This window comes from Phyllobates terribilis, unplaced genomic scaffold, assembly GCF_046119375.1.
Source record: "Phyllobates terribilis strain yellow unplaced genomic scaffold, ASM4611937v1 Scaffold_1__5_contigs__length_1240528914, whole genome shotgun sequence".
In the NCBI taxonomy this organism is placed as follows: Eukaryota; Metazoa; Chordata; class Amphibia; order Anura; family Dendrobatidae; genus Phyllobates; species Phyllobates terribilis.
The window spans coordinates 945,790,585-946,044,765 of NW_027362761.1; the positions used below are offsets into that span (position 1 = coordinate 945,790,585).

A 254,181-nucleotide genomic window follows, 5' to 3' on the forward strand; every position below is an offset into this window, starting at 1 on the left:
AGTAACCCGATGTTTATCATGGTTACCAGCCTGCTCCTGCTTCAGCAGGCTGGTAACCAGGAGCAGGACTTCGTGGAAATATTCTTTCCACGATGTCGCTGCTCCCCTGATCGTTGGTGAGCCTGCCTGTTTGACAGCTCACCAGCGATCACATAGCGACGCAGCAACGATCCCTGATAGGTCGTATCGTTGTCGGGATCGCTGTAGCATCGCTAAGTGTGATGGGGCCTTAACACCGTCCACACCAGGCTCTGTATGTACATAGTCTATTGACAGTGAGCTGCTTATCACTGGAGAGGGGGAGTCGGATTAGCCAACAGTTCTGCTGTAGTCCAGGCAATGATAATCACCACGTGATAAAACCTTCAGTGTAAGTAAACAACAGCACATAGCCTGACATGTGACACATCATTAAAATCTGTGATTTAACCCCTTTCTCATGCTGTCCTCAGATTACTGAGCAAATAACTGCTGCAGATTCCCTCTAAAAAGTCATCAGCCGCAACCTTCTTGGTAAACCACTCATACTTCCATTTTTGGGGGAAAATTAGCTAGTGGTGGGAAAAACACAAAGTTTTGGCTAATGTGGAATTTTTTTACACTGTAAGGTAGCGCTATTCATCACGCTGGGGGACACTCGCTTCACGGGGTTAATTAAAGCACACCAGCCACGTTTTCTGATAACACGACATCCAGCAGTTTATTACACTTCATAACTGCACATAACATAGTCCATCTCAGTGGCTCACCGGCATGGTTATACACATAACATCCAGGAGACCTTTCCAATGGCAGACATGCCCGCTTGGCTTTAGATACAGACTTCAGCAAGGTACAACATCAATGTCCATATAAAGAAGAATTTTTACCTTTGCTGGGTCTTAGCTGCTTCTCTCAGCTCTGTTCTGCCACAGCTGTGGCTTTAAGGCTTCCCAGCCGTGGTCTCCAAGCCACGTGCCTTCCAGGGCTACTGCGTCCCAAACACAGGGATTTAGCCTCTTGCCTCACCAGGCCTCTCTCTTCCAACCCCTCCAGGCTAATAGTGTCCCACACACAGGGATCAGGCCTCATGCCTTTCACACCTGTTTCTAAAACTACCAGGGTTTAAATATCAGTCTGTGCATACAGGACCTGTGATGATGTCACAGTGATGTGATCAGTCACCTGAGGGGAGGTACATGGTCAGCCAGAACACACCCCCTGGACATTTTAGCAATGCAGTAAGGCGCTGCATTATAACACCCTAAATTGGATGTGTGGTTTGGGCATCTGAAGTGCTTCCAGAGAGACCCAGTCAATATGTTGGAAAAAGGGATGATCTCTGATATTTCTGTGGACTCCTAAGCGCTTGGCGGGATCTCTCTGGAGGAGCTGGAAATGAGAAATATGCAGCAAGCATTGCTTAATAGTCAGGATGCAATCAGTGCAGGTAAAACATCTGATAACAGAACAATTTTACTGGACTTCTGTACTACAACGTTAGATCTTAGGTCCAACTGACTGTAGACTGCCAGTAGATCCATGACAGCAATGCTCAGTGACTAAACACTTCTACCCAGCAAAGCACGTACTCGTGTAGATCCTCACATGGATTCATTGCTGGTTAGAAAGGGAAGAATTAAGAACATTGCCCTATATCTGTAGCACTTTCTTCAGTACATTTACCATGGCAGTACATCACTAGTAGGAAATCCAATATCCAATAACAATATGGTTCTCACCTCTCTAATGATGTCTTCAGCACCGGAGGAAGATGGATCAAATAGTGCAGGATGGTAAGTGCACTCACCGGTAACAATCTCATTTATAATAAGACCAAGCGCGTACCAGTCCACTCCGGCGCCATACTCCTCCCCAGGCAGCATCTGCCACAGAGGAGAGAACCGTTACTAAATAGGTGACACGTCAGCCCATGAATGTATCAGTCTTTGTATCACATCTTTGTGTAATTCTGTGGCAATATGACACTGAGTCTATATTCTTGGGGTCAGTAAGTGAATGTGTAATTATATAACAAGGTTAGGCTTTGATTCTTTATCTCTCCCTGAGCTGAGGATACTGAGGGCTCATTCACACGTCAGTGATTTTTCTTGAGCAAAAAACAATGTGCCAAATTTGTTTAGTGTTTTTGATCAGATTTTTAGTTTGGTCAGAGGGTCAGTTTGTACCAACTAGAATTTCATCAGTTTTTCTTGTATGAATAATAATAAAAAATGCTGCAGGTTTCTCGAGCTTCTCCTATCAGTGAGTGAACTACATATATATGGAATCTGAGGGCTGTCCAATTTTTTCTAGAACCAGTCTTGCATTGGAGAGACTCTGCAAGAATACACGGACATGTGAACAGCTCCATAGACTATCATAGGTACCAGTTCTATTTGTGAAAAACAAGGATAGAACACGTGTGAAAAATTGATATCTGGATGAGCCTTCTGGTCCCCCTGAAGAGTCACCTATCTTTTCCTTATTGTCCAAATCTAAAGGCTTTTTTGACCGATTCATCAACACTGGTGTTTTATTAGTCTTGATACAGAGTCTGTTGGAGTAAGATGCGTCATTGATGTTTGCTAAAAGAGGCTTTTAAGTTTCCTGCAAGAGATGTGCCGACTGTTTCATTGTAGTTTTCTGCATTATCTTTTAACCCTGCATTTTAGGCTGTCGGCCAAACGATGCATTGGCCAATCGTTTGGCTCAGTGGTGGCCACAGACGGAAGTATATGGGCCCCACTTTGTCCTGTGACCTCGTTGCTGATTTGGAGATAAAAGTGGTCTCCCTCATCTTTTGGGCCCCTGTGTAGCTGCACACACTGCACCAATGATATGTCTGCCCCTGGTTCGGTTGACAGCCATCCAAGCTGACTCTCCCATACACAGGAGTGCTCATTTGGTCACACGTCAGCTTGTGGCTTGTCTCAGGGAAAACAAAGCGATCAGCAGTCCAAAATTGGACATGTATGATCGACATCTCTCACGACCATCAGTCGGTCGCCCCCCTCCTTTACACATTAGACTTTCGGACAAACCTATCAATATCGGCGGGCTGGGTCAACCTTACCCTAATGTGTATAGGGGCCTTCAAGGTTTAGTTTACAATTTACTTGATTATGTTTTGCTTTAGTGATGCACATGATGTCTTTTTCTGGGTGGGGGGCAAGTCCATTGAGTTTTTCAAGAGGAAGACGCTTCAGTTATTTTTATCTTGAAGCATCTTTTTTTACCGCTGGTTTTGTTGTTTCCTGAGTGCTTTTTCATCATTTTGGACTTTTGGCCTTATTTTTAGCATTTCTCCAGCATTTTTGTGGATTTTTTTTACTGGTGTTTTCAAGTCCTTTTTTTTTTAAACTATGTTCAATAATGAAGAAACCGTTAGCGTTTTTTCAAGCAAAAACAATGGCACAACGCTCAAAAAGACACTTAGATGTTTTCTGGGCACCTTTTGAGCTGGAAAACACCTTAAGAATGATCAGGTCACTTCTTTTAACCACTTTACATTTTTGGAAGACTGACAAACACTGACTGACTGACAGCAAGTCAGCACAGTTCTGGAAGAACATTCTTTGGACAGATGAAACCAAGATCAACCTCTACCAGAATGATGGAAAGAGAAAAGTATGACAAAGGCGTGGTACAGCTCATGATCCAAAGCATACCACATCATCTGTAAAACACGGCGGAGGCAGTGTGATGGCTTGGGCATGCATGGCTGCCAGTGGCACTGGGTCACTAGTGTTTATTGATGATGTGACACAGGACAGAAGCAGCCGAATGAATTCTGATGTATTCAGAGCCATACTGTGTGCTCAGATCCAGCCAAATGCAGCCAAACTGATTGGTCGTCGTTTCATACTACAGATGGACAATGACCCAAAACATAAAGCCAAAGCAACCCAGGAGTTTATTAAAGCAAAGAAGTGGAATATTCTTGAATGGCCAAGTCAGTCACCTGATCTCAACCCAATTGAGCATGCATTTCACTTGTTAAAGACTAAACTTCAGACAGAAAGGCCCACAAACAAACAGCAACTGAAAACCACCGCAGTGAAGGCCTGGCAGAGCATCAAAAAGGAGGAAACACAGCGTCTGGTGATGTCCATGAGTTCAAGACTTCAGGCAGTCATTGCCAACAAAGGGTTTTCAACCAAGTACTAGAAATGAACATTTTATTTACAATTATTTAATTTGTCCAATTACTTTTGGTTTCTTTAAGAACAGGGTGGCACATGTTAAGGAGCTGAAACTCCTAAACCCTTCATCCAATTTTAATGTGGATACCCTCAAATGAAAGCTGAAAGTCTGAACTTCAACTGCATCTGAATTGTTTTGTTTAAAATTCATTGTGGTAATGTCTAGAACCAATATTAGAAAAATGTTGTCTCTGTCCAAATATATATGGACCTAACTGTATGTCACTATTCTGAAAAAAAGTATGGGATAGCTAGTAGACCACACTATTCCATCCTTGAATACAATAAAAACATATATTTTAAATTTACCCTTTTTTTTTTAACACGGAGGTCTGTGGGTTATGGATACCACTGTTTGGCATCACACACATTCGTTACAGGGATACATCCTGAACTTTTCAATAGGTTCTACTGATATATCTATTAGGCGAAAACCTTTATGGTCCATGGGTGATAGATGCCACTATAAGGCATCTATCATAGCCTCCATTTATGATAACTCATAGATTTTACTGGCCCATACATTAAAAAGAGACAAACAAAATATTTTAAACTGGCCCTTAGGCTTTCAATGAGAACATTTAAATGGGTTTTCCAACTTGTAGAAATGTAATAAAATCAGTTAGCATCACTGTAAAATAACAAAATCATCACTACTCACTTCTGCCACTGCAGTGCTCAAAGTCTCCATTTAAACAAAGGTGGCATTTGAGCATTGCAGCCAATCAGTGGGTGCAGTGGTCATGTGCCACATAACAGGCATCACTGATCTGTGATGTGAGCCATGGTATCAGTAGTTCGGCATATAACCGCAAGCGCCACAGACTGGCTGGAGTGCTCACGTGCCGCAAAGTCTGGGAGCGCTGCAAGAATGTTACCGTTGGATCAATTGGCAAGAGAGTGAGTAGTGATGATTTTATTATTTTACAATTTCAACTATTTCTACAATTTTTCTACAAGTTGGATGACTCCATTAATAGCAGTACAGATAAAACTTAAACCATTAACACATCAGTCAGCAAAAGAGTTCTTTTCTTCTCATCTCAGGAGCTATAAATTCCCTAGTCCCAACATATTTGGTGGCTGTGCAGTCTCTAAGCATGTTCTCAAGTGCGAGACCGAAATCCTTGATTTTAATATGGCCGGTGTCAGCCACCAGGATGTTCTCGGGCTTGAGATGTCTGTGGATAATGCCCTTGGAATGTAGAAACTTGATGCCACACACGAGCTCAGCGGCATAGAATCTGCCAGAAAAAAAGATGAAAGAATGTAAGAATAACACAGGGAATTTTTAGAAATTCACAAGAGTCAGTAGACTGTAGAATTTCTCACACCGCTATAACTGATGTCAGTGAGGTGAACGTAGTTCATCGGCTATGAACTCTGCTAACCTTATTCACATCACCACGAGACACTGATGCTGCGCTATCACGTGACTCTTCTGGATGCCAGGCTGAATGGTCACATCATGCCACAGTTCAGCAAGGCATCTAGATGTAGCAGAGTTGAACTCGTTGAGGGACAAATAGATTATCATACAAAAAAGAAAGGGAGGCGGGCACCATTGGATGTAATATACTTAGTAGGGATCAACCTGTTGCATGAAGAAACATGTGCAAAATAGAGAGAAGAAATGCAGCATAACGGGATCTCAATACAAAAAATATTTTTATTTTCATTATACAAGCGAGCTACAACACAGACAATTAAAAACAAGTAAAACCCACAAACAACATGTCAAATAGCCCAAAATCAGGCTAAGACACCTCCAAATCACCCTGCTGAAAAGGACATAGGAGAATGAACAGTCACATATGTATATGATAAATAATATATATATATATAACTACACCATTCCAAAAAGACCTCTAAGGTGCTAATGCGTGTATGTAAACATACTGGTAAGCTGCCAATGAAAAAAGGTGCCAAATCCACTAATGGGAGAGTTGCACATGAAAAGGTTATATAACAAGCACAATACTGTTGCCCACTAATCCTGAGGCCCTACAATCACTATGAAGATAAATGGCAATTGGAAGTTAATATAATATGCCTGTCATAAAAAATGCTGAAAACATGCATGCAAATGGTATACTCATGTGCACAGCAACAGCTGCCAGAGTGATGCAAGCACAAAATGAACAGAGTTCAAACAATCATAGCAGAATTCATGGGTGGATAGAGGATGGTGACCCCACGCGTATCGCTATAAAAGATGGCTTCGTCAGGGGAAGAGGATGCTGTGTGCAAGGCCCACAAGAGTAAATATATAACCAAGATCAATCAGCAGCAAACACGGAGCAGCTGGGAGGGCCAGGTGTAATGATCCCAGCACATGCGCAGGTAACTGCAAGTTGTGTAGTGCCGCAGCCGCCCAAAATCAGATGGTAAGCAGGGAGAAAAAAACCTCAAACTATATAGATATGGGGACAAGGACACAAAAGAATCTAATTATCTATGGAAGTGTAGAGATGTCTACAGACTGAAGCTGTCACTGAGTAAACAGCACAAATGTACCAGAAAAATAATATAAAAAAAAAAAACAGAGAATACTTTTATGACCCCAAACAATAAAGTAGGAGAGATATACTATTATTAAATTGAATTTCATACCTCAAAACATATACATCACTGATATAGCAAAAGAGGGGTATACAGCAAGAGAGCAGATATAATGCAGATGGTGGAAAACAATTCCACAATCTGACAAAAATATGTGATCACATATCGGGAAAAATAACAAAACGAAATAGTAAATAATAATGAGAAAAAATAAATAAATAAATAAATAAAAATATGTAAAAAATAAATAAATATATTATATAAATACAGAGGTATGGTACATACAGTCGCAAAAGTTTGACAATAAATGGCAAAAGCATATAAACGTGAGCTGGAAGGCAGAGAGTATGCAGGATATATCCAGGTTCTGCAGAGGTGAGGCCCAACAAAAGATGGAGAAGAATAACAGCCAGATCTTTTTATGGTAAAGGAATTCCCGGACTCATAGAACAAGATGCCACGGCTTCAACGAGGACAAGATCTCATCCAAGGTAAGTAAATAATAAATGGTTAAACTCTAAAAGAAAAGGAAAAAGTAGGCAAGAATGAGTAAAAACATAACACAACTTATGATTGTTTATAGAAACCGGTGAAGAGGAGCTCCTCATTCAGACCACCAGGGGCCAGGGTCTGTAAATTTGGATCCATTCGGATTCACGACGAAGGAGTTCCTGTGTAGCAGAACCACCTCTGATACTCCCCGTCACCCCCTCCAAGACCATGACCCTCAAGCTACTACTCACCCCTTTATGGACATCGAGAAAATGTCGAGCCACAGAGGTAGTGGGCTTACTTTTATCCTCATCTTTTCTTGCCAAAGATATATCCGAGAGGTGCTGCTGTATCCGCCGACGCAGCTCCTGTGTAGTTTGCCCGATGTAAAGCTTAGGGCATCCACAGATCAATAAATAGACCAGATTCTTGGAGCGGCAGTTGAAATAAGCCTTCGAACAAATCGGGGATGGTACTGTAGGAACCGAAATCCCCTCCTGGGCCACCATCAATGGACATACATTACAGTGCCCACAGGGATATGATCCACCTAGCCGCCCTCCCGAGGTGAGTCTCTGAGTAGATCTTTTGAAATGGCTATATGTACCGTATTTTTCGGACTTTAACACGCACCTATGTTTTAGAGGAGGAAAAAAAAAAATTTAAGCCAAAAATGTGTTCATGATGCACTTTTAAGGGGGAGGGGGTCTTCTGCTGACACTGGTATAGGGGTAATGTTCCCCAGTTCTGACAATATCCCCCATCCTGGTATATATGCCCCCCCCCCTTCCTTTTATACGTGGTCCCCATCCCCATCCTGGTATGCATGGAACCCCTCCATCCTGGTATGCATGGCTCCCTCATCCTTATCCTGGTATGCATGGCACCCCTCATCCCTATCCTGGTATGCATGGCACCCGTCATCCTTACCCTGGTATGCATGGCTCCCTCATCCCTGTCCTGGTATGCATGGCACCCCTCATCCCTGTCCTGGTATGCATGGCACCCCTAATCCCTATCCTGGTATGCATGGCACCCCTCATCCCTGTCCCTGTATGCATGGCACCCCTAATCCCTATCCTGGTATGCATGGCACCCCTAATCCCTAGCCTGGTATGCATGGCTCCTCTAATCCCTATCTTGATATGCATGGCACCCCTAATCCCTATCCTGGTATGCATGGCACCCCTAATCTCTATCCTGGGATGCATGGCACCCCTAATCCCTATCCTGGTATGCATGGCACCCCTAATCCCTATCCTGGTATGCATGGCACCCCTCATCCTTATCCTAGTATGCATGGTCCCCCTAATCCCCATCATGCTGCACATAAAAAAAATAAACACTCATACTCACCTCTCTTCTCTCTCCTCCAGCGCTGCGACCTGTCTGCCCGCACTGATCTCTCCATGTGAGCCGCGCATGACGTCACTGCCATGCGCGGCTCACAAGGAGAGATCAGCTGCCAGAAGTCACTGCTCCCCACGCCGGGACAGTGTGTGCGGGGAGCAGTGACTTTACTCTCCTTCATAGCCGGCACACAGTGTAGCCGCGCTGAGGCTACTGCTGCTGCCGGCTATCTCGTGTGCCCGCTTATTAAAGGGCATGAATATTCACCCCCTCCCCACGCCCAAGGGTGTGGAGAGAGGTTGAATATTCATGCCCTTTAACAGCGGGCACAGGCGATTCCGGCAGCAGCAGGAGCCGCAGCGCGGCTACACTGTGTGCTGCTATTAAGGAGCGTGAATATTCAGTGCTCCCCACGCCCCATGGGCGTGGGGAGCAGTGAATATTCATTTTCTTTAGTAGCGGGGACAGTGTAGGCTGCAGCGGGCAGCTGCTACCTCCTGTGCCCCGCTCCTCCATCGATACCGCTCCCTCTACACCCCACATATATATATATATATATATATATATATATATATATATATATATATATATATATATATATATATATATATATATATATATATATATATATATATATACACTCCCCCCAACATTCGGACTATAAGATGCACTCCCCATTTTCCTCCAAAATTTTGGAGGAAAAAAGTGCGTCTTATAGTCCGAAAAATACGGTAAGTACGTCTTTAAGGTTACTTGCTCTGCGGGCAATCATCCTGGGGTTGGTAGAAATGAAAGGGGAAAGCCTAGGCTCACTCATCAATATGCCCCAATTTTTCTCCAAAATCTGATAAACATCAGGCCATTGGTTATTGAATGTAGTAATAAGATTAATCGTACCTTCAGTTTTCCTCACTTGTGACTCCAGTAATCCAGGGCGACTCTGATGGTGAGAATATTCAAAAGCCTGTGCCACAATGCTTTTAGGGTAACCCCTAGCCCGAAATCTCTGGGTGAGGTCATGGGACTGAGTACGAAAATCCTCCAAGGAGCTGCAATTTCGTCTGACCCGTAAAAATTACCCTTTGGGAATGCCACGACATAGATGGGCTGGGTGGAAACTTGAAAAATGCAATAAGCTGTTAGTAGCTGTTGCCTTACAATACAGCGTGGTCACGAGATGCGTATCCTCGATGGAGATCCTCAAGTCCAGAAAGTCTACAGTGAGGGGTGACAAGAAAGCTGTAAGTTTCATATTCCATGAGTTCTGATTCAAACGGTCGATGAATTTGATACATTCGACCTCCATACCTGTCCAAACCATAAACAGGTCGTCTATCTAGCGAAACCAACAGAGGACATAAGACCGGAATTCCGGCAGGGTATACACATGGTTGACCTCCCACCATCCCATAAAGATGTTTGCATAGGCCGGGGCACACTTCGCCCCCATGGCGGTACCTGCTGATTGTAAGTAGAAAGTCCTGTCAAAGATAAAATAGCTTTTTTCAAGAATAAAGCGAAGCAGCTCTAAAATGAAAGAATCGTGCTTCCTGTCTCTTGTAGTACGGATGTCTAGAAAGTAAGAGACAGCCTCTATACCTTGATCATGTCCGATACTGGCATAGAGGGACTCGACATCCATAGTAACCAATAAAGCTTGTGCCGGGATAGTTAACTTCTCCATTTTACGGATCAAGTTAGAGGTGTCTTTCACATACGAGTCCAGAGAATGTACAAAGGGCTGCAAAAAGAAATAAAGGTAAGTACAAGGATGTTCAAATAAACTGCCAATCCCAGATACGATGGGCCTACCTGGGGGCACAGTTGCAGACTTATGTATCTTAGGAAGTAGATACAGCGTGGGTACCACAGGGTCACGGGTAAGGAGAAACTCGTGTTCTTGTTTGTTAATGATGTCATAAGAGCTGGCGGAATTCAATAGACGGTCTAACCTAGATTTGAAGAAAGGGGTAGGGTCTGAAGGTAGTACCCGGTAACAGTTGGTATCCGAGAGCTGTCTCCTAGCCTCATCTAAATACATGGTCTTGGGCCACAAAACAATGTTACCGCCCTTGTCGGCCTCCTTGATAACAATAGACTGGTCCCTGTGAAGGTTCGACAACGCCCTCCTTTCTTAAATAGAAAGGTTATTATACCTGTGTCTATCCGGTCTAAGATCACGAATTTCCCTGCTAACATTCTCAAAGAATATTTGGATGGCCGGGAATAATGTGAAAGAGGGAGTGGCCTGGGAGGGCAACCTACTTAGAAATCTGCCTTTATTGTTGTCCCCATCTGCCTAGCTTTCTGCCAGAAGATCCAATAGATCGCGAAGCACCTGTCTGTCACCCTCTGGTAGAGAATCCACCAGAGTGGGACGATGGTATAGGAGTTTAAAAGACAATTGCCTACAAAATAAATAAAGATCTTTGGTTAGTACAAATTTGTCAAGTGGGTTCATGGGGGAAAAAGATAGACCCTTAGATAGAATGGAGGTTTCAGCTGGCGTAAGGATGCGATCAGAGAGGTTAATAATCTGTAGGCTGTTACCTGAGGGACCAGGGAGAGTAGATGTTGTGGATGAGTCTATGATCTCTTGTTCCATTTCAAGTTCCCTTTGAACGGGGGGGAACAATCCCTGTAGCGCCGTCCTTTTTTTCTGAGATTGTAGGTTCTTCCTTCTGCCCCTCCTGGACCGCTTTCTTGATCGCTTGGGTTGGATGACAAAAAATCGCTAGAGGACGCTGTTGCCCCTATCGGGGCTGTGACATCCTTAGGATCATCCATAACCCTGATGTTTCTCTTATTGCCATGGTGTGACCATCTATAGGTCCTATTGTTCTCAAGGTCCAACCTATCCCGTTGGAACTTATTTTTCTTACCCCTGATGACATCCTTCTCATAAAGATCAATGGTGGTTTTTAACTTTTGCCTGAAGGGAGTCACCAATTCTTGCAAATCAAATTTATCCAGCTTACTCTCCTTTGCCTTAATGTCTTCCTTTAATTTGGCCATTAGGGAGTAATCATGCTCAATGAGCAAATGGATTATCATCAGACCGGTGAGGAATATGGATGGTGTTTTATTGTTTTGCATTTTACAATAATAAATGGGTAAAAGAGGGCGGGGAGTGTTTATTTAAAAGAAAGGAGTCTGTGTCTTTCTTTCAATTAAAGGACTTTATTCTGGCTATGTATTTTTTACAATATGACTATGGTGAAAGTAATGGGGGTGTCTTATAGACGCCCTCCATTACTAACCCTTGGGCTTTATGTCAGCTGCCATAAAACAGCTGACATCAACCCCAACCCTATAACCCCACTTGCCATCAGGGCAAGTGGCAAGAGCAAGGTTAAGAGCCTGATTTGGCGCCATTTTCTGGGATGGCTGATGTTCTTAGTCTGGGAGGGGGCCAATATCCATGGCCCCTTCCTAGTCTATTAATATCAGCCCACAGCTGTCTGCCTAGCCTTTGCTGGTTATTAAAAATAGGGTGGATCCCACCCTTTTTTGGGGAGGCCACCATTTTAACAACCAGTAAAGGGTAAATATACAGCTGTGAGCTGATATTAATAGCCAGGAAATCTCCATGTTAATTATCCCCTTCCCAAGCTATAATCATTAGCCCCCAGCTGTTGTCTCTCTCTCAGCTGGTTAAAAAAAAGTAGGGGGACCCCACTCCATTCTCTTTTTTTAATTTCTAGAATTATTAGCTAAACACAGGTACACTAAACCAGGGTTCCCCAACTCCAGTCCTCAAGGCCCACCAACAGGTCATGTTTTCAGGATTTCCTTAGTATTACACAGGTGATAATTGCATCACCTGCACAGGCAATAATTCCATCACCTGTGCAATACTAAGGAAATCCTGAAAACATGACCTGTTGGTGGGCCTTGAGGACTGGAGTTGGGGAACCCTGCACTAAACTACCCATGCCCTGCACTGATTATATATGTCAATGACATCTATCTATTAATCTATCTATCCCATATCTATCTATATATATCTTCAGAGAAGGTCACTGCCGACTTGGGACCTGCACCATCAACCATCAAAAGACAGTGAGTGGTTAGGAAAGGACTAAAAATAACAATGTGTTGTATCATTATGAAAAAAACACATTAGTATTATAGGAAAAAATTAGAAGTATTGTATCCTCATGATGGAGCTTTGAGAAATGTAGGTTATTATTTGCAATTTACTTTACCTAATACAAAACTTAACACTATACCTTGCGCTGGGGATGTCAAGCCGCCCCTTCATCTCTAGAAAGTCGAAGAAGTCCCCGCAGTTCATGTATTCCAGCCCAAGCATCAATAGAAGAAATAAAAGAGAGAAGACTTGCTTTGATTCTTGATGAGCAGGTGGAATAGAGTGCTGATTTGTTAAGAGACACATGTCTTAAAGTGTGTCTTTGTGTGCACCTTGCCACAAATACTACTTCTGTAGGTAACTGGAGTAAGATTTGTGGCGTCACCGCTGCTCTTCATGAATTTGACATCACCACACCCTGTCACGCACCAGCTCCACCCACCTTGTTGGAGATGGGCAAAAATGGCGTGAAAATGCCAAAAGATTGAAAAATTTTGTGCAGCCTTGCGTTACACAAAAATGTTGAGCCTTTTCAAAGCTTTGTATGCCTTAATTCTGGCATAAAAGCTTTGATGAATCAGAGCCATGGGCTTCTTTACATCTTTAGAGATTTTCTCCTGATCCTCACAAGTCTGGATTGTCTTTCCCAAAATATTGAGCTTTTTGTTGGAGAAAAGCTTTAAAAAACCTTTGTTATATAAAATGCATTTGTGATTACTTACTGATGGCGCTATATAAGTGAGTAAGGCTATGTGCCCACGATGCAGAAATGAAGCATCTCCCTGGCAGAAAAAACGCATGCAGATTGTGCATGCGTTTTTTCTGCAGAATACATGCGGATCCACATGCGGATTCACATGCGTTTCCGCATGCAGATTGACAAGCGCTTTCCAGGCGATTAGCATCACTTGGAAAGTGCTTGACAACTAGGTCACACTATATAAATCCATGCAAACAGCAAACAGCATGGATTTATACAGTGTGAACCGTAAAAATAAAATGAAATAAAGCTATACTCACCCCCGATGCCCGGCGTGGCTGCAGCGCTCGTTCCTGTCTGGTTCCTGGCTGCCGGCATATCGTGAGACAGAGCGGTGAAGGGCCTGCGGTCACATGACTGTGACGTCACCGAAGGTCCTTCAGCGATGCTGGCATGCAGAGAGAAGCCTTCGGAAAGGTGAGTATAAACTTTATTTATTATTTTATTCTTTTTTTTACAGGTACAATGGTACCCAGGTCTGGATGAGAGTCTTCTCTCCTCCAGAACTGGGTACCATCCGCACATTGAAACGCATATAGAATCCGCTTGTCAAATGTACAGACGCACATTCTATGCGTCTCAATGCAAGTCAATGGCGGCCATTCCGCTGCGCTTCCGCAAAATTAATGAACATGCTGCGGATTTTTGTCCGCAGCATAAACGTTTGAAAAACGCTAAGTGGGCACGCAGCCTAAAATAAATAAGTAAATATTGTACCTTGATCTGGAATGCAAAGTCTGCGTGGATCAGGAAGGGGCTCCCAGATGCCAGCTGTAAGACTCGGAGCTCCACCATCACATAGGCCTCATCACCAGAAGCGAGCAGGGATCTCTTACTGATGATCTTAACAGCATACTTCTGATGTTTAGAAGTGTCCTCCGCCAGCACAACTTTTCCAAAACTCCCCTGCCCGAGCACATGATGGAATACTAATCTCTTTCTGATGTTATGAGAGATTGCACTTCTAGAGCAGGTTGGCCGGACACTGCTGTGTTCCATCAGAGTGAAAAATAAGAGAGCATGAGAAGACATTTACATTTACTGCACACTACTTACACTGTGTTGATAGCAAAAAGTTATAAACACCGACAAAAGAGTTAAATCCTGTATACAAAAATAAAGTGAGTATTAAAGGCATACCTCCCAAATTTTGAAGAACAGAAAGAGGGACAAATCATGCGGTGCGCCGTGGCAAATTTTGGTCACGCCCCTGGCCACACCCCAGTCCACGCCCATTTACCATTATCTTTCTCCCCCGGCAGGAGGAGATGTCAGAGGGGCACTGGCAGTGAGGGAAATTTAGCAGACGCCCGAGACTGCAGGGCATAGATCCAAATCCAGGACTGTCCGCTGTATCCAGGACAGTTGGGACTAGAGATGAGCGGATCAATTAACGGAACTCCAGTCCGGCATCCAGATCAGTGCTACCTGGCGGCTGGACAGGAGGCCATGAATCTCTTATCTTCCGGGGCAGTTCGACATCATCTGTGCATCATGCTCATCTCTCGTTGGGACCCGAGGATTATTTTTTTGTTCTTTCATCCACAGTCAGAGCCGACAGAACTTTCTCATCTTTATGTAGCTTCATTATACGACATCTGGCTTTTTTGTAGGGGCTCATACTGTATATTGGGGACTATGTGGGGGCTCTTACTGTATCTAGGGGGCTATGTGAGGGCTCATATTGTATCTAGGGAGCTATGTGGAGGCTCATACTGTATATTTGGGGTTATGTGAGGGCTCATACTGTATGTAGGTGGGCTGTATGGGGGCTCGTATGTAGAGGGCTATGTGGTGGCTCATACTGTATATAGGGTGGGCAGTATGGGGGCTCATATGTAGAGGGCTATGTGGTAGCTCATACTGTATATAGGGGGATGTCAGCATACTAAATTCTGCTCAATATTAAGTGATAATATAAATATACTAAAAAATTATAATTAATATGTTGTTAATATTGAGCAGAATTAATTTGAACCTATTGGTTTGGTCTCCACAAAAGTCACGGTCTCTCATGTGGCCCCTTTGGAAAATTAATCTCCCACCCCTGCTCTATTTTATATAGCGCTATGTTATGTATAGGACTGTACATAAGAGCTTTTTCCCTGTCGTTTTCAATGTACAGATGTGCACCAGAGCATTTGTGTGTTAGTCACATAACCTATCACATGATCTATCAAAGGGGATCATGTGACATGTCATGAGATACAATGGGTACCTGGGGGGGGCTAAATTGCCCAGGGCCCTGGATGCCCACGCCATCACACAGACATCATACACACACCAGGCACGCCATCACACAGACATCATACACACACCGGACACGCCATCACACGAACATCATACACACACCGGACACGCCATCACACGAACATCATACACACACTGGGCGTGACATCACACGGACATCATACACACACCGGGCATGCCATCACACGGACATCATACACACACCGGGCATGCCATCACACGGACATCATACACACACCAGGCACGCCATCACACGGACATCGTACACACACCGGGCACGCCATCACATGGACATCATACACACACCGGGCACGCCATCACACAGACATCATACACACACCGGGCACGCCATCACACAGACATCATACATACACCGGGCATGACATCACAAGGACATCATACACACACCGAGCATGTCGTCACACGGACATCATACACACACCGAGCATGTCGTCACACGGACATTATACACACACCGGGCACGTCATCACACTGACATCATACATAAACATTATTCATACACATTACATATATATATTCACCACTTCTTCATCCTGTATCCAGTAGCAGTAGTGGAGGCCTGATGTTGGAAATCAGCAGTAGAGGATGGGCTGTACACAGGAGACCTGTCAGCCCTGCACTTTCCCTGCTAAATATCCTTCCCCTCCCCCCTAGTCCCAAATGCTGAGTTGCTGGGACATTACACAGGAGCTCCCTCCCCCCTCTTGTAAGAACAGCAGCCACAGATGGAGAGGCTGCATGCCTCCCCTCTCCTCAGGGCCGCAGCTCGTTTTCCTCCACAGGCCTGGCCCTGCCCCCTGTCCCCTCACCTCCTCAGGATGCTGTGTGGTCGCTCTGCACAGTAAGATTCCTCTACTGTAACTGATGCCAAGAAGGAGCAGGGAGCTACAAGGCGTCACACAGCAGCACCGATAGCCTGTGTTTCTGCAAAAAAAAAAAGTCCAGTGCCTAGTGACGCCCATGCTGGGAGAACAGCTGAGCCGTGACGGGACGCGGGACTGAGCCCTCAAGTCGGTAAAGTCCTGCCGAATACGGGACGGTTGGGAGCTATGTTAAAGGGAATTTGTCAGTAGGATCATCCCTCCTAAACCTTCTATATGGTCATGTAGGCCATAGGAAGCTGAATAAAATGATACCTTGATATCTGCGATCCAATGTCTTATTCCAAAGAAATATATGTTTCTCTTATATGTAAATGAACTTTCCAGGATATGAGGCAAGGACTGATCGGCATGAGAATCTGCCTCCAGAGCTTATTTTACATGAAGGGGGAGTTACCAGTGTGATATGTAATGGCCGCCCTCTTCTCTTCTGATCTCAATGCAGAGCTGTGTGTGATTATACCTGACACATCTGCAGGCCCCTCTCTTGCAATGTTGTTGCAATACAACAGTAAATGAGTTTGATGTATTTGTAAGAAGACAAAGTTAATTTCTCCTGTGCTGTGTTAGTTACACTTCTCACACTGGTAAGTCCCCTTTTTATTTAAAATAAGCTCTTGAGGCAGAGTTATGATCTGATCAGCTGTCATGTGCCTCTAACAGTCACGATCCGAGATCCACCTGCTGCGGTTAACAAGTTACCTGCCGCTGTCAATCTCTGACAGCGGCATTTAACACGCACATCAGAAGACCTGCCCATAGGTGCCCCATAGCTGAAGCCCTGCTATGTGTAGCACAGGCAATTGGATGATCACAGCTTCAAGTCTCCTATTGAAGCCAGTAAAAAGTAAACAAAAAGTCTTAAAAAGTATTTAAAAAAACCCCACAAAAGTTCAAATCACCCCCTTGTGCCCCATGCAAAATAAAACAATTACAAAAAAATACACATATTTGATATTGCTGAGCTAGAAATGTCCAATCTAGTAAAATATAAAAGAAATTAATCCGATCGATAAATGGCGTAACGAAAAAAAAAATCGAAACACCAAAGTTACGTTTGGTCGCTGTAACATTGCAATAAAATGCAATAACAGGCGATCAAAACATTGTATCTATCCCAAAATGGTATCAATAAAAATGTCAAAAAATAAGCCCTGCCCCTTACCCAGCCCTAAATCCCAAAAATGGAGACGCTATGGGTCTTGGAATTTGGCAACATTTTTTTTTCACCACTTAAATAAAAAAGAACCCACATAGCACAACAGTACACTTGGCTCCCACACAGCCCCCATAGCATGTTAGCCCTCCCACATAACCCTCCAAATATTTTGAAGACCCCCAAAATAGCATGATGGCCCTCCAAATAGCCAAATGGCTGCCACACAGGAATCCAAATTCTATGATGAACCCAACATAGCCCTCCAAATAGTATGGTGGCCCCCACATACCCCTCCAAATGGCATGATGGCACCCCACATAGCCATTCAAATAGTATGATCGCACTCCACAAATCCCTCCAAATAGTATGATGACCCCCACAAAGTACTCATTGATTAAAAAAAGTACCTCTCCAAGTTCCCCCGCTGCTCCGGTCTTTGCAGCCTGTGGTCTGACAGCTCTGCACTGCTCAGCACAACGGTCAAAAATGTAGTGAAGTCATTGCGCCTGCTACGCAGAAACTTAAGACACACAGGGTGAATGATGGAAGAAAGAGCTGACGGCTCCCTTTTCCATTATTGCTTTTAACTGTATCTACATCCAGGATAGTGGCTGTGTGATTTACCGCTATTAGCAGTATGTCACTGGGCAGGGAAAGGAGTAAATATACATAGAATCAGCTAGACCCCTGCCAGATGCTGTGTATGTGCGACCATCAGCTGCAGCATCTCTACATACTTGGGCAAAGCTAGATACACGGTATACATCAGGGGTGCATCTATAGATCTATCTCAACAATATGATTTTTTTTAAATACATCCAATTGTGTAACTGTTTAGTTTTTCATGATTTATTGATTAAAATGTACTTTTGTTCATGGGATAAACCCTTTAAGGTATTAAACTTACCATAAAGAGGTTTTCCATCAATGTATTTTAATCAGCATATGTCAGAATGTGCTTTAACTCCTCCATGCTGCAGCCATTTTCTGTTTTTGCGCTTTTCTTTTTTGCTCCCCTTTTTCCCAGAGCCATAGCTTTTTTATTTTTTGGTCAATATGGCCGTGTGAGGGTTTTGTGTTTTGTGGAATGAATTGTACTTTTGAACGTCACCATTGGTTTTACCATATCGTGTACTGGAAAATGGGAAAAAAATTCAAAGTGCGGTGAAATTGCAAAAAATAGTGCACAGTTGTTTTTCTTTTTTTTTTTTAAACCATGTTCACTAAATGATAAAACTGACCTGCCATTATGATTTTCCAGGTCATTACGAGTTCACAGATACCAAAAATGTATAGGTTCTTTTTTATTTAAGTGATAAAAACAAATCTCAAATTTTTTAAAAAGTTTGCTTACGGCACGGCCATGTTAAATGCCGCTGTTGGAGTTTGACGTTGGCATTTAACATGTTAACAGCCGCGGGTGGATTGCGATTCCACCCGCGGTTGTTGGGGGCACATGACAGCTGATCAGATGCTGGCTCAGCGCCAGAGCCTGTATCAGACAGGGTAGACATGACATGCGCCGTACATATATGGTGCATGTGGTGAAAGGGTTATAAAATAAATCTCAATTATGGATAACACGTTCAGGCCATATGTTCAAGGGGTTGGCGAGTAGATTGTTTTCGATGACCTATTGATCGGGCTCTGACTCCCAGCACCACTACGATCATCTGGTATGTGAGTTACCACCAGTCAGATGTACACAGTGGACATTGTTAAATGGCTGCTGCAGGGTACTGCCGATCAGCTCTTACTCACTTCAATGTGAGTGGTAGCAGCCACTAAACAATGTACAACGCTGTGCTATTCTTCTCTATACACTATTCACATCCTGCCAATGGCGGAGCGGATAACAGATGATCAGTGGGTGTCAGTCCTCACCTCACCTATATGATATTGATGACCATAGGCGGATTATAATAAGGACGATCTGGACTACCGCCCGAGGCTCCGTGGGGTCCATGGCCAGTTTGCCCTCATTATAATGTTTCCTGCAGGTCAGAGGCAGGGGGACCGCACTGTACCTACATCCTGTTAGACGCCGGCCGGTCACATCACAGGGAGGCAGACACACCCCCTGCACTGCACTGGCTGCGTCTCCAGGACTGACGTCACACAGCGGCGCCTGGAGCTGCATCATCCTGCCGGAGAGGAGCTCGTGCATCGGACCTCAGTGGATGGCGGTAAATAAGGTCGGGCCCAGGGCAGGAAGTCTGGAGTGAGGAGGATGCTGCAGGACGCTGCTCTCCTCCTGATAAGTGCACACAGGATTCCATAGTGTCCGGTCAGCAGTCGCTCTGCTGGGGCTCTGTGTGACCTATTGCAGGACTCTGACCTTTGCTGCAGATTAGGTCACTCTGGGTCATCGGCTCCAGCTTCACCAGATCTGCAGGAAAATTCACAGTCCTGCAATAAATCACACTGAGCCCCAGCAGAGCGACCACAGACATTGCATACAAGATCCTGCACTGACTGATCAACCCTTAACCTACAGGACATCACATACTATACTGCTCCATATATAGGTCCAGGTGAGATCAGTACAGTGTATATCCCTGTACAAAGAATGTCATATGCAGTATACAGATTACTGCATGGTATACTGTGGTACAGACATCAGATGGGATATAACAATGTGTATAGTATATAACATCTGATGTCTGTACCACAGTATATCGTACTAGCTATTGAACTCGTTCCACACCTGGGTGGCGAGCTTTTTTCTTAGTACATTTACGGCGCCTTTTATATGACACTGTATGCGAATTTGCATACACAGTGTCTTAAATAAAATGGTGCCGGATAGCGTGTTATATGCATGCACTGACTCCGGCACCATTTCATTGAAATATTGTGCTACAAAATTAAAGGGATCCTTTCATCAGAAATAACGCTATTAACCTGCATATATAACAGTTAATCTGCAGGTTAACAACGTTATTATGCTGCTCAGCAGCTGAATGCAGCGGGGAGAAAATGAACTTTATTCTCCTCACCAGCATTCTGTTTCAGTCATGGGGGCGGGACGGTGCCGGTTCGGTCACCACTGAGTATACAGAGCGTCCCCTATAACCACGCCCCCAGCACTGACTGACACTGGCTCTACATTGAGGCTGGCTGTCAGTCAGGGCCGGGGTTACATCAGCTGCTCTGTATTCTCAAAGCAATGACTGAACCGGCGCCGGACCAGATCCCATGACTGAAACCGAATGCTCCCCCATCCCGCTGTATGCTTTCCCATCCTGGTATATGCTCCTCCATCCGGGTCTCCCATCCTGGTATATGCTCCCCCCCCATCCTGGTATATGGTCCCCTTATCCGGGTCCCCCATCCTGGTCCATGCTCCCACATCTAGGTCCCCCATCCTGGTATATGGTCCCTTTATCCAGGTCCCCCATCCTGGTCCATGCTCCCACATCCAGGTCCCCCATCCTGGTATATGCTCCCCCCATCCTGGTATATGGTCCCTTTATACAGGTCCCCTATCCTGGTATATGCTCCCCCCATCCTGGTATATGGTCCCTTTATACAGGTCCCCCATCCTGGTACATGCTCTCCACCATCCTGGTATATGGCTCCCTTATCCGGGTCCCCATCCTGGTCCATGCTCTCACATCCAGGTCCCCCATCCTGGTATATGCTCCCCCCATCCTGGTATATGGTCCCTTTATACAGGTCCCCCTTCCTGGTCCATGCTACCATATCCAGGTCCCCCATCCTGGTCCATGCTACCATATCCAGGTCTCCCATCCTGGTACATGCTCCTCCATCCTGGTATATGGTCCCCTTATCCAGGTCCCCAATCCTGGTCCATGCTCCCACATCCTGGTCTCCCATCCTGGTACATGCTCCTCCATCCTGGTATATGCTCCCCCATCCTGCCTGTTCTGCTGTTCTTCCATCCATAAAAAAAAAAAAACACACTCCGACTCACCTTTTCCCCTCCCCCTTGCAGTGCGTCCTCGATCTCCGGAGAGGCTGGAGGAGTGTGGCGCCAGAGTTCGTGCCTGGACATATTGCGATTAGTTATTTGTATGACAGCGTGGAAAATCAGGGATCTTTATGGGCGGAGATGATTTTTTTGCGCGAACAAGCCGCAACCCCGAAAACGAACCCAAATTTGAAATGCCAAACAAATTCGCTCAACACTAATTGCGATCTCCAGTGCCATTTTGTTGAAGACAAATTTGCACACAGTGTCTTCAACAAAATGGAGATCGAGGTATGTGTCCTAATGGCGCCGGAGATAGCAGTATGCAGTCAGCTCTTACGCATACCATAATCTCTGGCATCACAATCCTTTATCCTCGTCCTCCTGCCTCTCAACTGTAATGTCTGATGTGTTCTTCTGTCTCTGGCCAGACTGCGCAGGTGCATCGCATGCATAGTCTGTAAAGGCTTCGAACAGACGGACACATCTCTGATTATATTATAGATACCAATCATGTATTCTCATATAGACTGTATAGGGCCGTACCTAGGGGAAGAGGAGGGGCAGGTGACCTGGGTACAGCAGTCAGGGGGGTGGCTTCGGGCCACCTCATGTAGTGGTCAGAGGTGTCTCCCTGGCAGCTGCATTTTACCGCCCCCAGAGAGGGATTTGACCGTTCTCTGAGCTGGCTGTGGAACCGACAGTCGATCAGAGAAGGGAGCTATGTACGGGCTCATACTATATACAGGAGGCTATGTGGGTGCTCATATTATATATAAGGAGCTATGTACATACTGTATATAGGGAGCTATGTTGGGGCTCATATTGTATATAAGGAGCTATGTGATGGGCTCATATTGTATATAGGGGGCTATGTGGGGGGCTCATACTGTATATAGGGAGGCTATGTGGGGCTCATACTGTATATACGAGGCTATGTGGGGCTCATACTGTATATAGGAGGCTATGTTGGGCTCATACTGTATATAGGAGGCTATGTTGGGGCTCATATTGTATATAAGGAGCTATGTGATGGGCTCATATTGTATATAGGAGGCTATGTGGGGGGCTCATACTGTATATAGCGAGGCTATGTGGGGCTCATACTGTATATAGGAGGCTATGTTGGGGCTCATTGTATATAAGGAGCTATGTGAGGGGCTCATATTGTATATAAGGAGCTATGTGATGGGCTCATATTGTATATAGGAGGCTATGTGGGGGGCTCATACTGTATATAGCGAGGCTATGTGGGGCTCATACTGTATATAGGAGGCTATGTTGGGGCTCATTGTATATAAGGAGCTATGTGAGGGGCTCATACTGTATATAGGAGACTATGTGGGGGGCTCATACTGTATATAGGAGGCTATGTGGGGGAATGATACTGTATATAGGAGGCTATGTGGGGCTCATACTGTATATAGGGAGGCTATGTGGGGGTTATACTGTATATAAAGAGCTATGTGGGGGGCTCATAATGTATATAGGGAGGCTATGGGGGCTCATACTGTATATAGGCAGGCTATGGGGGCTCATACTGTATATAGGGAGCTATGCGAGGGCTCATACTGTATATAAGGAGCTATGCGGGGGCTCATACAGTATATAGGAGGCTATTTGGGGGCTCATACTGTATAGGGAGCTATGTGGAGCTCATGCTGTATATAGGAGGCAATGTGGGGCTAATACCGTATATAGGAGGCTATTTGGGGGCACAAACTGTATATAGGGAGCTAAGTGGGGCTCATACTGTATATAAGGAGCTATGTGGGGCTTATACTGTGCATAGGGAGTTATTTGGGGACTCATACTGTATATAGGGTGATGTCAGCACACTTATTTCTGCTCAATATTAAGTCATACAATTAATAGAATTTTTTTAGTATTTTGTTATTAATATTGAGCAGAATTAATTTCAGCCTATTGGTTCGGCTTCCACAACAGTCATGGTCTCTCATGTGGCCCCTTGGGAACATTAATCTCCCACCCCTGCTCTGCTATATATAGTTCTATGTTATGTATAGGGTTGTACATAATAGAAAAAAAAATCCGACATTTTCCGTCTATAGATGTGATCAGAACTTCTGTATGTTACTCACATGACCTATCACATGATCTATCAAATGAAGATCATGTGACATGTCACGTGATACATGTGGTACCTGGGGGGGGGCCCACACCTTCTAAACTGCCCGGGGCCCTGGCTACTCTTAATCCACCCCTGTTGATGACCTATCCTATCTATACTGTATGATAAATTTTGATCTTCTTGCTAGACCAGTTGAACTCTATTCCACACTTTGTTTTATCTATTTACACCCCTTTTCTAGACCCTTTCTAGTGATGCCCAAAAAATGTCAATAACACAAAATAATTCAGGCTCATTTAGCCCAGTAAAACTCCCAAACCTCAATCAAAATCATGACAAAACCTGGGCTGTGAATTGGTCTTACCACATTTTTATGAGGCATTAAAGAGTTTTCATACCAAAGACATTGTTTTTTTTTTTATTCCATACACTTTCCCAGTATATAAAAAAAAAAAGCTATACTCATCCACCCTTTAAAGTTGATAGGTTGCAGGGGTCACTTCACAGTGCCCGCTGCAGCCAATCACAGGGCTCAGCGGTATCGTGATAACTGCATCTGCATCACCGCTGAGCCCTATGGTTGGCTGCAGCCATAATGTGCACTGTTGTCATGATGTTTCTGCTCTAATCTGCCACCAAAGACCAGGGACAGAGACAGTGGAGAGACATTGCTGAACCTAGGAAGGGTGAGAATAGCATAATTTATCATTTCTACAGCAGCCAAGCATTTGGAATAAAATAAAAATCTTTAAGATCCTTTAAAGTCTGAGGTGGGTGTCTGCTGGGCCATGCACCAAGTGTTAGATAGTAGTTCATTGTCTATTGATGTGTTTCCATCACTTCTCATTGACTTCAATGTAAATGCACATGTAGCAAAAGATTCATTGGGCCACCATTCTTACAATCATTGGGGTCTTAGTGTCAGACTTCCACCATTAAAAAAATAATGAATACTAGCAGCATACTGCATTAATTAGACTTAATTGACGGTTGCAGCAATACCATATGTGTGGAAAAAAAAAAGAAAATTCATAACACCCCTTCTTTCCAATAAAATAAATAAATATATATGTGTATGTATATATATATTATATACACACACATATTATATGTATATATATATTATTGTCTTTATTTTATTGGTGGCAAGTAGGTTGATAAGAATTTTCATGTGTTTTTATTTTCTTATCTTATTGAAAAAATAAGAAAATGTTATTAGTCTTGAAATATGGTGACAGAACAAATATATATTTTTAAAGTGTTTTAATGTGCAATAGCAGTAGAACATAAATAAACTTTATTAAGTTCACCAAGAATCAGAACAAGAATTCATTAAGAATCACCATAAGGGTATGTGCCCACGATGCGTACCAGCCTGTGGCCCCGACGCTGCGGAATAGCCGCGCGCTTCCAATCATTATGCAATTTTTTTTTTACATGCGGACTAGAGGTTAGGTCTATGGGGAAAGTCCACATGCGGACCCACAAGAGAAATTGACATGCTGTGGATCTGAAAGATGCGCCGCATGTCAGTTTTCACGGGTGGTCTTCAGGTGCACGGAGAGGCATAGTGGACATGGACATCTGGTCACTGCGGGTCTGATACTGTATAAACACGCAGTGTCAAACCCGCAGCAGCTCCTGACCATGTGCATATACCCTAATTGTTATGACTCAGAAAATAAATGCACAAGAATAGTTCAAGATCTCACCAGACAGATTTTCAATGCTTTATTGTGCAGCACGTATAAGCAACCAAACCCCAGTTACCGCACCTCCATCTCCACAGATATCAATTTGAATACATCATTGACCCAGAGATTAACATTATCTTGATATTAATAACCTATATTGCAAAGTGAATGATGAAAATGTAAAACAAAAAAAAGAATAAATGTCAGAATTGCTACTTTTTTTACGTTTCCCTCAAGAAGTTATTTAAATGTAAATAAAATCAATACATTACATATATCCCAAATGGTGACTTAAAAATACAATTTGTTCCAGAACAAATAAGCCTTTTATAACTGTGTCAATGGAGATATATTAAACAATCATGCCTTTTGATATTGTACAATGAAAAAACAAAACAAAACAAAAATTAGAATTAGGGCCCCAAATAGTCTGCTCACTAACGAGTAAAGAAAAACCTCCACAATGGTTGATATGACTTGTTTTAAAAAGCACATAAAGTTACCAAACATATAAATGTATGTATTAATCTACCTGAGCCTCTCTGGTGACCCTGCTGGTCTTCAGTCTTCAGAACACCTTTGGCTCTTTTGGGCAGTGGATTTCTTTCTCCTGAAGAGTTCATTGTGTGTTTTCTCTTCTTGGCACTTTTTTTCTTCTCTTCATCCACTTGATTCATCTTCAGATTGGAAGACATCTTCTCAGCTGATCTTGATGTTGTCCTTCTCTTCTTCCTCTTTTGGCTGCTGTTCTTTGATGTCTTCTTATCTTCATTTGATGAGATCAAAGTGGCATTTGTCCTCTTCTTTCCCTTCCTCTGCCATCCTCTGTCTTTATTCATCTCCATATTTTCGCTCCTCAGTTCAGGGTTGGCTGACATCTCCTTCACCGTCGCAAGTCAACTCCAACTGTCACTCTCAACTGTCAACTTCCGTTCAAATATTATATACCCACTTGCTCTAACAGCACGGCTGGTCATGTGACCAGTAACTGACCAATATCTTTCTTCAGTATATTCTATAGGCATATATATTATCATTTCTATACATAGCTTGTATTGAATATGTCCCATCCCACCTTTTCACTTATTCTTGTATCTGTTGCTTCTTGTTCTATATAAATGGCAGTCATTTTTTAATTCACCTTTGACACCTGAGAAACTCTTACTCAGATTTGCTGCATCTATCAGATGCTCCTTATTAAATTGCCCTATTTGTAGCAACAGGAGATGATAAGAAAGTGGCAGTTTATATTCTGTAAGTGAGAAACATCTAAATGCCATATGGTGGATGCCTTTGAACTTGTTTCTTAGAGATGAACTTTGTGGTCATGCAATGTATTTTTACATAATAAAACTGTGTAATATATAGACCTGTAAACCATCAGACTTTATTAAAGCAATTCGAAACCATTTTAGAACTTGAGCCAAATTACTAAGTCCTTGCTCCTTGTGACACAATGTTCACTGCACAGTAGGCCCCAAGAGTTGCATGTATAGCAGCATGCTGCACGATTTAGTCCAGTAAAATAATGGACATTCCAGCGGACACCAGACAAACCTCAGTGTCGGTATGCACGGGGTCCAGCATTTCTGTTATATTTAGCTTTCCTTTTTTCATTATAGAATAAAAATACGGAAATAACATCATAGATTTGAACAGAGCCTAAGGCTGTGTGCCCACGATGCGTTTTTTAAGCGTTTCCGCAGTACCCTCCACACGCCTGGTATAATGACCCTACTGTACACCCCTCCCTCAATCCCCCCAACAAATAATGGTGACCTCATCCAACTCCAACTGTGATCCCCAGTATAATGGCCACAAAAAGTCCCCCATAAAGTATAACGGGCCCTGCATTGCCTTCCATACTTCCATACAGTATAATTGCCCTACATAGTGCTCCATACAGTATAATGGCCAGAAAAAAGTGCTCCAGACAGTACAATGGGCCACACATAGTGCTCAATACAGTTTATTGGTCCCACATAGTGCTCCATAGAGTATAATGGCCCCACATAGTGCTCTATACAGTATAATGGCTCCCACATAGTGCTTCATACAGTATAATGGCCCTCACATAGTGCTCCATACAGTATAATGGCTCCACATAGTGACCCATAATCTATCATGGCTCCGCATAGTGCTCCATACAGTATAATGGACCCACATAGACTTTCATACAGTATACTAAGCCCGACATAGTCCTCCATACAGTATAATGGCTTCACATAGTGCTGTATACAGTATAATGAACCCACATAGTGCTCCATACAGTATAATGGGCCCCACATAGTCTTCCATACAGTATAATGGGCCCCACAGAGTGCTCAATACAGTACAATGGCCTCACATAGTACTCCATACAGTATAAAGGGCCCAACATAGTGCTCCATACAGTATAATGGCCCCATATAGTGCTCCATACAGTGTAATGGCCTCACATAGTGCTCCATACAGTATAAAGGGCCCCCACATAGTGCTCCATACAGTATAATGGCCCCATATAGTGCTCCATACAGTGTAATGGCCTCACATAGTGCTCCTTACAGTATAAAGGGCCCCACATAGTGCTCCATACAGTATAAAGGGCCCCACATAGTGCTCCATACAGTATAGAGAGCCCCACATAGTGCTCCATACAGTATAAAGGGCCCCACATAGTGCTCTATACAGTATAAAGGGCCCCACATAATCCTGGATGCAGTATAATGGCCCAACATAGTCCTCCATATAGTATAATGCAATGCAAGTGCTTCATACAGCATAATTGGCCCCACATAGTCCTCCATACAGTATAATGGTCCCCGCATAGTCCTACATACAGAATAATGGCCCCCACATAGTGCTCCATACAGTATAATGGCCTCACATAGTGCTCCATACAGTATAAAGGGCCCAACAGTGCTCCACACAGTATAATGGCCCAACATAGTCCTCCATACAGTATAATGCACTGCAAGTGCTTCATACAGCATAATTGGCCCCACATAGTCCTCCATACAGTATAATGGCCCCAACATAGTGCTCCATACAGTATAATGGCTCCGCATAGTGCTCCATACAGTATAATGGACCCACATAGACTTTCATACAGTATACTAAGCCCGACATAGTCCTCCATACAGTATAATAGGCCCCATATAGTACTCCATACAGTATAATGGCTTCACATAGTGCTGTATACAGTATAATGAACCCACATAGTGCTCCATACAGTATAATGGGCCCCACATAGTCTTCCATACAGTATAATGGGCCCCACAGAGTGCTCAATACAGTACAATGGCCTCACATAGTACTCCATACAGTATAAAGGGCTTACATAGTGCTCCATACAGTATAATGGCCCCATATAGTGCTCCATACAGTGTAATGGCCTCACATAGTGCTCCATACAGTATAAAGGGCCCCCACATAGTGCTCCATACAGTATAATGGCCCCATATAGTCCTCCATACATTATAATGGCCCCACATAGTCCTCCATACAGTGCAATGGGCCCCACATAGTCCTCCATACAGTGTAATGGGCCCAACATAGTGCTCCATAGAGTGAAATGGACCCCACATGGTGCTTTATACAGTATAATGGGCCCCACATAGTCCTCCATACAGTGCAATGGCCCCCACATAGTGCTCCATACAGTGTAATGGCCTCACATAGTGCTCCTTACAGTATAAAGGGCCCCACTTAGTGCTCCATAAAGTATAAAGGGCCCCACATAGTGCTCCATACAGTATAGAGAGCCCCACATAGTGCTCCATACAGTATAGAGAGCCCCACATAGTGCTCCATACAGTATAAAGGGCCCCACATAGTGCTCTATACAGTATAAAGGGCCCCACATAATCCTGGATGCAGTATAATGGCCCAACATAGTCCTCCATATAGTATAATGCAATGCAAGTGCTTCATACAGCATAATTGGCCCCACATAGTCCTCCATACAGTATAATGGTCCCCGCATAGTCCTACATACAGAATAATGGCCCCCACATAGTGCTCCATACAGTATAATGGCCTCACATAGTGCTCCATACAGTATAAAGGGCCCAACAGTGCTCCACACAGTATAATGGCCCAACATAGTCCTCCATACAGTATAATGCACTGCAAGTGCTTCATACAGCATAATTGGCCCCACATAGTCCTCCATACAGTATAATGGCCCCAACATAGTGCTCCATACAGTATAATGGCTCCACATAGTGCTTTATTCAGTATAATGAACCCACACTGTGCTCCATACAGTGTAATGGGCCCCACACAGTGCTCCATACAGTATAAAGGACCCCACATAGTGCTCCATACAGTATAATGGCCCCACATAGTGCTTCATACAGTATAATGCACCGCAAGTGATTCATACAGCATAATTGGCCCCACATAGTCCTCCATACAGTATAATAGGCCCCACATTAAAAATATAAAATAAATGCTCACTTCTACCTGTTCTTCCGCTGCTCCGATCTCTTCATATCCTCTGTACATCTCTTTATAACTGGCATGTTGTAATGACGTCATCGCGCCTGCTGTGCTGAGACGTCAGACGCAGAGGGGGAATGATGGCTTTCAACTATATCAGCATCTAGGATGTCGATATAATTGAAATTGTGATGCTGGGTGGGGGGACCCGCCCGGCATTGCGAGCCAAATATACTCACCATGCGTGCCTGATTTGGCCTGCAGGCCAGAGTTTGACATATATGCCTTATGCTGATGTAATGCTGCATCTGCTTCTAAGTTTTGCAGTGTGCACACTGGGCTTTGCAGGGAACTGCAGGCAGCCCAATTCATATGAATGGGGTCTCCCTGCAATTCCCTGCTTAATGTGTGCCAGGTAGATGTAATGTATTTGAGATAAAGATACAATGTAGTCATTATCAAACGACTCCATGAGAATGCCAGAACCAATATACATGTTGGGAAGGTTATATCTCCCACAGTTATATTCAGAATGATTTTATTCATGTGTTATCAGTGATTAAAAAAATGTGTGCTTTTTTGACAAGAGATGAAATTCATCGGTATCCATGAATTTGAAAGTCTGCGATGCGATTTGTGAAGACCGGTCACCACCCCCTCCTTTTCCCACCCAAAATGTAAGGTGTCACTTCACACATGACTGAAGACTCAGGTAATGGGCTAATGGCATCCAGCATGGCTGTGCGGTCTTCATAATAACGCCCTGCAGCTAACACATCACATAGTCTAGCGTAGCCAATCAAGGGGGCTATCACAGGCAGAGTGATGGGGGCCAGCCAAGCAGCGCCTTTTTATGCGTGTACAGTGCACTACACAAAACACAAGGATAGAAAAAAGCCTAATCTGATTGTGGTGGACCACTTTCAGTGTTTAACCCTGCTGTTCTGTTTGGTCAAAAATGACCGAATTTGAAATTTGATATTTTTTAAAATATTCATTATGCGGTTCTGAAACTTGTGGTTCATTGACTTTTCCTCATTTGAGGGGTTCTTACTATGGGTATTTTTTTGTTTGTTTACTTTTTGCTCCACGTATTTTTTTACATTTGTACTGTTCGGTCAAAAATGACTGATAGCCTTTTATACTAATCTCCAGCCATTTTTTGAGTAAAATAAAGGAGTTATAATCTCATTTTGGTCTTTAACCCCTTCGCAACCCTGGGATTTTCCGTTTTTGCATTTTCGTTTTTTGTTCCTCTTGTTCCCAGAGCCATAGCGTTTTTATTTTTTGGTCAATATGGCCGTGTGAGGGCTTATTTTTTGTGGGACGAGTTGTACTTTTCAATGCCATTACTAGTTTTACCATATCATGTATGGGAAAACGGGAAAAAAATTACAAGTGTGGTGAAATTGCAAAAAAAAAAAGTGCAATACCACAGATGTTTTTATTTTATTTTTTTTACCACGTTCACTGAATGCTAAAACTGACCTGCCATTATTATTTTCCAGGTCATTACGAGTTAGCGTAGATACCAAACATGTATAGGTTCTTTTTTATTTAAGTGGTGAAAAAAAATTCCAACGTTTGGTAAAAAAAAAAAAAAATGGTGCCATTTTCCAAGACTCGTAGCGTCTCCATTTTTCGGGATCTGCGCCGGGTGAGGGCTTATTTTTTGCGCACCGAGCTGACGTTTTTATTGATACTATTTTGGGGTAGATCCGATGTTTTTATCGTCCGTTATTGCATTTTATTGCAATGTTGCGGTGACCAAAAAACGGAATTCTGGCGTTTAGAATTTTTTTCTCGTTACACCATTTACCGATCGGATTATTTTTTTTTTATATTCATAGATTGGGCGATTCTGAACGCGGCGATAACAAATATGTGTATGTGGGTTGTTTTTTTATTATTTTATTTTAAATGGGGCGAAAGGGGGGCGATTTAAACTTATATATATATATATATATATATATATTTTATATTTTTAAAAACATTTTTTTTTCACTTTTTGCTTGCTTCTATAGTCTCCATAGGAGACTAGAAGCAGCACTTGTCTGATCGCCTCTGCTACATACAGGTGATCAGCAGATCACCTGTATGTAGCAGAAATGGTCCTGGGTAGTGTTGAGCGAGTATGTTCTATTAACCCTTTTGCCGAGTATGCTCGGGCCGAGCTCCGAGTATTTACAGCTGCTCGGTGATTTGTTTGAATCGCTCCCGTGTGCATGATTTGCGACTGTTTGACAGTTTTACTACATGTGAGGAATGTCTATTTCTTACACATTCCTCACATGTAATAAAGCTGTCAAACAGTTGCAAATCATGCACACGGGAGCGATTCAAACATATCACCGAGCAGCTGTAAATACTCGGAGCTCGCCTGAGCATACTCGGAACAGAACATACTCGCTCAACACTAGTCCTGTGCTATGAGCGCCGACCACTAGGTGGCGCTCATAGCAACCAGCTCATGACAACCACTGGAGTCTGCTGTTGCGGGCACATGTCAGCTGTAATAATCAGCTGACATGTGCCCGGTTCAGTGCGGGCTCAGCGCCGGAGCCCTCACTGAACCGTGGGATTACAGCCTGTGCGTACAAGTACGGCACAGGCTGTAAAGTGGATATATTGCATCTACTACTATTTATCAATTTATCTAGGTCCTTTTGGTCCGTGCAGATTTACACATACATACATTTTCAAATTACAATACAGCAGATGGATTTGCTTCCAGTAAAGTTATGTGCAATTTTTTTTTGCTGCATCTTATTTACCCTGCTGTTCATATAGAAATATTTCAATTCAGTTGTCAACATTTCACATTGTAAATGAAAAGATTTTCTTATTTTCCTTGTGTTAGCTGGTTCTATTACTGTGTAATGCTGACCTGATAAGAGCACTAATAAATTCTGTTTGACAAATGTGTTTGTTTTACTGTGGGCTATCTTAAGGTACCGTCACGCTAAGGCTATGTGCCCACGATGCAGAAATGCTCAGGAGTTTTTCCTGAGCGTTTCTGCATCTCCCTGGCAGAAAAAAACGCATGTGGATTGTACATGCGGATTGTACATGCGTTTTTCCTGCCAGGGACATGCGGATGTGAAGCGTTCTTCACTTGCATTTCCGCATGTGGGTTGACAAACACTTTCCAAGCGATTTTAGCATTACTTGGAAAGTGCTTGTCAACTTGGTCACACTATATAAATCCATGCAAAAGGCATGGATTTATATAGTGTGACCCGAGAGAATGCCAAAAAATAAAAAAAATAAATATATACTTACCCTCTGATGGCCTGCTTTCCCTCCGTTCTCCCTTGCCGGCAGCGATACACTGAAGGACCTGCCGACGTCAGCGTCACGTGACCCGTCACATGACTATGACGTCAGCGCAGGTCCTGCAGTACATCGCGAACCGCCGGCATGAGAGAAGGCGTGCAGCGGGGGCCGCCAGAAGGTAAGTATATATTTTTTATTTTATTTTTTTTTTTTTTACAGTTTCTATGGTACCTGGGTCTAGATGAGAGTCTCCTCTCCTCCACACACGGGTACCATCCGCACATTAGAACGCATGGAATGCGCATCTACATATACAGTGATGCGTAATCCATGCGATCTAATGCAAGTCAATGGCGGCGAAAACGCAGCACTAACGCAAAATAATTGGTAGTGCTGCGTTTTTTTCCGCAATGATAATCCGCAGCGGAAATTTCCGCAGCATGTGCACAGCACATGCGGATTATCATTGGGGAACATGGCAGGCCTTCTACCATGCATTTTTTAAGCCTTTCTGCAGTGTTTTTGCTGCTGCGGAAATGCTTAAAAAATGCATCGTGGGCACGCTACAGCGATCCCGACAACGATACGACCTGGCAGGGATCGTTGCTGCATCGCTTTGTGGTCGCTGGTGAGATGTCAAACAGTCAAATCTTCCCAATGAAGCAGCAACGATACGGTGACCCGTAGCGACATGTATAACGATGTCGGCGGTCGTTGGGACCCTGTCACATAGCAGCTACTCTGACAATTCAGACCTCGATGAGGGAAGACTTCTCAGTTCTGAGTTGCCAACGAGGTCGTTTGTAAGGTGTCAAACACACCGATGCATGCTACCCAGCGGGACCTCAACGATCAAAAAATGGTCCAGGCCATTTCAACACGACCAGCGATCTCACAGCAGGGGCCTGGTCGCTGCTACGTGTCAAACGTAGTGAGATCGCTGCTGAGGTCGCTGTTGAGTCAAAAAACTTGTGACTCAACAGCGATCTTGCTAGCGATCTCGCTTAGTGTCACGGGGGCTTTATGTTAAAGGGTGGTGTTTTCTCTGATCTTATCAGTAGACGATTACCATACTAGTCTATACAGTTATTTCACTTTCAGTACAGCTGGAGAGAACACAGAGAGAGCACATGTATAGACGTCAGAGCCCTGAAAACTCATTTTTACAGTTATGTAGCAGAAAAACTATTATTTTATTCTCAAATTATTCAATTCTTTTGATTAGATTGTATAGTGTAAACAGCAATTTTTTTTATTTTGCTCAGCCATTGGTTGCTGTGTCATGATGTAAGACAATGGTCACTGCCTGCTTGTTGAAATAATGCCCAGCACTTATTTCATCTTGCATGAGACTTGTACTTTTGATAACCCATTCTTTGGTATGAAAGTGGGGGGAGCATTAGGGCTGTGTAGACTCAATGTCTGCTTATGAGGAAGATGTATTCTCACTGCTGTGATAGAATGAGTGCATGCTTATATGGATGGTCTCGTTTGCGAAACTCCAGCATCACAATCGCAAGGGATGTGTCAGTGTGTGACGGGACCCTTATTGTGTGTATTGTTGTGAAACTGGTAATAGTTTGTTCTCTCATTTAATTATTATTGTTTATGTATATATTTTATTTTTTCATTCCACAGTGTTGCCTTTTTGCATGATGAGAAAACGGATATTGACTGAAGCTGAATTGGAGGAGCTTGTAAACGCCTCCGATTCAGATGATAATGTCCAGTATGAAAATATGTCCGAAGAGGAGGACCACATAAGTGATGGGGAAACCAATGCAGAGAAATCTGATTCTGAAGTGGAATCTGATGAGGAAACCCAGACAACTAGTCGGATGCAAGAAATCCATTCGAAAAACAAAGATGTAGTTTGGAACTTGCAGCCTTCTGCGCAGGTCTTCTTCAAATGTCATAAAAGATACTCCAGGTCCTACTAGGTACGCTATATCAAGAATTGATGACATACAATCTGCATTCAAATTGTTCATAAATATAACCATACAAAACATTATAATACAAATGACAAACATTGAGGGACAACAAGTTTATGGCGAGAAATGGAAGAATTTTGATTTGACAGCTCTAAATGCTTTCATAGGTTTACTACTGTTAGCAGGAGTGTACAGATCGTATGGTGAATTAACCAAAAGTTTAGGGAATTCCGAAACTGGTCACCACAGATTTAGGGCTACAATGTCTCTAGAAAGATTTCATGAGATTTCAAGAGTCCTTCGGTTTGATAATAAAACCAATCGAATTGAAAGAAGAGCCACAGACAAACTTGCCCCTATTAGAGATTTGTGGGATAAACGAGATTCTACCAACATTTTAGAATACTGGTGAAATTGTGACTGTAGATGAACAACTGGTGTCATTCAGCGGTAGGTGCCCATTCAGACAGTATATTCCAAGTAAGCCTGCAAAGTACGGCATCAAAATATGAACTCTGTGCGACAGAAAAAGTTCATACGCTGTAAACGCTCAGGTATACATAGGTGGAAACACTGGAGAAAGAGCTGAAAAAAAATCAAGGTATGCGAGTAGTTTTGGATTTGACACACGGACTCAAAGGACAAAATGTTACATGCAACAATTTTTTCACATCATACCAACTGGGGCAGATGTTGCTGAAAAGAAAAATGACCATGCTGGCTACTGTTAGAAAAAATAAGCCAGAACTGCCGCAAGGTATCCTCAGTAAGACAGACGTTTATAGTTATAGGTTTTATTTTACTAAGGATACAACAGTAGTTTCTTACGTTCCCAAAAAACACAAACAGGTCATTCTGATGGGCACAATGCACCATGATAGTGCAATCAGTAATCAAGACGACAGAAAGCCAGACATGATTTTACATTACAATGCCACAAAAGGGGCAGTTGATACTCTAGATCAGTGCTGGCAAACCTATGGCACACATGCCAGAGGGGGCACGCAGAGCCCTCCGAGTGGGCACGCGCGCCATCGCCGCAGCACTAGCGCTACTGGATCAGGCCTGGCGGGTGAGAACTCTGAGCCCGCCAAGTGCCGACGCCAGCCCCACCACTTCAACTAGATGTGCGTTCTCGGACATACATTTGAAACCAAAAGTTTGGACACACCTCATTTAAAGATTTTTCTGTATTTTCATGACTGAAAATTGTACATTCACACTGAAGGCATCAAAACTATGAATTAACACATGTGGAATTATATACTTAACAAAAAAGTGTGAAACAACTGAAAATATGTCTCATATTCTAGGTTCTTCAGAGTAGCCACCTTTTTGTTTTGATGACTGCTTTGCACACTCTTGGCATTCTCTTGATGAGCTTCAAGAGGTAGTCACCGGAAATGGTTTTCACTTCACAGGTGTGCCCTGTCAGGTTTAATAAGTGGGATTTCTTGCCTTATAAATGGGGTTGGGACCATCAGTTGTGTTGTGCAGAAGTCAGGTGGATACACAGCTGATAGTCCTACTGAATAGACTGTTAGAATTTGTATTATGGCAAGAAAAAAGCAGCTAAGTAAAGAAAAACGAGTGGCCATCATTACTTTAAGAAATGAAGGTCAGTCAGTCTGAAAAATTGGGAAAACTTTGAAATCGTCTCCAAGTGCAGTTGCACAAACCATCAAGCGCTACAAAGAAACTGGCTCACATGAGGACCGCCCCAGGAAAGGAAGACCAAGAGTCACCTCTGCTTCTGAGGATAAGTTTATCCGAGTCACCAGCATTAGAAATCGCAGGTTAACAGTAGCTCAGATTAGATACCAGGTCAATGCCACACACAGTTCTAGCAGCAGACACATCTCTTCAACAACTGTTAAAAGGAGACTTTGTGCAGCAGGCCTTCATGGTAAAATAGCTGCTAGGAAACCACTGCTAAGGACAGGCAACAAGCAGAAGAGACTTGTTTGGGCTAAAGAACACAAGGAATGGACATTAGACCAGTGGAAATCTGTGCTTTGGTCTGATGAGTCCAAATTTGAGATCTTTAGTTCCAACCACCGTGTCTTTGTGCGACGCAGAAAAGGTGAACGGATGGACTCTACATGCCTGGTTCCCACCGTGAAGCATGGAGGAGGAGGTGTAATGGTGTGGGGGTGCTTTGCTGGTGACACTGTTGGGGATTTATTCAAAATTGAAGGCATACTGAACCAGCATGGCTACCACAGCATCTTGCAGCAGCATGCTATTCCATCTGGTTTGCGTTTAGTTGGACCATCATTTATTTTTCAACAGGACAATGACCCCAAGAAAACCTCCAGGCTGTGTATGGGCTATTTGACCAAGAAGGAGAGTGATGGGGTGCTACGCCAGATGACCTGGCCTCCACAGTCACCAGACCTGAACCCAATCGAGATGGTTTGGGGTGAGCTGGACCGCAGAGTGAAGGTAAAAGAGCCAACAAGTGCTAAGCATCTCTGGGAACTCCTTCAAGATTGTTGGAAGACCATTTTCGTTGACTACCTCTTGAAGCTCATCAAGAGAATGCCAAGAGTGTGCAAAGCAGTCATCAAAGCAAAAGGTGGCTACTTTGAAGAACCTAGAATATAAGACATATTTTCAGTTGTTTCACACTTTTTTGTAAAGTATATAATTCCACATGTGTTAATTCATAGTTTTGATGCCTTCAGTGTGAATGTACAATTTTCATAGTCATGAAAATACAGAAAAATCTTTAAAAGAGAAGGTGCGTCCAAACTTTTGGTCTGTACTGTACATCTAGCTGAAGTGTATTGCAGTGCACCGCAATACACGCTGCTGGCCAATCAGAGGCCAGCAGCTAGCAGATGATGTCAGCGTACACGCGACTGGGCGCATGGCAGTGACGTCATGCGCCCCCGTCGCTAGGACACTGGAGTACGCTGCTGGCTAAAGGAGAGGACGCTGCACGGGAGAAGAAGGAAGGTGAGTAGAAGTGTTCATTATGTTTTTTTTTTCATATACAATGCACAGTGGCGCCAGCAGGCTGGGGGGGGAGCATATATACATGGACTGGGGGGGGGGGGGGAACATATATGCATGGACTGGGGGGGGCATATATACATGAACTGGGGAGGGAGCATATATACATGGACTGTGGGGGGAACATATATACATGGACTGGGGGGGGCATATATACATGAACTGGGGAGGGAGCATATATACATGGACTGTGGGGGGAACATATATACATGGACTGGGGGGAACATATATACATGGACTGGGGAGGGAGCATATATACATGGACTGGGGAGGGAGCATATATACATGGACTGGGGAGGGAGCATATATACATGAACTGGGGAGGGAGCATATATACATGGACTGTGGGGGGAACATATATACATGGACTGGGGGGAACATATATACATGGACTGGGGAGGGAGCATATATACATGGACTGGGGAGGGAGCATATATACATGGACTGGGGAGGGAGCATATATACATGGACTGGGGAGGGAGCATATATACATGGACTGGGGAGGGAGCATATATACATGGACTGGGTGGAGTATATATACATGGACTGGGGGGGGAGCATATATACATGGACTGGGGGAGGGAGCATATATACATGGACTGGGGGAGGGAGCATATATACATGGACTGGGGAGGGAGCATATATACATGGACTGGGTGGAGTATATATACATGGACTGGGGGGGAGCATATATACATGGACTGGGGGAGGGCAGCATATATACATGGATTGAGGGAAGGCTGCATATATACAAGGATGAGGGCAGCATATATACAAGGATGGGGGCAGAATATATACAAGGATGGGGAGGGCAGCATATATACAAGGATGGGGGGATGGCAGCATATATACAAGGATAGGGGAAGGCAGCATATATACAAGGATGGGGCAGCATATATACAAGGATGGGGCGAGCACATATACAAGGATGGGGGCAGCACATATACAAGGATGGAGTGAGGGCAGCATATATACAAGGATGGGGGAGGGCAGTATATATACAAGGATGGGGGAGGGAAGCATATATACAAGGATGGGGAGAGCAGCATATGTACAAGGATGGGGGGAGGGCAGCATATATATAAGGATTGGGGCAGCATATATACAAGGATGGGGGGTCAGCATATATGCAAGGATGGGGGGAGGGCAGCTTATGTACAAGGATGGGGGGAGGGCAGCATATATACAAGGATGGGGGGGCAGCATATATACAAGGATGGGGATGAGCACATTCTTTATTTCTGCAGTCTCATACCCCTGCTCTATACTGTGCTCGCCTGCTCTTTGTATCAGTTGTTTTTTCTAAACTAAAACCTCAATCCTTAGGCTATGTGCCCACAATGCAGAAATGCTCCGGATTTTTCCTGAGCGTTTCTGCATCTCCCTGGCAGAAAAAACGCATGCGGATTGTACATGTGTTTTTCCTGCCAGGGACATGCGGATGTGAAGCATTCTTCACTTGCATTTCCGCATGCGAGTTGACAAGCGCTTTCCAAGCGATTTTAGCATCACTTGGAAAGTGCTTGTCAACTTGGTCACACTATATAAATCCATGCAGCCGGCATGGATTTATACATTGTGACCATAAAAGAATGGTAAAAAATAAATCTATACTTACCTTCCGATGGCCCCCGGAGTCTTGCTTCGCTCCGTCCTGGCTGCCGGCAGATCGCGGTACACTGAAGGACCTGCCGTCACATGACTATGACGTCAGCGCAGGTCCTTCAGTCCATCGCGAGCTGCCGGCATGGGAGGACGAGCGCAGCGGGGGCCGTCAGAAGGCAAGTATAATATTTATTTTTTGTTTTATTCTTTTTCTTACAGGTTCTATGGTACCCGGGTCCGGAGGAGAGTTTCCTTCTCCTCCACACCCGGGTACCATCCGCACATTGGAACGCATGGATTCCGCATCTACAGATGCAGTGATGCGGAATCCATGCGTTCCAATGCAAGTCAATGGCGGAGAAAATGCAGCGCTTCCGCAAAATAATTGGTAGCGCTGCGTTTTTTTCCGCAATGATAATCCGCAGCGGAAATTTCCGCAGCATGTGCACAGCACATGCGGATTATCATGGGGGAACATGGCAGACCTTCTACCATGCGTTTTTTAAGAGTTTCTGCAGCGTTTTTGCCGCTGCGGAAACGCTTCAAAAACGCATCGTGGGCACACAGCCTTAGGTTAAATTGCAGTGTTGGCACTTGGCGATAAATAAGTGGGTTTTGGATTGCAGTTTGGGCACTCAGTCTCTAAAAGGTTCGCCATCACTGCTCTAGATCAACTCATAGGCACTTACACCTGTAAACGCAAAACAAATCGGTGGCCAATCTTTGTTTTTTTACAACATTTTTGATGGGTCGGCATACAATGCATTCGTGTTATGGCGTGAAATACATCCAAATTGGAACAAAAATAAACGATATAAAAGAAGAATTTTTATAGACGAGTTGGGAAAATCACTGGTTAGCCCAAGTATCGAAGAAAGAACAGTAACACCCAGAAATGATGGAGCAGCAGCCACTGTCCACAGGATCCAACAGCATGCTAAAGAAAGTGAACCAATGGCTTCCACCGACACTGTTACGATACCCACGGCCTCCACCAGCAACGCAACCCGCCTAAAACGGAAATGATGCGCCTTCTGTCTAACATCAAGTAATCACAAAACAACTGTGATATGTTGCAGTTGTTCAAAGTACTTATGCAAAAGAAATGTAAATTATACTTGTGACGAATGCAAACAGTAAATTGAGCACCGTGAACCTTATTTACCATTTTATATAGAAAAAAATGAACTTTTTTTTTTTTTTTTTTTTAAATATATTTACATACAGTTTGATGTTATTAGTTATAGTTTACAGTTATGTAACAGAACAGCAGGGTTAAGCTGATTGAAAATAGGAATGCAAAGTGTTAGTCTGTGAATATGTAGGAGTGGTGGAGGTGCAGTTCTGCTCACTGACACTCTAAGGGGTTAAAAATGTATTTCTGTAGGAAGAACCCTCAGGGGCTGCAGTTTAGCCTAGTTAGGGATAACTGTAACTGCCAGCCCAGTAGAGAGAAGGGGAAACAGAGTTAGCATCAAGTTCAGGAAGTAACAGTCAGTGAGGTGTGAGCAGGGAAAGTGAGAGGTGACAAGCAGCAGGCTCTAATCAAGGGCTGCTAGGGACAACGTAGCCCTAGAATCCCAGGCAGTGGATCACCAGAGAACCCCTCTAAACGACTCCCATTTGTCGGCCTGGAAACCTCGAGATAGACTTCGGGGCCTGGGGGCACATTCTGTCTGTAGAGCTGCAAAAGATATAGGACTCAGAGTCGGAGTGAGATGGGATCCAGAAATACTGCCAGAAGTGGAGATGAATCCCTAGAGAAGATAGCAGAAGGGATGCTCTACCAAGATCAGGAACCAGGGCTGAAATTGTATCCGGTACCTGTGGGAAACATGACAACCCATTGGGCTTTATCCTTTACACCTGCCTGTAAATGCTGTAAATACCCTCAGTCACCAAGTAAATTTTTGGTTGTTTTTATGAAACTTGTATACCCTGGATTGATTGCTGCCCTGGTTCCAGAAGAGGAATTCCTGGAGTCAGAAGAGGTCTGTGGGTCAGAAGTAAGTGGGAAACAACTCATACACAGCAGTACACCAGGACGGGCGCATACTTTGTCTGTAGAGTGCCGGAGCGTGCAGAAGCGACAGCTCGCCCACAACTACCTCGCTTGGGCATCTTACAAATACAAATGCTAAGATTCAAGTGATATATGGGCTGTACCTGTATAACTACTTGGTGTTACTGAATTTGTTACTCATAGGGCTTGTGCAGGCGACTGTGTTTTTGGTCCGAGTGCAATCCGACAAAACATAAGATCGCATCCGGACCAATATGGGGCCGTGCACATGTACGATTTTTTCCTCTGATAGAGCCAGTCCAGGGAAAAAATCACAGCATGCCAGAGTTTGATCCGATATTTGGATAGCACTCGGCCATGCAAGTCGATAAGTGAGTGGAAGCTGTCATGCAGTGGACCCACTGAGCCATGAGGCCGAACTTTCTTGGGAGGGGTGTAGCTAAGCGGCTACCTGGTGGTCACTGAAGCTCCTTATGGTGGAGTAAGACTTGAGCTGCAGGTAGCCGCCAGGTACCACTCCAAGGCAGTCCCCGATAGTGCAGCCGATGACCCCAGAGGTCAGGTACGCAGACAAAGACTTGGGGTCTATTCAGACTACACCACTTCTGGATCTTCACAGAATGGACACTAACACAGAGTCACAGACAGGACTGGATTGGGAGACTAGTATAACAGTCCAGACACCACGGAGTACGGGGATAGGTACTCGTTCAGACACACAGGTCGTGGGAACTGATACAGGTTCCGCCGGAGTAGCTTCAGAGTTCAGGGACTGGCCGCAGAAGGACAAGGGGTTCAGGTTCAGGAATTGGCCGCACATGGACTAAGGAAGAAGGTTCAGTCACCGACCACACAAGGCTAGGGGGGGGGGGGAGCAGGTTCAGGCGTGGCCCCACAAGGACCAGGGGTTCGGGTTTAGGCACTGGCCGCACATGGACCAGGGATTTGGGTTTAGGGCCTGGTCACACAAAGATCAGGGGGTTTGGATTCAGGGCCTGGTCACACAAGGACCAGGGGACCTAACAACTCACTAGTTCCACAATAAGACACTAATGAATTAACATTGCTTCGACACCTCCATATTGGGGAGCTTGCCTTTTACACAAGATGGCTCCCAGAAATTTTCAGCTGGGGGCATCTTAGCAGGTGCATGCACCGCCCCTTTGAGAGCAGGGGAAGGGGAACTAGGCAGGGGCGCCGGCAATAGCGTTACAGAAACCATCAGATGACATCCGGGTGCAGTCCAATTTCCATGGACTCACACAATGGAGAAAATGGAGACATTTTTTTTCTCCATCTTCATTGCATCTGAGAGAATCACAGCACACTATGATCATACTCTGATCAAACTTTGATCAAAGTACTAGGGATGAGCGAACCTGAACTGTAAAGTTTGGGGTTCGTACCACACACCTAGTGTACGGTACCGGACCCCGAACACGGACTTTTTACCAGAAGTCCGGTTTACTGTTTGGGTTCGGTGATGAATAAAGTCTGATGAAAGGCTGCAGTGTAGCCAAATCAACAAGCTTTTAGGTTGTGGGCACTTCCGGAGCCATCACAGCCATGCCAAGTACCGATATGGCTGTTTATTGTCCGGTGCACCACGTGACCCGGCCTGTATCAATGGCGGATCACAGGTGCAGACACCATTCTGCTCTGATTAGTGTAGGGACAGGATGCAGCTGGAGTGAGGGACAGTATTAGATTTTGTGCGTGCGTACTCTGCCAAAAAGCTTTCGTATGTGTACTCTGCACGCGTCTCAGTGGGAATACTGTGTCAAAAAGCCTCTGTGTGTACTCTGCACGCTTCTCAGTGGGAGTACTATTCCTTTAAGCCTCTTTGTGTACTCCGCACCTGTGTCTGTGGAAGTACTGTGCCACAAATCCTCTGTGTACTCTGCACCCATGTCTGTGGGAGTACTGTGCTTTTAAGCTTCTGCGTACTCAACACCCATGTCTGTGGGAGTACTGTGCCTTTAAGCTTCTGTGTACTCTGCACCAATGTCTGTGCTGTGCCAAAAAGCCTCTGTGTGTGCTCTGCATCCATGTCTATGGCAGTACTGGGCTAAAAAGACTGTGTACTCTGCACCCGTGTTTGTTAGAGTACTGTGTCAAAAAGCCTCGGTGTACTCTGCAGCTGTCTCTGTGCGAGTAGTGTGCCTAAAAAATAGTTATACTCTGCATTGCTACACATAATAAAAGACTATGTAATTAAGAGTGGCCCTATAAATAACAAGACAGTACACTATATACAACCCCTGGCAAATATTATAGAATCACCGGGCTCGGAGGATGTTCATTCAGTTGTTTAATGTTGTTGAAAAAAAGCAGATCACAGACATGGCACAAAACTAAAGTCATTTCAAATCGCAAATTTAGGGCTTTAAGAAACACTAAAAGAAATCAAGATAAAAAATGTGGTACTCAGTAAGTTTAATTTTTTTCAGACCAAGCAGAGGGAAAAAATTATGGAATCACTCAATTCTGAGGAAAAAATTATGGAATCATGAAAAACAAACACACAAAATAACACTCCAATACATCACTAGTATTTTGTTGCACCACCTCTGGCTTTAATAACAGCTTGCAGTCTCTGAAGCATGGACTTAATGAGTGACAAACAGTACTCTTCATCAATCTGGCTCCAACTTTCTCTGATTGCTGTTGCCAGATCAGCTTTGCAGGTTGGAGCCTTGTCATGGACCATTTTCTTCAACTTCCACCAAAGATTTTCAATTGGATTGAGATCCAGACTATTTGCAGGCCATGACATTGACCTTATGTGTCTTCTTTCAAGGAATGTTTTCATAGTTTCTGTTCTATGGCAGGATGCATTTGTGACACCCCAGGGGTCTGGTTGCCACAGTGATAGAGATATTACGTCTGAGAGCAGGTGGGAGGTCTCTTGGTCAGGGATCCTATGCATGCCACACCTCCTGCCCAGTCCTGGGAGGGGAAGAACTTCCCCTATATAAACCTAGGGCTGAGGCAGGGTTAGTGTGTAGAGAAGAAGTAGAGACAGAGAAGAGAAGCAGATATAGGAAAAGAACATCAGGAGCTCTGTGGGAGCAGTGCTATAAGGAGTCAAGGGCTGGCAGCTGCAGAGCTCGCCCTGACAGGGAAGCTATCACCGGACCCGGAGTCCGAGGCTGTGGGGACTAATCTTTACCCAGCAGCAGAAACCGCCCGGCAGGGGATTTCAGGTCCTCTGGCCAAGAAACCCGAAGGCACGGTCACACGCGTGGGACCAGCACCGCCGTCGTGGAGCGGACGCCACTAGAAGGCCCCGAGTCACCGGCCATACGGGTGAGCACCACACGGTACACTCAGGGACGTGGGTTACTTATACCCGCCTCTAGCAAGGTAGCCAGAAGAGTACAGTCAGTTTGGGAGGCCTACAACTCCGCCTGGCCAGGGGAGATCCCATCTGCTCAAGGACTGACCTGGCCCCGATCGCTAGCCAGTACTCCGGGAGGGTCTATCTTTATCACCAGTAAAGACCCTGAACTACACCGCATCGTCTCTGAGTGATTCCTGCTACCCCCATCATCCACGTCGGCTGCCCTGAGGCCATACCCCTCCCGTTGGGGGTGATACTATCACGCTGCACAATCCTACCACCGGCCTCAGCGGTCTGCCCTGCAGCGGCAGCTCCTTCGCTGCATTCAACGGGTGGCGTAGTCGTCCAACATCTACCGCTAATGCAACGCCACTTAGTCTGACTCCCTGGGCACGGACCGGGTCACCGCCACGAGACTACAACCCTCAACAGATCCGGCTCCGGGTAAACTCCTGCATGCGCAACGCTGTGCGACACAGGCCCAGGGGTGCGTCAACTTTTGGCGTAGTCGGCAGGATTTCGTGCCCGCAACCACCGGGTACTGCGTGCCTGAAAAAGACTGTTCAAACTTACCTGTGGTGAAGATTCCCGCCATCCGGCGCCATCTTCCGCTTCCTTCCCGCCATCGGTGGAGTTTTCCCGCCATCCGGCGCCATCTTCGGCCTTCTTCCCGCCATACGTGGAGTTTTCCCGCCATTGGACGCCATCTTGAGGACGCCGCGCGGGAAGAAGAGGGGCGTGGACTCCGAAAGCGCGCGAGAACTGAAGCCCCGCCTCACGTCCGGACGTTGCGTAAGGTCCTGGAAGGAGCCCAGCAGACGCCGACGTCACAGGAGCGCGACGGAAGGTCCTCAACCCTGACGATCCACTGCGGAGCCGCGGCCTACGGAAGAGGATCATCGCAAGGTAGGCCACGGTCCACTAGGGGGGAGAAGGATGTCGGATACGGAGGAGAGCTTCACCGCTTCAACCCCCGCCAGCGCCACCGCTGTTGCGGTCATGCCTTTCACCATGCCCTATATCCCGGGGGCAGCCTGGCTACCCCAGTACTCAGGGGAGTCACATACCCTGCATGACTTTAGAGAAAAGCTGGATAGCCTCTTCCAGGTGTACCCCCTCACAGAGGAGCAAAAAGTGAGCATCCTGGTGGCCCAATTAACCGGGGCAGCCCAAAGGGAGGTAAAGTCCTGGCCACCTGGGGGGAGGACTGTCGCAGGGATACTAACCCGGCTGAGGGACACCTTTGATACCCGCACCTCAGCCGAGATCAAGCTTAGATTCTACGGGTGCAAACAGCGGGCACATGAGAGTATAAGGGACTATGCCCTGAACCTACAAGAGGCCCTGAGAGCCATTAAGCAGACCGACCCTGACGGCGTAGGAGACGAGGACAGGCTGTTGACTGAACAATTTATAGAGGGTTTATATTGCAATGCCCACCGAACCCAGTTGCGGGCAATGGCCTTACAGGACCCTCATCTGGGATTTGCACAGTTCAAGGACAGAGCCATCCGGGTGCTTCGAGAACCGGCACCAGGTGGCGTTGTGACCCCCAGACGCCCCACTACCACTTACCACCAGGAGGCGGCGCCCTTGTCGGCAGGGCCTGTGGGAGCTGGTGCGCAGGCTTTGAACAATGACCCGGCTCCAGACCTGCACCATCAGGTCCAAGAGCTAGCTAAAAGCGTTGCTGCGCTAACCCGAACTGTGCAGTCTTTACAGGTTTCCATTCCAGGGAAGATCCAGCTGGCATCCGGACTGGAGGACATCCCGTGGCGTCGACCAAGGAGGACCCCACCGGCCAGAGGAAGACCCAGCAACCGATACAACGAGGACGGACGACCCATCTGCCGCCGCTGCAATCAACCCGGACATATGGCAAGGTACTGTCCTTTAAACTGGCACAACCTGGGGTAGAGGGCCAACCCCCAGGAAAAAGATCACCAGGCCCATCGAACTGGCGCGACAAATATGTGGGAGGACGTCCAGTCTTACCCGTGGTACTGGATGGCATTCCTATGAGTGCCCTACTGGACACCGGGTCACAGGTCACCACCATCCCGTACGTGCTCTTCAAGCAGTACTGGAATGACTCGGATATCACCCGCTACCCTGACGACGACTTGAGTATCATCGCCAGCAATGGTCAGCCCGTGCCACAGATTGGATTTAAAGAGGTGACCATTAAAATCGGTAGAGTCGAACTGGCAGCACAGGGACTGATCATTGTAGACATTGACAAACACGAGAGTCACCCAAAGATAACTCTAGGAACTAATGTAATTGAAAATTGTCTTGCAGAGGTGATTTTCCTTTTACAGCAGGTTGCCAAGAACGCCAGCTCCGGCCAGCAGCGAGTGCTCCAGAAAGAGATCCGGGCACTGATGCGACGGCAACAGCTAGAACTCTCCGGTGGTGAGATTGGTAGCGTGCGAATGTGTGACCCTTTCCCTATTGCCATGCCCCCGAAAAGTGAGATGATGATTTGGTGCCGGGCAGCTATTGGTCTGAGAGGTAGAGATTACCAGGCAATGGTAGAACCAGTTTACTCAGACAGTAGGCCCACCATTTTGACAGCACGGGGGGTGGTCAATGTACGCCATGGGAGGGTGCCCGTTCGCATAATAAATATCGGGAAGAGGGAAGTGTACCTGCCCCGGTATGCCACGCTAGCCAAATTGTATACCATCAATCAAGATTCCATACAGTCCGTAGAACCCTTGCCTCCATCTTCCCCGGAGGAAGGTAACGGCTCTCAGAAAACAATGGAGGACTGGTGTCAGCAACTACATTTGGGTACTGACTCCACTCCCTCACACCAGAAACAGGGAGTCTATCGGGTGGTTCAAGAGTACGAGAGAGTGTTTAGTAAACACCCGTTAGACTTCGGGCGAGTCAAGGGGGTAGAACACCACATCCCCACGGGAGACCATCCTCCCATAAAAGAGAGGTATCGACCCGTACCCCCTGCACACTACCAACACGCCAAGGGGATGCTTAGAGACATGAAGGAGGCTGGGGTGATCAGGGATAGCTGTAGCCCCTGGGCAGCTCCACTAGTCTTAGTCAAAAAGAAAGACAACACCATGAGGATGTGTGTAGATTACCGGAAAATCAACCGTATCACACACAAGGATGCGTACCCCTTACCAAGGATAGAGGAGTCTTTGGCTGCTTTAAGATCTGCTAACTTCTTCTCTACCTTGGATCTCACTAGTGGGTACTGGCAGGTTCCTGTAGCAGAGGCGGACCGGGAGAAGACCGCATTCACCACCCCGATGGGACTTAGCGAGTTTACCTGCATGCCGTTCGGACTCTGCAACGCACCAGGAACCTTCCAACGATTAATGGAGTGCTGTCTGGGCCACAGAAACTTCGAGACGGTCCTGCTGTACCTGGACGATGTCATCGTATATTCCAAGACGTATGAGGACCACCTGAAACACCTGGCGGAAGTGTTCGAAGCTCTGGCAAGCTACGGCCTAAAGGTGAAACCCTCCAAGTGTCACCTCCTGAAACCAAAGGTGCAGTACCTGGGACACGTGGTGAGCGCTGATGGAGTGGCTCCCGACCCTGATAAGATCACCGCAATTAAGGAATGGCCAAGTCCCTCCAGTGTAAAGGAAGTGCGGCAGTTCCTCGGGTTGGTAGGCTATTACCGCAGATTCATCCCCGGTTTCACCAAAAAGGCAGCTCCTATGCAGGACCTCCTGATAGGCCAGTCCCGGAAGGCCAAGAACCAGAAGCCACCCTTCAGATGGGAGAAGTTAGAAGAAGAGTCCTTCCGCCAGCTGAAGATGGCCCTCACGGGGGATGAAATCCTGGCGTACCCTGATTACAGCCAGCCCTTTATCCTCTACACCGACGCAAGTAACATCGGGCTAGGAGCCGTACTGTCCCAGATCCAGCAGGGGAAAGAACGAGTAATCGCTTACGCCAGTCGAAAACTGCGACCCACCGAAAGAAACCCTGAGAATTACAGCTCATTTAAGCTAGAGTTCCTGGCAGTGGTGTGGGCAGTTACCGAACGCTTTAAGCACTAACTCGCTTCTTCCCGGTTCACCGTGTACACGGATAACAACCCGTTGACACACCTGGACACGGCAAGACTCGGTGCCCTAGAGCAGAGATGGATGGCCCGTCTGTCCAACTACGAGTTCACAATCAAATACCGGGCAGGACGCTCCAATACCAACGCGGACGCCCTGTCCAGGATGCCAAACCTACCGGACGTAGGAGAAGATCCGGAGGGACTGGAAGAAGTCGAACTCCCCGCGTTCCACCGTCATGGGACTATCCAGTATTCCCATCGGGTAAGGAGTAAGCAAGCCGCTACGTTTAACCCCTTGCCTCACTACAACTGGGAGGAAACGCAAGACAGTGACCCTGCCGTCCGACTGGTGAAGGAGATGCTGACTCGGCCAGAGGCTCGCCTTGACCCAGACGCTCCGGAGGAAGCCAAACAACTGTGGGCTGAGAAGAGTCGACTGTTCCTTTACAAGGGGAAGTTGTGCCGCAGAATGGTTAACTCCCGGACACATGAACTAATCTGGCAAGTAGTGGTGCCACGAAGAGACGCAGCCATGGTGATGGAGGCATACCACGACGGGGCTGGACACTTCGGATGGAAGAAGCTGGAGTTCCTGCTGCGCGGGCGGTTCCACTGGGTAGGCATGAGGGGAACCATCGAGAGGTGGTGCAGAGACTGTGGCCCGTGCAACCTAAGAAGGAAGGACCGTGCCAGCCAGAAGACCCCCCTTCAGTCCATCGTCACCAAGCAGCCGTTGGAACTGGTAGCCTTGGATCATGTAAAACTGACCCCAAGCAGAAGTGGCTACGTCTACGCACTAACCATCGTGGATCACTACTCCCGGTTCTTGGTTGTCGTCCCCGTCAAGGACTTAACAGCTCGAACAGCAGCTAGAGCCTTCCAGCAGCATTTCTGCCGTCCACACGGGTACCCGGACCAAGTGTTGACAGACCAGGGACCTGCCTTTGAAGCGGAGGTCTTCCAAGAATTCTGCACTCTGTATGGCTGCCGGAAGATAAGGACGACACCCTATCATCCGCAAACTAATGGACTTTGTGAGAAAATGAACCAGGTGGTGATCGATCTTCTGAAAACATTGCCCCTGGAAGAACGCAGTCTGTGGCCTGAGAGGCTGCCCGACCTAGTGGACCTATACAACCACATCCCGGTAGGTTCCACCAACTGTACCCCGGCTTACCTGATGAGGGCAAGACCTGGTAAGCTACCTGTTGACCTGGAGATGGGAGTCCTGACACCCGAGGACACTTCACCAGAAGCAGACTGGGACACAGAGAGGCAGCAGCAGTACCGGAAAGTACAGGAGAGCGTGGAGCGAAGTCTCTGTCAAGCTAGGGAAAGACAAGAGAAAACTTACAACCAGTATGCTCCCGCTGTTCCCCTGGTACCCGGAGAGCAGGTCTTGAAGAGGAAAAGGCGGCTCCACAAGTTGGACGACCAGTGGGAGAAGGACCCGTACATCGTACTGCCCTCAAGCCACGACAACCCAAAGGTCTGTACCATCAGTAAAGACGGAGGGGAAACCACAACCATTGTATCCCGGGATCACCTGAAGAAGTGTCCCGAACAGCTACGGAACCCTGAAGAGGAACAAGAAGACCCTCGACCCGTAGAGGAAAGGGAAGATATGGTTAGTACTGTGCTCGGAGACTTCCCTCGGTCTTGGACTCAAGTCAATGGCGCAGTTGTGGTACCCGTACTCACCTTCCTCCAACCAGCATCCCAAGCACCTACGGAGCAACAGGTAGAGCTGGAAGAACAGCCGGTCCAGGAGGCAGAAGACCCCACACCAGCAGACCAGGAGGCTCAACCCTCTGCTTATAGTGAACCTGCCATGCCTCTAGTGAGCCAAAGGGCCCGTGGACAGCTGCCCAGTTTACCCTTGACAGTTCCTACACCCTGTAGTTCGGGGCTAGACAGTCAGCTCCGTAGGTCCACTAGGGCCACTAGAGGCCAGTTACCCGCACGTTGGAGGATTTGAAGGGTTTAAATTGTTTTATTTGTGGTCACCTGTCTGTTACTTGTAAATAATTATGTGTTTCTAGTTATTTTTAGGAGTCCTTGGTGGATTTACCGGGAATCCTTGTACAATTGGTTGGAGCGTAACCTAGGAATGGACTAAAGACTGTTAAGGACTCGGGGCAGGACAGACCCCTACCTGGTTACGTCTCCCTGTTTTGGTGAAATGGACACCTTGCTTTTCTTCAAAACTGCACCCGGTTGCGGACACGCCGTAACCTTCTTTATGTGTTTTTCTTATTGTATTATTATTGTTTATACCTTGTTATGTTTTTCTAAAAAAAAAAAAAAATATATATGTTTAGTCCCGGAGTACTAAATTTCACTAGGGGGGAATGTGACACCCCAGGGGTCTGGTTGCCACAGTGATAGAGATATTACGTCTGAGAGCAGGTGGGAGGTCTCTTGGTCAGGGATCCTATGCATGCCACACCTCCTGCCCAGTCCTGGGAGGGGAAGAACTTCCCCTATATAAACCTAGGGCTGAGGCAGGGTTAGTGTGTAGAGAAGAAGTAGAGACAGAGAAGAGAAGCAGATATAGGAAAAGAACATCAGGAGCTCTGTGGGAGCAGTGCTATAAGGAGTCAGGGGCTGGCAGCTGCAGAGCTCGCCCTGACAGGGAAGCTATCACCGGACCCGGAGTCCGAGGCTGTGGGGACTAATCTTTACCCAGCAGCAGAAACCGCCCGGCAGGGGATTTCAGGTCCTCTGGCCAAGAAACCCGAAGGCACGGTCACACGCGTGGGACCAGCACCGCCGTCGTGGAGCGGACGCCACTAGAAGGCCCCGAGTCACCGGCCATACGGGTGAGCACCACACGGTACACTCAGGGACGTGGGTTACTTATACCCGCCTCTAGCAAGGTAGCCAGAAGAGTACAGTCAGTTTGGGAGGCCTACAACTCCGCCTGGCCAGGGGAGATCCCATCTGCTCAAGGACTGACCTGGCCCCGATCGCTAGCCAGTACTCCGGGAGGGTCTATCTTTATCACCAGTAAAGACCCTGAACTACACCGCATCGTCTCTGAGTGATTCCTGCTACCCCCATCATCCACGTCGGCTGCCCTGAGGCCATACCCCTCCCGTTGGGGGTGATACTATCACGCTGCACAATCCTACCACCGGCCTCAGCGGTCTGCCCTGCAGCGGCAGCTCCTTCGCTGCATTCAACGGGTGGCGTAGTCGTCCAACATCTACCGCTAATGCAACGCCACTTAGTCTGACTCCCTGGGCACGGACCGGGTCACCGCCACGAGACTACAACCCTCAACAGATCCGGCTCCGGGTAAACTCCTGCATGCGCAACGCTGTGCGACACAGGCCCAGGGGTGCGTCACATTATCATCTTGAAAAATTATGTCCTCATCCCCAAACATCCTTTCAATTGATGGGATAAGAAAACTGTCCAAAATATCAATGTAAACTTGGGCATTTATTGAAAATGTAATGACAGCCATCTGCCCAGTGCCTTTACCTGACATGCAGCCCCATATCATCAATGACTGTGGAAATTTGCATGTTCTCTTCATGCAGTCATCTTTATAAATCTCATTGGAACGGCACCAAACAAAAGTTCCAGCATCATCACCTTGCCCAATGCAGATTCGCGATTCATCACTGAATATGACTTGCATCCAGTCATCCACAGTCCACGATTGCTTTTCCTTAGCCCATTGTAACCTTGTTTTTTTCTGTTTAAGTGTTAATGATGGCTATTGTTTAGCTTTTCTCTATGTAAATCCCATTTCCTTTAGGCGGTTTCTTACAGTTCGGTCACAGACATTGACTCCAGTTTCCTCCCATTCGTTCCTCATTTGTTGTGTTGTGCATTTTCTGTTTTGGAGACATATTGCTTTAAGTTTCCAGTCTTGATGCTTTGATGTCTTCCTTGGTCTACCAGTATGTTTGCCTTTAACAACCTTCCCATGTTGTTTGTATTTGGTCCAGATTTTAGACACAGCTGACTGTGAACAACCAACATCTTTTGCAACATTGTGTGATGATTTACCTTCTTTTCAGAGCTTGATAATCCTCTCCTTTGTTTCAATTGACATCTCTCGTGTTGGAGCCATGATTCATGTCAGTCCACTTGGTGCAACAGCTCTCCAAGGTGTAATCACTCCTTTTTAGATGCAGACTAACGAGCAGATCTAATTTGATGCAGGTGTTAGTTTTGGAAATTTACAGGGTGATTCCATAATTTTTTTCCCTCTGCTTGGTCTGAAAAAAATTACCCTTACCGAATACTACATTTTTAATCTTGATTTCTTTTAGTGTTTCTTAAAGCCCTAAATTTGCGATTTGAAAGGACTTTAGTTTTGTGACAAGTCTGTGATCTGCTTTTTTTCAACATTAAACAATTGAATGAACATCCTCCGAGCCCGGTGATTCCATAATTTTTGCCAGGGGTTGTACTAAGGGACTGTGCTGTACATCCTAACGCTACATTCCTGTATTCGTGTGAAGTGTCGCGTGCTGCCTAATTTTTTTCTCTGATAGCCCAGAGACTAACTGAGTATATCGCATTCTAATCCTCAAAAGTGGATCAGAAATAGACAAGATCTCATTCTCGGATCGTGATCTTCACGGATATAGTAATGGATCTATGAAACTCTGAGTCCATTCGCCATCCATTAAAAAAACCACACTGACTTTTCACATGAATGTGAGAATGTGATCTAAAGGAGGTCGTTTTGCAAATAACAGTATTACTCCAAGTCAGTATAAATACAGAATAATACTTACATCCAGTGACCACTGACATTTCGATTGATTAGTCATTTTCTGTTTTTTTTTTTCCATCTGGTCAGACCTTCATGTCGATATCTACCAGCCACGACTTGTCTTGTTACACTGATCACTGCAGCCCTGAAAATAACAAGGTCACATATATTGTATACATACATTTGTATCCCGAGTAAAAAAGAAAAATCGCCTGCACTGCGCCCCTGAATTCAAATCTGCAACCCACCATTAATATACAATTAGCCATGCTCCAATCAAAATATAAATTGATAAGCAGTACTGTGCTCCCCATTAACGATAATCTCAGTCAGGCAATAAATTTAAATTAATCAGTCAATGTGACTCTTCACACCCCCCTATTCATTTGAAGGCTATATACACACATTTTTTCCAGATGTCTCTCAACCCGGCCTCTTTCCTGATATAATGTCTCCCATCCTGGTCCCCTTCCTGGTATAATGTCCCCCATCCTGGTCCCCTTCCTGGTATACGGTTCACTGTTCTGTCCTTCTCCAACACATAAAAAAATAATTTTTACCTTCCCCTGCTCCCACACTGCAGGGCGTCCTCTTTTATAGCCTGCATAGAGCCAGCAGCGGACTTCGGTGTGCCTGCAATGGCGCATGACATCACTGCCATATGCAGCCAATCATCGGTACACCAACATCAGCTGCCGGCATCTGATTGGCAGGTGTTGTGTATTGCAGCACAGGGATCCGGTGGGGTCCCCTGCCTGCACAACAATACATTTCAGCTTGGATGCACATCCAACTGAAATAGTTGCTGCAGTCAGCGGGCCCCGATGCAGCTGCACTGGGGATATGTCTGCCCCTGAGCTAGTTATTTACCATTAAATGATACTATAGAAAAACCATTAAGTATCGCAAAAAACGTTAAACAAAAAAACTATGGTAAAAACATTTAAATAAATGAATAAGCCTGAACTTTCAAACAAAAGAAATACAAGAGCAGAAACAATAGCATCCTGAAAAAGACCGAATCCAAATCCACTTTGGAGCAGTGTATAAGAGTGCAACATTTAAGCACGTATGTGTGCAGAAGAAGGTCTCAAGTGGTCCAAGTATTTTCTTCATCTCCCATTCTCTTCTTGAATGGAGGTTTTCTCCCTCTAGTTTGCTGCCATCTCTCTTTGGTGGAGGCCAGGTGGGAGACGTGGTGTAGGCCAAGCTGGTAGGGCTATCATCGGTATTTAGAATGTGTCCAGGAAACCAGGCAGATCCCACGAGGACAAGAAAGTGGCAGATTTTCAATTTTAGGTGGCATGAAGCTGGAATTGGGAAGCCACATCAATATAAAGCTCCCTTCTTTGTTAGAGCTGACATGAGAGAATGGAGGGCCCTTCTTAGTTGTAGGGTGTGATGGGACAGATCCCCCAGCATGGAGATTTTGGAGTCATTATAAGAAATTATATAGCCTCTTTTCTTTAAATGTCTGGAGAGCAGGGGTGCATATCTTTTTTTTTTAGTCTGATTGTTATCATTTTCTACTTTAAGGAGTCGCAATAAAACTTAATCAGCTTTGTGTAGTATTAATATGGCTTTTGTGCCCAGTCTGTTGCTAAGTAATGAAATTCTCATATGTACTCACTTTAAGAATTGCTCATTATTCCCTAGCTGTTCACACCGCTCACATAACACACGTGCAGCACACACACCGCTCACATATCAGACACGTGCAGCACACACGCCGCTCACATATCAGACACGTGCAGCGCACACGCCGCTCACATAACACACGTGCAGCGCACACGCCGCTCACATAACACACGTGCAGCGCACACGCCGCTCACATAACACACGTGCAGCGCACACGCCGCTCACATAACACACGTGCATCACACACGCCGCTCACATAACACACGTGCATCACACACGCCGCTCACATAACACACGTGCATCACACACGCCGCTCACATAACACACGTGCAGCACACACACCGCTCACATATCAGACACGTGCAGCACACACGCCGCTCACATATCAGACACGTGCAGCACACACGCCGCTCACATATCAGACACGTGCAGCACACACGCCGCTCACATATCAGACACGTGCAGCACACACGCCGCTCACATATCAGACACGTGCAGCACACACGCCGCTCACATATCAGACACGTGCAGCACACACGCCGCTCACATATCAGACACGTGCAGCACACACGCCGCTCACATATCAGACACGTGCAGCACACACGCCGCTCACATATCAGACACGTGCAGCACACACGCCGCTCACATAACACACGTGCATCACACACGCCGCTCACATAACACACGTGCATCACACACGCCGCTCACATAACACACGTGCATCACACACGCCGCTCACATAACACACGTGCATCACACACGCCGCTCACATAACACACGTGCAGCACACACGCCGCTCACATAACACACGTGCAGCACACACGCCGCTCACATAACACACGTGCAGCACACACAAAGCTCACGTAACACACGTGCAGCGCACACACCGCTCACGTAACACACGTGCAGCGCACACGCCGCTCACGTAACACACGTGCAGCGCACGCACCACCCACGTAACACACGTGCAGCACACACACCACCCACGTAACACACGTGCAGCACACACGCCGCTCACGTAACACACGTGCAGCACACCGCTCACATAACACACGTGCAGCACACCGCTCACATAACACACGTGCAACACACAGCTCACATATCAGACATGTGCATCACACACACACCACTCACATAACACATGTGCAGCGCAGTCATGTTCTAATACTTACTTGCTTTCCCTTGCACACACATCTTACCATGTGAAGTAGTAGATCCACAGGACTACCAAGCCCCACCCCTGATGTCCATTAAGCTCCACCCACAATGACTATTACGCTTTTCCCACCTTTTCGAAAGCCAGTGGGCAGTGAACAAAAGAAAACTTTGACTGTGCCAAACATGAACAGGACAGCATAGAAGCAGTGGAGGACATCCCTCCTCCTCTACATCAGCAGTGGATGAGAACTAAATTAGCAATTAACTAAGGAGTTCCTTCACTGCAGAAGCTCCTGTCACACTGACCAGGGATGGGGCAATGTGATAGGAGCCTCTCCGTAACCAATGAATGCTTGTGTTTCTACCAGGTTAATGCAGTCTTCTGTCACACAGTCCCTGCACTTCTTGGAGCCTGTAATAACCAACCAGTAATAACCAACAAGTGCTCTCCTTTGTGGTGAAGGAAAGCGCTGATTGGTTATTGTGCTGAAACCCGACCAACACTGAACAATACACGAGTTGAAATATCAATTTTCAGCCTTCCTCACCTCAGCCATGTCTCTTGAACACCTTGAGGTTGCAGTTCTGGAATAGGACAGCACTGGAGGATAATGGCTTCTTGGTCGCTTCAGGTTTTATTCTTCTCAAATCATTGGCAGAACTTTTGATGTCTATAATCACACCCCAATATCTTAGCAATTGCAATAGTGCTGCCTCCTTCTGTGGGTTTTCCCACAAACAAAAGTTCATTTAAAATCAATGGCTGTGTCTGACCTGTTTATAAACAGGCAGGGAAATGTTTTACCTCACAAAATGAACCCTCTGTGATCCCGTGCTGTCCTGTCTGTATACTCTTTCTTCCTCCCTGCTCAGGAGCTGTGGTATGATCAGACCATGTTCCGTACATGGTCAGACACAGCCATTGATTAAAATTAACTTTTGTTCGTGGGAAAACCCCTTTAATTTATGACTAATCAGAGTCAGTTAAAAAAATTTTTTTGCCCATTTTGTCTGATGAAAACAAGCTGCCTAATAATTCTGCACACCTTGATAGAGGGTGTTGTATCCTTAGGCCTCACCCTCCTCATTACACAAATATACATCACCTGATCTGCTTCATCCAATAAGCATTCAAGGCTATACAGTTTTCTCTGCTCTTCCTGAGATACAGACATATTCCCTGGATAGGGTGAAAAGTGATCTGCATACAAATCCCTCCTGCTGGTGGGGGACAGCAGAGAGGACGGTCAGGGAATGTTCCCACGATCTGGAGCCGCTGAAGCCCCAACGCTGTGGAATAGCCGCGCGGCTTCTGCAGCAATTTTTTTTTTCACATGCAGACTTTTCTCATTCATTTTAGTCTATGGGGAAAGTCCACATGCGGACCCGCAAGAAAAATTTACATGCTGCGGTCTAGAAAGACGTGCCACATATCCGTGTCGCAGATGATCCGCAGGTGCACGGAGACGCATAGTGGACATGGGATTTCTAGAAATCCCATCCACTATGCTGCAACATCCGGACGCTGCGCGTTTGACGCTGCATAAACACACAGCCTCAAACCTGCAGCGGCTCCTGATCATGGGTATGTACCCTTAGAAGCAGGGGCTCTGACAGATTGGTAACATTTTTGCAAAATAGAGGATTCTCAGACATCTTGTAGCAGCAAAATGGGAGACCCTTTATAATGACGACTAATTAGAAAGTTGCTTAATTTAAGAAGCAAAAAATTCTGTAAAAAAGTGTGCAGAGCCTTTAAGGTGTTCCTAATTTGCAAATTGTGCCAACAGGTCCACAGGCATTTTCAGTATATGCTGTGTAAAACATAAGTTCATAAAAAGAATGTACATTCTGGCTTTTTTATGTAATGTGACTGATGTCAAAGGAAATATCATAAGAGTGCAGATTTTATCCAAAGATCAATATTACGCTCATGTATTATATATACTGCATTTCATTGAATACACAACATCACATAAAACCCTTACCAGTCCTTCTCCGATGGTGTATCTAGATTCAGGACCTGTGTCATGTAACCGCGATGTTACAGAGGGTTATGTATCCTTTCTAATTGAGGACTTGTTACTCTTTACATAGAACTACAAAGCAGTTTTGGTTTTTGCACATTTCGACACTAATTGTATGCAGATCGCTTCATAGAATCTAGAAAAGTAGAGTTGGAAGGGACCTCCAGGGTCATCGTGTCCAACCCCCTGCTCAATGCACGATTCACTAAACCATCTCAGATGTCTGTCCAGCCTCTGTTTGAAGATTTCCATTGAAGGAGAACTCACCACCTCTCGTGGCCGCCTGTTCCACTCATTGATCACCCTCACTGTCAAAAAGTTTTTTCTAATATCTAATCTGTATCTTCTCCCATTCAGTTTCATCCCATTGCTTCCAGTGTTTCTTTGTGCAAATGAGAATAAAGATGATCCTTCTACAATGTGACAGCCCTTGAGATATTTGTAGACATCTATTAAGTCTCCTCTCAGTCTTCTCTTTTGCAAGCTAAACATTCCCAGATCCTCTAACCGTTCCTCATAAGACATGGTTTGCAGACCAGTCACCCTTCTTGTCGTTCTTCTCTGAACGTGCTCCAGTTTCTTCATGTCTTTTTTAAAATGTGGTGCCCAGAACTGGACACAGTATTCCAGATGAGGTCTGACCAAAGAGGAGTAGAGGGGGATAAATAGTTCACGTGATCTAGACTCTATGCTTCTGTTAATGCAACCCAGAATTGTGTTTGCAAACCCAAGTTATGGTACAACGTCCATGGGGTGGCATATTTATTTTAAATTGTTTCCCTGTTGCCACATGGATGGTTCAGTTCTAACCATTCCCATAGTTCAGCCTAGATATGTAAAATAATAATGTGTCCCTACACCCTGTTTTTCAGCACAAGCTGTTTTAATACCAGCACAGAATCTCATTATTATTTTCTAAATTTAATAATGAACTTCATGAACTCTAGCAGTAGACACATTTAATATGGTGACCGCATACTCAAAACATACTTTATTTAAGGCTTACTGGGCTCATCCTGAGCAAAAGAGTCATTCAATATTGTAGTAATCATATTATAAAGTGCAGCAAATCAGAATGGGAAAATCTAGAAGAAATGATCAAACAAATAATGAAATGAAACAAGTTATAACATTTAACCCTTGTGTGCAACCACAGCAGTGTGTCATATAGACCATAATCCTAAGGCTGGGTGCCCACGTAGCGTTTTTCAAGCGTTTACGCTGCGGAATTTCCGCAGCGTAAACGCTTGTTAAACGCTAGGTAATCCGCCCCCCATGGTCCCCAAGGGGATTCCGCAAGTTCTATGCACATGCTGCGGATTTTTCTGCAGCGTTTATGCTGCGTTCAAAAATCTGCAGCATGTTCATTAATTTTGCGTTTCCGCAAGCGGAATTGCCTTGTGCAATGCATTAAAAACGCAAGGCAATTCCGCATGTGGTAAACGTGCGATAAGCACGCAATAAACGCGTGCGGAATTCCGCATGCGTTTTTCCGGGAGAGGACATGCGGAAATGAAGCAGAAATTTTCTGCTTCATTTCCGCAACGTGGGCACATAGCCTAAGAGTGGAAAGGTACAACTTCTCGACACCCACATGGGTCACTGAAAGCAACATTGCAATTTATATTTGAAGGACATTTGCAAAAGATTTCCAAAAGTGGAAGACAGTTTGGTGTGGCCACAGGTTATACAGCTTTATGCACTTCCTTTATTCAGCTTAATGTCTGAATATTTTCCACGTTCATCTCGGTAGTACATAATAGATGATTTATGGAGGAATCCAGTGTTTATGGAAAAGAATTAAAATCAAGATCAAAGATAATCATACCCAACAAAGGCAAAAAAATTATAAAAAGTAAAATGGCAAAGACAGGATACAATCTCTCACACTGTATACGCCTGTCATTAAACAGTGTAATACATATATTAAAAGAGACTTCAATTATTTCACATAATCCTAAAAGAAAAGTCCTAATATAAATGATAAAACCCATGCAAACTATTGTGTAAACATTTTCTGTGATACAAGGCACAATTTTCCCCATCGCTATAAGGCCGAGTTCACACAGTGCAGTTCTGACATTTTGTGCAGCCAAAACTAGGATTGGCTAAAAAAAAAAAAGGTATACAGTTTTACAAATGTTTTACATAGAATCTTTGGCTGATTTTAACAAAATTAAAAACCCTTTCATAAAACCGTGCAGTGTGAACAATGCCTAAACACAGAAAAGATAAATAAAATAGTATTGAAATGAAAAAAAGTAGCATATGCAGTACTGGCACTCGGGGGCTTATATTATTGATTTAGACAGATTTACACTTTATAGAACTGCTTTCCATTCACTAAAGAGGTAGTTGTGTGATCTAGTCTGGATGGTATAGTCTTTTCTCAATTCTGATTTGGGGTTTCAGCCTGGCATATAAAGCTTCGATCATACAGCTGGGGGATTATGGAGGATTCAAACAGTCTATGAATGAAGCTTCTATAGAAAAAAAGGCAGCGCCACACTATGTAATATATAGATTATTGGGGAAGAAAGTTATATAAAAGATGTCAACTTTTATTAAAATTGACGAGCTATGAAAGTGTTTTGTTTTGCGGAGCTTTAAAGGAGTTGTCCACTAATAGGACAACCCCTTTTTGATCTAAATGTTTGACCCTGATAAAATAAAAAAGCCTATACTCCCCTCCCATGCCAGCGCCGTTCCAGCGGTGTCGGCACTTGCAGTCCCGGGCCTCTTGTGCTGTTGTTGTGACACATGAGCCCGGCGCCCATTCAGAAGAAGTCCGGGCTGCAGCTGATCTCTGACTTCCTCTTCATGTTTAATTTGTCCAGATGAGGGGCCAATGACGCCAGCGCTGATTGGTTGCCAGGCTCACGTGTCACAACAGCAGCACGGGAGCTCCGGGGAGAGCAAGTGCCGACACTGCTGGAATGGCGCCGGCATGGGAGGGGAGTATAAGCTTTTTTATTTTATCAGGGCCAAGCATGGGGGATGAGAAGGAGTTGTCCAAGAAGTAGACAACTTCCTTAAGGGCACATAAGCCAAATCAGAATATACCACTGCTCCTTTAAAGATAAAAAAGCAGTTTCTATTGTTCCAAATTATCATCCAAGCATAACATGAAATGCCGGTATGTCATTTGTCATGGTGCAAGAATAATATGCAGTTTTGGCATTACATTTTAAAGAGAGTGTCAGCACAAAATGACTATCAGATCAAGCACAGCACCATGTGGGCAGGTTAGCCCTAATAAAAATCATACTTTTAATGTCCAAATCCATTGCTGCATATATCAGAAATAAGTCTTTATTCCAATATGCCAATGAGGAGTTTGGTGCACCTTTGGAGTACAGCGCACCTTCCCATCTACTTGTATTCCACCTGTCTCTGCCCTTATCTGACTCCTGTAAACCAGAACGGTCAATCAAGAAAAAAAGAGCCAGAGGATTAGTGGAAAACAAGTAGGTGAGAAGGTGCACTGAACTGCTTGGTAATTCCAATGGTGCCCCAAACGCCTTATTGGCATACCTAAATGAGAAAAAATTTCTGCTAAATGCAGCAATAGATTTGGACACTCAAAGAACCTGATTCATAAAGACCAGCGTTGTTCACACTGGTGTGCTAGAGTCAGACGCTCCTGATTCAGGCTACGCCTCTTCATGAATTTCGGATGAGTAGGGTACACCTCTGTGGGCGCCTCAACACAAATCCTACTCCATTCCCTGCTCGAGTAAGATTTGTGGCGTAGCTACACCACTGCCCACTTTGTTGGAGCCGTGGAAAAATGGCGTGAATTGCACCAAAAATTATGCGACTTTTCAAAGCTTTTTATGAAGCGGGCCCTAAAAGTATGATTTTTATTATGACTATATTTGGTTTGAACAGTCATTTTTGAGGTACTGGGCAGTGTGGTCTTTATTGAAAATGGCATATGGTATGTATAGGTCTTTTTACCCTCATGGTATCTACTGAGAGCGCTAATTCAGGGGGTCTTTTAAATCTCAATCGCGGTGTCTCTACTTTAATTTATTACATGGCTGGTTATTTATTGCTTTAGAAGTCTGTGCTGTTCAGGGACCGTTTTTATAATTGTGTGTTATAATTCCCAGGTCTCTGTGATTTGTCTATTTATCTGGTTTCCTATACCCCCATTATTTTGATGTATTGATGGATTTTCATTTGCCTAATGTTATTCACAATTAACCACATTGGCTGCTCTTTTTATTTTGGTTTTATGGGATGATTATAAAATATTTTTCTTTCTATAGTATTTGCATAATTATTTGTCAATTAATACAATTTGGATATAGCTTTGGATATGTTTCCTTGGTACTTAATATAATTTTTTGGGGGTGATGTAATTAGAGGTTTAATTCAATGTTTTTCTGGTACCCCCAAAATTAAGCTCTATTGATTGCAGTTATTCTGTGTATGGGTCTGGTTTTCCAGTTTTGGCTAATAGTGATTTCATGTGTATAGTGAGAGGCTAGTCAGTCATGTGGAGCAGGGTGGGGAGAAACTGCTGGGAACCTGCCTCTTGGACTAGTCCCCGCTGAGCTTTCCAATATATGTGTTCTGTATAATGATGCAGCATTTCAGAGTAAAGCATAGAAGGCTGCAATAACGCAGCCAGTGTCTGATTTGTGCTGATTGTGGTTTTGGCAGCAATAATTATCAGGTTCCCTTTAAATAGCTATTTTGCTCTGCAGTTTACATCAGCTCTCCTGATAGGTCTTTCCCCATAAGATAACAATTAAAGAGCATCTTTTCTTATAAATCTCCATTGTGCCGTTCCTCCGTTTGCTTCCTGGAAAGTTCTGAATAAATTAACACCTGTGTGTTACCATTTCCACATGTAAACTCATTCTGATATTGTTAGCAATGAATGGACAAACTCCGTTCCTATGAGGAATTGTAACACCCAGTTGTCAGATTTCCAACAACAGAGGAACATCACACTGCAGATTTGTAAGAAATGATGCTCCAAAACTGTTCTTTGATCCTGCTAGTGTTACTGAAATAGACATGTCTGGAGAGCTCGTAAACATCCCATTCTGTAGTTAATAACAACTGTTATGTCTATGGTACCGATAAGTTCTAACCCACCGGTCACAACACTGGTAAATACAAATTATGTTTTCTCTAGATTGTTAGAATCAGAACGGACATGTCCTAATTCTCATCCAAAACCAGATTTCTGGGGTAGAAGGATCGGGCATGTTGAACTTCAACATGTCCGATCCTTTGGTATTATAAGCGATAAGCTGCCGCCAAAAGTGTCTGACAGCAGCTTATTCCTTTCTCCCTACAAAGAGCACATATGCATGTATATAGGGGTCTTTGGATGATAACTGACAGCTATCTGTGGTGTATACCTATCTTTTCTTCATTACTGTTTACAGAATCACTCCTTTTTTATTTTGAAAATAACATATTGGCAAATATGTTTTCATGAATACTCCTTTCCTGAGAAGTTTTACAATGGAAAAAAAAATACATCAAAATGTTTGGCTTTTTGGGGGGGGTGGAGGAGGGTTAAGGAAAAGGGCAATTTTAATTGAGTTTGCAGAAAGCTTTGCCTGAGATAAAAATCTACAGAACTGTGACATAGGCAAGTATGGTAAGAGAACGTCATGTAAAAGAGACAGAAAACAAAAGGATGATCTTTTTGGAAAGCTTGTGACTAGTGCAGTCCACATAGCACCATGCACAGCAATAGAGTAAACAATAAATGGCCAGTTCTAAACTTTTACAGAAAGTACCTTCATCATCCTCCTTTAGAGACATACATTCAGCATTACTAAACATTTAGCTCCAGGAATGTTTCTGAGTGTTCAGTACCTTTGTTTTTTTTTCACTACAATTCTAGAAGTATAAACTAAGAAAAAGAATGCAGACAGGTTAAACATTATTAAAGTCCTTTGATCACATCCTTTGGTCTGTGCATAAGGCTTGTTGACATTGATACCAGCATTGAACTAAAAAGTCATTCAGATTTGAAACTATTTAAAATTTGTCTTTTGCAACAAAAAAAAGAACAATATTAAATATAAATAATTATCTTCAGCATAAAAAATAGAAGGACATCTGTCTCATTTTCTTCATACGTCCCGTGATGCAATAATCTGAGTAGACTCATTCTCCACCAGCAGAGGGCAGACTTTCCAAATCTTTAAGGCATCCGTCGCAATTAAATCAACTATTTTTTCAACTTGATGAAAATCTAAAATGAAAAAAGGCAGCTATGAAAAAAGTACTGCAAGTTACACTTTTAATTTACAAAATATAGTAGTCGAAAATATGAGCCAGCTTTGCTGTTTTTTGTAAGGGTATTTGAACATGTTTACTATTTGCAGTAGATTTTTCTGCTGCAAAAACCTGAGAGTTGGCAGGAAAAAAAAAGCATTTTTGGAACTTTTTTTTAAAAAAAAATTTTTTATTGATTAGAAAAACACTGAAATAATTGACAAGCTGCAGATTTGAGAAATCGCTTTGAAGGTTCAAACCTGCAAAAAAATAAATTAGCAGCAAATCTCATTCACTTTGCTGGTTCTGTAAAATGCTGCATTTTTTATGCATAAAAAATGTGCGGGGAAAAAAAAACGTGACAAAAACACGTGGAAACATTAAGCCGATTGTATCAATTCCAACTCCAAAGAAAAATAAAATTATAATCATTGTTTTTTCTACAAAGACCCGACCATTAGATATCCAGAATTCCACCCGCATATGCTAGTGTAAGTAACTTCTTTAAGCTAAGAGCTTAGATTCTTGCCTGAACCAACTATTGCACAATATTGCTGTAGACCTGAAGAATACATTTGAGATGTCACTAGGGCTCATAATCCTATTTCACCATGTGAAGTATATAAACTAACACTGCGGTCCGTTTCATATGAAGCCAATTGATATATCAGAAGGAAGTAAATATTTGGTGAATGAATAAAAGATCTACTGTCTGTGACCTTCACAATAAATTCCCTCCTTTCCAGCTAGTTGCTCTTATCAGTTAGGAGAGGTTGTATAACCCATCTAAGGCCACCAGCTTCGCCTTCCGATAAATACGTGGATGTGACTTCTATTGTCTGCTGTCTAGCTGCTAACACAGCCGGCACTCGGAAAAACACCTAGAAACATTGGCTGAATTTATTTCCTTGCGTCAGAAGCTGGCTCTGTAGGGCACTCGCTTAAACATGTTGGCAAGAAAAAGGTCTTATTTCCTAAAAACGTGCACAAAAGAGTCTGTATGCTGCTACAGGAAACTGGCAACATAGTCGGGGTGTGGAAGGGCACAGTTAATTTTTACTGTAAACTGAAAGTCTGGTTACATTACTTGTAAAAACAGACACCAAAAGTCCACACTTGACAGATCGCTTATATTTTAACTGTTGTATGTAGCAAGAAGTTCATTCACAGTAAGCCTGGGAACACACATGCAGGTTTTGGTGCAGAAGTGAAAAGAATGTGAAATGTATAGCAGAATGCACAATGAAGCGGGTGTACATCTCTAGCTCCATCAGCACTCCGCATGCAAACAGCAATATATTTATTTTAATGTACTGTACATTTAGTTATTATTGGTGCTTTGTGCATTTGATTGGTGGCTGTAAGACTGGCCTTACATTTTCTGCTGGTATATGTGGTGCTCCTCGATAACGGTCATAGTCCGGCGTCACTTCTGCCTCTCTGGGTAAGTGCAATGCACCAAAGAAGCCAGAGATATACAGCAGGCTTTATTGTGCATTCTCAGGGGGTGGGGGGACATAGTAAGCATCTTCAAGATTTGTGAAGAGACGATGGTGATGTCGCTCTTGCAAATCATGTCGCTCACACGCACAGGGGTATGCTTACATGATGAGAGGGAGGATTAGTCTGGGGAAATCCATCCCCCTTACTAGTCAACCACTTATTTGCATAGCACAAGCGCAGCTTTTAAATTAATTCTATATTAATCTGCAATGGATAAGACACAAAGGGTCTTGTTAGAATGCAGGAATAGATTGTTATACATGCAGGTGGTATATGGGGGCTACAGCAGCTGACAGCTTCTGTTTAACAATGGGGTAATCTTAGTGGTAAATAGACAATGAACGTCTCGGATCATGTTATAAAGCTTGACATAAACAATACGATACTACAAGCTGTAGCAGGCACAGGTATGCCTTTGAATCCCTCCTTGGCATTGTGTATTTCTATGGTTGTTTTCTAAGCTCAACTGTCTAATTTTACATCAAAGGAACCACACAGTCAATGATTCCACTACACGTTACAAGAATATAGCAATCAAAGCAGACGGCAGTGAGAACTCACCTCGCTTAACAGGGCCCAGACAGGGGACTCGGTGAGAATCTTCAGGCGGATGGCTTTGATTTTTCCTAGAGAGCTGCTGATTTCTCCTTCAGCAATGCCATTCTGAAATTTGCCTGTGTGAAACAAAACACAAATATAGGAATGTACAAAACACAGGTTAGGGTCATAGCTTTAATTTAAAACATATCCCATGGCTGCTATTCTGCATGAAATATAAGAAGTTATGAGAAAGCTGTGAAATCATACTCCAAACATTTGGCATATTGTGTTCTGCTAGATACAAGCTGTCAAAATGATTGGGAATGCCCCAAAATTGTAAGAGGAGTTTAACTTCTATTGCATCTTCTCTTACATAACCGGTATAAATCACGTGTGTCATTTTGTGAAGAGGTATTAAATAGGAACTGTACTTTTAACCCACTTCAGCATAAATCAAGAGTGCAAGAAACTTTGTAACAAATCTTGCTAGAGGAATCTGCATCTTACTTCACTTATGAGACACTTTCTCCTCCCCTGGCCTCCTTAACTCATCATCCACTCTGAAAACAATTCAACTCAAGTCAAGACAGGCGGCCATCATACTGAGGTGCCAGGTTACATCTTCTATTGTTCTCTATGGAGAAGGTGGGGGGATGAGTGAGGAGCAAAGTGATAGGCTGCGGGAGACCTCACTCCAGAGCTGAACTCCCTGCTCAGTAAGGCTGTATAATCTCCTCAATGCTGCTACTTCTGTCTTTGTGCTAGCTAAGGAATGAAGAGCAGGAATATCTCTGTGTGTTATGCTGTTTGTGGGAGACATCATAGCAGATAGTCAACTCATGGTCAATTGCAAATTAAGAGATAAAAGTCTGCAGAGGGGAAAACTGGTGAAAATGCAAAATACAAAACATATATTGGCCAGAAATAGTGTTATTCTTCATACATACACAATGACAGCTTATTCTAAAAAGTTACATTAAGTATAGTTAGTTAGTTACCCTTGTCAGAGTAGAAACTGACAAGGATGTCCACCCTGGGATTTTGTTATATCTATATCTATTATACCACATCTGTCGGAGAGGAATCTCCTCACTTTGACACGTAGTGTGGCTGTATCTTGTTCTGGTCTATAGAAAGTATACAGGCATTCTATACCATACTACATTTAGGGATTTCACAATTCCCATGCATGCAAAAATAAGAATATTCAGCATAATTAGTTGGAAAAAAAACATCATAAATCTGTTAAAACAAATTTTTATCAAAATGTCCACATCTCCATGGTTATCAGATTTATGAAATTACAAGAAAACAACTGGAGGAAAACCCTGTAATTGGCCCTGAAGATACTCTTCCAGGAAGGCTAACAGCTGTGCGTAAGACTATCAAATATAAGCAGAGTACCATAGTTCTTCTTTTTTAATTTCTCATCTCCATTGCTGATATATTAGCTTGTAAAGTTTAAGTTTTAATTTATAAGTAAAAGAGGGCATAACCCTGGATTCCTTTCTGGAGGCGTGTACTTCTCCCCCCTACATGACCATAAGCACATCCTCCCAGAGGAACGTGCCTTCTCCTGTGAGCTGTGATGATTGACAGCCTGTGCATCTGCTACGTAGAATAGAGCTGAGTGACATTACAAACACCTCCTAGCACATTGTGAGGCCAGTTCTTAGACATAGGAACCATCCTGATGGGTTACACCTTGGCACGGTGGGATGGCTTTAACATTTTTTTTGATAAAAAAAAAAGTTAACTATGTACTATTTACCCTATGTTTTTTTTACTATTTACTTAGTTAATGCAGTGTGCCTATGCATTATATTTTTATTCTGGTTTATAGTCACCTAATCTGACAGCAGACTAATGTAGGGACACAGCCCCTGATTCCAGCAATGTGTCACTTACTGGGCTGCTTAGTATCGTTTTCATAAGATAATTGTTTTATCAGCAGGGGGATTATCTCTAGAGAACCAGTAAACCTTCTGCCATGTAGTCCTCCATATTCATGAGCTCTGCATAACCCTGCCCCCACTGATTGTGTACACTGTGCATAGGCAGTTAGCTGCCAATCAGTGGTGTGGGTGGGTTATACAGAGCTCAACATTACAGAACTAGAAGATCTGCAACAGATAAAACAGTGATTATACAAAAAATGTAAAATGCAGCTACATAACAAATATATAACTGGAATCAGGGTCTCTGCCCCTACATCATGCCGTCTAAGATGAAGTAGCAAACACTTGGTGACAGAATCCTTTTTATTTCAATGAGTAAGAATTGTAACCTGATCCATCATTGAAGGTTATAACCTGGACTCTCATTTTAATAGTGAATTAAGGATGAGTGAGCAATGCAGGAGGCAGACGAAGAAAAGTCTGATTTGTAAAAGTAAAGTACATTACGTTTCTTATATTGCACAAAGTTTCTACATTTGTACTATTGATTTATGGCACAAAATTGTAATAACAGTTTCTCTTTAAGCCAGTTCCAACTTCCATGATTGTTATACAATGACTTTGAAGAAGGGAAATTCTGTACAGATTCACCACATAAAGATCCACAGGCGGTATAATAATGTATGGAAACGAGAACAATTAGAAAATAAGATTATGAAAACAAAACTGATCCAAATATATACTGCACAGTCATCATCAAGAATTACTTGAAATCAGCCTCCATTAACCATGTGCTTCAAACCCATCCCAAAGAATGCCTGAATTTGACCTACATACATCCTGACATCTGTTACATGCAAACACATAATTTACAATACACACTGGATTATGGTACTATTCGCCTTCAAATCAGAGTTTGTACATAAGAGACTGCATGCAAAAAAATATACAATAAAGATTGAAGTTATAAATAAGTTCTTATCTTATAGGGAAACTACAGGGAGCAAATTATGGATAGACACAAACGAACGGTGAAGTAAAAATCAGATCAAAGGAAAACGCAAAGAGCTGAGAAAGTTCTGTGTTCAGGCATTTGTTAGACACAAAACAATAGGGTTTACCTATTTGTAGGAATCCGTCTTCATCTGTCTGTTCCTGTGGCACATTATTAACTTTCTAAGAAAAAAACAAAAACAATTTAATATAAATAACTGCAGTTGTAATCTATTATTCTGAGATCTAACTAGTAATGTTTGGGTTCTCATGGTATAATGGAACTAAAAGGCCAGCATGTCCTGCCATCTACGCCGAGGGCATGCTGGATCATGTGGCTTTCCCACACCTGGAGAACCACAAGTTACATAATAATCACGCCACAATATGGAAATGGAAACAACTCGACAATAAGGTTAAGAAAACAAAGCTAGGGCACATTATGTACGACACAGCGGTTAATCAGGCAGGTTAAGTCATTAAATAGACTGAAATGTTACAATGCTCACTCCCAGGCAGCAGTCAAGGTTATTGGAAAAATGTTCAAATAATAAAATGTGGCTTATTTTTAAAGGGAACCTGTCATGTCTCCAAACGATATTACCTGCAAGTTAATGGCTGAAAGTGTGGCTACCGGGAGAAAATGATCTTTATTCCTCCTACAGCCACCATTTAGTTCACGGTGAGCAGCGGCTGTAAGCACGCCCTGGGACTTTGATGGACACCTCGCTCTGCACATATGCACTGTAGAGCCAGCTGTCAAAGTCACGGGGCGTGCTTATAGCCGCCACTCACTGTGTGCTGAGCGGTGACTGTAGCTGCGCCAGCACGCCTGCATGACTGACAACAAGCCGCTCCCGGGAGGAATAAAGTGAATTTTCAATTAGGCGGCCGGACAGCTTTTGTTATACTGTAGATTAATCCTATATCTGCAGGCTAAGTGGTTTTCTTCCAGAACACAAGGAGTATCCATCCACATCAACCTGTGAATAATATAGGGAGGGTTTTTTTTAAGTAAGAGTAGTAAAAGCATCATTACTCAAAGGCAAAAGTGATACAACTGCTCACCCTAACAGCCCTCTGTGTTGTGCACCACTAGTCCCTCATCAGGCCTAAAAAAATGCATCCGGTTTGCATGAAACGTTCTTTATAGGGAACCTGACATCATAATTTGCCCCCATAATAAGAGTGCTGTCTCCTAAAAATGCTTGTAATCAGGTCTTCATTATAGATAAATGTTTATGTAGTTACCGGCATGCCTGTACCCGGACTATTCCGGGAGCACTGTTACTCATTCCAGCACATTGCTGATTTCATGACTACATTGGATTGATTAAAAGCCAGCATGTGCAGGTAGGAGGACAGGGATGACTTGTTCTCTTCTTCCCCCCGTCCTTCTGGCATATCAGTCACACCGCTATGGGCATGATAACAGCAAGGTGCTGGAATTCGTGATGGGGCTCCCAGACTAGTCCGGGTACACACGCGCAGAGATTAAACTTTAATTTGAAGTAACTACATAAACATTTATCTATAATATTCCTGCTAGGATATGAGACATTCTTATGTCATGGGCCTGCTGCAGACAATCAGCGGGCACTGATTGGCTGTAGCATTGCTGCAGGAGACCTGCCACACAACAATATCACGTGGCCAGCTGGGAATAGCTGCAGCTAAAATGGCTCTGCTGTGGGAGGTGAACATCCATTGTTTTGCTTGGGGTTGTTAAGGAGTGGAGCACCCATTTAAAAGGAATCTGTCAACAGGATTTTTCACCCCAAACTATTAATATGTACTTTTAGCTTATTCAAAGAAAAATCCAGCAATACCTTTACAAGGTCAGTCCTTTCCTCCACTACTGAAAAATCAGCATTTGAATTAATATGTAAATTAAGTTATAGATTTGAAACCTCTGTCACTCCAGCTCTATTTCCTGCCCTCCTTCTTGGCTAACAGCTCCTTTGCCTGAAGTCACACAGCATAGAGACTGTCCATCAAATAGGAGGAGACGGCCCAGGGTGGGGAATAGAGCTGGAGTGACAGACATTTCAGATCTACCTCTTCAATCTCACTTGCATATAACACGCTGATTTCTCAATAATGGAGGAACAGACTGGCCATGTAAAGGTGTTGCTGGACTTGTCTTTAAAAAAGTTGCATGTGCATATAAATAGTTTGGTGTGTGAAATCACTCGCTCTTGTGATAAAACAGACAGGTTATTTCTGGGCAGAGTTAATGGTCTCTGCACTCATGTCTTGCTCCTTCCAGTAATGGATTCAGTGGTTTTATTTATCTATGTGATGTACTCAGCAGTCACACTGTCTCCTATGTGATTTATGCAGCAGTCGCACTGTCTGCTATGTGATTTATGCAGCAGTCGCACTGTCTCCTTTGTGATGTATGCAGCTGTTACAGTGCCTCTTTTGTGATGTGTGCAGCAGTTGCAGTGTCTCTATATGATGTAAATAGCAGTCACAGTATCTTTTGTGTAATGTATACAGCAATCTGAGTGTATCCATTGTGATGTATACAGCAATCTCAATGCATCCCATGTGATATATATACCGCAGTCACAGTGTTTCCTATGTGAAGTATACAGTGATGTATACAGTAGTTTCAATGTATCCTTTGTGATGTATAGAGCAGTCTCAGTGTATCCTATGTGATGTACACAACAGAGTCTCAGTGTACCCTATGTGATGTATATAGCAGAGTCTCAGTGAATCCTATGTGATGTATACAGAAAAGTCTCAGTGCATCCTATGTGACCATTGCAATAATGCTGAGAGAAAGCTACCTCACATAGCAACATTGGAAGCCGGTGGTTCAAGCCGGAAGCAAAGATGCTGGTGGTTTGAACTGTCAATCAAACAGCAGCATCCACTCTCCAGCAACCAACAAGCATGTGGGCTGGAGAGCAGTGAGCCCCTACGACAAATCCTTTAATATATAGAATTCCATAACAGATAATAGCACTATTCATACTAAATATATTGGCTTGCCATGCCTTTGTTGAAGTAGAAGGGAGGTTGAACTTGATGGAAATGTATCTTTTTTCAATTCTAAGTAATGGTGTATCTAGTAATATGTGTAAGTAATAAGTGCTAACCTCTGCTGGTAAAACCTGTACAGTAGTGTTAAGGAGCTTGTCCCCTGGGTGCTCAATATTTCCACTCCTGAAAAGGTAACTGACAAGAAAATTACATGTTAAACTTTTAACAAACATCCAAGAAATACATCCAGCTTTTACAACCATGAAGCAATGATAACTATACACGACAAGATGTAAAATACAAGATAAGGAGCAGGAAATCAGTGAAACAATCTGACATGTTCTGATTTTACTATGTAATAAAACGAGATTACACTCCACTGCAAATGAAAAGATAGTTACAAAAAGTCAACACATTGTATGCTTTACACAGAAACATACATTTATAGCAGGAGTTCATCAGCTAAGCCAGGGGTGCCAAATTAATTTTTCGCCGAGGGCCACATCCACATTATGGTTGCCTTCAAAGGGCCGCTTGCAATTGTAAGGGCTCATGCAGACGACAATGCAACCCGGTACACGCACAGACTGCAATGCATGGACTGGCCTGGGGCGATAAAAGAGCTGTCCCTGGGTAGTAGGGCTAAGGGAGCTGTCCCAGACATCACAATCCAAGATGGACAGCTCCCTATGCAATGTACTGGCTGTGTCAGCTCTGATTCAAAGATAGAACCACACAAAAGTGCTGGCTGACTGCGTTCACTGCACTTACCTTTTGTGCTGCTGACTGAGCACAGGGGGTGGCTGCCATCTTAGATTTTTAGCTCTGGAGCACACTTCAACACTGCTCCGACCGGCTCTCTACTTTCCCAGAATGGAGCAGTCTTTAAGTGTGTCCTGAACTCACGGGTGGGCCCATTATTCTCTATGGAAGACTGTGTGGGGCCCATTATTCTGTATGGAGGACTATGTGGGGCCCATTATTCTGTATGGAGGACTATGTGGGGCCCATTATTCTGTATCGTGGACTATGTGGGGCCCATTATTCTGTATCGTGGACTTTGTGGGGCCCATTATTCTGTATCATGGACTTTGGGGGGCCCATTATTCTGTATGGAGGACTGTGTAAGGCCCATTATACTGTATGGAGGACTATGTGGGCCCACTATACGGTATGTAGGACTATGTGGTGCCCATTATTCTGTATGGAGGACTATGTGGGGCCCATTATACTGTTTGGAGGACTATGTGGGCCCACTATACTGTATGTAGGACTATGTGGGGCCCATTATTCTGTATGGAGGACTATGTGGGGTCCATTATTCTGTATGGAGGACTATGTGGGGCCCATTATTCTGTATGGAGGACTATGTGGGGCCCATTATTCTGTATGGAGGACTATGTGGGGCCCATTATTCTGTATGGAGGACTATGTGGGGCCCATTATTCTGTATCGTGGACTATGTGGGGCCCATTATTCTGTATCGTGGACTATGTGGGGCCCATTATTCTGTATCGTGGACTATGTGGGGCCCATTATTCTGTATCATGGACTTTGTGGGGCCCATTATACTGTATACTGGTTGACCCGTGACTTTGTCCAAGTTTTTCATTTTGGCCCACTGTGTGTTTGAGTTTGACACCCATGTTCTATGTAGTGTTTTTAGATGTTTTTTGTCCTGAAGTGGTTTTAGTTAGCATTCTGTTAACATTTTACTTAAGCATTTTCTACTAATGATGTGCAAACATTTGTTAGTTTTTTTTATCATATTTTTGTGGGTGACTTTTTTTTTTTTTAAATCCATTAATCAATGAATATAACACTAGTGTTTTATGAATTGAAAATACCTTAGAAAATTATCAAAAAAGATGCCCAAGCGTGTTTGTGGCATTTCTGAAGCCTTCCCATTCACTTTTATTGTAAATTATGGAGTCGATTCATAGTGAAAAAAAATCTTAAGTATTGACAGGCCACTTCTTAAAAACATTTTTGAAAACCTGAAGCTTAAAAACAATCTAAAGATTGAACATATGAACAGCAGGTTGTTTTTCAATAGAAATAAATAGAAATGGTCTTTCAAGCATTTTAGTAGCATTTTTAATGGTGTTTTTTATCTTTAAATGCAGAAGTACTACAATAGTCTCCTCAAAAATTTCAGTGTGCAAATACCCTAAGGATTACAATCAAGTTCCAGACCAATTAAGGATACACGAACACATGGAGCTCACAGAAATAACAACTCACTAAAAATATTTTATTAGACATGCATTAAAAAAGGAAATAGTACCGCTAGATAAGGGCTGATACTTGTAAATAAAGAAATAAAAGAAAAGAACTGGTGTGTGGTACAAGTGTCCTGTGAGTATATGTTGTAAAAAATAAAGGCCTAGGTATAAGACAAAACTGCACAGTGGAACATATAGATTTTATGTTTTGAGGTGTGAGGTTACTCATCCTATATCTACAATCTCCATGGGCGTGTAGAGGGGGTGAATATTCATGCTTTTTAATAGGGGCACAAGCGATCGCCCGGCAGCAGCAGCCACGCTGCTAATACACTGTGTGCCGCTATTAAGGAGCATGAATATTCAGTGCTCCCCATGCCTGTGGGCGTGGGGAGCAGTGAATATTCATTTTCTTTAGCAGCGGGGACAGTGTAGGCTGCAGCGGGCGGCTGCTGCCTCCTGTGCCCCGCTCCTCCGCCGCAACCGCTCCCCCCACACAGTATATACATATATACCCCCCCAGCAACATTCGGACTATAAGACGCACCCACCATTTTCCTCCAAAATTTTGGAGGAAAAAAGTACGTCTTAATAGTCCGAAAAATACGGTACATACAAAAACAATACAATAATCTTGATGGGTGAGGATACAGAAGGTGAGGGTAGAGCTGGTCTTGCAGCAGTATGGTGGAGCGAGGGGTTACTGCAGGTTGTAGGCTTGTCGGAAGAGGTAGGTCTTCAGATTCTGTTTTAAGGTTTCCACGGTAGGCAAGAGTCTAATGTGTTGGGGTAGAGAGTTCCAGAGTAGGGGGGATGCACAGGAGAAATCTTGTATGCAATTGTGGGAAGAGGAGATAAGAGGGGACTAGAGCAGGAGATCTTGTGAGGATTGGAGGTTGCGTGCAGGTATGTATCAGGAGACTAGGTCACAGATATATGGAGGAGACAGGTTATGGATGGCTTTGTATGTCGTGGTTAGGGTTTTGAACTGGAGTCCCTGGGCAATGGGGAGCCAGTGAAGGTATTAACAGAGGAGAGGCCGGGGAATATCAGGGGGACAGGTGGATTAGTCAGGCAGCTGAGTTTAGAATAGATTGGAGGGGTGCGAGAGTCTTGGAAGGGAGGCCACAGAGCAGGAGGTTGCAGTAGTCGAGGCGGGAGATGATGAGGGCATGCACTAGTGTTTTTGCAGATTCATGGTTGAGGAATGTGCGGATCTGGGAGATATTTTTGAGTTGAAGTCGGCAGGAAAAGGAAAGGGCTTGGATATGTGGTCTGAAGGACAGATCAGAGTCAGATCATGAGGTGGGACAGGATTGTTCACATGTGGTAAGGTGTAATTTGGAGAGTGAAGAGGAAAGTTGATCTTTCATAATGGTGGAGAAGCTGGTTTTGGAGGAGGAGGATTGAGTAGGTGTGAGGAGGGGCTGGGGGGACTTTAGGCAAAAACTTTGTCTGATGGTGTCGATCTTCGGCTTGAAGAATGAGGCAAAGTCTTTCGTTGAGATGAGAGGAGAGAAAGGAGGCGCTGGGGGGCGGAGGAGAGAATTGAAGGTGTTGAATAGCTGTTTAGGGTTGTGAGACAGGGAGGATATGAGAGATGAGAAGTAGGTTTGTTTTGCTGCAGTGAGTGTGGACTTGAAGGTAGTGAGGGACTGTTTGAATGCGATGAAGTGCTTATTGTAGTGGGACCTTTTCCATCTATGCTCAGCAACCCTGGAGGCCCGTCGCAGTTCTTTGGTTAGGCTGGTGTGCCAGGGTTGCCTGTTGATTGTGCGAGCTTTGGAATGTGTGAGGGGGGCGACCGAATTGAGAGCTGCAGCTGTTGTGGTGTTGTATAAAGTGGCAGCAACATGTGCATCATGTAAGGAACTAATGTCTGTAAGAGAGAGAAGGGATTCAGAGAGTGAGTGTAAGTCAAGGTGTTTAAGATTTCTGCGAGGGTATGCAAGTTTGTGGAGTGGGGATTGTTGCCCTGGAGAGAAGAGGGTAGAGAATGTAAGTAGGTTGTGGTCAGAAAGAGGAAGGGGTGAGTTAGAGAGGTTAGACAGGGAACAGAGAAGGGTGAAGATGAGGTCCAGAGTGTGGCCATATATTGCATAAGTCCCACACCAGTATATGGGTCAATCCCAACAAGTTATCCAAACGGACAAACTCATAATCGCATCCAATAGAAAGTACTAAATTGTAAGAAATATCCCCAGGAAAAAGCATAACAAAGCCATAAATGTTATATATCATAGTAAATGTCCCAGGAGTCAAACAGACCAGTGCAAAACATATGAAAGCCTGCATAGAGTTTGCTCAAAAACACATGAAGGACTCCCAGACTATGAGAAATAAGATTCTCTAGTCTGATGAGACGAAGAAAGAACTTTTTGGTGATAATTCTCAGCAGTATGTGTGGAGAAAACCAGGCACTGCTCATCACCTGCCCAATACAATCCCAACAGTGAAACATGGTGGTGGCAGGATCATGCAATGGGGGTGTTTTTCAGCTGCAGGGACAGGACGACTTGTTGCAATTGAAGGAAACATGAATGCAGCCAAGTACAGAGATATCCTGGATGAAAACCTCTTCCAGAATGCTCAGGACCTCACACTTGGCTGAAGGTTCACCTTCCAACAAGACAATGACCCTAAGCACACCGCTAAAATAACAAAGGAGTGGCTTCAGAACAACTCTGTGACCAGTCTTGACTGGCCCAGCCAGAGCCCTGACCTAAACCCAATTGAGCATCTCTGGAGAGACTTGAAAATGGCTGTCCACCAACGTTCATCATCCAACCTGACGAAACTGGAGGGGATCTGCAAGGAAGAATGGCAGAGGATCCCCAAATCCAGGTGTGAAAAACTTGTTGCATCATTCCCAAGAAGACTCATGGCTTTACTAGCTCAAAATGGTGCTTCTACTGAATACAGAGCAAAGGGTCTGAATATTTATGACGATGTGATATTTCAGTTTTTTTGCAAAAAATTCTACATTTCTGTTTTTTTCAGTCAAGATGGGGTGCAGAGTATACTTTAATGAGAAAAAAAATGAACTTTTTAGAATTTACCAAATGGCTGCAATGAAACAAAGAGTGAAAAATTTAAAGGGGTCTGAATAGATTCTGTAGTGTGTGTGTGTGTGTGTGTGTGTGTGTGTGTGTGTGTGTGTGTGTGTATGTATGTATACACACATATATATATATATATATATATATATATATACACACACATATATATACACAAACATATACACACATACACACACGTGGTCAAAATTGTTGGTACCCTTCGTTTAATGAAAGAAAATCCCACAATGGTCACAGAAGTAACTTGAATCTGACAAAAGTAATAAATTAAAAATCTACGAAAATGAACAAATGAAAGTCAGACATTGCTTTTCAACCCTGCTTCCACAGAATTAAAAAAAAAATTAAACTCATGAAATAGGCCTGGACAGAAATTATGATACTCAACTTAATATTTTGTTGAACAACCTTTTGAGGCAATCACTGCAATTAGACGATTCCTGTAACTGTCAATGAGACTTCTGCACCTCTCGACAGGTATTTTGGCCCACTCCTCATGAGCAAACTGCTCCAGTTGTCTCGTGTTTGAAGGTTGCCTTTTCCAGACAGTATGTTTCAGCTCTTTCCAAAGATGCTCAATAGGATTTAGGTCAGGGCTCAGAAGGCCACTTCAGAATAGTCCAATGTTTTCCTCTTAGCCATTCTTGGGTGTTTTTAGCTGTGTGTTTTGGGTCATTATCCTGTTGCAAGACCCATGACCTGCGACTGAAACCAAGCTTTCTGACACTGGGCAGCACATTTCTCTCTAGAATCCCTTGATAGTCTTGAGATTTCATTGTACCCTGCACAGATTCAAGACACCTGTGCCAGATGCAGCAAAGCAGCCCCAGAACATAACAGAGCCTCCTCCATGTTTCACAGTAGGGACAGTGTTCTTTTCTTGATATGCTGCATTTTTCCATCCGTGAACATAGAGCCGAGATTCCATGCAAAAAACTTCCATTTTTGTCTCATCTGTCCATATGGCATGCTCCCAGAAGCTTTGTGGCTTGTCAACATGTAGTTTGGCAAATTCCAGTCTGGCTTTTTGATGATTTTTTTTCAACAATGGTGATCTCCTTGGCCGTCTCCCATAAAGTCCACTTTGGATCAAACAACGATGGATGGTGCTATCTGACACGGATGTTCCTTGAGCTTGAAGTTCACCTTTAATCTCTTTAGAAGTTTTCCTGGGCTGTTTTGTTACCATTCGTATTATCCGTCGCTTTGATTTGTCATCAATTTTCCTCCTGCGGCCACGTCCAGGGAGGTTGGCTACAGTCCCATGAATCTTAAATTTCTGAATAATATGTGCAACTGTAGTCACAGGAACATCAAGCTGCTTGGAGATGGTCTTATAACCTTTACCTTTAACATGCTTGTCTATAATTTTCTTTATAATCTCCTGAGACAACTCTTTGCTTCCTCTGGTCCATGTTGAGTGTGGTACACACCATGTCACCAAACAGCACAGTGAGTATATACAGGCCCACTGACTGATTAGAAGATTGTAGACACCTGTGATGCTAATTAGTGGACACAAATTGATTTAACATGTCCCTTTTGTCACATTTTCAGGGGTACCATAATTTCTGTCCAGATCTATTTCATGAGTTTAATTTTTTTTTAAATTCTGTGGAAGCTTTACTTAATCAGTCAGAATGCTGAATACAAAAATTTAACAAAGATGGAACAACAACCATCTCACAGATATATATGTCCAGGCCGACCATGGAAGTTAACACCTAAACAGAAGTATCTTCTGTTGAAAAGGTCTGAAGAGAATTGACATGCAAGTTCACTGCAGTTAGCTAGAGAAGTAGAAAATCAAACCAGGGGAGTGTTTCCCGTGACACAATACGGTGTACACTGCAGAGGAATAGCATGCTTGGGTGTTGGCCACAAAGGAAGCCTCTTCTAAAGTCCATGCACAGAAAAGCCCACCTAAAATTGACAAAGGCCCATGCTGAAAAATATGAAGACTACTGGAACTCTATACTCTATAGTGATGAGACCAAAATAAATGTTTTTGGAACTGATGCCTTCAAAACTCTATGGTGTCACAAAGGTGAGAAATAGAAGGAAAAATGTATGGTTCCTACAGTGAAACATGGTTGTGGCAGTATCATTATGTGGGGCTGTAGTAGTGCTGCTGGTGTCAGGGAGGCACATTTCATGGATGGTATCATGGATGTACAGATGTACTGCTCTATATTAAAGAAGAAGATGCTACTATCACTCCGTGCCCTTGGTAGATGTGCACTTTTCCAACATGACAATGATCCAAAACACACATTTAAGGCCACTGTTGCATATCTGATGAAGAACAGGGTGAAAGTGATGCAGTGGCCAAATAGGTCTCTTGATCTCATCTCAATCTAACCCCTATGGGGAATTCTGAAGAGACAAGTTGAGCATCACTCTTCATCCAGCATCCAGGCTCTAAAAGAGGTTGTTCTTGAATAACGGAAAAAACTGATGTTACAATATGTTGCCAACTTGGTAATTCAATGCCTAGAAGACTTGGTGTTGTCGTTAAAAAAATCATGGAGGTCACTCAAAATACTAGATGTAGTAGGTTTTTGGATGTGTGGTGTATTCATCTTTGCATCAACTGATTTGAGTAAAACTGAGGATTTTGTAATGAAAGATATATTATTAACCTTATTTCATGCTATGGGTTGTACAAAAATGTTGTATGAAACTCAGTTTTGTCAAAATTTTGGAACATGTTTTTGAGTTCAGTGAGATATTGATTAAAATCTTACTTTTTAAAGGGGGTGTACTCATTTATGCTGAGCACTGGATATACAGCACATGCATATATTTACATACAGTACTCCAATGAGCAGTTTTGTCTGGCCTGGATTTATGCCACATATGCTATCAAGACAAGGGTTCTTTTAACCCTTTATTTGGAAGTATCAGCCCTTATTTAGTATTACTGTTTCCGTTTTTAATACACAACTAATAAAATATAAGAATTTTAGGGGCATTGTTGTTATTTCTGTGAACTCTCTGATATAGTCCCCGGTTTCATTTATACCTTTAGTATTTTGTGAAATACACCATCACAAAATTTCCACAGCAATTCCACCAAAAACGTAATTACACGTACACAGACAAATCTATATGTCTGCGGATTGCTAAACAAAAAGAAAAAAATACAATGATTTCCGCTCCTGGAAATGATAGTATAGCCCTCTGCCAGTCTCTGTACAAACCCGGCCTTCTACAATGATTAAGTAACTGCTGCAGCCTTTAACTAGCAGTAGCAGTCACATGAATAAAGAAGTTATCACAGGAGGCAGAGGCTATACAGAGACCGGCAGGGGACCAGAAGCAGGAGACAACGGTAGGCAAATTAATTCCAGATATGAACGGTAACAGCGAACGTACCCCTCTAGCAGCAAAGGGTCTTCAAACTCAAAAAGGATGTAATCCCCAGCCACAGGGGAGAAGGACCAGAAATACTCATCCCCCCTGTAGGCTTTCTCCAGGTTGTAATGCTGGTAAGCTTTCAGGCTAGTGTCGAGTCTAGCATTAGGATTCAGATGAGGCTTGTGTAACACTTTCTTGTCAAAGTCTTTATCCTGCCGGTAAAGACACATATAACTAGATAACTAGTAAACTAGTAAATCATTGCAAGCAGCTAAGTATTACAATAAACGGCACATTAAAAAATATCCATCCACTAATGGCATCAGTTTCCAAAATGGAAATAACCTAAGCGAAGAAAACATTTCTTGTATTTCTAATCTGTAAGTAGTATAACAAATATTATAAGGGGAGCATTTAGCACTATTATGACATTTGATTCAGCCATAAACTTAAAATACTACTTCACTAGAGGTCAAGCAGATTAGAGTGGGCTATAGTACAGTATGACTGCACACATATTTAAAGGGGCAGTCCAGTCTTACAAATGAGCATATGTTCTGCATAAGGGGAATAGTAGAACTAAAACACAAAATAAACATACCTTTAGATTCTGTATTTTTCCAACCAATGAGGAATGTGTCCCAACATGTTGGAACAAGGACGGACGATACCGAATTCGCAAGTTGGACTTTTGACGGTCACAATGTTTCTAAAAAGAACAGCAAAACTGATTGTGCTTGATACTATAGGATCCGTGTATTTAAGAATTTCATAATCATATTGGCATCCAGCAGTTTTCACTCAGGGCAAAAATAAAAGTTCATTGCCCTAGCCCTATATGACATTACCCAGGCCAAGGCAGAGTGGCTTGCAGGTGCCCATCTTGTACCCAAAACTGGGGTAAATGCACCACTGTTCCTTCCTTAACGGTGTAACCCATCACAATCCCCTCCTTAACTGTGTCCGCACACAAACCAAAGTTTATCTGGAGGTGGTATAAAATTAAATGCAGTAGGCTAATAAGGCAGCAGAGAAAGCATAAAGGCTACTAGGGGGTAGCAAAGAAAACATATCAAGAATGACCTTTTTTCCTTGCAAATTGTTTTTAACTGTTCAGCTACATCCAAATAATACATTTCCCTCATTCATAAGTGTACGTCTCTTCTATATACGGTAATAATAAACTGGCTACTTGGTTAAATGTGTGATTAGATGCTTTATTGTCTCTAAATAGTAATTCAAGTGTAATGTGCCAGCTACTGCTCATATATAAAGTACTGAGGTCCACTCCTACACAGAGGCCAACTGGAGGATTCACCAGTTCCATTGTGTGTCTGTCCGAGTCTGCCAAAACCAGGAGTGTCTCCAAATCAAAGAACAGGCTTGTGGCACACAGTAAGTAATGTCATACCTTTATTTTATGGGTTGGTACATTTATGGAAATGTCAAATGTGTATGGTTGTTCATATTTTACTACTTTTGTTTAATCAGTAACCTGCCTGTTCTGGACTACTTCTGTGTGAGATGTCATGACACCCTGCTCTGCTCTCACTGCAGAATGATTACAAGTTGAGCACGCCAGATATGAGTGTGATTACCGATATATCTCAGGAAAAGCAGTGTGGTTGGAGTGACAATATAAGAAAGATTTTAGTTATCTGTGATTTCTAACCATCCTGGAGATTAGAACAGGAGAGGAAAGCTGTCTGACATGCATCTTATCAAGGGAATGTGCAGTGTCATATTTTCTATAATGCGTTAGCAAAGCAATCTATTAGCCCATGTTTTTGGCATGTCCAGATTAGCTGGTTATAGGTCCCCTATCTGTCACTGCAATTCATCAGAATCTGCAACTACATCACAGCGAACCGATGGTTTGACAGAAGGAGCCCCTTTTTCCCATAGTTGCTGAAGTCACTTATAACTGCAAGATTAAAGAGGTTAAAGCAATAGTGCTTTCCTGCTACGTCTCATCTAGGACTGCTGCTGTATAATACTGGAGCGCTCATTGGACTCAGCAGCAGCATTGATCACTGCTACTCTGCCAATTCATCTGGCTATAAATTGGTGCTGAAGAAATAAGAGTACTGATGGAGCAGCATCTGACCAGAAGACCAGTCCATCAGTAGCCTCCATTAGAAAAGAAGCTTTCCCATGCTCCATCAGCAGCCATTGCATTATATATCTAACAAGAGAGGATGGTATGCAATAAGGAACAGGGAGCTAAAATTAACAAGAGAATCCAATATGTAAGGTATGGTGGCGTACATAACAAGAGAGGGGACTGTGTAATAAGGGGTGGCAATATACATAATGAGAAGAGATATTTTTATATTATATCTATCTATATATACATACACACACAGTACAGACCAAAAGTTTGGACACACCTCATTTAAATATTTTTCTGTATTTTCATGACTATGAAAATTGTACATTCACACTGAAGGCATCAAAACTATGAATTAACACATGTGGAATTATATACTTAACAAAAAAGTGTGAAACAACTGAAAATATGTCTTATATTCTAGGTTCTTCAAAGTAGCCACCTTTTGCTTTGATGACTGCTTTGCACACTCTTGGCATTCTCTTAATGAGCTTCAAGAGGTAGTCACCGGAAATGGTCTTCCAACAATCTGGAAGGAGTTCCCAGAGATGCTTAGCACTTGTTGGCCCTTTTACCTTCACTCTGCGGTCCAGCTCACCCCAAACCATCTCGATTGGGTTCAGGTCTGATGACTGTGGAGGTCAGGTCATCTGGCGTAGCACCCCATCACTCTCCTTCTTGGTCAAATAGCCCTTACACAGCCTGGAGATGTGTTTGGGGTCATTATCCTGTTGAAAAATAAATGGAGGTCTAACTAAACGCAAACCGGATAGAATAGCATGCTGCTGCAAGATGCTGTGGTAGCCATGCTGGTTCAGTATGCCTTCAATTTTGAATAAATCCCCAACAGTGTCACCAGCAAAGCACCCCCACACCATCACACCTCCTCCATGCTTCACGATGGGAACCAGGCACGTAGAGTCCATCCGTTCACCTTTTCTGTGTCGCACAAAGACACGGTGGTTGGAACCAAAGATCTCAAATTTGGACTCATCAGACCAAAGCATAGATTTCCACTGGTCTAATGTCCATTCCTTGTGTTCTTTAGCTCAAACAAGTCTCTTCTGCTTGTTGCCTGTCCTTAGCAGTGGTTTCCTAGCAGCTATTTTACCATGAAGGCCTGCTGCACAAAGTCTCCTCTTAACAGTTGTTGTAGAGATGTCTGCTGCTAGAACTGTGTGTGGCATTGACCTGGTCTCTAATCTGAGCTGCTGTTAACCTGCGATTTCTGAGGCTGGTGACTCGGATAAACTTATCCTCAGAAGCAGAGGTGACTCTTGGTCTGCCTTTCCTGGGGCGGTCCTCATGTGAGCCAGTTTCTTTGTAGCGATTGATGATTTTTGCAATTGCACTTGGAGACACTTTCAAAGTTTGCCCAATTTTTCGGACTGACTGACCTTCATTTCTTAAAGTAATGATGGCCACTCGTTTTTCTTTACTTAGCTGCTTTTTTCTTGCCATAATACAAATTCTAACAGTCTATTCAGTAGGACTATCAGCTGTGTATCCACTTGACTTCTGCACAACACAACTGATGGTCCCAACCCCATTTATAAGGCAAGAAATCCCACTTATTAAACCTGACAGGGCACACCTGTGAAGTGAAAACCATTTCCGGTGACTACCTCTTGAAGCTCATCAAGAGAATGCCAAGAGTGTGCAAAGCAGTCATCAAAGCAAAAGGTGGCTACTATGAAGAACCTAGAATATAAGACATATTTTCAGTTGTTTCACACTTTTTTGTTAAGTATATAATTCCACATGTGTTAATTCATAGTTTTGATGCCTTCAGTGTGAATGTACAATTTTCATAGTCATGAAAATACAGAAAAATCTTTAAATGAGAAGGTGTGTCCAAACTTTTGGTCTGTACTGTATATATACTAGCTATTGAACCCGTTCTACGCCCGGGTGGCGAGCATTTTTATTGGAATATCGTCTCCCATCATACACACACATATTTATATATATATATATATATATATATATATATATATATATATATATATATATATATATATATATATATATATATATATATATATATATATATATATACACACACATACACATACACACACACACCTAATATATTAAATTATTTGTAGCTTGGTAGTCATAAAAGGTGGGGGGCCCAAACACATTTCTTGCACAAGGGCCCCAAGCTGTAAGTGTCCGCCCCTGCATCTGGTGGGGGGTGGGCAATGAGCAGCCGCTGATTGGTTGCAGACTTCACATTGCATCCATTTTTTTGCTATACGGAGGGAAGGTAAAGGCCCTGGGCCCACTAAGATGAATCTTTATAGTAGTGGAGAACCACTGTGATGCACTGCAATGCAGCAGTTAGTTCATACAATTTGCATTAAAGCTACAGCTTTCAATTATTTTAACTAAAAACTTTGCTATAGGTATAATATAATAAAAAAAACAACACTTACTGCATCTTTTTCAGGGTTGCACACTTTTACCCAGAGATAATGATCAAGGAGCCAGTCTATGGGTTTATCTTTGTAGAACATCAAAAAAAATTCCGCAACATATGGTAGTTCTTTACACTTGAACAGCTTTCCTAAAAAATACACAAATATATTAAATTACAAAACTGTAATGGATAACAAGCAGTATTACAGGTTTTCCATGAATGGGATACAAATGCTTGAAGTTTTCTGGATTCAAAAACTCATTCTTTGGCGTATAAAGGACAGAAATTCATCCAGGCTGTTCATAAGATTAAATCAGTTCCATACAAAATCAACAGCAGCAGTTTGTGGAAATGTTACCTTTATAGTTGCACCACTCTCATGGAAGTCAAATAACAGAGATAAAATGAAGCAGTTCTCATGTCACAGAAAATAAACCTTTGTACTGTCAACCCTCTATTTCACAATCTGGGTGTGTATGGGCATGGGAGTTTGGCCTACAGTAAAATGCTAAGTTCTCCTCATGCTTATCTCATCATATAGCGAATCAAGAAAACTACTGAAAGAACACGGCAGGACCCTTATTGTAGAAGGAAAGAATTTCACCTTTGCCAACTGGTCTAGAAAAGATTTTGCAATGTCAGTCAATTTACAGACCATTACTATTGTAAGTATAATTCTGGTCAAAATATAGCTTTTCACAAAATGCATCCAATTTGGTCAATGAACATACTCAAGTCCTTTTCTTCAGTCAGTACTCATTTCCTAGAGATGTTAGGACAGTACTGTAAGCTCCATTTGACAGGAGCTGGCACATAATCCATGGGTGGGACGTCAATGCTCTGCAACTACAGCCGATAACTGTAGGACATGGGTTGAGTGGGGTGGGGGAGTACAAACCATTGCTGCTGTAGCTAAATCAAGTAGCAGTGGTTGCCAAAGAGTTAACAGAAATATCTTATGGCCTAATACCCCTACTAATGACCATGAGGGGTGCAATCACTAAACAAAGAAGACTGGGGTATGTTTATTGACCCCAATTGATGTTGTAAAAAAATGGTATCTTGCCCAGAGTTTGCTGGTTGTCTTTGTAAACACCATTCAATCATCATGACCTATTAGGGAATACAGACATCATAGTGAAGCGTTACCCACACTCAGGTGGGCCCGGGTGTTGCCCATTTATTTGAAACAATGGTTTATAATGCAGTCTTCCTGAAGAGGCTGCTGCAGGGAAAAGACGTGGTTGAGTTTCAGAAGCAATATTCATGGAGATCAGTTGACCACTGGGCCAGCTTTAAAAAAAAAAAAATTCTAAATAAAAAAATACACTTATGTAAAGCATTAAAATAAATTATTTCCCCTACATAGAGTTAATGTGTTTAAAATAAAGATTATTGCTATTACTATTATTACTACATATATACAAATTGGGAGACACACCTATATTGATATTAAATCATTATTATGACACTGTGTGCACCCTTCCATATAAGAAAATGAATAAATAAAGAAGGGGTGGGCGGGCTGGCTCTCTAAACATCAAACTTTTTTAAAATTATTCTTAAAAATAGCTATCTGGTCCAAGGCCCCATTAAGCCTTTACCAGGACTGATGCTCATCTGCTGCCTTTTTCTAGATGTTTCCTCCCCCTTATGTCTGTGTCTCGTGTCAATGTTATTCAATCACATTTCTATATGTTTGAGAATAAGTATATGCTTGACTAATGCTATATGATGTTATGGTAAAACCTTCAATAAAGTTTTGAATTGTAAAAAATAGCTATCAACAATAGACTGTAGTTAATAGGAAAAAGTTGAATCGGCACTTTCAAATGCAATAAATATATTATATATTTTCTTTCTTATTAGTACAAATCCACAAAAAAAGTTTGTGAATACAGATGGCTTGAGAAAAACAGACTAATAATTGTAATAAATAAGAATGCATACATTTTTATTGCATTTGGAAGTGAGGGTTCAACTTTTTCCTTTTAACCCATTCACATTAGACCATCCAGACATCATTTTGATTGAGGATATGGTAAACCCTGTTTTGTTATCTTTGCCTTTCGGATTACACTGTAGCTATTGTCTTGTCTTATTTGTATGGAATGTGCACACAAAAAATAAATAAATACAATATATATATGTATACATACACACATATGCAGCAGGTGAAATAAACATTGAACACCACCAATTTTTTAAGTAAATATTTTTCTAAAGGTGCTAAATATTTCTAAATATTTCAGTGCTCTGGTATAGTAAAGTTTTGGGATTAGGGTTAAATTGGGAGGATTACAAACTGTTCTTTCATTATTCTATTATAGAAGTTAAATTGGTAAATTTATAAGCTATACCAAGATGAAAATAGTAACTTGGAATGTAAAGGGACTACAGTCCCCACATAAGAGAATGATGGTTTTGAGACATCTTAGTAGATGTTGCTCTATTACAGAAAACACACTTCAAAGAGCAAAATTTTTTAGAATGAATAAATTCCATATGGGTAGGTGAGGTATATACAGTTAGGTCCATATATATTTGGACAGAGACAACATTTTTCTAATTTTGGTTCTAGACATTACCACAATGAATTTTAAACAAAACAATTCAGATGCAGTTGAAGTTCAGACTTTCATTTGAGGGTATCCACATTAAAATTGGATGAAGGGTTTAGGAGTTTCAGCTCCTTAACATGTGCCACCCTGTTTTTAAAGGGACCAAAAGTAATTGGACAATTGACTCCAAGGCTATTTCATGGAGAGGTGTGGGCAATCCCTTCATTATGTCATTCTCAATTAAGCAGATAAAAGGCCTGGAGTTGATTTGAGGTGTGGTGCTTGCATTTGGAAGGTTTTGCTGTGACGTAAACATGCGGTCAAAGGAGCTCTCCATGCAGGTGAAACAAGCCATCCTTAAGCTGCAAAAACAGAAAAAACCCATCCGAGAAATTGCTACAATATTAGTAGTGGCAAAATTTACAGTTTGGTACATCCTGAAAAAGAAAGAAAGAAAGAACTGGTGAACTCATCAATGCAAAAAGACCTGGGCGCCCACGGAAGACAACAGTGGTGGATGATCGCAGAATAATCTCCATGGTGAAGAGAAACCCCTTCACAACAGCCAACCAAGTGAACAACACTCTCCAGGAGATAGGCGTATCAATATCCAAATCTACCATAATGAGAAGACTGCATGAAAGTAAATACAGAGAGTTCACTGCATGGTGCAAGCCACTCATAAGCATCAAGAATAAAAAGGCTAGACTGGACTTTGCTAAAAAACATCTAAAAAAGCCAGCACAGTCTGGAAGAACATTCTTTGGACAGATGAAACCAAGATCAACCTCTACTAGAATGATGGAAAGAGAAAAGTATGGCAAAGGCGTGGTACAGCTCATGATCCAAAGCATACCATAACATCTGTAAAACACGGCGGAGTCAGTGTGATGGCTTGGGCATGCATGGCTGCCAGTGGCACTGGGTCACTAGTGTTTATTGATGATGTGACACAGGACAGAAGCAGCCAAATGAATTCTGATGTATTCAGAGCCATACTGTGTGCTCAGATCCAGCCAAATGCAGCCAAACTGATTGGTCGTCGTTTCATACTACAGATGGAGAATGACCCAAAACATAAAGCCAAAGCAACCCAGGAGTTTATTAAAGCAAAGAAGTGGAATATTCTTGAATGGCCAAGTCAGTCACCTGATCTCAACACAATTGAGCATGCATTTCACTTGTTAAAGACTAAACTTCAGACAGAAAGGCCCACAAACAAACAGCAACTGAAAACCACCGCTGTGAAGGCCTGGCAGAGCATCAAAAAGGAGGAAAAACAGCGTCTGGTGATGTCCATGAGTTCAAGACTTCAGACAGTCATTGCCAACAAAGGGTTTTCAACCAAGTACTAGAAATGAGCATTTTATTTACAATTATTTAATTTGTCCAATTACTTTTGGTCCCTTTAAAAACAGGGTGGCACATGTTAAGGAGCTGAAACTCCTAAACCCTTCATCCAATTTTAATGTGGATACCCTCAAATGAAAGCTGAAAGTCTGAACTTCAACTGCATCTGAATTGTTTTGTTTAAAATTCATTGTGGTAATGTCTAGAACCAAAATTAGAAAAATGTTGTCTCTGTCCAAATATATATGGACCTAACTGTAGATCTCCAGCAAAAAAACAAAAAAAGCAGGGGTCATGGTATTGATACACAGGCGAGCAAACTGTAGGGTTATTTCACGAGATAATGAGGAGTCAGGCAAAATGTTAAAAATCTTATTAGATAGTCCAATTGGACTTGTAAAATTGTAGAATATATAAGCGTCGAATGAAAATACCAAAACATTCTTTCAAGATCTGGAAAAACAGGTACTTGAGAATGAGGAAAGAATATTATTATAGGAGAGGATTCAAATTTATCGGAGGATAGATCTGGGTCAAAAGGAAAACCAGAAACAGAAAGAACACATGATAAAATACTGGCTGCAAATACTGGCTGCTTTTATAGAAAATAGCAATATGTGGTATCGTGAGTGCACTCACTTTTCACATGTTCATAATACATGGTCCAGGATTGATTATATTTCAATATCGCACAATCTGCTTAACAGAGTCAATTGCGTAAGCATACAGACTTAATCATATCAGACCATGCGCAGGTATTACTATCTTTTTCCGACATATTATGGAGATTCACTGTATATCTGACATAAGAAGAACATTTTTAAGTATCTTCTGAAACTTGGTGATTTGAGTTTGGCTTAGATAATAAGGAGCATGAGGAGGATTCTCATTTATACTGGGACACAGCAAAAGCGGTACCTAGAGGAAGAATAACGGCATATGTAAAATCTTTAAAAAATAAAGCATTAATGGCTTACAAGGAAGCAAGCAAAGTAACGAGAAAACTATACACAACATATATAAGTTACCCCACCACAACTAACCGAGATAAATAGGTTAAAGCTAAATCTGAATTCGACTTGTGTTTGGATAGACTGGAGCGGTTAAAGGGCCAACAGAATCAGTGGACTTTTTAAATTCAGTAATAAAGCTGGGTCACTTCTAGCACGATTGGCAAATGGAAAGAAACCTAGACATTCATAAATTTAAGAGATGATGAAGGAAAAATATAAAAATGATCCAAAAAAAATAAATGAAATCCTTAGCAGCTATTACATAGCACTATATAAACAAGATGTAGTAGATGGGATGAAGGGTAAAGACAATGACACTATCTATCATAAAGGACTCAGACAAGGAATCAATAAATTCAGTGATTAGGGAAGAAGAAGCGAGGAAAACAATAAAAATATTAAAAAATAAGGCATCAGGTCCAGATGTCATTTAAGTTGTTAAATGAGGATATCACGCCAACTTTGGTAAACGTATTCAATTACACATTGCAAAACAAAATCTTTGGGTAATATGGTATATATCAAGGTGCTAAATAGAACAAGGTAAAGATAAGACTGATCCAAGTTCTTATAGACCCATTTCCTTGATAAATCAAGATATCAAAATATTAGCTGATCGTCTGGCTGAGTTAATACCTTCACTTATAGGTCCATATCAAGTAAGATTTGTTAAAAACAGAGCAGCAGCCTTTAACATTAGGATGGTATTGGCAGTTCAGGCTGGGATAAGGTGAGTGGGTATAGTAGACGGTAATCCAGCGTTACTAGCCCTAGATGCGGAGAAAGCTTTTGAAAATATAACTTGGAAGTGATTAAATTAAATATTGGATAGGTTTGGAGTAACAGGTATTTTTAGAAATTATTTAATGGCCCTTTACTTTAACCAACAAGCCAAAATATTTACACCTGGCTTCTTGTCAGATTCGATTCAACTGCAAAAGGGGATGAGACAGGGATGCCCACTCTCGCATCTACTATTTGATCTAGCCAGTGAACCACTGGCTCAATTCGAAATTATTTTATTAAAGTGGATAGCAAACAAATTAAAATAATGTGACATGCTCATCTATAATATAGAAAACATTATTTTTACAAATGTTGATTGCTGATAGTAAGTTTCAGTCTGCAGTCTTTGTCCCTTCATTCATTCATTTTCAGCACCACTAACCCAATGTGCATCTTGCCGTCTGCTCTTCGTTGTACAGTTTTCTCTTGTGGAAGTCTCCTTCCAAGTAATACATGCTGGATGTGAGGTCTGTGCCTATGCAAGGTGCTGATTAAATTACTTGCTTTTAATGTAGCAGCGCAAATTCATTCCTGGAGTAACTTTCTCTTGATATTTCTCTACTGATATTGATAACATATCCTAAAAGTAAATCATCCGTATCCTAGTAGTGGAAAACCCCTTCCAGGACTCGTGGCACAGTCTGCAGCAGCAAACGGTAGGACATTTGTAATGAAGAATATTTTTAAAAAAAAGTGGCTTAATTTTAGAGCCAAAAAAAAAAACGTTGGTACAGTCTGAAATCATTTTTAACCCCTTCATAACCTTGCAGTTTTCTGTTTTTGCGCTATAGTTTTTTCCTCCCCTTCTTCCAAGAGCCTTAACTTTTTTATTTTTCCTTCAATATAGCCGTATGAGGGCTTGTTTTTTCTGGGATGATTTGTACTTTTGAATGACACCATTTATTTTACCATATAGTGTACTAGAAAATGAGAAGTGCAGTGAAATTACAATCCTTTTTTTTTTTTTTTTTTTTAATAGTCCCCTTAGGAGACTTGAAGCTGCAATCATCCGATCGCCTGTGCTATACATAGCAATGCGTCACGTTTCTATATAATGATCTAGAAATGTGAGGATTATAAATTAACAGCATAAAAGTATACTCAAAAAGTATAAGTCTATATTATAAATGTCCACAAAGGTGCATGTTTTAGGATTGACCTATATTGCCTCTCGCAGGTATAAGACAGTTCATTCATTGCAGGTACCGTCCCTCTGAGTAAATACATGCTGACAGGACCTTATGTTTCTATATAAACATTTATGAATGGAGGAAACCACAAACTGATGCACCAGTAGATTGGCTTTGGACTGCTAATATTCTGCCTCTCCTCAATCAATAAATAAAATGTTTACTCGGATGGCATTAGATAATGTAGTCTGGCAACCTGCTAAGAGTTCTTCTCAGAAGCACTTACATGGAACACAAGGTCAGATGTAACATTCAGGCTTGTTTTCAGTAAGGATTCTGGAGTCTGCACAGTTACCAGCATACATATATTGCATGGACTATTCACAGTATTCCTATGTAGTGCAGTAAGCTCAGTAATATTTATCACTACCACTTTAAAGGGACCGCCCCAATCATTTCTCCCCCCAAACGATGATCACAATAGGACATAAAATTCTCATAGATGCCAATCCCACTTCCAGGATCCTCACCTAGTTAAATAGAGGGGAAAAAAACTATTTGGATGTATTCACACATGCCAGTTTTGTGGCTTTATTCTTGCAATTTTATGAAACTCCTACAAAACTGATATGTGTGCATACATTCTAAAGAATCAAGCAACACCCAATTATGAACCCCCCCAAGGGCTTTCTACAGCGAGGTGGCCCAAAAGTGATATTTCAGTGATAAAACACATAATGCGAGTTATGATGGCGGGTATTGGATCTAGTTAGTGGACATGATGGGGAAGGAAACAAATGCTTATTACAAAGGGAGGTATAATGGAATCAGTGGCTTGATACGTTTAATCCAAAAGGATTGAATGAGCAACGTAACTTTGGTATATACTTGTGAAATGTGAATAAACGGTATAAATGGATCAAGTTTATTCTTTTTTGTCTTTTCACAAAACAACTCCTGCAATGTGGTGAATGTACTGACAGAATGTGGGTCTCGTGATCAGTGATGTCCGTCTCCGACGTGTGATGAGAGCACGCGAGGGAAAGGAGGCAAAGCCTCAGACACACTGCGTGTATTATATGTTGCCACAATGCGGATTGTAGCATCTTAGCAGCGTGATATAAAAGCCCTGCTATCTGTTAGCGGGCCGGGTAACATAGCGGCTCAGTATCTCATACTGCCGTCTACACAAGATTGAAACAGTGAATGAATGCAGAATACCATGGTAAGCATTCTTACTGGTAATGACTTTAGAATATTTGTGAAGTATTGCAATTGCTGATGCCCGTGGAAATCTTAAAATTATAAATGAAGATGTTTAAGATAAAAAAGACAAATTATTTTTAAATCTATTTTATATCGTCACTGGAATAATTCCATGTGTTGGACAATGTCTGTAAAGCACTGCACAATATCTTGGCACTATGCTAGCCAGCATAGTAAATAAATTAATCCCACCCGAAAAGCGCTAGCTGGATGCCGATATATTATCATGGCCGCTGAGAGGTCCAACAATGTCCTCCATGGCCGCTATACTTAGGTCCTGCCTCTGGCTTCATCCTTGTTTGTTGGCTTGAGACGGAGTAACTTGAATATCAAAAATATTTCACACAAAATTCTATACAGCATTTACAGAAAACATCCAGCACCTGATGTGTGGGACAAGTTGGCTTGTTAATGAGAGAATATAGAAGAAGCACAAGTTGTAAGGAAGGAGAATATGACAAAGAAAAGGGTGACATATGCAGTGGCGAAACGATTGTGGTCGCAGAAGGAGAGACTCCTACCGGGCACGGTACCAGCACTATATTCAGCTTAATGTGCAGCCTATCAGACGCAAGAAGCAGGGGATGAAGGCAACAAAATGACATCACTGAATTACACTGTCTGTATTACTGTATGGGTGCCACAATGGGTGATATTATTGCTGTATGGAGGTCACAGTGAGTGATATTATTAATGTATGGGGGCCATGATGTGTGACATTATCACTGCACAGAAGGCCGCAATGGGGAACGTTATTACAGTAGGGAGGCCACAAGGAGTGACATTATTAGTATATGGGGCCACAATGTGGAACATTCCTAATTTATGGGGGCTACAAGGACTGACTTTGTTAATGTATTAAACGCAGCAGACTTGCAGAGAAAATGTTGCTTGAAAAGCTGTCCTGGGACTATAGAGACCTGTCTAGTCTGATGTGGAGTCCGGACAGCTTCTCTCTACCCAGCGCTAGATGATTAACAAGTCTCAACCTATGTATACACGAGAGATACCTGTCAATCAAATGAAGCAGGGTGGGGAACAGCTAGCTGGAAGCTTCGCTGGACTAGTCAGGTATCTCCCTATAGTTCCCAACTTACTTTTCAAACTATGGTTTCTCTGAAACAACCAAGCATTTCAGTACATTGATGAATTATGGCAATCATGTTTGTTTTATAAGCCTTACATTCTAGTGCAGTATGAATGTTTGCTTGGTTTTAAGTTGATATTGAACAACATATTGAAGCCAAAAATAGCTCTATATCTCTCCAGTTTTCATTAATTAAATATCGTCTAACAATTTTCCAACCAATCAATATGTTTTCCCCCATCTCTGGATCCCCTAGTTGTTTAGCCCAGGCCCCATACATTGATTGGCAACACAAAGGCACTAGAGTTCTTCTCATTTTTCCATATATTGTGGAGATGTTCATAGTATTTATGTCCAAAGTAATAATATTATCTAATTCGTTATGACCCATTTCTCCAGTAACATTTTGTAGATATTCCGTAATACATTTTTTTGACTTGAGCAAATTGTATAGTCTGAAAGGAGGATTACCCGTATTTGTCTATAAGTCCTGCACATCAGTCATCTCGTATCTATGTCACACAGTAAACCTCTAACTGTTCATGTCCCTTTTTCTTGCCATTCTTTAAAGATTTTCAAAGCCCTGTACGAAATCAGGGTGTCCCCATAAACCCAGCTATTTTGACATTCGCCAAGATAGGCATATTACTTTCGGACTGCCTTCCATGCCATCACAGTGTCTCTACATACCCGGGATGATTTAACTGTGTATGGTATGAGAAGAAGGGACATATGAAGGATGAACCCCCGGATCCCATGGGTGACAGAACTCAGTCTAAGTGGCGTTTTTTAAGTCTATTATATGTTTCATTCGGCATGACAGGTAGTAGCCTCTGATATTGGGTATGTTTATTCCTCCCTCCTCCAATGGTAACATAATTTTCTTGATATTAATACGTGGTCTTTTGCCACTCCATATAAATTGGGAAAATGTCTTATTTAATCTGTTAACGTGATTATGCTTCAGCAGTAAAGTTTTTGAAAGCTCATCATTTTATTTAGGTGGTTTCTTACTAGTAGAGACCATGGCAAACTAATCCAACCTTTTAGCTCTCGTTCTAGTTTTATAATCAGAGGGGTATATTTGACAGCGTAAATGGATTTCGGTGTGTGACCTAATTTGATCCCTAAATATTTAATAAAGAAGTTTACTATGGGTATTCCAGGTATGTCATTTTAAATGTCAGAATGGTTACTAATACTCTTCCCTTTTAATATCAGGATTTCACACTTTGCTCTATTTAGCTTGAATCCTGGGAAAGAGCTGAATAGAGTCATTTGATGTAATACGCTAGGCAGTTCTTCCCAAGTTTTTGCCATAAATAAAATGATATAATCAGCAAACAACGCTGTTCGTATGGTTTTCTTTCCCACCTTTATTCCTGTAAATACATTGCTTGAGTCTAGGTGTCTAGATAATGGTTCCAAGAATAAATTAAAAAGAAGCGGGGAGATTGGGCATTACTGCCTGGTGCCCTTTAAGAGTGGGAAGGGCCTCAAGAGAAAACCGGGTGTGTAGACCCCTTACCTGTGGGTTATAATATATTGACCAAATAAACGCTCTGTCAGACCCACCGAGTCTAATACCATCTCAAGCCATTTCCAATTAACATTGCCAAATGCTTTTTCTGCATCTAAAAGACACCATAGCTGGCATTTCCCCCTTTTAATTACCTTTCCCTTTATAACATCCATTACCAGCAATACCTTGTGAATGTTTATGACAGTGGACCTCCCTTTTATGAAGCCCCCCCCCTGTGATGTTGAGATTAGTTTAGGTAGAAATGAGGCTAGACGGTTCACCATTAGTTTTTAAAGTATTTTAAGATCTTGCTTTATTACTGAGCTTGGCCTATAGCTTATTGGGTTGTCTAAGTTTTTATCTCCTTTTGGTAAGAGTTTTATTTAGGCCATGTTAAGATGTTGTGATAGCCCTGAACCTTTCATTATCTTATATATCAGTTAAATTTGGTGTAATTTGATTGCTTAAGACTTTATAAAATTCCCCTGAAAAACTGGTCCAGGTGCTTTACAAGTGTGTAATCCTCCTATAAATTCCTTTATTTCTTCTTCTGACATTTCTGCATTTAAACTTTCCAGATCTTCTGCTGATAGGCGTGGAAGATTAACCGTTTTAAGCCACTCTACGTCCTCCTTTACATCCCCCTGTGTTTCTCCATATAATTTTATAATTAATAGTCTCCAAGAATGTTATTTCTTTCTTTGGGATTTAATGTTGTGCACCCGTCTCCGCTTACCATGCTGGCAATGAGAGTAGGTGAATGTTTATATTTGGCTAAATGAGGTAATAATTTGCCTGCTCTGTTACCAAATCAGATTGATTTTTGGGTTATGAGGTCGGTCTTCTCTTGATATTACTGCATTGAATTCCTCCCCTCAGATTTTGTTAGGGGCCCCATCTTGTAATACCTTACTCCCTAGTTCGTAAAAAAGCCTTAGTTACTTACCGGTAACGGGATTTTTCGGAGCCCATGACAGCACCACGAGAGAGAGGATCCGGCCATCATGGACAGGAAACCTACAGATTAAAAAGGGCGGCCCTCTCTTCCCGCCTCAGTTTAGTTAACAGAGCATGAGAGTACCGCCAAGGTTAGTTATAACAAAACATAATCACATTAAGTACATTACTTTTCATCAACTTCCCGCAAGGGTGCATAAAAAGAAATCAACTCTACGGGAGTGCACAACACCAGTGAAGGGAGGGAATATAAAGGTGCTGTCATGGGCTCCGAAAAATCCTGTTACCGGTAAGTAACTAAGGCTTTATTCGGTCTCACATGACAGCACCACGAGAGAATTACAGAGACGAAGGAAATTAGGGAGGGACCACAGCTTGAAGCACCCTTCTCCCGAAAGTGAGATCTGCAGAGCCACCCAGATCCAATCTATAGTGCCTATAGAAAGTAGAGGGAGAAGACCAAGTGGCAGCCTTACAAATTTCCTCAATGGAAAGCCCCGTCTTCTCCGCCCAGGAGGTTGATACCGCTCTGGTAGAATGCGCCCTCAACCCCTCTGGTATCTCTTTGTCCCCCGAGGAGTATGCGAGGGAAATGGCCTCCTTGATCCATCTAGCGATTGTAGCCTTTGAGGCCATACAACCCTTTCTAGCCCCCCGATAGCATATAAATAGGGACTTATCCTTTCTAAACCTACGTGATACTTCTAAGTACTTTAGTACACACCTCCTAACGTTCAAAGTGTGAAGCCTCTCCTCCTTTTGATTTTTGGGGGGGAAAGCAAAAAGTCGGGAGAACTATCTCCTGGGTCATATGGAATCGAGTGGCCACTTTAGGAAGAAAGGCTGGATCAGGTTTTAATATAATTCTATTGTCCAGAATTTGCGTAAATGGAGGGCATATTGAAAGGGCCTGTAGGTCACTGACTCTCCTGGCTGAAGTTAGGGCTACCAACAGGACCGTCTTTAGGAAAATAATTTTGGGGGATACCAAATCTAGTGGCTCAAAAGGAGGACTGGTCAAAGCATCTAAGACAAAATTCAAATCCCAGGGAGACATCTTTACTTTGGTAATGGGTCTACACCTAAAGGAAGCTTTTATAAAACGGGCTATCCAATAGTTATCTGCAATATTGGAAGAAAATAAAGCTCCCAACGCCGACACCCTGTACTTTCAAGGTACTGGTAGTGAGACCCAATTCTAAGCCCCGCTGCAGAAATTCCAGAATTTTCCCAATAGGGGGCCCCTCCTCCATCTTAACTTCTGCAAAGGACAGAAACTTTCTCCAGGTCTTGGCATAAATACGGGTGGTAACAGGTTTTCTGCTAGCCAGGAGAGTATTCACTACATTTGCGGGGAATCCTTTGTTGGTCAATAACACCCTCTCAAATTCCACGCCGTCAAATGTAGACTTGAAGCTGGAGTATGGGAAAGTGGCCCTTGAGTGAGGAGGTCCGGAATCCCCGGAAGAACCCAGGGATCCGATATGGACATCTTCCGGAGACAAGGGAACCACGGTCTTTTGGGCCAAAAGGGGCATATGAGTATCTCTCTGGCCCGGGCTGCCCTGATCTCTTTCTCATCACTGCTGGGAGCAGGATTATGGGAGGGAAGGCATATGCCAGAGGGAAACTCCAGGGAACCATGAAGGCGTCTACTGCCAGGGGTCCCTCTCTGGGGTCTAAGGAGCAAAAATTTACCACTTTCCGATTGGCCCTTGTTGCGAATGAGTCCACAGTCGGAAGGCCCCACATTTCTACGATTCTGGAGAATATTTGCGTATTTAGGGACCACTCTCCCTCTTTTACAGAAGTGCGGCTGAGGAAATCCGCTGTGATGTTTTCCTTCCCTTTTAGATGAGTAGCCGAAAGAGAGGGACAATGATCTTCGGCTTTCTGCAGAAGTGTGTTCGCTACCCTCATCAAGTCTCTTGAGCGGGTTCCCCCTTGGTGGTTTATGTAAGCTACCGTGACTTGATTGTCCGAGAGTATACGGACATGCTGGCCCTGTAAATATATAAGGAACTAGTTGAACGCATGCTGCACCGCCAGAAGCTCCTTAGCATTTGATGACAACTGTCGCTCACTGCTTGACCAGGTTCCCTGCACTAATTTCCCTTCAAAGTGAGCTGCAGCACTTGCATCAGTGGTCAAGACTGCAGTTGGACTACATTCCCAGGGAACCCCTTTAGCAAGATTGTCTTGTCGTAACCACCAACGAAGGGACCGTATGGCACGAGGACCTAGAGTAAACTCACGGTCTAGATGCCCCTCTAAAGCTGCGTTATTGTACAACACATCCCACTGAAAAGCTCTTGAATGTAACTGTGACCAACGAACCGCGGGAAAAGTGGAGGTGAAGGTTCCCAATAGTGACATGGCCTTACGGAGTGACATAGAAGGTTTACGTATACACTGTGCTACCAACCCCCGGATTCTATCAATTTTTTCTTCTGGAAGAGAACATAGCTGTTTCCTAGAATCTAATATGACCCCCAGATATTGTTGTACCTTGAGTGGAGATAGTCTAGACTTTTCTAAATTTAGAAACCACCCCAAGCTCTTTACGACCGACATGGTCTCCCGCAGGTGGGACTCGCACTGAACAAACGAGTTCCCCACTATCAGGAGATCATCCAGGTAAGGGATAATTAGAATGTCCCTTTCTCTTACATGGGCCATAACTTCTGCCATTACTTTAGTAAAAACTTGTGGGCTATAGCTAAACCGAAGGGGAGTGCAGTGTATTGAAAGTGTTTAACCACCCCGTCAATTTCAATGGCCAGCCTCAAGTATTTCTGATAGTCACTATGAATTGGGATATGGTAATACGCATCTTTGAGATCGAGCACTACCATATAACAGTGAGGAAAAAGTAACTTTATTACGGATTTTAAAGACTCCATTTTAAAGGTATGTATTTTAAGGAAATTATTCAGGGATTTCAGATTTATGATTGTCCTGAGACTTCCATCCGGTTTCGGAACCAAGAAGAGCGGGGAGTAGAAACCGAGACCCTTTTCAGCCTCCGGAACCTCAATCAGGACGTGTTTTCTTACTAGGGCAGCCTGGCGTTCTAGGGAAGAACTGGAGGGAACAACCATGAATCTTTTGTGAGGCAATGCTTTAAATTGAAATTTAAGACCATACTTAATCAGGCTTAAAATCCAATTGCTATGAGAAATCTGTTCCCAAGCTGGGACAAATAATGACAATCTCCCTCCCACCTGGGCTGAATGTGTATCCCCTGGCTTCTGCTCAATTTTTGGAGACGGACCAAAGAGTAGACCTCTACCTTTTCGACCCCTTTCGTCAGACTTGTCTTGCTCCCTGAAATATCTTTTCCGGAAAAATTTCCTCTTCCGGAACGATCTCTTAAAGGAGGGTAGAGGTACTGATGGAAATCCCTTCTTAGAGTCCCCAGCTTTCTCCAGTAAGTCATCCATGGTCTGACCAAAGAGGTATTCCCCTTCGCACGGGATTGTGCACAGTCTGGATTTAGTCTGTAAATCCCCTGGCCAGCATTTAATCCACAAGGCCCGCAGAGCCGCATTTGACAGTGCTGCTGATTTTGCTGCCAACCTTACTGAGTCCGCAGATGCATCAGCAAGAAAGGCTGCCGCCCCCTGAACCAGTGGAAGGGAAGAAATAATGTCTTTCCTAGAAGCCCCATCCTTCAACTGACTGTTTAGTTGTTCAAGCCAAACCATCAGGGCTCTGGACGTGCAGGTAGCTGCTACTGTTGGCCTCAGTGCTCCCGCAGCTGTCTCCCATGCCCCTTTCAAGAAAGTATCAGCCCGTCTGTCCAGGGGGTCTCTCAATGCACCCATATCATCGAACGGGAGGGAAGTTCTTCTCGCTGCTTTGGTAACAGCAACATCCAGTTTGAGTGCTTTTAACCAGGAGGAACACATAGCATCCTCAAATGGATATCTCCTTTTAAAAGATGGAGGAACACTACCCTTCTTGTCAGGCTTTCTCCACTCCTTATCAATGAGGTCTTTCACCTTTGAGTTTACCGGAAAGCCCCTTCTTTTCTTCAGTCCCAGACCACCAAACATAACATCCTCAGCTGACTTCTCTGCCCTCGTGTCCACTATCCCCATTGTAGATCGGACAGCTTTTACTAGAGCATCAACCTCCTTCAGGGGAAAGCATTGTCTATCTGGCTCACTGTCAGAAGAAGAGAAGGCGGAGGAGGAGGCGACCGATAGTTCAGAGTCTGAACCCAGCTGGGTTTCTTGAGGAATATGGCCAGACTCTGAACCCTGCAAGGCTTTGCCTATTTCTTCCCTTATTAAAGTTCTTAGGCCTAGGGAAAAATCTGGGGTTTCCTCCGACATCATCTTGCTAATACAAAGCTGGCATAACTTCTTGGTATATGAATCAGGGAGTGGACAGCTACATAAGGCACATTCTCTGTGTTTGGATTTTGAGGAACATTTCTTGCTCTAAAAGAAAGTTATAGATAGAAAGAAGGAGGAAACATTAGCAGAACATTCACGAAGATTCCACTCACCCCACAGAACCTTCGGTACCGTAGAAGCAGAAGAATCCAACATGCATGGCGAGGAATCACGCCGCACCGGACCGTCCTTCCTGCTCTTAGTGGTAGCATTTCTAGCTGAACGACCAGACCCTAGCCGGGAATGACGCTGCGCCACTAGTTGAGGGCTCCCCAGAGGGCTGCTCCTGCAGCAGATGTTGTTGCCTAGGTGACAGCTCATGTGACTCTCCCATAGCTTACACTGTAATAATGGGCTGGGAAGCACCTCTGTATTTTACCAGACCCTTTATATACTGGCCATACCGGTACCATGTGTGGGTGTGTGTTTCCTTTTTTTTTTTTTTTACCCAGGAGGGCGTTACCTGCTACTTGGTCTTCCTCCCCAGGTGGCCTAAACCCATTCATCGCCCCAGGTGGGCTCCTCGCCGCCAGGTCCTTTCACCCGGCGTTCTGCTGTTTGCGCGCACTTCCTGGATGCGTGCGCTCCGGCCCCTTCCGGTGACGTCACAGGGACTTCCTGCCCGGCGCACCGGAAGTCACGTCACTAGGCCGCGCCTGTCACGTGCCCCGCCGGCGCGACCTGGATCTCCTGCGATTGTAGCAGGGGGAAGGAAGCCCGCTAGCGGCCCCACACCTGGCGGACATCTACCTCCCCGTGAGGCGATGTTGCGCCCGCCGCAACACTCACGGAGACGCCCCACTGAGCCCTACCGTGGTGTCTCCAGAGGACCGGGACGGACCGGCTCCAACCACATGCTGTGGCCCTCTCTGGGACAGGAGTCCAACTTCCGCAGGTAAACCTGCGAGGTCTCCCATCATGGACAGGAAACCTAAACTGAGGCGGGAAGAGAGGGCCGCCCTTTTTAACCTGTAGGTTTCCTGTCCTTGATGGGCGGATCCTCTCTCTCGTGGTGCGGTCATGGGAGACAGAATAAAAAATGTTTTTTGCGCCGAGATAGGAGCGTAGATATTGTGGAGACTAAAATATCCCTTAGAACTAGATCTATTAAGATGTTTATATCTCCGTTTTTTATCTATTTCTTGAGATCCTATCTTATGCGCAAAATGTTTATGTATTAAAATAATGACACCTGCTTTTTTATTCAACGATGGGAAACCATAAACCGACCCTACCCACATTTTGGTCATACAGAAAAAAATCTTGCTGTTGTAAATGTGTTGCTTGCAATAACGCCACATCGGTCTTTAACCGTTTAAGATGTCAGAGAACGATTGCACGTTTGTGTGGCAACTTTAATCCCTGAACATTCCATGTTATAATTTTCACCATTTTTAGTATAGTGGATTGTATTTAGGCCCATTGTTACTATTCTATTGTTGAGGTCTTTCAAGTGTCTAGGCATACGTGGGATTTTATATTGGTTTGACATATTAGATCTCTTATAATCTTACAACTATTAACTTCAGATAACATACAGAAAAAACAAACAGTAGTGCAATACTGTAGTATCTTGTTTCAGTTGACTTCCATTTTTTCTGGTATTTTGCCCTTACTCTTCCATTTCTCCAGCTTTATGATGTCAGCATAACCCTGAACAACATATAATGTTTAACCAACATGGGTATAATCATTGACAACAACAACTATTAATATACGAGTCGTGCAACGTAGCAGTTATGTATATAAAGGGAAGGATACTAGGAGTAGGGCAGTAGTAAATCAAGCAACATATTACTATGACACTATCATTCACCCAAACCTCAAATCACAATAACCCATAACAATAAATGCAAACCATGGTCCTAACCTGCATAGAATGTACTAACAGACAAACCTAATAGTGTGCATAGTGCAATACTTGAAATATAGTCATTCAATGGAGAGGTTATATACCTATGCTCATATTGCTGGACCAGTTACAGGGGACAGAGTTTGCAAATGCCACACACTGCGGCTTCGTCAGGAGGTGCAAGGGCTAATTATGTCCCATATTGTAGCCTTATACATTACAATTAATATATCGGGCCACAATTTGGGATGTTCCAACTGTCTAAGCATAAAAAAATGGATGCTATTTCTGTAGTGGGGGAAGTAAGGTGCAAGCTACTACTGTATGGGTGCCACTGGGGATTGGGTCATTACTGCTGTATTGGGACACAAAGTAAACAATTACAACTGTATGTGATTATAAAGGGGAACTTTACTATTGCATGGGGGGGCACAAATGGGGAAATAAGCATTAAAGTGAATCTGTCAGCAGGATTTCACGCCTCATAATATTTATATGCACATGGAGCTCTTTCCAGGGCCACAAAATTCCTCTATTACTGAGAAATCAGTGTTGGAACAGATATGCAAATAAGGCAGTAGATCTGAAGCCTCTGTCACTCCAGCTCTATACCTCGCCCAGCGCCTCCACTTCCTGCGTGACTGATTGATCCTTTGGCTGAAGTCACACAGCTTAGAGACTGTTTGTCAAGCAGGAGGCGGCGGTGCTGTGCAGGGAATAGAGCTGGAGTGACAGAGGCTTCAGCTCTTCAGCCTCAATTGCATATCAATTCAAACGCTGATTTCTAAGGGAGGAACGGACTGCCCATGTAAAGGTATGGCTGGACATGTGTTTGAAAGAGCTACATGCACATATAAATAGCATGGGGAGTAGGAGTGAAATCCTGCTGACACATTCACTTTAATAACATACACTGAATAAGTTCCCTTGGTATATACTCTTGACTGCACATCATAGACAAAGTGAACAGAGATAATAAAGTGCACACTAGCAGTAGATTTCATAAATGTTAATAATAAAAGTAACTTCAATAGTTACATAAAACATCCAAACTCACCAATAAATCCAAGCTGTGAGAACTCAAGTATGAGCCACTCATCGGAAGCTTGTTGGGTAGCAAAGTCCTTGATGGATTGGAAATAATCTGGCTTGGCAACAATGTCATCTTCTAACTGTTAAAATAGAAAAAATCCATCAGAAGTATGTAATTCTGTAGTAGATCAAAGAAAAAAGGTTCTGTCCATACCTGAGTTCCGTTTTAGGAATTCATATGAAAAATGGATCTGTTACAAAACAGATGGAAACTGAAGCAGAATGTCCATCTGGTTTCTGTCCATTATTTAAATGGAACACAAAGTGCTGAATGCGGTGCTCTTTGTTCGGATAGACGCTATTATAGTCAATTGGGCTCTTTTGCTTCAATTTGCATCTGCTTTGTAATGTAATGGAGAAACAGATTGTGAATAAAGACTTGGGATATGTGCACATGTGGAGTATTTGATTGTAGAAATTTTTGCACCATCTCTTGCCAGAAAAACGCAGCCTAAAAAACGTTGAATTTTTGCCTGCGTTTTTTCAGTGCATTCAGTTGGTTAAAAACGCAGGCAAAAACGCACAGAGAATTGACATGCTGCAAGTAAAAAATACTCAAAGTGTGCATGACAGTACAGGTTTCTTATTCACTTTGCTGGCATTAAGTTTTGCCTCAGGATTTTGTCACAAATTCGTGCAGAAAAAAACGCACCAAGTCTGCAACGTGTGCACACAGCCTAACAAAGGATTATAATAACCCAACAATATAATGCGAGACTATTGTACATCATACACCTTTAACAAACCAAAAGAGTTTCACCCTTATAAAAAGATGAAATCTAAAATAAAAAACAAAAGATTACTTGGTATAGCAAAACTACATCACAACTCGGGCTGCTAATACTATTATACAGCATATACTCGGAACATAGGTGAAACAAGTCGTCTTTGTGGTTATATGTGTGTAAGGAGTGAATATCTTCAGTGATGTAAAAAAAAAATACTAAATACTTTAAACAAAATTTGATAATAAAAACAACTAGCTCAAACTTTTGTTTTATTTTCTGACTGTACATTTTGTGTCCTTTTTTCTTTATAGGATTATTGTGGTAGCCATCTTCCTGTGGAACCGCCACATGCATCTGGACAAAAGAAAACATGTAAAAAAAAAAAAAAGGCCTCTCTGATTTGTATAGGAGACAGTTGTGGGCATGATCTCTTACCCTGTAAGGTCTGTAGATGTACCTGGGACATAACCAGAATTTTTGTCAATGGGCGGAGGGTTCACAGACTTGTGTATGTAAGAGATACTTGGATAAGTTGACCCACATTGTTGTGGCCTTCACATAAAAGCAAGTCTATATTGAGCCCATAGAGCTAAACAATGTGTCTTTAATGAACAACTAAACAAATCACACCCCATTATATACGCATAAAATGTTTCCGGATAGTAACCTACAAAACCAAGATACCGTATAGAGGGTACATATGGCAAGCGCACACACCTCTCACACATTGGCCACAGGGGTTAACCCATGAAAAAAAAACATTTAACACCTATTCACAAAATACCTGAATAATGTATGATTGCTGGTTAGCCCCCAGAGATCACTGGAATGAGATTCGGGGGCATATGAAAACCGCAGTGGTCACACATGTTCCATTCAAAGTCTACCAGACTGACAGATACAACCAGGTAAAGCTTACAGTAAAGGCTGTGCAATCCAGTGATTGAGGCGGACCAGAGTTAGCTTAAATAAGGAATTAGACATGTTTTTATTCTGGGGTTTTTGGAGAAGTCTGATATTGACATTTTATGTTACCATATATTGAAATTTCCTATTTGCTGTATGCTCATGTTAGCCTGTGGACTTCATAAAGGGCAGGAATGTATAACGTATACCAAGACTTCATTAGATGCTTTGAAGCTCAATAAGGTGTGTAATGCTGTGGGTTATATTTTATATCACCAATACATGCCATCTTTTTTCATAAAAAAAAAATATTCAGGGTTATATTTTTCCTACAGGACTTTTGTGGGACTGGTAGGGCAAGTGCAAGGGGGAGGGATATGAAACGTATGCAGGTGAGCAGTAGAATACCACGAATAGCGGCAGACCACATGGCAGTGAATCGGGAGGGATTGATGCCAGCGCAGGCACCGGGCCACCCAGCCCGACATCACACTTTCAATTGTATCTACATCCTGGATGAAAGGATGGACGAAGTGATGGAATAATGAGCAGTCATCTCCCTCCTCCATCATCTCCCTGTGATTCTGAGCTTTGACGTCTTCGTGCAGAGGGCGTGATGGCATTACTACATTGTGCCTACTATGCAGAGCAGTGCAGAGCTTCAGACCACACGCTGGGATGTGCCATTATACTCTTTACAGGGCTAGTGGGGGCCATTATACATTGTGGAGTGTTGTGTAGGGGGTCCATAATAATAATACAGTGTGGAGAGTTGTGTTGGGGCTATCATGCTGTGATGGGGTCACTGTGGGAGCATCATACTGTGGGGGAATTCACTGTGGGGATATTACACTGTTTGGGGGGAAATTTTTTTGGCATAAAACTTTATGGGGGCTATGAAAGGGGTATCTTAACGCGTGGAAATACTAAAGGGCTTCAATTGGAGCAAAATTACTCTGTAAGGACTGCTAAGTATTGGGATATGCTCTTATGTAACAACGCCAAATATTATACTACTACTTTTTTTTTGGAGGGGGGGGAATTAGGACTTCTGCTATGGGGCCTCATGATTTCTATGTATGCCTCTGCAGGTGAGTGGAGCTTATGTAGATGCATGAAGCCAAGTGTGTTCAGTGCAAATGTGTAAATGGTGTGTGTGGTGTAAGCAAGTGTGTGAATTGTGGGTGCAAAGTATGTAGGTTTGTGTATTGTGTGTGGGGAATGAGTAAATTTTGCGTGTGGAGTATGCAGGTGTGAATTGTGCATGTGGAGTATGCAGGTGTGTGAGGAATGTTTAAATTGTGTGTGCGGAGTATGCAGGTGTGTGAATTGTGTGTGGTGTATGCAGATGTATGAATTGTGTGTAGACTATGCAGGTGTATAAATTGTGTGCGTGGAGTATGCAGGTGTGTGAATTGTGTGCGCGGAGTACGTAGGTGTGTGTGTGATGTATGCAGGTCTGTGAATTGTGTGTGTGTGGAGTATTCAGGTGTGTGAATTGTGTGCGCGGAGTATGTAGGTGTGAATTGTGTGTGTGGTGTATACAGGTGTGTGAGTTGAGTAAGAAGTGGATTGTACAGGTATGTAGAATTTGTGATTGTATTTGTAGAGTGTGCGTGACTTTACATAAGTTCTGTATAATGGTATCCGGTTCTTACATGTATGTTCTTGTGGTTATAGGTGATTTGGTTTTGGTAAGTGTTATATAAGAATTAACTATTCTATAACTATTACATTGACCTTTTGGATAAGGCCAGGGGAAAGTTTTGATGTTTTTGCCTTGGGTCCTAAGAAAGCTTGGCCCTCCCGGGCTGTCTTTTTTCAGTATGGTACGAGTCTTGATAACCAACTCTGAGATCCCAATACTCTGTGCTGGAGAAGCTCTTTCCCTGCTACATTTTACATGGCAGTCTGCCTATCTTGCACTCAGTTTTCTGGCTGTTCCAATGCTAGTGTACTCCTGCTGTCCTGCGCTGCAGGAGGTGTAACATTACTACTATGAAATATGATTTTATGCCTGTACTAGTAAGTACAATACTGATCAGGTAATGCTAGTGTGAGCCATCTGGATTATAAAAGTATTATTTTTCCCAGGTTACAATTTTAAATATTTAAGTATAATATAACCAGTTTATATTATAATGTTTGTTTTCAGTTTGTGTCCACTGAGTCACATACGATCTACAATAATACGGCTTCTTTCACATCCCATGGTAGTATCAATAGTCATCTTTCGTTATCTCCAGGTCTGAAAGTCTCAATGCGCATTTTGCTCCTGTCTATGGTGGATAGAATTGCTAGCTTTTATTCTTATCTTTCAGCTGTGGCATTATTCGACTCCTTGGCTGGAGTCCTGAGAGACGCCCAAAGTCTCTTGGGGACATGGTCGATTGTGTGAGCCAAAAACGTAAGAACCGACACAACGATCTCTAAATCCTTTCAAATCCCATGCTGATAAAGCCAGGCGAAAGCCGAAAGGGGAAAGTGATTCCACTCATGAACAGATATTATGATAAATCTTCCCATTTAACAGCGAGGGTAAGGTCTTTTGTGTCAGCTTTGCCTAGTATGGGATTTATGGCTTTCAATTAAACTGACGGTATCACAGAGAATGACAATTTCAATCAGTTTTGTATTCTAAACATTTTAGTGTAAAAAAAAAATCATTAAATATTCCAGGTTTCACTAAAGCTAAAGTTTACAAAATAAGTTCATATTTTATACTTTCTGCAGCTCGCTTTTCAGCTTTGCTGTATTGATTTGAGGGTATGATCATCAGAGATTTCTCATTATCATTAGAAGGCAAAAAAGTGAATAACTGACTAAAGTCCCCTATACACCTTAGACTAACATCAACCGAACCCATTGATATCAGTGGGCTCAGCTGACAGTCTAATGGGGGATCCTCTCGACTCTCCCCCGACAGATGATGTCCGATTTCAGACTGACTATTCTTTGTTCTCTGCAAGATAAGACGTCCCCAGAGGAGTCTGCCAGCGGTTCTCTCATACAGAACACAAAAGTGCTCGGTAGTGCTCCTATGTACGGAGGAGTTGGGAGACATAGCCAAAAAGCAAATACACTACTGAACTGTCTATAAACAGAAAAAATAGGAAAAATCTTTGCGATTCCAATATCCAATGTCAGCCCCTAGAATTTGTTTTTTTAAATGAGTATTTATATAATTTCTTTTCTACATAGATTGAATTAATTTTAGGTTCATTCATTGTATTAAAGATTAGCTTTAAGTAGATTTGCCAAGGTAAGACCAAAGTGGCTTCAATATGTTTCATAGGCTTTAAAAAAAGCTCTTTAAATTACTCACAATCATCACTAGAAATGTTAATTGCTCAAAGCAAATGATGTGAAGTATATTGAGAAATGCTTAGGTATTTATGTCTCAACAAGGCCATGCTGTTGTAAATGAGTCATGAAATGCCATACATTAATATTTAACATTCTAAAAGTGATTTTCCTATAATTGACATTTATCAACTCTTCACTCCACAGGAAGGGGCAGTCGAGCATGTGCCAAGAGATAGGCAATGTTTGCTCGCTGAGTTACCCCATTGATCACTAGAAGAGGGGTCCTGAGACTCTGTTCCTCCTAACTGCACAAAGTGAGGAAGAGTTTGAATGTAGTGGGGGTCCAGTATGGGTCTTGTATTTCCTGTCTATCAAGGGGGATCTACCTGCCAATCAAGTCAAGCAGGAGGAATCTGGAGAGGTGGACCCAGTGGGTTTTTCTCCCTTTGCCTGGCTTGTTTCAAAACTTTTTTATCTGAAAAGCTTTGTTGTATAGAAGGTACTTAAAAATCGATGCAGTGACTATAGTGATTATATATTTGATTGCAAGTTTTCTGGCTCATTAAAAAAATCCATCAACTTCATTTTCATTTCTACTCGTCAAGTGCATCTGCTCAGTGCAGAGCATGTATTTAAGCGTTTCCAGGAAATTATGCTTCCTGTCTGAAAATCCACTCTAAAATACTAGCCACTAGGGGTTTCACGTCTAACTTGCGTTCAATTGTTCGTTGTCATGTGAAATCACTCTTTAGCAGCAGAGATGCCGAGGTGGATTACATGAGGCGGGGGCATGTCTTTGTTACTACTCCTGGGCACCTGTCTGTCAAAAGCCACACAGGCATAGTAGAGAGGTGGGGAAAGTATCTGATTGGAGTACACGTACGGCCGGATTCCCACATCCGTGTGTCACATCCCAAATATGAACTCTGATGCACAAACTGGTCGCGGGTCTCTTGATTCGGATGTGGAGTACGAGTTGTGCTACCTGTGGTCGGTCCATGAATCACAGACTGACACACGAATGGGTGAATCCGGCCTATGGGAAATAAAGTGCCTCCATGTATAGTGTTCAAGCGACAGACGTTAGTGGCAGCGGCCCTTACCATCAAAGTCTTCAGCCTTTATTGATGTTTCAGGATCAACTTTATGCCCATTAGACAGGGAAAAAAGTCCACTGGTCTATGGCCGTTTCACCCGTCTCATGCAAGTTTCCTTTAAGATCTTTAGAAAATGTGCATGTTACACATGAAAACTGCCATAGGCCAATGGACATGTTCCCTCTTAAAACTAATTGCTATTTTTACTAACATTGAACTTCTTGTATTCATGCATTTGTTCATTTACTTTCTTGTGACTCTGCAAGTTAAGCCCCCGTCTCACATAGCGAGATCGCTAGCGAGATCGCTGCTGAGTCACGGTTTTGGTGATGCAACAGAGACCTCACCAGCGATGTCGCCATGTGTGACACTTTGCAGCGATCAGGCCCCTGCTGTGAGGTCGCTGATTGCTGCAAAGTGTCCTGGACCATTTTTTGGTCTTTGCCCTCCCGCTGGTCAGCACACATCGCTGTGTGTGACCAGCGGGACCAGCGATCAGGCTGGTAACCATGATAAACAGCGGGTTACTAGGGGCACACGCGCACTTAGTAACCCGCTGTTTATCATGCTTACCACTCTGCTATGGTGACCTCCCGGGGGTAACCTCCCTTCAGCAGGCTGGTAACCAGGAGCAGGACATCGTGGAAAGATTCTTTCCACGATGTCGCTGTTCCCCTGATCGCTGGTGAGCCTGCCTGTTTGACAGCTCACCAGCGATCACATAGCGCCGCAGCAACGATACCTGACAGGTCGTATCGTTGTCGGGATCGCTGTAGCATCGCTAAGTGTGACGGGGCCTTTAGGCTCTGTTCACATGTCTCCATTCCATTTTATGACATCTAATTAAAGGGAACCTATCACCCCACTTTTAGCTGTTATACTGGCCCCAGTGTACTGTTAGTGATGCAATGTGCGTCACTAACATGTTTTTGTCAAATAAAAGCTCCCAGTATTATGTATAAAAAACACTTTATATCATTAGGGGACTCCCTCACATACCTTTTCTTTCAGTCTTAGGGGTGGCGACTTTATCTTTTCAGTCACTGACTTTTGAAATTGGCCCACAGCATTGCATTTCATTGCCGTGACTGGCCCGAAGTCACGGAAACCACATATCAAATCCCGCGAGTGCGCACTGTCCATCCGCTTCCCGGGCATGCTCACTGACTCTGGCTGTACAACCCCAGCTTTATGTCAGATGTGCGCATGCGCCAGTGCCGCTCTGAGTCAGTGGCTACATGACGTGTGAGCGTGCACGCTATGCGCCCCACTGTATACCCCTCCACTCTGCGCTCCGGAGCATGTGCACATCTGACATGAAGCTGGGGCTGTACACCCAGAGTCAGTGCGTATGCCCGGGGAGCGGATGGACAGTGCACACTCGCGGGATCTGATATGTGGTTGCCGTGACTTCGGGCCAGTCACGGCAATGAAATGCAATGCTGTGGGCCAATTTCAAAAGTACCGTGACTGAAAAGATAAAGTCGCCACCTGTATGACTGAAAGAAAAAGGTATGTGAGGAGATCCCCTAATGATATAAAGTGTTTTTTATACATAATACTTAGAGCTTTTATGTGACAAAAACATGTTAGTGATGCACATTGCATCACTAACAGCACACTGGGGCCAGTTGAATAGCTAAAAACAGGGTGACAGGTTCCCTTTAACAACAGACAAATGGAATAAGTGATACTTTCTATGCAAATAATAATCAGTAGGCCTCCTGGCTTCTAAGAGATTTGTTTAATGTCCATTTTTTATGACAGGAAAAAAAAAAGTCTGGCATGCCAAAATTTTTCTTCCATTCTAAAAGAATAAAAAAAAAAAAAAAAAAACAGATGGTCCCCATGACAATCAATGAGACTTCTCTGCTTCTATTTGCAGAACTGATGCAAAGGATCACGTGCCTGTATGACCTCCCTACAACGCCTGGGAATGCTCCTGATGAGGTTGCGGATGGTCTCCTGTGGGATCTCCTCCCAGACCTGGACTAAAGCATCCGCCAACTCCTGGACAGTCTGTGGTGCAACGTGACGTTGGTGGATGGAGCGAGACATGATGTCCCAGATGTGCTCAATTGGATTCAGGTCTGGGAAACGGGCGGGCCAGTCCATAGCTTCAATGCCTTCATCCGCAACCTCATCAGGAGCATGTCCAGGCTTTGTAGGGAGGTCATACAGGCACGTGGAGGCCACACACAATACTGACCCTCATTTTGACTTGTTTTAAGGAGATTACATCAAAGTTGGATCAGCCTGTAGTGTGTTTTTCCACTTTAATTTTGGGGGTGACTCCAAATCCAGGCCTCCATTGGTTAATAAATTTGATGTCCACGTGATTTTGTTGTGTGTATGTATGTATGTGTATATATATATGTGTATGTATGTATGTATGTATGTATGTGTATATATATATATGTGTATGTATGTATGTATGTATGTATGTATGTATGTATGTATGTATGTATGTATGTATGTATGTATGTATATATATATATATATATATATATATATATACACACACACACACACACACACACACACACACACACACACACACACACACACACATACAGTATATAATATAACTAGTGTCATTACTGAACATTTAGGCAAGCAATAAGAGCACATTAAAGAAGATGGAATAAAGGCCGCACAGGGCAGAGGGGACCCCATGACATGTAAAAGAAAAAAAAAAGTCTAGCAAGAAGACACGGAAAAGTTATGTTACCTGCAAATAATATGTGCCCTTTGGCTGTGTATATAACATAAGGAAGCTGTAGTCTAGGTTTTGTTTTGTTCTCCACCTAAGAAAGGAAAAGAAATATTATTTTAACTGTTTCTATAACCTTCCCAACTTGACTAATTTGCTACAAACTGAATTTCAACTCCATGGCTAGAGTAAAAGGTCAGCTGAAAGCTAGGGAAATGCGTACTGTGGTTAACACAAGAATCTGAGAACCACCAAAATAGAAATACTATGAAGAAAAAAGTAATCCAGAAGACTACATGCAATGAGTCTTAGAGACCTAGAGAAGTATTAAGGGGGTATAATGTAAAGAAATTTAGGCTGTGTATAATAAGAAGTCCTGCGACTTGTCTCTGTGCTCATGGGAGAACTGCTGTGAGTAAAGCAATTGTTTAATTAGTAGCCGGTCTAAGATTTATTTTACATCTTATGTATTTTTGTTTTGCTGTTGTATGGAAACAATAAAACTGCTTGCGGCCAGGTAAGGTATATCAAACTTGCCTGGTGTGAACTTGGAGTGCCTGAAGAGCCCATCTAACCCAGAGGACAGCGATCCCACGGGGTACCTAATCCTGTCAGACAGCATATAAAGAAAATTACATTCTCCTAGGAAACCCAGCCACAAGAGAACTAAGACGGCAGCATGGATGCCATGACAGCCCATGCATCTATGACAACACATCAGTACCGCGCAATCATCTTGTTGTGAGGCCGTTATCAGCTAGTGGCTGTGCATATTCACCGGCAATCACAGCTACTGACAGCGGTATTTAAATGGTAAACTGCAGCGATTGGAGGAAGTTCCGGTCGCCGCTTTTGTTGGCAGATGCTGGGTATGATGTGGGCTCAGCTCCTGAGCCTACTCCATACATGGTGACCCAAGTAGGATGTACTATAATATCCTATGTCAGGAAGGGATTAATGAAATCTCTTTGCTGTTGGTGAACAGAATCATTGTTGTTTGCATCCAAAGGGCTTCACAGCTGGGAAGTTGGTACAATTGTATAAAATCTAGGCAATCCTACAAAGTTGTTGATGTTTTCATTATACAGATATCAAACAGGTTTTTTTGGTTTTGAAAGGGATTGTGTCATCAGAAAATGACATTGTTTAAATCGTGTTTTTATTTTACTTTTTTTTATGTGTTTTACTGTGTTTCTCCAATGTTTGTCTGGTTGTTATTTTTTTTTTTTACCTTTGTGAAAATCTTTATAAATATTAATAAAAAAACATTTGATCTAAAAAATAAAAAAAGACGGTTGTTAAGGGTGGATGGTGTGGTTGCAGCTGATTAAGACAGACAGTGTCGTGGTTATAACTCATTAAGGCGGACAGTGTAAAGGCCATTTACCATAGAAGAGTTATTTATGGGATAGTTGGGACAGATATTTTTATGTAGGGGGCATTTTAATAACTTATTTTTTAAGGGCACAGTGTTAGGATGTGCTGCAGAAGAACGGAGAAGAGGGAAGTCTGCAGAGATGAGATGTGGTTGTGGTAAGTCATCATGGAGTCTTGGCAAGATGAAGACAAAAAGAAAGAACAACTTCAATCACAGAAAAGTGCACATATAAAAGGTATCTGTATGTAAAGGTTTACTTATTGATACTGACTTCGTCTCATCAGTACTGTAATTCCCATATGTTCCGCAGTCTGATAATGACTGATTACACTATTCTACAAATTTTCAGAAGTTGTCAGGTTCAGTTATGAAATGAGCCATTTCTTAATGGTTTTGACCTCCTGAATTCAAATCTGACAATGAAAATTTTTAGTTGGCTCTTGTTACTATGATATCACAGTTTTCCCTTTACTGCTACATATATTTAATGCATAAACGTTTCAGTACTTTGAAACATTACTATTTTTGCAAACATAAAGATGCAGGATATTTTGCTGTGCCAATGTTGTGATATTTATTTAGAGGAAACTTAGCAACAATTCAAATAACTAAAACATGTCTAAACACTATTATTACAGTTACAGAAACTGCACTACAATAGTTGGTCCTCATTTAGTGACAACTCTTTTTTGCTTGTCTCTTGTACTCCTGCATCGGATCATCTCTTAAAATTGTCCAACAGTAATCTGCAAGCATTGATGGATTCCATTTTCCTTGATATCTTTTCTCCATAGGCACAATATCTTAGTGAAATCTCTTACCGTGCTCGTCACTCCGCAGTTTGGTGGAAAAAAGTCTACATGTGAATGTAAGACCTAAATCTTTAAGAACATGTTACAGCCAAAATCCTTATATGTTTTGAAATTTTCCACCAACTCTTCATAGTTATTTGCTCTTGAGTTTCCCAAAAAATATTAGTTACCACTAATGCGAGTGCTGCCCATGCAACAAATGGAGAAACTCCTCATCTTGAAGAAGCTTACGAATCTGAGGTCCAATAAAGACTCCTTTCTTTATATTTGCTTCACTCAAACTTGGAAATTTATCAATGAGATACTTGAATGCTTTTGCATTTTTATCCATTGCCTTCACAAAGTTGTTCATTAGGCCCAACTTGCAATGCAATGGTGGTAACAAAATCTTATGTGGGTCAGCAAGTGCTGGATGCGAAGTGAATGTCGGAGAGGCCAGTCTCTTTTATTGCAGGGATATTCTCTTACACAACTATCCCACTCACACAGAAAGCAGCAGTACTTTGTGTATCCACCCTTGAGACAAAGTAAGAGGGCAACCACGTTTAAGTCACCACAGAGAGGCCACAAGTATTGGTCATAGCTCAGGTACCTCAATACCTGTTCCATGTTTTCATAAGTTTCTTTCATGTGGACTGCATAACCAACTAGAATTGAAGGTAGCGCATTGCCATTATGCAGAAAGACTGCTTTTATGCCAGTTTTGGACGAATCGATGAAGAGCCTCTATTCCTCTGGATTATGATTTATATTCAGAGCTTCCATTAAATTATTGTTGCATACTACAAGATCGCTCTCCATGAAGAAGTATTGGACAAGATATTTATCATGGCTGCGGAACAAAGAAATCTGAACATCGCCCGCTATGAGATTCCACTGCTGCAGCCTGGACCCCAAGAACTCAGCCTATATTATTATTATTAGATCCAAATCTCTAATAAGATCGTTCAATTCACGTTGTGTTATAAGGTGTGGTTCAGTTGAGGTTGCTGACAAAGTCTGGTTGGTGAGAGGAAGATGCTTCATGACGCCAAGCACTCTCTTCTTTCTCATTTGACTCAACTGAAAATGTTTCTGGTGCTTTAGCAACTGGAAGTTCTTCTGTATGTGGTACTGGGCGTATTGCAGATGGAATGTGTGGATACTGTAAAGTCCACTTCTTCCTTGAAACTCCTTTCCCAATGGGGAGTAACATGCAGAAATAGCAATTAGTAGTGAGATTGGTTGGCTCTCTCAAGATTATTGGGACGGCAAAGGGCATAGATTGCCTCTTCCCATGTAACCACCGGATAAGATGTAATGCACATTTATTGCAGCATATGTATGGCATTCAACTCTTGCCCTGATCTCCTATTATGCAGCCAAAATACAGGTTGTAGGCTTTCCTTATCATGTTAGCCAAGTTTCGCCTTTGTGACGCAAAAGTGACTTCAGACAGAATTTAAAAATAATAAAACCCAGAAAATCACTTTGTATGATTTTTACATAATTAATTTGCATTTTATTGCATGAAATAAGTATTTGATACAAGACAAAAACAGAACTTAATATTTGGTACAGAAACCTTCCTGTAGTTCTTGATCAAGTTTGCACACATTGCAGCAGGGATTTTGGCCCACTCCTCCATACAGATCTTCCAGGTTTCAGGGCTGTCACTGGGCAACATCAAGCTTCAGCTCCCGCCAAAGATTTTCTATTGGGTTCAGGTCTGGAGACTGGCTAGGCCGCTTCAGGACCTTGAAATGCTTCTTATGGAGCCACTCCTTTGTTGTACTGGTTGTGTGTTTCCAATCATTGTCATGCTGGAAGACCCAGCCACGACCAACCTTCACTGCTCTTACTGAGCGAAAGAGGTTGTTGGCCAAAATCTCACGATACAGGACCCCATCCATCCTCCCTTCAATACGGTGCAGTCGTCCTGTTCCCTTTGCAAAAAAGCACCCCCAAACTGTGATGTTTCCATCACCATGCTTCGCGGTTGGGACGGTGTTCTTTGGGTTGTACTCATCCTTCTTCTTCCTCATAACATGGCGAGTGGAGTTGATACCAAAAAGTTCTATTTTGGTCTCATCTGACCAGATGACCTTCTCCTATGCCTCTTCTGGATCATCCAGATGGTCTGGTCATTGGTGAACTTCAAACGAGCCTGGACACGTGGTAGCGTGAGCAGGGGGACCTTGCGTGTCCTGCAGGATTTTTATCCATGACAGCGTAGTGTGTTACTAACTAATGATTGAGGCTGTGGTCCCAGCTTTCTTCAGGTCATTGACCAGGTCCTCCTGTGTAGTTCTGGGCTGATTCCTGACCTTTCTCAGAATCATGCTTACCCCACAAGGCGAGATCTTGCACGGAGCCCCAAACAGAGGAAGATTGACAGGAATCTTCTGTTTCTTCCATTTTCTAATAATTGTGCCAACAGTTGTTGCCTTCTCACCAAGCTGCTTGCCTATTGTCCTGTAGCCCATCCAAGTCTTGTACAGGTCTACAATTTTGTCTCTGGTGTCCTTAGACAGCTCTTTGGTCTTGGACATGGTGGAGAGGTTGAAGTGTGATTGATTGTGTAGACAGTTGTCTTTTTATACAGATAACGAGTTCAAACAGGTGCAATTAATACAGGTAATGAATGCAGAGTAGGAGGGCATTTTAAAGAAAAGCTAACAGGTCTGTGAGACAGAATTATTGCTGGTTGGTAGCTGATCAAATACTTATTTCATAAAATGCAATTTAATTATGTAAAAATCATACAATGTGATTTTCTCATGTTTATGTTTAGATTCTCTCACAGTTGAAGTGTACCTACGTTAAAAATTACTGACCTCTCCATTCTTTGTAGGTGGGAAAATTAGCAAAATTGTCAGTGTATCAAATACTTATTTTCCTCACTGTAGAAAGAAAGATGTCCGTGAGATACATAATTCGTGCAGTGCATGTGTAGTTTACTGTACATGTATTTAGCTAAAAAACAAGGCGTGGGGTCCCCCTTATTCTTAATAACCAGTTAAGGGAAAGCACACAGCTGTGAGCTGGTCTTATTGTGGTGGGACGGGCCCAATAACCATGGACCTTCCCAGTCTATTAATATCAGTTCACAGCGGTCTGCTTAGCCTTTACTGGTTATTAAAAAGGGGGGACCTTAAAAAAAATGGAATGGGGTCCCCCCTATTATTAACCACCAGCAAGGCTAAGCAGATAGCTGTGGGCTGATATTTTTAGGCTGGGAAGGTCCATGGATATTGTCCCCTTCCCAGCCAAATAAGACCAGCTCTCAGACGCCCCAGAAATGGAGCATCCCTTCGCTTCGGCTGTTCACGACTGTCCTGGTGCAGTGTCGATGTCAGTAGCGGTCACTGACATCAAGCCCTGGGGTTAGTAATGGAGAGTTGTCTGTCAGGCACCCCTATTACTAACCCCATAGTCAAAAGAAAAACACACACACATAAACACACACGTCCTTTATTTGTAAAAATCACTCCCCAACAATTTCCCTCCATCACCCATTTATTAAAAAAAAAAAAAAAAGCAAAAAAGCAACCCACACCAGTCCGCCATAATCCACATGGAGGTCCCACGACGATCCCAGTCTTCTTCGTCCAGTGTATGGAGAACAAAGCTCTGTAGACTGGAGCAGCAGCCACTGCCGGTTCTCATACTGCGCTGAGTGAGAACCTGGCTGAGATGAGCGGTGACGTCAGTAAGGTTACCGCAATTCACAGCCGCTAGGTCACATGAGGACAGAATGAGAGCCAGAATGATGAGCGGTGATGTCACCGCTCATCATTCCGGCTCTCGTGCTGCATTTCAACACACACCACTGGCCAATCAGAGGCTGGCAGTTGATGTCAGCTTGCAATTCATTGGAAGCGCATGGCAATGATGTCATACGCTGCCTGTCACATGCCAAAGTCAGCAGCTGGCTTCTGCGCCAGCTACAGAAGAGGACACAGCACAGCGTGGTAGCAGGGGAAGGCGCGTAGAATCATTGTTTATTTTTTTTATGTATAAAAGAACAGTGACAGAACAGGGGACATACTGTATATACCAGGATGGGAGACATATATATCAGGATGGGCTCAGGAAGGGGGATATATAGCCCAGGATGAGGAACATATATTCCAGGATGGACGACATATATACCAGTATGGGGCCCAGGATGAAGGATATTAGTACAGGATGGGGGACATTATTATATAATGGGGGAGGGGGGGGGGGGCAACACATGTTCTTTTAGGATTTAAAAGGCTACAAGGGCCCATACATCTGACCAACATGCAGGGGGGCAGGTCTCCATTTTTGTCCCAGGGCCCATTGGACTTTAGTTACACCACTGCGGGTAGATAAATTGTTGAACATCCTTGAACACCCCTCACATTTCATGGGCTGGGCAGAAAATCATGCAGAGTCAGGGAATAACAGGACAGAATAGTAGTAGATCTGTTTTTGTCTGTAAACAAAGGAAGTGGTTACAACAACAACATCCTTCCCCTGACAGTAAAGGAACATTTAGTCAGCTGTAAATTAAAGTAATGTCTGCCATAAAAGACAAGAATAATGTAAATTGAATTCTTACATTGGAAATCCTGCCTCGAAAAGACCTGGCAGTATAAAAACAACAGTGCTGCACAGATTTAAGTAAGACTGAACATCTACAGTATAGTGCTCAACACTGTACGGTATATTTGTAAAGTAAAATGTCCTCACACATTTGCTGCTGCTCAGTACTAATTGCAATTCAACATTTACAAGATGGGTAGTCATGTATCCAGCAGTTCCCTAACAAATCTACAGATAGCAGGCCACAGGTTAGCGCTAGCATATATACAAAGCTAAGTAGCGCTTGCAGCACTGTAATAATAGATTTGCTGTCCAGCATATGGTACCACAGATATTTGTATTTGCACTTTATACAAAGTACATTATAGTTTTTTGTTCTGCATACTTCACTCTGTTTTTGGAATCTCCAAAAGTCTCTTTAATATTTGAGAAATCTGGGTAAAATGATGGTGGTGGAGATATGATTTCAAGCACACCAGACTGTATTTCAACCGGAAAACTGCAAGAAAAAAAAAAAAAATGTTATATTCTTAAGTTCAAGTCTAGGTCATACAGTAAACCAGATCATGGATAATATTGTTGGCGTAGTGTAGTAATTACATTGTAGTATAAGTAATAATGTTGCAGAGACAAGTTCTGGCATGATGTGAAAACCTTTCACTGAACTAATGAACACTGTTCTACAGCTTTATGATGCATTAGAAGAAATGGTTTGCTTCCATTACATGCCCAAAAAGCAACACTGCAACTTCTGCTTTTGCGTGCTGCTTTTCTCAGGAAATAAGGGACTGATCATAAAATCAGTTGCGATATCTGGATAATGCTGGTGGTGTTGATAGAAGCACATGAATCCCCCCTCAGTGTCTGATCACACTGTGAAAGGGTAGGTGCTATGAAGTCCATGCTGTTTTTTTGTGTATATATCACTGCTTACCCCAAGGATGGGTTGGTACTGGTTAAACATTGAACAGGTGCCTGGGGGACCCCTTGTCTTTCCCCTTTGGAGGGAGATACATTGAAATATGGAGGGTAGCAAACAGGTATTCACAAAGTACATAATAGTAGTCACAAAAAATTGGGAGTGCACAGTAATTTACAGTAAAAATTTGCATAAAATTGCAAAGCTATGTAAAAATGGTATACAAGTGACTATTCAGTGCTTACCTAGCGATTTTGAACTGTGACCATAGAAAAAAGATAGAACTTTTCAAGTATCGGCCACTCCACATTTTTAAAACAGAAAATCTGCAGCAATATTTAGTTGCAAACATCAACTGCTTATGGCAATGGAAAGGTTAATGGGCATATAATTGGTAGTCTAAAAGGTACAATCACCTCCAATATTGGGGGCTTGCTCGCGGTTATGCTATGATTTTGTTTTGCATAGACTGGTAGGACAGAGTATGGCTTCATACTACACTTCTGTGTGGCTCTGATTCTGAACAGATTGATTCAGAGGTATTCTCATCTTGGGAAAGCCTCGTGGAGGCACTATATGGTGGCAGAAAGTGTTTCTACAAACAACTTTTTATCCTCAAGCAGTTAAATTTAGCATTACTTATGGCTCACTTGCTATTGTAGATGTTAATAAGGCTTACTAGGAATCAACAGTTACTTTACTCCCTACCTAAAGGGCTTATTTGGGACTTTTTTTTATTGGGCTAAGAACTTACAGGCAGGTAATTGCGAACTACTTTCCAGTTCTGCGCTGCGATGATCTGTTCCTACCCAGGCAGAGACTCTCCTGCTTCTGTTGACCTCACGTCAACAGAGCAGCTCTTCCTCTTCCGCTCTACTCTGTTGACGGGGCATCACTCCAGTTAGGCAGCGGGAAGCTGACAGTCAATCACATGACATTCCTCTCTGCCCAGTCAACAGAGCAGAAGAGAAGCTGCTCTGTCTACGTGAAGTCACCGGAAGGTGAATCGCTAGCAGGAGTGGTCCGTGACCACTATGAACCAGAACAGATCGTTGCAGGGCGGAACAGGCAGTTAGATAGCTACTACCTGCCTCAAAGTATTTTTCCTATTAGGCTAAGAGCTTAAAGTTCAAGATAACCCCTTTAAGGATATGTGCCCACGATGCAGAAATTTCCTGAGCGTTTTTGTCTCTCCTTGCCAGAAAAAACGCATGCGGTTTTTACATGTGTTTTTTTAAGCGTTTTTTTGAGCCTCAATGAATGAGTTTTGGAGCTAAATAAAGTTGGTGGAATATTGCTTCAGCCCTTGGATTACCATAAGAACTGGGGTGAATATATTGGCTCATTTAAATGATTAAAAAATGGGTCTGTTGTATTTCAAATAAAGTGTTTACACTGTGTCTGTGTGTTTCTTTACTTTGTTTGGTCATGAAAAGGTCTGATTGACACCTTGACATCACTAAACAAAAGAGCTGGGTGTCAGCTAGTCCCATTCACCCAATCTTCATTAGTATTTCTATTCACGTAAATTATGCGACTGCTGTGAGCTGTTTTATTTAGCCTGGGAATGGGCAACATTTTCCCTGGCCATAATTAACATCTCACAGCTGGTTAGTTAGCCCCTACATCCCCTCTCCCCGACCAGCACTCAGAAACATTTTGGACACAACGTATTTATGTTGCGTTCAAAACGCAGAGTTATAATGCCGCACTTTTGTCGTCGGTAAATGTGAATCCACCGCATATAATGAATTTGCAGTGAAGACTAGCGTGTCCGCTACAGAAGTTGACATTCTGCGGGTGAGTTTGGGTACGTGGCCACGGTCAGGAGCTGCTGCAGGTTTGATGCTGCGTGTTTATACGGCGTCAAACCTGCAGCGTCCAGATGTTATAGCATAGTGGTTGGGATCTCTAGAAATCCCATGTCCACTATGCGTGCATCTGAGGCTGCGAATCACAAGCGGACACTGACATGCGGTGCGTCTTTCAGGACCGCAGCATGTCAAATTTTCTTGTGGAGTCAATAGTCTCCGCAACAGAAATTTGACCACTATAATTGTATAGAATGCGGTAAATCCGCATGGTTCAGTGAACAAATGTGGATTTACCTGCGTTCAATATAATGCAACATTTTGGACGAAGCAAAAATTTGCGTCCAAAGCGCTGCTACGTCTGAATTATGGGCACAAAGCCTAAAATAAAAAAAAAAAATGGTGTGGGCTTCCGCGTCATTTTTATAACCAGCAGAGGGAAAGCCGACCGCTGGGGTCTGATATTAGTAGCCACGGAAGGGGCCATTAGCCAACAATGTTCCCTGGCTATTAATATCAGCCCACAGCTGTTTGTTTAGCCTTTACTGGCTAGATTACAGGTGGACCACAGAAAAAAATTGACGTTGAGTCCCCCTATAAAATCTAGCCAGCAAAGGCTAAACTAGACAGCTGCGGGCTGATATTAATAGCCATGGAAGGGGCCATGGATACTAGCCCCCTCCGCGAATATTAATATCACCCCTCAGCAGTCCCAGAAATGGCGCATCCATAAGATGCGTCAAATCTGGCACTTAGCCTCGCTCTTCCACGCTGCAGTGGCAGGGGGTAATGGGGTTGGGGTTCATGTCTGCCTTGTATTAGTAACTGCGTAGTAAAATGGTTGGCGCATTTTCAATAAAAGACATGGCCAGAAACGGACAGCATCGCCCAGGAGGACACCGGGGGCCGCCGGAGAGGTGAGTATGAAGGTTTATTTTTTTTAATTTTTTGATTCTTTGTTTACACTGCCGCTGGCACGCGGGCTGGGAGGAGCTGCTGCTTCTCCCATCCACGCTGTTCTCATTGTTATCAGTCAGAGCAGTGGTCGGATGAGAGGAGTAGCAGCCTCCTCTTCCAACCCGGATACCAGCCATGGCGCGATTTTGCGCCTATTGTTTTACATTGAAAAACGCAGCAAATCCGCATGTATGGATATTATACATGCGGGCGTGATTTCGCCACAAAAATCGATCCTAAATTGGTTGTGCTGTGGTTTGCAATTTAAACACCGCAGAAACGCATTAAAACCACATTAGTATTAGGGGAATAAACAAATGAATATACTCACTTATCTTTAATATTGTCAGCAAGTTCATTTACATACTGGGCATTCACCTTGAAAAAAAAAATAGAAATAGTATATGTCACAGGCTTTCATTTTTAATGTAATTTGTTGGTATAGTGCACATGTCCAACCACGGAGCAATGCAGCACAAAAATCCAAATTCACAGGCTCTGTTTCACTTACACATGCATCGTAAAAGACTGACGGGATAGATGTCCCACCCACCTATTGAAATAAATCACTCATGGAAAGTATTTGCTTTACATATCATAAATGAAAGGTAATATTCAACATTTACTGTGATGTAATAATATTCCTTTACTGTTCACTCCAGTAAAGCTTCAAAAATACCTACATATATGCACATAGCAGGTCATAAGAGAGCTCTGGAGGACAATACATTTTTCATTTAATTCCACAGTTTTTTTATTGTACCTGGGGCAACTATAGGAGAGAAAACAGCCGTGAAATTGTTCACTGGTAGAACTGACCTTTCCAAAAGAAGCTTCAAGGATATAGTGCTCCTTGGACTGATAGCGTCAGGTTCAGCTGACATTAATGTGATGTATACTGGGGCCTTTACATGTTATTACAGGTTTTGTTCTTAATTGCTTTATCATATAGAAGTGGTGGAGATTGTAAACAGACATATAGGGATTACCACTTACTGCTGGAGCTGAAGAGTGCAGGAGAGTCTTATCCGTACATGCTCAAGAAAGCTGCCAGTGCATCAAGTGCAGCATTTATCTTGGCAACCTTTAGACTGTCTAACACCACACTGATTGTGTGGGCCCTGCTACTGCGCAGGAAGGTCAGGGAAATTTCTATTCTCAGACCCATTTACAGTGGATACGGAAAGTATTCAGACTTTTAAATTTTTCACTCTTTGTTTCATTGCAGCCATTTGGTAAATTCTAAAATGTTCTTTTTTTTCCTCATTAAAGTACACTCTGCACCCCATCTTGACTGAGAAAAAAATAGAAATGTAGAAATTTTTGCAAATTTATTAGAAAAGAAAAACTGAAATATCACATGGTCATAAGTTTTCAGACTCTATGCTCAGACACTCATATTTAAGTAACATGCTGTCCATTTCCTTGTGATCCTCCTTGAGATGGTTCTACTCCTTCATTGGAGTCCAGCTGTGTTTAATTAAACTGATAGGACTTGATTTGGAAAGGCACACACCAGTTTACATAAGACCTCACAGCTCACAGTGCATGTCAGACCAAATGAGAATCATGAGCTCAAAGGAACTGCTCATGGCGCTCAGAGACAGAATTGTGGCAAGGCACAGATCTGGCTAAGGTTACAAAAGAATTTTTGCATTACTCAAGGTTCCTAAGAGCATAGTGTCCTCCATAATCCTTAGATGGAAGAAGTTTGGGACCGCCAGAAGTCTTCCTAGACCTGGACGTCCAGCCAAACTAAGCAATCGTGGGAGAAGAGCCTTGGTGAGAGAGGTAAAGAAGAACCCCAAGATCACTGTGGCTGAGCTCCAGAGATGCAGTAGGGAGATGGGAGAAAGTTCCACAAAGTCAACTATCACTTCAGCCCTCCACCAGTCGGGCCTTACATAGTTACATAGTTTATAAGGCCGAAAAAAGACAAGCGTCCATCCAGTTCAGCCTATTTCTTGTGCACTGCAGCTATTCCGCAGCGTTGATCCAGGGGAAGGCAACAAAAAACCATGAGGTATAGGCCAATTTACATCATTGAGGAAAAATTCACTTCCCGACACCAATCTGGCAGTAAGATTAAATCCCTGGATTAACTAAGCATAAGATGTAATTTTATTGTTCTCAAGAAAGGCGTCCAGGCCTCTCTTGAACTCTTTAAGTGAGTTGGACATCACCACTTCCTCTCCCAGAGAGTTCCAGAGTCTCACGGCTCTGACCGTAAAGAATCCCCTTCTATGCTGGTGCAGGAACCTCCTTTCCTCCAGACGCATAGTGTGCCCCCTCATCTTTGTCACCATCCTTGGTATAAACAGGTCATGGGAGAGATCTCTGTACTGCCCCCTGATGTATTTATACATGTTTATGAGGTCTCCCCTAAGCCTTCTCTTTTCCAATGTAAATAGGCCTAATTTTGACAACCTCTCTGGGTATTCTAGTCCCTCCATTCCCTTTATTACCTTAGTCGCCCTCCTTTGTACCCTCTCTAGCTCCAATATGTCTTTCCTGAGCACCGGAGCCCAGAACTGTGCACAATATTCTAAGTGCGGCCTTACCAGCGCTTTATACAGAGGAAGAACAATGTTCTCATCATATGCCCCTATTCCTCTTCTGATGCATGCCATGACTCTATTTGCCTTCGCAGCTGCTGCCTGACACTGGGCACTCCAATTTAATTTGCTATTAACCAAGACGCCCAGGTCCTTCTCCATGTCAGATTTCCCCAACAGTTTCCCATTTAATATGTATGGGTGACTGCTGTTTTTCTTTCCCATGTGCATGACCTTACATTTATCGGCATTGAACCCCATTTGCCATTTTTTGGCCCAACTCCCCAATTTATCTAAATCCTCCTGTAGCTGTGCCCTGTCCTCATCTGTATTAACTACTTTACAAAGTTTAGTATCATCTGCAAATATTGCTATTTTACTATGCAACCCTTCCACTAGATCATTAATAAATATATTAAATAATATAGGGCCCAAGACAGACCCTTGAGGCACTCCGCTAGTAACCCCGACACACCCTGAGCTTACTCCATTGATAACCACCCTCTGCTTTCTATCACTCAGCCAGCTATTTACCCACTTGCACACATTATCCCCCAGACCAAGCATTCTCATTTTATATACCAACCTTTTGTGTGGCACGGTATCAAACGCTTTGGAGAAGTCAAGGTATACAACATCCACTGACTCTCCCTGGTCCAGCTGTGAGCTCACCTCCTCGTAGAAGGCCATCAGGTTTGTTTGGCAGGAGCGATCCCTCATGAATCCATGTTGATATGGAGTTAGACAGTTATTATCATTAAGATATTCTACAATAGCATCTCTAAGAAATCCTTCAAACAATTTACCCACAACAGACGTTAAGCTGACTGGTCTATAGTTCCCAGGGTCACTTTTAGACCCCTTTTTGAATATTGGTACCACATTTGCTTGGCGCCAGTCTAGTGGGACAGTCCCTGTCCATAAAGAGTGCTTGAATATAAGATACAGCGGTCTGTCTATCACATTACTTAATTCTTTTAGTACCCGGGGGTGTATGCCATCTGGGCCTGGTGACTTGTCTATTTTGATATTATTTAGGCGTTTCTGAATTTCCTCCTGGGTTAGGTGGGTGATATTTAGCGGAGGATTTACTTTATCACTCTGCATTTCCTCCGATAAATTGTTTTCTTTTGTGAAAACAGTGGAGAAGAAGCTATTGAGTAGGTTTGCTTTACCCTCATCGCCCTCTATGCCTTTATAGCAGAGTGGCCCGACTGAAGCCTGCCCTCCGTGCAAGACATATGAAAGCCCACATAGAGTTTGCTCATTAAACACATGAAGGACTCCCAGACTATTAGAAATAAGATTCTCTGGTCTGATGAGACGAAAATAGAACTTTTTGGTGATAATTCTAAGCGGTATGTGTGGAGAAAACCAGGCACTGCTCATCACCTGCCCAATACAAATCACAACAGTGAAACATGGTGGTGGCAGCATCATGCTATGGGGGTGTTTTTCAGCTGCAGGGACAGGACGACTGGTTGCAATTGAAGGAAACATGAATGCGGCCAAGTACAGAGATATTCTGGATAAAAACCTCTTCCAGAGTGCTCTGGACCTCAGACTTGGCCGAAGGTTCACCTTCCAATAAGACAATGACCCTAAGCACACAGCTAAAATAAAAATGGAGTGGCTTCAGAACAACTCTGACCATTCTTGACTGGCCCAGCCAGAGACCTGACCTAAACCAAATTGAGTATCTCTGGAGAGACCTGAAAATGGCTGTCCACCAACGTTTAACATGCAACCTGACGGAACTGGAGAGGATCTGCAAGGAAGAATGGCAGAGGATCCCCAAATCCAGGTGTGAAAAACTTGTTGCATCATTCCCAAGAAGACAGATGGCTGTACTAGCTCAAAAGGGTGCTTCTACTCATTACTGAGCAAAGGGTATGAATACTTATGACAATGTGATATTTCAGTTTTTCTTTTTTAATAAATTTGCAAAAATTTCAACATTTCTTTTTTTTTTTTCAGTCGAGATGGGGTGCAGAGTGTACTTTAATGAGAAAAAAAAATGAAAAAAACTTTAGAATTTACCAAATGGCTGCAATGAAACAAGGAGTGAAAAATTTAAAGGGGTCTGAATACTTTCTGTACCCACAGTATAAGTAACAATAGATGCTAATTGTGGCATGCAAATACAGAGTCAGCGGAGGGGTAAGCCCCAGAACATGTTAGAGGAAAAACCTATGAAGTAAGTAGGGGCCCATACTGTAAATGACAGGGCACCCAGAGTACATTAACCACTTTACCCCCCATGGTGGTTTGCATGTTAATGACCAGGCCAATTTTTACAATTCTGTCACTTTATGAGGTAATAACTCTGGAATGCTTTAACGGATCCCACTGATTCGGAGATTGTTTTTTCGTGACATACTGTACTTCATGATAGTGGTAAAATTTATTCTATATGACTTGCGTTTATTTGTGAAAAAAACGGGAATTTGGCGAAAATTTCATAATTTTCAAACTTTGAATTTTCATGCCCTTAAATCAGAGAGATATGTCACACAAAAGAGTTAATAAATAATATTTCGCACATGTCTACTTTATATTAGCACAATTTTGGAACCAACATTTTTTTTTTGTTAAGGAGTTATAAGGGTTAAAAGTTGACCAGCGATTTCTCATTTTTACAATAAAATTTACAAAACCATTTTTTTAGGGACCACATCACATTTGAAGTGACTTTGAGGGGCCTTTATGACAGAAAATACCCAAACGTGACACCATTCTAAAAACTGCACCCCTCAAGGTGCTCAAAACCACATTCAAAAAGTTTATTAACCCTTCAGGTGCTTCACAGGAATTTTTGGAATGGGGAAGAAAAAAAATGAACATTTAACTTATTTCACAAGTGACCCACAAGTGACACCATTTTGGAAACTAGACCCCTCAGGGAACTTATCTAGATGTGTCATGAGCACCCTTAACCCCCAGGTGCTTCACAGAAGTTTATAACATGGAGCCGTGAAAATAAAATATCAAACTTTTAGCCCCAAATTTTTTATTTTCTTAAGGGTAAGAGGAGAAAATGGAACCTAAAAACTGTTGTACCATTTCTCCTGAGTACGCCAATACCCCATATGTGGTGAAAATACAATGTTTGGTCGCACGTCAGGGTTCAGAAGGGAAGGAACACTGTGTGACTTTTTGAACGCAAAGTTGGCTGGAATCAAGAGCGGACACCATGTCGCATTTCGGGAGCCCCTGATGTGGAAACCCCCCACAATTGACTCCAAACTAGACCCCTCAAGGATTTTCTCAAGGGGCATAGTGTACATTTTGAACCCAGAGGTACGACAGAATTTGATAACATTAGGTCATCATATTGAATAAGTTGTCATTAGTCTTGAGCGCAAGTGCTCGCTACTTGAGTTTGCATCGGGTACTCGGGAATGCACCAAGTATCGCGGGTGCTCGAGTGAGATGCTCGAGTCCCTGCCCTGCATGTTTCACGGTTGTTAGATACCCAAAAAAAAACATGCGGGGATCGCTCGTGCATGGCAGGCGATCCCAGCAACGTTTTTTTAGGTCGTGAAGCATATGGGGCAGAGACTCGAGCATGTCACTCGAACACCCGCGATATTCAGTGCATACCCGAGGACCCGATGCAAACTCAAGTAGCGAGCACTTGCGCTCAACACTGGTCGCTATATCGTCGTCATTTTATTTTTCATTACTTTTGAAAAGATCCCAACCCTAATACAACCCCAACCCTAGCCCAACCCCAACCCTAACCCTAGCCCAACCCTAACCCAAGCCCAACCCTAGAGTTTATTTTTTTACGCCGTTCCTCGTGTGGTGTAAGTGATTAGACGACTTTATTCTTCGGTTCGGTGCGATTACAGCGATATCAGATTGATATTGGGTTTTTAGGATTGATAGCCGTCACACACTAAAAGACGCTTTTTTTTTTGCAAAGACTAATTTTTGCATTGCCATATTTTAAGAGCTATAATTTTTCCATATTTTGGCTGACAGTCATGTGACGGCTTGTTTTTGCCGGACAAGTTGACGTTTTTATTGTTACCATTTTCGGGCAAGTGACATTTTTTGATCGCTTTCTATTCCGATTTTTAGGAGGCAGAATAAACAAAAAACAGAAATTCCGGAATTGTTTTTTTTTTTTTTTTTTTTTTTTTATGCCGTTTTGCGTGTGGTAAAATTGATAAGGCAGCTTTAATCTTCGGGTCAGTATGTTTACAGCGGTACCGCATTTATATCGTTCTTCGATCACAGCATTGCGGGGGTTAATGTGCTGGGAGCGGTGTGGGACTGCTCCCACACCTGCTTGTGTGCGGGCACGATCACCGCACGCGTAATAGTACGTGACTGGTCCATAAGTCCCAGGGCACAGCTACGTACTATTACTGACCTGGCCAGAAAGGGGTTAAAATCATGTTCACTATGATGCGTTTCTGGCGTTAAGCTCTTAGTCATAGAGCATATCTAAGCATCATGGGAAATGCTATTTAAAGGTTACACCCCTGGTCCTGTGACAATAACGATTAAACACAGAGAAACAACATACAGAAATATATACTGTGTTCCAAATTATTATGCAAATAATATTTTCTCAGATTTTCCCAAATTACCTATATGAATTGCAGTCATTGTAATTTTGCAGTCAAATAACTATTAGAGTACAATTGAAAGGTTTTTGTACAAACTGCCTATAACAGTATATTTAAAAAAAAATAAAAACTCAAACTGCATGTTCCAAATTATTATGCACAGCAGAGTTTTCAACCTTTTCATTTTAATAAAGAACAAAAAAATTGTCATTTTTGAAATTATAAGCATTAGCAGGTTATTACAAACTGAAATCAAACGGTTTTCAACTCAAAACTTTATTCCAGGTGATGTTACATTTGCACATAGGACCCCTTGTTCGAAAGGAGCTTCTGAACGCTCTCGTCCATTAAATTTGTCAGGTTTTGGATGGTTTCTGCTTCAATTGTTTTGCATGAGGACAGAATACCCTCCCAGAGCTGTTGCTTAGATGTGAACGGCCTCCCGCCATCATAAACACTCCTTTTGATGATGCTCCAGATGGGGTTGAGGTCAGGGGAGCATGGGTGCCACACCATAAGTTTGTCTCCTTTTATGCCCATAGCAGCCAGAGATGCAGATGTGTTATGTGCAGCATGAGACGGGGCATTATCATGCATAAAAATGATCTTGCTGCGGAATACACGGTTCTTCTTCTTGAACCATGGAAGGAAGTGCTGTTTGAGAAACTCAACATACATTATGGAGTTCATCTTTACCCCTTCAGGGATTCTAAAAGGGCCGACAATCTCTCTCCCCATGATTCCAGCCCAAAACATTACTCCACCTCCTTCTTGTTAGCGCCATAGCCGTGTTTGCATGGGGTGTCCATCAACAAGCCATCCTCCACTCCATCCATCTGGACCATCGAGATCATTTCATGCATGATAATGCCCCGTCTCATGCTGCAGTTATTTCAGAGGCAGGAGTCAGGTAACCCACACTTTGACAGCTTACTCTCTTTCAACTATGTTTTTGTTAGCTTTCACCTTTTGCTCTATAGTCCTTCACTTTCTACTAACCCCCCCTATTCCCTACACCTAGTAAGGAACTCTTCATCTCTCCCTCCATCCTCCTCACTCACCTCACCCTCAGAACTATTCCTCAACATTCAATCCTGTATCTCCAAACACAGACAGCCATCCCATGCTCTCTCCTACTCCCATCTGCTAACACTTTCTCTGCTCCTCCTCACGGTCGACGACATCTCTCCAAATACTGGCCCTCCTCACCACATCCCCAAAGTCACCTCTACCTCCTATCCACGACATACCATAAACTCTCGCAGCCTTTCTAACCTCATACCCATCCACCTAATCACCAGTTGCATTAACAGGAGCTCTATGGAATGCTCGCTCCGTCTGCAACAAATCTTTCCCACATCCACGACCTTTTCATTACTAACAAACTTTCCTTCCTCGCCATCAACGAAACCTGGCTCACCCCCCTGACGCAGCCACCCCATCCGCACTTTCGTATGGCGGATTCCACCTTTCCCATATCGCCCGCCCCAACGGCAAACATGGTGGAGACATAGGCTTTCTCCTGTCAGATACCTGCGCCTTCACCGAAATCCCACTGCCGCACTTCGTTACACTCCCATCTTTTGAGGTGCACTGTGTGCACATCTACTCCCCCTCCAACCTCCAACTGTCCGTCATTTACCGCCCCCCAGGCTCCTTAGACCACTTCACCACCTGGCTCCTTTCTGCTGATATCCCCACTATCATAATGGGTGACTTCAACATCCCCATCGACACTTCCCACTCATCAGTCTCTAAGCTCCTATCCCTCACTTCCTCCTTCGGCCTTGCTCAATGGTCTTCTGCAGCCACTCCTAAAGATGACCACACACTGGACCTAATCTTCACCCACCTCTGTTCCCTATCTAGCATCTCTAACTCTCCTCTCCCTCTCTCTGACCACAACATACTTACATTCTCTGTCCACTCATCTCCAGGTCCACAATCCCCAATCCAAAATCTTGCACACCCTCGCAGAAACCTCAAACGCCGTGACCTACACTCACTCTCTGAATCCCTCCTCCCCTTTTACAGATAAATTCCTTACCCGATGCAGATGTTGCTGCTGCTTTATATAACACAACAGCCGCAGCTCTCAACTCAGTCGCCCCTCTCACACATACCAAAGCTCGCACAATCAAAAGGCAACCCTGGCACACCAACCTTACTAAAGAACTGCGACGGGCCTCCAGGGTTCCTGAGCGAAGATGGAAAAGGTCCCACTCCATCAAGCACTTCATCGCATTCATACAATCTCTCACTATTTTCAAGTCCACACTCACTGCAGCAAAACAAACCTACTTCTCATCTCTCATATCCTCCCTGTCCCACAACCCCAAACAGCTATTCAACACTTTCAATTCTCTTCTCCGTCCCCCAGCGCCTCCTCCCTCTCCTCTCATATCAGCCGAAGACTGCCTCATTCTTCAAACAGAAGATTGACACCATCAGACAAAGCTTTTCTCTAAAGTCCCCACAGCCCCTCCTCATATCTACTCAACCTTCCTCCTCCAAACCCCACTTCTAAACCATTATGGAAGATCAAGTCTCCTCTTTACTCTCCAAGTCACACCTCACCACCTGCGACCCAATCCAGTCCCACCTCATCCCTAACCTTACCACAGTCTTCATCCCAACCCTAACCCACCTTTTCAACCTGTCACTAACAACCGGTGTCTTCCCCTCATATTTTTAACACGCTTCAATCACACCCATCCTCAAAAAGCCCTCCCTTGACCCATCTTCTCTGACTAGCTACCGCCCCATATCACTTCTCCCCTATGCCTCAAAACTACTGGAACAAAGCGTCCACCTTGAACTTTCCTCCCATCTCACCTCCTACTCCCTCTTTGACCGCTTACAATCTGGCTTTCGACTGCATCACTCGACTGAAACTGCCCTGACCAAAGTCATCAATGACCTACTAACCGCCAAATCCAAGCGACACTACTCCGTCCTCCTCCTCCTGGACCTGTCATCTGCCTTCAACACAGTCGACCATTCCCTCTTACTACAGACTCTCTCATCAATTGGTATCACAGACTTGGCCCTATCTTGGATCTCCTCATACCTAACAGACAGGACATTCAGAGTCTCCCACTCGCACATCACCTCCTCATCTTGTCCCCTATCTGTCAGTGTCCCCCAAGGTTCAGTTCTAGGACCGCTGCTCTTCTCCATCTACACCTTTGTCCTGGGACAGCTCATAGAATCTCATGGCTTTCATTATCACCTCTATGCTGATGACACATAGATCTACCTCTCTAGACCCAATATCTCCACCCTACTAACCAAAATCCCACAATGTCTGTCCGCCATCTCATCCTTCTCTGCCAGATTTCTAAAACTTAACATGGATAAAACAGAATTCATCATCTTTCCATCTTCTCTTTCTTCCCCCCATCTGACTTATACATCAACGTCAATGGCTGCCCACTCTCACCAGTCCCGCAATCAATGAATCAACAGGGCTTCTGTAAGAACAAGCTTCTTTTGCCAATCTCTCTTAGTAGGTGGCTTCACTTTTCAATACCAAAGAAAAAAACCTGTCAGTATTTCCATTATGTGTGTCTATGAAACGCTTGACTGTACTTGAATAGGTTCTATTTTTACTATTAATGTTTTGTACGTGTTCAGCTATTCTTTTCTTAAATTTACGGCTGGTTACGGCCAATATATTTGATATTACAAATATTGAAAAAAATACAATAAATACCATGTTGTGTATCACAATTTGTGAAAGTCAATATTCCAGTATTTATTGATTTCCTTTTTTTTGTTTTTTGCATATTTACACATGTTGCATTTATTTCCTTTGCATTTATAGAAGCCTTTGACTGATAACCAAGTGCGAGTATGGAGAGGCTTATAATGCATGCTTGGTGACAGGATATTGCCTAAAGATCTCCCCCTTCTAGCCATGAATCTATGACCCTTCGATAAAATTCGATTAAAAATATCATCCTAATATAACACAAAAATGTATATGGAAAGAATAAGTTTGACATCATTAAATTGTAAGCTGAAGGGTGTACTGAAGGTGAGAATGTTACAGGTGTCAGTTCTTGGGACATAAAGCATGGACTCTAGTGATCTTTTGAATTTTCTTGAAGGAATTATCGATAGCCCTTTTATTGTATCCTCTCAATTGTAATCTGTTCTTGATAATATGACTTTCTTTAATGAAAATATTATCATCAAAGCGTATTCTTTTCACTCTGACGAATTCACCATAGGGAATGGAATTAATGTTGGGAATAGGATGGCAACTTTCTGCACGTAGTGTTGTGTTGGCCCTAACAGGTTTTCAATAGATAGAGCTGTGTATTTTCCCTGTACTGGGATATCTTACTATCTGGACAAGAAAATGTACATTTTAAGTTAACATTATTGTCATTTAAGTAATGAATAAAATAGGATATGGCTGTACTGCCGTCAGACCAAACGAAAAACAGATTGTTGACATAGCGGCTGTACCATATGATATTAGTGAAAAATGGGTTGGAATCTGAAAAAATAAAAAATTCCTCCCACCATGCGACATATAGAATTGCTAGTGAAGGTGAGAACTGCGATCCCATCGGTGCCCTTTTTACTTGAAATAAAAATTCTGAATTTAAAAAAAAAAAAAAAAAAATTATGTTTATGTTTAAGAAGGTAATTAAAGAAGTTGTTCACTACTTGGAAAACTCCTTGTCATACTCCACGATTGGCCCTGATAAAATAAAAAAGTTTATACTTGCCTTCCGTATCGGCGCCTTTCCAGCGGTGTCAGCACTCGCGCCGTTATTGTGACACGTGATGCAGGTGCTCAATCAGCGCTGGCGTCACTGGCCCCGTATTCTGACAAATTGAACATGAAGAGTTAGTCAGAGATCAGCTGCAGCCCGGACTTCCTCCTCATTTTTGATTTGTCTGAAGGTGGGGACAGTAACGCCAGCGCTGATTGGGCACCGGCATCACGTGTCATTCCACCGCACGAGAGACCCGGGAACGCGAGTCCCGACACCACGGGAGGCGAGTATAAGCATTTTTATTTTATCGAGCCAAACATTTAGATCAATAAGGGGTTGTCCTAGTAGTGGACAACCCCTTTAATTCCTCTGAGAATTATTTCTTTGCGTTCTGCCTTATAGGAGGTATATTTGTCCAGATGGTGTGTGATTTAGTCACACCATTAATTCCATTCCCTATGGTGAATTCGTCAGAGCGAAAAGAATACGCTCGGATGATAATATTTTCATTAAAGAAAGTCATATTATCAAGAACAGATTACAATTGAGAGGATACAATAAAAGGGTTATCAACAATTCCTTCAAAAAAATTGAAGCTATGATAACATTGTCAACTTCAGTACACCCTTCTGCTTACAATTTAATATCAAACCTATTCTATCCATTTACATTTTTGTGTTATATCAGGATGATATTTTTATTTTTAATCAGATTTTATCGAAGGGTCATAAATGCGTGGCTAGAAGGGGGCGATCTTTAGGCAATATGCTGTCACCAAGTATGCATTATAAGGCTCCCAATACTTGCACTTATTTATCGGTCAAAGGCTTCTATAAATGCGCAGGAAATAAATGCAACATGTGTAAACGTGCAAAAAAAAAAAGACAACAGAAAAAAAAATTTGAGAAATACTGGAATATTAACTATTAACAAATTATGATACACAACATTTTCAGCTTGTTTGCTTTAGTACTGAAAAAGTGAATCCACCTACTAGGATAGAAGATTGTCAAGGGAAGCTTTTTCTTAGAGAAGCCCTGTGGATCATATCAGGTTAGACACTGAACAACCTAAGGGCATGAATTATAGAAAGGATACTATGCTCATATATCAAAACAGGTCTTTTGTTGTTATGTATATATACACAGGTTAAATATCATCGCAGGTTAAATATCAGGTTTTCCTCTGCCGATCCTTCATCATTCTGTATACAACTTACATTTCTAAAGTTTGTAAGGCAATATCTCTCAATATACAGTATATCATACTTATGTATATTTTGTATATATATATATATATATATATATATATATATATATATATATATATATATATATATATATATATATATATATATATATATATATATTTCTGCATGTTGTTTCTCTGTAGTTAATCATTATTGTCACATGACCAGGGTGTAACCTTTAAATGGCATTTCCCATGATGCTTAGGTATACTCTATGACTAAGTGCTTAACGCCAGAAACGCGTCATAGTGAAATATGATTTTGGCTTAGGTTGTTCTGGATATCCTATTTTAAACTGATGGAATAAAGATTTGGACATTTTATACTTTCATATGCCGATCTGATTCTCCTTTTTCAGAGCCATTATTAATCTAATTTCTGCTTTAGATTCTGGGTGCCCTTAGGAGAATGGGGAACCTGGGCAATTGCACATTTCACCCCCTTCCAGCGCTGGCTCTGCCCACCACCACTAACTTTATGTCAGGTATGTTACATGCAGTCACTTACCTCAGCTATGAAAACAACCACAACACAATCCTGTTTTTCTGCTGCAGACAACTCTGAGAAAAGGGACCTCAAAGTATCCATCAAGTAGCTCTGTTTGTCTCGCTTTACAGTAGGGATGCCAATAACCATAGACACTGCGGAGAATAGACAACATGTAGTCATGTAACATAGCTACCAGAATCCTAATCATTTCCATCATAATGCAGTGATGGCTTAAAAGGGACACTTACTACAGTAACAGGCTATTTTTGTTTAAGGTAATTATCATTTAAATCTATTTTTTTCTATATTATATGGCTGCACTGTGCTGTTATCCGGTAGGGGTTCAGGTCTGGAGTCTTCCACTGATCGGTCTATACACTACTCTGTAGCGTGCTGCTCCCGCTTAAGCAGCGTGCACAGATCTGTGTACAGGCTCAACAGTAAGTCTACGAGTCTGTACATAGTTATAATTATATACTTAATCCCATGTGGTTATTCATTTCAAACTCACAGGATGACAGAGACTCTAGTTTAAATTAAAAATATATATTTTTATTCAATATTTATATTAAAAAACAAGGATAGAGAAATGACAGGGAACATCCAGGAAAGAGAGATGCAATATATAGCTTGGTCATATCACATTTGGCATGATCATATAGCAATCAACTAAACCACCTTGTTCACATGATATATATTTAAATTAGTACTGTGAACATATGTAAACAAATTTGACAAAGTGCAAATTGTGCAATGATCGATCAATAAATATAGAATAAAGGATGGGGAATCAGACATTCAATCAATAGTCATAAAGTGCTAAGTGCTTAATTCATATTTCGAAAAAAAATGCCCGTATTGCCCTATTCCATTAAATAGACCGAAAACAGCCAGCTGTTTACTGACATAATAGGTGACATGGGATAGTTAATGTGCCTATTAAAAAATAGCTACAGACTGACCATGTTATCAGCATTTACCTCTCAAGACCCCTACTCCGTCTCACTGTTAAGCTTATTCCGGGGGTGTTTTTAATATAAATATTGAATAAAAATATATATTTTTAATTTAAACTAGAGTCTCTGTCATCCTGTGGGTTTGAAATGAATAACCACATGGGTTTAAGTATATAGTGATATTCACAGTGTCTAGTGTTGTTTGGAATTTTCTTGAACTTGATGAATAATGGAGTCTGTACATAGCTCTATGGCGAGAGAGATTTAGGCTACATTCGTCAGCAATGCCAGGTCTGGCAATGGATCTCTCAACCCAAACTTACAGCTTCACAAGCCAGTCTGGGCACTGCGATCCATATAAGGAGAGTGAAATACGCTCATGTGAAGAACCTAGACTTACTATGGAGGCTGTTCACCTGTGTAGCTTATGCAGGAGCTGCGCACTTCAGTGCAGTGTTGTTACTGATGAGGGTAGTGATGATATATTCATATTCAGGTTAAGGTCACACAGAGCTCGTTGCGCTCGCCACACATGTCCAGAAAGCATTGGCTTTCCACTGCATCAATAGACAATGAACAGAAATATGCTTCATAATAAAACCATCCAATATTTCTTGAAAAAAAACCTGCACTATGCACTTTATAATAGGCGATTTGTCATGGTACACACCCATTGATCTGTACCTAGGGATATTATCCTTTACTGTGAAAGTTGTAACCATACATCTCCCCCATTTTTGCATTGTGCACATTAGTTCTATGGGTACAGGTTTTTTTAGCTGCATCAAATTATTTTATACTAAGGGACATCTCCATAATTTTGTAAGCTGGTATAGGCTGTTTTGATCTGTGGATTGTGTGATAGGTTCCCTGCTATATATACACACATATATTTTTATGATTACTGCTTAATTGTTTTAATTATTTTTTTTTCCAATAAATATTTAATGACCTTAACCTGAATATGAAATATAAAGGATAACCATCATTACCATCAGTACCAACACCGCTCTGAAGTGCGCAGCTCCTGCATTTTGGGATTTTCATCCAGAGCTGTGAGATTATGTTGTAATTTGAAGTGGTATGCATTAATTCTCAGGACATTTGTGTTAATTCATCAATAGATACAGGTGCTTCTCATAAAATTGGAATATTATCAAAAAGTTAATTTATTTCAGTTCAATACAAAAAGGGAAACTCCTATATTATATAGAGTCATTACAAAGAGTGATCTATTTCAAGAGTTTGTTTCTGTTAATGTTCATGATTATGGCTTGCAGGCAATGAAAACACGAAAGTCATTATGTCAGTAAATTAGAATAATTGACAAAAAACACCTACAAAGGGTTCCTAAGTGATTAAAAGGGTCCCTTAGTCTGTTTCAGTAGGCTCCACAATCATGGGGAAGACGGCTGACTTGACAGATCTCCAGAAGGCAGTCATTGAAACACCTCACAAGGAGGGTTAAGCCACAAAATGTAATTGCTAAAGAAGCTGGCTGTTCACAGAGTGCTGTATTCAAGCATATTAATGGAAAGTTGAGTGGAAGGAAAAAGTGTGGTAGAAAAAGGTGCACAAGCAACTGGGATAACCGCAGCCTTGAAAGGATTGTTAAGCAAAGGCCATTCAAAAATTTGGGGGAGATTCACAAGGAGTGGACTGCTGCTGGAGTCATTGCTTCAAGAGGCACCACACACAGACGTATCCAGGACATGGGCTACAGGTGTCGCATTCCTTGTGTCAAGCCACTCATGACCAATAGACAACGCCAGAAGCGTCTTACCTGGGCCAAGGAGAAAAAGACCTGGACTGTTGCTCAGTGGTCCAAGGTGTTGTTTTCAGATGAAAGTAAATTTTGCATTTCATTTGGAAATCTAGGTCCCAGAGTCTGGAGGAAGAGTGGAGAGGCACACAATCCAAGCCGCTTGAGGTCTAGTGTGAAATTTCCACAATCACTGATGGTTTGGGGAGCCAAGTCATCTGCTGGTGTAGGTCCACTGTGTTTTATCAAGACCAAAGTCAGCACAGCCATCTACAAGGAAATTTTAGAGCACTTCATGCTTCCCTCTGCCGACAAGCTTTTTGGAGATGGAAATTTCATTCTCCAGCAGGACTTGGCACCTGTCCACACTGCCAAAAGTACCAATACCTGGTTTAAAAAGAACAGCATCACTGTGCTAGATTGGCAGCAAACTCGCCTGACCTTAACCCCATAGAGAATGTACAGGGTATTGTCAAGAGGAGGATTAGAGACACCAGACCCAACAATGCAGACGAGCTGAAGGCTGCTATCAAAGCAACCTGGGCTTCCATAACACCTCAGCAGTGGCACAGGCTGATCACCTCCATGCCACGCCGCATTGATGCAGTAATTGATGCAAAAGGAGCCCCGACCAAGTATTGAGTGCATTTACTGAACATACATTTCAGTAGGCCAAAATTTTGGATTTTAAAAACATTTTTCAAGCTGTTATAAAGTATTCTAATTTACTGAGATAATGACTTTTGCGTCTTCATTGGGTGTAAGCCATAATCATCAACATTAACAGAAATAAACACTTGAAATACATCACTCTGTTTGTAATGAGTCTATATAATATACGAGTTTCATTTTTTATACTGAAGAACTGAAATAAAATTAACTTTTCGATGATATTCTAATTTTGTGAGATGCACCTGTATTTGCCTATAGTTAATGGCTGTTTTGCAGAAAAGAATATTTACATCAATACATATGAAAAACATGACACTATTTAATGCTATATCTTTAGCGGCTCTTTGCTCCGAATACTTATAAAAAGGGTTGTCCAATAAAACATACCATTTCTGACATTTATGGCATTTCTGGTAGCTAGAATGCCCCTTTAATATGACAACCCTTTGTTGTTGACCAGTCTGCATCATGATTTATTATGTTATCAGTTTCAGTAAGAGTTGGTAATGACGATGTAATGAAATGTACCACTGCATCATGGATGCCTTCTAGAACTCCATGAAAGTTGAAAACAACACAAAGGGTGCTGTAATTTTACCTAAATTTGTTGCCACCCACCTTTCCAATAACAGATATAGCTAAGAAACAAGTGTGAAGAGTGTAGTAAATGCCTTCACACAAGGCCAGTCCTCTGTATGCCGTCACATGACGCACATCGGGGTTAATTTACTCAAACTGTTAAGCAAAAATTGAAGTGATACTCTATGTCTCATGGTGCCTGGTTACACTTGTCTGTCAACAGTAGAACTCAAGGTACATTGTATTCCTCAATGTGGCTACACCCTCCTCCCTTCCCCCCCAGGGAAACAAAGGAAAAAGCATCATCTACTTGGGACAGTATGTTCTCCCCATGTTCATATGGGTTATCGTAGGGTACTCCCATTTACTTGTACTCTCCACAAAACATACTGCTAAGGGAGAACCAACTTTCTGTGCAATAGAGTAATTATACTGTGAGCACCACGCGCTGCACAATATGTAGGTGCTATACAAGTAACAAATAACATTTTTCCAGTTTCCTTCTGTCCATGTGTGGGACTTTCTGTATGCTTCTGAAACACATACTACGGTAAGTTCTTTTTTCGGTTTACTCGTATCATTATCCTATAAAAAAAAAAAAGTACAGTGTCGACCAAAAGTTTTGCATTTTTTTTTAAAAGTGTGGTTACTTCTATCTGGTTGTTGTGATGCCATTTCCCTGGTGATGAATTGAAAGTGCATAAAGTTGCCATCATGAAAGACCTTCATTTTAATAAAAAAGGCTTTTGAATATAGGTATGGTCATTTAATTAAAGAAAACTGACTGCCAAAAGTTTTGCACATACTATTTTGACAGCTTTAATACATGTGAGGAATGCCTAATAGGTATTCCTCACATGTATTAAAGCTGTCAAACAGTCACAAATTATGCACACGGAGTGACTCAAACATAACATTCAAGCACGCCGAAGATGCTCAGAAAACAGCTGAGCATGCTCACCGAAAGGGTTAACAGAACACGCTCGCTCATCACTAGCAGCTACCTCTTTTTGGCTTTTGCTTGACTTCACTCTCAGACATCTGGTGATAAATTTAGCTTGGTCTTTGCCATATTTTAACCTAAAAATGCACACATAAAAATTTTTAAAAAAATTTAGGTAAAATTTGACTGACCATGACAAAATATGCAAAACATTTGGCCCAGCAAATGTTGAAAACTAACACATAAAGGGATGAAACAATGTCAAGTACAATTTTCGTCCTCAGGCTATGTGCCCACGTAGCGTTTTTGCAGCGTTTTTAATGCCACGAAAACGCTTGTAAAACAGTCTGCCATGCAAAGCAATGTGAATTCGGATGTGCTGTGCACATGATGCGCTAATTAGGGCGCCGAATTCACATTGCGTTGCAAAACGCAGCATGACCATTTCTACCGCGATTACACTGCAAATTCGCGGCCATTGAGGAACATTGAAACGCAGCAAACCCGCAGGTATATGTGGATTTGCTGCGTTTCAATTAAATTCAATGGCCACGAATTTGCAGCGTAATCGCGGTGCGTGTGGTACCCAGGATGAAGAGGAGACTACAACTGCTCTTCATCCCGGCTACCACGCGGTGAAAAAAAGAAATTAAAAAGTTAAAAATAAAAAAACCTGTATACTCACCTCTCCGGTCTGTTCCCGGCGGCGTCTTATCTCCTCGGCGTCCCGCGGTGTACTTGCAGGACCTGCGGTGACGTCATTTAGTCAGCTGATAGTCACGCGACCGCTGACGTCGGCGGTCAGGTGATGGTCGCGTGACCATCAGCTGACTAAATGACGTCACCGCAGGTCCTGCCAGTACACGGCGGGAAGCCGAGGAGAGAGGACGCCGCCGGGAGGAGACCGGAGAGGTGAGTATACAGGTTTTTTTTATTTTTAACTTTTTAATTCTTTTTTTTTTATTTTTTTTATTTTTTTACTTTAGATGCAGCATTTAAAGCATCTAAGTTGGTCACACAATATAAATCCATGCCGGTTGCATGGATTTATGTTGTGTGACCAACTTGTCAAGCACTTTTCCAAGAGATGCTAAAAATCGCTTGGAAAAAACGCATGCGAAAACGCATGCAAAAACGCTGAAAAAATGCTTCTCTCTGGCAGAAAAAACGCATGTAAATCTGCATGTGTTTTTTTCTGCCAGAGAGGCGCAAAAACGCTCTGCATCAAATCTGCTACGTGGGCACATAGCCTCATAGCTGACAACCATTTGCTTCTGACTTACTAAAATCACCAGGAAAATGGCATCACAACAACCAGACAGAAGTAATCACACTTTTAAAAAAAAATTCAAAACTTTTGGTCACAGCTGAATGTTCATACAGGGAGAAGACAAAGATACGAACGCATCATGTGGATAATACTTTTTTCAGCAGCAATATAGAATTTAACTACTAAATCCACCATGATGACAAACACCATGCATGCTATCTCAGACTTGCGCAATACGCTCAGCCTTGCCTTGTGGTTTATTAACTGTTTCAAGCAGATAACTGAAAACCAGGATCATCTAAATCCTGACTCAAAGCCTTGTGACCACAATGCTGTCATCATGGTTCATCTGCACTCACTGCTCTTCATTGCCCTGTACTCAGCAATAATGTACATAGCTAAGAACTTTCCTATGACAGGTATCACCACCATCAGCACTCAAGATATAGCTAGCTATTCAAGTACCAGGTTATATATTCACTTCTTTTTTCTTGAGACATTATTAAAAGGAGTTAACTGGGTAAATGTTACCATTTTTAAGTATTTTCTCCATCTGATAAGTGTTTTTCTTTCCGCTCACAGAAGGACAAGCAGGCATAAATGAATGAGCTGCAGAAGGTGTCAAATATTTGTGAAGCTAACATTACTAAGATTGGGTAGGCAGTGATTAATGGAAGCAGGACCAATGGTATGGTGGCATTATGTTTTAGGGTAAGTTTGAACTAAGTTTTAAATTAACCGCGGTCACCATGTTTGTTGGTCACCCTGTTTGTGAACTACGATAAATTGAGATAATACAATGTATTCTCTAGTATTTACTGTTCTCAGAATTACACAAGCAGTCCTTGTGGTGTTTGTTGAGACAAACCCAAGAGTGAGTCCAAGTAAAACGTTATCAGTGGAGTTGAGCAAAAAGATTGGTTCTGTCTGGAATCTAGTCTTCCATGGTAGCCGATACAGGACAGTCTTTATTTCTGCGTCTAGCACTAGGTTTTGCCATGAAGGACAAAAGCGGATGCCAGATCAGCAAATCTTATCCTCAGCCCTAATTATCAAGCTTTGTAATTTTTCTTTCTATTCGATTCGCTTCTGGCCTCAAAAAATGCAAGTGTGAATCCAGTTTTAAAGCAGATCTGTCACCAAACTTCACAACATGAACGCATACACATGTAAGTACACACAGACTAGACAGCAAAACTGCAAATGGCTCATTCAGCTAATGCAGCTAGTATATCTACTGAGAAAGTCTGTGCAGAATGGCTGTATGATCCGTAGAAATAAATGAGTATTTTAGGAGTCCAGCTAAAAAGTACAAGAGCTTATGAGTCCCAATACATTCACCCACTCAGCCGGACTCCCAGCTTCTCTTCAGACGCAGGACTTAATACACCGGATATTCACACTCTGATAACGATTTTCAAAGTAAGTACACCAACCTCATCAGGTCTAACAGATCTTTTTAACAAGTACTGCAGTGTTGTAAAATCAGGTTACCGATCTGGTTTTAACAATTGGTAGGAGGATAGGAGGAGTAGTCTGCGCACTTTTGGTTCACCTGATGAAGAAGTTGGTTCAACTTTCAAACGCGTTGAGAGTAAACAGCATGGTCTAATCCCTCATCACACCCTATGGATTTCTTGAATCTAGCACAGCAGCGCAGATTATTACGCCCATTCTCCTACCAATTGTTCTACACAGCGGGATTTCCCAACCTGATTGTACTGCAGCAGCTGTCACTCCTTGATTCCTCAGTTGTGGGTTAAACAACCCCAAAAGGTGAGCAATTCCTATACCTCTCACCCAGACCAATTTCTAAACCGGATAAGACCCTATTGCACTTTGAGTCTCCCCTTCTTTCTATCAATCAGGTGTTGACATACCAGTAATCCCAACTTTTCAACTTACTTAACTAATATATTGTAGAATGAGAGCTGCCAGGCACTTCATTCTTGCTGCCTAAAGAAGCATTTTTCTAGTAATGTAATTAAGTCCACAACTACAGGACTCCATGTCCTCCAACCTCTTTGTACAATATTTTCCTTTCTTATTACATCTTCATTATATAAAGTAATAAATGCAAATTAAATATCAGGATGAGGTTGAGACAAATTCATACAAATACATATGGAGCCTCGTAGATTCTATAATGCACAATCATAACTTACAAGAAACTTTGGAAGGAAATTAAACCTTTAATGGGGTTATCCACTACTTCAGGTCTTTCAATGCTCGTGAGACATTATTGTGTCATGTGAGCGCTGCAGACAATCCGCAGCCACTAATGGACTGCAGCACTCACACCTCTCTGAAATGTATGCGTTCCTTTCAAGCAATGTATGAAAGAAGCAGCCCAGTAGTGACCGCTGATCTGCTTCAGCGTTGCGAGATCCGGCACAAACTTCGCTGGAACGATGTCGTGCAGTAGGAAAACATAAGGGTTTTTTATTTTACTTGGGGACTACAGCATTTAAGAAGAGGTTGACCAAGTAGTAGCCGACAGCTTTAAGTATGAACCACAGCTTGGTTTTTAGGGGTGCAGGGATTTTTTTTTTTTTTTCGTTTCTATAACTTTTTTATTAACCTAATCGTATGAAGGACTTTTTTGTGGGGCAAGCCCCAGCGCAGCACACTGCCCAAAATTAAGGTGGTCTGAACAGGCCCTAATTGTAATAGTACAGCTCTGTGTAAGAATGAGTAAAAACCTATATAAAACTTGCTATAGAGTGCAATTAAAAATGATCTAACGATTTTCTCTGGTCGCCATCTAGTAGCATCTGATCTGGGAAAGAAAAGGTTGTATATTTAAAATCATACTAGATCCTTATTTCCCCATGACACCTGCCATTGAGGGAGAGTTAGGCCATCCCTTCCCTCCTATACACATTAGTTAGCCATCTGGTTGCCCAATTCTAATGTTTATGAATAGCTTAATCAGATAATTAAAGAATCTGTATCGTGCTTTCTTCTAAATAACAAGACATCATCTGAAGCCTTAGTAAAACTCATCTGCAATCCCAAACATTAAATTTTCTGGAGCCTCAGATTCGTTTATAGCCATTTCAATGAGGACAGTTCATTAATTAAGAATTCATCCATTATCAGGTGGGAAAAAGATTTAAATTCTGCTTTTTCAGTGGAAGATTGGGATGATGCTATGAGTCTGACTTACGCCTCAAATATATCCATGTCCTTACATGAAACATACTTTAAGACTCTTTCCAGATGGTACTTCACTCAGGTAAGACTCGCACACATTGATCCAAACAATACCTCTCTATGTTGGAGGAATTGTGGCTTACAAGGAAGCCTTGTACATATGTTTAGGGAATGTCATAAAGTACAAAAACAATGGAAACAAATTTCTAAACTGATTAATAAATTGAACAGTAAACCAATAATTTGGTCACCACAAATGGCACTGTAGTCATTAAATATGGAACATATAGACCCTTCAATAAAACCTCTCATCATACATGTGTTACTAGTGGTTAAAAACTCTATAGCATATAATTGGAAAGAAGCAAACCCTCCTCTTTATCCAGTAATAGATGAAAGAATTAATTTACATAAATCTTTCAAATTCAGGTTTGCAATTAATAATGACAATTAGGTCAAATGTTCAAAAAAATGGAACTGCTGGTCTAATCATTTTCCTGATGTAAATTGATTGATACTAATGTTCAAAACATTCATTATTACAAGCTAATCAAATAATATTGGACTATTATAATTAATAACTTTGTGTATAGCTTCCTATTATAAGGATTTTGTTGTTAACTTGTGATTATTTCGTGTTCATTTTATAATCCTACTTACCAATTAGAGTTCTTTGCCCTAGATACCCTTCTTTCCCTGTACTCTTCCCTTCCCAACTTCCTGCCTCCCCTCCAAGCATACCCATATGTTTTATATTTAATGATAAAAAGTTAATCAAAATAATTGGAAAATGAATAGCTTAATCAGAAACAAGCTCCTTCAACCCCCCCCCCCCTGCAAGGTGACCAACTATAAATCCTGGTCTTGTCCCCAGCACAAACAGCTGACATGACCAGGGATGCAGCCAACCAGGCATCATTATTCCTACAGCAGCCATTGCAGATTAAAAGTAAGGTTACAGGATGGCCAAGTAGATAAATGGCTGTTCGTACAATACAAGGAGGCTTAAGTCCACAGAACAGAATCTGCCTGTACAGAGTGAAGGACCACATCTACAGAGAATATGACCATTGGTTGTTCTTTCTAACACATCATCCTCTTTACATCTACGACAAGCAGGGGTATTCGCGGTCGCAGAGAGTGAGACCAGAGCCTACTTCAGCTGGATGTGAGTCAACTGAAGCGTACTGAAGTGCAGGGACCCACCGCCTCCCTGTGCTGCAATACACGCCACCGGCCAACCAAAAGCTGGCAGCTGACATAGGCGTGGCAGCCATTGGTGTCTCACGGCAGTGACGTCATGTGTCGCCATAGCAGGCACGCCGATGTCTGCTGCAGGCCTCTGATTGGCCGGGTGCGTGTATTGCAGAGCTGGGAGCCGGAGTGTTCCTGCACTTCAGTACGCTTCAGCTGACTGAGTCCTTGGAAGCTCATCCAGCTAAAGTAGATGCTGTGGTCGGAAGAGAAGGGCGAAGAGGATGCCGTATGTTGAGGGAGGGGAGGAAGAATTTTTTTCTTTTACTTTTTCCTTGATGCAGAATGGGGAACATATATACCAGAAAGGGGCCTAGGATGGGAGACCTATATACCAGGAAGGGGCCCAGGATTGGCGATATCTATACCAGGAATGGGGGACATAAATACCTGGAAGGAGCCTAGGATGAACTGACATATATACCTGGAAGGAGCCCAGGATGGGGGACATTAGTACAGGATGGGGTACATTACTACATAATGAAAGGGCGGGGGAGAACATGCATGTCTTTATAGCTTTTAGAATGCTACATACATCTAACCAACATGTAGGGGGAGCCAGGTCCAAATTTGGCACCGGTGCCCATCAGATTCCCGCTGATGACAAACATAAGCAACATCAAGCCAAAGTAGTTCCTTTCATAGAATTATTTGGCAAAGATAATGGTCATACTCCTCAGAAGATTTCAATGAGCCATTTATAATTTATATGGAATCTGACCACTCATGCAGTTTCAATACAAACCTTTTCAGAAACCAATTAAAAACATAAAATATTGTTGTAAAATGAAAAACATAGAAATACTCTTTTTAAAAGCTGGGTAATTTGTTCTATAAGCACTATTATGTCATCTGGACAAATCCATAGATTAGATTAAACTTTTCACTTGCAAAAAGGTGTAATAGATTTTCTTACCTCCTGTCCTTCCATGCCCATAATGAACAATGGGCTGCAGGCTGTCTTCATGTCCCAACAAATGAGGCAGAAACATGTATATATTTGTAAACTGGATGGGGAGTTTTCTGGTCATATTCATCACCCTCCATTTTATCTCCTCAACTGTAAGTATGAAGAGAAAAAAAGTGTGAACAAATAGGAAATGGATATCTTCATCTGAGAAAGACAGACAGACAGACAGACAGACAGACAGACAGACAGAGAGACAGACAGACAGACAGACAGACAGACAGACAGACAGACAGACAGACAGACAGACAGACAGAGAGACAGAGAGACAGAGAGACAGAGAGACAGAGAGACAGAGAGACAGAGAGACAGAGAGACAGAGAGACAGAGAGACAGAGAGACAGAGAGACAGAGAGACAGAGAGACAGAGAGACAGAGAGACAGAGAGACAGAGAGACAGAGAGACAGAGAGATAGAGAGATAGAGAGATAGAGAGATAGAGAGATAGAGAGATAGAGAGATAGAGAGATAGAGAGATAGAGAGATAGAGAGATAGAGAGATAGAGAGACAGAGAGACAGAGAGACAGAGAGACAGAGAGACAGAGAGACAGAGAGACAGAGAGATAGAGAGATATATATATTATATATATATACAGTACAGACCAAAAGTCTGGACACGCCTCATTTAAAGATTTTTCTGTATTTTCATGACTATGAAAATTGTACATTCACACTGAAGGCATCAAAACTATGAATTAACACATGTGGAATTATATACTTAACAAAAAAGTGTGAAACAACTGAAAATATGTCTTATATTCTAGGTTCTTCAAAGTAGCCACCTTTTGCTTTGATGACTGCTTTGCGCACTCTCTGCATTCTCTTGATGAGCTTCAAGAGGTAGTCACCGGAAATTGTCTTCCAACAATCTTGAAGGAGTTTCTAGAGATGCTTAGCACTTGTTGGCCCTTTTGCCTTCACTCTGCAGTCCAGCTCACCCCAAACCATCTCGATTGGGTTCAGGTCTGGTGACTGTGGAGGCCAGGTCATCTGGCGTAGCACCCCATCACTCTCCTTGGTCAAATAGTCCTTACACAGCCTGGAGGTGTGTTTGGGGTCATTGTCCTGTTGAAAAATAAATGATGGTCCAACTAAACGCAAACCGGATGGAATAGCATGCCGCTGCAAGATGCTGTGGTAGCCATGCTGGTTCAGTATGCCTTCAATTTTGAATAAATCCCCAACAGTGTCACCAGCAAAGCACCATCACACCTCCTCCTCCATGCTTCACGGTGGGAACCAAGCATGTAGAGTCCATCTGTTCACCTTTTCTGTGTCGCACAAAGACACGGTGGTTGGAACCAAAGATCTCAAATTTGGACCAAAGCACAGATTTCCACTGGTCTAATGTCCATTCTTTGTGTTCTTTAGCCCAAAAAAGTCTCTTCTGCTTGTTGCCTGTCCTTAGCAGTGGTTTCCTATCAGCTATTTTACCATGAAGGCCTGCTGCACAAAGTCTCCTCTTAACAGTTGTTGAAGAGATGTGTCTGCTGCTAGAACTCTGTGTGGCATTGACCTGGTCTCTAATCTGAGCTGCTGTTAAGCTGCGATTTCTGAGGCTGGTGACTCGGATAAACTTATCCTCAGAAGCAGAGGTGACTCTTGGTCTTCCTTTCCTGGGGCGGTCCCTATGTGAGCCAGTTTCTTTGTAGCACTTGATGGTTTTTGCAACGGCACTTGGGGACACTTTCAAAGTTTGCCCAATTTTTCAGACTGACTGACCTTCATTTCTTAAAGTAATGATGGCCACTCGTTTTTCTTTACTTAGAATTTGTATTATAGCAAGAAAAAAGCAGCTAACAGTCTATTCAGTAGGACTATCAGCTGTGTCTCCACCAGACTTCTGCACAACACAACTGATGGTCCCAACCCCATTTATAAGGCAAGAAATCCCACTTAATAAACCTGACAGGGCACACCTGTGAAGTGAAAACCATTTTCGGTGACTACCTCTTGAAGCTCATCAAGAGAATGCCAAGAGTGTGCAAAGCAGTCATCAAAGCAAAAGGTGGCTACTTTGAAGAACCTAGAATATAAGACATATTTTCAGTTGTTTCACACTTTTTTGTTAAGTATATAATTCCACATGTGTTAATTCATAGTTTTGATGCCTTCAATGTGAATGTACAATTTTCAAAGTCATGAAAAGACATAAAAATCTTTAAATGAGAAGGTGTGTCCAAACTTTTGGTCTGTACTAATATATATATATATATATATATATACACATACATACACATATACAGTTAGGTCCATACATATTTGGACAGAGACAACATTTTTCTAATTTTGCTTCTAGACATTACCACAATGAATTTTAAACAAAACAATTCAGATGCAGTTGAAGTTCAGACTTTCATTTGAGGGTGTCCACATTAAAATTGGATGAAGGGTTTAGCAGTTTCAGCTCCTTAACATGTGCCACCCTGTTTTTAAAGGGACCAAAAGTAATTGGACAATTGACTCCAAGGCTATTTCATGGACAGGTGTGGGCAATCCCTTTGTTAGGTCATTCTCAATTAAGCAGATAAAAGGCCTGGAGTTCATTTGAGGTGTGGTGCTTGCATTTGGAAGGTTTTGCTGTGAAGTAAACATGCGGTCAAAGGAGCTCTCCATGCAGGTGAAACAAGCCATCCTTAAGCAAAAACAGAAAAATCCCATCCGAGAAATTGGTACAATATTAGGAGTGGCAAAATCTACAGTTTGGTACATCCTGAGAAAGAAAGAAAGCACTGGTGAACTCGTCAATGCAAAAAGACCTGGGCGCCCACGGAAGACAACAGTGGTGGATGATAGCAGAATAATCTCCATGGTGAAGAGAAGCCCCTTCATAACAGCCAACCAAGTGAACAACACTCTCCAGGAGGTAGGCGTATCAATATCCAAATCTACCATAAAGAGAAAACTGCATGAAAGTAAATACAGAGGGTTCACTGCACGGTGCAAGCCACTCATAAGCATCAAGAATAAAAAGGCTAGACTGGACTTTGCTAAAAAACATCTAAAAAAAGCAAGCACAGTTCTGGAAGAACATTCTTTGGACAGATGAAACCAAGATCAACCTCTACCAGAATGGTGGAAAGAGAAAAGTATGGTGAAGGCGTGGTACAGCTCATGATCCAAAGCATACCACATCATCTGTAAAACACGGCGGAGGCAGTGTGATGGCTTGGGCATGCATGGCTGCCAGTGGCACTGGGTCACTAGTGTTTATTGATGATGTGACACAGGACAGAAGCAGCCAAATGAATTCTGATGTATTCAGAGCCATACTGTGTGCTCAGATCCAGCCAAATGCTGCCAAACTGATTGGTCGTAGATTCATACTACAGATGGACGATGACCTAAAACATAAAGCCAAAGCAACCCAGGAGTTTATTAAAGCAAAAAAGTGGAATATTCTTGAATGGCCAAGTCAGTCACCTGATCTCAACCCAATTGAGCATGCATTTCACTTGTTTAAGACTAAACTTCAGACAGAAAGGCCCACAAACAAACAGCAACTGAAAACCACCACAGTGAAGGCCTGGCAGAGCATCAAAAAGGAAGAAACAGCTTCTGGTGATGTCCATGAGTTCAAGACTTCAGGCAGTCATTGCCAACAAAGGGTTTTCAACCAAGTACTAGAAATTAAATAATTGTAAATAAAATGTTCATTTGTCCAATTACTTTTGGTCCCTTTAAAAACAGGGTGGCACATGTTAAGGAGCTGAAACTCCTAAACCCTTCATCCAATTTTAATGTGGATACCCTCAAATGAAAGCTGAAAGTCTGAACTTCAACTGCATCTGAATTGTTTTGTTTAAAATTCATTGTGGTAATGTCTAGAACCAAAATTAGAAAAATGTTGTCTCTGTCCAAATATATATGGACCTAACTGTAATAAATAAAATTATATATTATATATATATATATATATATATATATATATATATATATATATATATATATATATATATATATATATATAAAAATTATTATTATTTTTTTTTTCCCATTCTTCTATTCTTTACATGATTAAGCAGCAGAGATTTATTCAAGGACAGCTGCAGATGCATTAGAAACCACAGTCTGACATATGATAATTTTGTGAGCATGCTTTGTTTCGTGTTCAGGGGTGCCCATTACCTATTGTAGGACTAGAGTAAATTTTAGCACAAATCTGAACCTGCTCTTAGCCTTCTGGACATGAATATTAAAACAAAAACAAATTTGTTAAGAGACATGAGCCTCTTAATAAATTTGGCAAAATGTAATCTAATATACTTTAGTGTATTTTATCAAATATTGTTTAGGAAGAAAGTCACCATTTCGGAGTCCTCACTGTATCAATACCTGTATGATTTTCAAATGCGTTTCTCTTCTCTGCCACTGCCCGTTTAATCTCATCTAGAACTGTGCTTAGATCTTGAGATCGCTTCAGATTTTCTTGTTCTGCGAGGAAGAGTCTTTGTTGTAACTCTAAAAACTGCTTTTCATACGACTCCATGCCATATTCTGTAAAATAAGAGAAAAATCTCAATAAACAAATCAAATGTTACAGAAATGTTACTACAGTGCTGCTCACCATTATTGGCACCCCTTCATTTTTTTCATAGACTGTACAATATCTTCAGTAATGATGAGCGATTGTGCTAGTTTAACCCTTTAAACGAGCACGCTCTGGTACTCGTCGAGTAGTTTCGGTGTGCTCGGCATTTCTCTAACAGCCGCCGCGGCTGCATGTGTCACATCTGTTAGACAGCTGTGACACAACAGGCTATCCCTGCATGTGTTAAAGCTGTGTAACAGATGTGAGACATGCAGCCACAGCGGCTGTTAGAGAAATGTCGAGCACACCGAAACTACTAGGCGAATACCCAAGCATGCTCGTTTAAAGGGTTAAATGAGCACGCTCGCTCATCACTAATCTTCAGAAATAAATGGAAATGTCCAAGAGTTAAATCCTCTGGATTTTTTAAATTAGTGGTCCAAAGTAATACAACAATAAAACATTGTTTTTCAACTTCCATGTTGCAAAGAAAAAAACAGAATAAGCACCATGTGCAGCAATAAAGACACCCCTAATTAATACTTGGTTGGACACCCTTTGGCATTGATGACAGCCTCCAAATTGTTTCTTGTAGCCATCTATAAGCTTCTTGCACTTCTCAGTTGGAATTTTCTCCCACGCTTCCTTTGCAGCTTGTTCAAGCTCTTAAATATTTACAGGGTTCTTTTTCCCAATGGCAGATTTCAGCTCACCCCAAAGATTTTCAGTGGGTTTGAGGTCAGGACTCATTGCTGGCCATTTTAAAACGGTCCATTTTTTCTTTTTCAACCATTCCTGTGTACTTTTGGATGTGTGCTTTGGGTCATTGTCTTGCTGGAAGACTCATGATCTTCGACTCAAACCAAGTTTTCTTAGACTGGGTAGGACATTTCGCTCTAAAATCTTTTGATAATTCCCTAATTTCATGATTCCTGTGATACAGTAAAGGCTTCTAGTACCAGACGCAGCAAAGCAACCTCACAGCATTATGGATCCTACACCAAGCTTAACTGTTGGAAAGGTGCTCTTTTCCTTATAAGCTTCATTGCGCCGACTGTAAACAAACTGTTGCGTTGCATTGGCAAAAAGCCCTATTTTTGTTTCATCTGTCCACAGAACATTTTCCCAGAAGGATTGTGGTTTCTCAAGGTTCTATTTGGCAAACATCAGTTGTTCCTTTTTAGGTCTTTTCTTCAGCAATCGTTTCTTCCTTGGCCTTAGCCCATAAAGCTCTGCTTGGTTTAGTGTGCGGCGTATGGTACTTGTTGAAACCATGACCCCAGACTGTTCCAGTTTAGCCTTCAGGTCTTTGGATGTTTGCCATGGTGTTTTTTTCCACCATTCGTACCAACCTTCGAAGACATTGCTTGTCAATTTTCCGCTTCCCCCGACGTCCAGGGAGGTTCTTGATGGTTCCATGCTTGGCAAACATCTTAATAACATTGCGCACTGTTGAAATTGAGATACCAAGGTCTTTAGAGATGGCCTTATACCCTTTGGAAGTCTTGTGTTTGCGAATAATAGCAGTTCTGATGTCCTCAGACAGCTCCTTTGTCTTCACCATTGTGACAAAGGAACAGGGCCCACTGTGTGGCTCTTTAAAACAGTGAAGTAATTCATTGGCTAATTCATGTAATATAGGCACCTACAATTAATCACAGAAGAATCTTTTGTGATATACCACAGGCAAGTCAAAATGTGCTTTCATACTAAATTAATGTTAAGGGTACCAATACCAGTGACACGGCAAGCTTTAGGTTTTTCTATTTTTCCCTCCCATTGTTTTGGTTTTAAAATTATCGTTTATCATTTGCCCTTCTGTATTTAACATGAGTGCTCTATGCAAAAAAACCCTATTTCACTTGATTCATTTTGTTCAGGAGATATTCCACTTCATGTACTTAAACTTCATGGGTGCCAATAACAATGAGCAGGACTATACTAGTCTTATTTTTCTTTGTTACAGATTTGAAAACATGTTTGTCTCAGAATGTAGTAAAGAATTTACTTGTTCTCAATTTGTCAAAAAATAAAAAATGTACTGTTATAAAAACCTAATGCAAAAAGCTATAAATTTTGAAAAAAAAAAAAAAAAAAAAGAAGTAGGTGCACCTGGACAGATATGACTAGAACTAGCCCATTTGTTCAATGGTCAGTCAGCTGGAGGAAGCTGAGCAGAGTTTCTTATGTTGGAGCTGGAGAGAAACAAGACAGAACTTCTTTGAGAAGAGACTGCACAGGCAGTGTGCACCAAACTGCATGCATCAGTGCACGTGACCTAATTGGGAGACTATGTCAGCCATGTCTGAAGCAGACAGGTCTATATTGTTTAGTTAATGCCTGGACAAGGCTAGGGATTTTATGGTTATGGTTTTGCTTCGGTACTATGCAACCAGTGGAGATAGACTTTATTGAATTTAAGATATACAAATTTTGTGTTCCAAGCGGTTATTCGAGAGAGTCTGTACTGTACTGTATGTATGTACACACACATACAGTACAGACCAAAAGTTTGGACACACCTTCTCATTTAAAGATTTTTCTGTATTTTCATGTCTATGAAAATTGTACATTAACACTGAAGGCATCAAAACTATGAATTAACACATGTGGAATTATATACCTAACAAAAAAAGTGTGAAACAACTGAAAATATGTCTTATATTCTAGGTTCTTCAAAGTAGCCACCTTTTGCTTTGATGACTGCTTTGCACACTCTTGGCATTCTCTTGATGAGCTTCAAGAGGTAGTCACCGGAAATGGTTTTCACTTCACAGGTGTGCCCTGTTAGGTTTAATAAGTGGGATTTCTTGCCTTATAAATGGGTTGGGACCATCAGTTGTGTTGTGCAGAAGTCAGGTGGATACACAGCTGATAGTCCTACTGAATAGACTGTTAGAATTTGTATAATGGCAAGAAAAAAGCAGCTAAGTAAAGAAAAACGAGTGGCCATCATTACTTTAAGAGATGAAGGTCAGTCAATCAGAAAAATTGGGCAAACTTTGAAAGTGTCCCCAAGTGCAGTTGCAAAACCCATCAAGCACTACAAAGAAACTGGCTCACATGAGGACCGCCCCAGGAAAGGAAGACCAAGAGTCACCTCTGCTTCTGAGGATAAGTTTATCTGAGTCACCAGCCTCAGAAATCGCAGGTTAACAGCAGCTCAGATTAGAGACCATGTCAATGCTACACAGAGTTCTAGCAGCAGACACATCTCTACAACAACTGTTAAGAGGAGACTTTGTGCAGCAGGCCTTCATGGTAAAATAGCTGTTAGGAAACCACTGCTAAGGACAGGCAACAAGCAGAAGAGACTTGTTTGGGCTAAAGAACACAAGGAATGGACATTAGACCAGTGGAAATCTGTGCTTTGGTCCAAATTTGAAATCTTTGGTTCCAATCACTGTCTTTGTGCGACGTAGAAAAGGTGAACGGATGGACTCTACATGCCTGGTTCCCACCGTGAAGCATGGAGGACTAGGTGTGATGGTGCTTTGCTGGTGACACTGTTGGGGATTTATTCAAAATTGAAAGCATACTGAACCAGCATGGCTACCACAGCATCTTGCAGCGGCATGCTATTCCATCCGGTTTGCGTTTAGTTGGACCATCATTTATTTTTCAACAGGACAATGACCACAAACACACCTCCAGGCTGTGTAAGGGCTATTTGACCAAGAAAGAGAGTGATTGGGTGCTACGCCAGATGACCTGGCCTCCACAGTCACCAGACCTGAACCCAATCGAGATGGTTTGGGGTGAGCTGGACCGCAGACTGAAGGCAAAAGGGCGAACAAGTGCTAAGCATCTCTGGGAACTCCTTCAAGATTGTTGGAAGACCATTTCCGGTGACTACCTCTTGAAGCTCATCAAGAGAATGCCAAGAGTGTGCAAAGCAGTCATCAAAGCAAAAAGGTGGCTACTTTGAAGAACTTAGAATATAAGACATATTTTCAGTTGTTTCACACTTTTTTGTTAAGTATATAATTCCACATGTATTAATTCATAGTTTTGACGCCTTCAGTGTGAATGTACAATTTTCATAGTCATGAAAATACAGAAAAATCTTTAAATGAGGTTTAAATGTTATATATAACACACACATTGAAATTGCAACACCAAGAGGAAAGAAAAACTGTAAACAAAATTTTTAACACATCTGGATGTGTCCTGATCAACTATGAGCACCACACACAGTAATTGGAACATCAAAAAGGAAAAGTCAGGGAATTCTTGAAATCACAGGATCGTGTTAAGGATATGCAAATGATACAAAAAATAGACCGAAGATTTTCAAAACATTTTGATTTATTTAGCACTAAGTATGAGCGCCACATGCAGAAATAAATACACTTACATGAGGTTATTAATGGTTGTCTGAGGAATGTTCTGCCATGCTGAATGCACTTGGGCACACAAATCATCAAGATCCGCTGATGGCAGTTTCCTTTGTAATTGCCGACCAATGTCGTCCTAGATGCTTGGAGGCAAGTCCAGAGATGTGAGAAGAAGTGGTGTTGAGAAACGGCTCCTAGGACACTTTCACGTGAAGTCAATTGAACACCTCTAGCTGCATGTCTGGAGTGCAGCTCAATGTAAGGCAAACGCCTTCTGATGGCTTATGTAGACACTGTTTGATGCCTTAGGATTGATATGTGACTTTTGTCTAATTTCACTTATAGTACAGAATGGATCACTACACACCATTCTTCGAATTGGACAAGACAATGTTGGCAACGCAATGAAGAGGACTTCATAAGGGAACTTTACACTGGTCCTACTCCCGGGATTATGGTATAGGATGGCATAATGTACGGTAGCTGGACCCTTCCAGTCTCCATTCCAGGTACATAAACAGCTCAGGATTGCAATGATTTGGTCGTAGAACTAGTGGTACGGCCTTTTATCCAAAGTGTCCCAAGAGCCGTCTTTACAACAGAACAGCTCCAGGCCGCATGTTGCTTTTGCTACTGTGAGCAGCCTGCATGACCTAAATGAGCTACCATGGCCTGCAGTATCTCCAGACTTGTCTCCTATCAAGCACACCTGAAACATCATTGGTTGGCAATTGTAAAGGGATCTGCCAGCATCAGACAATCCTCAGACAACCATTAATAACCGCACTGATAGCAGCTGAGGCATATATGTGCTTGTATGTCCGCACATGGCGCTCATACTTTACACTGAATAAATTAAGATGTTTTAAACGCTTTGATTTGATTTTTTATCATTCGCATATCATTAACATGCCTATCAATCCTGTGATTTCCGTAAATCCATGACTATTCCCTTCTTGGTGTTTCAATTTCAACGTTGAGGCGTGTACATATATCATCATATGCAATATAAAATGACACTTTCAATATATTCATGGGTGATGTGTTTCACCTGGGTCACTCCCCATGCTGGTGGTATATTGAAGTGGTGGTAGTCGGCAAACAGGGCTATGCCCAACAGGTTAGAGACCCACTGAGATGTTCTCTAAATTGATCAAAATGTTAACTAAAAACCTTGTGTTCAGTTTTAGAAATTTTGCTTATTAAATTAATGTATAATATTTGGATGTGTGGTCCATACCTTTATTTCTATAATTATGACAATTTCATCAGAAGTTCACTTTTTAATTAAATTTGTTGCATTTTACTACATCAGATTTTGATCAAGACTGGAGTATAAAAAAAATCCAGTTTTGATTAATTATTCTCCAAAATCGAGCAGATGATTTTTGTACCTTTCAGTGACTCTATATACTACAGAACCCATTTTTATGCTGGCGGCTCCATATATTACAGGAATAGCTTTATATAGCGTGTTTAGAAGATCTGGCATCATCTACAATGACAAGGACTGACTGTCTGAACAAGTAGGACGAGGGCTATGAATTAGAAATGCACGACTGCAGAACAAAATTAGGCCCCACATATCACAAAAAAAGCTGCAAAAACTATTTGAATATCCAAACGAGAAAAAACAGCTGCTTAAACCGCATGTACGAAAGTGGGCCTAGTCAGGATTGGGGGAAAATGTCCTGGTCTTAAATTTGTTAAACATTTTAAAACATAAAAAAATAGCAAAAAAAAAATCTTAAACTGTGGGTAATTTCCTGATTACTCATTCCCTTTAATGTGCCTTTTACAGGAGGTAATGATTGACAGAATGATTGATTGTTTACACCGGGCAATAATTAGAAATAAACAGCCCCTGTGATCTAACAATACACAATTAATGCTTAAAAATTCATTTGTCGGCAGTGTATCCTCTTGTATAAAGAGCGGATGTGCTGCCCATAACAATGTAGACGGTCACGTGCGATTAACGGTTAATACAAAACACTCAATGATTGAAACCTGTAAATTCCAAAGCAACCTGCTGCTATACCACTGATAGGTGCTTTGAAGACATTCGGTTTCAGGTTTGCATTCCCTTAATGTGTACTGTACAGTGCACGTTCTTATAGATACTAAACATTTGATGCTAATTTTAGGCAGTTTTTTAAAATAGATGTTAAAGGAAATGAACACCTGCAAATGAAAAACCTGACTTCTGAATATGAAAGGAACGTTGGTACACACATTTTGTTAAGTGCCTTCCAATTTCCCATCATGGCAATCCATAAACATAATGGTTTCAATGTAATCCTCTATTAGAAGATCTCATTAGTGACCAGCTAATGTTTTCTGGCCGGCTGTAAATAGTACTCTAGAGATATCCATTCAACCAGATATGCTTCATACACTGCATTAGGTTTCAACAAACAGAAAAAAAAAATCTTTCCAAAAACATATTTTATCTTAAATTGGAGGTCCAATTCCATAAATAAGAAGATTTCAATGTGAGCAATTATCTATTTTACCTGTATCTTACCTTTTACAAGTGATTTAGGTATAGCCCCTTTGACAATGCCTTTACAAATGTTTCCTTTATTCTTGAAGCACCACTCTAGCGGGGTTTTTTTCTCAGCGCTGGAGTGGCATTTTAAATCTAAGCCCCCTGCCCCCGGTCATATACTCACCCTTCGGCGTCATAGTTTTTTCAGTGCCACTGGCCGAAAGTCAGAAGCTACAGTGAGGAAAATAAGTATTTGATACACTGCCGATTTTCCTACCTACAAAGAATGGAGAGGTCTGTAATTTTTATCATAGATACACTTCAACTGTGAGAGACGGAATCTAAAAATAAAAAACAGAAAATCACATTGTATGATTTTTAAATAATTAAATTGCATTTTATTGCATGTAATAAGTATTTGATCACCTACCAACCAGCAAGAATTCTGTCTCTCACAGACCTGTTAGATTTTCTTTAAGAAGTCCTTCTACTCTGCACTCATTACCTGTATTAATTGCACCTGTTTGAACTGGTTACCTGTATAAAAAGACACCTGTCCACACACAATCAATCACACTCCAACCTCTCCACCATGGCCAAGACCAAAAAGCTGTCTAAGGACACAAGGGACAAAATTGTAGACCTGCACAAGGCTGGGATTGGCTACAGGACAATAGGCAAGCAGCTTGGTGAGAAGGCAACAACTGTTGGCACAATTATTAGAAAATGAAAGAAACACAAGATGACTATCAATCTTCCTTGGTCTGAGGCTTCATGCAAGATCTCACCTCGTGGGGTAAGGATGATTCTGAGAAAGGTCAGGAATTAGTCCAGAACTACATGGAATGACCTGGTCAATGACCTGAAGAGATCTGGGACCACAGTGTCAAACATTACCATTAGTCACACACTATGCCGTCATGGATTAAAACCCTGCAGGGCACGCAATGTCACCCTGCTCACACCAGCACATGTCCAGACCCGTTTGAAGTCCATCAATGACCATCTGCATGATCCAGAGGAGGCATGGGAGAAGGTCATTGGTCAGATGAGACCAAAATAGAACTTTTTAGTATTGACTCCACTCGTCGTGTTTAGAGGAAGAAGAAGGAGGAGTACAACCTCAAGAAAACAGTCCCAACTGTGAAGCATGGTGGGGGAAACATCATACTTTGGGGGTGCTTTTCTGTAAAGGGGACAGGATGTCTTCATTGTATTGAAGGAAGGATGAATGGGGTCATGTATCGCGAGTTTTTGGCCAACAACCTCTTTCCCTCAGTAAGAGCATTGAAGATGGGTCGTGGCTGGGTCTTCCAGCAGGACAATGACCTGAAACACACAGCCAGGACAACTAAGAAGTGCCTCCGTAAGAAGCATTTCAAGGTCCTGTTCCTTGAGTGGCCTAGCCAGTCTCCAAACGTGAACCCAATAGAAAATCTTTGAAGGGAGCTGAAACTCAATGTTGCCCAGTGACAGCCCCAAAACCTGAAAGATCTGGAGATCTGTATGGAGTAGTGGGCCAAAATCCCTGCTGCAGTATGTGCAAACTTGGTCAAGAACTACACGAAACGTCTGACCTCTGTATTTGCAAACAAAGGTTTCTGTACCAAAATATTAAGTTCTGTTTTTCTATTGTATCAAATACTTATTTCATGCAATAAAATGTAAATTAATTATGTAAAAATCATAAAAAACAAACAAACAGAAAATCACATTGTATTTTTAAGATTCTGTCTCTCACAGTTGAAGTGTACCTACAATAAAAATTACAGACCTCTCCATTCTTTGTAGGAGGGAAAACTTGCAAAATTGGCAGTGTATCAAATATTTATTTTCCCCACTGTACGTCACACGCTCTCAATACAAGTCTATAAGAGCCAGAATGAGGCTCTCAGACGTAATGAAAAGTGACCTCCGCGCAGCTCCATGAAACACTGGATCTGCAGGCAGGTCACTTTTTGCCAGAGACCGACAGGAGCGATGCGGGAAATGGATGAAGGCGGCAGCAGGTGAGTATCAGACAAGGGGCAGGGGACTTGCATTTAAAGCACTACTCCAGCGGTGCAATTAAAAAAAAAACAAAAAAAAACGCTGGAGTGGTGCTTTAACACACACACAAATGTATTCTTACATATAGCCTATAATGGACAACAAAGGTAGTAGTACTAGAGTAGACCAGTAGTGTTGTATAAGCTGGACCTATAGACTGCATATATACACATATTTGTGTGTGACAGCTGTGCTTGGCTGGTTTGGTTCACAAAATCACTTCCTTCTAGAAAAGGAAAGTAATGCCAGGACTGGTATAGAAATGGCGAATGTCCCAAATTTCTATGCTCAATTTTTTTGTTGTGCAAAAATTTTAAAGGTGTTCAGAATTCTAGCGAAAGCACCTTAATGAATCGGGCCCATAGTATTTTGATCAGCCGATGCAGACATCTTCCAACTACAACACTTTTCATACTATACATTTTTTTTTCCATTTTATACTTCACAATGTAGACATTCAGAATATAAAACTATATCTTAATAATAAGTGTTATTATTAGAGGTGAGCAAAAAGATTTGTTGTAGCCAGCTCCGATTTCGGGTCTAGTCCCTTGCTGCAGGCAGGCTTCACTTCTGTGGCTGATATCCTCGGCTCAGTATTTCATGGGCATCGCAGTAACTTTCTTGTCCCTGTGATGCACAACATTACGTCGGGGTTAAATTGGGTATCATGAATCTTTTTGCTTATCTCTAATTAGTTTGCATATATATATATATATATATATATATATATATATATATATATATATATATATATATATATATATATATATATATATATATATATATATATATATATATATATATATATATATATATTGCCAACATATTCCGCAGGCTTTACAGACATTGTCATCACTTATTGTTCCCACTGCGTTTGACAATCTAAATTTCCTATCAGTATGTCTTTGGCGTTTGTGAAGAAACCAGAGTACCTGGAAGAAACCAGAGTACCTGGAAGAAACCCACACAAACACAGGGAGAACATACAATTTTTGAAGGGGTGGATAGTCCGTTATAGAGTTATGTTTTCCTTGCTTGCATGTAATGTGTTTGAGGGTTATCACATCAGAAACTTTGTCTACATGCCCTGGCAGGTCACAAGAATGTCATCACGGATGTCCCCTAGTTAACAACATTTCCCTTTTAGCCAGGAGGGGTTGAAACTACAAACAAAAAAAATAAATCATCTCCCACTCTGGTTATCATTAAAGAGGGTGTCCACTATTCTGGCAACCCCTTCTCAATCCCTGTTCTCCCCAGTAAAACAACAACACCTACTACTCACCTCTGGTGCCAACTCCGTATCCAGCAGTGATGTCACTGGCACCCCCAGGGCTAGTGTGAGATTGTTATGTCACGCGATCTCTGAGGCCAATCGGCATTCACTTCAATCTCCTTTCCTATTGACATAATTTAAATCCGGAGGGAGTGACAGCAGCTGCAGCCCTGACTTCCTCCGGATGTCTGATTTGAGGAGAGAGTGAAGTCCCAGGAGAGCCAGTGCCAACACCGCTTGAATGGCGCCGGAGGTGAGCAGAAGATGTTATTTTATAATGGGGAACATGGTGATTGAGAACGAGTTGCCTGAGTATTGGACGACCCTTTTACTTAAATTTGTTTCAATTTTAATTGAGTTTCATATAATACTATACTTCATGTAAAATCAGCCGCCATAACATTGACAACTAATTCCTGGGACAACTTTAGTCTGTGAAGAGGATTTTCAGTTGCAGCCACCACTAGGAGGCGCTTACCAAAGATACATTTATACAGCTGCAACTGAACTCCATGTTAAACAAGTCTCAGCAACCTCTAGTGGAAGCTGCAGGCGGAAAAAAATTTGTCAGTTAACTCTTTGGTTGGGTCAAGGGTTAGGGGCTTTAATGTTGCTATAAATAAATAATTATATTTTGCCCACATCTTTATATGGTGTCTTTGACATGAAATGTGAATGCAATAGTCTGGTCAGTACATGTAGAATTTATTAGAAGATTTCATCTACCTTCAGTCATATAGGCCCAATGCCTAGAAACAATGTGCACTTGTAGGGTATTGCCACTCATTTATTATTTGGAGGTATGCTTACAAAACCCTATTAGGCTGATCAGATTACATCAGCACGACTTTTTATACTAAGCTACTTGTAAGGCTAAGTGCCCATGATGCCGAAATGCTGCTGATTTTTTCTGCATCTCCCTGGCAGGAAAAACGCATGCGGATTTTACATGCGTTTTTCCTGCCCGGTAGAAGCGTTTGTCAAGCGTTTTTGCATGCATTTCTGCATGCGGGTTATCGAGCGCGTTTCCAAGCGATTTTAGCATCACTTGGAAAAGTGATTGACAACTTGGTCACACTATATAAATCCATGCAACCGGCATGGATTTATATAGTGTGACCAAGTTAAAAGAATAAAAATGGTAAAAAAAAAAAACAAAAAAACCCAATATACTCACCTTCTGATGGCCCGCGGTCTTCTCTCCGGTGCGTTCAGTCTCTTGTATGGCTTGCGGTGGTGTAAACGGACCTTCCATGACGTCATTTAGTCATGTGACCGGTCACGCGACCGCCGACATCAGCAGTCACGTGACCTGTCACATGACTAAATGACATCATGGAAGGTCCTTTTACACCATCGCGAGCCACCGGGGAGCCAGGACGCACCATAGAGGAGACCGGGGGACATCAGAAGGGGAGTATAATGTTTATTTTTTATTTTACTTTTTTTTTTTTTTTTTTTTTAAACAGCTACCATGGTACCCGGGTCTGGAGGAGAGTCTCCTCTTCTCCAGACCCGGGTACCATCCGCACATTGAATCGCTTAATATCTGCATGTGCACATGTAGTCATGCGGATATTAAGCGATTCAATGCAAGTCAATGGCGGCAATTACGCCGCGTGTCTGCAAAAATAATGGACATGCTGCGGATTTTTCCGGAATGATAATCCGCAGCGAAAATTTCCGCAGCATGTGCACAGCACATGCAGATTATCATTGGGGACCATGGGGCACGTATTACCGAGCGCTTAAGCGTTTTCGCTGCAGAAATTTCGCGGCAAAAAAGCTTGAAAAACGCAAAGTGGGCACGCAGCCTAAAGGGCTGCATTCCCTGCCAACTATGTCAGAACCTCTTCATCAGAATGGGAAATCTTCAGAAATAAGTAAAGGTTACGATAGAAATGTTTTCTGTGTAATCATTAACCAATGAATATGATTTGTTTTGCCACTTGCCTTGAATTTTAAATTCTGTTTTCAAGTAGAGCAACAGATAAAAGCAGAGTCATGTGCTAACCACAAACTTTCTAAGGAACCTGTGGATATAGTCATCATATTTACCGTACATGGAAATACGAAGATGCATCTGTAGGCAGTTCTATGGTGTCGGCAATCCTCATAGCATGCAGTGTATAGTGCAGCTGATCTTACAGCTGACCAGATGTGAAACGTTGGACGTTTTTATATTTTAATATTTCCTAAAGCTCTAGTCGCATACAGAGGTTCAAGAGTACTTAAAAAGGTAAAACCTTTATTTTGCGTGTTTCACCTGTAATTATCACAGTCAATCACCTGTCTGCAGTTTTTCTAATCTGGTTTTGATATAATTTAATGCACCCAAACCATGATGCACAACTACACCCGAAAAAAATGACATTTAATTAAAAAGTCAACGATCCTTAGGGACACTATTTCCACATGTAAGGTAGACCGGAAAAAAATATGGCCTTTCCTTCAGAATCTCAAAGAACCTTCCGATATGGCAGAACCCAGAATTCCCCCAGTGTAGTGAAAATAAACTATTTTTAAAATGGCAGCAGGCAGACGTAGACAACATATCCCATCTTCTCCATTCAACTGAGCAGATATGGCTGACATGTACAGAGTGTTTGGAAAGATATAACCTACCTCCCCAACATTATTTCCAATATGAACAAATCAAACTCTCCATTATGGCCAATTTAAAAGACGTTACCTTTGAGGTTTCCCAAAACGAGTTGGATGTCATTTTGCCATCTCCAATGGTCACCCCTTCAACATCTGTTGTTTATTCGGTAATGAGGTCTAATCGACTAGGGGTGCATCCAGACATTTTTTTTTAAATATTGGAGGATGTGGAGATTCCCGATAAGGTCAGGACGGGTTGGAATTTATTAAGAAAACACATTATAAATTAAGCTTGGAGAGAAACTTAGTATAAAATTATGCATGGGGCCATTTATGCCTTTAACATACCTAAAAAAGATCCACTATCAAATAGGCTAACTGCATGTCCTAAATGCCGCCTTCCATGTTCAGACCTTATACATGGCCTTTGGTCATGCCCTGCGTCAGTATCATATTAGGGACAGGTATCAGATATGATTAACACCATTTGGGGTCCAGGATATACCCTCTCTCCTTATCAAGCCTTGTTGCACTTCTGGAGTAACACAGAGAACCCTTGTGGGAAGATAGGAGGCCCACCCAAATTGCTCCACACCCTGCTTATACTGGCAAAAGAACAGTTACTTAAATATTGGCTAGACCCCAACACCACCCCACCACCCCACCCCACCCCCCCATTGCAGAATTGTCAGCTCAAATTAAACATTTTATGGGAGTGGAGCAACAAGACGCCCTCAGTAATAAGGAAACGCAAGCTGGCAAATTTCTTCAGAAATGGAAGCAATTTATTGCGAACTGTTGCTCACTAAATGAAAAAAAGAAAAGTGGTGGAAACCTTCACTTCTACAGCTTGGTAGATATTGGAGGATCTTAAAAATAGCCTGGGACCACTACGCTTCAATTAAAGAAGGGGAAGAAAGACTAGGGTAGAGAAATCATTAGGTAAGGGTTTATAGTATGAGTATAGAAGGATTACTTCATCACCGATGGCTTCAATAAGATAGAATATCAGCTAGATTTTATGTCAGCTTAGTTGATGTAAGGTATAAAGTTATATGGTTCTTAATTCTTGTATTGTTTGTATTACCAGTCAATCCTACGAGCAATGTCATTATATACCCAGTCTGCATACGGGTATCTGATTATCGTCTTTAATCTGGTTTGTTCTTATGTTTTATGAAAATACCAATAAAAATTCTATATAAAAAAAAAAAAAAAAAAATATGACATTTAAATTATGGGATTGGTAAAGGTCATTACAAAAGAGACCACTGACGACAAAATCTTACGTCACAAGACCATTGCAAAGTGAATTCCCAACATAGGCTTTTTTACACGTGTCATTTTTTGTATCACATCCACAAAAAACTAATCTTTTTGATCAGTGTCAGATCAGTTTCTCATCTGTTTTTCTAGTGATTTCTCAAGTCTCTTCTAACAACCAGTCAGTGAAACAGCACATGGATGCAATCAGTGCGATGTCTTTTTCCCACTGACCCATTCACATAAATGGGCAAGTTTTGTCAGGAAAAAAAGACCAAAATAGGATGTGAACAATTTTTTTATGCAGACTGTCAGCAAAATGAAAGACATGGAGATGTATATAGCCACACAGAAAAATTTACAGTACACAGATGACACTGGCAGTGAATACGTCTTAAAGGCTTTCTATCTTCAGGAGCACACCACTCCATTGCCTCCTGGTTTCCCACTTGCCAGGGTCGGTGCACTCCTAACGATTGACAGTGTGCCGCTGGTGTGAACTCTACACTCTTCTATGCTGTAAACACAGGCAGCTTTACCTTTACTGTTTAGGGGGAGTACAGGGTGTGGTAGATTGGCCCACTCAACAGCACACGGAGATAGACACGCAAACACGGTCTCTAAATTATTCCCAGGTTTATTATAAATGCAGCATAAACCGCGGGGAAGTAAAAATAAACACGGCCCTTTGGACAAAAGCAGGAAAACAAAACAAAGTGGTAGCACAAAGCAGTCCTTGAGGCAGTGGGGATCCACCCACTCAGAGTTTAGCAAGCAAATGGTTCAGCTTTTCCTTGTCAGGACACAAACCGCTGGAGTTCCTCTCTCTAGCCCTACTGAACAATGAATGATTCAAAAGGCTGGCTATTTATAGCCCAGACCACACCCTGGGGTGGAGATATGGTGAACAGCCTCCCACCTGCTCTACAGCTGTTCACATAAAACCCTAGTCTATTAAAAATGGCCGATTAACCCTTCAGCACATATCATGCTGGAGAAAACCTCAAGGTTTCATATCACTGAAGCAAATAGCCTCAGTGAAACATATCTCCCCTCCAGTACTTTGCGAATAACTTTGACACAAGGGGTATTGAAACTTGCCAGAACAGCGTTTATAAACACTATACAAAACTGCTTGTAAATGCTGCACTCATTGCCCATAATACCGGCTATCACTGACACACTGCAGAACTGGCAGGTAATCTAGGCAACGAACAGTAAGCAATAGAATTAAAAATCTCTCAGTTATTTAGAATGGAGCAGATTTGTAATAAGAGGTAAATTGCTAAGTTGTTTGTTTTTACAAGCACTTTGCAATTTTACCAATTTAAAAAGATAAGACAACCCTCTAAAAGTGAAAAGGTCAGTAAGATTGTACCTAGGAAACCCCAGTTAGTACAGGAGAGGGCAATGATGCCCTGTTAAGTTAGTTGCACTGAAATTCATGTTTTAGTTCAATGAAAATTAGACTTTGACTTCTAGTACTTCCCACCTCGTTGCTTTACCCCACCTGTGCCGCCCGCCCCTATCTCTTCAATGACTGTGGAGACTGGCTATGCTGCATGAAGTCACCTCTGCTCTTCACTGTCAATCAAAAACCAGGAACGGCACCAGTGGGGAGAAGCAAATAGGAGCTGAGGACCAGAAATACACCGAAACTCCCACCAGTGCACTTAAGAGCCTAATTTACATGGGGTTAAAACATGAATTTTGGCACAAGAGAACCAGAGATAACAGCTGAATAAGTTTCCCTGCCCGATCATGCAGTATCTAAATTTTCCTAGGTACATTCTTAGTAACAGGTACCTGTACCATTTAACTGATATGTCTGGCACTTATGCACTAAAATATAAGAAAGAAGCAAGCCTTTTATACAGCTCAGGTCTCTATCCGTATAGCCCAATCACTATGGAGTAATGAAAATGTTGCAATATTTATGCACAGTAAATCAGACGTTTTTCTGGTAGGGGTGGGAATTTATACACACGTTTATTGAAATGGTATCTCATAGCCAAGTGATGAGTACCTGGATTACTGTATATCCTAGAGTATGGTCTTCAACAGACAAGATTTCTGCTTTTGAGTAGCAGAACAAGGCGATACATTTTCATTGGTCAAGCCCTTGCTGAACACTATAAACAGTAGTGTAAAATCAGGAGAGAAAGAGAAAAACAAACTACCCGACCATCATATTCAACCAGTGATTATTCTGAAGGTATCTCCTTCATGTTCATTTACATAATGAAGAGTGTAGTTTACCCCTGAGTGTTACGTAAATCCGGGAAGCCGGAGGGCCAGTGATGTTAAGAATTATTATCTATAGTCTTTAGCATATACACTGTGTGCAGAATTATTAGGCAAATGAGTATTTTGATCACTTTGATACATGATGTCCTACTCCAAGCTGCATAGGCTTGAGAGCCAACTACCAATTAAGTAAATCTGGTGATGTGCATCTCTGTAATGAGGAGGGGTGTTGACTAATGACATCAACACCCTATATAAGGTGTGCTTAATTATTAGGCAACTTCCTTTCCTTTGGCAAAATGGGTCAGAAGAGAGATTTGACGGGCTCTGAAAAGTCAAAAATTGTGAGATATCTTGCAGAGGGATGCAGCAGTCTTGAAATTTCCAAACTTTTGAAGCGTGATCACCGAACAATCAAGCGTTTCATGGCAAATAGCCGACAGGGTCGCAAGAAGCGTGTTGGCCAAAAAAGGAGCAAAATAACTGCCAATGAATTGAGGAAAATCTAGCGTGAAGCTGCCAAGATGCCATTCGCCACCAGTTTTGCCATATTTCAGAGCTGCAAAGTTACTGGAGTATCAAAAACCACAAGGTGTGCGATACTCAGGGACATGGCCAAGGTAAGGAAGGCTGAAAAATGACCACCTTTGAACAAGAAACACAAGATTTGGGCCAAGAATTATCTTAAGGTTTTATGGACTGATGAAATGAGAGTGACTCTTGATGGGCCAGATGGATGGGCCAGAGGCTGGATCAGTAATGGGCAGAGAGCTCCACTCCGACTCAGACGCCAGCAAGGTGGAGGTGGGTTACTGGTATGGGCTGGTATCATCAAAGATGAACTTGTGGGACCTTTTCGGGTTGAGGATGGAGTGAAGCTCAACTCCCAGACCTACTGCCAGTTTCTGGAAGACCACTTCTTCAAGCAGTGGCACAGGAAGAAGTCGGTATCGTTCAAGAAAAACATGATTTTCATGCAGGACAATGCTCCATCACATGCATCCAACTACTCCACAGCGTGGCTGGCCAGTAAAGGTCTAAAAGAAGAAAAAATAATGACATGGCCTCCTTGTCCACCTGATCTGAACCCCATAGAGAACCTGTGGTCCATCATAAAATGTGAGATCTACAGGGAGGGAAAACAGTACACCTCTCGGAACAGTGTCTGGGAGGCTGTGGTGGCTGCTGCACGCAATGTTGATCGAAAACAGATCAAGCAACTGACAGAATCTATGGATGGAAGGCTGGTGAGTGTCAAGGAAAGGTGGCTATATTGATCACTATTTTTTTTGTTATTTGTTTTTGCATGTCAGAAATGTTTATTTCTAAATTTTGTGCACTGATATTGGTTTATATCGTGAAAATAAACAAGTGAGATGGGATTATATTTGGTTTTTATTAAGTTGCCTAATAATTCTGCACAGTAATAGTTACCTGCACAAACAGATATCCTCCTAAGATAGCCAAATCTAAAAAAAAACCACTCCAACTTCCAAAAATATTAAGTTTGGATATTTATGAGTCTTTTGGGTTGATTGAGAACATAGTAGTTGATCAATAATAAAAACAATCCTTTAAAATACAACTTGCCTAATAATTCTGCACACAGTGTATAATGACAATAATGTTATGATGGTCTAACTCCTAATTTAATTTTTCAACATGGTTTTGATGAATATTTAAAAAAGGAGTAATCCAATACTCCCATCCCCTCTCTTATCAGGTAGCTGTTAACTACCTGCTTGTTCGGCCCTGCGACTTTCTCTAAGCTCAGAGTGGTTACAAACTGCTCCTGCCGGTGATTTTCCAGCTTCCTGTGACACCACATCGACAGAGCTGTTCCTTCTCTTCTGGAATGCTCTGTCAACATCATGTTGATTGATAGCCGGCTCCTCACTGCCTAACGCTAATGCAGATGTCCATTGATCTGGGTCTGATAACGGACCGCAATGAACGTAATGGCCGTGGGTCTCCCGACCTGAGCATGACAGCCTCATAGAAATATATGAAGCTGTCATGCTTCGGTCAGGAGACCAGACCCACGGCCAGTCCATGCATCCTGGTCAGTGATTGAACCCAGATCAATGGACGTCTGCATGAGCCCTAACTGCGGGGTGCTAGCTGGCAATCAACTTGACGTCAGTCATGCTCCATCGACAGAGCAGAGCGAAAGAGAAGGAACTGCTCTGTTGACGTTACGGGAAGCAGGAGAATCACTGGCAGGAGCTGTCACAAACTGCTATGAGCTGGGAGAGATTGTTGCAAACTGCCGATAAGGGCTTAGCCCCATAGTGGGGTGGGGAAGTCCAGGATAACCCTTTCACAGAGGACCTGTCACCAAATTTTACAATACAAATGGCATACATTTCTAAATAGATCTATGTTGGTGTACTTACTATGGAAATCCACATTGGAATGTTGGTTTAATCCTGATATTAAGAAGAATATTTTATGAGTCCAGTTATAGAATGAAATACCTCTTGAATTCAAATGTATTCAATCTCCATCCACCCAGTCTGACAACTGCGGCTTGTACTGGGCAGCATGAGATCTCAGCAGCAGTAGGGAAAGCGGGCAGAGATTGAGTTAAAACTTTCATAAAGGATTGTACAGCCATTCTTACACAGATTTTCAAAGGAAACACAGCAGCTTTATGCAGTTGAAGAGCTCTACATAGTCATGTATGCAGTTTATGGTGTGAAGTTTGGTGATAGATCCCCTTTATAAAATTAAAAACCATTCTCAGCATATTTTCCCTTATTCGATTGTTAACGTGAAGGACTGTTTCCTATATTTTAAATTACTTATTTTTCATGGATAGTTTTAAAAGCTGGGAATGTGATGTCCACCAATGCAGGTTACACCCAAGTTCTTTAATATGATTTATGTGAGTGTGAATGCAGGTACGGTGGACTTCTATTTGCAATTTGATTCTTGTAACGCGAGTAGAGGTTTAGAAGTAAGGTCAGATGACTGGGTTTATTTATTTATTCAATGTCCGTGTTATCCAACATATTACTCTGAACACCAATATATGTTAGAAGGTAGGTAATCTGACCCTTCAGTAAGGCGCTTTGAGAGTCATTCTCCGTTTTACGTTGTGGCTACTGTGAAAAACTGAGTGCACATTGAAAGGCCACACAGGGCTCTATTGTATTATTCAGGTGTTCCTATATGTCAGCGCTGCAGGCAACGTTTACATTGGGCAGCAAAATGCAGAACAAAGCATTTATGTGACAAGACAGTTCTCAAGCTTTTGTAGATTCGCTTAAATGTGGCATTTCAGTACAGAGGTGTATAAGCCCTAAGCAGTTTTTCGGTCATATACTATTCTCTATTAGAGTACTATGGAATTAGGATACCAATCTTAAAATTTACTACAGCTTGCCACACAACCAGCAATGCTTGCACAAACCAGTCAATTGGGTCACTGTTTCCAATTTTTGGTTACAATGGAGTTTTGATAAAATTTCCCACTATATGCTGATATTTTATTGTGGTTCCCTGGTGTAGTAAGACTAAATATTGTGGTTGCTGCATAGCGTCTTTTTAAGTCAGTTTTAAGTCATTGTCACGTGATCTAACATTACACTTCTTAGTTGATCACACAAAAACAAACCATTTATCTGTTTGCAGTAATTTTTGTAATGATTCTATATCTAGATATTGCTGTTACATACAGTACATTGATATTCCCTCTCCGTGTACACCTACTGGGCTCAGTTCTGGTGGCCACACATACTCCCCAGGTATGGGATATGATGGTAACTAAGAAGGATTAACAGTTATCAATTTATTCAAAATTTTGATAGTAGAGGAACAACACGGCATTATGAGAAAAGGTAGTCCAGGAGAGCTATCACGTGAAGAATACAAGTGGTCCAGGAGAGCCATCACGTGAAGAATACAAGTGGTCCAGGAGAGCCATCACGTGAAGAATACAAGTGGTCCAGGAGAGCCATCACGTGAAGAATACAAGTGGTCCAGGAGAGCCATCACGTGAAGAATACAAGTGGTCCAAGAGAACCATCACGTGAAGAATACAAGTGGTCCAAGAGAACCATCACGTGAAGAATACAAGTGGTCCAAGAGAACCATCACGTGAAGAATATAAGTAAGTCCAGGAGCGCTATCACATGAAGAATACAAGTATTTTCTAACGCAGGCATTTCAGGATAGCTGACAGTTCCTATTTGGGGGCTATAAAAGGTGTTGGGCCCCACAAAGGATTTAAAGGGAAACATTCTTCTAAATCTATGACAGTTTAATATGGTTTTCCACAAGTTTAAAGCGCGAATAACATCGTTACAGGTTTTTGGGGAATAATCAAGAAAGAAAATAAAGATGTTCTATGCACTGTCACTTTTAGCATTAGCTATACTAAATCTAATTTATTTATTTTTTTAAAAGCACTACCCCCCTGACCCTTCTCTATGTTTAGGGTGTACATGGGAGCAGCCATCTTGGCATGGACTGTATTTGATTGTTACCCAGCACAAGAAATCTTTCAGCCCTGATTAGGGGGTGCCTGTTAACACCCTGGCTTCCCTCAGCAGTGTATCTCAGTTTTTTTTTTTTTTATTCCTGCGTAGAGCAGAATAGCACAGAAAAGTTGTGACCATGGCCTTAGGGTGCAGGTACACTATGTACTCAATCCCACCCCACCATCCTTCATTATACCAGTTATTCTAGTTACAATTATTTTGGAACGGAGCCATTCAGCTGCCCATATGTACAGCAGTATGCTTGTGTGGGCTAAACTCCTTAGGCTCTTTCACCTTTCACACCGATGACGGCAGCAGCGGCAATTACTTTCTTGCTAACACTGGAAGATGTATTTTTATTGACAATTGCATTTCTTTACAGAGCAAAAAGTACCATATTTCTACTAAAGTCCCTCTGTCTTGCGTCATTATTAGGTCAGGTTCAGACGACTGTATTTTCAGTTAGTATTTTCTGTGAGCGTAACAGACCACAAACGGAACAATATTAGTCTATAATTATGGTAAACTTGGCACTCAGAGACTCAAAAGATGTTTTTTTTTTAGATATTTAATTGGAAAATTGATGAAATACAAAAAAAAAAAAAAACACGTTTCGGTCACTGCGGACCTTCATCGGTGTACAGTAGTTTGTCAAGGGGGCATATGAGGCAGGAGCCCAATATGTGCGGTAGCTATTTTATGCGATAAGAAGGAAGAGTTTCCTGGCAGTGGGGTGGAACACTGGAACAAGCAGTGGACACTGCGTTCCCACTGCTAAGAAACTCTTCTTTTGATTCTCTTGAGTGCCAATTTACCATAATTATAGTCAAGGGTTTGGATCCTACTTGTGCACCTATACACCCCAGGAGTGTGGTAGTTTTTTTGCTCAATATTTGTCTATGTGCAACTGCACATGAGCACAGCATGCTCTGTGTTTTGCAGAGATAAATGGCGCTGATATTAATGGCAAGCAGCTGATGATACTATCCAAAATGTGGAAGAAAGCACTGAGCTGCACATAGAATAAATGTGAAGTTTGCCGGAATTTGTCCAAAGATGTTGACATTTGTCTGAATTTTGCTTTACTGAACTGTTACAATCTCGCACCTAATCAACTACGTATCAGACTATATATGGAAAGTATCTAATGAACAAAGTACTGTGGAAAAAAACAAGCAAGCGTAATGGTGCAGCTCAACCGTCAGAACTTGATTACATTCAGAAACTAGTCCAAAACATCACACATGTAACATTTGTAAGTTTTGGTGGGGATTCACCAATGATCTGCAGCAAAATCTGTGGGGGGAAAACTTTACACTCACTATTAAATCATTTATTTATAGCCCTGCTGCCCATTCTCTGGAACAGTCTGGATACATATAGCAGCCATTAATCTGAAATTTTCACATCAGCATGCTTATGTTTTTTTTTAAAGTGTTCAATGTCCCTATCACAGCAGAACTAATAACAGCAGCCCATCTATAGATTAATAATTACTAGATCAATGTGGCTTAAGGCCCTAAATTTCCTGACTCTCCCCTGAAAGATGATGGTAGTGGAGAGTAGGATCAGGAAGCCTGAAATCAAACACTCGATCCTTTTGTTCCACAGCTATATAAGCTGCTGCCATGACAGCTTGGCAGCGGCTATCCTCACATTCATGTGTATGGGTGAGTTAGGAGAGATAGACGAGTGAGCTATCTATGGTGTATGAGCTCCTCCGTTACATCACCATACAAGCTCTGCAATACGGAAAGGAAATACATCCATACTATGCAATGAATGGTTTTCTGATGGTTTATATAGAATCCGACAGGGGAAAAAAAAACACTATGAAAGCCCTATTACTGCTTCACATAAACAGGATTGGCACTAGCAGAACTTCACTACTGAACTTGGGCTTTATTTTAAATCTAATTTATTTCTTCACCATTTCAATATTCTATGACTTGGGCTGGAGTAAATGAATGAACTCTACAACTGTGACTGTATACTTAACAATTTAAGCACCTGATTTGTATATAATTTAACAAACCATTATGACCTGTGCATGCAGAATTTTCTTTTACTATAAATCATCTTCGGTCTGGCTACAATAAGACTACATATAGGAGTTTGCTGAGGGTGATGCCACAAAGGTTTCATAGAAATACACCTTTAAAAGGGAATCTGTCAGGTCATTTCTGCCTACCCTGCTAATAGTATCCTGAAATATGGCTTGGGCAGCCCTTTCAGGACATGTAACTTATTGTTGTAGTATGCTACCCCGTTGTGTTGATGTAAGCCCCTGAAAATGCATTGTCTCACGCAGCAAGTGAAGCGTATGTTAATGGAAATTAATATTCACCCCTTCTCCCACCCATCCCTTTGCCGGTGTCAGTGATTCAGGCAGACTGCCATATGCCCGAGGGTTGCATAGCCATCCCCATACTGGCCGTCTGCTCTCCTGACCGGAGAGTGACAGCTGCATAGAAATACATGGCCAGTCCAAGGATTGGGATGCAATTCTCTGGCAAGTAATACAGCCGTCTGACTGCACCCAATCAGTGACGCCGGTGCAGAGGGTTGGGCGGGATTATGGGAGGTGTAAGGGGTGAATATTCATTTGCCTAGCCAGTGAGCATGTAAATGCCGTATGTCGAGGGTTGCATCGCAATCCTCGGACTGGCCATCTGCTCTCCTGACCTGAGCGTGACACCATGTATTTCTATGCAGCTGTCACACTCAGTTCAGGAGAGCCGCCGGACAGATTGCAATCCTCGGGTATATGGCAGTCTGACTGAATCACTGACACCGGCAGAGGGGTGAGTGGGATTATGCAGGAGGGGGCAAGGGGTGAATATTCATTTGGCATTAACATACACTTGCCTAGCCGGTGCGCAACAATACATTTTCAGGGGCTTACAGCAATACAACGGGGTAATGTACAAAATAAAAGTTACATATCCTGAAAGGGCTGTCCAAGCCCTATTTCAGGATACTTTTAGTAGGGTACACAAAAATTACCTGACAGATTCCCTTTAAGTAACTGACCAAGTCTTTCTAGAGATCAGAATTGCATTCATTTTGGACACTGGATAAAAGGCGGTAAATCTCCACATTTCTTCTCCAAACACACCTGGGAACAATGAATATTGTCATTCTGACATCTAGTCCATCATATCCTGCAACTTAAGTACAATGGGTCATATAATGCAAGTCAAATGAAATAAAAGAACTTATTGTCTGCACTGCACAACTCACTGCAATAATTCTAAATACAATAGTGGCATACAGTACCAAGTGTAGAGACTAGTGTTGAGCGAGCATGTTCTATTAACCCTTTCGCCGAGTATGCTCGGCCGAGCTCCGAGTATTTATAGCTGCTCGGTGATATGCTTGAATTGCTCCCGTGTGCATGACTTGCGACTGTTTGACAGTTTTATTACATGGGAGGAATGTGTACGAAATAGACATTCCTCCCATGTAATAAAGCTGTCAAAACAGTCGCAAATCATGCACACGGGAGCGATTCAAGCATATCACCGAGCAGCTATAAATACTCGGAGCTTGGCCGAGCATACTCGGACAGAACACTCGCTCAACACTAGTAGAGACTAAAGAAAAGTCTTTTCAGAAATCAGGGAGCCAGCGAATTCTCTACAAGAAATTACAGTAGACTATAAAAATATCAGCTGTGATATCAAAGTGAAAAAATAACATCAAATTGTTACTTTAACCCCTTTTTATGACCTGTGACATATCTATACGTCAAAGGTCGCCTCCCCCTCTTTGATGCATGTTTCTACGCTGAGCCTGCATCTTTTTAGGCACATGACAGCTGACATATGCCCCTAAGCAGCTGCGGGTGGAACCCGTGGCTGTTAACATGTTAAATGTCGCTGTCAATCTCTGACAGCGCAAAAACTGAAAATCCCAAGGTGGTGAAGGGGTTAAATATTTAGGTTTCAGGTTTATTAAAATTTTGAATGGACCAGCAGCATTTTAGTTGTTTAATAATAAAATTAATCATCAAAAATACAAATTTCCTAATAATTGTGCACAGAATGTAGATATACAAAAATGAAAATCCCTTTGCGATCTCACCATTGTAAACTTTAGTTTTGACGTTGAAAGTCAAGATTCTATATTATCAAGCACAAAAGAAAAAAAAAAAAGTATACAATACAAACTGCATATACTATGAAATCAAACTGATGAGGCAAGGGCATTTACTATGAAAATCCATGGCAGAATGACGGTATAAACCAGTTTTGAAAGTTTTGCAGATCTGTGAACATTCATTGAAATATTTCAATGCTCATTCAAATATCAAGAGGGAATATGTTTAAAAGGAATATACAGCCATTTTGACAGGGATTTTCATAGTAAGTAGACCGGCCCTATCTGGTCTAATAGATATATTTGAAAATGTATACAGTTTAAACAAAAAACAAACAAGAATATTTTTCAAACTCGTAGGTTTATGAAAAAAAAAATATAATTGTAAATATCAAGTAGAGAGATTTCTCCGTTCTTCACCATCACAGACCACCTTATAAATGCATCTCCAAAATGTAATTGAGAGACCACAATAAAATGAAATACAGTCAGATCCTTAAAGTATCTTCTGTAACCTTATAGTTCTGTATAAAGTGCACAAACTCACTTAAGGTCAAAGAAACCTCTTCAATTGGCCAGATATCCAACCGGTGAATTATTCATTCTTAACGGAGAACAATCCATGTCTGCCAAAAGTTTCCTATGGGGATACAGTAACGTATAAGGGGGATATGCATTGTAGAAGACTGCCTTACGTTACATGAGCTTCAGCCCGAAACAGAGAGAAAGATTCTCCAGATAAGTGTCAATAGCTGAATACTCTAAACTCTCTGGGGACAAACCTCTATCTCCCAATGCAATCTACTCCCTACTGTGAAGATAGAAAAAGAACTAAAATTGGTTTAAGCAACAAAAAGGTTTTGTTTGGAAAAATGATTCTCAGTTTCCAAAAGAAGAAGAAAACTAAAACAGGAGTGGCGGCAATGCTCCAATAGCAAATTTTACACCATATTAATGACAAACCAACACAAAATGATAACATGAAAAATGGCTCCAGTACTGTGCTATATTGTTCACCCTAGCGAGATTAGAACAAAGTCAGATTAAAGGAAATGTGTCATCAGTAAATTACCTATTGCTTAACCCCTTAACACCACGGCCATTTTCCATTTTTTTCGTTACCGTTTTTCCCTCCCCTTCTACAAAGAACCATAACTTTTTTATTTTTCAGTCAATATGGCCGTATGAGGGCTTGTATTTTGTGGGACGAGTTGTACTTTTGAATGGCATCATTGATTTCAACTTCTAGTGTACCAAAAAACAGGAAAAAAATTCCAAGTGCAGTGAAATTACAAAAAAAAAAAGTACAATTCCACAATTGTTTTTTGGGGTTTTTATTTACTATGTTCACTATATGATAAAACGGACCTGGAAATATGATTCTCCAGGTCAGTAAGAGTACTTAAATACCAAACATGTATAGTTTATTTAAGTGGTGAAAAAAAAATTCCGAAATTTGTAGAGTTTTCATTTTTTCGGGATCAGGGGCTGGGTGATGACTTATTTTTTGCAATGTTTTGATCGCCTCTTATTGCAATATTGCAGGGGCCCAAAAAAGTAATTCTGGAATTTCGATTTTTTTCTTGTTATGAAGTTTACCAATCGGAATAATTTACTTTATATTTTGGTAGATCAGGCATTTCTGAACGCAGCAATACCATATATGTGTATTGTAATTATTTTATTTTCAATGGGCCAAAAGGGGGGGGGGGGGGATTTGAACTTTTAATTTAATAGTCCCCTTAGGAGTCTTGACTCTGCGATTGTCTGATCGCTTGTGCTATACAAAGCAGGGCTTCAGCTTTGCTATATATAGCAGAAATTGCAATCTACTATGAACAGGAGTATCATAATGGCACGTGTGGGGGTCTTCTGCAGACCCCCAGCTGTTATGACAATCCATCGGCGCCCCCCGATCACGTGACAGGGACTCTGATGTGCGGGATTTGTGACGCGTTTCCTGCCAATGCGTGATAAATCCTGCTGTTAGAGATTGACAGTGGGATTTAACTGGTTAACAGCCGCATGTGGAGTTCATCAGCTATCATGTGTGGGGAAAGATGCATGCACAGTGCCGCAGCCTCCACCAAAGTCAGGTATACGACATATGATGTAAATATACGTCCTATGTCGTGAAGGGGCTTAAGTGGTTGTCCAGGCTTGGAATGAAAGTCTGTAGTCAGATTTCTGATTCCCTGTATGCACGCTGTTAGGATTCTCCGGTATGGCTGGTGAAAGCAGGTGGTCACATAACCACAAGTATGTGATTTCCATGCTTGCAGTCACATGCCAACTAGACATGCATGTCCTCTCAATAGAAGAGCAATGAGGGAGGACAAGCACGTCTAGCCAGAATGTGAGTGGAACTATACAAATCAAATGCTTGCAGTCATGTGACCGCCCCTCTCACCGCCAATACTGGAGAATCCTGACAGCATGCACTCTGCATCAGCTTTCAGGATCCTGCAGTCACAGAGCAACTACAGACTTTCATCTCAAACCTGGACAATCCCTTTAAATCAGGTGTTTGTTAAATGTATTTTTTTCATGTGTTCTGATCATTTTTTTTAATTCGTATCACTCTTAATATCTATATAAAATAGAAATAAATAAAAAATCTTGCAATATTCACACTGGTCATTAGGCCTATCATTAAAGTTCTACTTCTTGTTCTTCACATCGACATTAGCAACAATAGACTAACTTGGACCCTTTCTGCTTGTATATCCTGAGTATGTTCTAATCTGGGTAAAGGTCATTGTGCAGGGAGGGGAAGAGATGGGGTATGACATCCCTACTATGCATGGCGGATCTTGTGTTATCTATTACATATAGAACAGTTACGTTTCATTGTAATCCTGCCTGAGATGATAATGAGACTGCTGAAAAGTCTTCAAATCACACTATTTGTTTAACCCCTTAAAGGGGTTGTCCAGGCTTGTGGTTCAAGACTTGTGAATCCTCACAACAAGCAGGTGGTCAAGAGACTGCAAGTATGTGCATATTTCTGATCACATTACAACTAGACGTGTCCAGCCTCGCTCAATTCACTGATTGCCAGCGACATAGCTCTCAATGAGCGCTATCTACTGAATAAAAATATCAGTGACTCTTGAGAATCTAAATCGTGATAACGTTTTATAGAGTCCAAAATCAAAGGTTATTATGTGGAACAGATTGTCGGTTTATTTCTTATGTGCAAACAGGATAAAAGAACGTGTTCACCTTCATTCCAGATAACAACACGTTTCAATCACAAAGTTCAAATGCAAGCCCAGTGTATGAACAGGAAGTTTTGTAAACTGGAGCACCATAGTGGAACCACATGGAAAGAAGGTACATCATTCACACCTGGCACACCTTTAAAAAAATATGAAAATATGCTAAATCTATATACCGCATTTATGCAACCACATTATTATCATTTTTTTCTTTTTCTTTTTCCACTCGAAAAGATTTCAGTTTATTTTTCCATTGAGTTGTGCAGATTATAGAGGACTTTAAAAGTGAAAAAAGCTCTGAAATCCACTCTTGGTTAATTTTATGAGTGGAACAGGATAAAAAAAAACGTGCATTCCAAAGGGCAACAAAAACAAAAGTTATTTTTCAAACCATGAATCATCTAATGATAATTAATTAAAATTATCTATATGTGTATATTAGACAGCTGAGCTAATAAAAGTATGGGCAATAGAGAAGAGTGGATTGCCTCGCTCAACCCCGGTCCATGATCCAGGTCAGTGCTCTCTGGCCGTGGACAGGAGCTGCATGATTTTCCTTACTTCTTCTGGGATCGAAGGCTCGACTTATGATTAACCGGGCTGGCGAGACGTCAACCGTGAGCCGCTCGCAACATAGATAATGACACTTTAGGGCAGCAAAGCAATCGCTGCACCGGGAACCCAGAAGCTCCGGAAATTCGCTCCTGTCCACGGTCAGAGAGCACCTATCTGGCTATGGAACGGAGTTGCATGAAATGCTGCTCTGCTCATCTCTAATGGGCATGTCTTTTATTGTCTAAATAGCTCATATAGTCAAGAAACGAGGATATATAATATGGTTCTGCTCTAATATCTTCTTCCATATAAAACCCAAAAGGAAGAGGATGTGCCAAGGAGTATAATATTTTTAAATAATCAAGTTGATTAGATAAATAAAACACAAAAGGAACACATTGTGGGTTATGGAATATATTTTTTTAAAATGTAATTTAAAATAAAAGTTACATTTTTACTAGAAATAAATTTTTTTTCAAGATTGAAAAATAAATTAAAATGTCATCTGCATAAAAAAGCCTCATACAGCCATATCAGTGAATAAATAAATTTATGGCTGCTAAAATGAAGAGAGGCAAAAAAGAAATAAATGAATTGTCTGGATATAAACACCTTTTCAGGCCTGGTCATTAGAGGGGTTAAGAAGTATTACTAGGACAATATGTGATATATTTGGAGGAGAACACTTTCACTACGCTCCAACCTTACATCTGTAGGCAAACATTACCCATACCCATAAATATTATGATTTCTTAATTAATCATAAATGTAATAGCAGTATGGTCCTAGATATTATATTAAATCTTCATCATTGCCCATAATTAAAAAAGACAAACAAAAAACTAAAAGACTAAAAGTTCACTGCCTCCGTCAATGCAAACACTATGAACACCTTGTCAACACTGGCAAGGAGTAAGGCACGATGGTGATAATCATGTGTCGCCGTTCAAGTAACTGGCTTGTGGCCAGAAGAACATTCAGGGATCACAGAACACATTATATCGTCAGTCATACAATAAGAGCGCTTCATTGTTTGTTTGTTTTGTTAGGTCTATTACAAAGAATCTAGTATGTATGGTTTACAATTTCTGGTTGCCTCTAATGCTGGGAATTAATATACTCACTGAGCAAGTCCTGAAAATGCAATTGTAGCACCCTGAGGATTCGGCTGCTACAGGGGTATTGCACCTCAACCCAGAGGTGTGATATTCCACTCCCGGGTAAGGAAGGAGTGTGGAACTGAGCTCAGATAGACTGCATGCACTACATACATCCCATTCCAGAGGAGCAGGCCGACGGTACTCCCACTTAGAAATGTGCAGGTACAACCGAGCCTGTTCCTGGCTGGAGTGGGAGGGGGGGTGGTACATCCCATGTAGTGTAGGGGCAGATAGGGGGAGCAGTCTGGGTAGTGATAGGAGCTCATTGGGTGCTGGTCACCTGAGCTCACACATAGAGGGATATATAAGGAGGGCACCAACTTAGATCAGGGTCAGACGCTGAGAACAAGTCAGTTGGAGAGGAGAGAGAAGGAAACAGCAGCCCTGGAGAGAGAGAGAGTGGAGCAGAGAAAGACCCAGAGGGGGAAGACTGAAGGGACCCAAGAACCCAAATTAGAGCACCGGGTGAGGAGTCAGCAAGAGGGTACCGGAACCCAAGCTGGTGGGGGTAAAGACATTCCCCAGCCAGAGACCGGAGACCGTGGGCAGTGTCTGTCACGGTCACCCACCACATTCACCCCGAAGGCACACCACATGAAGGGTCAGGGAACCCAGGGCCAAGGGTGTCCCAAAAGAAGGCCCGAGGGAGCTGGACCTAGGTGAATCACTGGTGGGGACGGCTGAAGAAAGGACAGAGGGAGAGCTCAGGGCCACGCTCTGGACTTGTTTGGGGGTTGGCCGGATCCAGGACCTGGTGGACGCAGCACGGCTCGGGTGGTCACTAGCAGCTGGAGTGACCAGTACAACATCAGCAGTAAGTAAACACCCTTAACTGCACAACCCGAGTCTGTCTTCATTGCCGGCTGCATCGCACCACCACAACCCCCATCCTCTGCGCCTGTCCCCTCTGAGGCTATACCCCTCCCGTTGGGGGTTATCTCACCAAGCTGCGCACCCACCATCAGCCTCAGCGGACCCTGCAGCAGCGGCGGCCACAGTGACCGCATCACAACGGGTGGCGTAGTCGACACAAAAGAACTTTAGTAACATCTGTAAAGCTGCCACATAACACTTAGCTTGACGCCCTGGGCACGGGACAGGGTCACAGCCGCTCGGAGACTACAACCCCCCATCTGATCCGGTGCCGGGTATTCCCCTCAAAAAGGAATATGTCCCAGGGGGCGCGTCAACTTTGGCGTAGCCGGCAGGATTACGTGCCCGCAACACCCGGGTACTGCGTGCCTGAAGAAAAGTGCAAGTTTACCTCAGAAAGAAGACTCCTGCCGGTTCCGGAGGGTCCACGCCATCGGACTCCATCACCAGTCGTTTCCCGCCGATTGTCCGCCATTTCCAGCTTGTTCCCGCCATCTGCAGAGTTTCCCGCCACTGGGCGACGCTTCCCGCCAAAACCGCAGATTTCCCGCCTTGGAAGAGCAGCGGACGCCATTATGGGCGTGCCAAAGGAGGGCAGGAGGCCACCTCCCATCGTGGGCCAGGACAGGAAATGGCGCCAAAAGTGGAAACCGCCCCCACCAACAGAGACTGTGATACTGGAGGTGTCTGTCAGCGTGAAAGAACTCCCCCTGGAGCTGACAGTCACCGAGTTGCCCCGGGACCGCCCTCGAAGTGGGAGGAGACGAAAGAGAAGAGAAAAGATGGGTGCCGCTTGGAGCAGTCTGGAGCGAGCGCACCCGGAGGCAAGAGGTCTAACAAGGAGTAGCGGAGAAGCTCACCCGGAGATGGAGAGAAAGCAGAACAGCACCGGCCCGCTGGCCAGGAGTCTGCTAGAGACCGAGGAAGGAGGGCAGAGCAGCACCGGCCCGCTGGCCAGGAGCCTGCCGGAAGCCGAGCAGAGCAGCACCGACCCGATGGTCAGGAGCCTGCTAGAGTCCACAACCCCGCTAGGTCTAGCGGAGATCCTAGCGCAGCTCCCCCGAGACCGGGAGTGTGCACAAACTGCCCTGGAGGGCCTCGCAAGGAGGATGGCCCGGGTACAGCGTGAGATACTGGCGGAGTGGAGCCGGGAGATGGCCCAGCAAGCAGAGACCAGTCAACGGAGCACGCTACCCTGGAAGAGGAAGCAGACCGCCTCTGAGGATGGCGCAGGAGGACCCAAGGCCGGAGACGGCGCCGAGGAGGGAGCCGAACGCATGGAGGCAGGTAAAGGGGACGCCTATACCCCAAGCCGTGACACCGCTTACCTGCCCCAGCTCCCCGTCGCAGAGCCTGAAAGTCCCCCTGCTGTGCCCGTAGCCGCCACGTCACCGCTATGGACTAGGCCCCGACCGGAAGCCGCCGCAGCGACCCCTGTGACGTCACGCGCCCCGACCCGGAGCGTGACAAAGCAGGAATTACCACCAGCCTGGTCGCAAGGCCTAGTACCCCCGGGCGCCGCATCACCAACAGCGCCCCCTACCTCCGCGGAGCCTCCGGCCTGGCCGCAAGGCCAGGTAGCCCAGGGCGCCGCCGTCCTAACGGTGCCCTTTACCTTCCAGGTGCCCCAGGCCTGGCCGCAAGGCCTGGGCAACCCGGGCGCCACCACCACCGCGCCCGCAATACCTAGGGTGCCACACTTGGGGGAGGACCTCTTCGGCCAGCTCACATGGCCGGACGGGCGGCCCTTCATCTGGCCCGAAGGATACCATGAGCTGGGGCGGCAGCAAAGACTAGGGCCCTTGTGTGAGCCCCTAATTCCGGCTCCGAAGCCCGTGGCTCGGGTCTCGCCTCCTCTAGCAGAAGCCCAATTCGTGTGGGACCCCACGGGAGAAGATTTGATGGGGTTCACCGGAGAAACTCGGGCAGCCGCAGCTGAACGTACAGAGTGTTGCCGTCAACAGCTGGCAGAGTTTAAGAGAGAACGGGAGGAGAGGCGGGTCAGAGAACAACAGGCCCAAATCCAGAGCGCGGAGCAGAAGAGCCGGACTAGGAGGAACCCCCGTGCAGCGCATTGTCCCCGCACCATCGGGACAGTGATAAAGTTCAACCCGCAGCATGGGTGGGGCTTTATTCGGGACCGTAACAACCGCGGTGACGTTTTTGTGACCCGCAGAGACGTCGAGTCCCACCTGCCGGAAGGTCACAAAGGCCGTGACCTCTACGTCGGAGACGAAGTCACTTTCACCCGGCACAAGTGTGCCAAAGGACCTTACGCCCTCCACGTACACCGCTTGACGGAGGAGGAGTTGCGGTACGGGGAGGAGGAGCCAGAGGACCCGGACGGGTCTGAAGAAACATCATATCAAGAAAGAGCAGGAGGAAGACGCCGTTGAGTGCGGCAGAGCAGGAGCTGTAAATAGTTACCCAATCGGGGTATATAGAAACTGAAACTGTTGCTGCTAAAATAGTCCCCGTTGGGACCAGGGAACTGTTTACCCGTTAACCCCTTCATCCTACAGGCTGAGGACTGTGAGCAGCCATTCCCTTTCCCCTCCTTACCTGGCCGAGGACTGAGAGCGGCCATATCCCCTGTATATAGTTGCGCGTCCTAAAGCGCCCCCTACCGGTTTTATAGAAAACCAGATTTTTCTAAGAGACTGTCGCACTTTTCCCGGACACACGTTGCACAGTGTCCGGAGGAGGAACCAGAGACAAGAGAAGTCTACGAGAATGTTTATATAAAAAGTTTTATATATATATATAATGTTTATATGTTTTATATGTTTATATGAAAATTTTGTATGTTTTGGTGTTTTATGTCTTACAGCCCGAGGATGTGCTGTGATTTACCAGGGGGGAATGTAGCACCCTGAGGATTCGGCTGCTACAGGGGTATTGCACCTCAACCCAGAGGTGTGATATTCCACTCCCGGGTAAGGAAGGAGTGTGGAACTGAGCTCAGATAGACTGCATGCACTACATACATCCCATTCCAGAGGAGCAGGCCGACGGTACTCCCACTTAGAAATGTGCAGGTACAACCGAGCCTGTTCCTGGCTGGAGTGGGAGGGGGGGTGGTACATCCCATGTAGTGTAGGGGCAGATAGGGGGAGCAGTCTGGGTAGTGATAGGAGCTCATTGGGTGCTGGTCACCTGAGCTCACACATAGAGGGATATATAAGGAGGGCACCAACTTAGATCAGGGTCAGACGCTGAGAACAAGTCAGTTGGAGAGGAGAGAGAAGGAAACAGCAGCCCTGGAGAGAGAGAGAGTGGAGCAGAGAAAGACCCAGAGGGGGAAGACTGAAGGGACCCAAGAACCCAAATTAGAGCACCGGGTGAGGAGTCAGCAAGAGGGTACCGGAACCCAAGCTGGTGGGGGTAAAGACATTCCCCAGCCAGAGACCGGAGACCGTGGGCAGTGTCTGTCACGGTCACCCACCACATTCACCCCGAAGGCACACCACATGAAGGGTCAGGGAACCCAGGGCCAAGGGTGTCCCAAAAGAAGGCCCGAGGGAGCTGGACCTAGGTGAATCACTGGTGGGGACGGCTGAAGAAAGGACAGAGGGAGAGCTCAGGGCCACGCTCTGGACTTGTTTGGGGGTTGGCCGGATCCAGGACCTGGTGGACGCAGCACGGCTCGGGTGGTCACTAGCAGCTGGAGTGACCAGTACAACATCAGCAGTAAGTAAACACCCTTAACTGCACAACCCGAGTCTGTCTTCATTGCCGGCTGCATCGCACCACCACAACCCCCATCCTCTGCGCCTGTCCCCTCTGAGGCTATACCCCTCCCGTTGGGGGTTATCTCACCAAGCTGCGCACCCACCATCAGCCTCAGCGGACCCTGCAGCAGCGGCGGCCACAGTGACCGCATCACAACGGGTGGCGTAGTCGACACAAAAGAACTTTAGTAACATCTGTAAAGCTGCCACATAACACTTAGCTTGACGCCCTGGGCACGGGACCGGGTCACAGCCGCTCGGAGACTACAACCCCCCATCTGATCCGGTGCCGGGTATTCCCCTCAAAAAGGAATATGTCCCAGGGGGCGCGTCACAATACTATTCACATATTTATACAGCAGCGTTCTATGGGCATTCTAGATCTGTCATTTTGCTGAATGCCCTATCGGTCGTTGCACATAAGCCATAAAGGTCCCCATACACGTTAAAATTGAAGAACATGAAATATTTCAACCAAAATTATTGTTTATCAGACAAAAGCTTAAGAACGAACAATTATTTTAGCCGACCAATCACAGACTGCCATTGTTTGAATAAAGCCAACAGTGTTTGATTTTTTGCCCGGAAATCAGACAAACGATCTTTCATTCAAAGTAAGATTGTTTGTCCATGGACGATCTTTTGTTGAAAGAATATTGTCAGATCATTAGTCCGATCGATCGTTGTCACTGAACAGGTTTAACCCTAGAAGGTATACCTGGGGCCTCGCAGGCCCGCCCTGTTAATTGTTTTCTATTTTCTGCAAGATTACTTTAGTTAGAATTTTGAAACTCTACTTATTCCTCAGGTATATAGTTGTTTGTCATTTTTGTTTGAGTTATTCCATGTTATTTGCACACAGGCCTAAAAGGCCCCAGGTATGTGAAAAAGTAGATTTTTATGGTCATGCGTTCTAGGGTTAATGGCTATAACGGGTAATACGAACTATGAGTTTTAAAAAGGGGATTGTGGGATTTATATACACAGGTGCTTGTAACAAAATTAGAATATCCTTAAAAATTTAATTTATTTCAGTTCAATACAAAAACTGAAACTCATTATATAGAGTCATTACAAACAGTGATCTATTTCAAGTGTTTATTTCTGTTAATGTTGATGATTATGGCTTACAACCAATGAAAACACAAAAGGTCATTGTCTCAGTAAATTAGAATACTTTGTAACAACAGCTTGAAAAATGTTTTTAAAATCTGAAATGTTGGGCTACTAAAATGTATATTCAGTAATTGCACTCAATACTTGGTCGGGGCTCCTTTTGAATCAATTACTGCATCAATGCGGCATGGCATGGAGGCGATCAGCCTGTGGCACTGCTGAGGTGTTATGGAAGCCCAGGTTGCTTTGATAGCAGCCTTCAGCTCATCTGCATTGTTGAGTCTGGTGTGTCTCATCTTCCTCTTAATAATACCCCATAGATTCTCTATGGGGTTAAGGTCGGGCGAGTTTGCTGGCCAATCAAGCACAGTGATACTGTTGTTTGTAAACCAGATATTGGTACTTTTGGCAGTGTGGACAGGTGCCAAGTCCTGCTGGAGAATGAAATTTCCATCTCCAAAAAGCTTGTCGGCAGAGGGAAGCATGAAGTGCTCTAAAATTTCCTGGTAGATGGCTGCGCTGACTTTGGTCTTGATAAAACACAGTGGACCTACACCAGCAGATGACATGGCTCCCCAAACCATCACTGATTGTGGAAACTTCACACTAGACCTCAAGCAGCTTGGATTGTGGCCTCTCCACTCTTCCTCCAGACTCTGGGACCTTGATTTCCAAATGAAATGCAAAATTTACTTTCATCTGAAAACACCTTGGACCACTGAGTGACAGTCCAGGTCTTTTTCTCCTTGGCCTAGGTAAGACGCTTCTGGCGTCAATTGGTCATGAGTGGCTTGACACAAGGAATGCGACACTTGTAGCCCATGTCCTGGACACGTCTGTGTGTGGTGGCTCCAGCAGCAGTCCACTCCTTGTGAATCTCCCCCAAATTTTTGAATGGCTTTTTCTTAACAATTCTTTCAAGGCTGCAGTTATCCTGGTTGCTTGTGCATCTTTTCCTACCACACTTTTTCCTTCCACTCAATTTTCCCTTAATAAACATTGATACAGCACTCTGAACAGCCAGCTTCTTTAGCAATGACTTTTTGTGGCTTACCATCCTTGTGGAGTGTGTCAATGACTGCCTTCTGGACATCTGTCAAGTCAGCAGTCTTCCCCATGATTGTGGAGCCTACTGAAACAGACTAAGGGACCTTTTGAAACGCTTAGGAAGCCTTTGCAGGTGTTTTTTGTTAATTATTCTAATTTACTGAGATAATGACATTTGTGTTTTCATTGGCTGTAATCCATAATCATCAACATTAACCAAAATAAACACTTGAAATAGATCACTCTGTTTGTAATGAGTCTATATAATATATAAGTTTCACTTTTTGTATTGAAGAACTGAAATAAATTAAATTATTGATGATAATGACGTGCACATCTACTCCCCCTCCAACCTCCAACTGGCTGTCATCTACCGCCCCCCAGGATCAGCCACCACTTTCTTTGACCACTTCACTACTTCATTTCCTCTCCATTGATATCCCCACTATCCTCATGGGCGACTTCAACATCCCCATTGACTCTTCCCTCTCAGCTGCCTCTAAGCTTCTATCCCTCACTTCCTCCTTTGGTCTTACCCAGTGGTCTTCCACACCCACCCACAAAGACGGCCACACGCTGGACCTCATCTTCACCCGCCTCTGTTCCCTATCTAACCTCTCTAACTCACCTCTCCCTCTCTCTGACCACAACCTACTCACATTTTCTACCCTCTCCTCTCCAGGGCAACAATCCCCACTCCACAAACTTGCATACCCTCGCAGAAATCTTAAACACCTTGACTTACACTCACTCTCTGAATCCCTTCTCTCTCTTACAGACATTAGTTCCTTACATGATGCAGATGTTGCTGCCACTTTATACAACACCACAAGAGCTGCAGCTCTCGATTCGGTCGCCCCCCCTCACACATACCAAAGCTCGCACAATCAACAGACAACCCTGGCACACCAGCCTAACTAAAGAACTGCGACGGGCCTCCAGGGTTGCTGAGCGAAGATGGAAAAGGTCCCACTCCAATGAGCACTTCACCGCATTCCAACAGTCCCTCACTACCTTCAAGACCACACTCACTGCAGCAAAACAAACATACTTCGCATCTCTCATATCCTCCCTGTCTCACAACCCCAAACAACTATTCAACACCTTCAATTCTTCCTCCAGTGCCTCCTTCCTCTCCTCTTATTTCAGCCGAAGACTTTGCCTCATTCTTCAAACAGAAGATTGACACCATCAGACAAAGCTTTTACCTAAAGCCCCCACAGCCCCTCCCCACACCTACTCAACCCTCCTCCTCCAAAACCACATTCTCCACCATTACGGAAGATCAACTTTCCTCTTTACTCTCCAAATCACACCTCACCACCTGTAAACTTGACCCAAACCTTACCACTATCTTCATCCCAGCCCTAGCCCACCTCTTCAACTTGTAACTAACAACTGGTTTCTTCCCCTCATGCTTCAAACATGCCTCAATCACACCCATCCTCAAAAAGCCATCCCTTGACCCATCCTCTCTGTCTAGCTATCGCCCTATATCACTTCTCCCCTATGCCTCAAAACTACTGGAACACGTCCATTCTGAGCTGTCCTCCCACCTCTCCTCCTGCTCCCTCTTCGACCACCTACAATCTGGTTTCTGACTGCACCATTCTACTGAAACTGCAATGACCAAAGTTACCAACGACCTACTAACCGCCAAATCTAAGCGACACTATTCTGTCCTCCTCCTCCTAGACCTGTCATCTGCCTTCGACACAGTGGACCATTCCCTCTTACTAAAAACTCTCATCTCTCGGCATCACAGACTTGGCCCTATCCTGGATCTCCTCATATCTAACAGACAGGACATTCAGTGTCTCTCGCTCACAGACCACCTCCTCATCTCACCCCCTATCTGTCGGTGTACCCAAGCTTCAGTTCTAGGACCCCTGCTCTTCTCCATCTACACCTTAGGCCTGGGACAGCTCATAGAGTCTCATGGCTTTCATTATCACCTCTATGCTGACGACACACAGATCTACCTCTCTGGACCGGATATCACCTCCTTACTAACCAAAATCCCACAATGTCTGTCTGCCATTTCATCCTTCTTCTCTGCTAGATTTCTAAAACTTAACATGGAAAAAACAGAATTCATCATCTTTCCGTCATCTCATTCAACCCCCCCAACTGACCTATCCATCATAGTCAATGGCTGCCCACTCTCCTCAGTCCATCAAGCTCGCTGCCTTGGGGTAACCCTGGACTCTAAACTCTCCTTCAAACCACATATCCAAGCCCTTTCCACTTCCTGCCGACTCCAACTCAAAAATATCTCCCGGATCCCCACATTCCTCAACCATGAATCTGCAAAAACACTAGTGCACGCCCTCATCATCTCCCGCCTTGACTACTGCAACCTCCTGCTCTGTGGCCTCCCTTCCAACACTTTTGCACCCCTTCAATGCATCCTAAACTCTGCTGCCCGACTAATCTACTTGTCCCCCCGCTATTCCCCAGCCTCTCCTCTCTGTCAATCTCTTCACTGGCTCCTCATTTCCCAGAGACTCCAGTTCAAAACCCTAACCATGGCATACAAAGCCATCCACAACCTGTCTCCGCCATATATCTCTGACCTAGTCTCCCGCTACATACCCGCACGCAAACTCCGATCCTCACAAGATCTCCTTCTCTACTCCCCTCTAATCTCCTCCTCCCACAATCGCATACAAGATTTCTCCCGTGCTTCCCCTCTACTCTGGAACTCTCTACCCCAACACATCAGACTCTCACCTACCGTGGAAACCTTCAAAAAGAGCCTGAAGACCTACCTCTTCCGACAAGCCTACAACCTGCAGTAACCACCACTCCACAAATAATGCTGCACGAGCAGCTCTACCCTGACCTACTGTATCCTCACCCACCCCTTGTAGACTGTGAGCCCTCGCGGGCAGGGTCCTCGCTCCTCCTGTACCAGTCGCCGTCACATTGTGTTCAAGATTATTGTAATTGTTCTTGTATGTATACCCCTTCTTCACATGTAAAGTGCCATGGAATAAATGGCGCTATAATAATAAATAATAATAATAATCTAATTTTGTGAGAAGCACCTGTATTTATTGAATAGGAAACCATATTTTCCTTTAACAGGGTTACATGACAAACATGAGCTAGGTAGAGATGAGTGGATCTTTTGAAATTCTAATTTGCTGGCTTCACCGCATTTTTTCCCAAATAATTAGATTCACGGAGAATAAATTTGTGCAAATTTCAATATTGAAAGGCTTGCAATTGTTCGTAAGATACATATGGGGAGAGGAGAAAGAGAGAGAACCCTGCTGACCATAAGTGCTTACACTCTATAAGAGTGTGGGAGGACAGAATGATCATAAGAGCTTACACTCTACAGGAAAGAGAGAGAGGTAGGAGCTTACACTCCACAGAAGAGACTTACCCAGTGACTCTGGAGATGGAAAACAACACCGCTGTACAAACTGTACTTCACTGGGAGCCAGTGCTCTGTGATGCCCCAGGTACTGACCACCACTGCACAAGGTATGATAATCCTCTAGAGGGCATTATGGGTTGGCCTGCCTGGCAATGGAGAATGGCATTAGCCTGCTCTCTGATGCTTCAGTGGTGTGGAAAATGGTGCTGGGCAAGTTATTTTTTTCTTGTGAACAAAATCTAAAAATGTTTCAATTCGCATGAAACCGCTAATTTCAAGAAATTCAACCCGAACTTGATCCTCCGCAGACCAATTCTTTCAGCTCTAGCGCTAGACCAACACATGGGATACAAAGGCTAACTAGAAAGACTAATGATTTTTCTGTTATTGCTACCTCACTGTGCATGTATCTATCCCTAAAGCGCTGCTGCCAAACAATGTTACGCACAGCAACCCAGCACTGATTTGTTAGTATTTTACTCTTCAAAAAATCAAAGTATGTCTATGGATGAAGAGATAGTCAGGGGGTTATTAGATATAGTGACCACCTGATGTGTATGGCAACCTATAAAGGCTGTAGTGTTATAAAGCTAGGCATCAATTAGCGTACTTAAAATTAATGGTGCCATTTTTGGTCATGGACGCACCAATGTGAATAGTAATAATAATTTTAACCTGTCAGAACCATACACAGTAATGGAGCCATATGGAAGACATGTTTTTTCTAATCTCTCCTTCAAGGATCTCAGAGGCAATAGATACATCATTACCAGGGATTACATGCTCTTTTCAGTGAAGAACTTTGATGAGATTTACTCATGGCATCAATCTGTAACACAGGATTTCAGCAGACTTAATTTCCTTATAAGATTATAGTTTTCCCTGGTATATCTGTTGTGCGTACACAGATTTTCCACAGCACTAAACCTCCTCGATGGTTTCATCACACTTCCCTGGCAACTTGATATCTTCTGACATGCCTCGTGTTCATGTTCCACTGGGACACAAACCTATATGGCAAATACTCCACGGAAATGGCTCTGAACAGTGATGCAATGGTCGCAGAACAGTTTACATTGACCATCAAGGCATTTACATTGACCATTCTACAGCTATTTTGCAGGGCAAGCTGTCCATTATGTTTTTCAAGAAATATGTAAATTAAGAAAAGTGAAAGCTGTGACATTAAATTAACCGGTCAACATCGTATCTATTGTGATGTCTGCATTCCCCACTGATGTTTGAGATTATCATATAATAAAGCCTACAACTGGTTTGCAGACAGGTCTTTGGGAATAATGACACATGGCGTTATGCTAGTGCTTCAGTGAGATTATCTCTACAAGTATTACTCCATCCTTAAACCGCATTAGGCAATTCCTTGTGACATAAGTCAAGAGCCTGTCAGGAAGCAATGACAGTGCCATGTTACACAGCATGTGGCAACACGTAAGGTCAGAACAGAAAGAAAGTCAGAAATGTAATGCCAATTTGCTGAAATAATATGACCGGATAAGAATGCACACGATTAAAGGATGAATTGTTGGTTTGTTTATTTTATACTTGTTTCATAACTAGGGGTTGTTATAACAAATCCTTAATGTAACTTTTGTTGTCTTTACAATAAAGGAACACTAAATATAGAAAATACAGATAACATATTCCAGCGCTCCCTTCTGTTCCCATTTCAGCTTATAAAAACACTGGTCGTACACCTGTAATAGCTGTTGCCCAAAGACTCGTTGGACCAGCAGCTATTCCTCCCGACTCACTAATCAGATGAATGCTTGTATGTCACAACAGAATGCAATATTACAGGTGCATCTCACTAAATTAGAATATCAAAAATGTAATTTATTTCAGTTCTTCAATACAAAAAGTGAAACTCCTATTATATAGAGTCATTACAAACAGAGTGATCTATTTCAAGTGTTTATTTCTGTTAATGTTGATGATTATGGCTTACACCCAATGAAAACACAAAACTCATTATCTTAGTATATTGGAATAATTAACAAAAAACACCTGCAAAGGCTTCCTAAGTGTTTAAAAAGGCCCATACGTCTGTTTCAGTATGTTCCACAATCATGGGGGAAGGCTGTTGACTTGACAGATGTCCAGAAAGCAGTTATTGACACTAAGTAAATGCAAGTAAATTTTGCATTTCATTTGGAAATCAAGGTCCCAGAGTCTGGAGGAAGAGTGGAGAGGCCACAATCCAAGCTGCTTGAGATCTAGTGTGAAGTTCCCACAATCAGTGATGGTTTGGGGAGCCATGTCATCTGCTGGTGTAGGTCCACTGTGTTTTATCAAGACCAAAGTCAGCGCAGCCGTCTACTAGGAAATTTTAGAGCACTTCATGCTTCTGTGGCACCCCAGGGGTCTGGTTTTCCACAGTAACAGCAATGTTATGTCTGAGAGCAGGTGGGAGGTCTCTTGGTCAGGGATCCTATGCATGCCACACCTCCTGCCCAGTCCTGGGAGGGGAAGAACTTCCCCTATATAAACCTAGGGCTGAGGCAGGGTGAGTGAGTAGAGAAGAAGCAGAGAAAAGAAGCAAATATAGGAAGAAACAACAGGAGCTCTGTGGGAGCAGTGTTACAAGGAGTCAGGGGCTGGCAGCTGCAGAGCTCGCCCTGACTGAGAAGTTATCACCGGACCCGGAGTCCGAGGCTGTGGGGACTAACTCCTATCCAGCAGCAGAAACCGACCGGCAGGGGATTGCAGGTCCTCTGGCCCAGAAACCCGAAGGCCCCGAGTCACCGGCCATACGGGTGAGCACCACACGGTACACTCAGGGACGTGGGCTACTTATACCCGCCTCTAGCAAGGTAGCCAGAAGAGTATCGTTAGTTTGGGAGGCCTACAACTCCGCCTGGCCAGGGGAGATCCCATCTGCTCAAGGACTGACCAGGCCCCAATCGCTAGCCAGTACTCCGGGAGGGTCTATCTTTGTCACCAGTAAAGACCCTGAACTACACAGTACCGTCTCCGAGTGGTTCCTGCTACCCCCATCATCCACGTCGGCTGCCCTGAGGCCATACCCCTCCCGTTGGGGGTTATACTATCACGCTGCACAATCCTACCACCGGCCTCAGCGGTCTGCCCTGCAGCAGCAGCTCCCTGGCTGCACTCAACGGGTGGCGTAGTCGTCCAACATCTACCGCTAAAACAGCGCCACTTAGTCTGACTCCCTGGGCACGGACCGGATCACCGCCACGAGACTACAACCCTCAACAGATCCGGCTCCGGGTAAGCTCCCGCGTGCGCAACGCAGCGCGACACAGGCCCAGGGGCGCGTCACTTCCCTCTGCCAACAAGCTTTTTGGAGATGGAAATTTCATTCTCCAGCAGGACTTGGCACCTGTCCACACTGCCAAAAGTACCAATACCTGGTTTAAAAACAACAGTATCACTGTGCTTGATTAGCCAGCTAACTCGCCTGACCTTAACCCCATAGAGAATCTATGGGGTATTGTCAAGAGGAAGATGAGAGACACCAGACCCAACAATGCAGACGAGCTGAAGGCTGCTATCAAAGCAACCTGGGCTTCCATAACACCTCAGCAGTGCCACAGGCTGATCGCCTCCATGCCACGCCACATTGATGCAAAAGGAGCCCCGACCAAGTATTGAGTGCATTTACTGAACATACATTTCAAGACATTTTTCAAGCTGGTGTTATAAAGTATTCTAATTTACTGAGATAATGACTTTTGTGTCTTCATTGGCTGTAAGCCATAATCCTCAACATTAACAGAAATAAACACCTCTGTTTGTAATGACTCTATATAATATATGAGTTTCACTTTTTGTATTGAAAAACTAAAATATATTAACTTTTTGATGATATTTTAATTTAGTGAGAAACACTTGTATATTGTAAAGTATCTAAGTTTAGCAGCAAAGCATCAAAGAAGAAAAATATGATGTGTTAGGAGCACCTACTGGGTCTATCAGTACAGATGCCCGCTTATGGGTCTGATATGAAAGTAACCACAAGTGACAGTGACACAAGTACTGGGATAATGATTGTGGTAAAATAAAATGTTGGCAGCATGGTGGCTCAGTGGTTAGCACTGTAGCTTTGCAGCGCTGGGGTCCTGGGTTCAAATCCCACCAAGGACAACATCTGCAAGGAGTTTGTATGTTCTCCCCGTGTTTGTGTGGGCTTCCTCCGGGTTCTCCGATTTCTTCCCACACTACAAAGACGTACTGATAGGGAATATAGATTGTGAGCCCCAATGGGGACACTGGTGATGATGTCTGTAAAGTGCTGTGGAATTAATGGCGCTTTAGAAGTGAGTAAAAATGGCGCTATATAAGCAAGTATAAATAAAATGCAAATCACTTCATAAACATGCAACTAAACCCAATGTGAAAGCACCCTAAGACAGGTTAAAATGTGACTTGTCTGATTCTTGTCTTTCTAATAGAGATGGGAGAGCTGATGCTTGGCAGTCACCATTGAAATTCAGTTGTTGGCAAATCCTTTTCAAATTCGTGCGCCTAACAATTTTGTCCAGCCCATTTTTGGGGTTGTGTGTGAAATGATGTCCAATTTTCCCTGTTTTTTTGTGTTGTTCCAATCCACGCAAAGGAAATAAACATGTATAACAAATCATGTGTAATTGCAATAATCTTCTGGGAGAAATACTTCATTTTCTGGAACAATTTCAAGGGTGCCAACACTTTCAGCCATGACTGTAAATATTACATACTATTTGGTATCCTTAGAGCTTAGAAAGAGTGCAGAAGGAGAATGTCTACTGCGCTGAATACATTAGTTTCTGTAAAAAAAAAAAAACCACTATCAAGTAAAATTTCAGCTCTGCTACCGAGATTACAAATAAAGACAGGAACTGCTGAGAGTTTCCATGGACATTTTCTTCAGTGTGACTCACTTTCAGATGGAAAAAAAAACAAACAAAACAAAAGCAAAGCATCGCGGGTTTTATATTTGGCTGTTGTTTTAATAACATCCTATTATTGTTTATAGCCTTATATTGGACAGGGCACAACGGACCATTCAGAAGCCACATAGGCAAATGTAAGGAGGGGTAACAGTAGAAGTGGGCCAATCACTGGAATAATCTGATTGATAACGTAGCACCCCCCATCACACCCAGCATCCACCGCGCGCTTTCCCAATGAATGGGGAGAGGCAGGGCGCGCGGTGGATGCCGGGTGTGACGCGGAGGGGGGTAACCCCGTCCACAGCCTGGCATCCACCTGCAACCAGGAAGATTGTGACCCCCGGCTGCTGCCAGCAATTGTCGTGATGTCAGCGGATGTCAGAGCCGGCTGCAGCCGGGGGTCACGTGAGGCCTGTGAGCGGCCACCGATAGCGCCGCTCACAGGCATCACCAACAGCAGAAGGTATTTACAAAAAGTCTTAGGGACATGGGGGGGGGGGGGATATATGGAGGGGTAATCTAAAGTACCGCATAACCCCATTAAATGTGACTTTTAAAAAAAAAAAAAAAGATGCAAAATTTGGCACAACTCTGCTACACCCCCCAGGAGTTATTTCTTTGATGTCAGTTATTTCTGCGCAGTTTTTGACAACATTTTTCAAAACTTTCAACTTTTCCTGCCAAAGTTTTGAATACCATTTAAAGACAGAAATAAACGATCATTTTGGCTTTGCGAAAAATTCATAAATATCGTGCACCATTTTCATGAATTTGATGCAAAAATTGTCAGCGGAAACCACAAGTTAAATGAGAAAGATTTGTTCCCCTGTGGATACATGGGTGGTGAGGAACTAGTGATGCTGTTGGCATTTAGGCCTCATTCAGACATCTGATTATCACATACACATAATATCAGAGTTTCACAGAGAGACTTTAATTGGTGCGTGTTTTCAGGAACTTTTGAGGTGTCCGTGTTTTGTTTTTTTTTAGTCTTAGGGCTCATTCAGAAGTCAGTTGTTCTCGTACGAGTTCGATCAATGTTGAGAAATCTTATTTTTTTTTCTTCATCTGAATAAAACTGATGGACACTCACATTCTAGTGAAACACATTAAAAAAAAAAAAAAGAAAAGAAGATGGAATTCGGACTTTGCTATTTTTTTTTCGTGCTGAATACGAGAAGCTAAGAGAAAAAAAATTCTAGCCATTTTTGATCCAAGCCACAGATCAAACCTGAACATTCACATCAATAAGTCCACGAAAAAGAAAAAAAAATTAAAGAAGCACTGCCATCAAAGTTTTTATCCACTTAACCCCTTAACTACTTCTGATACGCATTAAAAGGGGCTTTATTCCCTCACTGCCGTTTTAAAATGGCAATCGGGAATGAGCCTATAGCGCCCCATAGAGTTTGAAAATCTCCGGGGTCTTCGTTACCAGGGGTAGATGAGACACCGGAGAACACGATCAGGGCCGCACAAGATCACTGCTGGAAAAAATATAGCCGGGAGAAAAAAAAAGTGCACCTTGCGTTATGGGTGATTTGCACATGCGTGAGATCTGGAAGACGAGACTGCAAGTCACAGGGCCCTGTGATGTGCAGGGGAGGGGGGGGGGGGGGACATTGTTATTAGCAAAATGGGTGGGGATTTCTTCCCGTCCCCCCAAAAATGAGAAAACGGACTGAATAAAAAAAACATTTCAAAGCAACCAGACCTTTTTAAATGCAACATTTCTGTATAAAGCAGTTTCTTTAATTTTTACGCCACGCCCTATTGGAGTGTGAATTTTGAAACCCATAACTATAGCTAACTACACTCATACTGTAAAAAGAGTGAGAAAGGCGTAAAATAGAAAAAAAGACTTTTTGAGCAAAAGTAATGTGCAATAAAAAAATAGCACAAAAGCCTTGATTAATCCCCTCTTAGGCTATGTTCACACATTGCGTTTTTTCAGCGTTTTGTTTCTGAATCAATACCAGGAGGTTTGTTCAGGATTTTTATTGCTTTTTTGCTGCATTTTTTTCACTGTCCTTTTGTTTCTTTATGCATGTACATAAATTTCAGTGAAAAAAAAAAAAATCTCATTCTATTTCATCAGGTTTTGGCACAAAAAAAAGCTGAAAAAAAAACTGGCATGCTTTATTCTGCAAAAAAAACATGCAAAGCACAAAATCCTGTTTAAAAAAAAAACAAGATGTGTGCATGAGATTTCTGGAATCTCATAGACTTTGCTGGTACTGTAAAATGCAGCAGAAAGTTTGCATTAAAAAAACCATAAAAAAACAAAACGCAATGTGTGAACATAGCCTTACCGTCTATGTGCAGCAGCCGACATTTATTTTATCAATCTGTAAACATATTGGATAGGACAGATTTTAATCACCTTGGAAGACGCTTTTACATACAGATAATTAAAAATGCTGAGAAAACAGACTGCAGTCTAGAGCAGGGTTCACAGTTCCTCAGGCTTCAGGACTGACACCTTCCAGCATTCTTTGCCTGGCACAGAGCCTCATCTCAGCTTGCTAAGATCATTTGTATTCTTAAAAGTATAGTCTGCTTGGTGTATGTCAGGTAACAAGTTTGTTGACCAATGGCGACCATCAAAAACTGTGACTGCAGCTTTGGACCACAATGCAGGTTTACAACCCAGAATCAGTACAGTGCAATCTTTTCACAAAGTTACTTATCAGTGGTTTTTATACTATTTACAAACTATATATTGTGTTCAAAAGGTGAACATCCATATTAACAAGAGATAATATATAAGAAAGTGAAAAGTGCTCCCTGTATGCACATGGTGAAAAGATAAGAATTCAGAAATGGGTTTCAAATGGAGCATTTTTTTTCAGTGTTTTTGGAGACCGTTGCATTTGTATCAAAATGATGTTGGCCAAAGGTACATTGTTTTTAACGGACATTTTTTCTTCATGGCTTCCAACAGAACTTCTGAAATTCCTGGAATCCACTTTTACAATATGCCAAATTAAAATAAAAAGTCACTAAAAAGTGCATGCAAAAAACACACAAAAAAAATACTTTAATAAATGTTTTGATCTCCTAGTTTTTTTACATGCATTTTAAAAAGCAACAAAAAAAAATGTAAGAAGCCTTAGGGCTCATGCAGGCGTCCATGCAACTCTGTCCAAGCACCGCAATGCATGACCTGTCCAAGGGTTACCCGACCTTTACTGAAACACAGTATTTATCTATCAGGACTTTTCAAATGCATTTGATAACGTGCAACATAAAAGGTTGGTACATGAAAGGAGAGCAATGAGACTAGTGGAACATACGTGTTATTGAGTTAACAAATGGCTCAGTGATAGGAAACAAAGGGTGGTTATTAATGGAACACACCGATGGGGTCAAAGTAGACAGTGGGGTACCACAGGGGTCAGTATTGAGCCCTCTTCTTTTTAACATATATATTAATGGCCTTGTAGAGGTCATACGGAGAAGAATTTCAACATTTGCAGATGAAACTGAACTCTGCAAGGTAATGAACACAGAGGATTATAATCAGGGTTGGACTGGGGTGCCAAGGGCCCACCAGTAACCAACTCCAGGACCCTACTTTTCACCTAAATGCAAATATGACATTATCCTCAATCACAAATTTAAATAACAATGATCTTGGCAGATTGTTAAATGATTAAGATGCTGCTTTTTTGTCTGTACATAGTGATTCCAGTATATTGTGCCAAGTACTGCTCATATAAGAGGGTGGTGGCCCAGTCTTGCACTGGTGCCTACCGGAGGATTCTCCTGTTCTCCTGTCCAAGCCTGATTATGTAATATTACAGAGAATTTATGTAAGCTGTAGGCTGGGGCTGAAAAATGGTAATGGAAGTTTAAGGTAGATAAATGTAAGGTCATGTACTTGGATTGAGGAAATAAAATGTACAATTAGGTACTAAACGGTAAAACACGGGATGAAACGGCCACTGAAAAATACTTGGGTGTGTGGGTAGATGGCAAACTAAACTTTAGTGACCAGTGCCAGGCAGCTGCTGCCAAGGAAAATAAAATAATGAGACGCATTAAGGCTATGTGCCCACGATGCAGAAATGCTCCAGATTTTTTCCTGAGCGTTTCTGCATCTCCCTGGCAGAAAAAACACATGCGGATTGTACATGCGTTTTTCCTGCTAGGAACATGCAGACGTGAAGCGTTCTTCACTTGCATTTCCGCATGCGGGTTGACAAGCGCTTTCCAAGCGATTTTAGCATCACTTGGAAAGTGCTTGTCAACTTGGTCACATTATATATATCCATGCAACCGGCATGGATTTATATAGTGTGACTGAAAGAATGGTAAAAAATAAAAAATAAATATATACTTACCTTCTGATGGCCCCCGGTGTCCTTATACGATGCGTCCTGGCTTGCCGGCAGCTTACGGTACACTAAAGGACCTGCCGACGTCAGCAGTAGTGTGACCCGTCACATGACTAAATGACATCATGGCAGGTCCTTGAGTCCACCGTGAGCTGCCGGCGAGCCAGGACAAAGACACCGGGGCCATCAGAAGGTAAGTATAATGTATATGTTTTATTTTATTGTTCTTTTTTTTTTTTTTTTTTTTTACAGGTACTATGGTACCCGGGTCCGGAGTTGAGTCTCCTCTTCTCCAAAACCGGGTACCATCCGCACATTGTAACGCATGGAATGCGCATCTACATATGCAGTGATGCGGATTCCATGCGTTCCAATGCAAGTCAACGGCAGCGAAAATGCTGCGCTTCCGCAAAATAATTGGTAGTGCTGCGTATTTTTCCGCAATGATAATCCGCAGTGGAAATTTCCGTAGCATGTGCACAGCACATACGGATTATCATTGGGGAACATGGCAGGCCTTCTACCATGCGTTTAATCGTTTCTACAGCGGAATTGCCGCTGCGGAAACTCTTAAAAAACGCATCGTGGGCACACAGCCTAAAAGAGGCATAGATGCTGATGTCAAGAACATAGTTTTCTCTCTATACAAGTCACTAGTTCGGCCAATACTGTGTACAATTTTGGACCCCAGTGGATAAGAAAAATATAGTTGAACTACAGCGGGTGCAGAGAAGAGCGACCCATGTTATTAAGGGGAAGGGTGGACTGCAATACCAAGACATGTTATTAAACTTGGGGTTATTCAGTTTGAAAAAACGAAGGCATAGCAGCAATCTTATTATAATGTACTGATATATGAGGGCACAGTACAGAGATCTTTCTAATGATCTTTTTACAACGAAGCCTGTCACAGTGACAAAGGGGCATCCTCTACGTCTAGAGTAAAGAAAGTTTATCACAGACGCCGGTTCTTTACTGCAAGAGCAGTGAGATTATGGAACTCTCTGCCATAGGATGTTGTAATGGTTCATTTACTACAAAAGTACAAGGTTATGGGCAATAGATTCTTGGATTGGATCCAGGGAACTAATCTGATTGCCATATGCGGAGTCGGGAAGGAATTTTGTCTCTAATAAGGAGCAATTAGCAACTCCTTTTTCCTGGGTCAACATGTTAGGTTATAGGTTAAATTTGATTAACTTTATGTCTACCTTCAACTTATGAAAGTTTATATGCCTATGAGGATCTCACGTTGGCAGACAGAATGCCAGCCCATGTATTGCGGTCTGTGCTCGGACCGAATTTCACAAATGTCTGTATGAGTCCTAAGTTTGTACACCTGAGAAGACCAGACCGTTTTTCGACCATGTGTCATCCCTTTTGTATCCATTTATTTCTCATCCGTTTTTAAACACTGAAGGAGGTAAACTTTAGCAATGGATCCGTTAATAATGGATGAAACATGGATGGAACACTGAAGTAAAAAGGGTGGCTTCCGTTTTTCAGCCATTTTTCACAGAACCCCATAGACTTTAATGGAGTAGTCTAATCAGCAAAATGGAGGAATATAGGACATGCTTTTATATCGGGGACATAGATCAGTTTTTAAAACACAAGTGTGTACTTATCAAAGAAACTATGCTTCCATTTTTATAAATGAATAGCACAAGGAAGCGTACAACTGATGGGATTGCACGGGTGAATTCCCACACTAAGTTTATTTTTGTTTTTTTGAGAAATTTCTGCAACTTAAACAGGATTCCATTTATCTGAATGAATTTTTTTTAGATCAATGAGATTATTTTCAGAACTTTCCACAACACAATCTGCATACCCACAGATCCGCCTGTAACCTGCTTGGAAAAGCAAAAAAACACAAAACATATGCACAGCAATATGAGAACAACTGTGCATGTGTTCAGTCTTTATGAGAGTCTTTTAACAACTTTGGGATTCGAAAGAGTCCTCCCATGTAGGCAAGTTGCAAAACTTGGTGCATGGTATATTTTGCACAAAAAAGTTGAGCCTTTTCGTGGCAGCCTGACACTATAAAACAAAAGTGAATGGGGCTTAAACATTTGGCGCACCTTACATCAGTGGACTTGGGGTTTAAGACTGGGGTATTAAACACCATCTGACCCTCCGACCATATCACTTATATAATACAATGGAACAAAAGCCTTCATTGGCATTAGTTCTATTAGTGAATTTCTGCACATCCCAACAACTAGTCTGATAAGGAAAATATGAAAACATTTACAGCATTTAAAAGTTGCTAGAACTTGTATCTGCAATCTTTCTATACGCCGTGGATCCCCACAAGTGATGCCTTGTCATTCACTTGTATACCAGTGAGGGTTGAAGCCAAAAGACTTCACTACTAAGACTAAATCCCCTTATAAATGTAACGTCACAAGAGCCGAGAACCACACAGCACATCTTCTCTAGAGAGCGCTGATGCCCCATAGACTTGTAAGGAATTGTGCGCTTTAGCTCCTGTGGCACAACCCATGAAATATGGACTGATGCCCTGTAGAGCGGCAGTGTCCAGGCTGTCAGGACTGGTGCCCTGTAGTAGTGGCAGTGTCCAGGCTGTCAGGACTGGTGCCCTGTAGTAGTGGCAGTGCCCAGGCTGTCAGGACTGATGCCCTGTAGTAGTGGCAGTGCCCAGGCTGTCAGGACTGATGCCCTGTAGTAGTGGCAGTGTCCAGGCTGTCAGGACTGGTGCCCTGTAGTAGTGGCAGTGCCCAGGCTGTCAGGACTGATGCCCTGTAGTAGTGGCAGTGCCCAGGCTGTCAGGACTGATGCCCTGTAGTAGTGGCAGTGCCCAGGCTGTCAGGACTGATGCCCTGTAGTAGTGGCAGTGCCCAGGCTGTCAGGACTGGTGCCCAGTAGAGAGGCAGTGTCCAGGCTGTCAGGACTGGTGCCCAGTAGAGGCAGTGCCCAGGCTGTCAGGACTGATGCCCTGTAGTAGTGGCAGTGCCCAGGCTGTCAGGACTGATGCCCTGTAGTAGTGGCAGTGCCCAGGCTGTCAGGACTGATGCCCTGTAGTAGTGGCAGTGCCCAGGCTGTCAGGACTGATGCCCTGTAGTAGTGGCAGTGCCCAGGCTGTCAGGACTGATGCCCTGTAGTAGTGGCAGTGTCCAGGCTGTCAGGACTGATGCCCTGTAGTAGTGGCAGTGTCCAGGCTGTCAGGACTGATGCCCTGTAGTAGTGGCAGTGTCCAGGCTGTCAGGACTGATGCCCTGTAGGAGCACATTACACCCTCTCATATAGTGGACTTCCTACCACATGGGACACCAGATGCAGAGAGCAGTGGAGAGCAGGTGCGGTGCATCCGCCGACATGACAGGTCGTGTCCCCTGGCCCGGCCACCTTACCTTTGTCTCTGTACCAGGCTGTGTACCAGGACAGGGAGAAGAAAGCAGCCAGGCAGCATATTGTCAGCAGACTGGCATTCCTGCACCTCATCTCACATAGCAGCCCGTCCTCTGCACGGAGCTCCTCGGTCACACCTGCACGGCCGCGCTGTCTGTACCGGAGGATTCCCCTCCGCAGTCACAGGTGGGCGGGCAGTTATCAGCCGCTGTCGGTCTCCTCTTCCCCGATGGGTGTGATCCTCTGTGAAGCGGACTCCGTCCCCGGCCGCCTGACTTCAGTGCAATGTCTCCCGCAGACACTGGATGCCGGCCCCTCCCTGACTTCCTCCCTGTTCTTGGAGGTAATGAAATCCTGCGTCTTGGGCTGCATTCACACATTAGCGGGCGGCAGCTCAGGTGCGGGGTGTTCCCCCGAGCACTGCTGACTATAGGGACGAGGTCACGAGAGTGTGAGGACAGCCTGCAGCAGGGACCTGTATCTGACTTATGTTCTGCTCTGTGAATGGGGGAAAGCTTCTTTAACCCCTTAGCTCCTGATCTCAGATACCCTCATACAATTGCCTACAAATGTTGCCTGTTTTTTTATTTATTATTTGCTTTTGTTGGGAGAGGAGATAAAAAAAAAACAATTCTACTAATTTATCATGGATTTCACCATGTGGGATAAGATCTTAATTTTGCACAACATATTTCACTATTCCAGGCATATCTTCTTGCCAGTGTGAATGATCTATAAAATATCGGGCTGGCTCCAGGTTTTGTGGGCCCCGGGTGAAAGAGTCTCAGTGGGCCCCTTTAACACATACCACCATTCATGATGCACAGATACTGCAGATATATATATATATATATATATATATATATATATATATATATATATATATACAGTACAGACCAAAAGTTTGAACACACCTCATTTAAAGATTTTTTTCTGTACACTTTTTTGTTAAGTATATAATTCCACATGTGTTAATTCATGGTTTTGATGCCTTCAGTGTGAATGTACAATTTTCATAGTCATGAAAATACAGAAAAAGCTTTAAATGAGAAGGTGTGTCCAAACTTTTGGTCTGTACTGTATATATATATATAGTACAAGGCCAAAGATTTCACTTCTTACATTACATGAGCGATATCTATTGTAAATTCTACAATACTGTACAGCGGGGGAATTTATGCAAGTCCTTTTCCTCAAATCTCAGTCATGTGTTAAACATCGCACATATCATGATGTGAATGTGAGCTGTGCCAAATAACAAACTCAGCCCTGCAGCTTCTTTCTACACCAGTCACCCATCTGGAGGGGGTGGGTACAAGCCAGTGGCACTTAGTGGTCCTTTCTCTTATTTGTGGATGGAGTGTACGATGCAAATGGTTAATGTTCTACATCTATATACAGTGCTACAGATGGAGAAGAGCCAAGTTTATCATCTACTTTGAAGCAGCATTATCATCAACTGTCAGTCCTATGTAAAGAGTACTTGTCACACACTTATCATAATGAATGTCATCTTTAGGCTGCGTGCCCACGATGCGGATTTAATGCGTTTCCGCGGCTGCATTTCCACCGCGAAAACGCATTAAAAATGCATGTTAAGTTGTCTGCCATATTTCCCAATGATAATCCGCATGTGCTGTGCACATGCTGCGTAAATTTCCGCTGCGGATTATCATTGCGGGAAAATCCGCAGCACGACCATTAATTTTGCAGAATCGCGGCAAAATCGCTGCCATTGACTTGCATTGGACCGTATAACATCCGCATGACTACACGTACACATGCGGATATTATGCGATTCAATGCGCGAATGGTACCCGGGTCTGGAGAAGAGGAGACTCTCCTCCAGACCCGGGTACCATAGTACCTGTAGTTAAAAAAGAATTAAAATAAAAAAACAAAACACATACTTACCTTCTGATGGCCCTGTGTCTGCTCCCGGCGACGCTGCTGGCTCTTCGGCTGCTCGTGGTGATAAAAGGACCTTCCATGGCGTCATTTAGTCATGTGACAGGTCACGCGACCGCTGACGTCGGCGGTCGTGTGACCTGTCATATGACTAAATGACGTCATGGAAGGTCCTTTTACACCACCGCGAGCAGCCAAAGACACCGGACGCACCAGAGAAGGAGACCGGGGGCCATCGGAAGGTGAGTATAATGTGCTTTTTTTATTTTTCACCATTTTTATTCTTTTTTTTTTTTTACTATTAATGCTGCATTTGCTGCATCGTAACTTGGTCACACAACATAAATCCATGCGAGTTGCATGGATTTATATAGTGTGACCAAGTTGTCAAGCACTTTTCCAAGTGATGCTAAAATCGCTTGGAAAGCACTTGACAACCCGCATGCAAAATCGCATGTTAAAAACGCTTCTACCTGGCGGGAAAAACGCATGTAAAATCCGCATGCGTTTTTTCTGCCAGGGAGATGCAGAAACGCTCCGCAGCATTTCTGCATCGTGGGCATTTAGCCTTAGTACTAGGGGTCCAGCTAAAGGGGTGCAAGCAGGGAATGTGCCTGGGTGCAAAAGGGGCACTAGAAAGCCTCTGTGCCCTGACCAGGTTATGTAGACACAACTGGTGCAGAGAACTGGACTGTGCCCCAAGTGTAAGAAACCAGAGTTCACACTGTACTGTGCGAATGACAAACTAAGCTCTGCAGCCCCTGCCCAGAAAAGGGTCTCTTACCTCTCTGGATGGATTCTTTCTGGAGCTTACACTACATGGGACAGTACAGATGGAGCACAGCTATGTTTCTCATGTATGTTGAAGCTGTATCACGATCATCAACGGTCAGTCCTATGTAAAAGTACATGCACACTCCTTGTCAGTCATCATGATCTCCATATAACTACAGGGGACACTAATAAACCACTTAGCCGTGACCATGGTATGAAGATCCAGGACTAGTGCAGAGACCTGAACCTTAGCCCTGGGGGAAGCTAAGACTGAACAGTGCCAAGGACAAACTCAACTCTGCTGCATCTCTGTACATGAATCACCCACTTGGATAAGCGCAAACAAGTGGCTACAGTGCCTCTCTCTCAGTTCTGGATATGTAGTCTATGATGTGAAGGGTTAATATTCTGCAACTACACACAGATGGAGCAGACCTAAGTTTCTCATGTACTTTAAAGGGAATCTGTCACCACTTTGGAGTTATCAGACCTCTACTATGGGTATACAGGGTATAGAAAAGTAAATCTACACATACCTGTATGGCCCATAGTAGAGGCCTGAATGCAGAGAAATGTAGTTTTATCTTCTTGGTTTTCCACAGGCTTGTCGTCCGGGGGACGCCAGGCTATCCCCACCCATCTGCTTATTATTCCACCAATTCCCCGCCTATGTCCATGTTTACCATATTTCCCCCACTCCCCGCATGTCACACGTCCCTGTGACGAGCGCTTTTTTCCCCCTTACCTCACGGCACATGCACAAAGCGCGGCTCACAGGGAGTGCACTTTGTTTCCTCCCAGGCCCGTTTGGCTGAGCGCAGTGCCACAGTGCTCTCTTGCGCAGGCGCCGGGGAGTCCACAGTGAATCGTCTGCGCAACAGAGCACTGTGGCACTGTACTCAGCCAAACGGGAGGAACAATCAGAGGAAAAGTATAATAGAAATACGTCACCACTTCTGCATTTATCACCCACTCCTGGTTTTGGCTTACACATACTGAGATAAAAAACTCACCAAATATTCAACCTGTGCACGTGGCCTTAGGGGCCAACTTTGGGGCACTTGAGGAGCAGAAGAATGAGGCCACAGTCACACATTCAGTATTTGGTCAGTTTTTTACCTCAGTATTTCTAAGCCAAAACCAGATGAGGAACAATCAGAGGAAAGGTATAACTGAAACGTCACCAATTTTGCATTTATCACCCACTCCTGGTTTTGGCTCCGACTTCTGAGAAAAAATACTGACTGAATACTGACCAAATACCGATAGTGGGGCCATGGCCTAACCCTGCAGATGTTCTGCAGTCAAATCCATGTCGAAAATTCTTATTCTTTACACACAATATTTATACTTCTTACTTAACCACTTCGCACAAGAGCCTGTTTTTGTCTTCGTGACCAGGCCAATTTTTTCAATTCTGACCACTGTCACTTTATGAAGTAATTACTCTGGAACGCTTCAACGTATTCCCCTGATTCTGAGACTGTTTTTTTTATGACATATTGTACTTCATGACTGAGGTAAAATTTCTTCGATATCACTTGCGTTTATTTGTGAAAAAATCAGAAATTTGGCGAAAATTTAGCAATTTTCAAACTTTGAATTTTCATGCCCTTAAATCAGAGAGATATGTCACACAAAATAGTTAATAAATAACATTTCCCACATGTCTACTTTACATCAGCACAATTTTGGAACCAACATTTTTTTTTGTTAGGGAGCTATAAGAGTTAAAAGTTGACCAGCGATTTCTCATTTTTCCAACAAAATTTACAAAAACATTTTTTTAGGGACCACATCATATTTGAAGTCACTTTGAGGGGTCTTTATTACAGAAAATACCAAAAAGTGACACCATTCTAAAAACTGCACCCCTCAAGGTGCTCAGAACCACATTCAAGAAGTTTATTAACCCTTCAGGTGCTTCACAGGAATTTTTGGAATGTGGAAGAAAAAAATTAACATTTAACTTTTTTCACAAAAATGTTACTTCAGACCCAATTTTTTTTATTTTCACATGGGTAACAGGAAAAAATGGACCCCAAAATTTTTTGTGCATTTTCTCTTGAGCGTGCTGATACCCCATATCTGAGGGAAAACCACTGTTTGGGCGCACTGCAGGGTTCGGAAGGGAAGGAGCGCCATTAGACTTTTTGAATGTAAAATTTGTTTGAATAATTAGCGGATGCCATGTTGCATTTGGGGAGCCCCTGATGTGCCTAAACAGTGGAAACCCCCCACAAGTGACACCATTTTGGAAACTAGACCCCTTAGGGAACTTATCTAGATGTGTGGTAAGCACCTTGAACCCCAAGGTGCTTCACAGAAGATTATAATATTGAGCTGTAAAAATAAAATTTTCACATTTTTCCCACAAAACCGTTTTTCATTCCTTAATTTTGCATTATCATAAGGGTAATAGGATAAATTGCACCATGAAATTCGTTGTGCAATTTATCCTGAACACGCCGATACCCCATATGTGGAGGCAAATTACTGTTTGGGCGCATGGCAGGGTTTGAAAGGGAAGGAGCGCCATTTGACTTTTTGAATGTAAAATTTGTTTGAATAATTAGCAGACGCCATGTCGCATTTGGGGAGCCCCTAATGTGCCTAAACAGTGGAATCCCCCCACAAGTGCCACCATTTTGGAAACTAGACCCCTTAGGGAACTTATCTAGATGTGTGGTGAGCACCTTGCACCCCCAGCTGCTTCACAGAAGTTTATAATATTGAGCCATAAAAATAAAATTTTCACATTTTTCCCACAAAAATGTTTTTCATTCCCTAATTTTGTATTATCATAAGGGTAACAGGATAAATTGCACCATGAAATTTGTTGTGCAATTTCTCCTGAGTACGCCGATACCCCCCATATGTGGGGGAAAACCACTGCTTTGGTGTACGGCAGGGTTCGGAAGAGAAAGGAGCGCTATGTTGGCTGGGATGGGTGGCAGACACCATGTCACATTTGAAGAGTCGCTGACATGCCGAAACAGCAGAAACCCCCACAAGTGACCCCATTTTGTAAACTACACATCTCAAGGAATTCATCTAGGGAAGTAGTGAGTATTTTTAATTTTTAAATTTATACCATTGGGCAGTGAAAAAAGCATAATTATATTTTTACCACAAAAAAATGTTTTACCCTCAGATTTTACATTTTCACACAGGGCAATGGGTAAAAATGGTGCCGAAATGTGTCACACAATTTCTTCTAAAAGTGGCAATACCCCATATGTGGCTGTATCGTACCGCTCAGCCATACGGCGAGATCTGGAGGGGACGGAGTGCTATTTGACAATTGGAGAACAAATTATTGTAGAATAGGCATTTGGATTTGGGAGCACAAAATTTTCTGAATTTCTTTTGGGGGGCAAGGGCCATTTCGCTTTTCCAGAGCCTTTCTGCTACCTGTAACTTGGAAGTCCCTTATATTTTTAACAGATGATGGACCTGAGTGGGGACTAGCTTTTTTTGAGGACTGAGTTGAAGCTTTTATTGGGAACATTTTACGTAACATTTATCCGGCGCTCTAGGCTGAGCACTTAGATCGGGGTTTGCATCTAAATTTCCAAGTGATGTAATTCAAATGAAACCCCTGCGGGATCCATTCACTGTAATGAGGCAGCAGAGTTACTCTGGACTCCGTCTGGCCTCTGTTTAGCGGTGTCCTTTTTTTCAGAAGTGCACAAAACTGTGGCCAACCGCACTTTTATGCACGCCTAAAACAAATGACACCGTGGGATCCCAGGCTAGACGGCGTCCACAGTGGCCTATATCTGCCTCATTACAGGGAATCTTCCGTCATGGGTTCCGGCTGAATCACGTATTTCAGAGATTTACACGGAAACTCTGGTGTAAGCGCTCAGCGCTGAGCGCAGGATAAATGTGGGCAGAGCCTTACTGCGATCTTTGGGAGACATAATAAACAAATGAGTAGCAGGTGAAGAATTGGTTTTATTTATTTTTTACGCCGTTCCTAGTGTGATATAACTGATTAGATTACTTTATTCTTCGGGTCATTACAGAGATACCAGATTTATATCGGGTTTTTATGACTGACAGCTGTCACACACTAAAAGACGCTTTTTTTTGCAAAATCTAGTTTTTGCATCACCATATTTTGAGAGCTATAATTTTTCCATATTTCGGCCGACAGAGTCATGTCATGGCTTGTTTTTTGCGGGACGAGTTGACATTTTTATTGGTACCATTTTTGGGTACGTGACATTTTTTGATTGCTTTCTATTCCGTTTTTTGGGAGGTAAAATTAGCAAAAAACAGCAATTCAGGAATTGTTTTTTGAGGTTTTTTTTTATGCCGTTCTGCGTGTGGTAAAAGTGATCAGGCAGCGTTATTCTTTGGGTCAGTACGTTTACAGCGATACTACACTTACTGTATTTTTTTTTTAGGTTTTGGCGCTTTTACACAATAAAACAATTTTATAGAAAAAAATATTTTTTTTGCATTGCTTTATTCTGAGCGCTATTTTTTTATTTTTCGGCTGATGGAGCTGTATGGCGGCTTTTTTTTTGCGGAACAAGATGACGTTTTCAGCAGTACCATTTTTATTTCTATTTTGCTTTTTGATCGCATTTTTTTCCACTTTTTGTTTGGCGATATGATGAAAAAGCATATTTTTTTGCTCCGTTTTTTATTTATTTTTATTACGGTGTGCACAGAAGGAGTTAATTAGTGTGACAGTTTTATAGCTCGGGTTGTTTCGGACGCGGCGATACCAAATATGTTTTTTGGTTTTGTAAAAATATACGGATTTATTGGTTTAATATTTTATTTATTTATTTTTATTTATTTTGTGATTTTTTTTAACAGTTTAAAAACATTTTTTTTTACATTTTTTTTACATTTTTACTTAGTCCCTGTATGGGACATTAATTTTTATTTTTCTGATCACTGATCTCATGTAATGTAATAGACATGTATTACATTACATGAGATCTTCGCTGACTGTTTCACAGTCAGAGTCTCCTGCCAGGCTTCAGCTGCAGGCTGAGCCAGGCAGGACACCATATATGGCAGATCTGGAGGCGGTCATGTGACCTCCAGCTGCCATAGCAACCCCAGGTCCTGGAAGGTATCAGGGGTCGTCGGAGAGGTAAGTAAGACGACCCCCTCTCCTCTGTCTATCTTCTATATGCCGCGATCACTATAGATCGCGGCATATAGAACATAGCAAAGGGTTAACATCACTGGGACCTGATCCAATCAGGTCCCGATGATGTCCCCTGTCAGAGACCTGGGAGTCCTGAGCGCTGCGAGACCACCCACCATTTTTAAATGTCGGCGCTGCACAGAGCCCAGCAAGCGCCGACGTTTATCTACAGTGGGCGGTCGGGAACCGGTTAAACTATGTCCGGACCATCCATAGACTATAAATGTCCAGGCGAGTACTGGACAAGGGGAATCATATGGTTCACTAATTATGGTGTGTGGTGAGTATTATGGTCTTTTTTGACTTCGGGTGTTTATGGCAATTGTGTTACTAATGTGCTTGACCCCTTTTGGAGCAGCTGTTTATTAGTGAGACTATTTAATATTATTGATTGGTGTCTTGATTCGAGGGATTCATTTGTTTATATTCTAATCTTGGATCTCTATGAAAATTGTTGTATCATGTTTAGGACGCAGTCAGACAGCCGTATAAAATTGGAGTGAGGTCTGAATGCAGTGCATGGACTGGCTGGCGACTAGCTCGACTCGAGAATAACAGGTTCAAGTATTTCTAGGCAGCTGTCACGATCGGGTTGGGAGAGCCACCGGCCAGTCCGTGTACTGCGTTCCGATTTATAAGGCCGTCTGACAGTGCGATTAGGCTAGGATTACAGGACCGATTTTCTCTCATCCAACAAAACCATGCCGATTATGCTAATCACACTCTGACCAGAGTTTGTTCAGTTTGATCCGATTTTCTTGTATGTGGAAAATTTAAAAAAAACTGTCTCCATCTTCTCCATTCTGTCAGTCCATGAAAATGGAACTGAGTGAAGTCCATTTTTTTTCCACGGACCCATAGACATGAGATTACTATCGATTTACAAAAATCAAAAATATGTGTGTGTAAAAGGAGAACTATACAACCTACAAGAAGAAACACCACACTTAAATAGATTAAAATAACTTATTTATTAAATAGTTTAAAAGATGCACATTGTTAATTTCATATAATAACTGTACAGAAAATTCCAGGGAAAGTGAGCACAAGTAAACGGATACATGGAAAATGGGTATATAATAATAATAATAATAATAATAATAATAATAAAAAATCTAACAATGATATTAATAAACACAATTAAGTAAATGCAAAAATAATTAATAAATCACACAGATAATTATTAAATAACTGTAAACAAACATGAAAAATTAATTTAGGTAAAAGTGTAAGTGCATACATCTACCAATTTTCTAATGCTAAGTAGCGCACTATAAAAAATATTGATGTGAACCAGATGGATGTGTCAGGTCAAAATCCTATCATAGTCTATGTGTTATAATATCGTTGTACTTAGTGAATAAATAATGAATAAAAAATTACCCAAGTCAATCACCAAGTATCCACTCCCCAACGAAGGATAGCACTCGTCCGATTTTTACAGTAGTCTGCCTTTTGTGTATTTTATTCTAATCATTGATTGTCACATATTTTGTATCATGTCTGGTGACATTTGCCCTCTTTATTATACCCTTGCTGCCATATTGACATAGGTTATATTTTTTAAAATTTATACTATATTCTGCCATACTGGGATTCACTATTGAACACACTGCCTTTTTGTTTTTTTTATGGAGTGTTTTTAATATTTTTTTCAGTAATTGTGTGTTTTGCTTTTGTGTATCTAATAAAAATGTATATATTTGTATATGTGTATTTTTCATTATTTTTCTTTAAGAGTAATTTATAGGTATTTTTCTATTATTTGGTATTCTTTTATGCTTTCTATATTGTTATAATTTATTATGAGTCTTTTGGTCCAATTTTGGTTACGGCTACATGCCCACCATGAGTTTTCACTGCGTCAAAAAATGCAGCATCTTACAGTTCCAGCAGAGTGGATAGGATTTATAGAAATCTCATGTCACTGTGCTCCTTTTTTACTCAGCGTAAACTGACCTGGGGTACATGATTTGTCATTTTCTCTTGCGGGTGCGCTGAGTTTTCTGTGCGGATTTTTCCCATAGACTTGAATAAGATACCAAAAGTTCGCAGGTAAAAAATGCACGTGTGTTTTTAGTGCATTTTCATGGCAGAAGCGTATGAAGAAAGGATGTAATTCGCACATGACTGTATCAATAAAGGTTTGTCAAAACCAAATACCAGGAAGTATCAAAAGCAAAGCAGCTTTGTTTAAAACATGACACATCAAAAAGAGACTAAAAACTGCACTTAAAAATTAATTGAAAATTGCTAAAAAAAAAATACTAACCTTCAGCAAATCCCCGCACCTTATGTTTAGGCGCTTTCTCATTTCCCACTGGTCGCTGCTTTGTTGTCCTGCCCTCATCACACCGGAGGGGCAGGAATGCTTCCTTAGCCAATCACTGTCTGAGGTGGGTCCCCATTGCACCCAATAATTGCGTGCGCATCTCCAGTCATCTCTAGAGTGTTAGGGATGGCACCAGAAAGCATACACCAGGGGTAGCCAGGTAAGCACCAAACGGGAGTGTGGGGCATCAGTGCGGGTGAGTATTATTCACTGAACCCTCAGTGCTTTTTTTTTGTTTTTTTAAGGCTTTGTGGCATTTAAAAATAATTTATATTTCTACAAGGGTTTTCCGACTAAATATATTTATTATATATCCATATAAATGCAATTCCCCTTTTTTCATTCCTGAAAAATCTACGTTTTTATTATATGTAAATAAGCTGTTAAGATCTATGTGCCGGACATAGATCCCCCTCAGAATCTGCCCCTAGAGCTTATTTTAAATGAAAGGGGGCGTTATCAGTGTGATACATGTAGATCAGGAATGCAGACTGTCAATCATGACATGTCTCACACTGGTAAAGCTTGCTTTCATATACTGTAGAATAAGCTTATTTACATATTAAGAAAAATGTGGATTTCTCTAGAATAAGAAAAAGTATTGCAGATATCAAGGTATCATTTTATTCAACTTTCTATGATCTACATGCCCATATAGACAGCTGAGGAGGGTTGGCTCAACTGACAGATTCTCTTTAATCTCAGAATTTAATTACCCAAAAAAACAGTGTGCCAGATTATATGATTTATTCTGCTAATAGTACTTTAAAATTCCCATGCAGTGATTAGTCATTCATTTATCATATTTATTGGCCAAAATTCTCATCCTTTCATATGAATAATCACTTTTTTTCTTTTAGAAAAATGAACGCTAAGCACAGGAAATATACAAAACAACCCAATAATTCCTTCCTTAATCTCATTAATTGTATCATAGTACAATTAGAACTGAGAAATAAAGAGATCTCTGTGTGTCTGACTAGCTCAACCATGTCTTCTTCTTCATTGCCTGGGTGTCTGGCTGTAATACAACTGGCTGAAGCAGAAGCCTCTCTGCCATGCCCTGTCTGCAATAGGACAAAAAGTCCTAACCATGCTCAATTGGCTCAGGGGGTAGAGCTTAAATCAGACTCCAGGCAAAGCTACAAATCCTCAACAGATTAACCCATGTTTTCTACTAGACTGTTTCAGGATCACGCAGAAAATCCTACATACTAAGGTCTCGATCAGTTGTTATTTTTTTTGCTTATTGAAACAACAAACTGATTGGTATCACAGTGTGCTAGATCTGGTTATCATCCATTTTCGGTCCGTGTGACAGTTTTTACCATTAGGCTGTGTGCCCACAATGCGGATTTAATGCATTTCCGCTGCGGAAATGCATTAAAATCGCTTAAGATGTCTGCCATGTTCCACAATGATAATCCGCATGTGCTGTGCACATGCTGCGGAAATTTCCGCTGCGGATTATCATTGCAGAAAAATCCACAGCACAACCATTAATTGTGCGGAATCGCGGCGAAATTGCCGCCATTGACTTGCATTGGACCGCATAATATCCACATGACTACATGTACACATGCGGATATTATGTTATGCGATTCAATGCGCAGATGGTACCTGAGTCTGGAGAAGAGGAGACTCTCCTCCAGATGCGGGTACCATAGTACCTGTGAGTAAAAAAAGAATTAAAATAAAAAATAACTTTATACTCACCTTCCGATGGCCCCCACTCTGCTCCCGGCATCGCTGCTGGCTCCGTGGCGGGTACTGGTAATGTAAAAGGACCTTCCAAAGTATTCTCGGAGTAATACCTTTATTGGCTAACCAGAAAAAATATATATATGCAAGCCATCAGAGCACAGAGGCTGCTTTGTCAGGCAATATTACAATATAACTTTGAATTGTACATCTCGTATGTAAATAGAAATTCCAGGTTTCCCCTACACATTGAACAGTAAAAAATGGACAGCACTTGGATCCAAGGTCTTCATGGTCCGCTTAACTTGCATTATTAGTTAATAGACCAGTTATGCCATATACATCTAGTAAAATGTGTTGGTGCAAAATGGAAAATTGTTAATCAATTGACCAATCATGACGTACACATCTAGTTTCGAATGACAGAAGTTCGGTTAAATTGTATGAACAATGGTCTGTTGAAATAGTCAAAATTGACCAACTCTTATCCTTTGTGTTTGGGCACTTTCCCACACAGTCAAAAAAGGACACTTTGAGTTTTTTATAGGTGAACAGGTGCCTACAGCAACATTTCGAATGTCAGATATGACCAAAGCCTTACTTTGCCTCCTAAGGCTGAATTCTGACGTTCATGAAATACATTCTGTGTATGGACCATGACGCAAGCCTCCAGAGTAGACAACAGCCTCATATATACCTATGAAAATGACGCATGTCTTTTGTACTTCAAAAAGATGCCTGTGAGTGTCAAAACGTCTTGGGCTAGATATTCAACATCAAAGGAATATCTATCCATCGCTGGTATCTGCGCCTTCATAGTGTCTTGCACAGTATCCCATTTGAGTACATATATGCCTATGAGACTGTTGAGCTCCGGTTGGGAGACCAGCGGCCAGTCCATATTTCATGGTCCTTACACGTGTTTAACTGATGTCTAAATTTGGCCTAAGGCTATTACATGATTTCCATAAATAAATCCTTAGAAATTGTTACTTTGATATGTTCTGTACAAATTGAGTCCCATTTTAGTGTTAATATATGTGTCTCATATGGAGCCATAGTGCAGCCAACCTAGTGTGCACAAATAGAGGTCATAGTCAGTCGTAAGTATGTGACATCAGGTGCTTGCCATTCATGAGCCGGGCTGATATATGAGCCTGCTTTTGTTAGTTCTACCTATGTTATATTTGCAGAACAGGTTTTGTATTAGAATAAAAGGTAGACAGGAGCAGGTATTTACACCATGCTTGACCACTTTCTGAATCAACAGGTGCTACTTATGTGCGTTAAATAGTCCTGCTGCTCCTTAAATATGCACAAACCCTTCTGAAGCCATAAACATAGCTTTCCCATTATACAAAACCTCTTCCATTACTTGAAAACATCATGAATTTCCATACTTATATCACTCATGTCATTTGTACTGTGGATAGATGATGATCATTTACATGTTCTCAGCCATTGCTTTGTTTATACAATAACAAAAAAAAGCAAGCTAGACCAGACTTTATAAAGCTGGGTTCCTATGTGTTTGTAAAAACATTTAAAATGCATCAACCTATCCTAATATATGTATCAGGATAATTGCTTCCAATTGTCTCATATACTGATATCAAGTAACAAGTAAATATGACTGGCAGTTACTTTTGAGTAAATGAATGTTGTAGCAGAAATAATCACAGATCACAAAGAATACCTCATCGAAAGAAATCCTCACATAACTTTAAAAGCTTAAAGCATGACTCCGGTGTTTTTTTAAATATTTTACCACTGGAGTGGTGCTTCAAATCCAAGTCCCCTGCCTCCTGTCTCATACTCACATTCCAGCATCTTCATCTGTTATCACCGCCCCTCCCGTATGTCTCCGGCAGTTTGTGACCTACCGGCTGCTTCAGCGTTTCATGGAAGCAAGCCAGAGGTCACAACTCGCTTGTGACTTAACTTCTGACTTCCAGCCAGTCAGAAGCTGTGGTCACAAGATGACGCTGCGGGACCGGAGCGGCACCGAAAAAGGTGAAGACACCGTAAGGTGAGTATAAGAGTAGGGGCAGGAACCTTAGGCTTAAAGCACCACTCCAGCACTGAAAAAAAAAAAATGATGGAGTGGTGCTTAAATGGGAACCTGACAGCGGATACATTCTATCCGAACCACGGACGCATGTACCAGGCATTGGCTGTGTGATCTCAGCCATGTATCTTGACTCTGAAATGCTGTGACATTTCAGAGTAAAACATTTTTTTAAAAGCTTCCAGAGATCGAGTCGCAAAGATGGGTTCTCCCCCCGTCCCGCTCCCCTTGAGTAATAAGCATCTCCCTGCATGTGTGTATAGGGAAAGACCTTTCTTCACACCAAGTTGCTTGCCTACTGCAGATTCAGTCTTCCCAGCCTGGTACAGGGTTATAATTTTGTTTCTGGTGTCCTTCGACAGCTCTTTGGTCTTCACCATAGTGGAGTTTGGAGTGTGACTGTTTGAGGTTGCGGACAGGTGTCTTTTATACTGATAACAAGTTCCACAGGTGCCAGTACTACAGGTAATGAGTGGAGGACAGAGGAGCCTCTTTAAGAAGAAGTTACATGTCTGTGAGAGCCAGAAATCTTGCTTGTTTGTAATTGACCAAATACTTATTTTCCACCAAAATTTGAAAAAAATTTCTTTCCAAATCAGACAATATGATTTTCAGGATTTGTTTTCTAATTTTGTCTCTCATAGTTGAGGTCTACCTATGATGTCAACTACAGGCCTCTCTCATCTTTTTAAGTGGGAGAACTTGCACAATTGGTGGCTGACTAAATACTTTTTCCCCACTGTTTGTGGCTAGGTCCCCGGCACTTTTAAAGTATGCCCCACAGGTTCAAAGTCAAACATACATTACTGAAATCACACAGCCATTATGTGATACATGGATAGGGCATCATGTATCAGCTTCAGGTTCCCGTTAATTTATGAAATCCATCGCTTCCTCCTGTGTATTCCATTTGTCCTTTTCTGCAGCGTGAGTCATACTTGGGTGTGCTTGACGGAGGATCTTGTGGATAAACAGTGTGCATTCTTTCATTGATTACAAGTACGTAGCCATAAGAACATCACAGAAAAGAACAGCCTTACAAACACCAAGCCAGATTACCAAAGCACAAGCAGGATGCGGCACAGGTGCGAAATACTGATACGACAGCCACCCCCCGTCCATGAATTGGCAGATACAGTGCCTACAAGTAGTATTCAACCCAGTGCAGATTTAGCTGGATGACACATGCGGAATTAACTTGGCATTGTGACATTTGTACTGTAGATCAGCCTGGAAGTGGGAAATGCACTGCAGCAAATTTTGTTTTCGTTTTTTTTTTTTTGTTTTTTTAAAAACGTTAAAAGTTAATTCAGAGTGTCATTTATTATTCAACCCCTCAAACCACAAGAATTCTGTTTGGTCCCCCAAAAGTATTAAGAAGTAGTTCAGGCACCAAGAATAATGAGCTTCACATGTGTGGATTAAAGATCTCTTTTGCCAGCCTTTTCTGACTATTTAAGACCCTCCCCAAACTTGTGAACAGCACTCAGACATGGTCAACATGGGAAAGACAAAGGAGCATTCCAAGGCCATCAGAGACAAGATCGTGGAGGGTCACAAGGCTGGCAAGGGGTACAAAACCCTTTCCAAGGAGTTGGGCCTACCTGTCTCCACTGTTGGGAGCATCATCCGTAAGTGGAAGGCTTATGGAACTACTGTTAGCCTTCCACGGCCAGGACAGCCTTTGAAAGTGTCCTCCCGTGCCGAGGCCAGGCTTGTCCGAAGAGTCAAGGCTAACCCAAGGACAACAAGGAAGGAGCTCCGGGAAGATCTCATGGCAGTGGGGACATTGGTTTCAGTCAATACCATAAGTAATGTACTCCACCGCAATGGTCTCCGTTCCAGACGAGCCCATAAGGTACCTTTACTTTCAAAGCGTCATTTCAAGGCTCGTCTACAGTTTGCTCATGATCACTTGGAGGACTCTGAGACAGACTGGTTCAAGGTTCTATGGTCTGATGAGACCAAGATCGAGATCTTTGGTGCCAACCACACACGTGACGTTTGGAGACTGGATGGCACTGCATATGACCCCAAGAATACCATCCCTACAGTTAAGCATGGTGGTGGCAGCATCATGCTGTGGGGCTGTTTCTCTGCCAAGGGGCCTGGCCATCTGGTCCGCATCCATGGGAAGATGGATAGCACGGCCTACCTGGAGATTTTGGCCAAGAACCTCCGCTCCTCCATCAAGGATCTTAAGATGGGTCGTAATTTCATCTTCCAACAAGACAACGACCCAAAGCACACAGCCACGAAAACCAAGGCCTGGTTCAAGAGGGAAAAAGTCAAGGTGTTGGAGTGGCCTAGTCAGTCTCCTGACCTTAACCCAATTGAAAACTTGTGGAAGGAGCTCAAGAATAAAGTCCACATGAGACACCCAAAGAACCTAGATAACTTGGAGAAGATCTGCATGGAGGAGTGGGCCAAGATAACTCTACAGACCCTTGCTGGCCTGATCAGGTCTTATAAAAGACGATTATTAGCTGTAATTGCAAACAAGGGTTATTCCACAAAATATTAAACATAGGGGTTGTATAATAATTGACCCACACTTTTATGTTTAAAATTTAATAAAATTCAACTGAGCAACATAACTTTTTGGTTTGTAAGATTTATGCTTCTGTTCATAAAACCTACTCTCGTTTGCAGTTTGAAGGCTCTAACTTATTTGCATCTTATCAAACCAGCTAAATCTGCAGGGGGTTGAATACTACTTGTAGGCACTGTATGTGAGTGGCTGTGTAGTATTAGAAATGCACACAAATGCAGCTTATATAAGACGTCAGTCACACAGATAGGTGTGGTGAACAGTGTCCGGCTTACAGCCTATTAATGGCGCCCATAATTTTAAATCGAGCAAGTTGCCCGGCACTACGTACGTGCACCACACAGGACTGACGCCCCAAATTCACCAACCAAACAATAAAGGGCCTAGCCGCACCCTGAAACAAATGGAAATTGTGCAATAAAAAGATGATAAATACATTACATGAGGTATTGGTCGATATTTTGGCCAAAATACACAAGCTCACAACCCATCGTCAAGGGTCCCCATACTTGCGAGTCCTTGCACTAAAATTAAAAACAGCTCACAGAAAAGGACAAAAATTCAAAAAAACATCACAGAAAAAAAAAGCCTTACCAACACCAGGTCAGATTACCAAGCACAAGCAGGATGCGGCAGACGCCCATGATAAAGGCAGGGGCTTCACAGGTGCGAAATACTGATGCGACAGCCACCCCCCTCCATGAATTGGCAGATATGTGAGAGGCTGTGTAGTATTAACAATGAACACTAATGCAGCTTATAAAAGATCCCAGTCACACAGATGTGGTGCACAGTGTGCGGCTTACAGCCTATTAATGGCGCCCATAATTTTAATTCGAGGGGGCTGCCCGGCAACTGGAACTGGAGCTGGGAACTTCAGTGCGCAAGCGCCGGGAGCAGCTCCTCATAGCGCAGTGAAGCTGGTAACTACACAGCCTCACTGCGCACGCGCGGCTCCCAGTGCTGGAAGCTTTACTGCCTGGCCGTGTCATACTGCGCATGCTCCCCACAAATATCAGCGCTCGCCGGGAGCAAAATTCATCCATGACTGAATGTGGCACCCGCCCATGACTGAATACGAGGATCACACTCCTATGACTGAACGAGCAGGTAGGATTATAAGTACAGTACAGACCAAAAGTTTGGACACACCTTCTCATTTAATGATTTTTCTGTATTTTCATGACTATGAAAATTGTACATTCACACTGAAGGCATCAAAACTATGAATTAACACATGTGGAATTATAGACTTAACAAAAAAGTGTGAAATAACTGAAAGTATGTCTTATATTCTAGGTTCTTCAAAGTAGCCACCTTTTGCTTTGATGACTGCTTTGCACACTCTTGGCATTCTCTTGATGAGCTTCAAGGGGTAGTCACCGGAAATGGTCTTCTAACAATCTTGAAGGAGTTCCCAGAGATGCTTAGCACTTGTTGGCCCTTTTGCCTTCACTCTGCGGTCCAGCTCACCCCAAACCATCTCGATTGGGTTCAGGTCTGGTGACTGTGGAGGCCAGGTCATCTGGCGTAGCACACCATTACTCTCCTTCTTGGTCAAATAGCCCCTGTTGAAAAATAAATGATGGTCCAACTAAACGCAAACTGGATGGAATAGCATGCCACTGCAAGATGCTGTGGTAGCCAGTATGCCTTCAATTTTGAATAAATCCCCAACAGCGTCACCAGCAAAGCACCCTCACACCATCACACCTCCTTCTCCATGCTTCACGGTGGGAGCCAGGCATGTAGAGGCCATCTGTTCACCTTTTCTGCATCGCACAAAGACACGGTGGTTGGAACCAAAGATCTCAAATTTGGACTCATCAGACCAAAGCACAGATTTCCACTGATCTAATGTCCATTCCTTGTGTTCTTTAGCCCAAACAAGTCTCTTCTGCTTGTTGCCTATCCTTAGCAGTGGTTTCCTAGCAGCTATTTTACCATGAAGGCCTGCTGCGTAAAGTCTCCTCTTAACAGTTGTTGAAGAGATGTGTCTGCTGCTAGAACTCTGTGTGGCATTGACCTGGTCTCTAATCTGAGCTGCTGTTAACATGCGATTTCTGAGGCTGGTGACTCGGATAAACTTATCCTCAGAAGCAGAGGTGACTCTTGGTCTTCCTTTCCTGGGGCGGTCCTCGTGTGAGCCAGTTTCTTTGTAGCGCTTGATGGTTTTTGCAACTGCACTTGGGGACACTTTCAAAGTTTTCCCAATTTTTCGGACTGACTGACCTTCATTTCTTAAAGTAATGATGGCCACTCGTTTTTCTTTAATTAGAATTTGTATTATGTCAAGAAAAAAGCAACTAACAGTCTATTCAGTAGGACTATTAGCTGTGTATCCACCTGACTTCTGCACAACACAACTGATGGTCCCAACCCCATTTATAAGGCAAGAAATCCCACTTATTAAACCTGACAGGGCACACCTGTGAAGTGAAAACCATTTCCGGTGACTACCTCTTGAAGCTCATCAAGAGAATGCCAAGATTGTGCAAAGCAGTCATCAAAGCAAAAGGTGGCTACTTTGAAGAACCTAGAATATAAGACATATTTTCAGTTGTTTCACACTTTTTTGTTAAGTATATAATTCCACATGTGTTGATTCATAGTTTTGATGCCTTCAGTGTGAATGTACAATTTTCAAAGTCATGAAAATACAGAAAAATCTTTAAATGAGGTGTGTCCAAACTTTTGGTCCGTACGGTATATAAAATGTTATATACTCATTATATTTGCACCAATTTTAATGAAAAAAGCGTGTTAGCGATGTACATTGCATCACTAACAACGCTATTGGGGCAGTTTACATAGTAGATAGGACATGATAGGTTCCCTTTAAAAAACATGGAAAAAACTCTAGCGCTTTTTTCAAACAAAAAACGCTGGCAAATCAATCTAAAATACTCCGTTTTCCAATCATCAATTCAGCCTTCCCATTGACTTGTATTGTAAAGTATAGAGCATCTTCAGTAGGAAAATGCCAGAAGAATGATGAGCTCATTTCTTTTAACTGCTTGGTGTCTTTGGAAACCTGCAGTTAAGACACTCAAAAGAATAAACATATGAACAGCAAGTCATATTTACATAGAAATGTATAAGTTCATTCTTTTAAATGTTTTCTAGGTGTTTTTTCATTTTTTCAGATGAGTTTTGGAGCAGGGGTGCCTGAAAAAGACATTATGTGTACATTCCCCTAGGGCAGACATAGGCAGCATATCGCTAGTGTATGCTATCAATGGCTAATTGTGACACTTGGTTAGGGTCTCTAAAATAAAATCACATCGCCAATAACAAAGTCCTATGTTCCTTAGTGTCCTAATGTCACTTTCTGAAGGATTCTTGGTCTGCCATTGACTACAAGATGCTGACTATGCCCCAACAAGTAATATCAATAGACAACATAGAGTTTAAAGGAGTTTTCCACCTTTAGAAAAGTGGTCCCCAAACTATCAGATATTAGTAAAACTAGTAATAAAGATAATATTCACCCTTCCTGATGTAGACAGTACGAACCATCAAACTCAGGGATTGGTTGCCGTGGTGATGTGTGTTGTCAACATGACATCAAAACTGCAGCCAAAATACAAAAAATAGCAGGGGCGGCGGCAAGCTGCCACTGGACCTGGGGAGGATGAGTATTATCTATATCTCTTTTTTTTATCAGCATCCTATTACTTGGGGACCACTTTTCTTAATGTGAAAAACTCTTTTGTAGGTCAATTCACATAGAGCAGATTTGTTAAAGTTTCTGCGGCTGTAAATTAGTATAATTTATCTGAATGAGGTTGGTTATACAAGATGCATGCTGTCACGCTGGGTCAGGAGAGCCGCCGGCCAGTCCGAGCACTGTGATGCGATCATCTTCCGTGTTATATGGCCATCTGTCTGCGCCATGAGGCAAATCCAGTATAGGGAGAAAGCTATACTGGAAAGAGTTGAACCGTCTCCATGTTTTGGATTCACTCTTTGCTATGGATTAAAAATATTTATGCAAATTAATGGGGTAGGTTTCACAATCTAGCAGTCAAAAGCCATGACAACCTGCTTAGGAGAATGGTAGCATGAGTTGTGCACACAACCAAAAAATATCCTCAAATATACCAAAAAATAACCTCCCAAGGTAATATGCAATACCTACAGTCATGGTCGAAAGTGTATTTTCTCCAAGAAAATTATTTCAATTACACGTTTTGTACACATGTTTATTTCCTTTGTGTGTATTGGAACTATTTAGATGTGGACTCTTTGCTGGCCCCTTCAGAACTCTCTAGCGCTTTGTTTCCAACCATTTCTGGGTGCTTCTTGAAGTATGTTTGGGGTCATTGTCCCACTGGAAGACCCATGACCTAGGATGTAAACCCACCTTTCTGACAATGAGCACTATATTGTGTCCCAAAATCCTTTAGCCGAACGCTGTCGGGGAGAATATAGTTCATTTTCTCCCCGCAGCGTTCGGCTAAGTGCAGGCACCGGGCAGGTTAGTAACGCTATTGAATCTGAAGATTAACCCTATATCTGCAGGTTAATAAAGTTTTTTTCTGGTGACAGGTTCCATTTCAACCTCAAAAGGCGATGGGGAATTCCAGATTGTATACCCTATATCCTGTCAAACTGAGGCCATCATCTATCATGCTACATTCCCATGTAAGGCCTCTTTCACACGTCCTGATATTTCCAGTGCTGGAAAAAAACAGTACCGATGCTATCCGTGTCCGTGTGTACTACCCTATTTTTAATAACCAGCTAAGAGAAAGCAGACAGATGTGAGCTGGTCTTATTATGCTGGGGAGGACCAATATCCATGGAGCTTCCCAGCCTATTAATGTCAGCTCACAGCTGTCTGCTTAACCTTTACTGGTTACATGGGGACCCCATGTCAAGAGTGGGAGAAGAGGGTCATAAACTTGTAAATAGCTCATGAAAGAATAAAGTTACGTTAAAACCAAGCACACCATTGTTTTTCTTATGAAATTCTCAATAAGTCTGATGTGTCACATGACCCTCTTCCCATTGAAAAAAATAAAGTTGGATCCAAAATGGCCGACTTCAAAATGGCCGCCATGGTCACCACCCATCTGGAAAAGTTTTCCTCCTCCCATATACTAATGTGCCACAAACAGGACGTTGATATCACCAACCATTCCCATTTTATTTAGGTATATCCATATAAATGGCCCACCCTGTACAAAACTATTTCCAAGGCATTAGATATACCATGGAACACTGTGAAGATGGTCACCAAGAAGTTGCTTAAATTTAGAACTGGACATCCCTAAAAAAATGATGAATAGAAAATTAGTCTGAGAGGCTGCCAGGAGGCCTACAGCAACATTAAAGGAGCTGCAGGAATTTCTGGCAAGCACTGTGTACTGCATGTGACAACAATGTCCCATATTCTTCATATGTCTGACCTGTAAAGTAGTGTGGCAAGATGGAGGCTTTTCTTACAAAGAAAATCATCCAAGCCCAGCTATGTTTTGCCAAAACCTACATTAAGTCAAAAAGCATGTGGAGAAACATGTTGTGGTTTGATGAGACCAAGGTTGAACTTTTTGGCCATAATTTAGTTTAGCGCTAAGCCAACACTGTGCATCACCAAAAGAACACAATACCCAGAGTTAAGCATGGTGGATGCAACACTATGCTTTTGGGCTACTTTTTGACAGTTGGATCTAGGGCTTTAGTCATGGTGGAGGGAATTATGAACAGTTCCAAATATCAGTCAATTTCATGATGATCAATAGCATCAAAATTTTCAGGCCTCTGCTAAAAAGCTGAAGATGAATTTCACCATTTAGCATGACAATTAGCCAACAAAAGAATGGCTTCACCAGAAGAAGATCAAAGTTTTGAAACGGTGCAGCTAGAGCCCAGACCTGAATCCAATGGAGAATCTGTGGGTTGACCTGGAGAGGACTATACACAGGAGATGCCTTCTCAATATGATAGATAAGGAGCACTACTTCATGGAAGAGTGGGCAAAGATTTCCAATTCTAGATGTGCCATGCTGATAGACTCCTACCCAAAAAAACTAAATTCTTTCATAAATTCAAAGGGTACTTTAACACAGTATTATTTTAAGTGTGTTCATATTTATGCAACCACATTAATTTAGTTCTTTATTTTTCTTGTTCCACCTGAAAAGATTTATGTTTATTTTTCAATTGAATTGTGCAAAGTTTGGGTGACATTAAAGGGGTTGTCCGGTCCAAATTAATAAGTCTGCAGTCACTCTGTGTGACTTCAGACTTATAAATCCCCCCAGCACACGCACTGTGCGCTGTGGGGATTCGCCAGTTTATGACCAGGGACCGGAGGGTATGTATGCATTACACATACTCCCGCGCAGTCAGCACGGCCTTGCTTCCATACGCTTGTATGGAGCTAGGCCGCGCCCTCTAGTTGGCCACGCCCACTGGTCGACCACGTCACTAGATAGGGCACGGCCTCGCTCAATACAAGTGTATGGGGTGAGGCCATGCCCACTACCCGGGAGTATGTATAACTCATACCCTCCGGTCCCAGGTCAGATACTAGCAAATCCCTGCAGCACACAGTCTGCAGTCACACAGAGTGATTTGGACCAGACAAACCCTTTAATGGCTCATACTCATCTGCATAAAAAACAGACTAGTGCAATTCGATAAAAAATCGGATTGCCCTCTGACTAATGTTATTCAATGATTCTCTGCAATTTTTTTCTCAGCTCAGATCGGACTGAGAGAAAAATTGCAGCATGTTTCGAGTGGCCATGTATATCGGACGAAACTTCCCAATGCAAGTCAATGGGTACGAGAAAAAAAATCACACGGCATGTGTCATCCGATTTTTACCCACCCAACTCCTAGAAAACCCGACAATTCATCAGCCGATTACAGTAAATTCACAGTGTGACCTGTCAGAATAGAATAGATATATACATTGAATAGATACATAGATATCAGTGACATATACAATTAGTGCAGTGCGTGTGTAGTTTAATGTTCATGTATTTAGCTAATAATTTAATAAAATAAAGAAAAAAATTGCGTGGGGTCCCCCGAAATTTTAATAACTAGCTGAGGGAAAGCTGACAGCTGGCGGGTAATGCTTAAGTCGTGGGAAGGGGGTAATACACATTAAAATTAAAATTTCAGGGGACCCAATGTCATTTTTTTCCAATAATTTAAATATTAAATACATGTGCAGTAAGCTACACACTAGTGATGAGCGAACGTGCTCGCCACAACTTGGTACTCGCCCGAGCATCACAGTACTCGACAAGCTCGGCGACTATTTCCGGATTGCTCGAGGGGAAACTCGGGTCCCTGCCCTGCATGTTTGGCGCTCTTTAGAGAGCCAATGAACCTGGAGGGATTGCTTGCCACGCACTGTAATGCTGTAGCCATGTTGGTTGTGGGCATTACAGTTCTTGGCTGGTCGCACAGGTTCATCAGGTCTATATAAGACCTGGGGCCGCTATGCTCGTCACAGTCTACCCTGGAAACAAGCAGAGTAGGGAGAGCTGCTGCTGCGTCAGGGAGAGATTTGCTGGTTTATAGTTAGCATAGGTATTCCACAATATATATATATATATATAATATATATATGTATATATATATATATATATACACAGTGGTGGCCAAAAGTATTGGCACCCCTGCAATTCTGTCAGATAATACTCAGTTTCTTCCTGAAAATGATTGCAAACACAAATTCTTTGGTATTATTATCTTCATTTAATTTGCTTGCAAGGAAAAAACACAAAAGAGAATGAAGCAAAAATCAAATCATTGATCATTTCACACAAAACTCCAAAAATGGCCCAGACAAAAGTATTGGCACCCTGAGCCTAATACTTGGTTGCACAACCTTTAGCCAAAATAACTGCGAACAACTGCTTCTGGTAACCATCAATGAGTTTCTTACAATGCTCTGCTGGAATTGTAGACCATTCTTCTTTGGCAAACTGCTCCAGGTCCCTGATATTTGAAGGGTGCCTTCTCCAAACTGCCATTTTGAGATCTCTCCACAGGTGTTCTATGGGAGACAGGACTCATTGCTGGCCACCTTAGAAGTCTCCAGTGCTTTCTCTCAAACCATTTTATAGTGCTTTTGGAAGTGTGTTTTGGGTCATTGTCCTGCTGGAAGACCCATGACCTCTGAGGGAGACCCAGCTTTCTCACACTGGGCCCTACATTATGCTGCAAAATTTGTTGGTAGTCTTCAGACTTCATAATGCCATGCACACGGTCAAGCAGTCCAGTGCCAGAGGCAGCAAAGCAACCCCAAAACATCAGGGAACCTCCGCCATGTTTGACTGTAGGGACCGTGTTCTTTTCTTTGAATGCCTCTTTTTTTTTCCTGTACACTCTATGTTGATGCTTTTTTCCCAAAAAGCTCTACTTTTGTCTCATCTGACCAGAGAACATTCTTCCAAAACGTTTCTCAGGTAAGTTTTGGCAAACTCTAGCCTGGCTTTTTTATGTCTCGGGGTAAGAAGTGGGGTCTTCCTGGGTATCCTACGATACAGTTCCTTTTCATTCAGACGCCGACGGATAGTACGGGTTGACACTGTTGTACCCTTGGACTGCAGAGCAGCTTGAACTTGTTTGGATGTTAGTCAAGGTTCTTTACCCACCATCCGCACAATCTTGCGTTGAAATCTCTTGTCAATTTTTCTTTTCCGTCCACATCTAGGGAGGTTAGCCACAGTGCCATGGGCTTTAAACTTCTTGATGACACTGCGCACGGAAGACACAGGAACATTCAGGTCTTTGGAGATGGACTTGTAGCCTTGAGATTGCTCATGCTTCCTCACAATTTGGTTTCTCAAGTCCTCAGACAGTTCTTTGGTCTTTTTCTTTTCTCCATGCTCAATGTGGTACACACAAGGACACAGGACAGAGGTTGAGTCAACTTTAATCCATGTTAACTGGCTGCAAATGTGATTTAGTTATTGCCAACACCTGTTAGGTGCCACAGGTAAGTTACAGGTGCTGTTAATTACACGAATTAGAGAAGCATCACATGATTTTTCAAACAGTGCCAATACTTTTGTCCACCCCCTTTTTTAGGTTTGGTGTGGAATTATATCCAATTTGGCTTTAGGACAATTATTTTTGTGTTTTTTAATTGAAGACAAATTAAATGAAGATAATAATACCAAAGAATTTGTGATTGCAATCATTTTCAGGAAGAAACTGAGTATTATCTGACAGAATTGCAGGGGTGCCAATACTTCTGGCCACCACTATAATATATATATATATATATATATATATATATATATATATATATATACTAGCTGTACTACCCGGCTTCACCCTGGTTAATAACTGCTGTTAGCAAAATAGAATTTGTTAACAAAAATTAATTCTCCACACAAAAAACACAAAACAAATAGATACAAAGTTCATTGGCCCTTGAGGAAGCAGCTCTTGTTTTCATGTCTGCAAGCCTCGCTTCCCTGTCCTCAGAAAGTTCATTGGCTCTTGAGGAAGCAGCTCTTGTTTTCATGTCTGCAAGCCTCGCTTCCCTCTCCTCAGAAAGTTCATTGGCTCTTGAGGAAGCAGCTCTTGTTTTCATGTCTGCAAGCCTCGCTTCCCTCTGCTCAGAAAGTTCATTGGCTCTCGACGAAGCAGCTGCTGTTCTCATGTGTGTCAGCCTTGTTTCTCTTCACATTTTTCATTGGTCCGCAATGCAGCTTTTCTTTTCGCATCAGCTGACATTGGTGCCATGAAATTCCTTTTCTTATGAGGCATTATTGTGGTAAAAATAGTCTGTAACTGGCAGATTCTATATCCTCTCACATAGAAGTAATGTGACTGACATCAGCCTTTCGACCAACACACCCTAACTGACATCTTATTACCTTACACAAGCTTTGTTATACTGAGAATGTCCTTTGTTGCCTATATTAACCAATCACAGCTCAGATTAATTAACTGTAGCAAAATAGAAGCTGAGCTGTGATTGGTTGCTATTGGCAGCCTGATAAATCTTTGTGAGATGAGTTTTGTGTGTGCTGAGGGTGGTATATGTGTTCAAGCACGTGGTAGTGTGAGGCATTTTGTGTGTGTGTTCATATCCCCGTGTGTGGTGAGTATGAGTATCCCATGTCGGGGCTCCACCTTAGCAATTGTACGGTATATACTCTTTGGCGCCATCGCTCTCATTCTTTAATTCACCCTTGTTCACATGTGGCAGCTGTCAATTAGCCTCCAACACTTTTCCTTTCACTTTTTCCCCATTATGTAGATAGGGGCAAAATTGTTTGGTGAATTGGAACGCGCGGGGTTAAAATTTCGCCTCACAACATAGCCTATGACGCTCTCGGGGTCCAGACGTGTGACTGTGCAAAATTTTGTGGCTGTAGCTGCGACGGTTCAGATGCCAATCCCGGACATACACACATACATACATACATACATACATACATACATACATACATACACACACACACACATTCAGCTTTATATATATATATATATATATATATATATATATATATATATATATATATATATATATATACATATAGTAATGCAGCAGCTTGCTGCATTGCTAAAGTGCCCATGGGATGTGTTCTGGCTGACCATTTACCTCCCCCTCAGGTGACTGATCACATGACTGTGACATCATCACAGGTCCTGTGTGCACAGAAGGATATATAAATCCTGGTGGTTTTAGAAATGGAGAGAGAGAGGCCTGGTGAAGCCTGGAAGGCAGAGGCTGGATCCCTGTGTCTGGGATACCAGTAGCCTTGGAAGGCAAGAGGCCTGGTCCTTGTGTGGGACTCCACTAGCCGGGAAGGCAGAGGCTGGATCCCTGTGTCTGAGATACCAGTAGCCTTGGAAGGCACATGGCCTGGAGACTATGTCTGGGAAGCCTTAAAGCCACAGCTGTGGCTGAGTAGAGCAATTGTCAAGTACATGGTCTCTGTGTGACCCGTGGGTTATAATGTGATTGTGTATATTATGTGTTCAACTTCACAAGTTTGAACAGGGGGGTGGATATGTAATGCAGCAGCTTGCTGCATTGCTAAAATGCCCAGGGGGTGTGTTCTGGATGACCATTTACCTCCCCCTCAGGTGACTGATCACATGACTGTGACATCATCACAGGTCCTGTGTGCACAGAAGGAGATATAAATACTGGTGGTTTTAGAAATGAGGAGAGAGAGGCCTGGTGAGGCCTGGTGAAGCCTGGAAGGCAGAGGCTAGATCCCTGTGTCTGAGATACCAGTAGCCTTGGAAGGCACGTGGCCTGGAGACTACGTCTGGGAAGCCTTAAAGCCACAGCTGTGGCAGAACGGAGCTGATAGAAGCAGCTGAGACCTGGCAAAGGTAAATCGGCGCTTTAAAGTGAATATTGTTGCTGTACCTTGCTGAAGTCTGTATTTGAAGCCAAGCAGGCATAGCTGCCACTGAAAAGGCTCTAGGATACATGTGTAACATTCCTGCGAGCCACTGAGATGGACTATGTTATGAGCCGTTTATGATGTGTAATAAACTGCTGGTCTTCATATTACCGGAAAACGTTGCATGTGTGCTTTAATTGATCCAGTGAAGCGAGTACCCCCCAGCGTGATGAATAGCGCTACCTTACATGTGGTGGAGAATGCGGGCAACTGCAGCCTGGTTGCTAGGGGTAATGGCACAGGACGACGAATGTGGATGCAAGCATCTGGCTGTAACTCGGCGGGGTTACGAAAATTGTCGTCGCACTCAAACCTGGTTTGCTGTGGCTTGGTGGGGCCACGAAAATTTTCCGGGGAGAACGGTGTGAAGTGTCTAATGTGAACAGCGTGCCGTAATTGGCTATGAATGGAGCAGTATCCCCAGACGGAATGGAGCAGTGGTTGGATGACCGGGTGCAATCGCTCTTCAGCATAATTGAGTGTCCTAAAAAAATGCAGGAGCAGTTAAAGATGGCTGTGAAGGGAGCAGCAAATGACACTGAAGCTATTGAGCGATTAAAGTGCCTGTCAAAAGCGCAGCAGCAGGCATTTGAGAAACAGCAACAGGAATTGCTGCAGGAACGGCAGGAGCTGTTGGACAGAAGGGCGGCAGCGGACCACTCCTTGAGTTCTCCTGGGGCGCCAGTACTGTCCCAGAGTGCCCGGGGAGGTTGTAAGAGATGTTGTGAACTGGGTCCTAGGACTATTGCATTTTTTTTGTAAAGTACCCCCTACCGATGTGGTTGTCCAAAAGGGGCGGAGTCTAAAAGGGGGTGGAGCATACAAAACCAGAATTGGTTACTGGTTGTGTGTTGGTACCGCCTAAAAATGACAATTCGACCGTTGATAACTGGGTAGCTCCAGTAGAAGGGGTTGACGTCAAAGTGGGAGGTGACTTGTTGGTCCACAACACCAGGGGGAGTGACACAGACCCCACAGCTGACGGTGACACTACGAAAGTAGAGAGTTCAGTCAGGAGGAGCTAGACGAGGTGAGAAAGTCCCCCTCTCGTCGTTGAAGACGAAAGGGCCACAAAAAAGTTGCTCCTGTAGCCTTTGCTGGAAAGGCAAATAAAGAAAATGCAATGTTGTGTGCCTTTATTCCGAGTGTGGATCCTCCTTTAGGAGCAGAAGATAAGGAGGAAGAGTTGGATGCAGTTCTGCAGATTAGTTACAAGCAGGATGATCTACTGAGACAGAAGGATCAGGAACCGACAGCCCTGAAGGAGGAGGTGGCCAATCCTGACCAAGAGCTGGAGCCTGTCAGGCAGAAGTATCAGAGTGATGTGCAGCAACTAAGGAAAAACATGGAGAACGTGTCCCAGGACCAGCTGAATCTGGAGTCTGAACGGCAGAAAATAAACCACGTTGTGAGGAACAGCGAGGAAATCAACAAGCGGAAGGAAATGTTCCAGAAAAATAAAGAGGACCTCCGCAAAACCAAAGAGGAGGTTTTTCAGTTGAAGCTTGACAAAGCGGAGTTTGAAGATGAGCTGTGCGAGATGAAAGATCGTTTCTCCCTGGTACAGTTAGAGCTGAAACAGGAGAAGCAAAGGCTGGATGAGGGATTCACCAGAGGGATAGGAAGCTATCTGCCTTAAAGGGGGCACAGCAGGATGAAGTTTCTGGACGTGAGCAAGACCTGGAACAACTGCGCGAACAGTTCAACTGGGAGCTGTGTGAATCCAAGAAGGAGTATGGTGAACTCATGAGGGAGCGGCTGGAGGATCTCCTCAAGGTTAAGGAAAAACTAGAGGATGATAAGGCTGAGGCAGAGCACACGCGCCAAGTGATTGAGACCACTCTGCAGGACACCCGTGATGAGAATGATGATCTCCGCAGAAAGATCCGGGGACTGGAAACTCAGGTGAAGGAGCTGCAGACGTTCTGTGATGATCTCCAGAGGACAGAGACGTGCCTTAAGAATAGAATCTGTAGGATGGAAGCGGAGCGGAAAAAGATGGAGGAGTCTATTGGAGAAGCCACAGACCAGGGTCAGGAGTTAGCCACTGGAGATGGGAGGTATGAAACAAATACCTCTTCGAATAATGCGAGCTCGGATAATTCGGTGGATGTAAGAGCCGAGATCAAGGATCTCAAGGAGACACTACAAGCACATTTGAAGCAAGAGAAGCTTGAGAGACTGGCTGTCGAGAGCCGAGTGGGCGCATTGGAGACAGAGAGGTCTGAGAGAACTCTACTGTTAGGCTATGTGCCCACGATGCAGAAATGCTCAGGATTTTTTCCTGAGCGTTTCTGCATCTCCCTGGCAGAAAAAAACGCATGCAGATTGTACATGCGTTTTCCTGCCAGGGACATGCGGAAGTGAAGCGTTCTTCACTTGCATTTCTGCATGCGGATTGACAAGCGCTTTCCAAGCGATTTTACCATCACTTGGAAAGTGCTTGTCAACTTGGTCACACTATATAAATCCATGCAAACAGCATGGATTTATATAGTTTGACCGAGAGAATGTCAGAAAATAATAAAAAATAAATGTATACTTACCCTCCGATGGCCCGCGCTGTCTTGCTTCACCGTCCCGGCTGCCGGCAGCGGTGGATTGAAGGACCTGCCGACGTCAGCGTCGCGTGACCCATCACATGACTCTGACGTCAGCGCAGGTCCTTCATTCCATCGCGAAGTGCAGGGAAGCAAGGAGGAGCGCACCGCAGGCCGCCAGAAGATAAGTATATATTTATTTTTTATTTTACTCTTTTTTTTACAGTTTTCAATGGTACCCAGGTCCGGAGGAGAGACTCCTGTCCTCCACACCCGGGTACCATCCGCACATTAGAACGCGCCAATTACACAAGTACAGATGCAGTCTTGCAGAATTGGCGTGTTCTAATGCAAGTCAATGGCGGCGAAAATGCAGCACTTCCGCAAAATAACTGGTAGTGCTGCGTTTTTTTCCGCAGCGGAAATTTCCGCAGCATGTGCACAGCACATGCGGATTATCATTGGGGGACATGGCAGGCCTTCTACCATGTGTTTTTTAAGCGTTTCTGCAGCGTTTTTGCCGCTACGGAAATGCTTAAAAAACGCATCGTGAGCACACAGCCTTAAAGGAGCAGTTGAAGCAGGAAGAGCTTCAGAGATGGGCTGCTGAGAGGCGAGTAGCTGAGCTAGAGGAAGAAGTTTTCGGGCTCAAAGGTCGCCTGGCAAAGGACCAATCAGTGAACAAGGCCTCCTTGGAGAAGGAAAAGGACGAACAAATTGCGCTTAATCCTTTATACCATGAGAAGGTGGACCTGAGGAGAGCTGAGAGAGTGTTAAAAGAAGATAAGTATGAAATGGAAATGGTCAAGACGAGAATTCTTGAGTTCATAGCTGTGAGTCAGCTCAGGGGAAGCATACAGGGCGAAGAACCTGAAAGTCAGTTGTCTCTGAAACCTGAGCCAGATGATCATTTGGAGACCACTGGTGAGACAGAAACGTCTCGGTACAAGTTCCTCATAGATGTACCCGAAGATTTGAGAGAAGAATGCACCAGAGAGTCAGTGCATGAAGAGTTTAAGAAGGCCGTGGGAGCCTGTAAGGTGTACTCAACCTCAGAAGCTACAAAGCTGGTGGTCCTGTTCAAAACCGAAGTCACAGTGAAGAGGGTGGCTATCCTAAGTGACATGCACTGGCGATGTATTCGCACGAAGCGGTTTGTCCGGTTGAAGACGGAACAAGCCATTAGACAACTGGAGCTTATGAGAGAAGCTCAAAGTCTGCGGGAAGAAGTCATCCGGATGCCTCATGCTCTGGTAAGAAAGCTCATTGGGAGAAATGGCCAAGCCATGCAAATGATGGTAAAGAAGTCTGGTGTGATGAAAGTAAGCAGTCCACGTGATCATTGGGACTGGATACCGGATGAAGGTGGCATGGTGTCATTCTCCGCTGTAGGAACAGAAGAAAATCTTGCATATATACGAATGATGGAGTACCGAGTGACCTACCTGCGAGAGGTAGAACAGTTGAACCTCGCCAGACTGCGAATGGAAAGGAAGCATCATCTGAGCAGCAGACGGTGGCAGCCGTCTAGAAATTGTGAGACCAGACAGAGAAAGGGCCCTTCAAATAATAGGACGGCTACAGTAGAAGTTAGAGACCTTTCAAGATGGCCTGAGGGTAGTGGGCGTGGGTTTAGAGGTAGTGAGACCTCCAGTAACTCAGGTCTGAGAGGCCCATACAAACGACCCAATAGAGTACGAGACAGTACGGAGTCGGACCGGACCTTAGATACAAGGGCAAGTGAGTCGCACTGCTGTATTGACTGCAGGGAGCAGGGGAGGTCTGACAAGGTTACGACTCGGAAATGTGACTTGACGAAGTTAGTGACAATGACAGATGGTAGGTCCCTAAGGAATGGGCTAATGTTGATGACTAATATTCCAGGGGCTGAGTAGAGCAATTGTCAAGTACATGGTCTCTGTGTGAACCGTGGGTTATAATGTGATTGTGTATATTATGTGTTCAACCCCACAAGTTTGAACAGGGGGGGGTGGATATGTAATGCAGCAGCTTGCTACATTGCTAAAATGCCCAGGGGGTGTGTTCTGGCTGACCATTTACCTCCCCCTCAGGTGACTGATCACATGACAGTGACATCATCACAGGTCCTGTGTGCACAGAAGGATATATAAATACTGGTGGTTTTATAAATGGAGAGAGAGAGGTCTGGTGAGTCCTGGTGAAGCCTGGAAGGCAGAGGCTAGATCCCTGTGTCTGAGATACCAGTAGCCTTGGAAGGCACGTGGCCTGGAGACTACGTCTGGGAAGCCTTAAAGCCACAGCTGTGGCATAACGGAGCTGATAGAAGCAGCTGAGACCCGGCAAAGGTAAATCGGCGCTTTAAAGTGAATATTGTTGCTGTACCTTGCTGAAGTCGGTATTTGAAGCCAAGCGGGCATAGCTGCCACTGAAAAGGCTCTAGGATACATGTGTAACATTCGTGCGAGCCACTGAGATGGACTATGTTATGAGCCGTTTATGATGTGTAATAAACTGCTGGTCTTCATATTACCGGAAAACATTGCATGTGTGCTTTAATTGATCCGGTGAAGCGAGTACCCCCCAGCGTGATGAATAGCGCTACCTTACTATATATATATATATATATATATATATATATATATATATATATATATATATATATATATATATATATATACACAGTTATATGAAAAAGTTTGGGCACCCCTATTAATCTTAAGCTTAATGTTTTATAAAAATTGGTGTTTTTGCAACAGCTATTTCAGTTTGATATATGTAATAACTGTTGGACACAGTAATGTTTCTGCCTTGAAATGAGGTTTATTGTACTAACAGAAAATGTGCAATCTGCATTCAAACAAAATTTGACAGGTGCATAAGTATGGGCACCCCACCAGAAAAGTGACATTAATATTTAGTAGATCCTCCTTTTGCAAAAATAACAGCCTCTAGTCGCTTCCTGTAGCTTTTAATGAGTTCCTGGATCCTGGATGAAGGTATTTTTGACCATTCCTCTTTACAAAACATTTCCAGTTCAGTTAAGTTTGAAGGTCGCCGAGCATGGACAGCTGTCTTCAAATGATCCCACAGATGTTAAATGATATTCAGGTCTGGGGACTGGGATGGCCATTCCAGAACATTGTAATTGTTCCTCTGCATGAATGCCTGAGTAGATTTGGAGCGATGTTTTGGATCATTGTCTTGCTGAAAGATCAATCCCATGCATAACTTCAACTTTATCACTGATTCTTGAACATTATTGTCAAGAATCTGCTGATACTGAGTGGAATCCATGTGTCCCTCAACTTTAACAAGATTCCCGGTGCCGGCATTGGCCACACAGCCCCAAAGCATGATGGAACCTCCACCAAATTTTACTGTGGGTAGCAAGTGTTTTTCTTGGAATGCTGTGTTTTTTTGCCGCCATTCATAACGCCTTTTTGTATGACCAGACAACTCAATCTTGGTTTCATCAGTCCACAGGACCTTCTTCCAAAAAGAAATTGGCTTCTCCAAATGTGCTTTTGCATACCTCAGCCGACTCTGTTTGTGGCGTGCTTGCAGAAACGGCTTCTTTCGCATCACTCTCCCATACAGCTTCTCCTTGTGCAAAGTGCGTTGTATAGTTGACCGATGCACAGTGACACCATCTGCAGCAAGCTGATGCTGCAGCTCTCTGGAGGAGGTCTGAGGATTGTCCTTGACTGATCTCACCATTCTTCTTCTCTGCCTTTCTGATGTTTTTCTTGGCCTGCCACTTCTGGCCTTAACAAGAACTGTCCCTGTGTTCTTCTATTTCCTTACTATGTTCCTCACAGTGGAAACTGACAGGTTAAATCTCTGAGACAGCTTTTTGTATCCTTCCCCTGAACAACTATGTTGAATAATCTTTGTTTTCAGATCATTTGACAGTTGTTTTGAGGAGCCCATGATGCCCTCTTCAGAGGAGATTCAAACAGGAGAACAACTTGCAAGTGGCCACTTTAAGTAGCTTTTCTCATGATTGCATACACCTGGCTATGAAGTTCAAAGCTCAATGAGGTTACAAAACCAAAAAAAGGGCTTTAGTAAGTCAGTAAAAAGTAGGTAGGAGTATTTAAAACAAGAAAATGATAAGGGTGCCCATACTTATGCACCTGTCAAATTTTGTTTGAATGCAGATTGCACATTTTCTGTTAGTACAATAAACCTCATTTCAAGGCAGAAACATTACTGTGTCCAACAGTTATTACATATATCAAATTGAAATAGCTGTTGCAAAAACACCAATTTTTATAAAACATTAAGCTTAAGATTAATAGGGGTGCCCAAACTTTTTCATATAACTGTATATATCTATCCATCTGAACTAACAGTCCTTCTGAGGACTAATGCAGCTGCATATTTCCAGTGGTGAAGGTGATAGCAGAAGTTAGGCAGGCAGGGTATGTGACAGACTGCAATGCATGATACAGCACAAGAGGGTCCATTGCATGTTCAACTTTTGACTGATCCTACTGTGACAAATATTTGTAGACATAGCCCCAGGTATCAGGGGCCAGGGCTATTTTTTTTTATCTTAATCCTGATTATTCAGAGTACACCATTTTTCTGCTCCATTTGCTTGTTAGAACTGCAGAATACAGCCAGATCTTTTCCATATTACAGCGATAAAAATCCAGAAATTTGAACTGAACATGGAAAATATTGGCCTCCTTTTCCATTTTGTTGCAGTGTGTCAGTGAAGCTATTCACACGAGGTCTCTGTGAAGAATAGTATTAGTAAACTACAGGCCTGCTATTTAAAACCATGGTTCTCTGTCAGACGTATCACATATAACTGCGTTCCAAAATTAGCCATTTCTGGCTTCCATTTTCATTTTATTGCAGTGTGACGGTCAAGTTATTCACTCTAGGTCTCTGTGAAGAATAGTATTAGTAAACTACAGGCCTGCTATTTAAAACCGTGGTTCTCTGTCAGACGTATCATATATAACTGCATTCCAAAATCAGCCATTTCTAGTGAACGTGGAAAATATTGTCCTCCATTTAAAATGGGCAAGGTGCGTGGCAAAGGACGGGGAAGTGGACGTGATGGTGCATGCAGTGCGCAAGCTGAAATTATGCCACAACAAACACCCACATCTTCTCGCTCAACTTCCCTGTCCCAATTACTAGGGGACAGCACAACACCACTATTGAACACAGAGCAGTGTCAAAAGGTTGTTGGTTGGATAGCAGATAATGCTTCCAGTTATTTTGCCACCACCACCACCCTGTCTTCCACACGGTCAAGTCTCAGTAACCATGAGTCTGGACCTCATATTCCTCACCCTGATCCTCCTTCCTCCCACCATGCCAAGTGCCCGGAGACAGCTGATCCCACACTTGGACACTCAGAAGAGCTGTTCACTTTTCCATTTGTAGATTTGGGCCTCTCGCCCGGCCAGCTACAAGCGAGTCAAGAGGAGAACGCGTGTAGCGATGCCCAAATATTTGAGCAGAGGTGGATGATGATGATGATGAGACACAATTGCCAGAAAGGAGGAGGACCAGGGTGCGGAAGTGGAAGACGAGGTTGGTGGATGATGGAGTAACTGACTCAACCTGGCAGGGGGACATGCAGAATGAGGGCAGCAGCACACAGGAGGAGGGAGGCGTAGCACCACAACAGGCAGGAAGAATCAGTGTGGTGGCCGCAGACACAAGGCGGGAAAGCGTTTCCCGTAACGCCAGCACGACGGAAGTTGCCAGTACAACTGTTAGGTCTTCCCGAGTCTGGTTGGTTTTTAAAGACTCCGTAGATAACCCCAAAAAGGCCATTGGCACCACCTGCCAGGCCAGCATCAGCATTGGTAGCAAAACTAGCAGCCTGACCACCACCATGATCAGGCACATGGCAGCAAAGCAACCGACCAAGTGGGCTGAACCCCAGGGTCCCGAAAGTGTGTCTGCGGGTGACATCACAGCTTCTTCTGCTGTTGTGTGTGCACGCCAATTCCCTGTACATGGCGCATGCGAAGATGCATCCTGCCCTGCACATGTCGTTGCACACTTTCAACTAGCACCATCAGCGAGCACGTCCACGGTCCTTGTTCCAGCGCAGCGTTCAGTTGTCCTTGCCCCAGTCCTTGGAATGCTACCACAAATACACAGCCAACGCCCCACAGACCAGACTCCTAAATTCACACATTTCGCGAATGCTTGCGCTCGAAATGTTGCATTTTAGGCTCGTGGAGATGGAAGCTTTCCGCAAGCTGATGGTGACGGCCATCCCTCCGTTCTTGGTTCCCAGCTGCCACTACTTCTCCCGGTGTGCCGTCCCCGCATTACACAAGCACGTGTCCCACAACATTAGCCGCGCCCTCAACAACTCAGTTACTGGGAAAGTCCACCTAATCATGGACACGTGGACAAGTGCTTGTGGGCAGGGACGGTACATCTGGCTGACGGCACACTGGGTTAATATAGTGGAAGCCGGGACCCAGTTGGACTTTGGGACGGAACACGTCCTCCAGGCGCCGAGGATTGCAGGCCGTGGGTCAATGAGCGTTGCCCCCACATTCTACAGCTCCTGCACCTCCTCCTCCTCTTCAGCCTCCATCTCCGAAATGACCATATCAGTCATAAGCTGGAAGCACTGCAGCACTGCCTCGACCAAGCGGCAACAGGCTGTGCTGAAGCTAATATGCTTAGGTGACAAACCGCAGAACGCTGAAGAGTTGTGGACAGCTCTGAAAGAGCAAGCAGGTCTGTGGCTGACACTGCTGACCCTACAGCCAGGCATGGTCGTGTGTGACAATGGCTGGAACCTGGTGGCAGCTCTGAGGCGAGCTCACACACATACCATGCCTGGCCCATGTCCTTAACCTCGTGGTTCAGCGGTTTCTCAAAACCTACTCGGATCTGCTGGATCTGCTTATCAAAGTACGCCACGTGTGTGCCCATTTTAGGAAGTCAGCTACAGCTTACGCCGCCCTTGTGCTTTAGCAGCATTTGCAGCTTCCAGCTCACCGACTGGTGTGCGATGTCCCCATGCGTTGGAACTCTACATTGCAGATGTTGTGAAGGATTTGTGCGCAAAAGAGGGCAGTTGTTGACTACCAACATCAACACGGCCGTCGGTATTCAGGTCAGACTCCACACATAAGACCTCAGGAGTGGACATGGATGTCAGACATCTGTACCATCCTCCAAAACTTTGAAGACTCCACCAAGATGGCGAGCGGCGATGACGCCTTAATTAGCGTCACCGTCCCGCTTCTCTGTCTTCTGAAACACTCTCTGCTCACAATTAAAGAGGATGCATTGCATGCGGAGCATGATGAGATGGAGCAAGGAATCATACAGGGTGATTCCACACAGCCCAGCCTCATCTCATCTCAACGTGGATTGCGTGACAATGAGGAAGAGGAGGAGGAAGAACTGGAGCTAGTTTCCTGCGCTATAGAAGGTACTGCTTGCACAACTGTAATACCGTTTGTTCAGCGTGGATGGCCTGAGGACAGGGAGAAGGAGGAGAGCATGGTCAGTTGTCCTCTTGGTGAGGACACGGAAGTCTTGCCTGTTAGTAGTCTGGCACACATGGCTGAGTTTATGTTACACTGCTTTTCCCGTGACTCTCGCGTTGTCCAAATTTTGGGTGACAGTCATTACTGGTTGGTGACACTTCTAGACCCACACTACAAGGAGAACTTTCTGTCTGGGGCAGTACCAGAATGCCCTTGTTGCTGAATTCTTAAAAAATTCCCATCTGAAAACGCTGGCGGCAGAGGTCACAGTTTGTTGGACAACCAAGGAGTACAGGCGAGAGAGACACAAATGCAATCCAGCAGAGGCAGGGGAACACTGTCAAAGTTTTGGGACAGTTTTCTCAGACTCTCACATTGCACAGGCCCTGAGGCGCGGGGTACTCTCACAAGGAGGGAAAAGTTTCGGAAGATGCTGAGGGAATACCTTGCTGACCGTACCAACGTCCTTCATGATTCCTATTTGGTATCCAAGCTGGACACATGGCATGAACTGGCTCTCTACGGTTTGGAGGTCCTGGCCTGCCCTGCCGCTAGCGTTTTGTCAGAGCAGGTTTTTAGTGCCGCTGGTGGAATTATAACTGATAGGCACATCCGCCTGTCAACTAAAAATGCTGACAGGCTGACTCTTATAAAAATGAAGAAGGGCTGAATTGGGCCAGACTTCTCAACACCACCGAATGATAGCAACATAACATGAACTCAAATACAGTGTCTTTTTTTTGGGAGGTCTAACTCTATTCCCATGCACCTCTGTCTTCACACCCAGACATGGGTATATGCTTCCTGATTTTGTCTATTTGCTCTTGTTCTCCTCATCCTCCACCACCACAATATCTACCATATAACCATATCTACGTCTCTTCCAAGGGGCATTGGAGTGCCTCCAAATTTTTGGCAGCCGTTGCATTCACAGCATAGGCAAACAGTATAGGAGACCCACTTCCTAATAATGGGAACATTTTCAGGGGGCCCTCTGACCTCTAAGTCTCTTGCAAGGGGCATTGGAGTTCCTCCAAATTTTGGCAGCCATTGCAGTCACTGCATAAGCAAGAACAGTATGGAAGACCCACTCCTTTCTAATGGGAACATGTCATTACTGTGGCCCAGCTCAATGTGTCTTTAAATGGGTATTGGGGTTTTTCCTAAATTTTGGCAGCCGTTGGACTCTCACTGCATACCCTATAACTGGATAGCAGACCCACTCCTTTCTATTGGAAACATGTCATTACTGAGGCCCACTTCTATATGTCTTTAAATTGTTATTGGGGTTTTTCCCAAATTTTGGAAGCCCTTGCAGTCACTGCATGAGCATTACCACTATAGGAGACCCACTCCTTTATAATGGGAACATTTTTTTTTACTGAGGCCCTCCTCTATGTCTCTTCAAAGGGGTATTGGGGTGCGTCCAAATTTTTGGCAACCCTTGCAGTCACTGCATACCCAATAACAGTATAGGAGACACACTCTTTAATAATGGGAACAACAAAGCATAGCCGGCTGCTGGCCTTTTAAGAATAGTAAGGGCCATCTGATGGCCCTATAAAAATAGTCTTTGTGACTTTCAGAGTCCCTCCTTCATAAATGAAACAGGATGTGTCTGATCATGTCTCACACACCACATGGAAAGATAAGGTAGTAAAATGTTAGGCTGTGTGCCCACGATGCATTTTTTAATCGTTTCTGCAGCGGAAAAAACACTGCAGAAACGCTTAAAAAACACATGGTAGAAGGCCTGCCATGTTCCCCAATGATAATCCGCATGTACTGTGCACATGCTGCGGAAATTTCCGCTGCGGGTTATCATTGCGGAAAAAAACGCAGCACTACCAATTATTTTGTGGAAGCGCTGCGTTTTCGCCGCCATTGACTTCCATTGAATCGCTTGGATTCCGCATCACTGCATCTGTAGATGCGGAATCCAAGCGTTTCAATGTGCGGATGGTACCTGGGTGTGGAGGAGAGGAGACTCTCCTCCGGACCCGGGTACCATAGAACCTGTAAAAAAAAGAATAAAATAAAAAAAATTATCATACTGTATTTACCTTCTGACGGCCCCCGCTGCGCTTGTCCTCACTTGCAGGCAGATCGCGGTGGACTGGAAGACCTGCGCTGACGTCATAGTCATGTGACAGCAGGTCCTTCAGTGTAGTGTACCACGAGCTGCCGGTGTTATGATAGGCTACAAGCACTAAGGAAAGACAGGAGATCTGTCCCTACAATAGAACTAAGCTAGATCCCTATGATGTAACGGGGAACCTGATCCTGCGATCAGACCCGCTAAAGTCCTCAGCTAGTCTGAACGAAGACCTATAGATGTGAGGGAGGGATCCCTACAAGAACTAGGGACTGGGAGAAAGATGGACACCTCCTAGCAGAAATTGTAGCAGTAAAAAGACAAACACACAACATAGAACATAAAGATCAAAAGACCTAGCTAAACTGACTGAGAAAGGTTACAAAGCACCTGGCTAGCTTAAGAGTAGAAATTACAATGAAGTCCAGCATGGCCAGAAGGGCGGAGCAGGATTAAATAGGCAAAAAGGTCATGTGACCAGCAAAATAGAAAAAACCTAACAGGAGAGTTCTAACAGTACCCCCTCTTCTAAGAGGATCCCCTAGGCCCAGGCTTATCCGGAAACCTCTTGTGAAACGCTCTGACAAGTCTGGAAGCAGAAACATCATCCGCCCTCACCCATGAGTTATCCTCGGGACCGAAACCCTTCCAAGCGACGAGATACTGCAAACTCCCCCTATACCTTCTAGAATTAAGGATGCGGGAAATTTCATATTCCCCGTCCTCCACCACCGGAGGAACAGTGGCAGTGGCGTCTCTATCTGATACATCAGCTTTTTTCAATAGAGAAACATGAAACACCGGATTAATTTTCCAGGAGGTAGGAACCTCCAACCTAACAGCAGATTGGTTAACTACCTGAAGCACCTTAAAGGGCCCTACAAACTTGGGACTCAATTTTTTAGAAGGAATCCTCAACCACAGATTCTTAGAGGACAACCAAACCATGTCACCAACCGTAAACAAAACCTCTTGACGTTTCCTGTCAAAGTACCTCTTAGATTTTTTGTTAGCCTCCTGAAGATTACCACGCACATCCGTCCAAACTCTCTCCAAATCACCGGAAAAGCTCTCCTCCTCAGGCACAGCCGATACCAATTTGGAGAATGACCCAAAAGATGGATGTCTCCCAGAACAACAAAAAAAAGGCGAACACCCAGCAGAAGAGGATGTATGGTTGTTAAGAGCAAATTCAGCAAGCGGCAGAAACTCAGACCACCCCTCTTGATTGTCTGCCACAAAACAACGCAAGAACTGCTCAACATCCTCATTCTTCCTTTCTGTCTGGCCATTAGACTCAGGATGATATCCAGATGAAAACGACAAATGAACTCCCAACCTGTCACAAAAGGCACGCCAAAAACGAGCCACGAACTGAGGTCCCCTATCAGAAACAATGTCAGTAGGAACACCATGGAGTCTGACAATTTCCTTGACAAAGGCCTTAGCGAGTGTCTTAGCGCAGGGCAGTTTGATGAAGGGAACCAAGTGACATATCTTGCTAAAACGGTCCACAACCACCCAGATGACCGTGAAACCCTCAGAGGAGGGAAGGTCAGTAATAAAGTCCATAGCCAGATGTGTCCAAGGTGCACTAGGAACCTCCAGAGGGCAAAGCAACCCCGCAGCAGGAGTATGTGAAGACTTAGATCTAGCACACACAGTACATTGACGCACCCACTTAATGACTTCCTTCTGCCATCCAGGCCACCAAAACTGTGACCCACAAGTCTCTTGGTCTCAGAAATTCCTGGATGACCTGCCAACCGAGACTCATGACACTCAACAAACAAATCTCTCCTAAAGGTCCTAGGCACAAACAACCTTCCATGGGGAGTGTTAGATGGGGCATTCTCCTGTGCTTTAAGAATCTCATCTTCCAAAACGGAGTCCAATGCAGCAATCACAACACCTTCTTGTAAAATGCTCTCCTCCTGCTCAGCACCGACCATGGGAGAAAAGCTGCGAGACAAAGCATCAGCTTTAACATTCTTGGTACCCGGGATGTAAGTAACGGAAAAATTAAACCGCGAAAAAAAAGTACCCACCTAGCCTGACGGGCATTCAAGCGCTTGGCAGCATCAAGATAGATCAGATTTTTATGATCAGTGAAAACCTGAATGGGAAATTCAGCACCTTCCAAGAGATGACGCCAGTGTTCAAATGCGAGTTTAATAGCCAGCAATTCCCGATTACCAATATCGTAATTAAGTTCAGTCTCAGAAATTTTTTGGGAAAAAAAGGCACAGGGATGTACTCCATCCTTGTTTTCCTGAGACAACACCGCACCGACCGCCACAGAAGAAGCATCAACCTCAACCAAAAATGGCTTGGTCACATCAGGCTGCATAAGGATGGGGGCAGAGCAGAACCTCTCCTTTAGAAACACAAACGCTTCAATGGCCTCAGTAGTCCACTGAACCGTATTAGCACCTTTCCTGGTGAGATCGGTCAGTGGTTTAACAATAATAGAAAATTTTTTAATGAATTTTCTGTAATAATTGGTGAAACCCAAAAACCTATGTATCGATTTCAAACCAATAGGCCTAGGCCATTCCTGCACAGCTTGAACTTTCACCGGGTCCATCTCAAAGCCCTCGCTGGAGATAATGTAGCCCAAAAAACTAATTCTCTGTACAGCGAACTCACATTTCTCTAGCTTAGCAAAAAGCGAATTGTCAATTAATAACTGTAATACCTCACATACGCTCCGCCAATGAGACTCCAGATCAGGCGAATAAATCAAAATGTCATCCAAATACACAACCACATTTTTGCCGATCAAAGGTCTAAGGATGTCATTAATAAGATTCTGAAAAAATGCTGGTGCATTGGTAAGACCAAAAGGCATAACCAGATTCTCAAAATGACCCACAGGAGTGTTAAAAGCAGTCTTCCATTCATCACCCTCCTTCATGCGCAACAAATTGTATGCCCCCCGGAGATCAATTTTAGAGAACCACTTGGCCCCCACTAACCCCACTAACTGGTTAAACAAATCAGGAATCAATGGCAGTGGGTAGGGATTACGTACAGTAATTTTATTAATCTCGCGAAAGTCCAGACAAGGACGTAAACCGCCGTCCTTTTTTTTAACAAAAAAAATCCAACAACCACAGGTGACTTAGAGGGTCTGATATGACCGACGGCCAAGCTCGTCTGTATGTATTCCTCCAAAGCCTTTCTCTCAGGAATAGTAAGATTAAATAAACGACTTTTAGGAAGAGTCGCTCCAGGGACAAATTCAATGGTACAATCATAGTCTCTATGGGGAGGCAAAATTTGCGACTCCTCCTCAGAAAAAACTTTCCAAAAATCCTGAATAGGTACAGGTAATTCCCCTTTATCCACAGCAGCAATGCGCCCGTTACAACACTTGTCATAACACTTCGGGCTCCAGGACTTAATTTCATTAGTAGACCAATCCAGTACAGGATTGTGCAATTTTAACCAGGGTAACCCCAAAATTACTGGAGAAGGCAAATTATTTAATACTACCAAATCCAAATTTTCTTGGTGAATACCATTAATAGTGAGGGGAAATTCATAAACCTTGTGACTAACACATTTCAAGGGAGAGCCATTGACAGAAACCACGGCAATAGGGGATGACAAAGGTTTGGGTTTTAATTTAAGTTTTTCCAAGAATCCCCCATCAATCACATTCAGAGTAGAACCACAATCCACAAATATCCGAAATTCAATTATATCTTCCTGAGCTGCAGCAGTAGCAGAAAGAAATACCCCCTTAGTGTTTAAACAGGCTATACGGGCGTAACTGACTTTTTTTTTTTTTTTCTTTGTTCATACGAAGCACACAGTTCTTAATGAAATGGTCAGATTTTCCGCAATAAAAGCACAAACCTTCAGAAAACCTGTGGTCTTTTTCCTGAGAGCGGGGTGACATCGCCCCAATCTCCATCGGCTCTCCAATGTCAGTACAGACCCTCTCAAGACTAGGAGCTGACATGGCAAAGGATTTACTCTCATTAACCCTTGCACGCAGTCTCCTGTCCACCCGTATAGCTAATTGCATTGCCTCCTGCAAGTTTCCAGGTGTAGGATAAACAATAAGCAGATCCTTAACCCTTTCACCTAGCCCAGCAAGAAACAAACTTTTCAGAGCTGAATCGTTCCACCCCACCTGAGCAGACCACCGACGGAAGTGAGTACAATAATTTTCCACATTACCTGATCTCTGTCTCAAAAGTCTCAATTCCGTCTCAGCTGATGAGACACGATCAGGATCATCATGCAACAACCCCAAAGCAGAAAAAAAACTATCCACTGATCTAAAGCACGGATCACTAGGTTGGAGAGAAAAGGCCCATCCCTGAGGTTCTTTGAGCAAAAGTGACATTATGAACCCTATGCGCTGTGATTCATCACCAGAGGATCTGGGTCTCAAAACGAAAATACAATAAACAAGCATTTTTAAAGGAAAAAAAATCTTGTTGTTCACCAAAAAATAAATCAGGCAATCGTACCTTTGGCTCCACAAAATGCGCTCCAGAACAGCTACTCATGTGTTGTTGGAGCTCGGCCACCTCCAGAGAGAGTCCCTGCAGGCTTTGAGCCAAATCCTGAACCGACACCATGATGGAAACTGGAGGTCTTTCCTTAGAGATATTTTTGGGCTGGACTTACAGTTATGATAGGCTACAAGCACTAAGGAAAGACAGGAGATCTGTCCCTACAATAGAACTAAGCTAAATCCCTACGATGTAACGGGGAACCTGATCCTGCAATCAGACCCGCTAAAGTCCTCAGCTAGTCTGAACGAAGACGTATAGATGTGAGGGAGGGATCCCTACAAGAACTAGGGACTGGGAGAAAGATGGACACCTCCTAGCAGAAATTGTAGCAGTAAAAAGACAAACACACAACATAGAACATAAAGGTCAAAAGACCTAGCTAAACTGACTGAGAAAGGTTACAAAGCACCTGGCTAGCTTAAGAGTAGAAATTACAATGAAGTCCAGCATGGCCAGAAGGGCGGAGCAGGATTAAATAGGCAAAAAGGTCATGTGACCAGCAAAATAGAAAAAACCTAACAGGAGAATTCTAACAGCCGGCACGCCAGGACGGAGCGAAGCAAGACAGCGGGGGCCATCAGAAGGTAAGTATAGATTTATTTTTTTATTTTTAAACATTCTTTAAGGTCACACTATATAAATCCATGCCGTTTGCATGGATTTATATAGTGTGACCAAGTTGACAAGCACTTTCCAAGTGATGCTAAAATTGCTTGGAAAGCACTTGTCAACCCGCATGCGGAAATGCATGTGAAGAACGCTTCACATCCGCATGTCCCTGGCAGGAAAAACACATGTACAATCCACATGCGTTTTTTTCTGCCAGAGATGCAGAAACGCTCAGGAAAAAATCCTGAGCATTTCTGCATCGTGGGCACATAGCCTTAAAATTACATTTCCCAGTGAATGTATTTTTCACCGTTGAAAGCAATGCAAAAGTGCAAAAATGCTACGTGTGAACATAGCCCAAGGTGTGGAGGAGCATTTTTGTTTTTGTATATTTATTTTGCCTTACATACAAGTCATTACTCTGGAAAGGATGTTCCTTAACATTTTTCCAAGGAAAATCCATTTTGGTTTCATTTTTGTATGTTTTATTGTGAGTCCGTAAAAGTGGCGTAATACCTGACAACATTGTTGACAGTAGTGACCTGGGAGTCAGAAATGCTTCCAGGGGTCTTCCTCATGCTGTTCCCATGTCATTTGAGCACTGTTCCCATCGATTTGGGCAATTTTTAGGCCCTCTGCAGACTGCTGGCGGGGGCCGCCGGAAAAATGCTCGAGTTTCCTATAGACTTACATTGGGCTCGTTACTCGGACCGAGCACCCGAGTATTCCAATGTGCTCGACCCAAGCAACGAGTACCCGTTGCTCGGCCCTATCACTACTACACACGCAAAACACTGATTATATATCTAACTCACATATTTCTATATATCTATCTATCTAGCAAAGAAAGTTGGAGGCAGCAAAGTTGGTGTGCTGCTTCCAAGTTTTTTTGCTATAATCAAGGACTGGTATGTACCTGGGAGGCTTTCCATCCAAATTTGCTGGTGCTGCTTTTTTCTTTTTATCTATCTATCTATCTATCTATCTATCTATCTATCTATCTATCTATCGAAGAATATTTACTTTGAAAACTATCTGTAAATGACATAGATAATTTCTCTATGTAAAAGATAATGTAAAAATCACATTGCATATGGATTGCATATGCATGCCATATGGATGTCATTGGGATGCTAGGTGAGGAAAATTGCATTGTACTTGAATGACACTCGTCCGACTTTTCAGGAACAACATCTGACCGATTTTATTAACGCTGATGGGTATAAGCCCTAAAGGTGGAAAAAGTTCTGAAATCATTCTGCTTGGCATTTTAACAGTGACATGTGGACTTTTTATAACCACTGTACCTATACCTAACGTTTAGTAACATGCTTACTTACTGCCACCTGCTGTTCAAAAGCAACATTCTAATTGTCTATTTGCCACGCATTTTTTTAGCAAAGGGGATATTTCCTCCTTTTCCCATCATTCTCCCTTATGTTTTGGAAGAGTTGACAAGTATGAGTAATCCATAGCAAGAAGCATTTAGCAATTTGCAAATTCATGCACTCAGCAGTAACACTGCCAAAATAACTTAGATGGAACTGGTATCTACGGACTTGGTATGAGAGTGGTGCTAAAAAGTAATGAAGCAATGCTATGAGCCAACGCTGTACCTATATGTGCTAGAGTGTTTTTACCCATATACTTTGCATTTAGCAAAAATGGTAGTGATATCCTTGGAATGTGACATTTCCTCCAACCCCCAGCCCCCCAAAAAAAATAGTATGTGCTGTTCTATGTTACTGCCTTAGGACACAAGCCATCCAATTCCAGTTCATCTACTATACTATATCAAGACTTCGCCATTGTAATCCTTGATGAACCAGTGATTATTTATGTTTGGCTTGGAGCATTAAGAGGGTATACATAAAGTACAATGTGGGTTGAAAAATAACCTGTTAAAGAAGCCTCTAAGCAATTCAGTTTTCACTGTGAAAGGTCATTTTACAAAGGAAGATAAAAAGTTATTATAAGCTTTAAAAAGAAAAGATTGTAAAACAAGCACTGATGAATAAAATAATTAACTCTGAAGACATCTATTTATATGTAACAATAATTCTATATTTTTTTCCATAATCGTGATTGATTTTGAGATCACTTGCCTTTCTTCCTGGTTCGGCTAATACTTGTTCTACTATACCGGTCAGTGATTTTAATGCTGATCAGTGCAATGCTTACATCTAGGGCAAAATGTACAGTATATTCCCTCACACTATATCTAACTATCTCGGCTCAGCCAAAGCCCCTTGTTGTCATCCCCCTGACACCCAGTAACCGGGGGAAACGCCCCAGTTTTTCAAGAATCAATGTATATTTTGTTTGACTCTAGATGGTACTAGGGCAGGGATGTCAAACTCAAATACACAGAGGGCCAAAATTTAAGCTTGAACAAAGCCACGGGCCAACCTTGTTATTTATATAAAAAAATATTCTACAATTGAGGAAGTTTTTCCTTATCA

The 254,181-nt window shown here is 42.7% G+C and overlaps 1 protein-coding gene across 1 annotated transcript; it reads right to left on the reverse strand.

Moving 5' to 3' along the window:
• Nucleotides 1-59,647: 59,647 nt before the first annotated feature.
• Nucleotides 59,648-207,018, reverse strand: MGAT4D (MGAT4 family member D). The gene is made up of 15 exons (XM_073642043.1): nucleotides 206,556-207,018; nucleotides 153,778-153,939; nucleotides 149,391-149,534; nucleotides 137,901-138,034; nucleotides 124,608-124,654; nucleotides 120,975-121,088; nucleotides 113,867-113,942; nucleotides 105,064-105,178; nucleotides 86,096-86,226; nucleotides 82,149-82,256; nucleotides 81,566-81,759; nucleotides 73,002-73,080; nucleotides 70,020-70,074; nucleotides 67,022-67,134; nucleotides 59,648-64,934 (listed from the first exon to the last, which is right to left on the reverse strand). The coding sequence occupies exons 1-15, from the start codon at nucleotides 206,644-206,646 to the stop codon at nucleotides 64,911-64,913; spliced, it is 1,587 nt and encodes a 528-aa protein (XP_073498144.1). The 5' UTR covers nucleotides 206,647-207,018; the 3' UTR covers nucleotides 59,648-64,910.
• Nucleotides 207,019-254,181: the final 47,163 nt, after the last annotated feature.

Bases quoted from the DNA above. Each gene is read 5' to 3' on its own strand.
- MGAT4D (XM_073642043.1), bottom strand. From the start codon at position 206,646: ATGAGGTGCAGGAATGCCAGTCTGCTGACAATATGCTGCCTGGCTGCT. The intron at 149,535-153,777 runs GTATTGATACAG...TCATACTTACAG, and splicing joins CGCATTTGAAAATCATACAG to TTGAGGAGATAAAATGGAGG. The intron at 73,081-81,565 runs GTACGTTCGCTG...TTTTCTTGTCAG, and splicing joins GACCCTTTGCTGCTAGAGGG to TTACCTTTTCAGGAGTGGAA.